Source organism: Lissotriton helveticus, chromosome 1_1 (assembly GCF_964261635.1).
Source record: "Lissotriton helveticus chromosome 1_1, aLisHel1.1, whole genome shotgun sequence".
Taxonomy (NCBI): domain Eukaryota; kingdom Metazoa; phylum Chordata; class Amphibia; order Caudata; family Salamandridae; genus Lissotriton; species Lissotriton helveticus.
The window spans coordinates 1,616,155,623-1,616,443,980 of NC_136057.1; positions in this window are offsets into that span (position 1 = coordinate 1,616,155,623).

The window sequence follows — 288,358 nt, forward strand, 5'->3', positions numbered from 1 at the left end:
TGCATCCAACAAATGGTAAGCAGTGGGTGAGCTCCAAGCCCTTTTTATAAACAATAGTGTTTCACAAGCGAGACACATGGACTAGCGGGCTCGACCCTAAAAACAATACAGGGACTTTCTGAGTCTAACGGTATACACAGCATATACATTCATACCAAGCTTAACCAGAGCTGCCGACCTTGGAGCTGGGGAACCAGGTTCGAGTGTGGCACCGGCTCAACATCCTGTGATTTTGGGCAAATCACTTAATCTCCCTGTGCCTAACAAAAATTAATGTGTCCGCGTGTAATGTAACTAGTGCTCATGTAAAGCGCTCCAATACCTTCGTGTCGAGTTTGCGCATTTATGAAACTGCGAAAAAAAGATGTAAAATAAACAATGTAATCTGCACACTGAAGATAACTAAATAATGCTCATTATGTGGTCCTTCTGGTGAGAGCAATAGTTAGCCAAGTGAATATATAGGTGTAAATACCAACGTCTTATCAAAGTTTATGTTCTTCATGCACCCTCAGGTTGATGTTATGAAAACAAAGGAGTAGAGGGATAAGGGAACTGGCTCAAGATCACACTGTGCATGAGTTAGAGAAACCTAGACAAGACTTTCAGCTCACAGGACATAAACCAAGTACCATGGTACAGGAAATCACATGCGTCCCTCAATCAGATTTAACATTTGACAACAAAAAATAAACATTTAGGGACAAATAGGAAAATATGAACTATACGTGATTAGCATTTGTTTGCTAAATCCTGCTGATCTACCCTGAGCCTGCGCTAAGCCATTTTAATCATCAAGCGCTGCGAGGCCTCAGGGTAGTTATGCGCTATACAAATGTAATTTTTCATTTAATTCGTTCAGTATAACTCTCTGTGTCAGAGAAATTGAATCAGAATTTTCATCTAGGTCACCTTTACTCGCAGACCTTAGGTCATGCCTCCATTGGACATGATATGTGAAAAAAACGTATGGATTAGTGGGCCGAAATGAACTATGCTTAAAAAATTAGCTGAAGATCCCACAGTGAGTCAGTTAGAGAAATTTGGATTGTAAAATGAGTCTCCCAAGTATAAACCGCATACTTTTCCCTCTCTTTCAATTAGCTATAACACGAGTGAAAATACAAGAGTAAAAAAACGGACAAGTGGCCAAAATTGCTTACATGTTAAAATAAAACGAAGAAATCTAAGAGCAGTAGTAAATCCATGGCATTGAAGACGTTTGGCGTACAGATGGCGGACCAATTTGCTTCCCTGGCTTTTGTTATTTCCATGCATTTGGCTTTTAAAAAATACGAATCAATCTGGCCGCGTGCAGCGTGTTTCCTCGTTCAGTGCTCGTGAAAATGTAATTAAAATGTTAGCCTGCATAACCAGGAAGGGTGCCTACTAGCGTTTTTTTTCCAGAATGAAAATGCTTCCATATTTCTTCCACGAGCCACAACGAGAAAAACAAACATAAAGATAATGTGAGCAAATAAAAACTGTGAAATTCAATTTTACTGATGTAGTTAAAAATCGGAGAGTGGATTCAAAAACGAATATTGCTTTTTGTATTGTGAGCACGGATGAAGACTGCCGGCTTCACGTGTTGCGAGGGCCGAGCCAGTAAGTCCCCGGCCCCGGCACAAAGGCAGCCGGCCCCCTGCCCCCTCCTGCACGACCGTGCTGGGCAGCCTTACCTCGGTCAGATGGACACGCTCCTATCTGTCTTGGCGCTGACCTCTGGGCCTCACTCTTTAATCTTTGCCTCGTTAGGGCCGTCCAGGCAGATGGTTACTGGCAGGCCATCTTTAGTGGGTGCTTGTCCCAAGTGGTCATCCATCTCCCACCCAAACACACAACATTAGCTATCACAGACAAGTTTTGCCATTGATATAATTGGGGTCAACTTAAGGTTAAGGCACCTTACCAATTGTGAGCTCATCCTGGCTGGGCAGGGCGGTGCGTGTCTATTGTGCGCAGCCACCGGAACATTTTTAGATATATTGAAAAAACATTGGGATGTATCTGGCCATTCTGCAACTCAATAGATGGTTTTGTGATTTATTGCAACAAGATTGATGTATTCGAACCATACACCAAACCTATGGGTGACATGGCATGGTACTCGAACACCTTGAGATGTGTCAGACCATCCTGGAAAGCCATGGACGATATTGAGATATTTCAACAAGATGCGTTATATGGGACCGTACTGCAAACAATGAATGGTACTGTGCTATACTGCATTATTATGGAATATATATTCGACTATCATGCAGACCGATGGATGATACTGTGATATACTCAATCAAATGGTGTGTCTTGGACCATCTTTCAAAGCAATGGGATATTTTGTGATACGTTGAAACAACAGGCATTATATCGGACCATCCTGAAAGCCAGGAATGGGACTGCTATTTACTGGAGCAAGATGTGATATATCATCTTGTAAAGCAATGTGGGATGCTGTGATATAATGGAACACATTGAGGTGTATTGGACCATCCTGCAAAGCGCTAGAGGACAATATTATGACATAGAGGATCAAAATGTGTTATATTGGATCCTTTAGCAAAGCATACGTAGATATTGTGATATATTGAATAAACTGATATAGTGCGTCGACGTACATAGTGCAGTACAATCCTGAGACATACTGGACCAAGTAGGATATAGATGACCCTTATGCAGAGAAGTAGCAGAGACTGATACACATTGGTACCTAATATAAAATATTGTAAAATATGAGACCGTCTTGAAAAGCCCTTGAGAATATTGTGATATTGGATTAGACTATCTTTCCAAGCATCACTATCTAGTGGACTATCTTCCAAAGTACTGACAAATAACATTATGCACTGAAAAAAACTGTAGTAGAGCGAGTCACCTCACATTATACTGTAATATATTCAGACATTGTTGCAGTTGATAGGAACATATTGCGATTGATGCGCCATGCCATCTTACAATATTTATACATTTATTCTAGCATGTCTCAATACTCCTCAGAGAGATGGTCACCACCACACGATTCCAAGGGTAGACTTGCGATGCTCAGTAGGCAGGGATCACTTTCTCACCTCTACACCGTGAAGGTATACCTGATCGAAACTGGCAGACAGTACTAGATAAAAATCAGGTAGTTCTGAAAATACATTACAAAAGATGGAGGATTCAATGTTAAACAAGGCTCGAAAAGGTAGACGGTCATGACAGAGCCAATTAGACTAATACCTGCAGATATGGCAGCCTACATGGACAAATGTGCACAAGGACATAAATAAATAACAAAGTTACAAAGAGCCAGAACCACACAACCTTGGGAATATTTGGCCTGAGGAGCCACAATAACATTACACCTGCCCTGAAGTCGCAACACTGGCTCCAGAGCTCGAAGTATCATGCCTTGTCAGTAAAGAGCCCTAGGAAATCACTGTTAATTCTTCCTTTTTTTGTCAAATGTGATGTGGTCCTTTATTAATCTTCTTGATTTCTGACCCCAAATGTAACATGTTTAACTGGAGAACCACTGAAGTTCCAGGGCCCCACCCTGAGGAAGGTTTCTGCCCTCACCCTTGGACAAAACTTGATAAAATGTAAAAAGTACTGAAGCTACATCTCTTCAGCATTTCCTGAGACCTGAATGCCACACATATTGTCTTGTTTCATATGTCATTCTGGGCACCCAAACAAGACCCACCCACTAACTGCCTATGTCAGCAGATGCTGAGATTTCAGAGATTCCACCTTTGGTAGTTTCTCAACACTTTATACTTCATCAAATCAATACCGTTAACATCATCTAGGCAATACCATAAAAGAGACATTTGATTTAACCTTAAGTATGGATATGTGACTCCAGCACTCCAAATTCACTAATACTGACCTTGGTGTACATTTAGAAGGAAGAAAGACAGTCGCACACACGCCATCATACAAGACGAACCACACCTGCGTGAACCAGAAAAAAAGATAATGTAAATACTAGATTTCTAGAAAATATATATTTTAATCTGATAAAATAAAATAGTAATATTAAAAACTTCACATAGACATATTAAATATATCACAATTTACCAAACATAATGACAGAAGAAAACAAATTGACAAATCAATGACTTTAAGCAGATACAACGCTACCAAATATATAGGACTGTGCATTTATTAATTTGATAAATCATGTGAAAATGTCCAGCGTAGGTAGATTGTGACACAATAAATCGTCAATGCGTTTCAGTGGGATGAATTATAAATTCCACTTTCTTCAAAACTATAACATTTTAATCTCTTTCAAAAGTTAAAATCGGATATTACAAAAAGATCTAATCGAATACAGAAATGTACTTGAAACCCATTTAGCAGCTGGAAGTAGCTAAAGCCCCATAGTTTTATTTCAACGTTTTGTTGAGCCTTAGTAGCAAAACAAGTAGGACCATTATAATCTCACTTCACCATATAGAGCTCCGTGACCTCTTCTCAGGGTTATATTATATAATGCATGCCATTTGAAAAAACTCTCCTGGACTTAAATCTCTCGAATGAGGCTAGTCCATTGGTTTCGTAACAACATGTATAAGGTATGTTATTGCCAAGCTCTCATGTAGAGACTTTGTTCGGCACGGAAGCGCTTTAGTTCTTTTTTTTCTCTCATTGATAAGACTACCAAGCTTTTCCCTGTGACGAACACCTCATTTATGGTTCCGCTTTCTCTCCAATGCTGGTACAAGTAAACGCACCATGTCCATAGACAAGTGTCTTTTAGCCCTCCACTAGAAGCAAGGTAAAACAGCTGAAAGGTAGAATGCTGCACCTTCCAAATAAAAGAAATAATTACGTACCTACCTAAAGAAATGCACACATAGTGCACATCCATGCACTAGTCACATTTATAGATAATAGCACTTTAACACCCATAGGCTATATTCTCTATTGAATACCTTTGAATATTCAGCAGATAAATGCACAGGTCATTCAAAGAAGGAAGCATGCCAATATACAGATATGATTACTTATGCACAGGAAAGTACATAGAAACATTAATCTTTATAGCGATATGGACACAAACAAAGATACAAATCAACCAACACAGACAAAGATCACTAAGCAGCAAACAAATCCTCCTTCCTGAATTTATTAGAATGCATAAATATTCACTGTCAGGCTTCTTCATTTACATAGGCGAACAACCACTGATACCTACAAACTTTTTATTATCATCTTATCTACCTACAAATTCACACGGTGGAGCTTCATGATATACAACTGGCTCAAGGAGACGAGGGGGAGAATCTCAGGAAGTACGAAAGCTTGGGAAACAGAAAAAATGAAAAAAGACCAAACAACGATAAACTAAAGCAGGCAAAAAGACATAGCAATGAACCATAATGAAATAATTCTAAGGTTCATTGTATACTTATTCGTTTGATCAAGGATAATATTGGTTTAGGACCATTATATCTGCATGTTTTAAAGAGGATCCACCTTACTGCCTGGAGGAATATTCAGAGGCAATAAAAATAATCAATATCCTCACAATTTTAAAATGGACATCTACTTGTACTTCGTGAGGTCTAATTCAGTATCTATTTTAATCATGATGTTAACATTACCTGGAAGTTCTAAATTACAATCGACAAACTATTGCATAAAAAAAATATGAACTACAAAATTCAAAACAAGATGCTATGTCTAATGTTTTTACAATTTTCATTCATATAACGCTATAAACCCCTGGGGAACTATACGTCCTGAAAAGTACTGAAGCTGAGTCACAGGGCAGAGCAGCAGGAAAGGCCCTATTCGGAGAGAGAGGGATCCTTTAACACCCGGTCTCACTCAAGGCAAACGGGCTATATTGCTATTAGGCCATTCCACCCACTAAGGGCATAATGTTCTGAATAAAAGAAAAGAAAATTTCAATGAATTTCGATACCTTTGTTGTAAACTCGGAACAATGTGTTACTTTGTGGTCCACAACTTTTGCAAAAATTAACTAGCCCTCATTCAATAGGCAAACTCCATTCGGAATATTACTCAATTTATAATGATAACCAATAACATAGGACTTGATATGCTACACACAAATCAGAAAGAAATGTATTACATAATAAACGTGTGCCAACACCTTTCATCATCTCTAAATTGTAAGACTAAAGTATTTCTCAACAATATCATCCTTATCCTAGTTGTTAGAGATTTAGGACTACTAGCTTTGGGAAAGATGAACTACATATATGGCAGTATGCTTACTCTTTACTTGTGAGAAACCTTTACCTATTCAGAATTAAAAGTCGCAATATATACGCTTTGTTGCTTTTTTGTACACTGTATTGATTCTAAAAATGGCCATTTTGTACTAAATTTTGCATACACTCTACTTGTATATAGACACGAAGACAAATAGGGTATGGGGCAACAATGACTGCACCTATCATGCAATTGGGTTATAGTTAGTCTTATTCTCAGGGTGCCAGGAATCTGAGGTTCAATACCCCTAAGCCTCCTAGAAAACAATATCCTACAATTTTTAACAGTACAATATGATCCAGCACTCCAATCAATGTCCATCAGGTTTAGGTCAAGAGGTATTTATTCTAAATATTGATGTCCCTATAGGTTGGGGATCCCATTTCCGTCATCTGTCTCTGAGAGGATATAGGTGTTAGTCTGTCGCAATTTGTGATCGGCATCGATGTGCTCCCGTCACGTAGTTCTTCCGGAAGGAATACGCGATGGGAGCACATCAATGCCGATCACAAATTGCGACAGGCTAACACCTATATCCTCTCAGAGACAGATGACAGAAATAGGAACCTCTTGAAATATAGAAGGAAGTTGTTCTGGGAAGGGGTGACTGATCTTGTACACTATCTTGATGAATATAAAGAAAGACTAATCACATTATACTTGCTCTGAAGAAATCCTCAGGGACGAAACGCTTTTGCTACGGTCGTTTTTTTAAGAAGATTTTCAATAAAGAGTATTGAAACAAGACCTGCTGAATGGATCTGAAATTTGGTTATATCTAATACTAAACCTGATGGTAAGTAAATCCATACTCTGCTTCTGAATAGGAAGGTTACACAACAAAGTTAGGGACATATAGAGGAAGATGTTTTTCCTTGGGGAAGATTTCCATCACGAAGAAAGACTTTTTAAAGAACAAAGCACTTTTATGAAGTGCTTATGCTTGTTTAAACATACAGCAATGTACACATTAGCAAATTTTAGGTCTGTGTCTGGAACTGAACTTAGGTTACAGTTTCTGAGCAACGCTCCTTAACCCGTTGGCTGCGCCTCCCGTTTTGCGGAAGTGCAGCACTTGCGCAAAATGGGTGGAGCCGCGTCGGCCATTGGCCGACGGCAGCACCAGCGAGGTAGTGCTGCCGTTGGCCAATGGCCGACGGCAGCATGGATAGGGTTAATTTCTGTGTGACTTCCAATATAGTCAGAAAGTTGTAGCAAAATTAAGCATAATCCTATGGAGTATCTTTGATTAACTTTTGAGAATCAGGTTCATAATGTTACGTTTTGTACTACAGACTTAACACAAATCATGCCATACCCAGGACTTTAGGCACCCAAACTGTTTAATATGCTCCTTGTTTGTAGAACTACTAGAGCTTTTTGATACATGGATAATTGGCAAAAACGTAAGTGAAGTGATGCAAATTCGCGTTTCTCTGTAATCTCGTCAAAGAAGTGAAATGGGTAGTATTTGTGTTGTTAATTTGTTTAGTTGTTTTAGGGCCAGAAACAGCCATAAAGCCTACATTTGCACATGCTTAAATATCTACACCCCTGGTGCCCATATTGCGGCTCTTGCAAATCAAACTGGTTATTCTGCCCCCTGTTTCACTCTCAAATTTGGAAAAATGATGTAGGCGGGCTATTCATCGCAAGTCACCTTATATATTTTCCATTAAAGAAAAAACACATTGCTATCGCAAACAAAAATAGCAAAAACATCCCCTGTAAAGTTCAGTGGTAAATACTTTATGCCCATGCTTACCAGTATGCCACCAAGCAGTCCCTCAATAATGAGTAATTTTTAGATTTTGTATCTTTATTTATTTATGGAGAATGTATATAAAGCGCTACATGTCCTCATTTGGTTACTACACAGTGCTTAAGAGAGGTGCGCTTTGTTTAACAGTACTGTATGGTCTGAGAGACCAGAATGAAGAGTGATTAATCCTGGCTAAAAGTCTTCACACATAATCCCTCTTCTGATTTGAGTTCAGTTAAATACAAGTCTAAATAGTTAATTTTCAAACAGTTTTTACTGGTTTTCAGTTGGATTCTCATCTCAGGTTTGACTTAGGCCAGCTGAAAGGCAGGTTCCTTGTACGCCCACTGATGTTCCTCAGTGGTTCAAGTTATGAATGATTGTTTGTTAATTCTATAGGTGACATTAAGAAAGGAGTTTTGTTCGAGGCCTAGTGGAGCTGCCAGTTTCTGTTGGGATACTGGGCTTTTGTCATCTTATGCTTTATAGATGATCCATCTGACCTTGAATTTGATCCTGTTATTGGCAGATGGCAAAGGGAGAGCTTGAAAGGTGGATTTGATATGGTCTCACTGTTTTGTTTGCAGATTCATACAGAGCAGACTCGACCCGAAGCCTTTTGACCGATTTACATGAGAGCCAGTTGCATTCCGCAAGGTCACATTCATTTTTTTCCCAAACACAAGGAGATTTAGTGATTTGCCCATAATCACAGGATGTTAAGCCGATGCCGAGACTAGAACCTGGTTCCCCAATTCCCAAGTCTGTAGCTCTGCCCGTAACACCTCCCCAGGTTAAAGTTAAGGTGAAGCCAGGCTGCTTGGTTCTGGTGTCTTGGCATTGTATATTGGACATCTTGGGCAGGATATCAAGACTCACACCTAGTCATCCACCCTCACTCTTCACACCAGCAAAAAGAAAAGAACTCCGGCTAAGTGTCCCTTCGAGTGGCCCGTTAGGCACTGCAGCGCCAGCCCAATGAGGAGCTGCCCAATGATGAAGCATGACACCCTCCAGAGTGTGTGAGGGCCCTTGCTCCTAAAAGGAGCACTTCCTTTGAGTTACCCGACTGGCAGACCTAGATCCCTACACAGGAACTGCACACTCCTTATGTTTATAGCTGATCTAGGGGCGGGTGTGCTGGACTTTATATGGCCCCAGTCCCTCCTCTTTTGTTTGTGCTGTATATAGTACGCCTGCCAACCATATTTACTATGTCATTTTTTTTTATAAAGACCATTGACATCAAAATATTGTTTGTCTCATCCTGATTATGAGAAATGTGGAAATATAATATTTATAATTTATAATATTACTTATCTCAGCACCTTGAAGGCTGCAGTGATTTTAGTTCTAGTAACCAGGGTGAGGTACACTCACCCACTTCAGAATGCCAGTTGTTACATCGCGGGTGGTAACTTTGCAGTGGGTGACCATGTGGTAATTACATCACAATTACCTTTACATTGTGATGCATTGCTAAGCAGGTAAGTACAACAGTCGTTACATTTACATTGCATTTTATTTATTTTTTGGTTTTACATAGCGCGAACGCGACTCGAATCAGAGCGCTTTACATGAGCACCAGGTGCGTTACAGACCGACACATTAATTTTTTGTTGGGCACAGGGAGATTAAGTGATTTGCCCGTGATCACAGGATGTTGAGCGTCCCTGCCGAGACTCAAACCTGGTTACCAAGCTTCGAGGTCGACCACTCTAGCCGTTAGACCAAATCCTTTCCCCTACGTGGAGGAAGTCTTTCGTGGTAAGTAGTATGTATAAACCCCTTTTATGTACCTATATTAAGAATTTCGAATGCTACTTACCCTGTAAGATGAAATGTTTTCTTATTTTTATTTAAATATATTATAAATAGTTAAATATATTTAATTAATAAATAAATATATATTTAAATACATATTTAAATCTATATATACATACGTTGTGTAAAACATTTATGTGTGTATAATATATTTAAATTAACATTGAAAAATATTATACATATATGTCTCTGGCAGAGGATGAGGATATTGTTGTCTGTCCAGGGGACAAGGGTGGCAATATCGTCATCCTCAACAGAGAAATGTACATTGCTGAAGCCACCTGCCAACTTAGCGATGAAAAATTATACATCAAGGTGTCCAGGGAAACCTATGCAAAAAGTATAGAGAACATTTGGGACAAACTCAAAGACTGGAGAGACAAAGGGGTATTGGAGTGGGAAGAATTCTGTTTTCTGAATAAAGACTACCCCACACTCCCAGTCCTGTACATGTTACTCAAGAGCCACAAGGGTGGGAACAATCCCCCAGGCAGGCCCATGGTCTCATTAAGGGGTAGTGCCACAGAAAACATCTCCAAATATGTAGACCATTTCCCTAGGGAACCTGTGAGCAATCTACTGTCACATGTGAAGGACACGAAAGTCTTCCAAAGGAAATTAGAAGGTATTTACTGGCACAGTGACTTTCTACTCATTACCCTGGATGTGAGTTCACTATATATGATCATTGACCGCAGACAGGATATTCTATCATGCCAACACTTTTTACAAACCAGACACATCAGGTTTAAATCACACAACAACATAATTTTAGGTATGAATGAACAATGCCTTATAAATGACATCTTCCTTTATGATGGCACCCTATATAAACAGGTATTGGGGACCACGATGGGCACTTGCTTTGCTCTTAGCTTTGCTAATCTCTTCCTGGGACAATGGGAGGAGGCGATATTTAGAGACTGTGCTGGCTTCCTGGAAAATGAACGGGTTGTACTATGGCTGAGATACATAGGCAACCTATTCATTGTTTGGAAAGGCTCCAAAGGAGAGGCCAACAGGTTTGGTGACAACCTCAACGAGAACAACCGCAACATTACCCTCACTCGCACCATAAGCAGGAAGACAGTAGACTTTTTGGATACCAAAATCGAAATTGATGCTGACAAGATTCACACCAAACTGTATCGCAAAGACACTGCGGGCAACAGCCTACTTCATACTCTCAGCAGTCACCCTGATACCCTTAAGTGGAGTATCCCCTACTGGGAACTTCCGATGGCAAAACGTAATTGCAATACATATTAATCGTTCGATCCAGAGACTAAGACCATGATATCAAGAATTCAAGAAAGAGGATACCCACAATGGGTCCTAAATAAAGCTATTAAAAAGGTAGACGGAGTCCAAAGGAAGGAAATTCTATTTACACCGGCACCAGTTGAGGTGGAAGAAAGGGACACTAACACCAGAATAATCCTCACATACAATGACAGTTCCAATGAGATCAGACGCATTCTCACAAAAAACTAGAATGCCCATGCAAATTGAAGTATATTGGCAGCACAACCCAAATGGTTAAGAAATGGGTACTGGAGCATATGAGGGCTATAACAAACAAAAACCAGCTCTATCCAGTAGCCCGCCATTTTCAAAATCATCACTTTAATGACAGTTTATTACTAAGTTTTCTTGCCATTGAACATATCCCCATACCACCTAGGGGGGTAACAGAACCCTTAAACTTAGACAAATTGAATCAAAATACATTGTAGAGTTTCAAACCAAGAGGGGTCTCAATTTGAATGAGGAACTTGGAGTCCACTTTCATGAAGCTTAAAATGTTCAGCTCTTTCTGTAGATCCCCATCAGTATTTTGCCTCTAGGGAGAGAATTCTCCGTTATCTGTTACCTGTTATCTGCTGTTTATGTTGGTATATTTTTAATGGTATGATACACCTATTCTGTTACTTATATAATTTAACGTTTTCTGCTTTTTTTCCACAGGGGGCAAGGAAGGTACTCACCCTGCGATGGCAGATCACTAGAAAGGGTTCTCTGCCCTTTTCTTCAGAGGTACAATTTTGTGGCATGTTTTTTCAGACAAAATGATGCACTTTTACAGAGTTTCATATGTGATCTGTGCTAACATTTCTGATACTGTTAATCATGTGTATGGCATACACATCGTGTGGCTTAACCCAAGATCTGGGGGTGCGGTGCAGTGCAATGTGTCAGGTTGATCTTGGTAGGGCACTTGCCCAACATTGCCATGCTGTGTTCTTTGAACTGGCAGGTAGGTCCCAGAGTACTTAACTTACATAGGATACATAGAACCTGCACCATTATGGAGCTATAGCCCCTTGGTTTTCCATTTGGAAATCACTAGTCATAACAGGATCTTCATTATAGGCAATGGCCCAGTATTTTTGGCTATTTCTCGATATTTTCTGTTTTCACCCCGTGACTAACAGCACAGGTTGTTGGTCCTATTTCTCAACACGACCCACCTGAGGATATTTGCATGCTCTTTCTGACTTTCCTGTAACTACTGTATACTCCCACATGCCTTTTGGCACTCGAGATCTTGGACCTCTCTCGCAATACACTTAAATACACACTTTGATCTTCTTTCTATATTGTAACTTAATTGTCCCACACAGGGAATTGGACACTTAGAGATACCATTGTGTGAATGGACATATATGATGTTAATCCTAGCACTATACAGAACATTTGTATATTGAATTTGTTTGGAAATAGGTACAATTCGAGAAATGTTGCTTACAGAATCTATGTAATTTACTTTTCTGTTATGTTTTTTACTTCTTTGCGTGTGAAGACATTGGGAGACCGCTAGCTATGATTAAAAATAGAGTACACCAGCAGCATGCTCATGAATAGTTTGAGTTATATCTCATACAGAATGTATGTATTTGACTTTCTGCTGTTTCATAACTCTTCTCTTCACCTTTGTGTCCGTACCTGAGGCCATCAGTATTAACTGTGATACACTCCAAGATGGCCGACACGCATTTTCTGAAGAAATGTCATGAAGTCCCTTGTTTCTTTTGAAACTCTGTATTTATGTCATTCACATTGTTTAGTTTTCTACATGTGAGCAAGGATGCTGCTCAGCCTAAGCGTGTTACGAGGTATCATTAAATCTTAACTCTTGAGCAATTCATGCCGTTTGTGTCCTGAGAGTGCATTATTCCTGCTGCGGACTTGGACTGTTGTTGAAATTTTGGCCGGTTTGCTTCGCCAGCACATGCACCACCTTCCACAGGTCTGTGGCCTGAGAAAGAGCATCTGTATGGAAAATATATATAAATATGTGTGTGTGTGTGTGTGTGTGTATATATATATATATATATATATTACACATGTATTTTAACCCCCTTTTTAAAAGTGTAAACTTTACTTACTCTTCCTTACACCCCTAACTAGCTTTTAACTTAACTCATCCATGAACCATAAGCACCCCTTACTATCCTTTACTACCACTGATCCACGAGTGTTAGAAACCCATTCCTAAACTCTTCCCAACACGCCTGAACCCTAAACACATCTTCGTTATACTCATCCCTGAACCTTAAAAACCTCTTGTTACCCCGATCCCGAACCATCTTTGGATCCTACTAACCCCGAACTACTTCTTTACCCTACCCCCCAACCCTAAAAACCCAAGACCTGCCAACTCACACGATGCCACTCTGTGTCACACGACACGATATTGCTTCCTTTTACATGGTCACCAAGTGTAGAGCTAATATCACAGAGCGGCAGGGAAGCCAGGGTGGGAATCACGGCACAGAGTCTGTTTCTACCTCATCTATTGAGTCACTGAACAGCTGATGTCCATTTAGGTATTTAAAGAACAAGGGGCAATGAAGTGATATAAGGAGACATTGGCCCCTTAGGCAGGGGCGGCTGGCTCTAGGCTCATGGCGGCCCTGGGCAGGGAGCGTAGGTAGGGGGCCCCGGAAGAGGGGATCCAGGCGGGGCGGAGCGCGGAGGCCAGTGAAGAGGGGGGGGGGGGGGGTCAGGGTGTTTGGAAGTGTAACAGAGCCGGAGGCCGCCAAATCCCTGCCAGGGGCCGTCACGCAAATATGTATCCATCCTCAGAGAATTATTATATTAAGGATATATATTGGCGTGGTGGCCCCTGGGGTTTGGTGGCCCTGTGCAGGTGCACAGCTTGCACATGCCTAAGGCCGCTCCTGCCTTAGGTGAAAGTGTGAACCTCAACGTCCGCGGTATGTCTATTTAGGGGTATGAAAACACCCCATGGTGCCAACCTCAGCAAGCTTTATCGATTTTTATGTTTGGGAGTGGGGAGGCTGGTGGCAGGCTGTAAGGTAGCAACATATCACCCAAAGTCATCCCTGAACCCTTAAAAACACTCACCACCCTTTCACAATACCCCTCCTAAACCTTTTTGCATCCCCTTTTTAAGTGACATAACGTTTTACTTGCAATGTAAAGTACCACCACGTATTGACTGCGACTGAGTGTAGCAGACCGTTTTGAAACAAGTTTCTGCAGAGTCCTTGGGGCGCTGAATGAACATACCTCACAACCCGGGAGTGGGGAGAAAGGGACGGAAGGTTACAAGCCAAAGAAGAGGGAAGTAACCTCTTGCCTGCAAGAGAGAAATATTTTGCCAGTGGGGTCAGAAGACGTCTGCACGGGCATATGTAAATTTTGGTATACACGTAACACTTAGGATAGCCTAAAATGCTCCATTTTTAACACCGTCCGTGCCCTGAGGTCATATTTACATGCCCATATGTATGGAACCGCGCCATCCGCCAGTTAAAACAAGCCCTGAAGTATGGGAGGATTAATTAAACTCGGAGTTGGTGACTTCAGGGCAAGTCTAAAAAGTTTAACAAAAATATCCTTAACAGAACCAAACAAACGCGTTAATGAGCAAAGGGAATAGCTAAAGGTTATATGCCAATTGTTCCCTGGGGACCTAGTGCCATGTGCGCATGTCAGGGAAGAGCCCTTCTACGCGGCAGGCTATGGATACAATTCAGTTCAATAATGTTTATTGAAATTACTTGCAAGTGTACACACATTGCCAAAGCTATTTGTTGCTCTCCATAGCGTTGACTCCTGCTTCTTGTCTTTCGCGTTCCAGCTGTGTACAGGTGTTTTCAGTCGCCCTGAAGCTGCTGCTCGTCGCTGCTGCTTCCCATCCCCCATCTCTGCTCTTCAGCTCTTCGTGGGGCTTGCGTGAGGCATAAAAGGGCGAAGGGTCCGCCGTGTGGTCAGTGTGTGGCATGACACCCATGCTCTTCGAGCGCGGCCATGAAGCAGCTGAGCCTAGACTGGCGCTATCAGGCATGCGCGTCGCTTCTTCAGTTATGCACGGTTATCGACTCACCGTCACATGAAGCTGGGAGTTCTAATTATGGATGCAGATCAAATACGGAATTGATAAGGAAGCAGGATGGCTCCAAATCGTTACCAATCGACGGCAAACGCGATATTTTGGAGATCAGGAGTTCGATATCCGGCAAGGCTAACTCAGCTTTCCATTCTTCTGAGGTCGGTAAATTGATTCACAGTCAGCAATTAGACAGTAGTAATAGCAAATACTCGTAGGGATGAGTAAGGCAAACATGAAATGTAAACAGGACCAGCGTGGCTGATCCCAGGCTGCGAGGACAGCTGGTTGGGGACAAAGAGGGCGTGGGTTATGGCAGGACATTTACAGGTGGAGACTGCCCCACCGGGACCTCCCCAACCCACCTGCCCCCACCCCACCCCTTCTAGGATGACAATAGGTGAGGAGAAGCATTTGCCAGGCAGACGCGCAACTAATTATACAGGCTGGGGCAACCATGTAGGCAGGTGTTCAAAAAGTGAGATAGTCAGTCAAAAACGTAGGTGGTCGGCCATTCATTTAAGCAGAGCAAATGTGGCCTAACGGCCAGAGCGGCCAACTTTGGAATCCGGCTCAAGTCCTGTGTGGTCAGCTCAACATCCTAGTATTCTGGACCAATCACTTAATGTCCATGTACCTAAAAATACACAAAAAGGTGAATCTGGACTTGCATAATTGTGCTCCTGTAAAACGCGACAATGCCCTTGGGCCGAGGTTGCGCCATATAAAAAAACAGCGGCGGAGGATTAAATAGGGTGCTACGCAGGCAAACCCAAAGAGTGACTGCCAGAGGAAAGAGACAGTGCCATTCATAAAGACAGCACTCAGGCAGACATCTATGCAGGGATATGCATAGCTGAACGGAAGGAGCGAGTTATACTAGCGGGCAGAGAGGTAGCCGGAGCACCTTTTGCCTCTGGCATCACGTCCCAAAGACATTTGGGAACCTATGAAAGAATACCTATTATCCCATCCAATAGACACAACTCCTGAAAACTCGGAGTAATGATGGTGGGGACAATATTATATAATGCTACAACCCGGCAGACCCGGCAGCCAGAAAGCCTCTTGGTTCACCGACGAACTCAAGACCTCCAAGAAGAACTGCCGTACCCTCGAGAAAGCTTGGCGCAAAGACCCGACTACAGACAACATGACCGCCCTCAAGCTCGCCACCCGCAAACACCACCAGCTGATCCACACCACCAAGAAGACAGCATTCAAGGAACGACTAGACAACAACGCCCACAACAGCAAGGAACTCTTCAGCATCGTCAAAGAGCTCTCCAACCCCAGCGCCGGAAACAACGACATCACTCCCTCGCAAGACCTCTGCGACTCACTCGCCTCGTTCTTCCACAGCAAGATCGCAGACATACACAACAGCTTCGGCGCACAGACCACGCACCCTACCACCGAACCGACGCCCCCCACCACCACCCCCCGCGCCTGGACCCCGGTCAGCACCGAAGACACCATCCGCACGATGAACACCATCCACTCCGGATCACCAACCGACCCATGCCCCCACCACGTCTTCAACAAGGCCGACTCCGTCATCGCACCCCAAATCCGGGACATCATCAACATCTCCTTCAACACCGCCACCTTCCCGGAGAGCTGGAAGCACGCCGAACTAAGCGCCCTCCTAAAGAAACCATCAGCGGACCCCACCGAACTCAAGAACTACCGCCCCATCTCGCTCCTCTTTTTCCTGCCAAAGTCATCGAGAAGACCGTCAACAGACAGCTTGCCGCCTTCCTCGAGACGAATGGATCCCTCGACCACTCGCAGTCCGGCTTCCGAGCCAACCACAGCACAGAGACTGCCCTCATCGCAGCCACTGACGACATCAGAGCCCTGCTCGACAACGGGGAAACAGCGGCCCTCATCCTCCTGGACCTCTCCGCAGCGTTCGACACTGTCTGCCACCGCACCCTAGTGCAGCGCCTGAACAACATCGGAATCCAAGAGAAGGCACTCGAGTGGATCATCTCTTTCCTCGCCGGAAGAACCCAGAGATTCCGCCTCCCCACGTTCAGATCCGAGGCCACGAAGTTATCTGCGGCGTACCACAAGGATCATCTCTCAGCCCCACCCTTGTCAACATCTACATGAGCCCCCTCGCGGCCATCGCATGCCAACACAACCTCAACATCATCTCCTACGCCGACGACACCCAGCTGATCCTCTCCCTCACCAACGACCCCGCCACCGCCAGAACTAACCTACACGAAGGGATGAAAGACGTAGCCGAGTGGATGATGAACAGCCGCCTGAAACTGAATTCAGACAAGACGGAAGTCCTCATCCTGGGATCATCACCCTCTGCCTGGGACGACTCCTGCTGGCCCCCTGCCCTGGGCAGCGCACCCAAACCAACGGACCATGCACGCAACCTGGGCTTCATCCTGGACTCCTCCCTCTCGATGACCAGACAAGTCAACGCCGTCTCTTCGTCATGTTTCAACATCCTAGGCATGCTCCGAAAGATCTTCCGATGGATCCCCACCGAAACCAGGAAGACGGTCACCCAGGCACTCGTCACCAGCCGACTGGACTACGGAAACACCCTCTTTACCCCGGAACCACAGCCAAACTACAGAAAAGACTCCAACGCATCCAGAACGCCTCCGCTCGACTCATCCTGGACATCCCCCGACACAGCCACATCTCCGGACACCTGAGAGACCTGCACTGGCTCCCCGTCAGCAAGAGAATCACGTTCCGACTCCTCACCCACGCTCACAAGGCCCTCCATGACCTGGGACCCAAATACCTCAACAACCGCCTGGCCTTCTACACTCCCATCCGCCAGCTACGATCGACCAGCCACGCCCTCGCCGCCGTTCCACGCACCTGAAGAGCCACCACGGGAGGAAGATCCTTCTCCTACATGGCAGCCAAGACTTGGAACTCCCTCCCCATCCACCTCCGTCTGACCCAAGACCACCTCTCCTTCAGCAGGCAACTCAAAACCTGGCTGTTTGAGCAGTAGCGGACCCCCCCCCCCTCCCCCAAGCGCCTTGAGACCCTCCGGGTGAGTAGCGCGCTATACAAATTTCTTGATTGATTGATTGAAGCGCTCCAAGGGAAACATACATTTAGCAGAGTCTTCCAGACCCTGTGAGAACGGGTGGATATTTGGAGTGAGAAGGATAGCGGAGGGATGGAAGGGGGGAGAAAGCTTTGCATTGATATAGCGCTTGTTAGCCCTGAAGGGGTGTTGAAGCGCTTTTCTGGCGAGTAGCACGCAACTGCGGAACCCATAAAGGATTAGTGTTGAAAATTAGTACAGTGAAATATGAAGTAATTTGAGTGGTGGATCTGTTATTCAGTTATTTGGATAGAGAAGGGTAGCGGCAGGATAGAAGAGGGAAAGAGGTTTGTATTTATATAGCGCTTGCTACCCCTGATGGGGATTGAAGCGCTTTTTTTGGTGAGTAGCACACTACTCTGGAACCCATAAGGATTAGTGTTGAATTAGTATAGTGAAATATGAAAGTAATTTAAGTGGTGGATATGTTAGGCAGTTATTTGGATTGAGAAGGGTTAGGGAGGAGTAGAAAAGAGAAAAGGTTTGCATTTATATAGCGCTTGTAACCCTGATAGGGTGCTGAAGCGCTTTATTGGCGAGTAGCACGCTACTCTGGAACCCATAAAGGATTAGTGTTGAAAATTAGTGTAGTGAAATATGAAAGTAGTTTGAGTGATGGATGTAGTTGGATAGAGAAAGTTAGCGGAGGGATGGAAGAGGGAAAAAGGTTTGCATTTATACAAATCACCGTGATCAAGCCGTCTGTGGGCGGTGAAACGCGTTGGTGAACTGCAATAGCTGTGGTGCAAATAAATAACTGGAACAAGAAAAGAGATCGCTCGAGTGCGTTTTTGTTACCTGTAAAGGTTTTTTGGAATTAAATTCGGCGGGGCTCTGCCGAGAAAAACGCACCGGTGGGAGAGCGCCAGGGGTCGACCAAGCGGAGCCAAGTTGTGGAAATATATATATATATATATATATATGTATATATTTTTTTGGGGAGGTCACAGGAGAAGGAGGAGGCTTTTGGATGAGTAAAAAGGGGTTGTGGAGGGGAAGAGTTAGAAGGAAGAGTTTAGAAAGGTTTTTTTCTTTACAGAGTTTTATATAGTGCGAACTTTACACAAATCGAGTATCAGAGTGCTTAACATAGCACCAGTTGCATTACATAAGGGCACATTCATATTTGTTAGGCACAGGGAGATTAGGTGAATTGCCCAGAATCACAGGATGTTCAGTGTCATCGCCGAGACTCGAACCCAGTTCTCCAGATTCGAGGTCGACCGTCCTAGCCGTTAGGCCAACTCCGGGGATCGGTATAGTAAAAGAGGTGTAAGATGATGCAAGGAGGGGTAGAGTAAGGGAGAGTCTAGAAAGGGTTATTTTGGGGATCATAGTAGTGGTATTGGGTTTGGGATGAATGAGAGTGTGGGTGTAGAGGATATATTGATAGATGTATAAGGTGAGAAACAGGGTAGTGCATTGGAAAGAATAGTAGAAAGAAGTTTGAAATGAGTCAGAAAGTTTGGTTAGAAAATATATTGAGAGAAGTATAGGATGAGAAATAGGGTAGTGCATTGGTTATGCTGAATTAGAAGAAAGTGATACATTTATAGATCCATAAGTACATTGAAAGTATATAGATGCATAAAGGAGGTAGGTATATATAGATTAAAGATATTGATAGAGGTACAGGATGAGAAATAGGATAGAGCATTGGATATGCTTTACAGGAGGAAAGTAACAAACATACAGATCCAAGTATATAGAAGGTACTTAGATGCACAATGGAAGAAGTACATGTAGACGAAAGATGCACCAGATAAACTCCAGTTTTCAAGTGTTATTGTACTTTAATTAAAAAACAAATGTTTTAACATAATTATTCTACATGTTTATTCAAAGCAAATCACAAAGATAGGTACATATCTATAGTAAAAATAAAGGGGTATGCTGTAATTTTCTGTTTGCGTATGGTGCTTATGTGGGGAAGAGCCCATTCTTGAGTAGTTTTCTGAAAATAAGGTGGCTGTCCGTGGAACTTATAGTTTGACTGATTGAACAGAGAAGAATGTGCCACCTGTGTTTTTTTTTTCTTGTATCTTGGGATTTTGAGGCTAGGTGCCATTTTAGAGTGGAGGTTCCTTTGTTGAATGTGTTTGGTGATGTATTCCTGATGAAGAGCGGTCCCATTCCACATATTGCTTTGTGGGTGATACAAAACAGCTTGAACGTCGATCTTCTGGCAACCGGTAACCTGCTTTCAAGGCAGGTGAGATGTGGTCTCGAGGTTTGTTATGCAGGAGTAGTCTGGCAGCGGAGTTCTGAATCCATTGTATTCTTTTCATGGTCGTTAAAGGTGATCCGTGGTAGAGGCTATTGGCATAATCGAGTTTGGACAGAACAAGGGAGATGGTAGCTTGGACCTTGTATGGAAATCCCAAATGAGGGAAAATTAATTGCAGCGTTTTTATAGTGACAAAGCTTGATCTTGCTAGTTTGTCCACAAGGGCATTCATCAATAACTCAGAGTCCATGGTCATTCTGAGGTTTCTTACTTCCTTCGATACTTTAGGTGGTGATCCCAGTTCATCAGGCCAGGCAGCAAGCGGGTCATAATGTTTCCAATCGCCACACATGAGTATTTCCGTTTTGGAAGCATTCAAATTGAGGTGGCTCCAAGTCATCCATTGATCCACGGCTCTGAGACAACTGAAAATTGGGGAGTTTTCAATGTCTTTGGGGCACTCTAGATTAAGGAGTATTTGTGGGTCATCTGCATAGTTATAGCACATGAGGTAAAATTGATTGATCAGTACCAATGTTGAAAAGCACGGGTGAGATGATAGAGCCTTGAGGGACCCCTGCTTTTGTTGAGTATGGTTTGGATGAGAAAGGTGGGGTATGGATGACATTAGTTCTGTTTCGAGGTAGGACGCAATCCAGTCTAGAGCAGTTCCCTCTATGCCGGCTTCATAGAGTCTTTGTTTCAGAGTGTCATTGTCAACCGTGTCAAAGGCAGCCGAGAGGTCCAAGAGGAGAAGCGCAACAACCCCATTGCGGTCTATTGTGTTCTTCAAGTCATCTCAGACTGCAAGGAGGGCAGATTCTGTGCCTCTTCCCAGACGGAAACCTCTTTGGAAGTCTGGAAGTATGTAATTCTCTTCAATGAATTGTGACATTTGGGCGAACACTGCTCTTTCTATCAGTTTGCCCAGGAACGGTCCATTTGGAATGGGTCTGTAGTTGTCAGGGTTCAGCGGGTCCAATTTTGTTTTCTTCAGTAAAGGGTGTATGTATGACTTTTTGAGTTCTCCTGGAAATATTCTGGTAGTTAAGGAATCATGATGATTCTTCTTACTGGAGTGCAGCAGAGGTTGTTAAAAGAATTGTCTTGGAAGTTTTTGGTGGACACGGGTCATCGTGTGAGATGTGTTGGAAGGAACAGAGAGGCTGGGGTAGAGTATTCTTGGATTGTTGTTATGTCAAAGGGTTTGTGATGTTGCTTTGTCTCTGTTTTAAGTATGAGTCTAACGGAGCTGCTTTGTTAGTGTAATAATTTGCCAGTTTGTCTGTGAAATCTTGAGTAACAGGATGAGTTTCGTCTAGGCAATTTGGTTTGCGAAATTCATTGAGTATTTTATAGAATTCTTTATTTGCTCATTTAGCATTTTGAAATCTGTCTGAATAGCACCTTTTCTTAGCTTTTTTGCTAGCTGACTTGTATAATCTGTTAATTTTCTGTAGGCCAAGTTTGTCTTGTTTGGCGTTTGCTTTGAGCCAGGTACGTTGCTGCTTTCTAATTTGTTTTTTCATGTCTTTTATCTCTCTGTTTCTCCAAGGTGCTTTTTTTTCTTTTGTTCTGTTGTGTGGTTTTGAGTGGTATCAGGATGTCAAAAGCTTGCAGTAGCCACTCATATAGTTTTTTAACACCATTTATAGTTTCCAGACTTGTACTGGATGTTAGTTGTGTTTCTAAGTGTTCCAAATTGAGTTTGTTCCACGGTTGAAAGGTGGATGAATGTAAGGTAATTTTAGGTGAGTTGCTTAGTGTTGTTTTATGTTGGAAAGCAAGCAAATGGTGGTCTGCCCATGTAACTTGAGTTATAGTTTGAAATGTAACTAGTTCGCTTTTAGCAAAAATGACATATAGGATATGTCCAGCAATGTGTGTGGGTTTGTGTACAATCTGATGCAGGTTTAGTGCGTCTAGGCCAGTGATTATTGTTTTTGGATGGGTGATGTTGGGTTAGTCAAACCAAATGTTAAGGTCACCCAGAACGCATATGTTGGAGTGTATTGTTATCAGGTTTGAAACTGTGTCTAGAAGTGCGTCTGGGAATGTCGCCTTGCTAGGTGGAGGTCTGTAAAGGAGCAGGAAGTTACAGGAGGAAAATGGTATAGGATTGCATCTGGTGAGAAGAGCCTCACAATTCTTTATGGAGATGTTGTCAACTTTAGTTATATGTAATGTTTGCCTGAACACAACAGCTAGACCACCTCTTTTTTTGCCTATACGATTTTGGGAGATCATTTGATGGCCTACAGGAATGGCTTCATGCAGGACTGGAACCATATTATCTCCCAACCATGATTCAGGTACGAATAGTATGTCAGGTTTTGCATCGGTGAGAAGGTCGTAGATGTGAGGTTTGTTTTTAGAGAGGGATCGAGCATTTATAAGTAGACAGTTTAGAGAATGAGCTTTGGTGATAGTAAGACTTTGTTTTGTAGAAGTGTGATTAGTATTGTGTGGGTTTGTAGTAGGTGCATTTTTAGTGCTAGTATTAGCTGTGTTAGGATTGCAATCGTGTAGCTGTTCTGTATCATGTTCCTCATCCAGCATGCTAAGAAGGCATTTTGATGGGTTTGGCCGTGTATGTGGTGGCGACAGTGTTTGAGAGTGAGTTGGTGTGCTGTGTTGTTTTGCGTGGTGGAACATTGCTGTGCAGTAGACATGGGAAAGCAAAGGTGTGAGGTGTGGCATGTCGCTTATATTGTTTGCATGTGTTTAGGGGAGATGGTGTATGTGTTATGGGGAGATGGTGTATGTGTTATGGGGAGATGGTGTATGAGTCAGGGGTGGTGGTGCAGCATGTGGGTCATGTAGTAAGGTTCTAAATTGTTCAATGGATGAGAGACGTTTGGTAGAGAGTTGCTGTGTTGCTGTATCTTTGTTAGATGTGGTGGAAGAGAGAAAGTTTGGCATTGGTGTTTGTTCTTTTGTGTGGTGTGAAAGGTGGGTGTATGTTTGTATTTTGTGATAGTAAGTATTATGAGGTGTCACGTTTGGAAGATCATATTGTGTTGGTGTGCGTGATATCTTTTGTTTTTGGGGAGTAGTGAAAAGAGGTGCTGCTGTATTTGTTTCATGCAATGCATTTGTTTGTATATTATTGTTTGTGAGAGGAGTTTGTAAGGTAGAGAGGTGGTTATGTGTTTATGAGTAGAGTGTTTTGTGTAGGAGGGAATGAAGTAGAGGTAAGAGTGTTTGTCTTAGACTGGTTTGTTGCAAGTGTTAAAAAGTATGGTGCAGTGCATGTGTTGTGCATTTGTGTTATTATGGTAGAAGGAAGAGGAGCGTGTTAGTTGGACAAATGATGGATGGCTGATTATATGTTTGTTAGTGATGAAAAGTGGTCTGTTAGGAGGTAGTGCATGTCTGGATGGGATGTAGTTAAGTATGGTGTGGAATGGGGTTGTGTTAGTGATGAGTGGATTGGTTTGTGGCATAGGATAGAGTTGTGTATTGTTTGTAGGTGATGTTGGAAATGTGTGGTAGCTGGAATAGAAGACGATATAGGTGTGGTTTGTGTGGTTTTGTAGTCAGTGCTGAGACATGAGTTTGTGCATAGTGTTGGTTTGTAGTAAGTGTGTGGTGTACATTTGATGTGGTGAGCGTGTTGCTGTTTGTGGATGGCGTGGTGTGCTACAAATGTAAGTTTAATAGCCTTGTTCATATCCAGTTCTTTTAGGCAGAGGAATGGGCTGGGAGATGATAATAAGCAAGCAAAGGCTGTGAACCATATTTGGATGAAGCAACCAAGTATTCTTTAGACTACAACTGCTTCAAAGATCACAGACGAGAGCTGCCCAAAATAAGTCTGGGAGGAGGGGGCAGATCCATGACAGACTTTCAGGATATCCACTTGAGATTTTACCAACAATTAATTTAAATAGAGTTCACTTACACAGGCCACCAAGACACAACCAAAGCACCATTTCTGGTAAAAGCAACATTTGAATATTATTGGAAATATATTGATCCACTAAGAACAATCTAATTTTCCTTCTCGAATATCTGTTTGGTGCAGTATTTAAGCATTCGATCAGTTCCATTCTATGCATGCTGAGCCAGAAAAGAGTTACCAAGCCAGGGCTATATCACTATTCCACCAAGTAAAATGGCATACTGTGCAATAAGGTATTGCCTGGAACGGGTCGTAAAATACCAGGCCAGAACAGCTGGCACCAAGTGAAATTCTCCTGAGATGGGCTTAGATTCAAAACGTTCATTTAACGAGACTACGCTTCCCAGCATCTCTGGGCCTACAAGAGAACTGGTTACAAAATGTACATATGCAGCCTAAGGCAGAGACATTAGCAATTATCGGCCTGATTATTGATTACCCCCTGATGTCCAAGAGATCACTCAGCTATTTGGGTTATCACACTGCTTTTGCAAAGTATCCTACATAATCTCAATGTTCTTGACACCAAAATTCAAGCAAAGTAAACTACTGATGCAGCATTTTAAAGATACTTTTCAGCTTCATGCAAAGGTGCCTACTGATGGAGCATTTCAAGATATATCTGTGAGCAAAGTAAACTACTGATGCTCTACTTCAAAAACTCTCCAACTGCGAGCAAAGTAACTTATTGGTGCTGTAGATTCAAGATACTTATTGACTGAAAATAAAGTCTCCTGTGATGCAGCATATTCAAGATTATTTTCAGGTTCAAGAAAAAGTAGCCTACTGATGAAGCATTTTGTGGATACTTTCCAAATGCAAGCAAAATAACCTTCTAATGCAGTATTCAAAGATACTTTTTAACTGCGAGCAAAGTAACCTGGTGATTGTGCATTTTCAAGACCCTTCTCTACTGCAATCAAAGTAACCTACTGATGCTCTATAAGTAACTTCTGGTGCTCCACTTCAAGATACTTCCCAAACGCAAACTAAGTAAGGCAGTGGCACTCCTTTTTATGCAACTTTTCAAAGTTCAGGGGATTTTTCCTAAGTCACAACTTCGCAAACCGGTGATAAATAGATCAAGGTCAAAATGAATAGAAATTGGAAGAGGATTACCTAGATCAAATAGAATGCAGTGAGAAGCGCCACAAATAAATGTGAATATTTTTGCTCCATAATGTACCTTCTACAAAAGACATCTGCAAAGATAGCTACAAGTCTTAGTAATGTGATTTTTGTATTTTCAGTTTTTTTTGTGATGTGGTTGACGTTGGTTGTTGCCAAGTGAAATGGTAAGTTAGGAGATGGTGTGATCATGGGTAAATCAAGAAATCTTTTAATGAAACATGTTGAGGAAACAAGGCCCAGAGTTTTGAAGAGTAGCGTTACATACTGTTACACCCACACTCATCATTGCACTCTCTCACAAGGTAGTGGTAGTATGATGGTCCATAGTGAGTGCTCTATATTGCTTCTGTAGGGTGTTAAAGAAAGAAAAGATGAGCCGAGAGGGTTCAAAGAGTAAAGGCCAGTGAACAGTAAGTATGGTTCCAAAGGCTAGAGGTCATTGTGCAATACAAACTTCATAATGCAATATAAAGTAAAATATATGGAACAACAATTTAGAGTTCTTGTGGATCATGAATGCTGTATGTTCAGCAGCTGTCTTTTCGAAAACAAATCTGAATCTCAGCCACTTTGCCTGTGAGCACGCAAGCTAGGTCTATAATCAGCAATCTAACAGCAGATAGCTTTTTAGGACAATTAAGTTTGTAGTATTGAAAATAAATAATAGTAGAATAATTAATCAAATAAATCAATATGAGCCAGAACCAAATAACCTCCAGGCACGGTATACTAGATTTGATATTTACAGAAAAGGAGTATAAGTCTCCGGCAGCGCTTCTAGACATTGAGAGACCTGCTATTCAAAGCTTTCTCCTTCCTTTCTCGCGTCCTTTCTTCCACAGATCTCATTTTGTGACAACTGATTGCTGTAGTATTTTACTAGAAAGCAGTTATTCAGTGTTGAAGCAAGGTGGCCAGATACAGGACATGTTTTCAGCCAACCCACATGGAATACTTTTGCATACAATTAAAGTTTATTGGGTTCATTGGCGTAATCAGGGCATATTCTAAAAATGAGGCATGGATCTGGATATCATGGATCAACATTGAACACACTTGTGGTATAGGAAACCCGCCATACATTAGATGATTTGTAAGTGCATCTGTACAGATTATTGAACGATTTCTGGTCTCATTTTAACTGTTCCTGTAATTGTTATTCTGCAAAGTTTTTCCCCCCCGAGTATTTCCCTTGTACTAATCACACAGGTATTTCCGGTCATTTCCAGCAAACATAAACCATAGTTGAAAGCGACCACAGTCCTCAAGTAACAGATCTGTCTTCAAAGAAGTCATTTCTGGTGCAGCAAATACTCCCTTCATTCGCAGCAACAATGCACCAAACAAAATCGCAACCAAAAGCGTTGAGGGTCCCATGACTGCTCTACTAGTTTAAACAATTTTGCTAATATTTTTGACAAATCGAAAAACAAGTGCAACGTGCAGGATTCAAACAAACGTATTACTTTTTGTCATGACAAAATACCCACGTATGCAAAATAAGATTTGTTTGAAAAAAAGTTTTTAAAACATTGATGTTTTGAAAATGATCTATTATTCACAAAAAACGTAATGTTTCTGTTAAATGAAAAAAGTTATGTTTGAAGGAAACATATTCACTTTTGAGGAAACCGATCAACAAAAGTCCGCCAGAAAGAATATCACACTAACAGGAGTGAATAGTCTAGTTTTGATTGGTTGAGACTTTTTAAAGGTATTTGAGTGGGGAGGAGGGGACATCTAATCAATGTATATCAATCAGAATGGTAGGATTCCGAGTAACTTTGACCACTTTAGCTAATCCTCATGAGATGTGGCAACCACAAATGGAGAGTGAAAGCTGTCATATTTGGTAGTCTAACATTAATTAGTCTAAGGTAAAACAATTATGTAATATGAAAAGAAAACTAGGGTGGCGAAGTGAGCTAAAGAACGATGATGGATTCAACCTAGATCTGTGACTGGGTGTGAGTGTCTGAAAAGTTTTAATGTTCCGTCCATCATCTTCTTGTGTTGCTGTGTTTGCTCTAAGTTGGCAGGGTATGCCAAGATGTGGGTCCTTGCTCACTTTGCCACTGTATTCAAGCTAGCCTGGCTGATGAGGTGTTACCCCCAAATTGGTCCCAGGATGCTTGTTTCCAGTACAGGAAAAAATTGGTCTGGCAGTTCGGGCTGGATTGCCCCCATGAGGCACAGGGTCAAGACCAATTTGCATACAGGTGGGTCTAAACTGGGGTGGCAAAGTGAGCTAAAGAACGATGATGGATTCAACCCAGATCTGTGACTGGAGGTGAGTGTCTGAAAAGTTTCAGCACTCCATCCATCTTCTCCTTGTGTTGCTTTGTTTGCTCTAAATTGGCAGGGTATGCCAAGACGTGGGTCCCTTGCTCACTTTGCCACTGGAGTCAAGCTAGCCTGGCTGATGAGAGGTGTTACCCCCAAACTGGTCCCAGGATGCTTGTTTCCGGTCCAGGGAAGAACTGGCCTGTCAGTTCGAACAGGACTGTTCCCATAAGGCACAGGGTCAAGACCGATTTGCATACAGGTGGGTCTAAACTGGGGTGGCGAAGTGAGCTAAAGAACGATGATGGAGTGTCTGGAAAGTTTCAGCACTCCGTCCATCATCTCCTTTTGCTTGCTGTAATATGAAAACCACCATAGATTCTTAACTATAATACAGCTATTTATGGTAGTTTGTTTACTGATGTCAGGCAGATTTGTGGATGTTCTACATCGGTTTGAGGTGAGTTTGGTGCGGTCTGGTAAATTACTTAGAGGCTTGGGGTCATTCATAATGTAGTGGCATTCCCTGTCCACTTTTATTTGATACGGAATATTATTTAACAATTTCATCCTGCACTTCCTCCTTCTAAGACTCTTAAACGATAATTGCTACTGTAACCTATTTAATTAAGTCACCAATCTCTCCAGGATGAAATTCTGAGATTCAACCTCATGACCTCCAGGTCACATCAGAGGCCCCGGGGGCACAACTGGCATTTGTGCCCGCTTTGCGCGCCCCCCTGGGGTACTTTTGTATTACAGAAGAGGCTGCAGACGCTTGTGCAGTCACTTCTGTAATACCGATAGGCGCTGGCGCACATAGAGCGTCAGTGCTATCTTTCAGGAGGTATTCCCTCATTAGCCCCTGCGCCGTATTACAGACACAGGCACAACGGCAAAAAAGCTATTTGTGCACCCTGAGAGCAGCCCCCTGGAGAGAGGAAAGGGGATCCTATGGAACCCCCAGATATCCCCTGATTGCAAGTGGATCTCTTATCTCCTTTAAAAGTGCATACGGGTTGCCGCCTGCACTTAAAAACACCGAGGGGCTTCAAAGCAGCCGCTCTGTTTTTCACATGAATGTCCTGAGGGCAACGCATTCATCACAATACGACGCAATTTCCTTGATTGCACGGGGCACACCTTTCAAAAGGTGCGCCCAGTGCAATGAAGCAAAATACGCTGCATGTATAATGCGGCCCCAGATGTCAACTTAGTTCACTAAGCTGCCTGGCCAGCTAACACGTATAGTATTATTGAATACACTTAGATCATGAAAGAGTGATTCATTTATGTATTGTTTAATGCAGGACTCTGGTAACCTTGCAGACAGTGCTTCATTTTCAAACAAATAAATGTAGAGGACCAACGTTTTTCTTAAGAGCCAACTGCGGGTGCTACCAAATGCCAGGGAGGGCATATACAAAGGTCACTTAGTATTGATTCATTCATTGATAACTTTATTGCGGTCATAGACCATAAAAGCACAGATAAAATGTGTACATAGACAAGATAAAATAAATAAATAATTAAAAATACATGGTTTAAAAATTATTAAACAGTAAGTTATCACGGGAGAGGCAGCAAACATCACAATTAATCACAATTCATTAAAGCGAGCCTTCTGTGCCACATACCATGTAAAAACCGTGAAACCGCAAACACAATAAGAGGGGAGGTGTCATATCTTAAAATTCTAACAGCTTGTACACAGTGCCTTAGGCCGAGATTTCTGCATAACGGTACCAGCCAGCATCTCCTTATTATACTATAGGCTGGGCAGAAGAATAAGATGTGAACTGTATCCTCTTTAATATTGTTGCAAACTGGGCAAGTTCCTTCCTTTCGTCCGTCCCATTTACAAGTGAAAGCCCCAATAGGTAAGCATCCATGTCTTAATTGTGTATAGAGTTTTCTTGCAAGGGGAGGCTGTATTAAGTCCAAAAACTCCTCCCTCTTGGACACGAGTTTTACCTGCAAAAATTCTGTGGACAGTCTGCCCAAAGTTGCCGAGCTATACAGGAGACTTAGGTTGTGATGTCTCAGGGAAGCCAAAAGCTCTATTCTTTTCACTTCCGGGCAGCTCTCCTCCGGGGTCTCCCATAATTAGGGCATACCAATTTGATGTACAAGGGTTTTAATGTGGGTTAGCCATGGAATATTCATGTTCTTCAACTGCACCCAAACTGCGGTGAATTCAGCTCTATAATCCTCGAGCTCAGGTACTGTCCAAAGCCTTCTCCAATACAGGAGGGGTCGAGCAGCTAGTAGTTCTGTGATGGACTCTAAACCTAGGTCTAATCTCAGGGGTATGAGCGGGGTGCTCTGGGGGAGGCCTACCAAGTTCCTCATAAAGGCCTGCTCCACCTTAAGAAGGCTTGGTGTGCTCATATGGCCCCAGAGTTCTGCACCGTATTGATTCTACCTTATGTCTCTCCCTCTCCAGCATTCTACACTGCCTCTCTCTTTATCTCACTCTTACAGGCTCTTTTTTATCCCTGCTTTATTCTGTTTGTCACTGTTTTAATTTCTCTTTCCCTCTCTCTACTGTCTTCTTTCTCCCTTTTCTGCTTCGCTTTTTCATGCTGTGGGCCATAGCCTAATTAAGAAAAATAAGTCCTAGTCCCCAAAAATGAGCTCTGGTACCCACCACTTGCACTCACCGACACAAATCACAATAAAGCACTCCTCCCACCCACACCAGGGCAGATTGGATGTGATCTACTGGGATGCTAGAAAGGTTTGTGATGCTGTTCCACATACAAGGCTCATGCATAAGGAAACCATCCATTGTGTGTTCATAGACAAGAGAAATGGAATAGGGATAAGTAAGAGACAGGACACACACACACTGTGTGATGGACAATGGAACCCACCAAGTGGCTGACTCCTGTGGCCAAGTAGGCTCGCACCTACAGACAATCCATCTGAATGACTGAACTGGACAAGAAATTAATGCAGGCCTCACTCCTGTGAATCCAATATCTGGAGCACCTTAAATCTTGTGAAGTCATCAGAAGGGGTTTAGGAAACACTCATGAGCGGGGAATAATGGCAACCATTATCCAATATAGATCTAAAACAAATGGGCGATAAAAAAACACATGGATTCTGTTAAATTGGTGAATTTGTTAATAGTCCTTACATTTAGTAACTTGCCTTCAGATTTAATCTTGTGCAACCAGCTTATTCGCCTATTCTGCTTTATTAGTGCTGAAATACTCATGAAAATGACTTTGTGAATCCAGAAGAAAGCAGAAAAGTAGCAAAAGAGGAAACAAGTTTTTTTTTCTTTCACAATCGAACATTTCTGGAGTCTGTTGCTTTTAGCACAATAAATGCATGGTTGCGGCAGTCCAACAAACCTTAAGGTGCATGACATGTATTGTGAATGGTGAGACATGCTCTGTGAAGTGAGAGGTCGCTAAAGGAAAGGTGACATAAGGTGAGATTTTGCACATACCATTGGTGCTTGGCCTGACTGATTATACCGTGTGAAGTCATCTCTCATACGGGGTCACTATTCACATATTGGCATGTGATTAGTCCAATTTAAGTCCTGTGGAAACTGAAAAAATGATTTACATAGCATGATGTCATACAAGGAATTTTCCATTTGGAGACATAGAAACCAATGAGGGACTGAGTACCAGCAGACATTATGAGTAAAGTTGTTCTCTTTTGAGTAACCATGACGTTTCTAAACAGCGTGTAAAGAATGTGCAGTAAAAGCTGGAGTGTGTAAAGTGAATTTCATCAGATTCACAATAAGGTATAATACCATTATGTAGCTCATGGGCAAAGCTTCTTCTTGAATATTACCTATAACCTGATGGATAATTGTAAACATACGCTCATAATAGCAGCTAACTACAGACATTTTATAAAGAGAGGTGCAATTACCTAATTTACAGACTTTGGAAGAAAGGTGTGGAGAGGTGCGGTATGATAGAAATATTTGAATAACCCTGGAGAAAAAATGGAGAAAGCAATGTTAGCATATTCTTAGGGAGGTGTGGTTTTAGATTAAGGGGGTGAGGGAGCAAAAAATAGCACATGTTGGGAGCGAGAAGTGCCTGAGTAGTAACATAAGGGAGTTAGTCATAACAATGGTGGAAACTGAATGAAACCTCATTGCATGGGAGGTAAAATTAATAGTAGACTTAGATAGGGCCAGGAAAGGAAGGGTGGAGAAGTTTTACTATAATAGGTTGCAACAAAAGAATACAAATGCATAGAAAATGGCACAATACCAAATGATACAATGAAATCGCCCTGCCACACACAATGAATATCATAATGGCAAAAGAGGACAGTAACTATCTATGCCACAAAAAAATCATTAAAAAACCCATGTAAATGATCAATCAAACATACCACAGAATCCCATAGTCTTGTTTACAATTTCCAAGGGTACATGGAGTAAACTTTACATATCACTCGGGTATGGTCATAAGCATGACGGATCACCACTGAACATATTTCCAGCCAGTATGGACTGTTGACCAAATTACAAGCATGAACTTTACTCCATTCTAATATGGCGGCCAAGAATCGAATGGACCTGTCACGATGTGCCTTTTGTCTAGTTTTACTCAGCACCTTATTTCAGTGTCCTGAACCTCTTCTGTTCCCTTTTTCGATGTCCTATACAAGGATACAATACAAGGTTAGCACATCTCCTGTGTGATTTGGTTATTCTGTTATAACATGTAATGATTTAACTTTGCCCAACAATATAGGACGTTTTTGCCGTGTACCAAAACTCATAAATGCACCAAATGCAAATCCTAGTGAAGTACACAACTTCATTATCTGAAGCCGGCAGGATGGCACGTCTTCTCCCGAGGTCCTCACTGCCATTCTTCACCCTGATGTTCTATATTCCATATAAAACATCTAAACCCCTTTAACCATAAACATAGCAACATTAGAACACAAGTATCCGCCCTTTAATACCAAATAAAAATAATTTTAAAAAATGAAACTTGAATATAAATAAGTTCTAAACAGATCTAAATTAGATATAAGGATACAGTTATATCAACATCTATGAATACTTCCCCATATTCCATCTGTATACTATTCTTTATCAAACAATGCTGTTTCACCACACATAAAATATAATTCAACCACCTGGGAGGGTTTTCCTTACTCTCAGTCCTTCATTCTACCCCATGTCTCTCTCACACACTTCTATGTCCTTCTCAACCATGACAACATCTACTCTCGACTCATCAACATTTAACACCACCTCCTACAACCTTGTTGCTCACTCCACAGTCATCATCAACATTCACACCACTATCTTTCTCCCTTACAACACTTGAATTAAAAAAAATTACTACATTTCTGTTATCTGTTGCCTCAAATTCTAACCACTGAAAGTCTTGCTCAGGATGGGTGAACTGACTTCTCTCAAGCACTCCTTCAGATCTACGTGCCACCTTTTTTAAGTTCCACGCTACTCAGTCTGACAGCATTGTTTAACACCTCAATCACTTTCTCCGGATCACAAAACTGACTCTGACCCTTCTTAACTTTACAAGATTTTCTAACCCGAATCCAATCACTAACGGCGATTTTCATTGGTGGGAACCCCATTGTTTGCCATTATAGTAAATTTTCATTTTAGAATGTTGTTCCGTCCTGCTTTGCACCGAATCAAGAGACCATTGTTCAAAACCAGCATGATGTAACAAGCTGGGATTGAATTTAGATCTAGGATTACATCCCCTCATGACCACAAATGGCGACAACCCTGTGACCTTATTTCTTGTGACCTTATTTCTTGTTACTCTGTATGCCCAAACTGCCTTGTGTAATTGCAACTCTCAATCCATGTTGACAGCCACTGCAAATTTAAAAAAAAACCTTCATAACCTGGTTGACTCTTCCAACTATTCAATTTCCACTCGATTTGTAAAGGGAGGTGGTTTTGTTTTGAACTCCCACTTTCTTAAAGTATTCTCTGTTCTTCACCCAAAGGACCTACAAAGTCAATTGCTACCATTTCCCAAGGCTGCTTAGAATGTTTTTTGTTATTAATGGGTGGCCTCAAAGTTTGTAAAGTTTTTTTTAATTTTTAATTTTATTTTAATTTCCTCACATGACCTCTGTAGCTACTGCCACCTCTCGACCTGTCCCGCCACTGGCGCAGATAGCTTTTGGTGGATACTTAGTCTCAGCTGATATATTCTAAATGGGAAATACCCATTTATACTCAACTTGAGCTGACCCAGAGGTGTTAATCATTGGAAATGTCCTAAATCCAGGTCTAACTAGTTTGAATCCATGATCTATAATCTAGACTCTACTCGGGGAAGGGGGGGGGAGGGTCATCCAACCAATTCCAGAACAACCCGGAATCAGACCTGCCCCTTGAAAGATTAACCCTCTGGTTTATGGCTCGATAATATTTAACAGACTTCCAACAATCATTCCAATTAAGAGGCGTTTCCTGTCGCCACAACAGGCAAATCTCCCTCATTGCCAACAATATCAAGTAAAACACCAATTTGCATTGGGACCCAGACTGAGGTCGTATCCCACCCAGCATGTCCGCCACACCAAAGAAAATGAGAATTGGGCTTACCTCCATTTCGAGACCCAGAACCCTGGAGATGGTCTTACCGACATTCAACCAAAATTTGTGTATTCCAGGGCAGGACATGAATATATGGATATCATCCGCACTTTGGAAGCCACACCTCCAGCAGCTTGCTACACCTCCACCCTTCAATTTAGAGATCTTTAGCGGAGTCCAGTACATCCTATGGAGTGTGAAGAAATGATTTCTTCTGAGAGCAGCAGATTTAATCACTGAATAAAGCATGTCAATAGATACTTGCCATAACTCCTTCCAATCTTCGCCTGACAAGTAATTCTCCCAGACCCGATGTGGCTTATCCATTCTTCTTTCTGCTGCCGCCAGAAGATACGTGTACCATAGGGCAACTTCTTTCTTCCTCGGGGCTTGATTTTGCAAGTTTGTAATATTTTATCTGCACCAGCACAACTAAAACATCCTCTCAGAAAGGTTTCCACTTCTGCATCTACACTCGGCCACCAAAACAAAATTCTGATTAAACTCAGTCAGTCAAAAGAGCTTTATTTCACCACATTTCTGTACCATAAAAGGACGGCAGATAAAAGAATACATCACATTTAAAAGATCATACATGCATAAGTAAAACATAAGGTAAACAGTATTCCATATTGTGACAATAAGTTAAAAGTACACATCATAAAAACATAGCAACAGTGTTAAAGGGCTAGCAGCAAATATTATAAAGGGGATGAAAAAGCAATACATCAGAGGACTGGAGGTCCAAAGAAGTAAAAAAGAAAGAACATTTCATATTGGATCCAAGAAAGGAGATGTTAAAAGAGGTACATGAAAACATAAGCATAGTGCTCAGAAGGACTAGGGCAATGGATTATAAAATCTGTAAATCAATATTTCAAGGATTCGCAAGCTTCTGGTGTTTGAGTGCCTTCCAAATAAATGAGGCCACTGCATAACAGACCCAGAGGTTTTGTAAGAACAATAGCTTTGGTCTGCACTGCCTAAATGTATACTTTCTAAGTTTAGGGATACAAATTTGTTTTCTGGGAGACTCATACAATGTGCCTAAGGACATAATATGCAATAAGTAATTGCAGTGAGGCTAGTGAGTTCCATTCATGCTTGGGTAAAATGAAATCCAGATTCAAAGCGAGAGTGTATAATCCTCATTACATAAGAGCAGAACAAAGACTCATGAAATTGTCATGGAGAGAGACACTAATGGAAAAAAGAAAAAACACCACGTCAAACCAACCAGTAAGACTAGTTACGAATTACAATGGTCTGACGAATATCCTAGAAAAAGGTTAAACAAACATTGGGAAATATTAAGAGCCGACAAATCACTAGAAGAGTTTACCACTAACAGACCACAAATTACTTACAGAAAAGGCAGGACTCTGAGGACGAGCCTTAGTCCCAGCGTCCCACATGACAAGAAAGATCTCAATTGGTTAACTCAGCATTCGCTTGGTTTCCACAAGTGTGGGTCCTGTTGAATATGCAGTTGGGCTTCAGACAACAAAAATGTTTTTTGCTGGACAGGATGGACATGAATATGTGCTCAGACAGAACATTAACTGCAATTCAAAATATGTGGTTTACATCATCAAATGCAATTGCAGTTCTTCCTGTTAATTTAATTCTATGAGCCAGCCGAGCAGCAGAAGACGAGTGCAGCCAGCAGCAGGAGTAGGTAAGTCTTAGACTCCTGTCCTCTTGGCCCCGATAAACTCCACTCCAAGTGCGGAGTTTTTGAAAACTTTGCACTCCAAGCGGAGTGCAGTGTTCCAAAACTCTGCAAACTCCGCTGGCGGAGCAGAGTTAATGGCCCAGGCTTACCTTTTACTTATGGTGCGCCAGATTAAACTCTTTGTCCTTGCAATACGAAAATGGCCCTTACGACACAACTCAATTATCCATTTCTGTAGATGTTCTGGAGTAATAATCCCCTCCCCCTCAAAATCGTGCAATTATCCACTGTAAGCTGTGACCTAACCTCTCAAAATGGTTTGATCTTTTCAGATAAGTTATTCCTGTTAGGCCAACACCCTTGGACAAATTCCTTAACTTGTGTTAGCACTCCATCCTTCTCATACTCTGCCAACCAGTCTTCCTTGCGTACTGCATGGCCATCATCACCATGTACGAAAGCTATTTGAAAACGATTCCAAACCTAATCTTCACATTCTTCCAACCTAGTGGGCATTTTGGATAAGCAGTCAGCTACCACATTGTCTTTACCGGGCAAACACACCAGTTTATGAATGTAATCCTGCATTCTCATTGATAGTCTGGTAATTCGTGCTGATGCACACTGACTGTTCCCTCCATTGTTAACAAGGTCACCAGAGGTTTATGACACATTAAATGGTAACAGGTTTTCCCCATACAAAATATCTGAAATAGTCCAAAGCACATGCACATGTTAAGGCCTCTCTTTGGATAATTGGGTACCTTTCTTCTGTAGAAGGAAGAGTTAAATGCTCTTAACCCTCCTAATCCTTTTTGGACAAAACCGCACCCAGCCCTTTACCACTGACATCAGTGGTGATACAATAATTCAAATTGGGATCAAAACAATCCAAAGCTGGTATTTGGTTGATCTCCGATGTAATCAGAGGGAACTCATTTTGACAATCCACAGTCCATTTAATTTAGACTTATTTTTCAGAAGTTATCTCATATAAAAACTTTTGTTTGCAAATTGTAGGATGAACTTGGAACAGTATTCTACTAACCACTTTATAAACCATTTATAAAAAGCAGGAAGTATGGTTCTCTGAGCATTTTTGGTCTCTTAAACAAGCTTGCAGGAAGCTTGAAAAGGTGTGGAGATCGTCTCATTTGGAGGCTGACAGGAACTGCTACTGGATGGCCCTAACTAGCTATCATAAAGCTATCAGAGCTGCCCGCAAGAATTACATTGCTTCCCAATTTACAGCAGCCTGTAATGCTCCTAAGGTTTTGTATCAGATTCTGCAGACCTTCGTAAAACCAGCAGCCTGCGAGAGTTCTGATCTATCATCACAGCAGCTATGTGACAATATTTCCCTTTTCTTTACAAACAAGATAGATAGGATCTATGAGAAAATTACCAACTCCAATCTATCTATAAGTCGGCCTGTAGTACTGCCAAAGGTCGTGAAGGGATCGATCTCCGGTGTCCTTACCATGTTTCCTGCCATCTCTTTAAAAGAGGTAGAAGACCTGGTAAGCCAAATCAAGAGTGGCTGTCCATCTGGCCTTATTCCAGCCAGAATCATGCCGGTGGTTGGCAAGGCGCTCGGTCCTGGGATCCAGTGCCTTGTCAATCTCTTGCTTGCTGAAGGCTGTGTCCCACTGGAGTGGAAAAAGGCACTGGTAAGAACTATTCGGAAAAACTCCTCTATTCCTTGGACGGATTTGTCCAACCTCAGACGTATATCTCTGCTTCCATACTTGGGAAAACTCACAGAGAAGTATGTGAATAAACATCTTTCAAATTTTATCGAACAATCTGGGAGCCTGGACTATTCTCAGTCCGGCTTCAGGCCGAATTACAGTACTGAGTCAGCATTGCTGTCAGTTATGGATGACCTCCACATGTACCAGGACAAGGGTTATTCGGTGGTGCTGGTACTGTTGGATTTATCGGCTGCGTTCGATACTATATCTCACAACATCTTGCTCGAACGTCTTGCAGAGATCGGCCTTGAGAGTATGGCACTGGCCTGGCTGAGGAGCTTCCTATCCGATCGCACTCAATGCGTTAACATGGGTGCGTTCCTTTCAGCGGAGGTAGAGATCATAAAGGGGGTGCCACAGGGCTCTTGTTTGAGCCCCACTCTCTTTAATATCTATGTGGCCTCCCTGGCCAGGATCATGAGAGCTTTTGGTTTCATCCCAGTGTCATACGCGGATGACACACAGCTCCTTTTTCAGTTTAAATCTCTTACCTCCGAGGTTAAAACATCCTTCTCCGAAGGCATGAAAGCAGTCGCCCAGTGGATGTCTTCGAACTTCCTACAATGTAATGTGAGTAAGACTGAGGTCATGCTCTTCGGGGAGGCCAAAATCCTATGGACCCTTGATTGGTGGCCATCAGACCTAGGCCCTGTTCCCGACCCCAAACAGGTGGTGAAGAATCTGGGGGTACGATTGGACCAAGATTTATCCCCAAAGCAGCACGGAAACAACATAGTGGGATCCTGTTTCCATGTTATAGGTCTCCTCCGTAAAGTGTTCCCCCTACTCCTCGATTCCACCAGAAAAACCTTGGTGCAGGCCCTGGTGCTTAGTCGCCTCGACTATTGCAGCGGGCTGTTAGCATCGGCCAACGACGGAGTATTAATCAAACTTCAAGTGGTACAAAACACAGCGGCTAGGCTGGTCCTTAATGCCCCTCCCAGATCTCCCTCAAAACCTCTTCTGGATAAGCTACATTGGCTGTCAGTTCGCCAAAGGGTTACATTTAAGACATGTTGCGTAATCCATATGAGTTTACACGGACTAGGTCCTTCTTATCTGGCAGAAAAATGTGTGCCATATAATCCTGCCCGTACCCTCAGATCTAGGAACCAGCTCCTCCTCCGAGTGCCTATTGTAAAAAACACAAGACAGGGCGGCAAAGCTCTGTCAGTGGTTGGTCCTGTACTATGGAATAAGCTTCCTCTTATGCTCAGGCAGTGTTCGGACCACCTGACTTTCAGGAAAAAGCTGAAAACTATCCTGTTCCAGAATTAGCCCATCTTTAAATGATTGCTCTCTTCCATCTGCTACTGGTGTCTGTGCGCAGAGATACTCCTTCGGGAGTCGATTCAAGCGCGGTATAAACCCACAAATAAATAAATAAATAAAACCACCAAAAGGATCTGATTTCTTTCTTGTTCCTAGGACCCGGGGCATCCTTTATTACATTAATGAGAGAATTTGGGGGTTTTACTCCATCAACACAAATTTCATGCACCAAATATGTCACCTTTTCCTCAGAAAAATTGCATTTTGAGAATACCACTGTTAGACCATTCTCTGCCAAAATACCCAACACTTTCCACAGCCTTGAGTCGTTAATGCTTTTGTCTCCTCCAAAGATTAATATGTCATCTTGAAAGAACTTGATGTCTGGTTCTTTCCCAAAACGATTGAACATTAGTCTCTGAAAGACTACAGACGCCAATACCAGGCTGAAAGGCATCCTTTTAAACTCGAAACACCCGAACGGTGTAATGAATGCGGTCGACTGCATAGAGACAGGTGTCTAAGAATTTTGCTGGTAGGCTGCCGACAAGTTGATGGTGGAAAATACATTATCTCCCTTGGGACATATGACCATTTAGTTGATTTTAGGCAGCAGAAATCGGTCAATCACAATATTGTCATTTAAATGGCACAGATCCACACATAAACAGTGTTTTCCATTGTTGCGCCTGGCCGCCACCAATGGAGAGACTAATTCAGAAGACTCACTATTTTCTATTACCCCAGTTGCAACAAATGTATCAAGTTCTCTTGATACCTCCTCTCTTATTGTAAAAGGAATGTTCCTGACCTTGTGTACTTTTGGAATGCCATTGGTTTTCAAGATACTGCGACATTCAAATACCTTCATGTTACCAAAGTTGTGTTAAAAACACTGGGAAAGTCGCACAACATTTCTTAAGCGACATTACAGCCCTTGTCCACTATCTTAACTTGATCCTTACTACTAGGGTGTGATGTGTAATTTCCCTTGATCAAACCCGCCAAGAACTGGGGGACACCTTTTTGCTACGTACAGCTTGGCTCGTGTGCATCTACTTTTAAATCTGAAAGTTAACCACCTGTAACCTAGTATTTACATTTTTCCCCCGCTGTGTCCCTGGGGTTGGATGTCTGGTTCACACAGCTCACTGCCAATTTTTCCTACAAACTTCTCCTTGCACAATTCTTCATCTATCACGGTATATAGTAATCCAGAATCTGCAAAAACCTTAATTTCCACCCCACCAATGCTCATCCAACATACAGGTTTGTTTTTCATGCCTTCATCACCAATGTTTAAAATCAGCCTACTCGTTAAATTCTTAGCACTGTCATACTTCACATCGGCAAACTCACTTTCATCATCATCATTATCATCACGATTATTTTCTTTTCGAATGCATTTAACTTTGTTCCTTTTCTTTCTGCAAACCTTAGCAAAATGCCCAATGGGCAATTCCTATTAGAATTTAAGTGATCTTTACTATTGCACCATTAACATCTATCACTACCACCCTTATCTTTGTTCAAAATTTTTGACTGGGCATTGAAAGTCGTATTCAAAGGTGTACTTGCAGATTTACTCATTACCATACATACTGCTTCTGCTCCTTTGTCTTTAGACATTAATTCTTTTGCGCATCTGCTTGAAATCTCAGCTTTGCGCACAATATTGATGTCATCCTGTAGTGGTGAATCCCTGTTCACCCACAAACTTTCCTGAATGGCATAACTGCTAACATGCATAACCAACTGATCTCTGATTAGATCATCTTGTAAAATGCCAAATTTGCAATAGATGGGCAATTTTGTTTAGTTTGGCTACATAATTGTCCACCAATCTCCCACTTCTTGTTTGCATTAAAATAACGTATATATCTAGTTATTCCAATGCAGCTCCTTAGGAGCAAAGTAAATTTCAAGATCCTTAAGTGCCTCCTCAAAAAAATTCATATCCCCCACAATAGGAGCAATCAACATTTTGTTCGATACTTTCAACCCATACAGCTCTAAAGAATACAGCAGAATTTTCTTCTTTTGTACCGCTGGCATCTTTAAAGATTCATCTATGGCACCTATATAATTTAGAAAGTATTCTTTCGACTCTGTCCTCTTTAGAGTGGGCTCTGAACCAGATGGCCAAAATGCATGAGGTGTGGAAGTTTCGAAACTCTGCATGGCCATGATATGAATGGTACTCTCAAAATTTACAAAGGTAAAGTTGTTTTCAGTTGCAATAGAAAAACAAGCATTTGCAATGCAATAGGTCTCGCATTAGGAAAGTTTGAGCTATTGGTATTGTAAATGACAAATTTTTTATTTATGTGTTGGTTTTGAAAATAGCGAAATTAATAGCTTTGTCATTTACAATGCCAATAGTTATAACTTTAGCAAATGTGACACCTATAGCATTTGTAATGCAATATGTGTTGTATTTACGTGACTTAGATGTATTGATATTAAAAATAACAATGGCTTTTAATTTTTTTAAATAATTAATACTTAAATCAAAGTTATTGTAATTTATAATGGCAATAGCTTAAACTTTTGTAAATAACTTTTGCGAAGATTATGTTCAGTGTATTTTATTGTGACGAACAGAAGTGAAATATTAACATCTTTTTGTGACATTTGTAATAAAGCTTGAAACATTGAGCGAACATATTTGAATCAGTTGTTGTTCAATGGTTGCACAGATTGATGCTGTGGTGGCGCTGAGTGATGTTGTCGTGGCAACGAGTGATGCTGTGGCGTTCAGTGATGCTGTGGTAGCGCATAGTGATGTTGTGGTGCCCCTGAGTGATGCTGCGGTGGTGCTGAGAGATGCTGTGGTGATGCGATAGATAGAGTGAGTGCGATAGATAGATAGAGTGAGGGCGATAGATAGATAGATAGAGTGAGGGCGAGAGATAGCTAGATAGAGTGAGGGCGATAGATAGCTAGATAGAGTGAGATAGATAGATAGATAGATAGATAGAGGGCGATAAATAGATCGAATGAGGGCGATAGATAGATAGATAGATAGAGTGAGTGGGGCCGATAGAGTGAGGGCGATAGATAGATAGACAGATAGATAGAGTAAGGGCGATAGATAGAGTGAGGGCGAAAAATAGATAGAGTGATGGCGGTAGATAGAGTGAGGGTGATAGATAGAGTGAGGGCGATTGATAGATAGATAGAGTGAGTGTGATAGATAGATAGTTGTGTGTGTGGTTGTGGTTGTGTGTGGTTGTGTGTGAGTGGTTGTGTGTGTGTGGTTGTGTGTGTGTGGTTGTGTGTGTGGTTGTGTGTGTGGGTGTGTGTGTGGGGGGGTTGTGTGTGTGGGGGGTTGTGTGTGTGTGGGATTGTGTGTGTGGGGGGGTTGTGTGTGTGTGTGTAGGATGTGTGTGGGGTTGTGTGTGTGGTTGTGTGTGGGGTATGTGTGTGGTTGTTGTATGGTTGTAGATAGAGTGAGTGCGATAGATAGACAGATAGAGTGAGGGCGATAGATAGACAGATAGAGTGAGGGCGATAGAGTGAGGGCTATAGATAGGGCGATAGATAGATAGATAGAGTGAGGGCGATAGATAGATAGAGTGAGGGCGATAGATAGATAGAGTGGGGGCAATAGATAGAGGGCGATACGGCAACCAGCATGCTGTAAGAAGCGGCAGTCCATCCTCTGTTTCTGAACTTGCCTACCCTATGATTAAGATGACGGAGGCATCGAAACGCCTCAGGGACACTCATCAATCAGGTACGTCAGCTGTTTGTTGCAAATAAAAGGTTCGGAAGAACATTTCCTTGTGGTGTGCGTTTCTAAAGCTTGGAGGCTTTTTAGTTGAGATATATATATATATATATATATATATATATATATATATTACCTACTGGCGGTCTCCAGTAGGTATTTATAGTTAGGATCTACTTTCCATAGGAAATCCGCAACATTCTATTGGGAATAACTTTGGCGCCGGTGGACGAATCTTCGCAAATTTCTCAAAGAAGATGGCCCGCTCCGCTCCTTCCCTGAAAGTTTGGGGGGGATTCGTTAAGCGTGGGCCGAGATAAAAGGGGGGTCCCAAAACGTGTTTTCCTCATGTTAATTTCCATAGGCCGGTTGGACTCACTTTTAGCCCGAACGGTTGAATGGATTTCCACCAAACTTGGCAAAATTGTAGGGACTGGTAGCCCGATGTGCCTTTGCTATGTCTCAAGATATGCGGTCCAGTGGATTTTGAGTAATTTAGGTTCAAAAAAATATATATCTATAAGCGCGCCCCGGTACGTGCACCGGGGCGCTTACCAGCGCGCTACGCGAGTTCGCGCGCGGAAAGGTGATTGGCTCTCGGGTGTCTGTAAACATTCCAAACAGTCCGGAGCGGCCGCCATCTTGTGTTTCGGTAGGATCGAGACACAAGAGGTGGCAAAAACAAAGGGGGAAATGACCATAAGGGGGCAGAGTAGACTCCCTCTGACCCCCTAGGATTGATGTGGGGGCCCTAAAAGGGCCCCGCGGGGAAATTTAAAAAAAAAAAAATTTTTGATTTTCGCGGGGGGAGCGCCCGGTACACGCACCGGTGAGCGTACCGGGGAGCGTACCCTGGAGAAAAAAGAATGACAGAGTTTCCAAAAAATTTAGCATTTTTTTTATAAATTAGAGGTAGTTCTGAAAAGAACTGTTTTTTTATTCTTTTTGTTGTTTTATATTTTTGTATTGTTTTTTTGAACATTTTTTACTTTTTTCGGCTTTTCTTAACAATTTTATATTTTTTTGTAGTTTTTCTGCGGGTCAAATAAAACACAGGGAATTGCAAACAGCTCAACTGGAGCCAAAAAAAAAAAATAGAAAAAAATTAAGGTCGCTTGCTGCAGTGATGGTTGTCTGCAGCTCGATTGAGTAAAGTGATGCTTTGCTCACCATATGAAATTGTTTTGTTGCAATATTTGCAAACAAATTTATAATCTCCAAACCTAGTTTGTACATTAGGGACCATCTCCCTAGCCTCTGCATCCAATAGAGTGGGTTGATTGGAGGCGCTTGAAGAAGAAGGATGGGAAGGGTTCTTGGTCAGTTCCCTGACCTCTGCTGCCGAATAATTGTTCGGGTGCTTCCTCTGCATATGTCTAATCATCGTGTGGTTCCCAAAAGAATACTTCTTCTTTGGGTTCCCTCTTGACAGTTCTTGGCCACAGATGAGGCAAGTCACCTTAGCTGCATTCACCTTTTTTGCACCCCTTGGCATCTTGTAAAAGTTCCAAATAAAATGTTCCTTGGGTCTGTATGGGGGATTGTCCTCAGGCAGAAAGTCCCTCTCCACCTCCTCCTCTTCGTCCTCCTCTTCTTGTTGACCACCAATGTGGTCTTGTGGTGGTCCTTGTGGTGGTGGTGGAGTGGTGGTGGTGGTGCAGATGCACCTGCAGCTGCTACTAGTGAAGCCATTTTTCACAGAATGAATGCGGGTCTTCTTCACTCAAACAACAAAGTGAAAATGAGGGAAAAAGGTGGGGTCTTTCATCATTTAGAAAACAAAACTGTTGTGAACCAATCAAAAGTGTTATTTTCAGGTCTCATGACCTGGGCCTTCTCATCATTTGGAAACCAAAAGTGTTCTGAACCAATGAAAAGTGTTATACGCTACGCGCCCCGGTGATGTCATGAGTGATGTCACTGACCATGTCATGAGTGATGTAATATGTGACGTCATCAGCAGTGCATTGCACGCGCAAGTTATAGTGAGTCCAACTAAATATAACGTGGGAATTTCATTGGTTTTATGCCAGTAAAATTTCCAGCTAACTATAACTGGTGTGAAACCTATGGTTTTTTCAGTGAATTTAATAGGTTTTTTAAATGCTAATTCCTAACTATAACTGGTGTGAAACCTATGGTTTTTTCAGTGAATATATATATATATGTGTGTATATATATATATATATATATAACCGGGATAACCCACTTACTGGGTCTCGGCGGCAGGGGAACCGCCCAAGTCTTCCATACCTTTCATACTTAGTAAAAGGAAACACAGGAGCCTTCGTCTGCAGGAGAAACCCAGATTTATTTCAATAGCCCGGGCTATGGAACAAAGTCCCAAGCTAGTCAGAGACAAGACAGAGAAGGCTGCTACTTCACTCTGTAGCTTACAAGCCTTTTATACATTTTTCATCCCAGTCTTTTGGTTGTTAGTCCATTGTTCAATCAGGGCAGTGTTTGCAGTTGATAACCAGATCCAGACGATGTTTGTAGTTGGTGACCTGGTCAAGGCTTGGTACACAGATCATTGTTCACTCTGCTTGATCAAAGCCGGTCTTTCAAGTCATTGTTAAATCACCTTGATCAGGGCCCAACAGTCAGACAATTGTCCAGATAACCTGATCACGGTGTCAAGGATGTTTACCATGCTGGGAGAAGGAGATGGAAAACAAGCTTGTTTACACAGGGCGTGGGTGTCTCATGGCTTTCTGTTGAACTGCAAAGAACAGGGGGTTGGGTGCGACAGTTCCTGGGCAGAAATGCAGGCTGCAAGATGGTCTCTGTCGTGTCAGTTTAGATTTTCCTCAGGCATCAGCAGAAACGACCAGGTGGGTTGTGTGGAAGTGTTTGACACGAGATGGCAATGGAAAAACAATGGAGTCCTGGTACAAATGATGACGATCAGAAAAACACTTTTCCTCAGACCCTCTTTTTGCCATTGAGTGGCAAATACTTTAGGAAATGTCAATGTTCATAAGACCATCTGTTTCCTGTTGGAGCATCATCATCATACTGGTGTTGTGAATGTTAGAGGGTGGAGGCTTGATGGTCTGGACACACATTGTACAGAGCACTGGCAGGCACTAACAGAACAAACAGCAGGAGACCAGGACAGCTACTCCCAAGGCAAGGAAGATGAAGACCCTCCAACCCCACTGGGAAAGAAGATCCCAGATCCAGCCTGTGAGGGACCAGTTGCCTTCATCCAGATGAATTTCAGAAGAAAGGCGATGCAGACGTTGGATGGCATCTTACACTGTAGGTGCGTTGTCTGGGATGTGCATGCAGCAGCTGGAGCCGATCAATTTACATACACCACCACGATCAGCAAGGATGACGTCGAAGACCATGCGGTTTTGGAGCGTTATAAGGTGGTCCGCCTGTAGCTCTGCAGTGATGTTGGAGAGGGCAGCAGCTGTTACTGTGATGGTGGCCTCAAGGACCCTGGTCAGTCCTCGTACAGCTCGACTGTTTGACATGGGGCCCCAGAATGGAAGGAAACCTTTAAAGAAGTCCCCGGCTTCCTGGCCCGCTGTATCCTCGGCTGATATGACACCCCTACGTGAGCGTCGCAGGGCGCCCTTGATTGACAGGTGGTAGTCTCCATGGGTGGAATACATTGGTGGTAGGAGGAAGGCCAGATAGCAGGTACCAGACCAGTTACGGGGGAGCCAGGTGTAGGCGGCAGTGCCACAGATAAAATAGGTCTTGGGGGATGCCACCAGCTTTGGAGGAGATGTAGATTTTAAGGCTTTAGCGATATCACACGTACTGGTACCAACTTTCTTAGTCCCTAGGCCATTGATGCAGACACGGCCTTGCACATTTATGACATTCAGAGTGTTTCGTTCAACAGGCAGTATCCTTCTGGTGCGGAATCTAGAAAATGTTCGTCGAGTGGTTGAGTTGAATACTACCATCTCACCGAGTTCATCTGGTGGTAGTAGCAATGTGGAAGAGCTGGTCGGGCAAAAAGGAGCATTGGCATTGCCAGATCTGTTCCACCAGAAGTCATCGCGGAATGTCCCAAGGACAGAATTGGCAGTACGATTGACAGTGTAGGCCTCCTGCATCAACAACCACCATGCAAGACAAGACCCAGAGATGGAAAATCGGTAAGGAAAGAATGGGACAGGGTGTATCATGGAATGCAGCATCAGTCCACACACCCAGCAGTTGGAAGTGTTCACGATCAGCTGGTGATGATGCAACATTTGGATGAAGGTGTTGTTGAAGAATTCGGGATGGCGGGGTAATTTGTGAGCTGGTAGCGTGTAATATTGGTGGTATGCAGGAGTTGGTGTAGGAGTTGGTGAGGTAACAGGATGGTAGATTAGTAACAGCCAACCAAGGATAGACAGGATGAGGGAGACAAACAGCGTCACCACGGTGGCCATGAAGCATTTACTATGTAGGAGACTGACATCCGGTTTCTGGATTCGGGCGTTTTGGATGGCTGCCATTGTGCTAAGCCAGGGACCTCTAGTGACTGTCTGTGATTGGTGGTTGCTTCACTGGGCGCAGGTGCCAAGGAGCCCTATGGCATACCTTAGTCTGACACACCAGCACTACTCTCATCTGGGAAGATCACAGCCCTACAGCCTATCGGCACTTGGCGAAGTCAAGGGCAAGCCTTCCCTCCGGGGCGCAAGTTATATCGGTCGGAAGTAGGAACAGTATGGTCGGGAAACAATTGTTCTTTGTGTTGAGCAGAGTTAAGGGAGGGTTCCACCCTTCCTTTCAGTATGCTGTGCTCTGCTTCCGTAGATGTAGAATGCAGTCTGGCATCGCTGAACGGGACAAACGTCGGGACTGTTTCTGCGTCTCCTTGTACTTCCCTTACCCACTGATCATAGGGGAGGGGCAGAGGCACACGCCTGCAATGCGACGCATGCACCCAATTCGTCCGACCTACTTTCACGGCGGTGCGGCTGGCCAGCAACACCTGACGGGGCTGTGTCCAGCGGGGCTCGAGGCTCTTGGTCCATTGAAAATTTCTTATTAGGACATATTCTCCAGGTTGGATAACGTGTCCTGGGCCCTCGTTTTTTTTCAGGTATGGCCTCGTGCACCTGGTGATAAAGAGTACGAAAGGTATTAGTTAGACTGTACAGATAATCAGTTAATACAGGGTATTCAACATCAGACAGTTTCTTAGTCCGTGGGACAACCCATATATTGGCAGGCCTCTCGAACACGATCTCGTGGGGGGATAGCCCTATCCTGGTGTGAGCCGTTGTTCTTGTCGACAGTAGGGCTAAGGGCAGAGCATCAACCAAAGTGACACCTGTCTCGGCTACTATTTTGGCCATTTTCGTTTTTAGGATGCCAGTGTACACCTCCACTAGACCTGCTGACTGGGGGTAGTTAGCTGCATGAAATTTCTGTTTTGTACCCAATGCTGTACAGACATATTCCATAATTTGGGCCGTAAAGTGGGTCCCGTTGACACTCCAGGCCAAGCGGGGCAAACCGAACCGTGGGAGGTATTCTTTTAATAGCACTTTGGTTGTAGTGATAGCGGTGCAGTCTTTGGCGGGGTAGGCCTCCACCCATCGACTGAAGGTACAGACCACCACCAGGACATATTTTAGATTGTTACATCTGTCCATCTGGATGTAATCCATTTGGAGGAGTTCAAAAGGGAAGGTAGGAGGAGAGGATCCTCCCTTAGGAGTAACTGCCTTTTCCTGGGTAATACATTAGGTAAATCGTGCATGTTATAACCAGCTTTTCAGCATATGCTAGTATCTTAGAGTTATACCATGTAGGTTCCAACAGTTTACATATCCCTTTTGCACTAATGTGAGCAGGACCATGGGCCATCGTAACTACTGGTGGCACGTGACTGTCAGGTAACATCCATTGTCTTTCCATAGTCGTACGGATCCAACAACCATCAATTCCCTCCTTTGCTAATTGCTCCTTCCACACCCTTAGTTCCTCAGGAGTAGTATGGGACTGAATATCAATCACACTCTGTACTGTGTTTTCAACCATGCCCTCGTCTGACAACCACCTAGCGGGACCACCTACATACATTCCTTCCCTGATCCTAAGAGCTGTTTATCTGGCCGTCTAGTCAGCCAGAGCATTGCCTTTCCCAACATCATCAGTCACTTTCTTATGGGCCTTACATTTTATAATGGCCACCTTTCTGGGGAGTGTCAGGGAGTCTAACAGTCGGTGAATTAGGGGGCCATGTTGAATCTTGGTCCCATGGGAAGTAAGGAAATTCCTTTCTTTCCACAACCTCCCGAAGTTGTGGGCCACCCCAAAGGCATACTGACTGTCAGTATAGATATTTACGGTTATTCCCTTGCTTATCTCACAGGCTCTTGTGAGGGCCACTAATTCTGCTACCTGAGCAGAGCACTGCGGAATCTGAGCTGTTTCTACTACTTGCCCCAATGTCGTGAGGGCGTAGGCAGGTGAGATGTTACCATCTGGCCCTCTGAGACATGATCCGTCCACATACAGTGTACCTTCTGGTTCTGCTATCGGGGTATCCTGTAAGTCAACCCGTCCCTTCGTCTCCTCCTCTGGCCTCAATATACAGTCATGTGGGTCTAAGCGGGCATCCTGAGTATCCAGTGGGAGTAATGTGGCGGGGTTTAGTGCAGTACATCTTTTGATGTTAATGTGGCTGGCAAAGAGTGTCAGTTCATATCCTGTAAGTTGTGCGCTAGTGAGGTACTGTGTCTTGGTGTTATTAAGGAGGGTATCTACAGAATGGGGGACCATCAAAGTCAGGGGGGAGTTCATGACGATTCCCGCACTCTGACGAACCATGAGGGCGGCCGCAGCTGTCGCCCGTAGGCATCCTGGGAGAGCCCTTGCAACAGGATCTAAGGTGGCTGAAAAATAGGCACATGGCCGTTGGTGACCTCCAAACATCTGGGTCAGGACAGCGCATGCACAGTCGTCTGTCTCATGTACAAAAATATTATTTTTTTGCTATAATTAATTAGCAGGCCACTTGATAGAGGGCCAATAAATTTCTTGGTCAAGAGTAAAGAGTGCGCAAACACGGATATTGCGAGTGAGTGACTGCGACTAGAACTTTTCCCAAAGTTATTATACGGCGGGAATTGCATCTTTTGTCGGCTCTAATATAAGATTCGCTCGCAGTCTATTCAAAATATTGACCAAGTAATGTATTGGCCCTCTATCAAGTGGCCTGCTAATTATTTATTTCAGATTTTAAATAATGGACTCATTTACAGGGAATTCCTTTTTATAACATAGCCCTGACGAAGTTCCTTGAGAACGAAACGCGTTGGCTGAGTAGTTTGTTTTGATTGGAAATTCAATAAAGGAATTATTTAACACGAATTGGACCTTGTGGATACTCTTCTCTGGTGCACCGTCCATTTGTACACGATATTGTAATAGTGTGGAATTATCAGGGAGTTCCAAGGAATCTAGTTGACTTTTTAGGGCTTGACTATAGATACTGGTGCTCTCGGTGAAACCTTGAGTGGCGAGGCAGAATCTAAAGCTCCGCCCGCCAAGGGAGAAACTAAAGAATTGTCTGTTGTCAGGATGTATAGGAATGCTGAAAAAAGCATTCTTCAGGTCAATGACAGAAAAGTGCGTGGCGTCAGAAGGGACCATTGTTAAGAGGGCTGTAATGTCGGGGACAACAGGGTATTGGGAGATTGTTATTTTGTCCAGTGCTCTCAGGTCAATCACGAATCTGTATATTTTAGGGGAGAGAGCATCTCCATTGGTCTTTTTAAGAACCGGAATAATGGGACTGTGACAGATATTGCCACGTGTCTCCTCCACTACGCCCTTGTCCATCAATTCAGATATTATTGTTAGAAGGGCTACTTCTCCTTCCGCGGGCAGTCGATACTGCTGGAGGCGGGGGAGAAGTACACCTGGCTGGATGTGTACCACATGAGGGGGTATGTTGAGACACCCCACATCAGTGTCTGATGATGCCCAGAGGGAGAAAGGTAAAGACTGCAATTCTGGTGGCAGGGGACGGGACAGATACATGTAGGAAGCTGCGGTGGGAGAAATTGTTAGGGATACACCTTGAAGACTACATGATATGGTCGCATACAGAGCTTTCAGTAAATCCATGCCTAACAAGTTTTCACTGCAACCTGTAGTAAGGACCAAGGGAGCGTCAACATGTGCAGGGCCAATATCGAGAGGGAGGGGTTCAGAGACGGGGCTGGTTACAGGTGTTCCTGCAAAACCCACGGAGAGATTCATATTGCCAGAAAGGGGTGCCTCCGGGACTGACAGACGTGCAATAGAAGACCTGGTGGCCCCAGTATCCAAAAGAAAATTCTTATCGTTCCCCACAACTGACATTTGAACATACGGGCCCCTTTGATCCACTGGAATTTGCACTCTGGTAATACCCCTTTCCTGGCTGTCCTATGCTTGGTAGGATCCGGTCTCATCAACTTCGTCATAATCATCATTGTAATAAGTGCGTGTTGCTTCGTACCCATTAACCAATTGGCCGGGCGCGGCTGGACGTGAGCGTCATCCCTGGGCCTACGTTCTTTATCCTGTGGATGGGGCGGGCCATGGTCCCTAGTCGGCCTCGCTTCCCTAGGAGCGTGAGGCCGAGTCTTCCCTGGTCTTATGTTTTCAGCTAACACGGGACACTCATCTATCCAATGGCCGTACCCCTTATAATAAGCACACTGATCTGTTTGGAGGGCTCCCGTACGTTGAGGGCTGGAGGGGGTAGACTGGCGAGCCCTCGGAAGGGGTTGGAGTTGAGGTCTAAAATTCCCACGGGCATCGGGACCTCGGGGAGGATAAGCCTGCTGCAGAAGTGCCTTAGTCTTAAAATCCCTAACCTTCTTACTTTCCCGGTCTCTATCTTCATTCTCCCTATTCTCGTGATATTGTGCCATAGCCAAGATACCAGTCATAGTTTGGGCAGACCACGTACTTTCAACTTTCTTAAGCCTAGCGGAGATCTCAGGAAGCAGGTTGCCGACAAACTTATCGACAAACACTGGGCCAGAACCTGGGGTCCGGGGATCCAAACCACTATGTCCTTTGTATTCTGTCTCAAAATGGGTAAAGAAGTCAGCCACATTCTCATCTTTTCGCTGCCTACAGGCGTTTATTTGATCCCAGTTAATGACAGTTTCCGGCAAATAAACGTCATTATTTTACTGGGCAAAGTCAGGATGGCAGCTTCTGGTTTAGTCCCTCCTACCCTTGCTTCTTCCATAGCCTCTAGGTCAGCCCATTCACCTCCTAACGCTACTTCATGGTCAGTATGTCGAATTTTGTCCCAAATTTGAGTGGGGACAACGGTACCAAAAAGTACATCTATATCCTCAAGAACGAGAGTACCTGCAGATATTATATGACCTAATTCTCTGTAAAAGGCAGCCGGATTCTTCCGGAGATCCGGTAATTGTCCTTTTAACTGCATTACTTCTGACCTTTTCCAAGGAACATGAAGCCAAAGCCTGCGCCAGTGTGCTTCAACAGCCCCTCGGCCATTATTTTGGGCATCGGTAAGTGCGTTAACAAAGACAGGGGCCGCCTCTCTAATTGGCATAGCTGTTTCCAGAGGTGTGTTGAGAAAAGCTGTCATATCACGGTAAGCCATTAAAGCAGACATAGCGCCAAACATCCCCTCTCCCTGAACATCGCCTCTTTTTATTTGTGACCTAAGGTCCATTAATCCGGCAGGTATCTGCATAAGCACATTCTCAAATTTTTGCATGACCAAAGTACATAAATATTCAGCCCAGATGGTCTGTTCCATAATCGTCCACTGAGAAAAGGTGGACCATATTTCTTTAAAGGTATAAATATTCCTGTTATTTATCCAACATTCACACTGTTGCCTCTGTAGGTCATTTTCTCGAAGGGACGAAAAGCTGACTGCAGAGCGCAGGGAGGCCAGTCGGGGCGAATTCAACAATTTATATAAATCCTGCTTAACTGTAGTCCACGGGGAAGTAGGAAAATGGCGGGTAGGGGTAAGGCCGCAGGGGTTGGGCAAATGGAGACCTGTTGTCATTCCCTCAGCGAGGACAGGGTTAACGGGCGTAGTTGGTGTCATAGGAAAAGTCGGGAGGGTCGTTGTGACAGGGAGAACAGCAGTGGGGGCAGGAGTGGGCTGTGGCGGGGGACATGCGGGGTGGGAGGCGTCAGGGCATATGCAGGAGGGTTTTCTAGCATGGTATCAAGCAAGGAATCACCTTCTTCTCCCCCTTCCATGTGGCCCTTTCCTTTCTCCTCACGAGCTGGATAACATTTTTGTACCCGAGCCCCATGCTCCCTATCGGCTATTTCTACTGATTTTGTCATTTGATTTTGTAAATTTTCTCTAGCGTGGTCGGCCATTGACATACGTTCCTATTTCCTTTCTTGGGCCTTCTGCTTTCTAGCTCTCTGCTCTATCTCTTTCCTCCAAAATCAGACAGATTCAAACATAGACGGGCACATTTTTCTTTTCATTAATTGTTCCTCTAAGTTGGCGAGAACTTGGGAATTAAAGGAGCCATAAAGTGGCCACTGTAAGTCTGCGTTATTTTGTTTGGTATACTTTACCCAAAATGAGGAAAACATTATGGCAGAAGGGCCATGTTTAACATACATCGTATGGCCAGGGGTCCCTTCTGGAGGAAGCGGACAGGCCACCTCCAGCTGGGAGTCCGGCGTACACATACAACAACATAGTTTCTTAAACTTACTACTGACTGGCATGCTTAAAAACAGATAACAGACACCAGCGGGTTTCTAAAACTCACCTTGCTTGCTTGGCTTTTGCAAAAGTCAATAACAGCAGAATCATACAGAACAGACACCAGCGGGTTTTTAAAACTTCACCTCGCTTGCTTGGCTTTGGCAAAAGTCAATAACAACTTGGCTTTTGCGAAAGTCAATAACAGAATCATACAGACTTGGTGGATGATCAGTCCACCCTTACCTTACAGGGGTAGTTCTCTTCTGCAGACGTAGGGCTGTGTCCTGTTCCAGAAATTATTTGCTAGGGGACTCCAGCGAGGACGCGGTCATGTGGCCCAGACCAGGTGGGGAGGGACAGCGGGCGAGTCGTTCGGTCTACCGGACTACAAGAATACCTCGGGTAGGGCGCCTCCATCGGAGTCTCTCTGTGCACCTCCTCACATCCACCGGGCCTGACCTTCAGGCTCGTGGATTCCCTGTTCAGGCGCGATTTGAAGAACCGGGATAACCCACTTACTGGGTCTCGGCGGCGGGGGAACCGCCCAAGTCTTCCATACCTTCCATACTTAGTAAAAGGAGACACAGGAGCCTTCGTCTGCAGGAGGAACCCAGATTTATTTCAATAGCCCGGGCTATGGAACAGAGTCCCAAGCTAGTCAGAGACAAGACAGAGGAGGCTGCTACTTCACACTGTAGCTTACAGCCTTTTATACATTTTTCATCCCAGTCTTTTGGTTGTTAGTCCATTGTTCAATCAGGGCAGTGTTTGCAGTTGCTAACCAGATCCAGACGATGTTTGTAGTTGGTGACCTGGTCAAGGCTTGGTACACAGATCATTGTTCACTCGGCTTGATCAAAGCCGGTCTTTCAAGTCATTGTTTAATCACTATGATCAAGGCCCAACAGTCAGACCATTGTCCAGATAACCTGATCACGGTGTCAAGGATGTTTACCAGGCTGGGAGCAGGAGATGGAAAACAAGCTTGTTTACACAGGGTGTGGGTGTCTCATGGCTTTCTGTTGAACTGCAAATAACAGGGGGTTGGGTGTGCGACAGTTCCTGGGCAGAAATGCAGGCTGCAAGATGGTCTCTGTCATCAGTTTAGATTTTCCTCAGGCATCAGCAGAAACGACCATAGATATAGATATAGATATCCTGCCCATGACATGTCTGAACAAATTGCAGTACCCATGTTTTTACTTATGCACAGATATCATAACTTCATTGCACAATTCCCTTTATAGATGACAATTAACATGTAAATTAGAGATGTATATTTAGGTAATGTACCAAGAACACTTTTTCCAAAAATGTGACCATTAACATGTTGAAAAAAAGTCTTTTTTCTATATCTATGTGATTGACTATGTGTAATGCACCTTTAAATACCTGCACTGTGGAGACGTGGGTCATGTGACCATGTCCACGAACGTGGTCGAAACGCGTCGTCTTTCTTGCCAGGAATAAACTTACCTGCTGCAACTACCTGTGGGCTTGCTGATTTCCTTTTTCTGTTGGATTTCTGCATCGCAATATTTGGCGGCGGCGTCCGTCGGCGAAGCCCTGACTCGTGTGGAAGGGTACTCCGTTCTCCGTCCACCCTGCATCTGGCTTCCTTGTCGTCAGGAGTACCCGCCGTACGGCTGAAAACACAGAGGGTCCAACATGGCGAAACTGGAGCTGTCGGCTCCTGGTCCAAAGAACTGATCTCCGCAGTAAGTGTGGCAAAGCCCAGAGTGCAGCACGTCTCCCCGACAGCAGCTGTCTCAGCCCGGCACCGCCAGCCCTTACGGAGATTGAGGAACATTCCAAAAATCAACCGGAAACAAACAGGAGCGCGGAAGCAACACACTGCTGCATTTTCGCCTGACCTGTCCCATTTTCCAAGGAAGCGCCGACCGAACTGTGCAGCCATCCACCCTCAGTCAGCTGACTTGAAACACGAGGCAGTGTCAGACAGCACACAGTGTGCAACAAGCACTGTCAAAAGCAAATCTATCCCTAAAACACCATGGCAGAGGAATATTTATGAGGACGTGAGGAGTCAGCGAAGACAATTTTCTCGAGGGGACAACGAGATCTCCAACCGACAGGAAGCACAGAAACCACCATGCCCCCATCCAATCTACGCCAGAAGGGGAACAACCTTGAACGCCTGAGACGCCGTGAGATCAGCAGGTGGTGGGAGGCCACCTCCCTACAAAACTACCTGGAAGTAAACCGCATCCCCAGAGGGCTCCGTATCTTCATCACCCCCACACTCGCAAGGCCTAAACCGCAAGTATTAAAGGATTGGGTGGACAACACCACGGCATGCTCAAAGCGCATGCTGTAAATACTAATTAACAATGCGTGGGAAGAGCAAAAGCTGCTGATATCACAGATATAAGAGGTCCTTGATGATCTCAAACAGGAGAAAGATCAACAAGAAGTGAACAAGATCATTAAAACTATTGAGGACAAAATGCAAGCCTTCGAAAAGGATGTGGTGACCAGGAAACAAAGGAAGTTCATACGAGACGAACGGGATTATGCGGGTGGTCGCATACTAACATTTGCTAGAAAATACGACAAAATAAGAACAGATCTGAAAAAGGACAAAGTCCTGGAAACGCTTGAAGAAAGCAAAGATGGATCAATTACCGACGTAAGCTCTGACCAAGAGTCTTTGGACAGCGTAGCATCTGGCACTCTGGAGCAACAGTCTTTTTCTCGGGAACACCTCCTAATACAGAAAGAAAAAGAACAATCTGTGAGAGGGCGACCCAAAGGAAAAGGGACAGGAAACGCAGACAAAACCGGAGAAGGAACGAGAGGCGCAAACGACATAGGAAGAATTGGCATGGGAGCCATAGGCCAAACAGCGAAAAGACAATAATGGAGAGCAACACACAGAAACTTACGGTAATGAACTTAAGCAATAGAATTTTGTCGGATGCAGAGAATGATGTTCTTGAACTAGGTTTATGGTTTTGTCCTGACAAAGGCCTTGATTATGCGCAAGTCAGGGTAGACATTTACAAATCTGAACGTAAATTGAAACTGTGCAAATTACATGCTTCTAGAAAAAACAAGACAGGGACTAACTCGGATGACATAGGCAATGAGGGAACCAGTCTAAGAATCAGGGACATCCCAGCACTACAAGCAATGACCGACCTAGCTGAACAGACTTCCAACAACACCTATGTCACTACTATTGATCCATTCAATCCCGCAGATGCTAGTGAAATCCCAGATCTCCTAGGGGTGGATACAGGGCAAACTCCCAGACCTGACTTCAAAGCCAAATCCAAATACATCCCGATACTACCCAGAGACAACATAGATGTGTTCAGCAAACTTGTGGCACATGACCTCCTCTCTCTTGTAGGGAACCACAACACTAGAAATAATCTTACCAAAGATCAGTGGGAAGCGATAAACAGCCTCCAAAAAGATCGTAACCTAGTTATCAAACTCTCAGACATGGGCGGTAACATTATCCTGCTTACACGGGAAATGTACCTCAATTAGGTTTATCGCCAACTTGATGATACCTGCTATACCAAAGTAGACAGGAAATACTTAGTTACCCTCAAAGACACATACCATGAGAAACTCAAGTTTTGGCATGAAGAAGGTCTTCTCAGCTGGGATGAAAAACAATTCTTCAGCAATACCACACCCACCACACCAACACTGTACCTCTTGCCCAAAGTCCATAAGAGCGAAACTAACCCGCCCGGTCGACCCATAGTTTCCTCAAAAAACAGCCAATTGGAAAAAAACAGCACCTTTGTAGATCACTTCCTATTTCCCTATGTGAAAGAATTGAAAACCTACATACGAGATACAACAGATTTCTTATACATAACTAGAAACATACACAAGGGTGTTGATGATTAGCTAGTATGTCTAGATGTGGAGGCGCTCTATATGAGCATACGGCATGAGGATGGCCTCAAGGCATGCCAGTTCTTTCTCAGGGACCGCAAAGTAGGGTTTTTACAACATACTAACATGTTGCTTGAAATGATTTCCATATGTCTCAAAGATAATGTGTTTATGTTTGACAATGCGCACTTTAACCCGTTACTTGCGTTCAACGTTCAGCGCCAGTGCTGAACGTTCTAAGAAATGGGTGGGGCCGCGTCGGCCGTTAGACGTGCGCAGCACTATGGAGGTAGTGCTCGCAACGTCCAACGGCCGACGGCAGCACTAAAGGGGTTAAACAACTACAGGGCACTTCCATGGGCACTTGCTTCGCCCCCAGCTATGCCAACCTCACGGTAGGCTGGTGGGAGAAGCAGGTGCGGTGGAATGATCTAACAGAAAAGTGGTCATTGAATGTAACAAAGTGGCTAAGATATATTGACGATATATTCTTTGTATGGAGAGGATCAGAAACAGAATTGAACATGTTCATTGATTGTCTGAATGTTAATAATCTGAACCTACGATTCACCAGACACTATAGACAAACATCTGTCGATTTTCTTGATCTGAGACTGACAGTAGAAAAAGGAAAAATCAGTACCAATCTCTTCAGCAAAACAACGGCAGGGAACTCCATCCTGCATTCCACCAGTGCACACCCTCCTAGTTTCAGATGGGGTATCCCGTACAGTGAGTTCCTTAGAGCCAAACGCAACTGTAGCTCCGAAGAGTCCTACAGACAAACCAAGAATGACATGAAACTCAGATTTAAGGAAAGAGTATACTCAAGAAAAGCCATACACCAGGCAGAAAGCAAAGCGGAGGCAACATGCAGGGAGGAGATACTGGGAGAGAGTAGATCCACGAACAAGAACAGAAACAACAAAGAGACAGAACAGATCAGGTTTATCACCAAATTCTGTATCCACTCAAACCAAATCCTCAACATTTTGAAAAACAGATGGGACATTTTAAGACAAGATCCCATCCTGAGAAACACGATAGGGACTACACCATCAGTCACATACGAAAGAAACTCATCCCTCAGGGACATCCTAGTACAGAGCCACCTCCAGAACAATAAAAGCAGCTGGCTACAACAGACCAAGGGGTTCCGCAAATGCGGGAACTGTAAGGCCTGCGAACACAGCAATAATGTCACATACTTCACTCTGGAAAGAACTAAAATAAAATGGAAAATACCACAATTGATCAATTGCAATACAGAGTTTGTCGTATACGCAATTGTCTGTCCATGTGGGCTCTGGTACATAGGGTCCACAACATTTGCCGTAAAGAAACGCATCCTAGAACACTGGCGAGCTATAACCAACAGGGACAATAGCTACAGCACAGCCAGACACTTTGCCAAAGAACACGAAGCAGACTGGACGAAAGCAAGATTTTTTGCTTTGACTACAGTCAATGCCAATCCTAGAGGAGGCAACCGCATTGCTGCACTCCGTAAACGTGAATCACGGTTTATCCTCCAGGCAGGTACCAAGTTCCCATTTGGCATGAACCAGGATGAGGAAATGTACAGTCACCTGCAATGACTTCTGTGCCGTGATTTCAATGTTTAAAAATTAAATTAATTCGCTTTCGTAACTTACCTCCTCGCCTTCTTCCCCCTTTTTTAAGCTAACCACACACCCCCCACTCCTCTCCTCCCTCACCACACATGCACAGTCCTTTTGTTCAATTTATAGGGTACTGCCATTCCAGACATGATTTTTAGCACGGTCGGAACTTAGATGACAGAACATACATATACCATGTATTACACTCAATGTCAAATATATATTGTATGTTGGTTTCCGTGGATTAATTTTATATTTTTATCTTGTATGAGAGTGCTATACAACTTGCATCGTGATGTCACAACTACGATAGAGATATGAGCACCGGGGTCCATGGCAACTGCCAAAACTCCAAGTCACCATTGAATAACGAGCACACTCGGGTACTATACCTGCACTAGGAATAACTACTTAGGATCACGTTAGCACTCCCGCACTTAAACTTCCACCCAGGGAACCGATGTTGTAATGTACTGTCAAACTTTTACTGTACAATATGACTTGTCTCTATGGCTGTCCGATCGTGGTTTCAAACTAATGTACTCTTAAAATTTGATATCCTGACCGTGACATGTCTGAACAAATTGCAGTACCCCTGTTTTTACTTATGCACAGATGTCATCACTTCATTGCACAAATACCCTTTGTATGTGACAATTAACATGTAAATAAGAGATGTATATTTAGGTAATGTACCACGAACACTTTTTCCAAAAATGTGACCATTAACATGTTGAAAAAAAGTATTTTTTCTATATCTATGTGAATGACAATGTGTAATGCACCTTTAAATACTTGCATTGTGGAGACGTGGGTCATGTGACCAAGACCGAATAAACTTACCTTCTGCAACTACCTTGTGGGCTCGCTGATTTCCTTTTTCTGTTGGATTTCTGCATCGCAATATATATTTATATACATATACATATACAGTGATTTGAATGCATACTATTTATGTGCCAGAAGGTGAGAATTAGTTGGTGGCAACTGATTTCTCATTTTTGGTAAATTGGATTATCCGTAAATCATGTTTGCATTTTCCTTGAAAATAATATTGGGAATTGATGTTTTAAACCGTAATTTTTCATGTCTTAAATTATTAATGATATGAATAAAAATGGGGTTTAATTGAATATGCATGTGTCACTTTAACTCGAATGAAATGTGTATAGTGATTGGGATTATCCCAAGATGTGCATTGACAAGTCTGTCTTCCATGGTGTTGTTTAACACACGCTATTGTCCAATCGAATGCTTTAGAATTCTAGCACTTGCACTTTAAATTTTGCCCACGCTCTCCATGCGTCATGTGACCAAGGCCTCTGTGCAGGCCGAAATGTTATGCTGGCGAAGGTGCTAATAAAATAAGAAGCTCACCTGATTTTGGGTCTCATGTTCTTTGCTACAGTGGCGGCCAGGAGATTGTGGACTTGTCATCTGGTTTTGAACTTTTGGAACACATATATATATATATATATTTTTTTACTGAAAAAAAACAAAGGTTACAGGGATGTTATAGTTAGGTTCACATTTTACCCACACAAAAACCATAGAAATTCAGCCGTTATAGTTATACGTATTGTTATACTTATGTTAAGAAACTATAACTCGTGACCTAATGTTACTTAACGGCACAAGTTATAGTTTCTTCAGATAAGCATAACTATATGTATAACTGCTGAATTTCTATGGTATTGTGTGGGTAAAACATGACCCTAACCATAACAATCTAATATATTCTGTCTGGGGTTGCTTGTGTTCCCATCTGGAGTGGGCCAGGCCTGGCATGGCAATTCGTGCTGGACTGTTTTTATTGGAGAAGGGCCAAGACTGGTTTGCATAAAAGAGTCTCTGTCTAGAATGGCACTGTGGGCGAAAAAGATGGTCTGGATGGTAGCCCAGAGCGATCATGTGTGGCTGAGATTAATTCAAGTGTTCCTTCCATCACCTTGACTTTGCATTGTAGAACTAAGAGACAAGCCAATTCTCATATGTACCTTTATAGGTGGGAAAGATGCTTATTAAACATGGGGCGACATTATAGTGTGTTCAATAAAACACAAGAGAGATGTTTGTACACCGCACACCCTAATCTCGCAAATTTCAAGGTGCTGACATAGGGGGGGGGGGTAAAATGCAATAATAAAGAAAAAGGAGGGACAGTGAAATACAACAATTGCCTTAGATCACACAGTTTTGTTAAGCGGTGAAGCCAGAACTGTCCCCAGGTTTTGTGTTTTCGCACTGGGCAATTTGGCCATTCAATTGCTTTCTCTAGTCTACAGTTTTCCCTTATTGGCATTTTAGGTTTGAGCATAGATAGCAGGCAGAGCCACATGAAAGCTCGGCTTGTCGGCTCGATGGTCCAAGAAGTCCGTGAGCAGAGCCAGGGCCTGACTCGAGCTTTCATTGGCTGACAGGGTCACCTCTGCACGTGCTGGGTTTAGATTCACAATATCTTGTACCCAGGCACCCAACAGAGTCTAGTCACGAATTACTTTGCGGTGCGCGCTTTCAAAATCCACGTGAATAGATAAAATCGAAGTATAAAGGCAGATTGCAAGCTAATGTCAGAGACTCCTGCAGGTTCCGGGAGACACGGGGCCGAGGGGGAAACTGACTGCTGCTGGGTGGAATTGATGGGCGCAATTCCCTTCAAAAGATTATCATTACGGTTGTTGTGATGTGCGCGGGAGGAGCCGTCCCCCTTGTGTGAGACTCTGCGGCTGCAGAACGCCTGGCCGCCCGGCTCCATCACTCACCCAGGGCCAGGCAGCCTCATTCTTCACTGCCACTCTGCAAGCTCCCAGCCGTCGACCTCCGACCCCGCAAACCGGTTCACGGGGAGGTCAGGGGGACTGCGCCACAATACCTGGAGCTGGTACCGCATAAGCCCCAGGGAGGGAGAACGGACTGTCTGTCACCCAGGCAGACAGACAGGCAGACAAGTATACAGCATACAGACAGATGCAGGCAAACAAACAAAGCTATACAGGCACCGGAAGACAAAGGCAGGCAGACACAGAGGCTTGTCTGAGAGGGGCCGACTGAAGCTCAGAGAGGTACACAGAAAAAAACATCTAGAAACAATACCACAAACTGAAAGGAACTGGCTGCGGCTGTCATTCAAAAACAGGCAGCTAAAAGGCATGTACATAACAGAGGGGCGACACAGAAACAGCCCACAGTGACACATACAGGCTGCCATAGAGGGAGAGAATGAAGGCAAGAGAGTAGTAATTGGAACAGAGAAAAAAACAGACGCGTCGCCAACGTGTTAGATTGAAAGAGACTGACTGCGGCAGTCAGCGAGATGCAGTGAGCTAAATGCATATATTTTACCGAAAAGAGGGAGATAGAGAAACAGGCACAGAGAGACACACAGATGCTGCCAGAGTGTGGCAGGGGTAGTTAGGCCTAGAAAGAGGCGCACAGAAACAGACACAAAGAACACAACTGCCTTGAAGAGAGACAGACAAAAACGCACCCTGGCAGAGAACGGCCAGACGAAAGCTCAGAGAGCGGTAAACAGAAGAGGCATACAAGCAGACACATCACAATGTGACAGAGCACTACTGTTGGCGTCAGCCGGAAAAATACTTCAGAAAAGACACGTGCAGACGAGAGTCGGAATATGCATCTAGAGACAGGCACACAAATACACGGAAACTTCAAATCGAGAGACAGCTAGTTAGAGAGATAGATCCTGGCAGGGCTCCAGTCGGAGGAATACACGGGTGGACGGAGTCCACCCAGTCTTTTCACAGGGTGGACGCCGTACACCCTGCCAAGAAGTTAGGCCTCACTGAATAATGTGCTTAATTCTAACACCAGGACACATTCAGCAGCGCCTGCACGTTGTTGTCTGCTATGGATAAACAACAGCGTGCAAGCGGGGACAGGATGTTCTTATGTCAGACTCCTGCTGGGCCCATAACAAAGGCCCAATCTGAGGGGTCCCCAGGCCGCCTTTTGTTCGAGTCTCCTGGCTGGGAGCAGTCAGGAACCTCACACCTGATGCAAAAGCAGCAGAGGGAAAACACAGGCTCACACTTGGTAGCACTTCACACATACTTTAAAGAAGCAGCTTTTCACTTTGTTCAGGCTCTGTTTACGAGCTATGCAGTGCACTGTAAGAACATTAGAAGTGTTGGCCTCTCCCAGTATTTCCTCAAAATAGATGTAGTTTATATAGCATTTGCTACCCCTGAGGAGGCGTTGAAATAATTTAAGTACCACTGTTTTCCTGTATAGCTACCCAGGGTGTTAGAACGCTTTACACCCGCTTACATATTATATTTATAATAAATCATATGTATTCGTAAATCATTGTACAGGATGTGTTGCATAAAACAGTGGGGGATTACAAGGTGTAGAAGTCACATGACAAAAACAGATATTTCCAGCAGGTGCATTAACCTCCACCCAGAGTTATCTTAACAATTATTATTCATTCAGATTTACTAGAACACACAGATCTCTGCAGCAAGCGCCTTACCCCATAAGATATTTTAAAATACAATCTTTGCAACCAATTAACCAGAACAGATTTACTGTCAGTTTTCTTCTTGTTGCCATTTTTTTTGTGGCAAGAGTTTAAGCAAAAATAAATGTATAAGTTGAGGCCCAGATTTTGCGTCAGGGTTAAGTCACTTTTCTGGCAGAACCCTAACTTAAAATCTGTTTTGGGATTTACAGTCCCACACATTGCCCTGCCTTGCATTACCTTGTGTCAGATAGGCATTATATGGGTGGTGCTAGGGTGTCCCTGTGCATCCATCAATGTATTTTAATGCAGAACCATATTTACAAAGACTTGTAAATATAGGTTTGCACCAAACTGGTGAGTCTACCTGAGGCTGACGTAGCAAGAAGAAATATATCCATTTCTCCTCGTTATTTCCTCTTTGCATGTGTGCTGCAGAAATATCCTAATTGAATAGTTTTGCATGGCTTTGGGGGAAAAAATATGCATACTTTTTCTTAGGGTACTATTGCTGAATGCCAAGGTTGCAATAACCTTTTTCTTTCACTACCCTAAAATTGCTTATTTTTGCAGGTTCTTTTTTCAGCTCCTTTTATGCATTCCTCATTGTTTTCTTATCTCTCTCCTATCTTCCCTTTCTTTCTCTATTGCTTTGGGTCATTGCCTGTTGGTGAAAAATGAGCCCCAATCTCCTAAAATGAGTTCAGGTGGGTAAGGCTGAGTAGGAATACTTTGCATAGGAGAGTGGTCTCACCTCTGGAGAGCGCAAGCCAAAGGCAGTCGCTGTGACATATGCACTGGGAATGTGAGACTGATACCAAGACCAGAGGCGCAACTAGAGTCAAATTTCCAGGGGGGGGAGAATAAAAATTTCAGGGGGCGGGGGGCTATTTCTTCCAGCAATAGGCAGAGTGGAGATGCGGGGGCTCTAAGAAGGGGTAAATAACAATAAAGCCTCGTTAACAAGAAAATGGTCTGTAAAAGACTTGTGAAGCACTTGGGTGCGGCTGCAACGCCAGACCAGGAAGCCCACAGCAGCTCTAAACTGTCTGTGTGTGTGCCCAGGAAGCTGTCTCAGCCCGGCTGCCGCACATGACTAGGGGGGTTAAAGCCCTTTTGGCCCTATGGGCATTGCGTGCCTGACCGAGACTCATCTGCACTGTAACAGAGACTGGGTGAGACAGAGCGCGGTAAGGGGCATTGTAAGCACTCTGAGTGAGACAGCAGAGGAGAGATATACCAATCCAGACAGATAAATGTGCCTGTGACTTAGGAATAAAGAAACCATATTGGGGCCTATAGAGTATGTGGCATATATACAACTTTTGAGGTGCAGGGCAGCGCAGCGTCACCATGTCACGCTGCCCTGCATCACAGGGGAAGGGCAGGAAGGCACTGTATTTATCCAATACAGACCATTTCTGACCTTTTCCTTTGTGCTGGTGCCATTTTGGTAGCCTTGCCCAATGCAGGCACCTGCCTGTGTTGCATGCTGGATTGTTTTTGTGCAGGAAGGAACACCTTCCTGCACAAAAACATCTTCTTCCATTTTCTCTGTGTGTGTAGCACACAAAGAAAGAGGAAGTAAAGAGGAGACATAAAGTTATTTCTCCTTGTTACACCTCTCCTGGTGAGGCATAACTTTTTGGCGCATTCACAGGTTTACAAGGTCTTGTAAATCTGGGGACGTGCCAAAATCCATGGGAGTTCTGCAACGCCCATGGAACGCCTACCCAGGGCAGAGTAGAGCAACGCAGCGTTTTGAGCTGTGTTGCGCTACTCTAGGTTTTTGGAGCTATGCATAGTGGCTTTGCTTGGCTTAAAAAGTCTGATTTAAGGTATGTGTTGCTCTTGCGACCCGTGGTTTGGTGCAAGAGCCACGCAAACCGGGTCATAAATATGTCTCACAGTGTGTAAGTCTAGCGAGAGAGAGCTAAAAATGCAGCATCCAGCCAGAGAAAGGCAGAGAAACACATATACTGTGCAACAGGGACAGGCTGAAGTTCTGGTTGGGATCATGAAGAATGGCAATTTAGGCAACTTGGCAGAAACAGTAAAGGGGAAAAAAAAGACATATGGGTACTACACCAAATCCAACTACAGGCACTAAGCCATTACAGCTGGGAAAAAAATACAGACTGAGGCTAGGTTACAAGGAAGGATTAGCAGATCTCATTTGTGAGGCGGAAGCCGGGAATATAGCTTAGCGGTACGATTTTTAACTTGTGTTTTAAAAATATCTTTCGCGCTGTTTGACACTGACCTGCATTGTTGCCTTCCCCTCACCCTCAGCCGATTAGGTGCTGTTGGGGGGTTTTCCTCAGCCGCCATCTTAGGGGAGTAATTGGGTTGACGGACTAGTTGCTCTGCCCGCCCGCCCTCGCAAGGATAAAAGACGCGCTACTGCCCACGCGCGCAGATTAGCAGATCTCATTCCTGAGGCGGAAGCCGGAAATATAGCTTAGCGGTACGATTTTTAACTTGTGTTTTAATAATATCTTTCGCACTGTTCGACGCTGACCTGCATTGTTGCCTTCCCCTCACCCTCAGCCGATCAGGTGCTGTCGGGGGGGGTTTTCCTTAGCCGCCATCTTAGGGGAGTATTTGGGTTGACGGACTAGTTGCTCTGCCCTCCCGCCCTCGCGAGGATAAAATGGCCTTATCCACTCCGACGCGTGCAGCGGGCGTGCTGATGGAGTGCCAAAGGCAAGCCCGTCTGCGCCCGTCCGCGCCAGGACAGGCTCAGGGGCAAGCTCCCTTGCTCAAACAACCATCTATTCCTCGGAAGATTTAAGATCATTACACCAGGCAAAATTCTCCCTCTGCTCCACTAATCTTGATTATCTTAAACATCTTGACATCTTTCGAGACAAAAATATGGATTACCATGGATTACATTGTTGAATAAGAGCTGAATAAATTGATATGCACGAGGAATGGTTCCTTGGCTATCCGCAGTGCAGCAGACGGGGACGCAAAACGCGAACCCCCTTCCTTTGCATTTATATACCCCTGTGTTGGGACAAACACAGTTCTGTTTTGCACGCAACTTCCGAAAGGTTCAAAAAGATGAAACGCCATAAGCAAGTAAAGGAAAGGTGTGCACACGCTACTCTCTCTCATCTTTCGAGACCCCTCAAATCCATCAGAATTCCTGCCCACCGCTCTCTGTCAGAGCCAGAGGCCCATTTCAGCACCAGTCACTGACCTAAGACTCCACATCTCCTGCCTTAATACCCGTTCCTTAGTCAAGCATCAATTAGACGTCTTCCTGTTTCTCCTTTCAGATAAACCCGATGTTTTTTTTTATCACAGAAACATGGCTCAATACTGACTCCTCCCCGGACATCCTGGCAGCTCTTCCAGATGGTAAACAGTCAAAATATCGAGTCCAAAATATCGATTGGACATAATATCGAGTTTTTAATATAGTTAGGACAAAATATCGAATGGACAGAATATAGACAGCAAAAATATCGTTTTTAAGGTAAGTAATATAATATCGAATGTTTAAAATATAGAAAGTTAAAATATCTAAGTATATAATATAGGTTATTAAAAATATCGAATTTTTAATCATTTCGAATTTTTATAGTGTTTTTTATGTTATTATATGTGTGAAAAGTGTGTATTTATGTTATAAATAATTTTAAAATAATGAATTTTGTGTTTTTTAAATTTTTGTGTAATTTAATTCTGTAGCGGGTTGTGGGTTTATAGGGGAATAGGGTGGGAAGTAATTTAATTATAATTAATTAAATATGTAAATTTATTTATTGGTATTAATTTTTAATTGTTATTTAATTTATATTTGGTAATTAATTAAATTTTAATTGGCAATTAATTTTAATTAATTGATTGATTGCTAATTATGTTAATTTTACTAATTTATTTTCTGTAGCGGGTTGTGGGTTTATAGGGGAATGGGGTGGGAAGTAATTTAATTATAATTAATTAAATATGTAAAATTAATTATTGGTATTTATTTAGAATTAAATGTTAATTAAGTTTTTATGTGTAATTAATAAAATTTGAATGGCCAATTAATTTAATTTAATTGAATAATTGCTAATTATGTTAATTTTACTAATTTATTTTCTGTAGTGGGTTGTGGGTTTATAGGGGAATAGGGTGGGAAGTAATTTAATTATAATTAATTAAATATGTAAATTTATTTATTGGTATTAATTTTTAATTGTTATTTAATTTATATTTGGTAATTAATTAAATTTTAATTGGCAATTAATTTTAATTAATTGATTGATTGCTAATTATGTTAATTTTACTAATTTATTTTCTGTAGCGGGTTGTGGGTTTATAGGGGAATAGGGTGGGAAGTAATTTAATTATAATTAATTAAATATGTAAATTTATTTATTGGTATTAATTTTTAATTGTTATTTAATTTATATTTGGTAATTAATTAAATTTTAATTGGCAATTAATTTTAATTAATTGATTGATTGCTAATTATGTTAATTTTACTAATTTATTTTCTGTAGCGGGTTGTGGGTTTATAGGGGAATGGGGTGGGAAGTAATTTAATTATAATTAATTAAATATGTAAAATTAATTATTGGTATTTATTTAGAATTAAATGTTAATTAAGTTTTTATGTGTAATTAATAAAATTTGAATGGCCAATTAATTTAATTTAATTGAATAATTGCTAATTATGTTAATTTTACTAATTTATTTTCTGTAGTGGGTTGTGGGTTTATAGGGGAATAGGGTGGGAAGTAATTTATTTATAATTAATTAAATAATTACATTTATTAAATTGTATTTAATTTGAATTAATTGTTAATTCATTTTTAATTGTCAATTAAATATTTGTTAATTAGTAATTAATTTGTATTAATAAGAAACTAATTGTGATAATTAATTTAATAGGTTAATTATTATATTACATTGGTAATAACTTTTAAATATTTTTTTATAGATATTTATTTATATTTTTTTGAGTAATATATGAAGTATTTACTTTCCCTACTGTTGCACTCTTGGGAGTGGGAATAGTAATTTTTACCCCTACGCTATCCAACGCTTTCCCTACTGTTGCACTCACTGGAGTGGGAATAGTAATTTTTACCCCTAAGCTATCCAACGCTTTCCCTACTGTTGCACTCACTGGAGTGGGAATAGGAATTTTTACCTCGACACTATCACACGCTTTCCCTACTGTTGCACTCACTGGAGTGGGAATAGTAATTTTTACCCCTACGCTATCCAACGCTTTCCCTACTGTTGCACTCACTGGAGTGGGAATAGTAATTTATACCCCTACGCTATCCAACGCTTTCCCTACTGTTGCACCCACTGGAGTGGGAATAGTAATTTTTACCACTACGCTATCCAACGCTTTCCCTACTGTTGCACTCATTGGAGTTGGAATAGTAATTTTTACACCTGCGCTATCCAACGCTTTCCCTACTGTTGCTCCCACTGAAGTGGGACTAGTAATTTTTACCCCTACGCTATCCAACGCTTTCCCTACTGTTGCACTCTTTGGAGTGGGAATAGTAATTTTAACCCCTACGCTATCCAACGATTTCCCTACTGTTGAAGTCTTTGGAGTGGGAATAGTAATTTTTACCCCTACGCTATTCAACGCTTTCCCTATTGTTGCACTCACTGGAGTGGGAATAGTAATTTTTACCCCTACGCTATCCAACACTTTCCCTACTGTTGCACCCACTGGAGTGGGAATAGTAATTTTTACTCCTACGCTATCCAACGCTTTCCCTACTGTTGCACCCACTGGAGTGGGAATAGTAATTTTTACCTCAACGCTATCCAACGCTTTCCCTACTGTTGCACTCATTGGAGTTGGAATAGTAATTATTACACCTACGCTATCCAACGCTTTCTCTACTGTTGCTCCCACTGGAGTGGGAATAGTAATTTTTACCCCTACGCTATCCAACGCTTTCCCTACTGTTGCACTCTTTGGAGTGGGAATAGTAATTTTTACCCCTACGCTATCCAACGCTTTCCCTACTGTTGCACTCACTGGAGTGGGAATAGTAATTTTTACCTCAACGCTATCACACGCTTTCCCTACTGTTGCACTCACTGGAGTGGGAATAGTAATTTTTACCCCTACGCTATCCAACGCTTTCCCTACTGTTGCACTCACTGGAGTGGGAATAGTAATTTATACCCCTACGCTATCCAACGCTTTCCCTACTGTTGCACCCACTGGAGTGAGAATAGTAATTTTTACCACTACGCTATCCAACGCTTTCCCTACTGTTGCACTCATTGGAGTTGGAATAGTAATTTTTACACCTGCGCTATCCAACGCTTTCCCTACTGTTGCTCCCACTGAAGTGGGACTAGTAATTTTTACCCCTACGCTATCCAACGCTTTCCCTACTGTTGCACTCTTTGGAGTGGGAATAGTAATTTTAACCCCTACGCTATCCAACGATTTCCCTACTGTTGAAGTCTTTGGAGTGGGAATAGTAATTTTTACCCCACGCTATTCAACGCTTTCCCTATTGTTGCACTCACTGGAGTGGGAATAGTAATTTTTACCCCTACGCTATCCAACACTTTCCCTACTGTTGCACCCACTGGAGTGGGAATAGTAATTTTCACTCCTACGCTATCCAACGCTTTCCCTACTGTTGCACCCACTGGAGTGGGAATAGTAATTTTTACCTCAACGCTATCCAACGCTTTCCCTACTGTTGCACTCATTGGAGTTGGAATAGGAATTATTACACCTACGCTATCCAACGCTTTCCCTACTGTTGCTCCCACTGGAGTGGGAATAGTAATTTTTACCCCTACGCTATCCAACGCTTTCCCTACTGTTGCACTCTTTGGAGTGGGAATAGTAATTTTAACCCCTACGCTATCCAACGCTTTCCCTACTGTTGCACTCTCTGGAGTGGGAATAGTAATTTTTACACTTACGCTATTGTACGGTAATAATATAGGATATTATTTAATTATATTATGTTACTATATATATATGTTTTAACAAATATGATGTAAAACATTTTTCTTATAACTCATTAATTATTTAATTATTATAAGTTAATTTAAGTATTTTTAAGTATATTTCAGTAATTAATTTTTAATATTAATTTAATTTAACATTGTTTTTAATAAAGTCGATATTTTTACAAACTATATTTTAGTAAACGATATTTTTAACTCGATATTTTTGTACTTACCTGTTTGTAGATACAAACTCGATATTCTGTCTGTAGATATTTTGGTAACGATATTCTTGATAGTCAATATTATGTCCCTCGATATTTTGTCAGTGATCCCTTCCAGATTCCTATTACATCCTATATGTCGACCGGGCTCCAGGAAAGGTGGGAGGTGGAGTAGCGGCCATCATTAATAAAGACTATGTCTTTACCTCTATGTCCGCTCTGAATCTCCCTGCAGCAGACAACCTAACCATTAAACTTGAATCTAAGGCTGGCCCATTGATCTGCGTATTAATTTACAGACCCCCCAATATATGCCCTCATTCCCTCTCTCCCTGTGCGAACAACTAGCCACTGTGGTCACAGACTATACAAACATTCTCCTACTCGGCGATTTCAATTACTGGTGTAACAATGATTTAGGTGGCCCTCAGGCCAGTGAATTAATGGAACTTCTTTCTGGCCTTAATTTCTGCCACCACATTACCTCCGCTACCCACGTTAAGGGACATACCCTTGATCAGGTGTGGAGTACCAATCTTACTATCTCCACACCCACCATATGTCCTTGCATAATGGTCTGATCATTTCCTGATCAAGTTTACCATCTCGACTGGTAGCAAGTCCCCGGCAACGAAGGGGGGCCTCATCAGAAAATGGAGCACCCTTGACAAACAAGCCCTTCTGGACAGCTTAGCTAGCTCCATCCCAGTCGACAATATGGACCTTGAGCAGGCTGAAACCAACATCTCCCATTGGCTACTAGCAGCGAGTAATGCACATGTCCCCCTGAAAAGACTCAAAACCGCCCGCCGCTCGGATGCCCAGAAGTGGTTCTCCCACGACTTGAGGGCCCAAAAATTAGATATCCGTCAAAAGGAACGAAAATGGAGGAGAGATTATGATCCACACATAAAATCTCTCTATCAGGCCGCCCGTGCAGCTTATAAGAAAGCCATCACCCAAGCCAAAGCCTCGTATTTTTCAAACATAATTACTCATTCGGAAAACAAATCCAAAGACATCTTTGCAATTGTTAATAAATTGTCAAACATGGAGAGAGTTCTTCCAAAATTGGTTGTCACCCAAAATATGTGTCACTCTCTTAACCAATATTTTCTTGATAAAATCACCACCATCAAAGCTAGCATTCCAGTTATTGACCCTAAACTGAACTTCCCTGCACAGACCTCTAGCGCCTACTCTTTTGACCATTTTCCACCTCTTAATGCACACTCCCTACAAGCCCTTTTAATAAGGGTAAAATCTGGTTCCCCTAGGGATTGCTGCCCCCCTTATATTTTAAAGGACATTTTCTCGTCCTTTTCCACCCCCATCCTGAGCTTTCTCAATGCCTCCCTGTCACAGGGCATGGTTCCTAAAGCCTTTAAAGAGGCAGTAGTCGTACCCATTTTCAAAAAAAACTGGTGCAGATCCCTCAATTCTCTCTAACTATAGGCCTATCTCCCTTCTCCCCTACTTGGCCAAGGTCTTGGAAGCCTTTGTAACCACCCATCTCTCCAATTTTATTGAACAATTTAACTACTTGGATCCCCATCAAGCTGGGTTTCGCCTTGCTCATTCCACCGAGACTGTTATTACCGCTGTCGTGGACTCTCTTCGTGACAATGCAGATAAGGGAACTCCTCAGGCCCTGGTCCTACTGGATCTCTTGGCCGCGTTCGACACGGTCGATCATGCCATCTTATTAGACCGTGTCGAACAGGCTGGTACCTGCAACTCAGCCTACAGTTGGATTAGGTCCTTCCTTAACGACCGCACTCTTGCGGTCCGCCTTGCCCCTTCACTGCCCCCAAACTCCGCACCCCCTGTGGGGTTCCTCAGGGTTCTTCGTTGTCTCCCCTTCTGTTCAATCTTTACCTCATCCCTCTGATCCAGTCCCTGAAAATGTTCAAGGCCGTCACATTCAATTATGCAGACGACCTTCAACTTATTTTTACAATAGACAATTCTCCCGAATCTATCAGGGAGTTTCAGGATACCATGCTGTACATTCGTCATTGGATGGATTCTAATCATCTAAAATTGAACCCCGGTAAGACCGAATTAGTTATTAACGGCAAAAGCCAAATATTCTGGGGTCCACACTATTGGCCTCCCGAACTCGGCCCCCCTCCTACCCCCTCCACTTCGGTAAAGAGTCAGGGAGTAGTCATCGACAAGGATTTGTCATTGAAAATCCAAGTAGGCACTGTGGTATCCTCCTGTTTTTACCAGCTCCGAAGGATTAAGAAAATCAGTCGGATGCTAACCCATTCGGCTTTGATCCAGGTGGTGATAACCTTAGTACTGTCACACCTAGATTAGGCCAATTCCATCTACCTGGGCATCCCTCTTTACCTCAGTAAACGCCTCCAACTGGTGCAGAAGCAAGCAGCCAGATTGATCCACCAGCAACCTCGTTGTCAATCAGCCAGGCCCCTATTAAAACAACTCCACTGGCTCCCTATCTCCCAACGAGTAGAATTTAAAACAGCATGTATCATCTTCAAACCTCTTCATGCCCGCAGTCCCCAATTCATTAACATTCTTCTGCCCAGGTACATTCCTTCCCGCAACCTCCGGTCCGCCAATCTCCATCTTTTGGTCACCCCCTCTTTCAAACTCCAACGTCAGGGAGTACGCAAGTTTGCGACCCCTGCTTCCAGATTCTGGCATTCCCTCCCTCTGGAGATCCGCTCTTGCACTGACCTGTCTTTTCACTCAGGCCTAGGCATAGTCCTTTTGTCCACCTGGGATTCTGCTAGTCAGCGTCATGAAACCTCTGGGTGTACGTGCGCTATATAAAAGGCTATTAACATAACATAACATAAGAAGGAGACAGGCTCCTGGAGAAATACAAAGACTTTCTGACAAACCCTAGAGAGAAAGATCCAGACTCCCATGAAAGACATGTATAAGGGGACAGAGAGAGACACCCACTCTACCTATAAGAACCCATCGCAGAGAATGTTACAAGAAGAAAGCTGAAGGGAGGACAGACTAAGTCTGGGGCAGAGACAGGCACCTGACACAATCCAACATTCTTACTATCTCTCCTCCCTTGCCTGCATCTAATTCCCTCTGCCCTCCCTTTTAAATGGTCGGTATGCAGTAAAGCTTGTTGAAATGAAAGCCCTTACACTGTGTGGACGGAAGTGCTGTCTTTCCAGTGCCCTTACAGGGGCAGGTCTGTGCCACTGGCCCCAACATTTATGAAGAGACTGAAGTTTCGCCACCTGCTAAAGCACCGGGTTCTGCTAGCCAGTGATACTCAAAGTATGGCCCGGGGGCCACTTGTAGCCCTCCTGACCTTTACATGCGGGGCCCTTGGTCAAAAGCAGCGCTGGGCTGGTGTTAACTTTACTGAGCACTAACATTCAGAATTATTTTAATTAAACCTGCAAGCATTTATTTACGTTACCTGCAGTTAAAGAAAGGAGAGTAACTAAGGTGTTCGGAACTGCTTAACTTTGGACACACCTTCATTTTTAAAGACATCTTGGAACACGTCTAAAAATAAGATAAATTCTCTTCCATTTAAAAAAAAAGTGTATTACATTAAGTTTCTCCTTAGTAAATCAGATCAAATTGCTGCCTTGAGAGTTTTTTTAAAGGATAGTTTTCAGACATGTGTTTAGAGACATTCTTGCTTCTACCCACCCAGACAACAAAGCCAATAGTGACCTAAGGCAAATCAGTTGTCATGTGCATCCCATCGGTGGCTTGGATTGCTATTAAACATGAGCAACATTTTGATGTCATAAATCAAACTCAAGAGAAGGTTTTGTACTGTATTCGTCCTGAACTCATGTATTTTGAGGTTTTCTTATATGTGATAATGAAGAAAAAGGAAGCAATGAGAAAATAGGATTTCCAAGGTTCACACAAGTATGTCAATTGGGAGAAGCCAGGATAGTTACCAGGTTTTATGTTTTAACATTGTGCAATTCAGCCACTAGATGTACATGCTTTGCTTTCCCTAAACCCACCTAACACACATTCCCCACCCGGACCTACACCTTGCTGACATCGGTGTGGTCCTCAGTCACTTCAAAGACCCTACTGTGTGGCCCCTAGAGAAATGTGTGGAAGTATCTATGTGCTAGACTGTGGGTTTACTATAAGTGTGCATCTATCTATAGAAGACGGCTGCTACTTTCCCCTCACTGTTTCCTTTGCGTGTCTCTTGTCCCCGGAAAACTTCAAATTAATTCTTCACCCCACAAGAACCGAATTCTGCCATAGCAATATCCTACGCCTGCACTTACTCTGATATTTATCCCACAAACCTGCAAGTCACCTTAATCAAACACTTATTGAGCAAAACAGGATTGTAGGCCATCAATCCTGACAACTATAGACCTCTCACCAAGGAACGAGTCAAGGAAACCAAAAGGTCAGTCTACCTTCAGCGGATGGATTTTCTGAAGAAAATATCCCCATGCAGATGCCTGAACAGGCTTCTGTCTTTGTTGTGGGATTATATCAACTCTTATTCCCACACAGGATGATTTCAAGACGCAGTCCGATAGAAAATAAGGAGGTGCATGATCGTCCTCAAGTTGTAGCTTCCACACACAACTGTTGTCTCACTTACACAGATGTACGAGGAAGGAACCGAGAGCAATGCCTCATTTTTACACATCCCCCTCACCTTCCTACTTTTCGGAGGCTGATTCAGTGCATAATTTGAGGCGCTGGTTTCCGGTGCTCAGCACCAGGACTTAGGGCCATATGTATCAAGATACCCATTTGCGATTCCCAAATAGCGATTTTTAAGAAATCGCTATTTGAGAATCGCAAATGGGTATGTATGTACAAAATCGCATTTTTTTTGCGATTACTTAAAATTCCTTAATTGCGATTAGCAAATTGCGAATCACAATTATGGAATACTTTCCCATTCATTTCTATGGGCCCGGAGGCCCATAGGAATGAATGGGAAGTTATTCTCAATTTGCGATTCGCAATTTGCTAATCACAAATTGAGAATAATTTCAAGGGTGCAGGGGTGTCCAAAGGACACCCTGTTGCACCCCCTGAAATATCCATGGGTGCACATGTGGCGCACATACATGCCTTAAGGGCATGTATGTGCGTCACATGGCACTTTGAAAAATTTGCATTTTTCAAGGAATTCTCAACTTACCACCAACTAGAAGTTGGTGGTAATTTGCGATTCCTTAAGGGCATTTTGCAAATTTTTTTTGCTACATACATTGCATTTAAGGAATTGCAAAATTTGCGATTCCTTAAATGCAATTGCAAAATAAGGAATCGCAAATTTTGCGATTCCTTATTTTGCACCACATTTTGCTTAATACATTCCATTTAGCAAATTTGCATTTGCGAAGGCCGAAATTCTGCGAATTTCGGCCTTTCGAATGCGAATTTGCTTGATACATATGGCCCTTAATCATCAACACCGCTGCTTTTCATGAGTACCAGTTAAGGACACATTAATTTAGAGGAGAGATTAACCCCTTCGACGCGCATGACAAAGCCAGCTCGTCATGGGCGTTACCTACGCTACGCGCATGACGAGCTGGCTTTGTCACGCAACGCGCGATTTTCGAAATTTCAGCGCACAGCGGGAAAACCCGCTAGCGCGGTAGAGGTTAAGTGATTTCCCGAGAATCACAGGATGTTGAGCCGACACCCAGATGCAAACCTGGTTCTCCAGCTCTAAAGGTGGCAGCTCTGGCCATTACACCACATCTTCTCCCCACTTTCATGCTTAGTAGTTGGTTCTGTTTTAGGCAGCGCTAACAGGAGAAATGGATGGTGCAAGCTGGCTCCTGACGAGAGCCCCGGCACTTATTATTTTGTAAATTGACCACTGGGCTGATCACTACCTCCCCATCGTCCTTAATCCTTACCACAAGCTCCTTCACACACCTGAGTTCTGGAAGTCCCGGGCATTTCTTCCTCCACCTCCGTGACGTCAGCAAAAGGGGCGGGGACTCCAGCAAACTCGGCCCAGTTAAAGAAACACGGTCCTATTTCAGTTTCAGGCTGTCCAAACGAGGCCCTCCCGGGTTGCTGTGGGGAGAGAGACTGTGAGGGTCCATAGTTGCGTCTAATGGGTATCATTTCGTCTAGCAGGCCCTCATTCCGGCCCTCCTCGTCACAGTCCTATGTCAGCTATCCTTGGAATATGTAAAGAAGATATAAGAAAACACTTATCAAAACATTTTTGGGACATTTTGATTATATGTGGTTCCAATGTCTCATGTTTATGTATGTGATCACTGGGAGATTTTTTAATTTTCACTATGTATATTTTATTCTTTATGTTCTCTTGACAGCTGTTGAGACGAGAAATATGAAAGGAGATATATATACATGTGTTGATATATGAAAAATAATATATTTAAAAAGAAGTTAATTGTTGTGTTGTGTCAGTGGTTTTTAGAGTTGTGTTATTTGACACATGTTTGAGGGATCATTTATTGGCCCTTCTAGTATTTAATGTTGAATGAAAAACATTATTTTACAATTCCCCTTGAGGAGATGTCATTCACCCGACAGAACTGTTTGTAGCTCATAACTGTATACCCAGGTTTTGAGGGACACAGGGTAACCCCATTATTTTTAATGGTAAGTTAAATACACATCACTGCTGAATCTCTGGATTTCCTGTAGGAGGATCTTCTGTACACCAGACATCCTGTGACCAGAAAAATTGTGGCTTGCTGGCAAAGTTTTCACCTGCGAGGAGGTATTTTGGGCACTGCCTGAGCGGAAGGGGGCTGATCTCTGCAAGGACTGTTTGGGGTAGGAAATGGGAAGGGGCAGTGCTAGGTGTGGAGTAATAGGGTTCATTACTGAATAATGCTGGGACTGGTGGGCGGGGCTCATAATGGACATTGTCACGTGTGGGTTTGGGATAGGGGATAGGATCGAGATTACAAGTGTTGCCAATCCACTTGCTGCCCCTTGTAGGAAGGGGAATCATTTCATGCTGCTGCGAAGGGCAGCTAAAGCTTACACATTTTAATAGGTCTTGATATTTAAACACCTTTGGCAGTCGAAGACTTAATATCTACAATATAATATACATACAGTGGGCTTTGGGCAATCCATTTTTTATGACTGGAGGTCTTTCTTGTATACTTCAGTTCCCTGCTCCTTATTCAATGGCTGTCATCCTCTTCTTTTCTTTGTCCCACTCAGGAAGCACACTTTGTTTACAATGATTTTGACTGGCTAACGTATATCCTACTGCTACTGACGTGAGGAGATGACTACTTTCTACGCTATTATCTGTGGCCCCATTTCAAATGATACCAGAGGTGGATCAAGACTAGGCAGCTTTGGATGTGAGCAACACCAGCATCTGACCACCCCTAAGATTAGCTCGTCATAAAATAAATGTGCTCCCTGTACAAATGTTTTTACAAATGAAGCACTGTCTGCAACAGTGAAATGCTCAATGATACCTAGAAGGCCACCAGGAAGCAGTTGGAAATACACCTCTGGCGTTGATATATAGCACCAAAACTTCCCAATATGAGACCAACCCTACTCACACACCTAGTGCTTAACTTGAGCCAGTGGTAGCAGGTGTGGCCCACCGGCACTTATTTTTGGGGACAAGCACTTATTTTTTCTCATCAGACTTTGACTCACAGCAAGAGAGAAACACAAAATGGGTAAAGGAGGATGAAGGGAAAGATGCAGGAACTGTGAGAAAGGGAGATCGCTTGGATGAAAAAGAACTTGCAATATTAAGATACAGGGAAGGGAGTACCTGGTGGTGGATGAAAGAGGCATGTGATGAAAATAAAACGATGCAGCCTTAGTATTTGCACCCTCAACAATTGGTAGCTCCATCTGTGGGTTTCTGAGCAAAGCTTTGGGACCCGGCACTTACTTTATAAATTAAGCACTGACATCTCTTTAACCACATGTACTATTTATTCAGGGCCTATGCTCTCTAGACAAATTTAACATCCCAGGTGCTGCAACAAGTCCACTGCATCTTTATTGGAGAACATCTGTGGAACGTATGCTAAACTTATGCAATATGCACCTCTCTGCCTAGACAAGGTATCTTCCACTGACAGTCATCTCACCAGCCACTCAATCACGGAGCGCCAGCATTTAATGGCTCCAAGACAACAGAACAGCTCTTCAGTGCCACAGGAGTAGCAGATTCACAATATGCAAATACCAGTAAAAAACATATATTAGTAAAATAACATAAAATGTGTTGCTACGCCCACTTTCAGGTGTAGAATGCCTAGGCACACGCATACAAAGGTGATTGCTACTCTGGCTAACGGAGGAGCTTGAAATTGATGGTGTCCAATGTTTTGATTGACCTTGACTTCCCCACAGTGTTCCAAAAGTACTGTACCTCTGAAGGCAGTTCCGACTTCATGTTTGGACCCTAGAAGAAAGCTCCACAGAATGGGCTTGTAGAAAGAGAACACTCCATTGCTGCTTTCCAGAAGACTAGGAGTATGCCTAGGCCCAGGTCACAAGGCTGTAGCTGCTGCCACTGCATGGAAGTTGGGGGGCATGGTTGTCATGAAAGGAAAGTAGCAGCGCTTGGCTCACAGAAGGACAGAGCCTAGGCCAAGAGGAATGACCTGGGCGTTGGCAGCTGAGTTGAAGGAGAAAGCCTGCCCAGGACCCACAGGGATCTAAACCTCTGCTTATCTGGACATAACCTAAAAAAACAAGAAGCTCAACTCACCACAAAAATGGGCAACAATATTTTGGGGGAAAAAATGGATTTTTCCACTTGAAGAACCTGTACTGCTTACGCGACCCAAACCATGTACCCAAATCCTACTGCTGGGTAAGGTCCTCATGGGTCTCTAAACAGTGATGACAGAGACTGGGTTTGGAGAAGTTGTTAACACCATGTTAGATATTGGGTTTAGGGTACCTGTAGCTCACGTCTTAAGCCTAAAAGAAGCACCCAGCATCCAAGACATGTGGTGTGGCTAGTTGATTGTCAGGCATATTGTGCCACTTTTACTATTTTCCAAAAACATTTGGTAATGGCTTTAGAAATCTAGTGTCACCCTAATCTGAACAAGCATGCTCTTGCTCCTGTTAGGTGCCACAGTAATCTGTGGGTGATTCAGTTCCGAGGTGCACACAATGCTAAAATACTGCCTGAAACCAACCAGATCTGCGTAACAGTCCCCATAAATTTGTGGATACCCATTGGTACCAACTGCATGGCGCCATTTCATTTTCACACACCACTGGCACCTTAAACTAGCCTGGCCCTACTTTGAGACCAAACTGATCCAATTTTCCACCACCAACACCCGAGCCGGGAGACCGAAGTACACTAGTCACCTGGCTGTCTGGAGGTTTTGTCGAGTTTCCCTTTTACAACCAGCAGCACATTTTCAGTGATTTTTTACACCTCCCACTACAGTTTTTAAGTTGTGGGTTTAGAGTTTGAGAATGGATGCAGCAGTACTGAATTAATTATATTTATGTATATTTTCCACCCCTCTCCCTTGAGGAAATATGTCAGACAAAACTAAGCCTCCGAAATACACAGGAACCTTCTGTCTGGAACCTGGACTTATAAACTAGAGTCTGGTATCAGAACCTATAGTAAATTTGCTACATCTGATGCCATCCGCAGATTGCAGAGTATCCGTGAGCTAACTCCATAGCATAACATTGCCTACAGACCCTAACGTTAAACGGAATATAGTACAGAAGGAAGGTGGATTATTATGTAGTGATGTTTGACTTCAGAATGCAATGCTCTCACAATACCCCAAAGATGGTCCTTGGATTCACAATAATAAATCCTTAATTCAGTCCTGGTAGAGTAGCAAAGAGCAGTCAGGCTTTACTACAGGGACATGTGTTAAGCATTTCAGAGTACCAACATGGACAATAAGTAATTGATACAACTCAAAGGAAATCCCAAAACCAATTCATAAAAATATAGCTGATTTTTATATAAATTTAGACACCAAAACAAAGTCAACTGGATAAGTATAACTGGAGTTATGGATCTTAGAAGCAAAAACAAATCAGTGCAAATTAATACTGCAAAACTTTAGCATTGCGGTCACTTGTAAGAAGCACTAGTGATAATCAGTCACTTGCAGGTCGAGTTGCATGGAATCCACTGGGAGTTAAGGTGATGGAGGTCCTAGGTCCAAGCCATGACAGTCAGTTAAATTTTACCTGGCTCAAGAAGCCCTAGTGCAGAGTTGTCCTGGCTGTCTGTTGTGCTGAGGCAGGAGCCATTGGAGAGCTGGTTTTACTGCTTACCTGGTGCTGGGGAAGGAACGGGTGCAGAAAAGTCAACAATGGGGCCCCTGCTGTGGTAAGTCGAAGATGCTACAGATTGCTCTCGAGTGGCAGTGTTGAGTACAGGTGGTGGTTGAAGGACTGTCCACCAACAAGCCTTTACAGGAATACGGTCAGCAAGAGGTCCAGAGGAATATGGTAGCTGCCTGAAACTTGGTGGAGGTCAGGACTACATTTCCCACAATGCACTGTGCCATCTACTTTTAAGTGATCCATCGGAGTGCTCGGTGGCCAGTGATCTTTTTGTTCTGGTATTTTGTTTTTAACTGCTGTCTGTAGGAGAATAGTGCCACTAGTCCAAGGGAGTGTGGAGTCGCCTTTGGCTCTCAAAGAGGTCTCTCTGTCTGTAGTAACCCTACTTTGGTCCGGGACAAGTCACAGACATGCAGTTTCAGGATCTTGCCATAGGTGCAGAGTATCAAGCCTATGTTTTGCGCAGGTCCTGTTGTTGCAGGCTTGGGTCTCTTCTGTGTCCTCTGTTGAAATTTGAATCAGAATTGAGGTTATGAGGCAGGGGTGCTCCTTAAATCCTAGATTTAGGGGTGTGGGTGCAGGTAGCTAATCGGGGACTAGCCCCAGCGGCTAAACCGCCCTTGAGGTGACCACATCTGGGTTAGTGTGTCACCTTTTCTACACTTCACCCGAGATGTACTAAAGTCAGTGGTCGAAATGGGCTGGGGTACTGAGAAACGGAGTTCACAAGCTTTATCACTTTGATCAAAAAAGTTCCCATACTTATAAAAAACAGCCGCACCATAGGTTGATGGGCAAGGCCAGAATGTCGGGCACCAGGCATTTTTCGAGTGGGCTGGAAGGGTGGGGGACGTTTTTTCTGTGGTGGGGCTGTTTTTGCTACTGGGGGCTGGCAAAATCAGCCCCCGTCAGGGCCGGCCCTAGGCATGTGCAAAGTGTGCACCTGCACAGGGCCGCCAAACCCCAGGGGCCGCCACGACGAAGCCCTGACACAGTGAGTCACCCCCTCCCCGTAGCTATTACATACGTTTTATGTTTCTTTTGAGGGACAGGCGGGGTACGAGAGAGAGAGAGAAATCGCAGTACATTATTAAATAGGACAGACAGACTGAATACGAGTAGAAAGGGCGTATATAAGTTTACATTGCAATATTGGCGTTGTGTTTTGATGTGTTAATATTTTACTGGCAATGTGAAGCTGGTGTATCGAATGCTTTCACATTGTATGACGTACCCGACCTCGATTTAACGTGCAAAGTGTATATTATCCGTTTGTCCTAGCGGAAAGGCTGCTTGCTTTGCATAGGTAGCACACACATACAAACACACACACACGCAAGCTCTCCACGCAGCAGGGGCAGGCTTTCCTTAACTCCTCTCGTGTGTCAGACCCGACATGAGTCGCACGCATGTATGTCACACACATGCACTTTTAAAGTTAACAAATTACGTTGTGGATGTGCGAGAAAAGGCATCTGTACTGTTCCCCTGCAGTCTGTGAATGGCGCTGCGCACTCCAGTCTGGTGAACAGTGAACCTGGAGGTGTGAAACAAGGCGATGTTACCAGATAACTCAGACTGTCTACAGCCCCTTTGCATGTGTGACTTCACTTGAGCAGTTGGATCAGCTGCCAGCCATCCACATATGTGTCGCTTGTTCTGTGCTTGGCTCATGCCGCTGTGAGAATCGAGAGGTGTCTTCCGGCTGGACGAGATTTGTCCACTTTCGTGAGACTCAGAAGTGCACCCTGTTTGAACTTTTTCCACAGTCCAGGACGCATGAACTGAATTATGTACCACATCATTGCTTTTTCATTGCTACGCACTAAAAGACAGCCTCTCTGTGCAACAACGGCTTAGGCAATCCTTATCACAGAACCTTTGAATGTAAATGTAAATGTAAATGTAGTATACTTGTGCGCACAGCTGCCCCAGCAACGGGGCGTCCCGGCGCTGTATAACTCTGGGGAACCCGTCCTGGCTTTCCCTGTGGGATGGTCCCTTGCTGGGAGTCCCCAAGGTGGAGCCAGGCATCCCCGGAATTCGTGGGGCCGTTGTGGAGATTAGGCAAGCTAATGCCCAGAGTTGCCAAGTGGAACCCCTGATTAGAGTAAGCACCGAAGCGAGAATTATCGAGTCCGCTGACCAAGGTCCACGACCCTGCCGCGTCGGGAATTGAACCCTGGTCCCAGGCTGACTTCTGCTCTCAGGCCTGCCGCCTCTAACCAGTGAGCCACACTACTCCATGTAAACATATTCACGTTTCCAAAATCGCTTAGCCTATCATTTATGCACACCATCCCCTACAGGATGCATATATTATTTATTTATGTTTTATTTTGACTGTGCCTTGCATCTATTTTCCTAGCTTAGGAAATAGCTCTGAACCCAAGTCTGCTATCAGTTTCAGTCAGTACAGCATCCCCCAGTTTAGTTCAGAAAAAAAGGCTTTTCAGTGGCAACACTCACATTTTATGCTCATGCATGCATGGACCAACTTAAAATATGCTCATATTCCAGTGCCATGCAAATTCTAGAAATCCTCCGTGGCTTCTTCTTTTGAATTCTTTGGGGTGTGCTCCTTTGCTTTTTCTTTTGGATTTTTGGGGGTGTGCTCCTTTGCTTCTTCTTTTGGCTTTTTGGGGGTGTGCTCCTTTACTTCTTCTTTTGGATTTTTGGGGTTGCACTGCTTTGCTTCTTCTTTTGGAGTTTTGGGGGTGTGCTATCTACTTACCTTGATATATGTTCCCTCTGTCCCCACGGTCCGGACCCCCTCTTCCGGGGCCCCCACCTACGCTCCCTGCACAGGGCCACCATGAGCCTAGAGCCGGCCCTGCCCCCGTAACAAAAGCATCAGTGCTTCCCACTAGACCCTATCACCCCACACCTGGGGCCGGTCTGGCTGACTTGCCAGGGCTGGTTTGTGTTCTTAGTCCGGCCCTGTTGATAGGGGAGAAGAAGGGTCTCATTTACCATGAAGTGAGAGAAAATAGAGACCTCTAAAAAAAGAAACAAGCATTGTTTCTAGGGTGCCTGTTACCTAAAAAAATTTAAATGTGTGCAAGTGGTTAATTTCCAAATCTGAAAGCTGCTTGAGGGGCAGTATAGGTTTTTTTAATTGATTTAATAGAATCTGGAATGTATCCTTTTAAAGGAAACCTATAAAAAAGGTTTTCACTAGCTACAATCAGCGCATTACTAAAACATAACTTTTGAAAGCACTTTGATTTTAAAAATATCTTTGTGTACATTTTGTGACAGCCTGTGTGCAACATATCTTATACTCGGTTTAATACTTTAGACGAATACGTTACTTAGTTTACTGTGCTTTCTGTCACAGACTTAGACTGTTTAGCATTATAAATACATGTTACTATTTCCCCTGAGCACTGACCAAGATTAAAATCAGTGACTATCCGGGTACACCTACAGATAGCTGAAGAACCTGCATTAACCAAAGTAACTATCCTAGCAGGAACATGCATTTCCCACAAATGAATTTAAGTTGTATTTACTTTTCTTTCCTGGTGTGTGCATTATATATGTAGTTACTTTTAGGTCAAAGATCAACAAAATATTTCGACTAATTTGTACTTTTAACTATGGCACTGACGCCGCTTCCAACACTCTCTGGCCATGGCCCCATTGTACTCAGGATCACAATTCGGATACTTTTCTTTGTGCACTTTGAATGTGGACTAAACCTTCTTGGTGTCTGATGTGCCTCTTCTTAGCTGTCGTACCATATACTAATACAATATTTTTCTACACTTTAGTTAAAGATGCATTTATTTGTGTGATAATTGTTACATATTGCATCTGAGTTCTAAACCTACAGTCATCATTTGAAATAAGCTTTGGCTGCTCAGCCAAGTTGCCATTAAAGTGTCAGGAGTTTAAGGAGACTGCAGGACAATTCAATAGGAATATAAAAAGTACCAAAAGCCGTGGGATAACCGTGAGAAATTGGGTGGTATTATATGGCATGGTTGTGTGACCTTACAGTGTAATACACTCTCAGAACTGTATTGGGTCAAGACAGGTTAGTATGCAATACCTTAAGCTAAGCCCAGGTAGCAGAAAAGCTTAAACAATAGAACTAGTGTAAAGCGTTTAGAAGCACCACATAGCGAAATATGAAAGTCGCACAAAATGAAAGATATGACAACAATAGATTATTGTTTAATTAATATTTAGAGCCCAAGATTAACACAGTCTGCCGGACGGTTCCCAAGATATAGATTTTTAAAATAAATGGAAATCTCAATTCTTTTAGTCATACCGCACATAAGTATTGTTTACTGGAAAGCTTGGAAACTTTTGAAAAGTTTGAAAGAGTTGTGTTTGGCTACTCCAGAGGAACCCATCTAGTAGGGAGAAGGCGGGGGGACTTCCAGGGAGTCTTTGCAGAGTTACCTAGTCACCAAAGCCTTCTAAAGTCCATTTCTGTACTTTACACCACAACCACCATAGATTTTAATGGAGTGGTCCTGATGCAGAGGATTCAGGAGATGAAGAATGCTCAAGGATTATTGTTATTATTATTATTTATTATTATTATTATTTATATTTATAAGGCGCACGAATCATCCCCAAGGGGATCTCTCGACGCCTAGGAGGCAAATAGACCAATGTGCAGCATACTCATTTAAAATAGCCAGGTCTTGAGGTGCTTTTTGAAAAGAGTCAAGGTAGTACATGCCCGCAGGTGTTCTGGCAACAAATTCCAATATTTAGGGGCCAAGTAAGAGAAGGTGCGGCCTCCTGTCTTCACCTTCTTAATTCTCCGCATTTGAAGGTGATTTTGCCCACTGGATCTGAGCTGGCGGGCTGGGACATACCATTCTAGTTTTTTGTGAGATATCTGGGTCCAAGTCCATGGAGTGCTTTAAATACTAAGCATAGGAGTTTGAAAACTGCTCTTTTCTTTATCGGGACCCAATGTAACTCTCTCAGTAGGGGAAGAGATGGAGGTCGAGCTGGCTTATTCAATGCTAACCGTGCTGCCGAATTTTGAATGACTTGTAACCTTGAAAACAAGTCTTCCCTCATCCCTATCAGCAGCGCGTTTCCATAATCTAGTCTACTGACTAGGAGCGCGTGTAACCGGGCCCTTCTGGTGGTAAGAGGGATCCAAGGAAAAATACTTTTTAGCATATGCAACATTCCGAAGCACTTGCCTGACAGAGTCTTAATATGCTCCTCCATAGAGAGATTGTTATCAATAACAATGCCCACATTTTTAGCCCACTTTTTTGGGATGGGCGCTTCTCCTAACTCACCTGGCCACCACTCCTCCGTCCATAGGTTCTCAGCTTTCCCAAACAATAAGATCTCAGTTTTGTTGGAGTTAAGCTGCAGGAAGTTCGTTCTCATCCAAGTGGCTATTTTTGTCATACATGTCTTAAATTTCTCTCTGGTCACATCGGGGTCCTTCGCTATGGGGACTATCACCTGAGTGTCGTCCGCATAGGAAATGGTCTGGAACCCACAAGATTTGATCACACTGGCCAGGGATGCCACATAGATATTGAACAGGGTAGGGCTTAGGATGGAGCCCTGCAGCATGCCCTTGTCTACCACTGTAGTCTGGAATATGAGTCTAGTTGTACACATTGCGATCTGTCAGATAGGAAGCTCTGTAATCACTCTAATGCTGCACCTCCGACACCAATCTCTCGCAGCCTATCCTGTAGGATTCTGTGAGAGATGGTGTTGAAGGCTGCCGTCAAATCTAGGAGAACTATCATTGTAGGTATTCCCTCATCTAACAATAGCCTGACCAAGTCTGTTCCCTCTGTCAGGGCAGACTCGTGCTGTATCCCGCACAAAAGCCTGATAGAGAGAGATCTAGCAAATTATGATGTTCCAAATATTCTGATAGTTGTTGGTTAACTAACTTCTCCATTATCTTTGAACAGCCCGGCAGAAGAGAGTTGGGTCTATAATTTTGCTCTGGGTTCTGTGCTGTCGACGGAGGTGTCCCTGAGGTTACTCCTTAGTCCAAGGGTCAGGTGGGGGTGACTTTGGCCACAAACATCTGATCCCTCAAAGTTCTCTTTAAGGCAGTAGAAGACTAGCTGCTGCTGGGCTACTGGTCTCCTTCCGCTGCTGGTCCAGCTGTATCCATTGGGGAGGCTAGTGTTCTTCTTGGGTGAATAATCTGGACTCAGACAACACTCCTGGGTCCAGCAGACTCAGCTACAACTTTTGACCAAGGACGATCGGTCTCTTAGGATGCCCAGTGTCTATTCTCCAGAAGTGGCTACTGACTTGCCATGTTCAACTACTTCAGCTTTGATGGCCTTGGTGCTGCACCCACCCACACTCCTAGCACCCCTAAATCCAGGATTTAAAGGGCACCCCTGACACCAGTACCTCAGATCTGATCTGACTTGAAACACACCATACAGAGAGAGAGCTCACAAAATACACTTCAGAGAGAGATCTTACATAGATACTGCACATTTCATACAGTGGAGAGGTCATTCAAAGAGGCCTCGAATAATGAAGTGCAGAGAGAGATCTCATAGGGAAAGATGAAATCAGGCACTGCAGCATGACATTGTAAAGAGCTCTCCATCATTCACTGCACAGAGAAGGATGCTGCATGAGAAACAGACATGGCACAAAGCTAAAAGATCATACAGCATTCACAATTTCTCGGACCTCATGTTCCCCAACCAACATATTTTATATGTAACTATGAGTTTAACACTCTTCCAGCTGCAAACTTCAAAAGGAATGCGGGAACCAGCAAGAACAGGAGCACTTCACGGCCTCGGCAAAGGTATGAAGTGCTATACAAACTGATATTCTAATTTATATAGCACATGATATTGTCTGCAGACAAGAATAGGGCAAAACAGAGGTGGCTACCAAACTGGCTAGCATACCAGCTGGACACCACCATTGGGAGCAGGAAATGCTCCAGAGGCAAGTTTGAGAAAGAGGTGGGCCATGACAGTGCTTAATTTCTAATTTCATAATCTAAAAATGCCTTGCCTTATAGGGCAAAGGTATGTGTACTGGGCGAAGGGGTATCCTCCTGCTAAAGTAGAGAGGAGATTTACAGTGAGGTGGGGAAGAGGGCTATGGACCAGAAATGGGGTGGTAGGGTTAGACATTGATAATATTAATGCGTAGCAATATTAGGGTTTTGGGGTAGAAATGGTTTTTAAGGGTCCAGGAAAGGGAAGCATTAAAGGGTGGGGCGGGATTCAGGTATGGGCAGCATTAAGCAGTAATTTGGGGGGGTTGTGTTCAGGGGTGGGTAGCATTAAGGGGTAGCAAGGGTTTTCAGGGTTTAGGAAGAGTAGCAATAAGGGTAAGTAAGGAGTTTTTAGGGTTATGGAAAGGGTAGTGTTAAGGAGTATTAAGCTGTTTTAGGAATCCAGGAAAGGTGGCGTTAAGGGGTAGTGAATCATTTTTAGAGTTCACTGAAGGGCTGCATTAAGAGGTAGCAAAAGGTTTTAAGGGTTCAGAGAAGAGCAGCTGTGAGGGGTAGCACGGGTTATTTAGGTTCAGGGATAGACGAGTAAAAGGGTAGTAAGATGCTTTTAGGGTGCAAGGAAAGGGAGTGTTAAGAGGTAATAAGGAATTGGTAGGGTTCAAGGAATTGTAGCGTTAAGGGTAATTGGGGCTTTTAGGTCACAGGGTAGGGTAGCACTGAGGGGTAATAAACGAAGAATAGAGCTCTTCATAATTTCAACTTGACTTTAATGTAGTCCACGGTTTAAAAACTGACTTTATTACATACATACGGGTCATTTGTTGCATAGATAATGGAATCGTGCAGAAAGAACTAAGATCACACTGTTCAGGTTCCAAACAAACCAATAGCTTCACTTCCCTCCAGTGCACTACTCTATGTCTCACCCTATACCTCTCTGAATATATCATCTACCTCCACTCTCTGACTCATCCCAAACCTCATCCTACTACCATGATTTCTCTAAGATCCTTTCAGGACCTTTACCTACTCTATCCCACCTTGACTCACCACAAACTTCAGACTACTACTATCGCCCAAATGACCCTTTATAGACTCTTCCATCTTCTATCTCTCCTTGACCAGCCCCAAACCTCATTTTACTACTATGATCTCTGAAATAACACTTCCTTGTCTCTTCCCTCCGGAATCCCTCCTTTGACTAATCACATACCTCATTTTACCAATGTAATCTCCCTAATAACCCGTTCTAGACTGTTCCCTCCTCTATCCCTTCTTTGACTCATCCCAAACCTCATCTAACTAATATGATCTCCCAAATAACACTTTCTTCCCTCCTTTATCCTATTTAATCCAACTAACACTCACATGTCCACTGCTCAAATTAACAAATATATTTCCCTATATTAATCCACCACTAATCGTTTGGGTTCTGGAGTAGCATGCTACTCACTAGATCAATCAATCAATCAAAGTATTTATATAGCGCACTACTCACCCGGAGGGTCTCAAGGCGCTGGGGGGAGGGGGTCCGCTACTGCTCGAACAGCCAGGTCTTGAGCTGCTTCCTGAAGGCGAGGTGGTCTTGGGTCAGGCGGAGGTGGGTCGGAAGGGAGTTCCAAGTCTTGGCGGCCAGGTAGGAGAAGGACCTTCCTCCTGTGGTGGCTCTTCGGATGCGGGGGAAGGCGGCGAGGCGTGGCTGGTCGATCGAAGCTGGCGTTTGGGAGCGTAGAAGTTGAGGCGGCTGTTGAGGTATCCTGGGCCTTGGTTGTGTAGGGCTTTGTGTGCGTGGGTGAGGAGCCGGAAGGTGATTCTCTTGTTGACCGGGAGCCAGTGCAGGTCTCTCAGGTGTCCGGAGATGTGGCTGCGGCGGGGGATGTCCAGGATGAGTCGTGCTGAGGTGTTCTGGATCCGCTGGAGTCTCTTCTGGAGTTTGGCGGTGGTTCCGGCGTAGAGGGAGTTGCCGTAGTCCAGACGGCTGGTGACGAGGGCCTGGGTGACCGTCTTACTGGTCTCGGTGGGGATCCATCGGAAGATCTTACGTAGCATGCGCAGGATGTTGAAGCACGACGAGGAGACGGCGTTGATTTGTCTGGTCATGGAGAGGGAGGAGTCCAGGATGAAGCCCAGGTTGCATGCGTGGTCTGTGGGCTTGGGTGCGCTGCCCAGGGCGGGGGGCCACCATGAGTCGTCCCAGGCGGAGGGTGAAGATCCCAGGATGAGGACTTCCGTCTTGTCCGAGTTCAGTTTCAGGCGACTGTTCATCATCCACTTGCTAGAAAAGCGCTTCAACGCCTCGTCTGGGGTTGTAATAGCTATATAAATAGACCCTAGTAAGGGCAGAGAGAGGTCAGAAAGAGTACTTTTAGATCATGCAAAACAAACAAACATGGAGCTCAGAAAGCATTTAGATCACACCAAACAGAGAGAGGGAACATTCATGAAGAGCTGAGACCACTTTTTGAAGGCATGTATTACTGTAAAAATGTAATTCTGAGTGAATTTACTATGTCATTTTTCCTGGAGCGGCTGGCTGCTGCAGTCTGAGGGGACTCGGTAAGGACTCCGCCATTTCGACTGTGCCCTGACCCACCCTACTCACCTGAAGCACGGACCCATCCCACGATGTTACTCACTCCCCCACGCCACCATCCCGGGAATGCCAACACACAGCATGCTGGGACTTGAAGTTCGTTATACTCAACGCGGACTTCTATTGGTGTAATTGGAGCAAGATCACCGCAGACCAGCTCAATACCTCCCTCAGCCAGAGCCCACCCGCCAACACAACGGACCCCAATGAAGCAGCCCGCAACTTCACACAGTGGCTGACCGCCTGCGCCGACGATCTCGCGCCACTAAAGAACCCTCCCAGCAGACCCAGAAGCAAAAAGTCATCCTGGTTCACCGACGACCTCAAGGACTCCAAGAAGACCTGCCGCACCCTCGAGAAAGCCTGGCTCCTCGACCGGACCACCGACAACATGACCGCCCTCAAACACGCTACCCGCAAGCACCACCAGCTCATCCGCACCACCAAGAAGAAATCCCTGAAGGAACGACTGGACAACAACGCCCACGACAGCAAAGAGCACTTCACTATCGTCAAGGAGTTCTCCAACCCCAGCACCGGCACCAACGACATCACTCCGTCACAAGACCTCTGCGACTCCCTCACCTCGTTCTTCCACCGCAAGATCGCCGACATCCACAACAGCTTCGGCGCCCCACCCACACACCCAACCGTCGAACCAACGCCCCCCACCGCCACCCTGTGCACCTGGACCACGGTGACCACCGAAGACACAGCCCGCACGATTAACACCATCCACTCCGGATCACCGACGACCCCTGCCCACACCACGTCTTCAACAAGTCCGACTCCACCATCGCACCCCAACTCCGGAACATCATCAACGCCTCCTTCAACACCGCCACCTTCCCGGAGAGCTGGAAGCACGCCCAGATCAGCGCCCTCCTGAAGAAACCTACAGCGGACCCCACCGATCTCAAAAACTTCCGCCCCATCTCGCTCCTCCCTTTTCCTGCTAAAGTCATCGAGAAGATCGTCAACAGACAGCTGACCGCCTTCGTCGAGACGAACGGATCCCTCGACCCCTCGCAGTCCGGCTTCAGAGCCAACCACAGCACCGAGACCGCCCTCATCGCAGCCACCGACGACATCCGGACCCTGCTTGACAAGGGGGAAACAGTGGCCCTCATCCTCCTGGACCTCTCCGCTGCGTTCGACACGGTCTACCACCGCACCCTAGTCCAGCGCCTCAGCAACATCGGTATCCAAGAGAAGGCACTGGAGTGGATCATCTCGTTCCTCGCCGGAAGAACACAAAGAGTCCGCCTCCCCCCGTTTCGCTCCGAGGCCACCGAAGTCATCTGCGGCGTCCCGCAAGGATCTTCACTCAGCCCCACCCTCTTCAACGTCTACATGAAACCTCTCGCAGCCATTGCACGCCAGCACAACCTCAACATCATCTCTTACGCCGACGACACCCAGCTGATCCTCTCCCTCACCAGAGACCCCGACACCGCCAGAACCTGCCTACACGAAGGGATGAAAGACGTCGCCGAGTGGATGAAGGACAGCCGCCTGAAACTGAACTCGGACAAGACTGAAGTCCTCATCCTGGGATCTTCGCCCTCCACCTGGGACGACTCCTGGTGGCCCCCAGCCCTGGGCACCGCACCCAAGCCAACCGACCACGCACGCAACCTGGGCTTCATCCTGGACCCCTCCCTCTCGATGACCAGACAAGTCAACGCCGTCTCCTCATCGTGCTTCAACACCCTGCGTATGCTTCGCAAGATCTTCCGCTGGATCCCGACCGAGACCAGGAAGACTGTCACCCAGGCACTCGTCACCAGCCGACTGGACTACGGAAACGCCCTCTACGCCGGAACCACAGCCAAGCTACAGAAAAGACTCCAGCGCATCCAGAACGCCTCCGCCCGACTCATCCTGGATGTCCCCCTACGCAGCCACATCTCCAGCCACCTGAGGAACCTGCACTGGCTCCCCGTCGACAAGAGGATCACGTTCCGGCTCCTCACCCACGCACACAAGTCTCTCCACGACCTGGGCCCCAAGTACCTCAACGACCGCCTGACCTTCTACACGCCCACCCGCCAGCTACGGTCCACCAGCCTCGCCCTTGCAGCCGTACCACGCATCCGAAGAGCCACCGCCGGAGGAAGATCCTGCTCTTACCTGGCTGCCAAGACTTGGAACTCCCTCCCCATCCACCTTCGGCTGACCCAGGACCATCTCGCCTTCAGGAAACAACTCAAGACCTGGCTGTTCGAGCAGTAGCATACCCCTCCCCCCAAGCGCCTTGAGACCCTCCCGGGTGAGTAGTGCGCTATACAAATGGCATGATTGATTGATTGATTGATTGCTGATTGCTTAAGGGGGAGGAGAATAGGTACCAACAGACATTCAATCAGGAGGAGCTAATAAGGGATGTGATCTTAACAGCTCATGGCGCTGAGGAAGGCTACTTTTGCCGAAATGCATCCGCCGACGCTGGGGCCCTTTGAAATAAAGCTGTTTCCTGACCTGATCTCCCCTTGTGGCCTCTGTTCTTCTCTTCGGAAAAGATTTTCTTCTATAATTCCTGTGCTTGCCAAGACGCACAGTCCAGACGGCCCTGCAGCATCAAGAGACCAGGAGTCTATTTGGCACCCCGCTGCTCGCAGCATTTCTTCAACCAGGGAACTGGTATCTCCGGTGTCCGCCATTCCCTACAGGAGGACGATAGTGGACTGAGATAATTCATCTCTATGGGGCGTGTAGCCTCGCATTTGGCTGCCCCCACCTGACATTTTTCCTGGAGCGGCTGGCTGCTGCAGTCTGAGGGGACTCGGTAAGGACTCCGCCATTTCGACTGTGCCCTGACCCACCCTACTCACCTGAAGCACGGACCCATCCCACGATGTTACTCACTCCCCCACGCCACCATCCCGGGAATGCCAACACACAGCATGCTGGGACTTGAAGTTCGTTATACTCAACGCGGACTTCTATTGGTGTGCTGATTGCTTAAGGGGGAGGAGAATAGGTACCAACAGACATTCAATCAGGAGGAGCTAATGAGGGATGTGATCTTAACAGCTCATGGCGCTGAGGAAGGCTACTTTTGCCGAAATGCATCCGCCGACGCTGGGGCCCTTTGAAATAAAGCTGTTTCCTGACCTGATCTCCCCTTGTGGCCTCTGTTCTTCTCTTCGGAAAAGATTTTCTTCTTATATATATATATATACATATATATATAACTCTAACCACTAGTATATGTAGTAGACCGTTGTATTTACTACCATTCCTATGTGATTTTAGAGTTTATCCGTTTGTTTCTCTTCCTTGAGTAACTTTACAACTTGTACATATGGAGTTTTTTCTGTTTGTATCTCTTCCTTGAGTAACTTTACAACCTGTACATTTGACATTTTTTCGACTTTGTAGCTTTTATTGTGATTCATGTAATCCAAAGTCCTTATGTAACGCAACTGGTTCTTTTGCAAAGCGCTCTGACACCTTCGGGTAATATTCGTGCTATATAAAATCGCATTAAATAAAAAAAAAAGTAAATAAATAAGTAATGTGCCTATATTCACAGGATGATGGGCGGTATAGAGGGAACCCGTATTCTTCCCAGGCAGGGATCGCGAGGGAGTTCAGAGCACGCACTTCAGCGTGGCAGTGGAGTGTGCTGGGGTCAGTCATTCCTCATTCTGTTTCTGCTCTGCTGCCCGCACAATAGATGTATGAAATGTCCTCATTAGCAGCACTTTGAGTGCTGAAGTGGATTCAAGTGGATTCATCAGAGGAAGGCTGCAGCAGCCAAGGCTGGCGGGGGAGTGAATGTCTGAGGGCAGAGAAACGGCGCGTGCGTGCGTACGTGCGTGTGTCTTTGTGCACGTGGGCGTTGTTCGTGAAGCTCTGTGTTTACTGAGCACGCACACTTGTGCCAGTGCTTGCCAGTTTGCGTGCGTCTGTGTCTGGGAGTGTCTGCGTGAGTTGCCTTCATGTGTGACCATGTGGGTGCGCGCATGCATGTATATGGGAAGCTTGTGAGAGTGTCTGTTTCTCTTTGTATGTTTGACGAGGACTAAGGGAGCTGGGCATTATAGAGAGAGCTGGCACAGAGGGGCGAGAGTGTAGGCACACGCCATAGTCTTTAATCTTATCAATCACGAGGTATGTTATTTGGAATGGGAGCAAACCGACGTAATATATTCTCACAATAATTATGGCAAATGTTAAATAAAGTAAGCAAGCTAGAACCTCGAGGTGGGGCGTGAAGGCATTTCCGCCACCAGATGTAGATAAAGGCTGATTGATATTCAATGCTGTTTTCAATTCATCTCAATAAAAGCATGCCATGTAATACATTTCAAATCAGAACAGTGGGCAGCAAACAAAAACTGCAGAAAAACTATATTCGGTGTTGCTTTTTGTTTACAATAAATCTATCAGATGAAATACAAAACATATTGGAATCCAGGAAGAAAAATGTGTGGAGATTTTGAGGGCAGGATTTGTCGTCCAAAGAAGTTTGACAAAACTGATGTTTCGTGTCACTTTTATTCTTTCATTAAGGTTTTTAATATTACAAGCATTGGAAAGATCACGTTTCTTTTTCAATAGCACATTTGTCAAGTACACGGGAACAACAATATTGGTTTTAAAGCGACATTTTCGGGGTAGCTTTTTTGGCACCGTCTAAGTCTCCCCCAGTTGAGATCACCCCACAATTTAAAAACCAAATAATATTCCTGAGGAGTCAGATATGCGTTTATTGAGAAAGGCGAGGAAGAGGGATACCGGTGAGGAAGGAAAGAGAAGGAGTGAGTGAATGTGAAAGCTTTTGCAGAGGAGGAATACTGACGTTTACCACTGGCATCCTGGCACCCCCTAGCTGTCTTCACCCAAAACTGAAAACCAGGCAAAACCCTTTGAGCGCTTGTTGCTCAAGGTATCTACAGAAGTGAAATCCACTGTTCCCTCTAGCAGCTGATGTCTGCAGAACACAGCCACTTACCTAATTACGCTTAGTACATCATTGTCCATGCTGTGCTTTTACTTTTAAAAAGGAAAAATACTTTCATGCGCCTAAGGACAAATACTAGGCATAGAATACATGTAAATAATGTAGACTTGACAAAATAGTATTCCAGAATAACGTGCGGAATAAGTATTTTAAATTTCCACCTAAAAGGCACTGCTCAGATAACTAATGAAAAGTTAAGCTTAAAGACATAAGTCATCATACAATCAATAATGGAGGCCTACTGCCTTTGACAATATCTGCCATATGTTAAGCCATAACCATGTTTGTCTCATGAAACTAGGCGTCAAACCTATAGGCTTTGACAAGCTTTTCAAAACAGTATGAACCAATGTACATTACCAAAACTTACCATTTAACCAAACATGGATCATTCACCAGATGCTGCATATTTCACAAAAACAAACTTTTGACCTACAATATACCGTTCAACATGCTTCACATTTTCTCACTGGATTAATAAGAAACCTCTCAGGATTTAAATCATGAAAGGGTCAACCACACCATAGGCTCTCAGTCAAAGAAAGACCTGTGAATCCTTCAAAACCCTACATTTTTAGGGTCACTAAATATTGCCCTGGGAGAGTTAGGGGATTGATTGTTATGTCCTGTGTGCTGGAGGCTATTAGGGGCTCACCTTTCCTCCTGGTGGTCACTGGAACATAGTAGAACTCTTGTGGATGCTACCTGCCCTTCAAGAAGCATAGCAACATTACTAAGCACATTAATAAAAAGCCACAAGGACTTTTGGATTGCAGCTCTGCCCCTAGGTTGTTTTTCTTTTATGCAGCTGCAGGGTCACGTTGGCTTTTCTTTTTCTATGCTTGATGCACCTGTTCAGTCAGTCTTTTTTCTGTGTAGGGCGAGCCCCTGTCCAGTCTGTAAGACATTTGTCGACATTCTTCCTGCACCCATGAAGTTCAGAGTCAAGCTTGCTCCGTGTTGTCCCTCGAAATGGAGCAGTTGGGGCCCTTGCCCCATCTCTATTTCTCCTGGTGCCCCCATGTGCACCACCACCAAAGTTGCAGAATATACCAGGAGGCGAGACAAAAACCAGACACTGCATCATGCTACACACAATAATTTGTCCAACAAACTTTAATTGCAAAGCAGTGCCGTTTGCTCAAAATGTTTAAATCTGACTTTGCATGTATAGATCTATATCTAGAAATACACGTATGGATGTACAGGCACACATATATACAAAGTCGGATTTACACATGTTAAGCTATATAATATATATATATATATATTTTTTTTAAGGGGATATGCGACTAGTTCTACCATACATGGCAACATTTCAACTTCGCTAAGAGGGAGAAATATGCGCGTGTGCAACGACCTCAATAAAGTGTAACGTGAAACGGGTCAGGCATAACAGTAAATGTCAGTGGCGGCTGGTGAGATTTGCACGTGGTGCGCTGTAAAATTTGGGGTTGTGGTGTAACACACCCCAGCGAGCACGCGAGCCCAAACTACCCAAGGGGGGTTCGGGGGGGTACCCCCCTGAGATTTTTTTTTAAAATGAGTGGGCAAATGGTGCATTTCCAAGCAAATTTGTCTAGAGGAATGCTCACCTCCTTTTTGACTGTGAAGAGTAAAGTGCATGAGGTTATGTAGATATCTCAGACACTGTTGTACATGGCATTTAGCGACTTGCAAATTGTGACTCGCAATTGAGCGCAATTTGTAAGTTGCTAAATGCCACAGTCGTACATCCGGCCCCAAATCTGCTTATGGTGACCTGCAATTCTGACAGCCATGGTAGACTACCAGCAGAGTCCGATTTATCAAAGCAGCACAACTCTATGGAACCTGAGGGAGAAATACAAAAATACCACATCTAATCCCTGGTAGTCGTCTGAGCTTAGAGATGTGTGCATAGCAATCAACAGCTAAACAGGCAATCCCGAAACAGCGGACCAAGCTCCAATACTAAAATACATATTCAACATTGAACAAGAACCTATAAAGCCAAATGCTTGAAGGCATTTTAGAGCCTAATTCACAATATAATTTAATCAGAGAAATCAAAATACTCAATGAATGAACGAGCCTGGGAGGTTTACTTATTAAACCTCTACCATGAGCAAATAAGGACATGAAAGCAATCAATTGTTTGCAATAACATTTTATTAAGGTTTCAGAAGTAAACATATTCAAGCAACAATGTGTTGCAAACTCTTGGAGCACTGAGCAGAGTGATATCATCATTGTATCATATCTTACATAAAATACACTTCCTTAGGAACTATTTTGATAGAGTTCTAAGACCTACTAGAGAGGCCTGTGTATGTGGCTTTTTTTGCTGCCTGCAAGAGAGGTTTTTGTGGCTGCCACTGACAGCATGCAGTTTTTTGCGACTTGAAGACATTCAGTTTTGAGACGAGTATTCCAACTAAGCTGTTTCTCGTTCCTGTCAGTTCAGCGTAAACAGAGGTCGAAGCATGACCCCCTTTGATGTCCTTGCCTAGGTTGTGCCTTGAATCTGAACAGATTTTTTTAACTGTACTAAATAGTCCTTCACAATAGGCATTGCTATGCGGCAATAGTAAAAGAAACTTTGCAAGTTTGGCAAGACTTGGAACTAAAGGCAGCTTAGTAACACAATTTTTTAATTTGGATAGGCTCTCCCAAACCTCATCAATTCTTTCACATTTCGGCATATCACGGTCTGCCATGCACTGATATTGACGGAATTGTTGATGAAGACTCTCTAACTCTTCAGCTTCAATCACATCTGGAAATCGAGAGACTAGAATTTCAATTTGCTCGGATGTAGCTTGTAGTCTGGTGTCCGGGTTCAAGAATGTGAGAGACGTGAGGATGTCATCCTTTAATGCAGGCATTGACTTAATCATATATTTTACAGCATTTATGTAAAAATACTTAGTTTCATTCAGAAATTTGTTGTACGCTGCTGAACCCAGAAGATCCTCTTTCCTGGCCTCCTGTTTGGTCATGAGGCCAATGTAAATTTCATTTAATGGCAAATGATTGTCTGGATTCTCAATGTCAATTTGTAGCAAATCTGAAGCTGTAGCCATAACTTGAGGCTTTATAAAGTTGGCCATCAAATTTTGGAACAGATACATTGCTGACGAGTGGAGAACATGTATCATTGGAGCCTCACTTTGAAGTAGTGTATTGAAATAATCAAAAGTTGGAAGCACTGCCTGAACAAACATGAAATAAAGTTTTGTCATTGGGTTTTTGAAGTGCTTTACAAGTCGTAGCTCACGATCACCAGATTTTCCCTTTTTCTTATTGCCTTCAGCATCCTCATCAAAGTTTGACAGAAAGTAAGACTTTAGTGAGTCCCATTGCTTTAGCGTTCTCTCTGCAGACTTTCCCAAGCTTAGCCACCTAGTACTGACATGTTTAATCCCTTTCCTGACTTCTGTCTCAGTAAAATGCATAAACTCTCGGAGTACACCTTTGCGCTTCACACTTTTGTCAAAGTGGTAATAGATGTCTAGGAGCATATCATCAACTTTGACAGACAGTGCTTTGGATGCTTTTTGTGCACTCAAATGACATAAATGACAAGGACAACCAACATCATACACTTTTTGTTTCCCATCTTTTTGTTCACTCCTGATTTTACTGAGTAGACTGTTGTGCTTACCATTCATGGAATTAGTGTTATCAGAGGAATATGTTGCACAGTTGTCCCAACTGAGATTTTTTTCTCTGATAACGTGGTTGCATGTGTCAAACAAGGTTTGGGCATCTCCTGCAACAATAGAAGGCATATCAAGCAACGATGTAACTATGTGGCCAGTATTTGGATCTTCATGGCGCACTAAAACAGGAAGATATTTATCATTTCCATCATTACTTCCGTCAGTTGCTAGGCCAAACCAAGTTTTCTTCTCTAGAGCCTTTTTTACCTCATCAATACAGTATGGGGCAATAGCTCCATTAACTATGTGACTGGCTTTTGTCCTTCCACAGGAAAATTTTGAAGCTATTTTTGAATCCGGAAACATTAATTTGAAAAGTGAACTGGCGTGATCAGAGACTGCTAGGGGTATGTTATGTTCGATTAGGAAGCCAAGAAACAAAACTTCAGCTTTTATCACCTTTTCATCGATATCCTCTGTTGCCCGGCCTCCAACCCAATCGGTCATTTTTTTAGTCTGAGTCTGTGACAGTTCACTACTTTTGTGTTTTGGTGTATTAACATGCTTTAGTACATCATTCCTGCCCCCATGAGTAATGCTGAAATCGCACGCACAAATTTCACAAAATGCACTGCCATGCCCATTTCTAGATTTCAAAATGAATGGAAAGTCTTTTTGCCATGTCTCTTTGAATGTACACTCGTACTTCCTTTTTTTTTCTCCCCTTGGAGGTGTGCGATCTGATCGTTTCAAACTCATGATCAAACACTATTGTTATCCAATCAAAATAAAGGGGTGTGGGCCAAGTTGAAGTGCAAGCTGCGTCCCGGGATGAGGCTGCTGCGTTTCCAAGAAGAGGCTGTTGCGTCCCAGCTTAGAGGAGAGGACGTCCTTAGGCAGTGAAGAGGCTCCGGGGCGAGAAGAGGCTGCGGGCGGAAGAGAAGAGGCTGCGGGCAGAGAGGACGTCGTCGGCACCACGGACACAGGAAGCTTCACAAAAGGCCCTTTAAAAGTCAGCTGTAAAAGCGCTTACAGCTGGCTTTTAATGTGACCTGCGCCTTTATAAAGGTACCTATATGGAATATAACAGGAAAAGTTTGTATTTCACACTGGCATCTATATACACTGAAATGGTAGGCAAAGTTCAAATCCTGTTCATGTTCATGCTGCCATAAATAACTTGCATAAGCAACGCAATTTGGGTGAGGGTGTGGCATAACAACCAAAGCTGCCAACTTTAGAGCTGGGGAGTGTGGTTCGAGTCTCGGCTTAACATCCGGTGATTCTGGGCACATCAGGTAATCTCCCCGTGCCTACAAAAAATGATTGTGTCCTTCTGTAATCTAACTGGTGCTCACTTAAAGCGCTCCTATACCTTCGGGTTGAGTTTGTGCTATATAAATCTGCTCCTTGCGCTTGCATATTACAGCCTGCCTCAAGACACTAAAAGGGTTTCACACTAGTCTTTTGTGCCCGCAGACAAGCTTGGATCAGGGTAGGGAGGCAAGAAATAAGACACCTTGGGGGGGGGGAAGCAGTGGGTGAGAACTTTAATATGTTTACCACTTCAAAGATCACTATGAGACCGTTTGAATGCCAGAAAGGCCTGCTGTGAGCTGCCCACTGCTGCACAACACCAAACCTCGCATCTTGAGGCGAGCACTTCACATCTGGATGCTTAGGGCACAACATACTTTGGTCAGCAGACGGAACTCAGTCCTGCCCATGCTCTATTGTAGTCTGCCTGAACCTGTGACTTGGACCCAGTCTACCGTGACCAGATAACTGCAGTTGGTATTTGAGTCTTAGTGCTTGATTTCCAAAAAGCCTTTAAAATTGCACATCTGGGTGCAACTAATTGGATTTTTGGTCCTGGTGGCATTAATGTTTCCCTCTATTTTTAGAAATTGGTGTGGAAGTTGTTGAGTATGGTGCAAATAGACCAGTAAACACTTTGCACTGCCAGATAAATAGCTTCATATTTGTCAGAGTTTACACCATGTCTTACTGACTACTGCAGTTGTATTACATGGCCACGATCAGGTCAGTGCTAGCACATGGTGTGCAGTTGGTGTTCAAGCCTTCATAATACTGGCAATCATGAGTTGATTGGTGCCATGAAGATCCACATGTAGCCATTTGGGTCAAATCTTTGATTAGAGTTATTCTGTTGCATACAAAGCATTCCAGGAGGGAACTTTGTCAGAGGAAGGCTCTTAATGCCCACCGCAGAGTTGAGGATAAGAACCAACTTGCTTGAGACCACCACCAGCTTCATAATCTGAACCCTCCTCAGCCCTTCCAATGATCAAATAGCTGCAAAACACAGTCAGGGACAGCAGTTGTTCCAATTGACTCCCCTCCAATATCTTTTATAATGATTTATTAGAAGTCTCCTAAAGAACTGGCATGTTCTAAGAGGCCCTAGCCAGCAGTGTGAGCCTGCTAGAAGGTGAGGCAGAAGGGTGTTGAAATACAAAGGAGCAATTGACAGAAAGCATTGACTGAAGTTTAAAAAGTAAAGTGTAAATTGGCCATGTGCAAAACAAAAAAAAACACGGTGAGGAAAATGGGAAGCAGATCTCAAAGAAGGTGAAATTGAAAGCTTTGAATAAGCTGGGCAGCCATGAAGGAATATCAAAATAGGTTACAGTCCACCACCACACAGACCAGGACAATCCTGCATAGATTCAATGCAGGAAATCATCTGATGTTTTCAGAATATTTGGCCACATTTCTGAACACTCGTACTAAAGTAGTTAACTGTAGATGAATTGCATGCCTTGATTTGTAGTCTTAACTTTTAAAATAAAGCCTCCTACAGTAAAAGAAATGCTGCGTATACAACTACAAATTCAGTGTGCAATTTACTATATATAGTCTCCACTGGGCTCAAGAGGATGAACGATACACACCCCAGCCCAGCCTGAGGGAAGTTAATACTGGGCAGGGGCAAAGCCTATAATTACATATTGGTAAATGCAGATAACTGCACTGTCAAACCAGACCAAAAACGATGCATTTCAGTTTTGGAAGGTTTGTAAGTTTAAACTAATGCCCAAAGCAAGTACGCCAAGACAAGCTAGTAGAATAAAGTGACTATTCTCGTGAAATGTTCACAACTACTGCTGGCCACAGTAATCATAAATGCTATCAGTACGCATCACACAAATAATTTGCTAGAAGTTTTACCCCAATGTCAAAATATTATTTTATTGCTTCAGAAATGGAGCCTTTTTACATTTTTTTTTGTTAAATGTAAAGGCAGGGTAATATGCAATTCCATTTCGCCGACAATAGGAATGATCGGACATTGCCCACAAAGTTAACATTAAGAATCTACATTTTAAAACAATAGCAGAACGTTTCTGAATGCTTTAGCACAGGCTTTAAAAAAACAAATAATGAACAAGCAAGGGAAAAATAGTTTCTACGCAGCATGTAAAGAATATTTGCACGAACACTGCAAATAGAAGGAAATGAAAGCACTTTAAACTTACCTGTTGGTGCTTTAAATCTTCCGACAGCAGCAGAACACCAGTCTGAATCAGCAGAGGAATTCAAAATTTGCAAACATTCGTGACAAGAATTTTCAATTCTATTAAGGACTAGGAGGCGAGGATTATGCTTAGACTCAATTTCTTTACTGAAACACAGCAGCCAATCACAGAACAGTAAAGAAACAAAAAACTACATTACCCATAAACCCTGGGTAACCATAGAGTACACCAATGGTATATAAACAGTCATAGAGGTAACCACTTCCTCTTTCTTTGTCCAAAATCCATTAGGAAGAACAACTTGAACATCAGAAATCCAGTAAGGACATCATCCAGAAGAGCCAACATCCGGACGAGGGGGCGAAGGAACCTCCCAAAGCCACAGGAACAAAAGCAGGCCAACGAGGAGAAGAAATTCGCAGCACACCTCACACAAGGACGGAGCCGGAGGAGCGTCACTTGGGATCAGAGCCTGAAAAGAGACACAAAGCCGTAATACACATTCCGTGTAATCATGAGCAAGTAAAGGGTGGGTAGAGAAAAACAAAACAATCACCACAGTACAGTAGGAATAAGATCCATGAATCATTGCACAGTAACAATATACGATATAGCAAATGCATATACAATGGGTGGGATAATCCTCGCCTCCTAGTCCTTAATAGAATTGAAAATTCTTGTCACGAATGTTTGCAAATTTTGAATTCTATTTCAGGACAGGAGGCTACGATTATGCTTGTTTAAAGCTCCTCCACCACAACAGAAGCAACAGTAGCAACAGGCTTAAAGTAAAAGGTTTTAAATACAGAATCCGATGACCAGTCAGCAGCTTTCATAATGTCGCATAAAGTGACACCCAAAGAAAAAGCCTTAGAGGCCATGGCCCCTCGAGCCGAATGAGCACCAAACACAGAAACATCAATGCCCGCTTCCCCCATGAGCCACCATACCCAACGAGCCAACGTGGCCGGAGTAACGGGGCGAAAGGGCTTCTGCAATGCAATCAACAATTGACCTTGCAAATCAGAGCGATGAAGAGAAGTACTCACCTCATAATCCTTAAGGCATTGGACAACACAAAGGTTAGGCCGAGCGGGAAAAGAAGGGTAAGAAATGACCTCAGTATTAGTTTTAGTGCGCCTGGAAAGGCGAAAGGAAACTCCTTCAGGCGTGAAGCTACGCCCCGCAAGATCCAAAGCGCGGACATCCGATATTCGTTTGCAGGAAAGCAAACACAACAACATCGTAAGCTTGGCCGAAAGTTGTTTACGAGTCAATAAAGAATTAACCGGCCAAGCTTCTAGAAAACGTAAGACAACCGAAACGTCCCATAAAGAAACATATTTAGGACGAGGAGGAGTAGCCAGACGAATACCTTTTAGAATCTTAGCCACAAGTGGATGTTCACCAACAGGTTTCCCATCCACAGGAAAATGGCCCGCCGAAATAGCGGAACAGAAATTGTTGACTGTGCGGTAAGCCAAACCAGAAGAAGAAGATAGAGAAGCCAAAAAAATTAACTATCAAAGAGACATCAGCCGATGTGGGATCAACTTGCCGTTGAGTACACCAATCACTCCAACGTTTCCAGGAGCTTCTGTAACGTTTGTGAGTATTTGGGGCCCAGGCGTTGCTGAGAAATCTGGTAGCGTCTGCAGAATGGCCTGACATCGCCCAACGTTCCCCGAAATCCGCCACGCCAGGAGAAGGAGGGAGCCGGACTGAACCAGGGGATGCGGATTCTGCAGTGGATCGAGAAGGAGATTCCCCTTCCGAGGAAGAAGAAATGGCAAGTCGCATGCCATTTCCAGGAGAACAGGGAACCACGGCTGAGCCCTCCACAGAGGGGCAATCAGAATCAATTCCGCCCGAAAGCGTGTCACATAAGCCAGAACCCTGGGGAGCATCAGGAATGGGGGAAACGCATAGCAGAGGGACGACGGCCACGGCTGGAGGAAAGCATCGGTGGCCAGAGCTTCCGGATCCGGTCTCCAACTGAAAAACCGGGGGAGTTGGGTGTTGAGACGGGACGCAAAGAGGTCGATCAGACACGGGCCCCAACTGCGAAGAAGTTGGCGAAACACACGAGGATGGAGCCTCCAGTCGCTGAAGTCCTTCAGGTATCTGGAGTTCCAGTCCGCCACAAGCTTGCGAGAACCGGGAAGGTACTCCGCAATAACTGTGATCTTGTGCTGAAGGCAATAGTGCCAAAACTCCTTGGCAATCTCTGCCAACAACCTCGATCGAGTCCCTCCCAGCTTGTTGATGTAACGTACTGCTGAGACATTGTCCATCCGGAGAAGGATACAGCAGTGGGACCGAAGAGGCGACAGGCATTTGATCGCAAACGACCCCGCCAGCAACTCCAAACAATTTATGTGGAGTGAAAGTTCCTGAGGAGACCACCGTCCCCCCGTCGAGATTGGACCGCAACGAGCTCCCCAGCCCCAACGACTGGCATCCGATTCGATCACAATCTCCGGAGAGGAGCCGAAAAGAGCCCGGCCGTTCCAGGCCTCCATATGGTCCAACCACCATTGCATTTCCGATTTGGCTTCCTCCGAGAGAGGAATCAGATCGGAATAACGAAGGCCCCGTTGAAGATGTTGAATCTTCAAACGCTGTAGGGCACGATAATGCAGCGGAGCTGGAAATATCGCTTTTAGGGAAGACGCTAAGAGACCGACAACTCGTGCTAACAACCTCAATGATACAGTCGGACTCGAGATAACGGAAGTCAATTCCCGTTTGATGTATCGAATCTTCTGTTGGGGAAGCAGAAGCTGACAAGTGAGGGAGTTGACCCTGAACCCCAAGAAATCGATCACTTGAGAAGGTCGTAGCACGGACTTGGGAACATTCACCAGAAAACTGAGGGACTGAAGAAGGTCTATGGTCCAGTCCAGATGAGTCATCAGTTTGATAGGACAATCCGCCAGTAGGAGGATGTCGTCCAAATAGTTGGTCAAGCGAACTCCGCGGCTGCGGAGAGATTCCACCACAGGACGTAACAGTTTCGTGAAGCACCAAGGTGCTGACGAAAGGCCGAAGGGCAGAACTTGATACTGATACCAAGTCCCCAGCCACTGAAACTGCAGAAAGCGGCGATGGGGACGGAAGATCGGAACAGAGAGATAAGCATCTTTGAGGTCCAGACGAACCATCCAATCCCGTTCCCGCAGGAGATCCCGCAACAGATGGATGCCCTCCATCTTGAAGTGCCGATAAACTACTCCCGCATTGAACTCCTTCAGATTGAGGACCAACCTCGATCCCCCTCCCTTCTTCTCCACCAGGAAGACCGAACTGGCAAACCTCTGAGGATGGCGCACTGTCGGCACAATGGCCCCCTTCAATACCAGAGACTTGAGTTCCTCTGTGATGAACTCTTGACTTTGCCTTGAGAAGTGAAGGGGAAAAGGAGGACGAGACTGGTGTAAGGGATGATAGAATTCTATTTTGAACCCCTGAACCGTTTCCAGCACCCAAGCATCGCCGGAGATTGCGCGCCAATTGGCTAGAAAATGGCGAATCCTGCCCCCCAGAACAACACTGCATGCAGGAAGAAGTCTCACCTGAAGTGGCGGAATCCTGATATCCACCGGAGTTGCCGCCTGATCTTCCTTTTTTGTATTGACCACGTCCTTTCCTGGAAGGGTAGAAGTTAGAACGCTGGGCATAGCCTGAATCCTGCTGGCCACCCCTATGGGACTGATACCCACGTTGACTGGGTTGGTATTGACCACGGCCGGACGAGCGTCCCCTGTTTCGTCCGGCCCTGTTGAAAACCGGACGCATGGCCCGTTTCAATGATGCCTGTGCCTTGTCAATACTGCTGAAAGTACTGACAAAATGCGTGAGTTCCTTTAAGAAAGGCTGGCCGAAAAGAAGACCCTGAGCCGCAGCCCCTGCCTCAGAAGAAGAAAGTTCAGATAATTTCGGGTCCAACTTAAGCAGAATAGAACGCCGACGTTCACTAGAGAGTGCACAGTTGGCGTTTCCCAACAGGCAAATGGCACGCTGCGCCCATTCAATAAGCTCATCAGGATCAACCGTGGAGGAAGCCTCCTTGGCTCGGAAACCCAGATCCAACATTTTAGTGATAGGCCCTAGGAGGTCCAAGACCTTGTCCTGGCAAGCCCGCCAGGAACGATCCAGACCCTTGTTGGGCTCCTTAGAATTTTTTTTCATATATGTCAACATGGTAGGGTCGACCTCAGGCGTGTCCGCCAGGTTATCTGCCAAATCGGGGCGCGGACACTCTGAGCGAAGACGTGCACGCACGTCCTTATCAAATGGATGGCGGATATGTTGTTGAACATACTCCGCCACAGCCGGGGAGGGGAGCCAGGCAGAGGAATGAGGATGTATAATATCGTCAGGCTCGAAAGTCAAGACAGGAGGCTGAGAAGGTGCGTCAACAAAATGTTCTTTACATTTACGCTTTTTAGGCGGAGGAGGCAGAACCTCTGAGGAGGATGAGGAAGCATCAGCTACGGGAACAGTCTTCAACTTGGAGGAGGACAATGACCGTGCCAGTTTAAGAAAGTCAGAAGAATGGGGATTACCAGGAGCGGACTTCTTGGAAGGCACCCAACCTTGCTTTTGCGCATACTGCGTCAAATGGCGCTTCAGGGGCGTAATGGCGCGAACCAGCGCCTTGTTCATGGAATGCTGAACCCCTTTGTCCAGCGCCTCAACAAGGTCCTGCTCAAAAAATTCGGACCCCTCCTCCTCATAGTCACCCTCCTCCTCATAGTAGTAGGAATCACTCATGGTACACAGGGAACGTGTAAATACAGCCCACTAGGTGACTAGAAATCTGGTATGTCAGTGACACAGTCAGAGGGAGTGAAAAAACCTCACAGCAAGCAAGTTCAAGCAGAAAAAACTGCGTGGAAACAACAATTAGAGCGTGGAGGGAGGCTTGCTGACAAAAAAGAAAGTCACTCTTGGCAAAGCCTATGCAATTATACGACCGGAACTTTGTCCCCAAGCTCCGGTGTCAGTAGGGGCCAGCTGAAAGGCAGTGGGCGTCTTCGTCGCTCTGACGAGTTCAGGAGCCGGCGCTGCAATGTCAACAAACGCAGCGTGAGGAGGAAATGCAGCGTGACAAAAGTCGCGCATGCGCAGAGAAACCGGCTGGCCAGACAGCACCGGAACCGCTCGCGCTAGACGCGCGCGAGGCAGCACCACCCCAAAACTCCCTCCACTAAGAGAACGGGACACAGGCAGCAAGCGCCCGACCCAGGGAGGTGGCACACGCTCCCCACCGCGAGCGCCGTCGAGAGAACACACGGAACGAACGGCAGCAAGAGCGCGAGAGAAGCGCTTATCAAAGCGGCACACAGCGCAAGCAAAGCGAGAACAACAGCATTAAAATGCACAATGTAAGCAATTAAGCAAGTAAGAAGATCAAGAATGCACTTAACTGGCTGCGGAGCAGCAAATAAAGAGGAAGTGGTTACCTCTATGACTGTTTATATACCATTGGTGTACTCTATGGTTACCCAGGGTTTATGGGTAATGTCGTTTTTTGTTTCTTTACTGTTCTGTGATTGGCTGCTGTGTTTCAGTAAAGAAATTGAGTCTAAGCATAATCGGAGCCTCCTGTCCTGAAATAGAATTCTTCACAGCGAGGAAGAAAAATGTAGATCTCGGACCAGGAGAACCTCGACAGGACAGCAAACGGCAGCAGTGAATAAAGCCACATACCCCAAAAAGTAAATGGAATTCAGTAGCTTTATGCTCCCGATTTCGCGCCACTTCATGCCTTCTGTATTGCTGTCCTCTTCATTGGTGTAACGTCAGTGATGACGTTGCTAAGTGCTGATTGGCTGCTGAGCAGGAGTTAGGCCAATCCAAAAGCCCCATTTGAAATGGGGAAGAAATGCAGGAAGTGAACGTACTTTCGACGTGGGACATTTTAAAACCAAAGGCGAGATTTTCAGAATCGGGTTTCTGGCTGCTTGAATCGGGAGGCGGGAGACTAGCCTTCAAATCGGTAGTCTCACGCCTGAATCGGGAGGGTTGGCATGTATGAGTTCTACAACAGCACCAGTGGGGACAAAGCAGAACATTGCAGTTCCAATGACCAGGCAGAGGAAGGGGAGGACAATGGCACCAACGAAACCGAGGAGAGGACAGAGACAAAAATGGGTCCTCAGAAAGAGAAGGGGCTCAAGTGAGGAGCATGAAACAGAGGAAAGCCCGGAAATAGATGAATTACAAATTGTGAATTTATCAACACGACAAATGTCTGAGAGTGAAACATCATTATTTAAAAGAGGCATACATTTTTGCCCTAAACAAAGAATGAACTTGGCACAAACAAGAATTGATCTTTATCTATAAGTGAGGAAATTTAAATTAAAAAAATTCTTCTTGGAAAACAAAGATAAATACAAACCATCCAAAACAATCAAAGAACCGATTTCCACCCTTTTAGCAAAAGAATCTGACAATTATCTGCTATTATTAAATCTGACTGCGAAAAGAAGGAAAGGAAGTGTCTTTAGAGGCAGTATGTTCTCAACTGGGAGCAGGTTTAAGCAACAAACATCCACAATCAAAATGTTGTCCTCAATTACCCCAGGTAATAAGATCGATGTATTCCAAGAAGCTGTGGTACAAGATTTGTACAAACTAAAGAGATCAAAGTATCAAGATAATTTAACCAACAGTGAGCAAGAAGCATTAACCAATCTAATGAATGACAAAGAAATCGTCATAAAATTGCACATAAGGGCGGAAATATAGTCATCTGGGACCGCAATGCCTACCTCACGGAAGTACACAGACAATTGGAGGACAAATATTTTTATGAAAAATTACAAAAAGATCTGACAATGAGCATTTAAAGGGAAATTGACATAAAAATGAAAAGCATGGACACAGAAAAACTTGATTGATACTGAGGAAGCTAAATATTTGACAGTAGACCATCCAGTCATTGTGACTATATATTTTCTTCCCAAACTCCATAAAATTCTAAAACACCCCCAGGACGCCCAATTCTGTCGGCAAAAGGTTCCTTACTTTAACCATTAGCGAACTATATTGATTTCTTTCTGCTCCCTAATTGCGCTCCTACATAAAGGATACCAGTGACCTGCTCAGAATTTTAAAGAACATTCCATGGCATGACAACTACTAATTAATCAAAATGGATGTAATTGGTCTCTACACCAACATTGATAACAACCTTGGAAGGAAAGCGATCACCTATTTCCTCAAAGGAAGAAATATGCACTACTGTAACCACAATAATATGCTAATGGAGATGATCACATTATGCTTGACTCAAAACTGTTTCATCTTTGGAAAATAATATTTCTGCCAATGCAATGGAGCAGCAATGGGATATGCCTTTAGTCCCAGCTACACTTGCTTGGTAATGGCTGGTGGGAGAAGGAAGTGGCGTGGAACCCAACACAAAACAAATCAGTGCAAAAATAGTAAAATGGATACGGTTCATTGATGATCTATTAATCATTTGGAATGGATGTGTGGTAGATTTTCAGGAATATTTTGAAGATCTCAAAGCAAGTGTGGCAAACCTAAAATTTACCTATAACATCAGCAATTAAGAGGTCATATTCCTTGATACTGAAATATGTGTAAAAAACATGAAAATCGAAACCACCCTGCACCGAAAAACAACGGCCACCAACTCAACCCTTGAAGCCACAAGTTTTCACCAACCAGCTTTGATTTCTAGCATCCCATATGGGGAGTTCATTCGTTTGAGACGAATCTGCAGCAAAGAAAAAGAATGGTTACAACCAGTGCAAATACAGAAAATTGATTTTCAAAAAGGAAATACAACTGTAAAAGTGTAGAGAAATGTTGGTCAAGAGCAAATTAGAAATCTAGAAATGAATGTTTAACTCCAAAAGCACCCAATGATGACACAAACGGAAGAACCAATCCACCTGATTCTGGACTGCACCCAAGAGTCCAAAGAAATTGCACAAATCCTGAGAAAAAATTGGAAAATCTTAAAACTGGACAGTACAGTTGTCAATTTAATGGGAAATCATCAGACCATTACTTATCGAAGGGCAAAGAATCTTAAGGATCAGTTGATTCATAGCCATTTAAACAGCAACCCAAGAAAAGATTCATGGTTAAAAACAAAAGGTTGTGCAAAAGGCCATAGTTGCAAAGTGTGTGAAATTGCTAGCCCTACGAGTGAACTAACAATGGAAGATGGAAAGAGATGGCGGATTCATCAATTTATCACCTTCAAAAGTCAGTATTGTGTGTACATCATTGAATGTTCATGTAAACTAAAATATGTGGGAAGCACAATTTATGATTTAAAAAAACAAGTACTTGAGCACGTTAGAGCTACAGTAAACAAAGATAAGAACAATGCTATAGCAAAACATGTGGAGTCACATCACAAAAAAGATTGGAAATGCTTAAAGTTCTGTGGGAAAGAAACTCTTCCCCAAAGTGATCGAGGAGGTAACAGGGAACAGATCCTGAGGCAGAAAGAGTTACGCCACATACTCAATTTCAGAAGTCTGTCACCACATGGATTGAATCTCTCAGAGGAATTGTATATACATTTGTAAAGCTACAGTAAATCCTTAGAACTGTTTATTTTAAAAAATACAAAAGAAAGAAATGCTGGTCAATGAACTTATAACATCTTAATTGATGCACATCTGTTGAAAACCCACTGGAGGATCAATAAAGCTGTAATCTCACTGTTGTACCCAGGAATGGCACAATAAAGTGTTGCACAACAACCACTGGAGATGGGGCAAGCAAAATAAGAATGAAATCTGGTAGAATTAAGTTGCAGCAATGGGCACACAAGAAAAGCCGGATGAAAGAAAATAATCCGCAGAATGGAAATAAACCCACTAGAGGGTAATAAAGTTTTCATCCAACTATTGCACACAGCAACATTGCAATGATTTTCTAAACACAAGCCACTGGAGGTGGGGCAAAGGAAAATAATGAATCAAAACCGGCACAATAAAGATACAACGATGGGTACAAAAAAGCGGAAAGGAAGCTAACGATTCACAAAATGTAAATATAAGAACTTGTGAAAAAATGTATATATACAAGACACTTGTAAATAATGACACTAACAGATGGTTAAACTATATTTTGAACCAGCGATATTCTAAATTTAATTTACACATTATTTTTGTTGTTTGTAAAATAATCACGGAGGCTTCAGGTCCCACAATTCATAGGGTAGAGTGTGTGAGGAACAGGAAATGATCTTTAATTACAAAAAAGCGCTATTTTTTAAAGCAAACTAACCGTGATCAAAGTATTTGATATACCGAAACCCGTAGGTTGTTCGCCTATGTTCCTATGGATAAATGGATTTAATAATAAATTACTATTGCTGATAAAACTTACCTGCAAGAGTGCGACCTCGTATGTTCTGCTGGAAACAAAAAGAACAGAGAGAAAAAAAATATATATATATGTGTATATATATATATGTATATATATATATATATATATATATATATGAACTCCACAGTCCTGAATTCGTTCAAAGTCTCGAACAACAGGTACGGACCACAAGAGTAGAGATTTGAAAAAAATCTTCTTTTATTGATGCAGGTTTTAAAAGTGCAAGTGCAATTTTATGTCATAGCAAGTGCCCAGCCTGACGCGTTTCGACTGCCAACGGCAGTCTTGATCACATGACACGCCGGACCTATGAACAAGTATATGTAGTGTAGATATATATATATATATATATCCACTGGAAAAAACATAGGTTTTAGGGAAAGTTATAGTTAATTGGACATTTCACTCGTACAAAACCATAGAAAATCCCCTGTTATAGTTAGTTCAGCTAACTATAACTTGCGCCGCCGCAATGCACTGTTGATGACATCACATATTACATCACCCATGACATGGTCAGTAACATCACTGATGACATCTCAAATGACATCACTGCTGACATCATCCAGTGACTGTGTGTTTCTGTAAAGTTTAAATATGTTTCATTTATATAGGCAAAGGTGTATTGAAGAATGAGAAGGTGTATAAGTGTCTGAATGGATGATTTAGTAGGTGCTTGACTGACTCTATAAGTGAGTGATTAAACATATCTTACTGAATGCATGGGTTAGTGACTAAACTGTATGAATGTCTGTATCCGTCTGTCTGTTGGTGTGTAAGCGGCTACATTGGGTTGTGAATAGCTACTTGAGTGTCTATATGGGTTATTGATTGGTTGTCTGAGTATCTGTATGGGTGCCTGAGTGTTTGTGTGGGTGGGGTGTGTGTGACTCTGTGCATAGATGTTTCAGTGGGTGATTCACTAGGTGCATGGTTTCAAGAGGGCATCTCTGATGGACTGAATGGGTGGATGAGTGTGTGTATGGGTGTGTTAGTGAGTGAATGAATATCTCAGTGGTACATGTGTGAGTAACTACATATGTGAAAGGCAGTATATTTGTGTGTTGGAGTATATACATGGCTATAAGTGAGAGTGTGTGATTGTGAGAGTGGCTGTATGGATGAGTGTTTGCTTGTATCAGTGATTGTATAAGAGCGTAAGAATGTGCTAGTATGTGTATGAGTGATTGAGCTGGTGTGTGTATAACTGTATAGGTGAGTACATGGCAGTGTGATTAATTATTTCATGACTGACTAGGTGTGTGTGTACCTCTATGGATGAGTGGTGGTGTGTGAGTGTCTATATAGGTGTATGAGTGCATATGATAGTCCTGTACTGAGTGACCATAAGTATGAGTGACTTTATGGGTGAGTGAGTTGATGTGTGTGTAAACCTAAGAATCAGTGAGTGTGTACATAGTTATTGGTGTTGGAGTGACTATGGTTTTGAGAATGGCAGTCTGTAATTTAGAGTGGGTGTATCTAAGGTTATATTAGGGTGTGAGAAGATGCATCAAAATATCATATGGATGATGTCATCAGTGATGTCATTTGAGATGTCATCAGTGATGTCATTGACCATGTCATGAGTGATGTAATATGTGACGTCATCAGCAGTGCATTACGGGGGCGCGAGTTATAGCTAGCTGAACTAACTATAACAGGGGAATTTCTATGGTTTTGTACGAGTGAAATATCCAACTAACTATAACTTTCCCTAAAACCTATGTTTTTTTCAGTGAATGTCTAAGGTTTTTTAAATGCTCATTTCTAACTATAAAGTGCCTGAAACCTATGTTTTTTTCAGTGAATTTCTAAGGTTTTTTATATGCTCATTTTTAACTATAATGTGCCTGAAACCTATGTTTTTTTCAGAGAATTTCAAAGGTTTTTCAAATGCTAGTTTCTAACTATGCCTACAGAGCTAGGACACGTGAAGAAAGAAGAAAAAACGCACAGAAAGAAGCAAAAGAAATTCAGAAAGGTGCAACAAAAGTCCACAAAGAAGAAGAAAAGTGCAGAAAGAAGCAAGACGTGCAGTAAGAACCAACAGAGGAGCAGAAAGAGGCCTTGTTGCAAAATCATCCTGTGCCCACAACTTTTTCAGACGGGTACTGGTGGTAACTGACTCTGACTAACCAGGCCTAGAGCCAGTGCTATGCTAAAAGACACTTAGAATACAGTGAAAACACCTACATACACTAGGGAAAACTATGCGTTGGGGTACCCCTGTGATTAGTATGACCTCCTCTGTAACGCCCCAGTACATAATAGGGCAGGGGGGTTAAAACTACCTTCTACAACGTGCTACTGTGCGCGTTTGCACATTGGTGAAGGGAGGTGGGGGCCTGAGGTGACGTGTGCAAACACGCCCTGTGGCCGTTTTAAGTTGGGAGATTAAGTCCCCTTGAATCCTGACGGTCCCTGGGGTCCAACTAGCCAACCAGGTACCTCCAGTAAGCGCCACAGAGCTGCGTTGCAAAGAGGTGTAAAAAGGGGCGAGGCCTGGCCCACCTCTCTGCAACGCAGCGCAGTGGTGCTTACTGGAGGTACCTGGTGGGGTTGTTGGTCCACAGGGACACTCAGGATTGAAGAGGAATGAATTCCCCAACTTAAAATGCACCACAGGGTGTGTTTGCACACATGTCACCTCAGGCCCCGCCCCTCCCTTCACCACTGTGCAAACACGCCTGTGGCGCATTTTAATTTGGGGGATTAAGTCCCCTTGAATCCTGAGGGTCCCTGGGGTCCAACTAGCCCACCAGGTACTCCAGTAAGCGCCACAGAGATGCGTTGCAGAGAGGTTAAAAAGGGGCATGACCTGGACCACCTCTCTGCAACGCAGCGCAATGGAGCTTACTGGAAGCACCTGGTGGGCTAGTTGGCCCCAGGGGCCCTCAGAATTGAAAGGGAATTCCCAACTTTAAACAAGCCACAGGGCGTGTTTGCACACATGGCACTTCAGGCCCGCCCCCTTCACTTCTGTGCAAACTTGCCCCGTGGCGTGTTTTAAGTTGAGGGATAAGGTCCCCTTCGATCCTGAGGGCTCCTGGAGGCAACTAGCCTACCAGGTACCTCCAGTAAGCACCACAGAGCTGCGTTGAAGAGAGGTGTAAAAAGGGGAGTAGCCTGGACTACCTCTCTGCAATGCAGCACAGTGGCACTTACTAGAAGCAACTGGTGGGCTCGGTGGCCCCAAGGGGCCCTCAGGATTAAAAGGGAATTAATTCTCCAACTTTAAACGCGCCATAGGGCGTGTTTGCACACATCTCACCGCATGCCCGCCCCCTCCCTTAACCACTGCAAACACGCCCCGCGGCGCGTTTTAAGTTGGGAAATTAAGTCCCCTTGAATCCTGAGGGTCCCTGGGTTCCAACTAGCCCAAGAGGTACCACCAGTAAGCTCCACAGAGCTGTGTTGCAGAGAGGTGTAAAAAGGGGAGTGGCACGATGGAGTGGGAAGATAAGATCTCGCTCTATGCAGATGATGTCTTGCTGTACCTTACTAGACCCAGGGAGTCGTTCGGAGTATTTCTGGATGTTTTAGCTATTTTTGGTAGGTACTCCGGTCTAGTTATCAACTGGGATAAGTCGGTGATGTTTGTAGTGGCTGGAGACCCTCCGGTGATTCCGCAGTCTTGTCCTGTGCGGTTAGAAACGGTGGGATTTCGATACCTGGGCATTTACGTGACGCTAGACCCGCGGCTGCGGTATGAAAGGAACTTGGTCGCTCCATTGACTAGGTGCAGGGCGGATGTGGAGCACTGGAGGTCTCTTCCGCTCTCTCTGTTAGGGAGGGCGGTCTTATTTAAGATGATGGCGCTTCCTCGGTTTCTGTATGCGTTGCAGAACTCGATGGACCTGGTCCCCGCAGCTTATTTCAGAGAGATAGAATCTCTTCAGAGGTGGCTCCTTTGGGGGGGTAGCGCTCGAATAGCTTATAGCAAACTGACCCTTCCCTGGTATGACGAGGGAATTGGACTCCCAGACATCCGCAAGTATTATTGGTCCTCTCAACTGGCTGCTGTGAATAACATAATATACGCTATTCCTGGTGACCCCAGTTATGCAATGGATCGGGGTCAGGCACCGGGTGGTTCACTGGAGAGGGCGCTATACTCCAGGCCTGGTAGATTCCCGCTGACGGGCCCCACTGACCATGTGGTCCGGGTTTGGCATATTGCTAATAAATATTTGGGATGGGAGGGTAGGCTTACGCTGGCCACTCCCTCATTGAACTCGGAGAAGTTGGGCAGTATGTGGAAGTCGAAAGGTTTTGACAAATGGGATTTGATCGGCATAGTTAAGATTGGGGATGTCTGGAAGAAAGGTGCAGTACATACGTTTGAGTCACTTGTGGCCCAGTACCAACTGCACCAAAACTAATATTTTCGGTATTTACAGGTGCGGCACTCCCTGGACACACATGTCCCTAAGGGCACGGTTCTTCCGGAGGCTTCTCCTCTAGAGGACCGAGTGTTGGATGGTCATCTTCCTGACAAGACGATCTCCCTGATTTACCGTAAATTGGTAAACCATTCTGATGATCCGCTGCGGAAGATCAGGGCCCAGTGGTGTGAGGATGGCTTTGAACTGGATGACGAGGATTGGGTAGCTGCTGTGGCCTCTCCTAAGGAGGTGGCGATTCAGATGCAACAGAGATTGGTCCAGTTGAAAATCCTGCACAGGTCTTACATTACTGGGCCGCGTTTGGTCCGTATGGGCCGGTCTGATAGTGGTACGTGCCGGAGGGGATGTGGGGAAGAGGGTACCTTAATGCATACATTGTGGCATTGCAAAAGAGTGCAGGAATTTTGGGTGGCCATCTATGTAGAACTAAACCGGGCGTTGGGCACGACATACGACCTGATGCTCGGCGTTGTGTGCTGAATGTGTGGGAACCGTCAGACTTGAATGAGTCTCAGAAACAATGGGTGACGTTAGCCAATATGGTAGCCAAACGTAACATTGCCCAGCTCTGGGGCGCTAGCCAGCCGCCGGGGGTCACCAAGTGGGCGGAAGATCTTGACTGGTGCATGGTGCGTGAAAAGTCGGTATATGTGGCCAGGGGATGCCCTCGTAAGTGCGGGAAGATTTGGTGACCATGGAACAGTCACAGGGGCGATATCTGTGCCCCTCCCGAGCTGAGCCTGAATGAGGATGTGCCCGACCACACAGACCCCTGATGTTTCAATGTGTACATGTACTCCTGAGTTTTTCTCTTCCGCACCAAGTCTTGTAATGTTTTGGCTCTCCTGAGATTTCATTTTGTTGAATGTATGTGTGTTTTATGATTTAATAAAATAAAAAAAATAAAAAAGGGGAGTGGCCTCGGACCACCTCTCGGCAACGCAGCTCTGTGGCACTTACTGGAGGTACCTGGTGGGCTAGTTGACCCCCAGGGACCCTCGGGATTCAAAGGGACTTAATCCAACAACTTAAAAAGCACCACAGGGCCTGTTTGCACACATGTCACATCAGGCCCCACCCCCTCCCTTCACCACTGTACAAACGCGCCCTGTGGTGCGTTTTAAGTTGGGGGATAAAGTCCATTTGAATCCGGAGGGTCCCTGGGGTCCAACTAGCCCACCAGGTACCTCTAGTAAGCGTCACAGAGCTGTGTTGCAGAGAAGTGTAAAAAGGGGCGTGGCCTCTGAACACCACTCTGGAACACAGCTCCCTGGCGCATACTGGAAGTTTCTGGTGGGCTAGTTGGCCCCCAGGGACCCCCAGTATTCAAGGTGAATTAGTTCCCCATCTTACAACGTGCCAGGGGGCGTGTTTGTAGAGTGCTGCATGGAGGGGGCGGGGCCTCCGCACAATGATGGCTTTTTTTACTTTTTATTTTGAGAAAGAGGGCATGTGGCCCCCCTCAATTTGCCAATTTCTGCCCCGGGGAATGGCCATATATATAAAAAAATGTTTTAAAGAAGGGGCCCCTCCTGAGGCCTCTGTTAGTCTCGGGGACCCCATCTCCCGGGGCTCTGCCTAGTTTAAAAAAAAAAACATAATTTTATAGGGGAGAGGGGCCACGTGGCCCCCACATCCCGGGCCACTCCTGGTCCCGGGGACCCCATCCCCCGGGGCTGGCCCTATCCGTTGGGGACTGTGGGGGGGTCCCCAATCCCCCACCGGTCACGCCAGCTCACCGCGTCCCACGGGAGGCGGCATTGCTTTTCCACAAGGGGAGCTGCTGACATGCAGCTCGCCTTATGGAAAAGCAATCTGCTTTGCTTCTCTGCTCTCGCTTCAATGAAGCAAAGCAGTTTGCAATGACAGGGCAGGAGCTGCAAGGCTCCCGCCCTGTCATTGCAAACAGCAGTGTCCCGGGGTGGGCATGCCGGGACACAGCAGGAGCCGGCCCTGGGGGGTGGCGGACCCAGGTCCATCATTGGCTCCAGGAGGGGGCTGCGTGGCCCTCCCTCCCAATGTGTCTTGAAGCCCCGGCGGGGGGTGGCGGTCCCCGGGGCATGTGGGGGGTTCGAGCTCCTCCACACAGGAGTTTAAAAAAAAAGCCCTGGGGTGGCAGTCCCCGGGGCAGCGGGGGGCCCGTCTGCCCCCGCCAAATTAGTAATGAAAGCCTCGGGGTGGTGGTCCCCGGGGCTTGGGGGGCCTTGGAGCCCCCCCACATTTAAAAAAAAGAAAGCCCAGGGGTTGGAGGCCCCCAGGGCGGACCGTGAGCACCCCGCAAATATTTATGAAAATCCCCGGGGGTGGCTGTCCCCGGGCTGCGGGGGCCTCCCTGGGCCCCGGCTATCAAATTTTTACATGCCCCCGGGACTTGGCCGACCCGGGGGCTAAATAATAATGAAGCGCGGGAGTTCGCGCTTCGTTTTTTTAAATTTTCATGGCCGGATTCGCGCACCTAGCGCAAATTTGTCCAATTACTTTTTTTAAAAAAAATGCTTTTTTGGGCCTTTGGGGTCCTTGTGCCTCGTTACCGAGGCACAAGATGACTGCCAACACTTCCTGGTTTGGAGTGTTGACAGCCAATTAGCATGAAGCTCGTGATCAGGAGGGTGCGCGGATCGACTGTGCCGCTATATATCGATATTTTTTTTTATTTTCTCAGCAACTACTCAGCAGTTCGAGCTGCAGTTGTGTCTAAAGTTTCCTATGGGAAATGCATTTTTCGACCTCTTTTTAAAAATTTCTCAGGAACTACTTAACAGATTTACATCATTTAACAAAAAGAGTTCTTTCTGAAACAAGGGCTACCTTTTTGCCAAATTTGGTGTAATTCCGTTCAGCAGTTCGGGCTGTAGCAGTGTCTAAAGTTTCCTATGGGAATTAACATGGAGGAAACACTTTTTGGGACCCCCCTTTTTTATCGGCCCCCGCTTGCTGAATCACCCCTTATTTTCAAGATAGGAGCGGACCGGAGCGCACCAAAGAGTTTTGCCAATTTCACAAAGATTCGTCAACCGCCGCCAAAGTTATTGGGAAAACAAAAAACGCTTTTCCCATGGAAAATAGGTCCTATCTATAACTACCTACTGGCGACCGCCCGTAGGTAGTATATATATATATATAAAAAAATATATATATATATGCAGAAAAGTCTCCTCCCACCACTTTTAGTTGTGTAACCACATGAAATCCTTCCTGAGTATGTATATATATATATATATATCAACTCCTCTTTACTTCAGAAATTTGCTGCCGCCTGCCAAACCAGCAGGTGTTTCATCGCAAAAAAGACCTCCGAAGTCAGGTCTTTAACATACGCTTCCTCCCAAGCAGTAAACACCACAAGTTGACGAAACTGTGTGCTGGATTTTTGTGGATGGCTGTGCTTAATTTCTTTTGATTAGCCCACTGGGGCATGATACCATTGGACTGGAGAACTGGTAGTTACCACTGCAATGGATGTAGGGTTATGCCTTCATTAAGCCTATAACCAACAAATACCCACATATTGCCACTTGTTTCTTGCATAAACTGGTTAAGCCCACCGGGGCGACATAGAGCCTCTTATAGAGGTAATGTTTATTTAAAAAGTCAAGACATCCTGAATTTCCTATGGGTTGCTCAGTGCTAACTTATTATGACGAGGGTTGAGAGTTTATCAATCAATAATGAAATGATGTAGCGCTAACACCTGAATGTTTAACAAAGATGTTTTTTTTAAATGAACTTTCTCTTTCGAGTATAAACCGTGAGTCTGCTTTCTAGCTCCGACTGGAAATGCACAGTAAGGGAGTCTGTTTTCTATTGGTGCACTGTGGTGAAATGTCACATGATGTATAAAAACTGTATTCAAACCGACACTCGCACTTGTGAACAAGGAGATATACTCTCTGAAATGCGTCGAGTGAGCTATACTTAATAAATATACGCTGAACTAAAGGATTGTGGCCTGGACTTCATTTTTTTACGTTCAAATGAAGATTGGTGGATTATATGGGAGTTGCGACCCCGTCCTGGCCCGCCGCTGCGAGTGGCTGTGGGTTTTACGCAAACATTGAGCTGGTATGTCTTTGAAAAGAAACCCCGGCCCGCCCCAGTTTCTGGGCGTGGAAACAAACTTTAACCAATGATAATGGCTAATCTCTGCAGCTCTCGCCCCTAAGACAAGCAAGGACAGAGTTCGCAACTTCAACCGAAAAAGTCACCGGATGGCGTCTCTCTGCAGCCTGGGTGAGTGAGCGACGAGCATCACATTGTCAAGACGGCTAGGCATTGCATGGGGGCAAGCGGAATTGGGAAGTAAACAGGAGAACCTGTTGTTTTGCACCCGATCCTAAGCAGCGCGAACGCAGGAAAATAGCGTGTTAACATTTTTTCACCTGATATAGTTATGGCTTCAACCAGAAATACCAATAGGAGCAAGGCAGCAAGCAAGATGTTTATATTACAGACTGCAGGGTCATATACTGACTTACCGCAAGCCACGGGAAGCGCAGGAAGTGCGATTAATAAACAAGATGGATGGAATAAATTATGGAAGCTATTAAAGGCAGAACAGAACAAATGGTGGGAAGCAACCACCCTAGAGAAATACGTCGAATCAGGACGCATACCAAGGGGATTGCGAATCTACACCACATCGGCATTCAGCGAACCGGACCCGGACCTAGTTGAGGAATGGGCGAATAATAGTCACGAATGTTCAATGGTCATGCTGAAGCTGCTAGTTAAATATGCCAGAAAAGAATGTGATAAACTGGCTGTAGAAATTGAAGAAGTTCTGGAATTTCTTAAAACGATGTGTGAGAAAGATGAATTTGACACTGATATGGCAAAAATGGATAGCAGATTGGAAAATTTTGAAAAAAAAAAAGGGGGGAAAAAGCAGAGAAAGTTCATACGTGACCTGGTCGACTACGAGAAAGGTCAGGTGCTAACATTTGCGAAAAAGTACGATCATTTACGTGTACAATCTACAACCTCTGTACCAAAAAGTGGCACAACGAGAGCGGAGGAGCTGAATGCTGCGCAACCAACTGCACAGAGCTCAGATGGACCAGAAGGAGAAGCCGGGAGAAACTCAATTAATGAAGAACAACACCATGGCGCAGGTTTCCTTAGCCCAAAAGAACAAATTTTAAACGAATTTTCTCTGGTGGCCAAAGGAAGATTAGTGGCCCAGAACAAGCCCAATATCGGAGGAAACAGAGCACGCGGAAGAGGAAGCAGAGGAGAAAGCAGAGGAAATACAACAACAAGAGAAGATATGACAAGTCTAGTGGGAACCAGGACAAAGGGCCAGAAAGAAGCAAAATGAAGGACAACAAGACAGTAATTAATCTCTCCGAGAGGATACTCATCGAGGCTGAAATAGAGGTACTGTCTTTTGGCTTATCTTTCTGCCCCTCTGCGAACTTTAATTACACGCAAAGCAGAATAGACCTTATTCAGTTTACATGAAAATTGAGACTTAAAAAGTGGTTTGCCACTAGAATGAGTCAGGAACAGACTAGAGACCGAGCGGAACCCAGTAGCATTGTGATAGGAGATGCAGGGATGCCGCACTTATTGCATTAACTAGAAGGGGACCCGGATCTCATCGATGATCCCACTATGAATTTAATAAATGACAACCTATGATTGGATTTGAACTGCAAAAGTGGGTTCAAACCCAAATACATTTTTCTCCACCAGATCAAAAATGAGGCAATTAATGTGTTCGAAAAAGGTGTGAATGAATTAGATAAACTGTCTAAAAATGTCAAATATGGTAGAAATAATTTAACTCCCACACAATTAGCGGCAATAGAGAGTTTGAGAAATGATAATAAAATTATTATAAAGAAATCTGACAAGGGAGGAAACATTGTGTTATTACCACGTGAAATGTACATTAATGAAGGTCTAACTAACTCAGTTAAGTGACGTGAGTAAATATGAAAAAAGTAGCAAACAAATGTATGATGCCAAGAATATTAAATATCAGGAACAGTTGAATGAGTGGAAGGAAAGAGGATTGATTGAAGTGGAAGAATATAATTTTTTAAGATGTAAGTGCCCTAAACTGCCAGCCCTATACCTATTTCCCAAACTTCATAAGAACATGACAAACCCCCCAGGGAGGCCGATTGTTTCCTCTCGGGGCAGCTGCCTGGAGAACACATCCAGGTATGTTGACTACTTCCTCCAGCCCCTGGTGCAGGAATTACCTGCATATCTTAAAGACTCAAGGGACTCCTTACGCAAGATTGAGGGAGTGGAGTGGAATACAGGCTGTCTTCCGATGACACTAGACATCAACAATCTTTATACCAGTATTCCACATGAGATGGTTATTAGGGCGTGTAGGCACTTCCTTAGGAATAGGTCTGTCTCTTACCTGTTCCGCACCTAAATGATTCTTGATATGGCACTCACTTGCCTAACACAAAATTTCTTCCTTTTCAATGGCTCTATCTATCACCAAATCCTTGGAACGGCGATGGGCACCTGCTTCGCCCCCAGCTTTGCCGGGTTGTACCAGGGCTGGTGGGAGGAGCAGGTGGTCAGACCCCTTCTGCAATACCAGGCATGGGTTAGAACATGGTTCCGGTACATTGATGATATATTTATTGTTTGGGAGGGAAAGGAAGAAGAGGCCATTGACTTCATTAAAATTCTGAATACTAATGACCTCAACCTCTCATTTACAAGCCATGTGGAAAGGGAAGCCATTGACTTTTTAGACTTGAGGGTCAAAGTAGAAAACAATAGGCTAATAACTGCCTTGTACAGAAAAGAAACGGCTGGAAACAGCCTGCTTCATGCACAGAGCTGTCATCCCTGTAGCTTAATCAACTCTACCCCCGTAGGAGAGTTATTACGCGCTAAAAGAAATTGCACTAAAAATGTTGATTTTGACCAAGAGACAAAGATAATGTGTGAGAGATTTAAGCAAAGAGGCTACAGCAAGAAATGCATTGACACAGCCCTGGAGATAGTCAGTAGAAGAGAAAGAGGTAGGCTTATCACTGAAAGATCTGATAGGAATGTAGGGAAAGGCACAGAGACAGCACGATTTATCACTGACTTTAACCTGCAGTTGAGGGATGTTAGGGGAGCCATTAATACATTCTGGGACGTACTAAAAACTGATAAAGACGTAGCCGGAGGCATCCAAGAATACCCTCAGATAACATACCGTAGGCCCAAGTCTTTGAAAGATATGATCTGCAAGACGCTGATTCCCACAATAAGTAAAATAAACCCTATTCAAGGGTTTTATGTATGTGGGAGATGTAAGGCCTGCAAATACAGCTCAAGTACGACAGAAGTCAAACTATCAAAACATTGCAAACCCTTCAAAATTCTCAAACATTTCTCTTGCCACACAGAATATGCAGTCTATGCACTGCAATGCCTGTGCAACAAATTTTACATAGGCAGCACGATCCATCCGGCTAAGAAGAGGGTGTTGGAACACTTAAGGGCTATAAAAAACTTTGACAAGCAATACCCGGTAGCTAGGCATTTTGCCACCCATTCCAAGAGTAACAACTGCCTCATCACTTTCTGTGTGCTTGACCATGTCCCAGTGAGAGAAAGGGGAGGAGACAGACTACAGGAGCTAAGGAGATTTGAATCAAGACTCATTATCAAGTACCACACAATGCAACCCGATCGCCACAACTGCGATGAAGTGCTAGCCATACCCTTAGGGTACCCCGTAGCAGATATTCATCCTGTAATCTTGGACCTTGTTAAAATACATCATTTAATAAGTTATTGCCTTTGCCCTTACGGTTTATAACTTGTATGTAGTGTTTGGTATGAATCACGGATGAACGAGATATGCACTCACCTTATTTTGTTTCACTTTATTACAGGTCTCCGAGGAGTATATGTGGGAGAGTTTAAGGCACAGCACGGAATGAAGCTCACGATATGCTGGAGAAATGAATGAGGACTTTTTTGATATCCAAGCATGAATGAGAGCTGGGCTTTTTGTGGATGGCTGTTCTTAATTTCTTTTGATTAGCCCACTGGGGCATGATACTATTGGACTGGAGAACTGGTAGTTACCACTGCAATGGATGTAGGGTTATACCTTAATTAAGACTATAACCAACAAATACCCACATATTGCCACTTGTTTCTTGCAAAATCTGGTTAAGCCCACTGGGGCGACATAGAGCCTCTTATAGAGGTAATGTTTATTTAAAAAGTCAAGACAACCTGAATTTCCTATGGGTTGCTCAGCGCTAATTTATTATGACGAGTGTTGAGAGTTTATCAATCAATAATGAAATGATGTAGCGCTAACACCTGAATGTTTAACAAAGATGTTTTTCTTTTAATGAACTTTCTCCTTCGAGTATAAACCGTGAGTCTGCTTTCTAACTCTGACTGAAAATGCACAGTAAGGGAGTCTGTTTTCTATTGGTGCACTGTGGTGAAATGTCACATGATGTATAAAAACGTTATTCAAACCGACACTCGCACTCGTGAACAAGGAGATATACTCTCTGAAACGCGTCGAGTGAGCTTTACTTAATAAATACATGCTGAACTAAAGGATTGTGGCCTGGGCTTCGTTTTTTGTACGTTTAAACGAAGATTGGTGGATTATATGGGAGTTGCGTCCCCGTCCTGGCCCGACGCTGCGAGTGGCTGTGGGTTTTACGCAAACTTCGAGCTGGTATATATATATATATATATATATATATATATATATATATATCTCTATATATATATATATATATAGAGATATATATATATATATATATATATACACACACATATATATATATATTCACTGAAAAAACCATAGGTTATACACCATATATAGTTAGGAATTAGCATTTAAAAAACCTTATTTTACTCACACAAAACCATTGAAATTCCATATATAGTTAGTTGCACTAACTATATATCGCGCACCCGCAATCCACTGCTGATCATGTCACATATTACATCATTCATGACATGGTCAGTGACATCACTGATGACATCACTGATGACATCTCAAATGACATCACTGATGAGATCACTGATGACATCTCATTTGACATCAATGACCACATCACTGATGATATCATTCATGTGACAATACAATGCATCTCCTCACGTTTTAATATAACCTCTGTTTCACCCAGTGTTAAATACAGAGTATAATTTTTGAAACCATTGACACACCAATACTAGTTACTACATACGTACTCACTGATTCCTACGTCTACACACACATTCACTCATTCACCCATACAATCATTCATACATACAATCACTCATCTTTACAACACTATCATATGCACTCATACACCTATACAGACACTTACACTCTGCCACTCATCCATGGAGTTACTCACACACCTAGTCAGTCCTGTAAAGAATCAATCACACTTCCATTTTCTTGTCTATACAGTTAAACATAGAGCACCTTACATTTTCAAACATATACTAACACATACTTACTTTCTTATACAATCATTGATACAAGTACACATTGATCTGCACAGAGTCACACACCTCCCAGCCAGCCACACACACACTCAGTCTCCTATACAAATACTTGGACAATCAATCAATAACCCATATAGTTAATCATATAGCTACTGATCAACACATGCAGCAGTTTACAGAACAACAGACATAATGATGCACAAATTAAGACAGTTTAGTCACTAACCCATGCACTCAGTGAGACACATTTAATCACTCACTCATACATTCAGTCATGCACCTACTAAATCCTTCGTCCAGACACTTATACATCTACTCATTCTTCAATATGTAAAACATATTTAAACTTTACAGAAACACACAGTCACTGGATGATGTCATCAGTGATCTCATCAGGGATGTCATTTGAGATGTCATCAGTGATGTCATCAGTGATGTCACTGACCATGTCATGAATGATGTAATATGTGACATGATCAGCAGTGGATTGCGGGTGCGCGATATATAGTTAGTGCAACTAACTATATATGGAATTTCAATGGTTTTGTGTGAGTAAAATAAGGTTTTTTAAATGCTAATTCCTAACTATATATGGTGTATAACCTATGGTTTTTTCAGTGAATTTTCAAGGTTTTGTAAATGCTAATTCCTAACTATATATGGTCTATAACCTATGGTTTTTTCAGTGAATTTCAATGGTTTTTTAATAGCAAATATCATAAGCTGTCGAATGTCAAGTACGTGGTAAGTAAAAACATTTTCGTGTTTATGCACACTGATCTGCTTTGAATGCTGCCCCCCACCCCTCATTTCTATTAGGAGTACTCTCTCTTTGCAGATAGTGAAGGGTAGTTAACGCAGCCCTTTGCCCCCTTTGTAATCCGTCGTGCCTGCTTCTCTCTCCATTTGATTGATTGTTCTCTTTGGTTCATTCTCTATTTACAAACAAGCACAGAGTCGCAATACTCTGTTTAGTCTTTGCAGATAGCGAAAAATCGTGTAAAAAAACAAAAGGAATCGAGCAAAATCAGTAGGCCACTAATGGGATCTCTTTTTGACCTCGCTAAAATAGAAACATTAGGAACAACCTGTTGAAAATAGCAATGCGTATGTATATAAGCGGCGTTCATTTGTGTTCACAGTACCCCTTGTTGATTGTTTCAATCGAGCATTGAATTGTTCGAAGTTAATTCTCTTAAGGATCTTCTCTACCTGCAAACGAGGAAGAATAGGAATATTCTATCTCCCTTTGCAGATAGTGAAGGGTAGGTAACGCAAGCCTTTAACACGTCGTACCTATTTCATTCCTCATTGATTGATTGTCCGAACATTGACTGTTTGGGAATTAGTTCTTTTTCGAGGTATTCCCTGTTTGCAAATAAACGTAGGAAAATCTTTGCAAGTAGTGAAAGGGTACGTAATGCGGACCTTTCTCCCCCGTTGTAATCTGTCATGCCTATCTACTCCCCACTGATTGATGCACCTTTTTCACCCGGACCATTTACTAGAGATACGTCATCTGGCCCGACCAGAGAGCACCCCTAGTGAAAAGGACATATGCAATAATAACGAAGTGATCACTGTATCCTGTTAACAGAAACTTTACCATGAAACAACCTGGAAAGAAAAAAATAGGAAAACGAAAATCAGTAGGCCACTGATGAACATGAACTTTTATTAAACAACCAACAAAGAAACGATAACATAACGTAATGATAAAACCTATTAATGTCCTAGAAACAAGAAAACGTTAAAATATGCCAGTGGTGAGAGACCAGAAAAACAGTAAGAGAAACCAAATCACCCCTCGCTGTCCCACCGCCTGCCACGCCAAAAAAATCGATAGACTAGGGAAAATGCAAGTCAGTAGAACATCCACCCCCACTCTGGAAACTTCCAAGGTGGGGCAGGGTTCCGGCTACGCCCAGCCGGGAGCAGCCCATATAAGGCAGGTCCTGCTGCCACGCCTCGGCCAGGAGATCCTAACGTAGGGTGTAGCCGGAGGAGAGGCCGAGGCCAGCGGGACCCGGCCAGGGGATTGCCTTTACAACGCTGAACAGTTGCAGGGGGGGGGAATGTCTCCTCGACCCTCCCCTCTCTCTCCCAGTCCGGCCGCGGTGGCCCTTGAGAGTTGCAGGTAGTCCCGCCACATGCTCTTCCGGTCCGACCACCAACGGTCGGGGGCCGAGGCCGACGGGATCCGGCTGCAGCCGATAAACCAAGAAACCCGTTCATGGGGCCAGAGCCAGGGGCGTCCGGCCGACATCCACCGGAAGCCCGGCCCGAAGACGGACGGGACACTTCTTTCTTTTATAATGGCTGCGACAACACTGGGGGGGGATGTCTTGCACATGCCTCCGACCCCCCCCCCCCTCGTCCTCATCGCCTGGTCCGGCCATAACAAATCTCAAGCGAGACGCCGTGGGGTGCACTGGGAGGGAGAGACGGTGCGAACAGGCCTCTCCCGCCTCCCCAGGTGGAGGCTTCCCAGCTGCACCCTCAGCGCTCCAGGCGCCCGGAAAAGGGTTCTTCCCCTGTGGCCATGCTGCAACGTCTCGCCCGGCAGGGTGGAGCCCGTCCGCTCATGTGACCCCGCGATCGCCGGTAGCTGCCGAACTCTCAAAATAGCGGTCGACCTGGCAAGAGCGGGCCCAGCATAAAGAAATGGCCCGGTCACTGGTTGACTCCACCACCGTAGTCCTCCACGACCTTGAAGATTCTAGAGGAGCCGCGGGAGTCTCCGACCCCCGATGGGGAATGACTGCCATGATCGCCCGTGGAGTGACGAAACTGTATCCGCGGGACGTCGGCGCTCCCATGCTGGCGCCAGCCTCACTTTGAATTACTAGAATCCTGCAGACCTCACTTCCGGTGAAAGCACAGTGTGACCCGGTAGGAAAAATTATTGCACCCCCTCCCCTTTTTGACTGATAGTTCAAACCACCGATCCTTTCCTTTGCCCTTTTAACGGAACTTTGGACTGCCTCCCCCTCTTTTACATTTTCTAGAGAAAACAAAACATTAACCACTACATTAGCATAGCAGTTGACACCAGAACTGTTTTCAAATTGAAAACCAACAACATCTTCAACAGAATCCTTTTTGTTTCTGCTGTGACCCTGCTACAGCACAGGCATTGTCCCCAGCAGTAATTCTGCAATGCCGGTAAGAATAGCTGTGGTGCCTACTGGACTCACTCACCCCCGCGGCGCCCCACGCCGTTTTTTGCTGGGCGGCAACTTACTAGACATCACTTTCGTGCCATCTAGATTTCAGCGCGTTCTGCTGCCTTGGAACTATTCGCACAACAGACCGCTACTGACAAGAATATTTCATTATTGGTGCTGTCAATTTCAATAAATCTATTGGATAATTCAAAAGAAATTGCCACGGTCTCTTCGTTGTTTAAATGTTTTTACTGGTTTTGTTTTCTTGTATATATTTATATGTTATTAAAGTTTTATATTCCTACTACTTTGTTGGAGTGCTATATATTTTTAATGTGACACATAATTGTAAAAACTTTGATGTACAAAGAGTCATTCCTGGAATCTTCCGCTTCAGGCTCGGTCCCCTCCCCAATCACAATACAGGATGGTTTTCAGATAGTAGGAACACGTGTGGTGTGACGGATCTCATCGGGTGTGGGCCTTGATCTACTATAACTCCTTTGAAGAGGGGTGATTCTTTACAGCTGGGGCCATAAACTACATCTGCAGGGCTAGCTGATAGCCTGGACAATCGGACACAGAGAAAGAGGAGTGTCAGAGGGTGCGGTAGTGAATAGGGCGAAAGGGAGGTGTCGGGCGGGCACAGAGTGTGATTCTCAGGGAAGAGCAGCGCAGATGGGGGGAGGTTTATTGCCCATGCATAAGACAGAGAGCGGTGGTGACCAGTGCCTAGGGAAGATGCTTGCGTGGGTGAGGAGCCATGCTACGAATCGACAGCGTGCAGAGAGTGGGTCTGGTCAAGACATCTAAAATGGCTGCCGTGCACGACAAAAGTGTGGCATTTCAAAAAAGGCAAGATGGCGCAGACAATGTTTTTCAACACTTCCTCATTTCCTTCGAATCGAACGTTAACAGACGTTGGGGCATATTACCAAAGTTAAGCGATATTTATCGCTAACGATGCTTACCAACCAATTTTTTACCACTAAGCATCGTCAGAAATTATCGAAGATAAACCTTGCTATTATCAAGGTTTATCGCAAATGCGATAATAAACGGCCGCAATGCATGAATATCGCTAAAAACTCAGCGATATTCATGCATTACCGAGCTAATGCTCTTAGCCATGTTATCCACCTCCCATTGGATAACATGGCTAAGAACTGCTCAGGGCAGGTGTTACTTTTTGGAGATATTCGCGCTTAGCGCGAATATCTCCAAAAGTTGGTAATAGGAGATAGATATCTTGCATGTTGTAATGCAAGTTATTGTGGTATATGGAACTCATACCATAATCTCTCAGGAAAGCAGAAACTGATCCTTTTGGGACCGCCTAAAAAGGCCTAGGGGGTGAGGAGTACTCTACTTTGCCCCCTTTTCACGTTCCGAACTATTTTATTTTACTCTCTTCTGTAATTACACAAAATAGCAGCGATAAGATGCATCGGAGACACACAGTGAGAGAAAGGAGGCCGGAGATGAAGAAGAGATGTCAAATACACATTGGAGATAATATAGTGGCAGAAGGGAAGTAAATATGAGTAAACTTACCATGTAACATAAAAATGTTGCACTCTATACTATAAGTCTCATTTTATACTACAATCACTTCGCTACAACCTCATAAATTAAAAATAAAAATGAATAATGTCTCAAACAATTTTTGATTTCTAAATATAAATGTATTCTTCAGAATTTTCTAAATTTGAAAGAACTAGTAACATGTCCTCATCAGCAATGTCCTCATTAAAAGTCTCCAATGATGATTCTTGTAACTCTATGGTCTCCAAACACTCGATAAATTCGCCATCAAGAGATTGATCAAAAAAATCATTCAAGTCATCTCCTCCTTGTGACAATATTTCATTATTGGTGCTGTCAATTTCAATCAATGTAGTGGAATCATTCAAGTCATCTCCTCGTGACAATATTTCATTATTGGTGCTCTCAATTTCAATCAATGTAGTGGAATCATTCAAGTCATCTCCTCCTTGTGACAATATTTCATTATTGGTGCTGTCCATTTCAATCAATCTAATGGAATCATACAAGTCATCTCCTCCTTGTGACAATATTTCATTATTGGTGCTCTCAATTTCAATCAATGTAGTGGAATCATTCAAGTCATCTCCTTGTGACAATATTTCATTCTTGGTGCTGTCCATTTCAATCAATCTAATGGAATCATACAAGTCATGTCCTCCTTGTGACAATATTTCATTATTGGTGCTCTCAATTTCAATCAATGTAGTGGACAATTCAAAAGAAATTGCCACGGTCTCTTCATTGTGAGCCATTTTATTTTGAAATTGCTTGCTGTAAATTGCAGAAAAAAATAATCACTTTCATTTATCGTTTTTAGTAATACATAATATAAAACTAACTTTATCAAGTATTTAGTATAACAGAAGGACTGCAAATAAATAACAGAAAACATTTTTCAAATTATCTTCAAGTGTACAACATAGTTCCCCTTACAAATTAACAACTCACCTTTTTAAAAGTAGCAGAAGTGTTAGTACTGTGTAAATCAATCACCAGAAATTCACCACCAAAAATTCCTCACAAATGTACCTCAGACAGTAGTATCACAAAATGGCTGTGGTTTCCTCTCATTTGACATATATACATAACCAATTAACTTTCATCACACACAAATACAAAACCAAAGTAACATTTTAATTGGTTCTAAATTTCAACACTTTCAAATGTGTTTTCCCCATGCAATTTTCCATAGGACATTTACATACGTCTACAGCCTGAATGGCTGAACGGAATTACACCAAACTTGGCAAAATGGTACATCAAACCTAAGAGGTCAGGAAGGATCTACTATGCCCCCTTATGGTCATTTCCCCCTTCGCTTTGGCCTCCTCTTGTCTCTCAATCCTACCGAGAGACAAGATGGCGGCCGCTACGGACTGTTTGGAATGTTGACAGACGCCGGAGAACCAATCAGCTTCGCAAAGCTCCGTAACGCGAAAAGTACGCGAAGCGGAGCGCTGTTACAGATATATATCTTTTTTTTAACGTTAATTTCTCAAAATCCACTGGAGCACATATATTGAGACCTAGCAAAGGCACATCGGGCTACCAGTCCCTAATATTTTGCCAAGTTTCGTGCAAATCCATTCAGCCGTTCGATTATTATTATTTTGGTTTTTTTTTGCCCCGCGGGGCCCTTTTAAAACCTCCACATCAAACGTAGGGGGTCAGCGAGGATCTACTATTCCCCCTTATGGTCATTTGCCCCTTCGCTTTGGCCTCCTCTTGTCTCTCGATCCTACCGAGAGACAAGATGGCGGCCGCTACGGACTGTTTGGAATGTTGACAGACGCCGGAGAACCAATCAGCTTCGCTTCACAAAGCTCCGTTGCGCGAAAAGTACGCGTCCTGGAGCGCTGCCCGGTCCGCTGTTACAGATATATATCTTTTTTTAAACGTTAATTTCTCAAAATCCACTGTAGCACATATATTGAGACCTACAAAAGGCACATCGGGCTACCAGTCCCTACAATTTTGCCAAGTTTCGTGCAAATCCATTCAGCCGCCAGTAGGTAATATAAACACATACATATCTATATATATATATATATATACACATATATATATACACACACATATATATACACACACATATATATATACACATATATACACATATTTATATATACACATATATATACACATATATATATACACACACATGTATATACACACATATATATATATCAACAGCAACTCCCTCGAAGAAAGAGCAGAGGCCACAGCGGGGGTTAACAGGGAGATCACTTTATTCCGTCAAATGCTCTCTTTACAGGCGAATGCATTTCGGCATTTCATATGCCTTCTTCAGCGCCAAGAGTTTCACGGGCAGATGCAGGTGACATCGTGTTTAAATAATAGCCCCTTACTAATTGGTTAAGGTCCGCCCCGCCTCAGGAACAGTGTCCTTTCTTTCCAATTGTAGTGCACTCGGTACTTGTGCACCACGAATCCCAGAATGCAACAGGGGTCCAGGTGAGAAAGGCGGGTGATTTACATTATCATTTGCGGAAAATAGCTGTTTCACGATGTCATCCAACCTATTCCCATGCATAAGGTGAAATGTCAATGTCCCCCTGGGTCCCCCTACCGCATCAACCTCCGTGGCACAGGATTCTGTTCAGCGGGGGCAAGACCGTAAATACAATCTTCGCCCAGCGTGGAGCCGAAATAGCACCAACACCGCCCCATCTCCTCCTGGTCCCGGGGGTGGGCCTTGGTGATCCAGTACCCTGGAAAATGTACAGATTCCGCCGCAGCAGCAGCAGACGCCAGTGGAACCAAGGCCAACTTCAAGATGCGGGGGCCTCTACATATATATAGACACACACACACATATATATATATATATATATATATACACACATATATATATATATATATACACACATATATATATATATATATATATATACACACATATATATATATTGAAGCTCCGCAGTCCAAAAACCAGCAAGAATCAGCACTCGCAGTAGGTTAAACCTTTTTCCGGGTTTATTGCACACAAAATTCAAATCAACAGACGCGTTTCAGCACTTGCCTTCGTCAGTGTCAGCTGGCGACGGCAAGGCGGAAGCTAAATAAGGCATAACAATTGAAAGTGAAAACGGATAATTATACAGTTCATGAGCGCCATCTTTGAATGGTGAACAACTCAAACGATAAAAAACCAAAAATAAAGGCAATGTTGGTAATGTCGAATAAACAATACATATCTACCTGACTATTACTGTATAATTAGTCTGATGCTAGCATTTTTGCCCTGGATGGGCTAAATTCATAAGGGTTCTCAATTTAGAAACCAAAATTCCATTAAATCAACATAATTCACATTGCACTAATAGTCAATATATCTGTTGGTAAAAAGGTTTAAAGAAGGAAATTCTATTTAATAAGACCCCTGATAAATTGATTGATTATTAAGGCCTGGATTACCCACTAGGTGGAACTACAAATCATAATCACCAATACCCCTGCACCACACTATCAATTAACTCCTAAACATTAAATTCATCGTAAAGGGTCAAAAACCAGCTACAAACGAAACTTCTTGAAGCATTTGTAAAGATAAATGAATTCTCAGACAGTGACACAGCTCAACACATATACTATCAATTACTATTACTATAGATGTGATAATAGTTCTTCCCCTGCGTTGAGTCCTCCCGGTGACTTTGTTTGGAGTTCTATGATGTATCTTGACTCCAACCGCCTAAGCTTCCGTTTCAGATCCCCGCCCCTTATATCTTGTGGGACACAATCCAAACTAAAGAAGCTAAGCAGAGTCCTATCACTGTTATGGTGAGTGGCAAAATGCCGGACCATCGGATAGTTCTCATCCTTATTCATGATGGCCCGTTGGTGCTCCAGGATTCTCAACTTGACTGCCTTAGTGGTACTCCCCACGTAACGAAGTCCGCAGGGGCACTTTAGACGGTACACCACAAATGTGGTCGAGCAAGTAATAAACTTGCTGATCTTAATCTTGGAGTCCTTGTGTGGCACCTGGTAGGTAAGTACCCTTCTACCGAATCGGCCACGGGTTGCTGTTGCACTACGGAGCTTGGAGCCTTTATGTTAGCAGCTTATCAAGGTCTGCGCATACGCTCTTCGACAAAACTATTATATAATTGAAAGTACGGCCCTGGCTACCAATGTGACTCATTTTAAAGCCCGAGATGTATACCTTCATCTTTGTCCTGGTACATTAACTTGAAACTGGAGATTTTTCAAAATATTATCTTCTTGATTCTTGATGAGATTTACCTTAAAGCCCGTGACGCTGTTTTCATCCTCTGTTCTGATACGGGAACCTTGATATTGGAACTTCTTGCTGCTGGATTTGACCAGTCTTCGTGCCCATGCTATTGCGCCGTATCAGGACTAACCAAGATCTTTGCCCTGACGAAGCTCCCAAGGTTGGGGAGCGAAACGCGTTGGCTGTTTTAAGAATGAAAAAATAAAGAAAAACAAAATTTTTTGATACAACGTGGTTCTGTCTTACTTCAAATCTGGTGCTGCCTCCATTCTCTTCTCAAGGTAAGTACCCTCTGGCTGTTACTGCAGGCCTTGCATTTCCCACATGGGTATGACCCATGCATGGCATGCAGGTCTCCTTTAGGCTTTTCACTAGACAGATGGCTTGCGACTAGCCTGTCCTTCAGTGATCTTATTTTCCTGAATGTTATCATGGGGTGTTCTTGCAAATCTTTGCCGATTATGGTATCAGATTTGAGGATCCCCCGATTTTTGGGCATAATGGCTCTGACTCTATTCGCTGCCACCGAATAGTTTATCAGTCTAATAATGCCACTCCCACCTTTAGTTGTTTCAGTCCTTTTCTCAGTCAGCAGGGTTTGCCTATCAACGGCTTTCGCCTTCTCTTCAGCTTGTTGGAGTACAGTTCCAGAATAACCGCGGGATTTAAAGCGTTTCACGCTTCTATGTGCGGCCTCTGTGAAATCTTTCTCCAGGGAACTGTTGCGCTTTATCCTCAACAGTTCCCCGTAGGGGATACTCTTAACCAGGGAGGCACATATATATATACACACACATATATATATATATATATATATATATATATACACACACATATATATATATATATATATATATATATATATATATATATATATATATATATATATTCACTGAAAAAACCATAGGTTAGAGACCATATATAGTTAGCTGGACATTTTATTGACATAAAACCAATGAAATTCCATATATAGTTAGTTGCACTAACTATATATCGCGCACCCGCAATCCACTGCTGATGATGTCACATATTACATCATTCATGACATGGTCAGTGACATCACTGATGACATCACTGATGACATCTCAAATGACATCACTGATGACATCACTGATGACATCTCAAATGACATCACTGATGATATCACTGATGACATCATCTAGTGTCTGTGTGTTTTTGTAAAGTTTAAATATGTTTTACATATTGAAGAATGAGTGGATGTATGGAAGTCTGAGTGTGTGTGTGGCTGGCTGGGAGGTGTGTGACTCTGCATATCAATGTGTACTTGTATCAGTGATTGTATAAGAGAGTAAGTATGTGTTAGTATATGTGTGAAAAAGTATGGTGTTCTGTGTTTAACTGTATAGATGAGGAAATCGAAGTGTGATTGATTCTTCACAGGACTGACTAGGTGTATGAGTGCATATGATAGTGTTGTAATAATGAGTGACTGTATGTATGAGTGATTGTATGGGTGAATGAGTGAATGTGTGTGTAGACGTAGGAATCAGTGAGTGCGTATGTAGTAACTGGTATTGGTGTGTCATGATGTCATCAGTGATGTCATTTGAGATGTCATCAGTGATGTCATTTGAGATGTCATCAGTGATGTCATCAGTGATGTCACTGAAGTATGGTGTTCTGTGTTTAACTGTATAGATGAGGAAATGGAAGTGTGATTGATTCTTTACAGGACTGACTAGGTGTGTGAGTAACTCCATGGATGAGTGGCAGTGTGTGAGTGTCTGCATAGGTGTATGAGTGCATATGATAGTGTTGTAATAATGAGTGACTGTATGTATGAGTGATTGTATGGGTGAATGAGTGAATGTGTGTGTAGACGTAGGAATCAGTGAGTGCGTATGTAGTAACTGGTATTGGTGTGTCATGATGTCATCAGTGATGTCATTTGAGATGTCATCAGTGATGTCATCAGTGATGTCATCAGTGATGTCACTGACCATGTCATGAATGATGTAATATGTGACATCATCAGCAGTGGATTGCGGGTGCGCGATATATAGTTAGTGCAACTAACTATATATGGAATTTCATTGGTTTTATGTCAATAAAATGTACAGCTAACTATATATGGTCTCTAACCTATGGTTTTTTCAGTGAATTTTCAAGGTTTTGTAAATGCAAATTCCTAACTATATATGGTCTATAACCTATGGTTTTTTCAGTGAATTTCATTGGTTTTTTAAAAGCTAATATCTATAGCTGTAAAATATATTCTTTATTACGTGACGTATCACGTAGCCACGTGAGACGCCTCATGACGCGTTGCATAACCGTGACGTATCGGCTCTGCAGCGCAAACAAAACCCGTAACGTAAGCGTGCCGGAGCACGCTTACAGATATATATTTTTTTTAACCTTAATTAGACAAAATCCACACATGCACATATCTTGAGGCCTTGCAAAGGCACATCAAACAAACAGTCCCTACAATTTTGCCAAGTTTGCTGGAAATCTATTCCCTTAATTTTTTTGTTTACTGTTTCTCTTGGTTTTCCCCTTGTTACGCTTACCGGGACTCTACCCGGTACGCGAACCGGACGCTCCAAAAACACAAGATGGCGGACTCCCGTTACGCTGCCGGTTAGCTGCCCGGTTCGCGTACCGGGAAGCGCCTCTACCGCGAAAAATCGCAACAATTTTTTTATTTTTTTTGCCCCGCGGGGGACTTTAATATCCCCCTCATCAATCCTAGGGGGTCAGGAGGGGTTTACCTTGCCCCCTTTCCTTCATTTCCCCCTTCTTTTTTCACCACATTTTGTCTCTCGAACCTACCGAGAGACAAGATGGCGGCCGCTCCGGACTGTTTACAATGTTGACAGCTACGCTGCCGGTTAGCTGCCCGGTGAGCTGCCCGGTGAGCTGCCCGGTTCGCGTACCGGGACGCGCCTCTACGGCGTAAAATCGCAAAAAAATATTTTAATTTATTTTTTGCCCCGCGGGGCACTTTAATATCCCCCTCATCAATCCTAGGGGGTCAGGAGGGGTCTACCTTGCCCCCTTTCCTTCATTTCCCCCTTCGTTTTTCACCACATCTTGTCTCTCGATCCTACCGAGAGACAAGATGGCGGCCGCTCCGGACTGTTTAGAATGTTGACAGACACCGGAGAGCCAATCAGCTTCGCTTCGCGAAGTTCCGTTTCGCGTCAGGTACGCGAACCGGGGCGCTAACCGGAGCGCTGTCACAGATATATATATTTTTTTAAACGTTAATTTCTCAAAATCCACTGGAGCACATATATTGAGACATAGCAAAGGCACGTCGGGCAAACCATATCTACAATTTTGCCAAGTTTCATGTAAATCCATTCAGCCATTCGAGCTAAAAGTGAGTCCAACCGCCCTATGGAAAAATGAATGGGAAAAACGCGTTTTGGGACCCCCCTTTTTTCTCGGCCCCCCTTGACGAAACCCCCCCAAATTTTCAGGGGCTGCTCAGAAACAAATTGTGCCATTTTCCTGAAAATTTCAGCCAATTCCGTCCACAAACGCCAAAGTTATTAGACATAGAATTTTCAGAAATCCCATAGAGAAAAAATCCTAACTATATATACCCACTGGCTATCGCCAGTAGGTAATATACATATATAACCATATATAATCTGCATATCTATATAAATATAAATGCATGCATACATATACATATATGCATACATATGCATGTTATTTACATGAAAGTTTTAAAAACACTAATAAAAGCAAAGCTAAAAAGCCACCTCATTACAAACAGAATGGCTTTAACTTAAACGAGGGCGAGATCTATTGCATTTTCAATGCTTGTTTACTTTGGTTCTATCAAGAAGGCATTCAGATGTGTCACACATTTGCCATAAATTCTGAATGTTAGCACTCTAGTTGCTCATTAGATCACTGTAGTAAAGCTAGTGCTCACCAGGGAAGTCTGCTGCTAATCATGGTTTGCAGCCATTTTCCCGCATTTTTTATCCCGCGGACTTTCAGTCCGCATACCATTATCCCGCAAGGTCATTGACCTCGCATACCATTATCCCGCATTTTTTCAAAACGCATGTGCATTTATCACGCATGCCTTTACAAAGAATTACGTTTTAAAGGCATGTATGGTAAATGCATTTGCGTTGTGAAAACCACGATGACGAGAGAGGTAAGTGGGTTTGTGTTAATTTTTTCGTGGGTTAGTTATTGTGTAGTGTAGTGTTGTGTAGTGTAGTGTTGTGTTAGTGTAGTGTAGAGTTGTGGTGGTTGTTTAGTGTAGGGTCATGCTGGGGGTAGTGTTTAGGGTTTAGGGTTGTGTTGTAGTGTTTGCGTAGTGTAGGGTCATGCTGGGGGTAGTGTTTTAGGGTTTAGGGTAGTGTTGTAGTGTTTGCGTAGTGTAGGGTCATGCTGGGGTGTAGTGTTTTAGGGTTTAGGGTAGTGTTGTAGTGTTTGCGTAGTGTAGGGTCATGCTGGGGGTAGTGTTTTAGGGTTTAGGGTAGTGTTGTAGAGTTTGCGTAGTGTAGGGTCATGCTGGGGGTAGTGTTTTAGGGTTTAGGGTTGTGTTGTAGTGTTTGCGTAGTGTAGGGTCATGCTGGGGGTAGTGTTTTAGGGTTTAGGGTAGTGTTGTAGTGTTTGCGTAGTGTAGGGTCATGCTGGGGTGTAGTGTTTTAGGGGTTTGGGTAGTGTTGTAGTGTTTGCGTAGTGTAGGGTCATGCTGAGGGTAGTGTTTTAGGGTTTAGGGTAGTGTTGTAGTGTTTGCGTAGTGTAGGGTCATGCTGGGGGTAGTGTTTTAGGTTTTAGGGTAGTTTAGTTGTTTAGTGTATGCTAAAGGCATATTCGTTCTAAAAGTTTTCGTTATTTTAATTTGCGGCCTAATAGTACATGCGGGATTTTTTTTGCGGACTGATGGTATGCGGACTGATGGTATGCGGGATTTCGTCATATATTCGCTAATCATACTTTCTATGACAAAATGAACCCCCTCATTTTGTTCCTTTTTAAATTAAATGTTTTAAGAGTTACCACTTTATTCCAATCAAGATGGCTTCAGGTGTGCCATACCTTTGTAATAAGTAGGACTGTTAGCACTCTAGTTGTTCTTTAGAACACTCTGGGACATTCTGTCATTGGGCTATAGTTGGGCTACATCTGGCTGATATTTGGGCTACATTTGTTTTTTTTTGTCTCTGGTGGCCATCTTTGGGCTACATTGGGCTACATTGGGCTACATTGGGCTACATTTGGGCTCCAACATATATATAGCCCAATGTAGCCCAATATATATTTTTCAAAGTTAATTTTCGTAAAAACCACTGGAGCATATATCTTGAGACATAGCAAAGGCACATCGGGCTACCAGTCCCTACAATTTTGCCAAGTTTGGTGTAAATCCATTCAGTCGTTCGGGCTAAAAGTGAGGCCAACCGCCCTATGGAAAATTGCATGGGAAAAGCACGTTTTGGGACCCCCCTTTTTTCTTGGCCCCCCCTTGACGAAACCCCCCCAAATTTTCAAAGGCTGCTCAGAAACAAAATGTTCCATTTTCCTGAAAATTTCAGCCAATTCTGTCCTCAAACGCCAAAGTTATTCGACATAGAATTTTCAAAAATCCCATAGGAAAAAAATCCTAACTATATATACCTACTGGCTATCGCCAGTAGGTAATATATACACATATATATACATATATACACATATATATACACACACATATATATATATATATGAAACGAAGGATCCCAACCGCTTCTTGTAGCGGTTTAAGCAGGCGCAGACCTCCTCTCCAGAGAACAGATAACAGATGTTTAAATCATCAGACAAGCCATCACACTAATCAAAGTGCCAGCAGTGCATTTTATTTTGCAAAAAAGTGTCAGAGCAAGTGCCCTCCCTGACGCGTTTCGCTCCGCGGACGGAGCTTGATCACATGACGCGTCAGGAGTAGGCGGTGCAATAAATGGTGATTAAAAGCCCAAGCGCCTACAGAAACAGGACGCAAGGGTCACAACAAAGCAAACAAGCAGTAGTTCATCAATAAATGCTCAAATACTTGAAATGTTTGAACACAGAGACCCAGTAAAAGCATAGTGCTAGAATACAAAAAAGATCATCAAGCACCAAAGGTACAGTTTCCTACGCGGCGGGGCATCTCTGCGGCGAGGCACGCCGCTTTAAACATCACCAAATCCAAGTTGCCTTGCATAGAGACGCCTGCACAGATGGAAATATAGCCATAGTTTATTGCAGGTAATATGCACAGTGTGTTTCAAAGCCGCACAACCAAAGCGCCAAACATCTGTGCAGGCGTCTCTATGCAAGGCAACTTGGATTTGGTGATGTTTAAAGCGGCGTGCCTCGCCGCAGAGATGCCCCGCCGCGTAGGAAACGGTACCTTTGGTGCTTGATGACTAAGCGCACCAGGAGGAGCTGGAAATGCCAGTATTGCCAGGATGAATACTGATGTGCACTGTTGCAGTTTTTCCTCACAACACCCACTACGGGATTGTATAATTTTATGGACTGAGACTTGGCAGCAACCACTATGGTGAAGTTACGGACTACTTACCCCAGAATGCCACTGTGCTTGAGAAAGTCCCACCTTGGGCGGGGTTAAAGTTATGAATCCACACAGCTGCTGGGACTTTGTGCATGCAGCCAGTGAACAAGGGCGTGGAGCCCGAAACATGTTTGGCGCTTTGGTTGTGCGGCTTTGAAACGCACTGTGCATATTACCTGCAATAAACTATGGCTATATTTCCATCTGTGCAGGCGTCTCTATGCAAGGCAACTTGGATTTGGTGATGTTTAAAGCGGCGTGCCTCGCCGCAGAGATGCCCCGCCGCGTAGGAAGCGGTACCTTTGGTGCTTGATGACTAAGCGCACCAGGAGGAGCTGGAAATGCCAGTATTGCCAGGATGGATACTGATGTGCACTGTTGCAGTTTTTCCTCACAACACCCACTACGGGATTGTATAATTTTATGGACTGAGACTTGGCAGCAACCACTATGGTGAAGTTACGGACTACTTACCCCAGAATGCCACTGTGCTTGAGAAAGTCCCACCTTGGGCGGGGTTAAAGTTATGAGTCCACACAGCTGCTGGGACTTTGTGCATGCAGCCAGTGAACTTGGGCGTGGAGCCCGAAACATGTTTGGCGCTTTGGTTGTGCGGCTTTGAAACGCACTGTGCATATTACCTGCAATAAACTATGGCTATATTTCCATCTGTGCAGGCGTCTCTATGCAAGGCAACTTGGATTTGGTGATATATATATATATATTTCTTGGACTCCGCTTGATGAGACCGCCGTCACATCCCTGTCCTTTTCCATCCAGACAGCTCACACGGAGAAAGCGAACAGAACAGACCCAAATTTTCTTGGTGCAAATTAGTGTTTTATTTTAAATAAAACCCAGCAAGATCGCATGACGTGTTTCGCCTCCGACACGAGGCTTGATCACATGATACAGTTGCGAAAATAAACGAGGGTACTTATGTAATTCAAAACGAGGTAGGAGGGGCCAAAACAAATCAACCTCACTTTTTTTAACCCCTGAAAGTTCATTTCTATGTACAATGCATTGAAAATCACTTAAGGCTTAGTTCCTGGCTTAGTGCCATACAATCGTTATACCAAATTCATGATGTCCTGTGCATTACATATGCAGTGCAAATTATGCTTTCTTCAATATATATTTGTCATATAAAATCTGATAATGTACACAAATAAATATGCCCATATATATACACGATGATATAAAAAATAAATATGTATGGAAAAATAAAACAGAATATCTTTCTATTCATTTCAATTCATTTTCTACTATATACATACTATATACAATGCAAGACCAGTGTCTATGCATATAGATGAGAAATTAAACCCATTAAAAAAACAGTCTAATTTAATACTCTAATTTATCCTTTTGGAACCCACATATGTAATGAATTTACCTGATATGACAAGTGGTTCTATATGGAAACCCATGCCTAGTCATATCAGTTACAGAACAATCAACAAACATTATACCTTCCCATTGACTTATTTATCTTCTGCCATACATAGTTACCTTTTGAATTTGAATTGTCATAAATCTAATTCATGTAGATCTATTTTCTTTTGTCATTTACCCTCGTAAATAAACTTGAACCCTTATGTGTGCAAACAAATAATATAGTGCAAAATAATGTTGAACTACCTTTTCTTATAAAACAAATTTCTAAAAAAAAAGAGAAAAATATTTTGTTGGTGAATATTAAAAAGAGTCGGAAGAAGGTCTAGAATGTATTGGACCTTATATTGCCACTGCTTGACTAATGAGCACCAAAGAACCCAAGCTGGGAGATCTTATCACAACCGATTTTGCAAATGAAGAACCAGAAACCAGAACATTTCTGCAGAATTGCTACATCGTATGATAGATGATCTTCAGACTATCCATGGATTCTGTAAATATACAGAACTAGAGGCAAGTATATAGATCTTCGCTCGCATTCATTCCATGTGGAGTCTTGCTATCTAATTCTAATATATATCTGGTTTCCAACACCCGAAGCTTGGCATTTCTATCTCCCCCTCTCTTAAGGGGAAGGACACAGTCAATGGCATAATATTCAAGGGAGGCGGGATCACTGTTGTGCATGTTCTCAAAATGGCGGGCTACCGGGTACGCCTGGTCTTTACTCACGATAGCCCTAATGTGCTGCAGTATCCGCTTGTGCACCGGTAGGCGGGTACTCCCCACATATCGGAGATCACAAGGGCACTGCAGCACATAGACTGCAAAGTCTGTTTTGCAAGACATTCTTTTCCTTATTTTCACTGGTTCTTTTTTAAAAGGTACAACATACTGTGTCTTGTTGCAACCATGCCTGCAAGCCTTACAAACTGCACACTTTTTAAATCCACCTCCCAAGGCACCCCAAGTATCCGAGACTTGTTTCTCAAGGAAATTGTGTACCAACTTATCTGCCATGGAACCAGATTTTCTAAAAGTAATGTTTGGTTTGTCATGGATGTATTTACCGATAACAGGATCCCCTGTTACCAAATTCCAATTCTTATAGAAAATCTTGCGAATTTCTCTGTGTTGTCTTCTATATTTGATGATGACCCGTGGCTTGATCACTGTCTCTTCTTGCTCCTGTACATTGGGCTTGATTTTAACTGCCAGGGCCTCCTGTCTGGTGATGGAATTAGCTCGGTCTATAGCTCGTTGAACAGTTTTTACCGAGTAACCACGCGACAAAAAGCGTTTTTTGCTTCCATTCTGTGCCATCATACAGTCTGCATCTATACTGCAAATTCGCCTTATCAGCAGCATCTCCCCAAAGGGAATGCTGCTGATCAGGTGTTGTGGGTGTTGGCTAGATGCGTGCAGGACCGTATTGCCTGCCGTGGGCTTCCTATGCATTCTTGTGGCTATACCTGTTTCAGTTACAAAGACCTCTGTATTCAAAAATACCACTGATTTGGCATCTATGTGTGATGTAAACTTCAAATTGAGGCCATTGTTGTTAATTACTTCCACAAAATCAGTTGCCTCGCCCAATGTACCCTGCCATATCAGAAATAGGTCGTCTATGTACCTCAAATACAACAAAGCATGTTTCTGCATTGTTTCATTCAGAGCCCCTCTCAGGACCTGCTCCTCCCAGAGCCCCATGTGTAAACATGCAAGACTCGGGGAGAAGCAGGCCCCCATTGCGACCCCTCTGACCTGCTGATATAGCTGGTTATTGAAGAGAAAGAAATTCTGTTCAAGGCATCGCTCAATTATTGACAATAACATTCTGTTATGTGCTGAGAAATTCATAGGTCTCTGGTTAAAAAAGAATTCTGCTGCTTGAAGTCCGTCCGAATGCTTAATCGATGTATATAATGACGACACATCTAATGTTATTAGCAAACAGTCATCTCGCCAACCCACATTGTTCAACTTTCTAATGAAATCAGAAGTATCCTGAACATACGATTTTAAGCCTTTCATTATGTATGTATATATATATATATTCTACTGGGGGTTGCTTGTGCTGAGTCTTTCTTCATTTTGATTAGGCCCCAACATGCATGTATTTCTTTTATTTTCACACATAGATGATTGATTTTTTGGAAAACATTTCAATACAATCACTTCCCGGTCGAGAAGTTATTTTGACAAAGACTGTCAGGTTGAAACACGTCAGTCAATAAAACTTTATTCTCTATAATATAATCCTGAGTGCGCCTTTACCTTATTGTTGTGAAACTTAAGGAATCTGATATATATATGTGCAATGTGCAGGTAACTCACTGGAGTAAAATAGTGGCACCAAAAGTACCAGGAGGCCTTTTGTTTGGCCACGCCCATCAGGGTGGGTACTGGAATTATTGAAAGGGGCCGGGAAAGTCTCTGCACACCTTATTTGAATGAAGCCTTTGAAAAAGTGCACCTAGCACGAAACGCGTCGGCTTTTTTCTGTAAATACATGCTGAAGGCAGTTTGAACGTACCCATGCGGCAGTCTCCATTAAAGAATTAAAGGCAAACCTTTCCTGAGTGGGCTCTTCCGATTTTGTTGGGCAACTTTTGATGGATGTTAAATGGCAAGCCTAAAGCCGTGGATTGAGCCCCGCTTTTGTACATTACAAAATGCGGAGCAAATCCTGCTAATTGAATCTAAGTTCCTGACACTGGTTAAACCGTAACGTTTGGCACTAACCAACCAAGACACATCTCTGATCACACCTATTGCAGTGGCACACGGCACTAAATAGCCGATATTCAATGCCTGTTTGCATCATACCACATTTATAGATACTCTACGATTATGTTCAAGCACTTAATAACTTAGGAGAGCACAATAGGTCTAAACATGATCATGTATGTACATAGCACACTTACCCCTCGAATTTAGTCACTTGCACCGCTCAATCAAGCACATTCTAATTGCGCAAAGTTAATTTCCCGACTGGCGCACCTTAAACTACAAGATCCATCTTTCACCACTACAGCTATTGAATGTGAGCGCCACGAAGTTCCTGTCCTTCAAAATGTCTCTCCGATCTAGAGTACCTAAGACAGTAGGAAGCGTATTTGAGTTGATACACATATTTAACTAGTGTCAGGAACTTAGATTTAATTCGCAGGATTTGCTCAGCATTTTGTAATGTATCAACAGACTCCAAGATGGCGCTCAAATGTGTTGGAAGGCGTAGTCAGCTTTCTATAATGATGAAAGTTTATGCTGCAAGTGTTGTTTAAAAGGATGAACTTTATTAACTTGTGTGAACAAGCGCTCTGTGAAGCGCGAAAACGCGTCACGACTGGTTTATGATGTTAATAAACCTGGTTATTTTGACTTAAGCGGCTGCTCCGCCGGCACCGAGCCACCCTGCGAAAGGCGAGGGATATCCCGTAGGAACGTCTCGTTGTTGGATATATATATAGCAACGCCATTGCGAAACATATGGAGGTGGCACATAAAAGGGATTGGACAAACCTCAAATTCTATGGAGTGGAAATGATACACCCGAATGTGAGAGGGGGAGACAGGGAGAAAATCCTCTGTCAAAAGGAATCGAGACATATCATCAATGCAAGAAGCATGACCCCTTTTGGCTTGAACCAATCTGAGGAATTGTACATACACCTGTGAACAATAAAGTTTTCATTGACACAATAATCAATGCTTCATGGCAAACCAGCAAGAAATCAATAGCACAATGACTGATTCAATACTGGGAAACAAAAAATTAAAAAGAATGATCAAAACAGAAATAGTTCGCAAACCTAAATATGACAACTTCGGTCACACACTGCATGATGCAGAAATGGGCACAAATGTCATTCAAATGAAACGGGTTTCGACTGATGAAAATTGAGAACTGTGGAATCAAGAATTTGGGCACAGGAATAAGAAATTGTGCATACAATGTGACCCAATTGTGCATGCAAAAATAAATAATAAAAAATAAAAAAATTCAAAATTTGCACATATTGAAAATTGTCATTGCGGTATGTGGCCAAACTCGAACAAGCAACAATCGAGACAAAAAGTGGGGACGGTTTGCTATGTAAATTTGAGACATTGTAGTACAAATACAATTCAGTATGTTATTGCAGTCTGATTGTAAATTGTATTGTAAATATTCCCAAGAATAAGATCCATGCCATGTTTTCCAAAACCAGGGTTGAGTAAAATCTGTATCAATGAGTATTACACTACATGTCCCAGAAAGCCCTGCGGCAGTGGGCGTATAGCAGAAATTATGCAATTTCACTTGTGTGTTTGAAAATGGTTAAAGGATAGCAACAATTGTAGCATATTACCGCGAACAAGGCATTTGTGATGCCGAAACGCGTAGGAGATATCCAGCGCCTGTCTTCGCACATCTAAAATGATGCTCATTGAAGAAATGAAATAAAGAATTTAATTTTCACCCTGAGACGAGTGCGGACCGGTTTCCTGGGAGACCGGGGAGCTTTGTTAAATAATTAGCGGTTTGGGCTTTTAACTGCAGGAGATACGCACCACACAAGAGCGCCACATTGGTTGGGAAAAGAAAAGCTAACTCTGACGGAATATATATATATATATATATATATATATATATCAGGAACACACTCCACACGCCACCTCCAATCGTACAGATCGGCGAAGCAAGAGAGAGACGGACCACAGAGCTCGCTTTAGGTGATTTAATAGTGCAGGTGAGAAAGCAGCAGCACGACGCGTTTCGGGCCCGTGGGCCCTTGATCACATGCAAAGTTGTAACATTTTTTTACATTTTTAAATGCTAGTGTGGTATGGACACGCCCCGTGGATACTCCAGTTTAAAAAAAAAATTATATTACAATCCCCTGAACATAGACATAGAAAAGGGAATTTAAGCGTACTCTAACTGATCAGTGTTGACTATTTACAATTTAAGGTGCACAAATGGAGACGCACAGAAAAAGTAAATATACGAGTAAGCAATACAAATGAAAATACAAATACAGAGTTTTGCGTATGACAGCATAAATACCGTTTCATAGTAGCAGCGCCACAGCCAACATATAATATTGAAGCTGGGGATAGTCGCACAGAAAGGAGGGTGCCGTAGCCTTCCAGGATAAATCCCTATTGGCTCCCATTCCTCCTGCAATACATTACAAAACAGTATCTTATTATTACATAAAAACAAAAAAAAACATCACATCTCAGGAAATTAGTGTCAATCTAAGATAACCCAAGCACGTTGCTAAAGATATATCTAAAACAACCTATACACCTGTTGTAGTAACAGGATACAACTTGACCATTTGTGCAAACAGAGCTATAAATTTAGAGCAAAAAATTTATATATTAAAGTGCCAAGTGCATGATGAAAAAGGTCTAAAAAACATTCATAATGTATAGACATGCCATAACAATAAAGAATTGGTTGTAGCCAAACATTCATTGTTAAATACATATAAATAGCATTCATGTTAAAAATACCCGATCACATCATAATACATAAACAGTGAACACAAATTGTTAAAATGAGCAGTTCTAAAGGTCTTAAATATTCAATATGTACAAATCGAAGTGAAGACAGATTAAAGGTAACAGGGAACCTGACTACCTATATATATTTAAACAAACTTGGTGTACTTGAGCCCCCAGAAAACAACACTGATGTTCTACAGAGGATTTTGGGTAATAAGGAACTTAACTGTTTAGTGTATACTGACAGGTCATAGGCAAAGAATCAATATAGGGACAACTATAGCAACATTAAAAGTAGCATACTAAAAGCAAGTTTAGAGATGAGTATACATGTCTTCAGAATTATTGAGCCCATTTGGCCATTTACTGTCAAATTGTAAAATCATAGTAGTCTCCAACTGCCTAAGTAATAATTCTCTGTTGCCACCTCTGCGGAGTTTTGGGATAGATCCTACCACATAATATGACAAACAAGCAACGTCATTATTATGTTGATTCTTAAAATGACGTGCTACTGGATATGCAGGTTCATTGTGCAGGATGGCCCTCAAATGCTGTAGGATCCTGACGTGCACCTGTAATTTTGTGCTGCCAATGTAATTCAGGCCACAGGTGCACGTCAGGACATAAACGGCAAACTCAGTTTTGCAATTGAAGGTGCCACGAATAGGAAACTCCTGATGTCCAAAAGGTGTTTGAAAATGGGTCTTGTTTATCCCGAATTTGCATGCCCTGCAAGAGGAGCATTTGCGAAAACCAGACACTGGTTTTAACCAGGTACTTTTTTGTCTGGTTTCGGGACTGGTCGTGTCAAGCACAGACCCCATGTTCCTGGCCCTACAAAAAGTGACTAACGGGCTATTGGGTAGCTGGACACCTAGAACAGAGTCAGTGAGTAAAATAGGCCAATTTTTTTTAACAATGGTTCTGATTTTATTTTCCTCATTGCTAAAAGTCGTGATCAGTCTAGGGCACCCGTTATCTCTAGTGGTGGGATCTACATCATAACTGGATTCATCGCCCGATGCTTTAGATATAAGCAAGCCTTCTCTCGGGCGCATTTCTGCCTTTGCTAATGCCTGCGAATAACCCCGTGCTTTGAATCTTGCATTCATTTGTGTTAAGCAAACATCAAAATCGTCAGAAGTGCTGCACACTCATTTCAAAGGCAGGATCTCCCCCAGAGGTATGCTACTGATGGTGTGCTTGTGATGCAAGCTGGTAGTGTGCAAAGTAGTATTCCCTGCCGTGGGCTTTCTGAAAAGTGTGGTCTCAATTGCACTGTTTTTAATGCACACTTTTACATCCAAAAACTCGATTTCCTGCTTGTTCATGTTGGCAGTGAACTTCAAGTTAAGGGAATTTTTATTAATTTCTTGGACAAACAACGAAGCTTCCTGTTCATCTCCCTGCCATAAGATAAACACATCATCTATATAGCGTAGATATTTGACTATCTTCTCATTGACCCAAGTGCGATGTTGGATGTTCAGGACCTGTTCCTCCCACCAGCCCACGTGTAAACACGCGTAGCTGGGGGAGAAACAGGATCCCATCGCTACTCCCCTGAGCTTGCTCCATATGTCCTTCCCATATAGAAAAAAGTTATTATGGAGGCACCAATCAATAAGGCTGATGATAACCTTATTGTGTTCATGATATTCAACTGGGCGTTTGCTCAGGAAATATTCAATAGCATGAAGGCCAATGTTGTGGGCACTACTGGTGTAGAGAGATTCTACATCTAAGGCAATCATTAGCATGTCGTTATTCCACTCCAAGTAATTCATTTTACACAAAAAGTCACTGGTGTCTTTCACAAAACTTGGGAGTGACTGTACCATATCCTGTAGGAATAAATCAATATACCGTCCCACCTGTTCACTGGCGCTTTTAATCGCCGAAATTATAGGTCTCCCAGGGGTAGGGTTTATACATTTATGCACCTTTGGGATAAGGTAGAACACAGGGAGTACAGGGAAATCAGTATGCATCAATTTGAATTCCTCCATGGATATTAAACCTTCCCTGCGCCATTTGTGGAGTAATTTAAGAAGGTTCTCTTTAGCCTTGTCATACTCTTTGTGAGTGGTCTTCTCATAACAGGTTACATCGTGTAACTGTCTACATGCTTCCACATTGTAGTCCTTCTTGGGCCATAAAACGATGTTGCCACCTTTGTTAGATGTCTTAATTACAATCTCTGTGTTCTTGCTCAATTTGGTCATTAAGGTGGCATATTCTCTTTGTTGTTGATTGCGCTTAGTGCCTTTACCCACAATAGACCTGTGTAATTGCTTAATTTCATTGGCCACACAATCATGAAATGTATCTATGGCATCTTTTGTTGCCAGTGGTACAAAGCTAGATTTCTGTAGTTTGTCGATTTTATTTAGTCTTGCTTGTGTACTCAAATTGATGTCTGGGCCGCAAGGCTGAGAATCAGTGGCATCATATAAGTCATGTAGAGTTACCAAGAGAGGGACATCCCCAGAGGTTATCCCAGCCCCATCCACTATAGCTCTTGAAGGAGCGACTTCAAACACTGTACTTTCTTTGAGTTTCTGGATGGATAAGAATTTATCAATTTCAATTTTCTAATGAAGCGAAAGACATCTATTCTAGTCGCCGCATAATTAAAGGACTGTTTGGGGCAGAAATGTAAGCCTAATGACAATAGCTGCTGTTCTGCCAAAGTTAAAGTCACATCAGTTAGTTTCGTCAAACTGGGCTGATATATTAGTGTCAGTAAAAAATCAACTTGATAAAATAGAATGCCTGCACCTATCGTTAGTAGGGAGACGTAATGTCCTTAAAATGACTATTCTTCCGAAAGTCTTATATTATTTCCGAGCAATACCACTGGAAATACCCATATTAGAGTTAAAAAAATTGCAATCTATAACTGATCGATTTCTATGGAGCGGGAAAGCAACACGGAGAGCATCTAAATTTATGACTTTACCAATCTTAAGGGGGGGCTGGGGAGTCCCGAACTTCGCACTCTACTATTTGGCATGCCTTATACAAAATCTTAAATACTTCTTAATTGGTGGAACTCCACCCTCATGTGAAAGCCCTGATATTTTCTCTCTTTTATTAGGTCCACAATCTCGTCAAATGCTACTTCGTTTTACAGAACCTAGCTATTACAAGAGAACGAGATTCAAACTTATATGGTCCGCTTTCAAAGGATGGCGTTCTATTCGTAAACTCATCTCACTGGGTCGTGTCAATTTTTACACTCCGTGTAATTCTATAGAACTTCTTCCGGAAATCTTCAGGGATCACATTATGGGTATTTGGCGTGAGAAGGGTATAATAGCTATTGGCGACATGGTTAAAAATGGCATCATTGTTTCATTTCAGGAGTTAAGAGATCAATTCAGTCTCTCTAAAATGACTTCTTTAAGTACTTGCAAATAAGGGATATTTCTCTTCACATCCATATATTGTACCATTATGTTCCAATGAATTTATGGAAATATTAAAAAAACCAACACGCATAGGGACTATTTATAATTATCTGTTAAACCTACATCAGGATGATATGGACCAACAAGCATTAAAATGGTGTACGAGACTAGGCACATCAGTAGCTCCATTTCAAGAATCAATAGTCATGGCTGATAAAATTATTCTTTCTGCCAATTTATATTCTCAACATTATAAAACTTTATTTAATCTCTATCACACACCACTTAAAATGTTAAAATGGAGTAATGCATATAATGGGAAATGCTATAGGTGTCAATGTGATTTGGCAGATATTATACATATATTTTCAGACTGCCTTATACTAAAACCATTTTTTGTATCCATAGAACTTTTTTTAGCACATATTACAAAATGTGATGTAAAAATCTCTAGAGAGATGATTATTTTTGGTATATCGAATGATAATGAATTATTTTCAGGTTATCAAGAGCATAGTTATATTATATTCATGGCCATGGCTGTAGCTCGCCTTTGTATATCATCGATGTGGTTAAAACCTGAGGCACCTACATATGAAATGTGGCGAGCAAAATTTTATAATATCTTTAATTTGGAGTTTAACCTTTATCGTGTCAAATCAATCAGGAAAAAGAGAAGAGGGTACAAAATCTGGCAGACTTTGATAGATCATTTGGATCATTAGTTATTATTATTTATGCCATTTAAGAATTTGAAGATGTTGCCTAGACTGTACTTATCTGTTGTTAAGACCACTTCATGAATCTGTATCTTTATGTATGTTGAATATTCGGTTTTTTCATTTTTTTTGTGTATACATGACTTTGAACTGAATCAATTTTTTATTTTTTTTTGTTTATTGGTGCAAGCAGTTTAGTACACATTTCATAGTACCTACAAACATGTTATCGCCTACAACCTCATCAGGCCGGCCATGTAATTGTATCATCAGTAACGTGTTCGTTCACTTACACAGCCCATCAGCCGACATCCAAGGGCTCGGCGGCGTTACAGCAGATGTTGATGCAGTACTTAGAGTAGTGCTTATGCACACAGTGATTACGCTTGCCATTTTACTCTTTAACCATTCTGTAACAGTCTAATCAAACACATAAAACTCTAGAGAAAACCCATGCCTCTGTGTCACAGCATCCTTCCCCCCCCTTCATCACGGCATGTTCACATTTCATTTTACTGGACTTATTTTTAAACCAAGGTATTAGCTTTCAACAGTTTCTACCGACTCGCGGTCTAATAAATAGGTGCGTAAATACATCCAATAATCTTTTGGACGTGATCTGGCTGGCAACTCTTCCTCATAGGTTACTAGCGTGTCACGACAATACGTTAGATCTTCTAGCCATTGTGTAGTCGTCGGCCCCATTTTGCTATTCCAATGCATCGAAACCCTGCGTCTGGCCATCAACAATGCCACCACGCAGAATCTTCGCCTTTGTGCTCTCAGCTGTGGAATAATGCCTAACATGCATACCTTGGCCTCGCATTGCAGTGATGTTCCTAGCATTTCACTAAGGGCCTGTATCACCTCTCCCCAAAAGCCTGCCACTTTTCTACAATTCCACGCCAGATGTATGAAGTCAGCGTTTTCTTGCACACATCGCGAGTCATCCCGCAGGCCATATCTGAACAACCTTAGCGGGGTATAATACATCTGGTGGAGATATTTGTAGTGAATGATCCTCAAATTCCCATTAGGTGTCAGCATACCTGTGAGTAGACATGCTGTTAACCATTCTTCGTCCGTTAGTGGTGTATCTAATGCATTAGTCCATTTATCCCTCGCTTTCTCCGTGGTTCCTCCCACGTCCCGCTGTAAGCTAGTGTACAATTTCGATACCATGTGTGAGGCCGAGGGAGTGGTAAGTATTAACTGCAGAGACGTCAGAGTCTCGGGTTCATTCGGGTAGTTTGGAAAATGTTCTTTCACCGCCCTCTGTACCCTGTAATAAGTGAAGGTAAACAATAGTGTCGGATTAGTGACGTAGTCCAGTTTATCCAGTGTCCGAAATACCCCATCTTCATAGAGGTCGCCTAGTTTATCTATCCCAGCTCGTTTTAGCAGGTCCATGCCAACCTTCTCCTGTGTCACTGAAAGTGCTGGATGGTGTGCTAGGGGAAGTGCAGGTGCATAAAGTGGCAAGCATTTTGCTACCTTTCCTATCAGTCTCCACGCCTCTGTGGTAGTGTTTACTGGGTTAATATCATGATCGTGTAGCCTAGGCCTTTTGTGTGTTAATATGCTCGTTAGTGGAATCGGGTCTGCATCACCCGCTTCCACCGCGACATGCGTCAGGAACGGTATTTCGTGGTACCAGTAATGTGCGAATTGCGCCTGGGCGCACAGGTAATAAAGATAAAAATCCGGGACCTTAAAACCTCCCTGAGCAAACGGCAATGTCATTGTGTGCAATTCTAGCCTGGCCTGTTTTCCCGCCCAGAGTAAGTTAAGCACCAATTTCGTAATGTTGCGGAAGACCTCTGCAGATGGTTTTATCGGGATATTATTAAATAAATAGAGGAACTTTGGCAACAGCACCATTTTGATTATCGCTACTCTGTCCGCCAAGGATAGTGGTAGTTTATTCCATCTTGTGATTTTTTCCTCCAGGGACATGATAGTTTTACCATAATTAGTTCGTATTACTAGCTCCGGGTCTCTATGGAACCATATTCCTAAATATTTGGTCGGCTCGTCAGACCACTCCAACGGGTAGTCCAGTGTTGTGGGATGTGTGCTGTCTGTCAACGCTAATACTAGGGACTTAGACCAATTTATCTGCAATCCCGAGTGTTGGCCGAATTTGATATATTCTCTTAACAAGGGATTGAGGTGTTGTTCCGGATTTTTAACGTATAACACCATATCATCTGCGTAGAGTGAGATGTGTATGGGTCGTGATGGTAGTTGTATTGCCGAATAGTGATGGTGTTGACGAATTTTGCATGCTAGAGGTTCCAGTATCAACGCAAATAGTAATGGTGAAAGGGGGCACCCTTGTCTTGTACCTCTACATATCTTAATGGGCTCTGTGATATATTTGTTAATTCTGATTCGCGCTGTCAGGTTCGTGTACAGCATTGTGATCCACCCCAGAAAAATACCTGGGAAACCCATGCGGACTAGTACCGCCTGTAGAAACGGCCAGTCTATTGTATCAAAGGCCTTGACTGCGTCCAACAGCACCGCCACAGCCTTAATGTCTGGTGCCAAATAATGGGCCAGTGCGAATAGTGTTCGTGTGTTGTGCATGGTGGATCTATCTGGTATAAACCCGGATTGGTCCGGTCGTATTAACATGGGCATCAGTGGCTTAAGTCTATCCGCCAATAAGCTTGCTATTATTTTCGCGTCCACATTGATGAGTGAGAGAGGACGATAGGAATCACATCTATCCTCCTCTTTCCCAGGCTTCAATAGTGCAATAAGCATAGCCTCATGCATCCATGCTGGTAGTGTTTGTGCCTCATGTGCCGCTCTGTACATTCTCACTAAATGTGGGGCCAGTAAGTCTGCAAACTGTTTATAAAATTCCGCCACGAACCCATCTGGCCCCGGTGCCTTGCCATTCGGTAGTCTCTTAATGATATCCGTTACTTCCTCAACAGTGACAGGGCGAGCTAGGTATTCTCGGTGCCCATTTGCTAGCCATGCAATTTCCACGTCTGCCATATATTCCAATAATTCTTCTTGCGGTATCAAGGGGTGCGCTGCATATAGTGCACCATATGTGTCCATAAATTCCCTTTTTATTCCCGTAACATCCCTGACGACATTCCCTTCCCGGGTTCGTATGGCCGTGATATGTTGGGGCGCGCGTCCCGAGCAAATTTTATCTGCTAGTGCTTTACCCGGCCTGCCTCCCTCCCCATACATTCTAGCATTTTTACGCTTGGATACATATTTAAGCTCATCTGCTGCAAATTGGCGGTGTTCCACTAGTAAGGCTTGTATGTCTCCCAACAATTTAGTGTCCCTTGTTTGTGCGTATTGCTGTTCTAATTTGTGCATCTCAGCCTCGCGTGTGTGCAGTTGTTGTCTAATGTCTCTTAAAATGCCTGTGGAGGTACTTATGCTTATCCCGCGTATCGTGGCTTTAAAAGCCTCCCATAGCAGACCAGGATCGTCCGTCGTGGGGCCATTCAGTTCAAAATAGTCTACCATTGCTGTGTGCAGGGTGTCTACATATAAGGTGTCTTGTAATGCCGCAGCATTAAATCTCCAAGCAAATGGTGGCGGCTCATAATGCGGGATAGTCATCTCAACCAGTACCGGGCTGTGATCCGACAATGTTCTTGGTAGGTGTTTTATATCAGTGGCCCATGTTGTCAGTTCATGTGTTCCCAACCAATAGTCCAGTCTGGACCAGCTGTTGTGTACAGCGTTTATATGTGTCGCCACTGTCATCGTCGGGTTCCGACCTCTCCATATATCCGTCATGTTTAGGTCGTCTATGGCATCTTGTATCATCGCTCTTGCTCTGACATGAGGTTCTAATGTTCCTGTGGTCCTATCAAGTCCATCCCGCAGTGCCACATTAAAGTCCCCCCCCCATAGCACGTGTTCTACCTGAAGGTCTGCAATTATGTCCCACATTGCCCTAAAGTACCCCGGATCGTCAATATTAGGGCCATATGTGTTAACTAGAGCCAGTCGTCGGTGCCGCACGGTACCCACCACCACTACGCATCTACCTTCTCGATCAGTGTGTATGTAGTCTATCGAGAAGTGCGTCCCTCTGCGAACTAGTATGCTTACCCCTCTGGAGTATGATGAATAAGTTGAGTTGGTAACTGACTCTGCCCATCGAGCACCCAGACTAAACGCCCTGGTATTTGCTATGTGTGTTTCCTGCAGAAAGGCCACATCTATATGTAACCTGTCGAAGTACGCAAACATTTGTCGGATTTTTTTGGGGTTACCCAGTCCCCGTACATTCCACGTGATGAACTTTATACCATGTGATCTAGTCATGTTGGTAATATCTGTTTATATGCTGATATGTCTGTGAACTCCCTCATGGGTCGAATGTCAGCAGTTTGTCCCATCCCTTGGTGTAAGCAGTTGCGGTTGAAATGCACTATAGCTATCTTTACCGTGTGTTTCAGAAAGATGAAGGTCGCCATGCCTCTCAGACACAGAGGTTGGATTCTAACAACTTCTAATCCCCCCGTCCTCCCCCCTCCCACTTCAGCTCCCAAACTTTGCCAAAGCCTTCCCTTCTTAACATTCAAAACAATCATAAAACTGGAGTTGGGGCGCACCCTCTTGGGGGTGTCACTAGGTACACACATCTCCATCCACATATTGGATGTGGACAGGAGGCAGTGGTCAAATCAATAAATCGCATATGTATCCTTCTTCCCCCATCTCATCTCTTTCTTAAATGTACTTTTCCTTACAATACAACATCCTCCACTTTATTATAACGATTGTCTTGCTTTATTAGTCCTATGCACCCACTTACAGGTGGTCTAGCCTATCTTTACCAGTGCAGACAGCGTGACCTTGCAGTGTCCATCAACTTTGCATCCCTGCCTGTGAAATCAGAGCTCAATCAGGTCGTGCTCCATTGACTTCCAAACGTTTTACCGAGGTTAGTGTCACCCAGTATTCCGCAATTTGGTTCCAGCCTCCCTTCACCCAAGTGTCCCATGTGCGTTCAAAGTACTCACTGCGGGTGGCATCTCCTCCGGTTCTGGCAACGGGTGCGGTCATGAGTGTACTGCAAGGGGGTCTCCTCTATCTTGTGGTATCTAGAGAGTTGGATCGGTCATGCTTCCCCCCTATGTCTATAGTCTTTGTCCGCATTAGTGTCCATCTGCTGCATCCTGTTTCGGAGGTGTACTTCGTCCTGTCGCAGATATTGTTTCGTAGACTGGTCTTTTGAATCTTCATTCAATATCGCTAGTCCGCTCCTCCCGCTCTTGCGAATTCCTCCGGTTCTTTAGTTTCTTGATGTATTCCTGCCCCGCCTGCACTGTTGGGAGCACAATCGGTTTACCCGCATTTATGATTTTGAGCTTTGCCGGGTAGAGCATTGCGTAGTCCAATCCCAGTTCTCGCAATTTTTTCTTTACCAGGGCAAATTCTTTGCGCGCCATCTGAACTGCCATAGTGTGGTCTGGATAAAACTCTAGTGTATTTCCGTGATGCGTGATTTTGCCCATCTCTCTGGCCAGTCTGAGGACTGTATCTCGGTCCCTGTAATTGAGTATGCGGGCTATAATCATGCGCGGGGCCATCCCTGGTTTAGGTGTCGGTGCCAATGAACGGTGGGCCCTTTCCACCAGGAACACATTTGACAGTTTTTCAGCGCCAAAGATCTCTGTCAGCAATGTTTCGATGTAGGTCTCCATCTTGCCCGTGTTGGTGGTTTCCGGAAGGCCAGAAATTCGTACATTATTACGCCTAGATCTCGCTTCATGGTCCTCCACCTTCGCGCGAAGGGTCTCAAATGTTTTATCAAATTCTCCGCAAGTTTTCAGCGCGGTCCTGGAGTCGTCCTCCACTTTAGAGATTCTCTGCTCCGCTTCCGTTAATCGTCCGTCATGTTTTTCTATTTTGGCCGCCATATTGTCTACTCGTTGCACCACACTATCACGTTTACCATTCATCTCTTGGAGACTTTGCTGTATAGCTCTGTGGTAGTAGGTAATATCCTTTATTTATGTCTATGTATGTGTGCTATGTCAAATCATTTGTAGAACATGCTGATGTCACTGTTAGAATCAGTTGATGTAATTTAGAATGTTAGAGCTTTGTGTGCTGTGGGGAGTAGGCGGTTGGTTTCTGGAGAGTCGGGATGTTTGCCCTGCTGCTCCGGTGGGTCTATGGTTTGAGGAATTAATAAACCATAATTTAACCACATAATCTGCTGCAGTTCCATCTTTACATTGGCGACGAGGGAAATGGATCTCCCAGACCCACTGGACTACTTGGCAAATTGAAATTTTCGGTGGTTTCCTATCACTGGTTACCGGTAAATCAAGCCACGACTCTTTCTTCGATCTTAAAATATTTCTAGCCTTCGACTGATTTCAACGGATTTTCAAGGTACTGTTACTCTTATTTTACTATTTTCGAGAGTTCTCTACCTGCTTCGTACTTTCCGTTATATTCAAATCGAGCCCGGAGTTCCAGCGCGTGAGTAATCGCCACTGACTCTGACAGCGTCATCACTGAGTCCCACTGTGCGTTTCAGCGTTGCGTCAGTGACTTGATAACGTCACTACGCTGCTTCCGCCATCTTGTGGGTGTCTTGTTGTTCTTTGTGCGTTCCAGTGACGTCATCACGTGCTCACGCCCAGGCGGCCATTTTGAGCGCTTCACCGTTTGAATTGTCTACGCGATTACCAGCTGCCTCGCATTACACTCCGGCTGTCATTTACTAATGGTGAGACTTTACCTTTATCTTCAGGTTACTCCAATCTACATCGACGTCACTGCCAAGCACACGCACACTTCCGTGCTCTTGTTTATTAGCGCATTTTCAGTGATGCGCACACTTTGATTCTACTTCAGTTCTGGCAAAGCATTTTGTTGCTGCACGGTTTATACTACTTTGTTCATTTGCGCATTTTCAGTGATGCGCGCACTTTGACATTTTACTGTTAACTTCAAGGTGTCACATCGTGTGCTGTTCCTAACCAGTGATGCGCACACTATTGTAAGCCTTCTCTTAATAGCGCATCTCCAGTGGTGCGCACACTTTAATTCCATGTTAGCACTTTGATGACTCTTTGCCTAATTGCATGTTCAGTGAAATGCTCAATTTAATTGATGTTGTGGCCTTCCTTTGCTGAAGCAATTTCTGTGGTTAGTAATTTGGTTGTTCCTGCAATTTTTGGGAAATTCTTATTCTGTTCCTGTTTTGAGCACGATATAAACCCTTCTGAGGTTTGTTTCCTAACTAACTTGTTTTCTATTCAGCTTTTCAGAGACTTTTAACATGGCTAATGCTCAAATTTGCAATCAACCCACAGTTTTTCTACAAATTCCAGGTAAGCCTAAATTGGAATGGAGAAAATGGTTTGAAAGTTTTGAGAATTATATTGTGGCTATTGATGGGTCCAAGTTCCCAGCTGAAAGATTAAAAGCCATTTTATTCAGTTTTTTGGGTTCTGCAGCTATTGAAATTTTTAAAAACTTGATTCCCATTCCTCCACCCAGTGGTGGTGGTGATGGTTGGAACGTTTATAAGGAAGCCGTAGCCAGACTCGAGAAGCAATTTCAGGAGGAGCCTAATGTCCTTATTGAAAGGCACGCATTTCATAAGAGGAAGCAATTTCCTGATGAGACAATAGAGGAATATGTGGCTGCTTTAAGAGTTCTAGCTGCCAATTGTGACTATGGGGCTACTGTTGATTATTGCATTAGGGATCAATTGATTTTTGAATGTGAGTCAAAAAAAGTTCAAGAAAGACTTCTGGCTTGTCGAAATCCTACATTAAGCAAAGCTGTTGATTTAGCGAAAGGGATTGAAAGATCCATTTTATCCTCTAAAGTAATTTCTGCTGAGAATTCTAAATCTTTCAACTCATCATCCTCTGTTTCATCGGTATGTGCTGTGCAATTTTCCAACAAAGGAAAGTCTAATTCTAAACAGGTTTCTATCAATAAACCTGCCTGTTATAGGTGTGGTTCCAAAGCACATCTAGCCAATAATGTCAACTGTCCTGCTGTTAAAAAAAGATGTGTAAATTGTGGGAAAGTTGGCCATTTTTCTTCTGTTTGCCATGCACCTAGGAGGAGTTCTAGTTCTTCGAACCCAAGTGTCAATAATGTTGACGTTGTTGAAGAAGATTTACAGAACATGTTGTTAACCATTTATGACTGTGTTTTTGATTATTCTGTAAACAACATTAGTTTCCCGTTTAAAGCACCGTTAGGCATGGTGTTGGTTGGTGATATTTCTTTTCAAGCCATGGCTGATTCTGGCTCACCGATCACCATCTTGTCTGATGTGTTTTTCAGGGACAATTGGAAAAATGTGGTTCTCCATAAATCTGACATCAATCCTAAAGCATTCGGGAACTTTGATATTACCATGTTAGGTTACTTTGAAGATTCTCTTGAGTTTGAGTCTAGGAAAATTTTCACCAAAATTTATGTTGCCATTGATGGTAAGAATTTGGTTGGGTGGTTTGATTTAGGTAGGCTGGGGGTAATTTTGTGTCCTGGTTCTGATCGTCCCCTGCAACTCAGAGAATGTGATGTTAATAATATTTACATGGACAAGTACAGTTTAGATATGATTATTAAGAGACATGCTAATGTGTTCAAAAATGTGGTAGGTCAAGTGAAAGGTTATACGCATAAAATTAAGTTAAAGAAGAATGCCATTCCCATTCAACATAAAGTGCGTATTGTTCCCCTGGGTATACGTGAGAAACTGAAGGTCCATCTTGACACGTTATGCTCAGAGGGCATCATTGAGCCTACTGATAGTTCTGAATGGGTGTCGGCCATTGTTTTGGCACTTAAAAAGAATCAAGATTTGAGGCTATGTGTAGATTTGAGGTCCCTTAATAAGAACATTGTCGTTGACACGCATCCTTTACCTCGCATTCAAGATATGTTGTCAGCTGTCAATGGTGCCAAGTATTTTTCTATCATAGACCTCAAATCTGCATACCATCAGGTACTCCTGGATGATTCTTCGAAGGATCTTACCACTTTTACTACTCCCTTTGGGTTGTATAGATTTAAAAGAATGCCATTTGGGCTTCTATCTGCAGCCAGTGTTTTTCAGAAGCTCATTGAGAATTTGTTTCAAGGTATCTCTGGTGTTCAGTCATTCCAGGATGATATTTTAATTTTTGCCGAGACGTGTGAACAACACAATGTTATTCTCAATAAGGTTCTTAACATTCTTGGTAGTAAAGGCATGACTGTCAGCAAAGAAAAGTGCAAATTCCTGGTTGAAGAGCTAAATTACTTAGGTCACAAAATCACGGCTGATGGCATTTTTCCAAAAGAAGATTTAGTCAACACATTAGACAACATCAGTACACCCCAGGACAAAGATTCTTTGCGCTCTTTCTTAGGTTTGGGAGAGTACTATTCAAGGTTTGTGAAAGGGTACGCATTAGTTGTGGAGCCTCTTAGACAGCTTCTTAGAAAGGGCGTTCAGTTTATTTGGAACAAGTTCCATGATGAAGCTTTTGTCAATGTAAAGAAGCTTATTTCTAAAGCACCTGGTCTTAAGACCTTCGATCCGGAGGGTAGATCCTTCGTCACTGTGGATGCTAGTACAGTTGGTCTCGGTGCTGTTTTTTCTCAAATGGTTGATGGCAGGGAGAGAGTAATATCTTTCATTTCGAGGGCTATTCGGGGTGCTGAAAAGCATTACAGTACTATTGAAAAGGAGGCCTTAGCATGTGTTTGGGCCGTTGAAAAATTCAAGAGTTTCTTGTGGGGCAGGCCTTTTGTACTTGTCACGGATCATAAACCGCTTGTATTTATGATGGATGGTGTGAAGAGCAGCAAAGCATCTTCTAGACTGGTCAGGTTGATTGCCAGACTTCAAGAGTACAATTTTGAAACGCAGCACATTCCTGGTGGGAAAAATTTCACCGCTGATTGTTTGTCCAGGCTTCCTCCCCGTGAGGAAGACAATAATGATATTTTGGATGAACATGAATGTGTTGTGGCACTGGTCGATGCTGTGAGTACGTTTGAATCAGGCATCTCAGAGGAAAATTGGATTGAGGCAATGGACAAGGATCTTGTACTCAATAGAGTTAAAAACTTTGTTGGTAATGGTTGGCCTCCCATTAGGAATTTAGAGGAGTGTTTAAGGAGTTTTGCCCAGGTTGCTGATGAGCTTAGCATTGAAGGGAATATTTTGTTACGTCAACACTTGTTTATTCCTCCTGATGGTTTAAGGAGTAAACTCATTAAGCTTGCTCACGTTGGTCATCCTGGTGTTTCTAGTACCAAGAAGATTCTCAAGAACCACTATTGGTGGCCTGGCATGGATGCTGGTATTGAGAAAGTAATTGACAACTGTTCCGTTTGTGTCAGGGCCGATAAGCACTGGAAGGTTTCGACTCAACCTTTGTCTCTTAAAGAAGGAGCTGTTGGTCCTTGGGATAGAATCTCCATTGATTTTTCTGGTCCCTTCGAATGTCTTGGTAGGGAGAGAAGATTCTCCATTGTACTGATTGATAATTTTTCCAAATGGATCTATTACACCTTTGTGGAACATCCCAATACGGATTCTGTCATTGATTTTTTGAATTTTGTTTTCAGTTTGGAGGGTGCTCCAAATTTCATTTTATCTGATAATGGGGTGCAATTTGTTTCCAGGAAAATGAAAGGGTTTTTGGAAAAGTTCGGAGTCAAGTCTGAAACCACCCCTTTGTATTGTCCCAGGGCCAATGGCCAAGTCGAAAGGGCTAATAGATTTATTAAGGAGGGCATTCAGGCTGCCTTAGAGAGCAAGTTGGATGTTTTGCAATTCTTGAAGGAGAAATTATGGAGTTACCACATCACTCCGAATTCCTCCACGGGTTTTTCTCCCTATCTACTGATGAGAGGCAGACAAGCAAAATCTGTCTTAAGGCCCAATTTTGTTAAAGGTGTTGGGGAAGAAGTTAACATGAAAGTCATCATTGATGAAGTCAAACAGAACATTCAAGAGTCTCGCATTGCTGGCAAAAGTTATCATGATGCTTCCCTCAAGTCCAAAGATAAATGCATCAAGGTTGGCGATTGGGTACGTGTTGTGAAACCTACTTTATCTAGCAAAGGTTCTTCCAAGTTTTCCAATCCATTTCAGGTTGAAAAAGTAACTGAGTCTGCTGTTCTGCTGGCTGAGAAGGGTTGGTGGAGCAAGGGTTCAGTTATTCTTCTTAAACCTGGGCAAGAACGCTTCTTTGCTGAAGATGAGGATGGTGGTTGCACTTGGAATGATCTTGGTCATGGAGTAAAGTTTCATGCTGCTGATGTGTTCTCTGATGACTCTGCTCACGATGTTGGCACTGGAAATGTTGTTTCTTCAGAGAGTCCCAGTGTTTGTGAGGGTGGTTCCAATCTACAGGAGTCTATTGAAATATCTCCTCAGGTTGATCATTCACCTCTCAAGAGGATTCCTAAAGTCCCTAAGAAATTTGATGATTACATCTTGGATGTTTGATTTATTTCATTCTGTTATTTTTGAAAAAAGAGACATGTGGTAGTAGGTAATATCCTTTATTTATGTCTATGTATGTGTGCTATGTCAAATCATTTGTAGAACATGCTGATATCACTGTTAGAATCAGTTGATGTAATTTAGAATGTTAGAGCTTTGTGTGCTGTGGGGAGTAGGCGGTTGGTTTCTGGAGAGTCGGGATGTTTGCCCTGCTGCTCCGGTGGGTCTATGGTTTGAGGAATTAATAAACCATAATTTAACCACATAATCTGCTGCAGTTCCATCTTTACAAGCTCTCAAGACTCCTTCCATGCCTGTATGTTCAGTCGTGTTCTGATCGTCTTCTAGATCCGGGGCAGTCGCACTGTTCTTGGGTTGTTTCTTGGTTTCAAACGGTAACTTGGATTGCTGTTTATCCGGCTTACCCATATCACCCGAGCAAACAGGAGAGCCGTGTTGCAACGGGCTTATTGCTGTCTGGGCGCTCGCGATGGATTGGTTCCGGCGGGTTGGTGGTCGTGATCCCGTTTGTGCAGTGGCCCTATTCATCAGGTGGATACGCGGTTCGCGCGCTTCTTCGTGTTTTTTCCCCCTGGCGAGAGACAAGGGCCACCTCAGTTCAGGCAATGCTCCCTTGCGTCGCAGCAGCCCAGTGGCGCCAGTTAATAGACGTTCGTCTGGTGTAGCGCTGTTCCGCCCCTCTTGTGCCTGATCGTCCCGGTGTCTCAGGTTCCTCTCAGCTTTAGGGACTCACAAGTGCGGGTCTTGTAGTTGAGTCGTTGTGCAACAGTAACGCGAATCATCAGCCATTGAGCTCTGGTACTGTGACTCGTGTCATCTCGAGCTTGCAGTAGTAATCACACCACTGCATCTGTCCAGAGTGTCTTCCCGCGCCCTCCGCTATGTCCCTGGGCGATCGCCTGTCAAACGCTGTCATGCATGCTGTTGTGCACGCCTTTTAAATTATGCTTCTCCTGCAATTCGCCTCACTTTTTCCTTTTTCCCCCCTGCCCTGGGTCAGTTCTTGCCTGCGCTGTGTGGGTCCACTCGTGCTTTGTTCTCCCCTCTCGCCATTTTCGCTATGCGTTCCAGCACCTCCGCCATCTTGGGTCCGCTGGAACGCACGTCTATTTTCAGCGTTTTCCCCTTACTCCCGCTGTCACTGGCTGCGCGCTTACTTGTATGTCGGGGGGTCTCTTCAGTAGACCGCAGAACGGGGCAGGGCGGCACAGGGGAAGGCAGTCAGTCTTCAAAATCCCTCGCTGTTCCGAACATCGGGTGCGGCCATTTTGTGAGTCCGCCCGTCTTCACCTCAAGTTTCTCCGATATCCGTCTCAGGCATTAGAAATTCGTCCGTCCAGCACTCAGGGAACATGTGGGATGTATTCCGATGACCATTTCGATTATTTTCTCTCCATATATCTCGCTCAATGGGGGTCTAAGGCCGCTATTTCACTCCTGTCCGGCGGAGCTGACTCTCTCAGCCAGCCATTCCGCAGTGCGCCCTCTAGCGCCCCCGAACTGAATCAATAAAAAAAAAAAAAAAAAAAGTCACATCAGATAGATTAATGACGGAGTTGTCACTTACTTGTGTTTCTTCTGCCACTTTGTTTGCGGCTTCTTTTTTTGTTGTAGCTTTTTTGATACCTTTGCGTCTTCTTTCGTGCCTCCTTTTGTTTCTGCGATTTTTGTTTCATTTTTTAATCGCGGTCTCAATGTATCCAGTCTTTCTCTCACTAAAAAATCCAATTCCTCTTCCAAATTCAGAATGGGTGCTGTATGTAGTGTGGCATCCAGATCTGTATCTCTACTGGAACCACTCGTGAGTGAAATGGAATCAATGCTGATAGGCTCTTCCTCTGTGAGATTAGATGATACTGCAGAGCTAGAAAGAGTCACAGGTTTCACTCCTTTGACACTATACTGCTGCCGCTTCGCTATGCTGAATTTCTGGAGAAAGTAAAGATCTGGCCCTGTTCATAGTCGGCCTGATCTCTGGCGAATTTGTGCACTTTCCTGAATTTAATTTTGTCTTCGTGTTTCTTTAGTCGTTCCGCCATAGTCTCGTGTCATTTCTTGGCAACCTCTTTTTCTCCAATGTTGGCAATTTCACTGTTTAGCCTTTCGATTTCTTTCAGAATCTCCTCTCGATCGATGGCCACATACTTAATTAGGATGTGTACCAGATTCATGGAGGCAGCAAGATTGCTCTGCCCCCACTCCTTTAACATCAGGGGGTTCGGTTTGTCAAAGCTTGGAGCTAACATGATCCTCAAGCCTCTTGGCACTCTCCCCACATCTGCGTATTTTGTCAGTGAGTAATGTTCCCAGCATTTGATGACTTCAAGTTTTTTATTTTTCTCAAGATCTCTGTATAATGTTTTAATGTTTGTATCTCCAGGAACTTCATTTCGGTTTGTATCATTTTTGGTACCAGCTGCCGCCGCTGGTATGTTCGCAAAAAGTTCTTCCGCCTCTACTGCTCGAGCATGGAAAGCTTCTGCCGACATGCTGCTAAACATCCGCTGGCTTCAGAGAGTAGCACCCGCACTTTCCAGGTGGCTACACCTTCGTTATAATGCCGCTCTTAGTGACCTCCCCACTTCCACTCTGTCCTTCGAACTCACCGTGTCGTGGGTACTTCGATCGCCTCCTGCGCTTTCCGATCCAGGTGCACCTCGTTTCCTCCTCGTACACGGTGATCCCGTTTCTCGGCTGTGTGAGGGGGCGTGCTCCGTAGTTCCGTTTAGGATCCAATAGCAAAGTTGGTTTGTAGAGAACGCCGACTTTCGGAGAGGGGGTCCATGAACAGAAGCAAACCGACTTCTGCCGTCATATGCCAGGAACACACTCCACACGCCACCTCCAATCGTACAGATCGGCGAAGGAAGAGAGAGACGGACCACAGAGCTGGCTTTAGGTGATTTAATAGTGCAGGTGAGAAAGCAGCAGCACGACGCGTTTCGGGCCCGTGGGCCCTTGATCACATGCAAAGTTGTAACATTTTTTTTTCATTTTTATATGCTAGTGTGGTATGGACACACCCGCTGGATACCCCAGTTTTTTTTTATTTTTTATATTACAATCCCCTGAACATAGACATAGAAAAGGGAATTTAAGCGTACTCTAACTGATCAGTGTTGACTATTTACAATTTAAGGTGCACAAATGCAGACACACAGAAAAAGTAAATATACGAGTAAGCAATACAAATGAAAATACAAATACAGAGTTTTGCGTATGACAGCATAAATACCGTTTCATAGTAGCAGCGCCCCAGCTAACATATAATATTGAAGCTGGGGATAGTCGCACAGAAAGGAGGGTGCCGTAGCCTTCCAGGATAAATCCCTATTGGCTCCCATTCCTCCTGCAATACATTACAAAACAGTATCTTAATATTACATAAAAACAAAAAAAAACATCACATCTCAGGAAATTAGTGCCAATCTAAGATAACCCAAGCACGTTGCTAAAGATATATCTAAAACAACCAATACACCTGTTGTAGTAACAGGATACAACTTGACCATTTGTGCAAACAGAGCTATACATTTAGTGCAAAAAATTGATATATTAAAGTGCCACGTGCATGATGAAAAAGGTCTAAAAAACATTCATAATGTATAGACATGCCATAACAATAAAGAATTGGTTGTAGCCAAAAATTCATTGTTAAAAACATATAAATAGCATTCATGTTAAAAATACCCGATCACATCATAATACATAAACAGTGAACACAAATTGTTAAAATGAGCAGTTCTAAAGGTCTTAAATATTCAATATGTACAAATCGAAGTGAAGACAGATTAAAGGTAACAGGGAACCTGACTACCTATATATATTTAAACAAACTTGGTGTACTTTAGCCCCCAGAAAACAACACTGATGTTCTACAGAGGATTCTGGGTAATAAGGAACTTAACTGTTTAGAGTGTATACTGACAGGTCATAGGCAAAGAATCAATATAGGGACATCTATAGCAACATTAAAAGTAGCATACTAAAAGCAAGTTTAGAGATGAGTATACATGTCTTCAGAATTATTGAGCCCATTTGGCCATTTACTGTCAAATTGTAAAATCATAGTAGTCTCCAACTGCCTAAGTAATAATTCTCTGTTGCCGGCTCTGCGGAGTTTTGGGATAGATCCTACCACATAATATGACAAACAAGCAACGTCATTATTATGTTTAATCTTAAAATGACGTGCTACTGGATAGGCAGGATCATTGTGCAGGATGGCCCTCAAATGCTGTAGGATCCTGACGTGCACCTGTAGTTTTGTGCTGCCAATGTAATTCAGGCCACAGGTGCACGTCAGGACATAAACGGCAAACTCAGTTTTGCAATTGAAGCTGCCACGAATAGGAAACTCCTGATGTCCAAAAGGTGTTTGAAAATGGGTCTTGTTTATCCCGAATTTGCATGCCCTGCAAGAGGAGCATTTGCGAAAACCAGACACTGGTTTTAACCAGGTACTTTTTTGTCAGGTTTCGGGACTGGTCGTGTCAAGCACAGACCCCATGTTCCTGGCCCTACAAAAAGTGACTAACGGGCTATTGGCTAGCTGGACACCTATAACAGAGTCAGTGAGTAAAATAGGCCAATTTTTTTTAACAATGGTTCTGATTTTATTTTCCTCATTGCTAAAAGCCATGATCAGTCTAGGGCACCCGTTATCTCTAGTGGTGGGATCTACATCATAACTGGATTCATCGCCCGATGCTTTAGATATAAGCAAGCCTTCTCTTGGGCGCATTTCTGCCTTTGCTAATGCCTGCTTTAATAAAGCATCAGAATAACCCCGTGCTTTGAATCTTGCATTCATTTGTGTTAAGCAAACATCAAAATCGTCAGAAGTGCCGCACACTCATTTCAAAGGCAGGATCTACCCCAGAGGTGTGCTACTGATGGTGTGCTTGGGATGCAAGCTGGTAGCGTGCAAAGTAGTATTCCCTGCCGTGGGCATTCTGAAAAGTGTGGTCTCAATTGTACTGTTTTTAATGTACACTTTTACATCCAAAACCTCGATTTCCTGCTTGTTCATGTTGGCAGTGAACTTCAAGTTAAGGGAATTTTCATTAATTTCTTGGACAAACAATGAAGCTTCCTGTTCATCTCCCTGCCATAAGATAAACACATCGTCTATATAGCGTAGATATTTGACTATCTTCTCATTGACTCAAGTGCGATGTTGGATGTTCAGGACCTGTTCCTCCCACCAGCCCACGTGTAAACACGCGTAGCTGGGGGAGAAACAGGATCCCATCGCTACTCCCCTGAGCTGTCTCCATATGTCCCTCCCATATAGAAAAAAGTTATTATGGAGGCACCAATCAATAAGGCTGATGATAACCTTATTGTGTTCATGATATTCAACTGGGCGTTTGCTCAGCAAATATTCAATAGCATGAAGGCCAATGTTGTGGGCAATACTGGTGTAGAGAGATTCTACATCTAAGGCAATCATTAGCATGTCGTTATTCCACTCCAAGTAATTAATTTTACACAAAAAGTCACTGGTGTCTTTCACAAAACTTGGGAGTGACTGTACCATATCCTGCAGGAAAAAATCAATATACCGTCCCACCTGTTCACTGGCGCTTTTAATCGCCGAAATTATAGGTCTCCCAGGGGTAGGGTTTATACATTTATGCACCTTTGGGATAAGAGAGAACACAAGGAGTACAGGGAAATCAGTATGCATCAATTTGAATTCCTCCATGGATATTAAACCTTCCCTGCGCCATTTGTGGAGTAATTTAAGAAGGTTCTCTTTAGCCTTGTCATACTCTTTGTGAGTGGTCTTCTCATAACAGGTTACATCGTGTAACTGTCTACATGCTTCCACATTGTAATCCTTCTTGGGCCATAAAACGATGTTGCCACCTTTGTTAGATGTCTTAATTACAATCTCTGTGTTCTTGCTCAATTTGGTCATTAAGGTGGCATATTCTCTTTGTTGTTGATTGCGCTTAGTGCCTTTACCCACAATAGACCTGTGTAATTGCTTAATTTCATTGGCCACACAATCATGAAATGTATCTATGGCATCTTTTGTGGCCAGTGGTACAAAGCTAGATTTCTGTAGTTTGTCGATTTTATTTAGTCTTGCTTGTGTACTCAAATTGATGTCCGGGCCGCAAGGCTGAGAATCAGTGGCATCATATAAGTCATGTAGAGTTACCAAGAGAGGGACATCCCCAGAGGTTATCCCAGCCCCATCCACTATAGCTCTTGAAGGAGCGACTTCAAACACTGTACTTTCTTTGAGTGTCTGGATGGAAAAGAATTTCTTCAATTTCAATTTTCTAATGAAGCGAAAGACATATATTCTAGTTGCCGCATAATTAAAAGACTGTTTGGGGCAGAAATGTAAGCCTAATGACAATAGCTGCTGTTCTGCCAAAGTTAAAGTCACATCACATAGATTAATGACGGAGTTGTCACTTACTTGTGTTTCTTCTGCCACTTTGTTTGCGGCTTCTTTTTTTGTTGTAGCTTTTTTGATACCTTTGCGTCTTCTTTCGTGCCTCCTTTTGTTTCTGCGATTTTTGTTTGATTTTTTAATCGCGGTCTCAATGTATCCAGTCTTTCTCTCACTAAAAAATTCAATTCCTCTTCCAAATTCAGAATGGGTGCTGTATGTAGTGTGGCATCTAGATCTGTATCTCTGCTGGAACCACTCGTGAGTGAAATGGAATCAATGCTGATAGGCTCTTCCTCTGTGAGATTAGATGATACTGCAGAGCTAGAAAGAGTCACAGGTTTCACTCCTTTGACACTATACTGCTGCCGCTTCGCTATGCTGAATTTTCTGGCGAAAGTAAAGATCTGGCCCTGTTCATAGTCGGCCTGATCTCTGGCGAATTTGTGCACTTTCCTGAATTTAATTTTGTCTTCGTGTTTCTTTAGTCGTTCCGCCATAGTCTCGTGTAATTTCTTGGCAACCTCTTTTTCTCCAATCTTGGCAATTTCACTGTTTAGCCTTTCGATTTCTTTCAGAATCTCCTCTCGATCGATGGCCGCATACTTAATTAGGATGTGTACCAGATTCATGGAGGCAGCAAGATTGCTCTGCCCCCACTCCTTGAACATCAGGGGGTTCGGTTTGTCAAAGCTTGGAGCTAACATGATCCTCAAGCCTCTTGGCACTCTCCCCACATCTGCGTATTTTGTCAGTGAGTAATTTTCCCACCATTTGGTGTCTTCAAGTTTTTTATTTTTCTCAAGATCTCTGTATAACGTTTTAATATTTGTATCTTCAGGAACTTCATTTCGGTTTGTAACATTTTTGGAACCAGCTGCCGCCGCTTGTATGTTCCCAAAAAGTTCTTCCGCCTCTACTGCTCGAGCACGGAAAGCTTCTGCCGACATGCTGCTAAACACCCGCTGGCTTCAGAGAGTAGCACCCGCACTTTCCAGGTGGCTACACCTTTGTTATAATGCCGCTCTTAGTGACCTCCCCACCTCCACTCTGTCCTTCGAACTCACTGCGTCGTGGGTACTTCGATCGCCTCCTGCGCTTTCCGATCAAGGTGCACCTCGTTTCCTCCTCGTACACGGTTATCCCGTTTCTCGGCTGTGTGAGGGGGCGTGCTCCGTAGTTCCATTTAGGATCCAATAGCAAAGTTGGTTTGTAGAGAACGCCGACTTTCGGAGAGGGGGTCCGTGGACAGAAGCAAACCGACTTCTGCCGTCATATGCCAGGAACACCCTCCACACGCCACCTCCAATCGTACAGATCGGCGAAGCAAGAGAGAGACCGACCACAGAGCTGGCTTTAGGTGATTTAATAGTGCAGGTGAGAAAGCAGCAGCACGACGCGTTTCCGGCCCGTGGGCCCTTGATCACATGCAAAGTTGTAACATTTTTTTAAATTTTTATATGCTAGTGTGGTATGGACACGCCCCCTGGATACTCCAGTTTTTTTTTATTTTTTATATTACAATCCCCTGAACATAGACATAGAAAAGGGAATTTAAGCGTACTCTAACTGATCAGTGTTGACTATTTACAATTTAAGGTGCACAAATGAAGACACACAGAAAAAGTAAATATACTAGTAAGCAATACAAATGAAAATACAAATACAGAGTTTTGCGTATGACAGCATAAATACCGTTTCATAGTAGCAGCGCCACAGCTAACATATAATATTGAAGCTGGGGATAGTCGCACAGAAAGGAGGGTGCCGTAGCCTTCCAGGATAAATCCCTATTGGCTCCCATTCCTCCTGCAATACATTACAAAACAGTATCTTAATATTACATAAAAACAAAAAAAAACATCACATCTCACGAAATTAGTTTCAATCTAAGATAACCCAAGCACGTTGCTAAAGATATATCTAAAACAACCTATACACCTGTTGTAGTAACAGGATACAACTTGACCATTTGTGCAAACAGAGCTACACATTTAGTGCGAAAAATTGATATATTAAAGTGCCACGTGCATGATGAAAAAGGTCTAAAAAACATTCATAATGTATAGAAATGCCATAACAATAAAGAATTGGTTGTAGCCAAAAATTCATTGTTAAACACATACAAAAAGCATTCATGTTAAAAATACCCGATCACATCATAATACATAAACAGTGAACACAAATTGTTAAAATGAGCAGTTCTAAAGGTCTTAAATATTCAATATGTACAAATCGAAGTGAAGACAGATTAAAGGTAACAGGGAACCTGACTACCTATATATATTTAAACAAACTTGGTGTACTTTAGCCCCCAGAAAACAACACTGATGTTCTACAGAGGATTCTGGGTAATAAGGAACTTAACTGTTTAGAGTGTATACTGACAGGTCATAGGCAAAGAATCAATATAGGGACAACTAAAGCAACATTAAAAGTAGCATACTAAAAGCAAGTTTAGAGATGAGTATACATGTCTTCAGAATTATTGAGCCCATTTGGCCATTTACTGTCAAATTGTAAAATCATAGTAGTCTCCAACTGCCTAAGTAATAATTCTCTGTTGCCGGCTCTGCGGAGTTTTGGGATAGATCCTACCACATAATATGACAAACAAGCAACGTCATTATTATGTTTAATCTTAAAATGACGTGCTACTGGATAGGCAGGATCATTGTGCAGGATGGCCCTCAAATGCTGTAGGATCCTGACGTGCACCTGTAGTTTTGTGCTGCCAGTGTAATTCAGGCCACAGGTGCACGTCAGGACATAAACGGCAAACTCAGTTTTGCAATTGAAGCTGCCACGAATAGGAAACTCCTGATGTCCAAAAGGTGTTTGAAAATGGGTCTTGTTTATCCCGAATTTGCATGCCCTGCAAGAGGAGCATTTGCGAAAACCAGACACTGGTTTTAACCAGGTACTTTTTTGTCTGGTTTCGTGACTGGTCGTGTCAAGCACAGACCCCATGTTTCTGGCCCTACAAAAAGTGACTAACGGGCTATTGGCTAGCTGGACACCTATAACAGAGTCAGTGAGTAAAATAGGCCAATTGTTTTTAACAATGGTTCTGATTTTATTTTCCTCATTGCTAAAAGCCATGATCATTCTAGGGCACCCGTTATCTTTAGTGGTGGGATCTACATCATAACTGGATTCATCGCCCGATGCTTTAGATATAAGCAAGCCTTCTCTTGGGCGCATTTCTGCCTTTGCTAATGCCTGCTTTAATAAAGCATCAGAATAACCCCGTGCTTTGAATCTTGCATTCATTTGTGTTAAGCAAACATCAAAATCGTCAGAAGTGCTGCACACTCATTTCAAAGGCAGGATCTCCCCCAGAGGTGTGCTACTGATGGTGTGCTTGGGATGCAAGCTGGTAGCGTGCAAAGTAGTATTCCCTGCCGTGGGCTTTCTGAAAAGTGTGTTCTCAATTGTACTGTTTTTAATGTACACTTTTACATCCAAAAACTCGATTTCCTGCTTGTTCATGCTGGCAGTGAACTTCAAGTTAAGGGAATTTTCATTAATTTCTTGGACAAACAATGAAGCTTCCTGTTCATCTTCTGCCATAAGATAACCACATCGTCTATATAGCGTAGATATTTGACTATCTTCTCATTGACTCAAGTGCGATGTTGGATGTTCAGGACCTGTTCCTCCCACCAGCCCACGTGTAAACACGCGTAGCTGGGGGAGAAACAGGATCCCATTGCTACTCCCCTGAGCTGTCTCCATATGTCCCTCCCATATAGAAAAAAGTTATTATGAAGGCACCAATCAATAAGGCTGATGATAACCTTATTGTGTTCATGATATTCAACTGGGCGTTTGCTCAGGAAATATTCAATAGCATGAAGGCCAATGTTGTGGGCAATACTGGTGTAGAGAGATTCTACATCTAAGGCAATCATTAGCATGTCGTTATTCCACTCCAAGTAATTAATTTTACACAAAAAGTCACTGGTGTCTTTCACCATATCCTGCAGGAAAAAATCAATATACCGTCCCACCTGTTCACTGGCGCTTTTAATCGCCGAAATTATAGGTCTCCCAGGGGTAGGGTTTATACATTTATGCACCTTTGGGATAAGGGAGAACACAAGGAGTACAGGGAAATCAGTATGCATCAATTTGAATTCCTCCATGGATATTAAACCTTCCCTGCGCCATTTGTGGAGTAATTTAAGAAGGTTCTCTTTAGCCTTGTCATACTCTTTGTGAGTGGTCTTCTCATAACAGGTTACATCGTGTAACTGTCTACATGCTTCCACATTGTAATCCTACTTGGGCCATAAAACGATGTTGCCACCTTTGTTAGATGTCTTAATTACAATCTCTGTGTTCTTGCTCAATTTGGTCATTAAGGTGGCATATTCTCTTTGTTGTTGATTGCGCTTAGTGCCTTTACCCACAATAGACCTGTGTAATTGCTTAATTTCATTGGCCACACAATCATGAAATGTATCTATGGCATCTTTTGTGGCCAGTGGTACAAAGCTAGATTTCTGTAGTTTGTCGATTTTATTTAGTCTTGCTTGTGTACTCAAATTGATGTCCGGGCCGCAAGGCTGAGAATCAGTGGCATCATATAAGTCATGTAGAGTTACCAAGAGAGGGACATCCCCAGAGGTTATCCCAGCCCCATCCACTATAGCTCTTGAAGGAGCGACTTCAAACACTGTACTTTCTTTGAGTGTCTGGATGGAAAAGAATTTCTTCAATTTCAATTTTCTAATGAAGCGAAAGACATCTATTCTAGTCGCCGCATAATTAAAGGACTGTTTGGGGCAGAAATTTAAGCCTAATGACAATAGCTGCTTGTTGGACCCGGTCCTTTGGGCAGGTTCACCCCGAGACTTTTTGCTTTTTCCTAGCCTGTTTCTGGAACCTGGGTTGGTGATTTTAGGCCTCTGCGCACTTTTTCACTGTGGTACAGTGTAAAGTGCGTGTGCTCTCTGTGTATGTGTGGTGAGTGACCTGCCCTCCCATAGGAATGAATGGGGAATATATATGCCCATGGTAGATTCCTGATGCGTGGGGAGTGCAGGGTCGAGTTTGATATGTGTGAACTCGTGAGAATGAGTGCTGCATAATGGTATATGCGGCATGGCTGTGTCTAGTCCAGAAGCGCCACTTTTAGAAGTTGGCATATTTGTGTGGTGAGTCTGCTGGCACGTGATTGGGTGATGAGCCTGGCCCAGGAGTGCCTGGGCCTGCTTGTGGATTTACTGTCTGGTTTGAGTGGGACAGGGGCTGCAGGGCCCCCGGAGGGGGTCGGAGCCATCCCAAGGATGAAAGCCCACATCTGCTATCAGGGAAGCGGGAGGAGATGGTGCCGGGCTGTGTCTGCCTGCCCACCATGCTGGCTCTCCCTCCTGATGGCCCACTGTCACCTCTGACCTGAGGCTGACAGGAGAGGGAAACCAGAAACACCCAGGGCTCAGGGCCCGCTTACACAAAGACTTCAAAAGACTTCAAAGGCTTTTCTGTGTATAAGAAGAGGCTGTGTCCCCTTCCAAAAGGTTCTTGTCTTGTTCGTGTTCCTGACTTGAATCTACCAGGGGCGGGCGCTGCCCAGCCCCTGGATGCCTGGAGGACTCCTGATGGACTCTCCTGGATTCCTGGACTCCTGGGGGACCCCTCTGCCCTGCCTGGGCTGATGGGGGACTTGGCTTTGCCCCCTGGGAAGCTCTGGGGCCTTTGCAGCATGGAGGAGCTGCATTTTTCTGTGGAGAGCGCTGGAACTGTATTTCTAGCGCCTGGAGGTGCTGAGCTTCCCCCTGAGCGCCTGGGAGCGCTCTGCCTGTTGTCTAGCGCTTTGGAGCGCTTCATTTCCCCCAAGCGCTTGAGAACACTTTCTCTGGACTTTCTTAGCGCTTAGGAGCGCTTCATGTTCGCTTATAGCACTGGACGAGCTGAGGTGTCTTGCCCGTATTTAATTACTTATTTACGAGTGCCCACCTCGATTTGCCGCTGAGAAAAACAACCACGAAGGGGCCGCGACCGGATTGGCTGAGACCCGAGGAGAGCCGTGCTCTGATTGGTCCTTTGAATGGGGCCTGGTCCAGGAGCCGCACTGTGGTTGGCTGGCTCCCGGATGCTGCATGACGTCGTGGGGAGGCTCGCCGAAAGAGCCGCGATGGGATTGGCCCATCGCCTGTGACCTGCGGACGATGAGGCGGCGAGGAAGAAACGTGGCGGCGGGTTAACAGGGCTCCCGTGTGCCGAGGGAGCCCTGCGCCGAGAGAAAGAGAGCGGCAGAGAGCAGCTGAGCGTGCAGGCGGGGCCCCGTGGTGGAAGAGGAGCCCCGCGCTGCCCAGAAGAAGAGAGGAAGAAGCGCTGCCTGTTTCTGGGGCTCCCGTGTGCTGAGGGAGCCCCGGAGAGAGAGAGGAGGCTGGCGTCCCGCGTCGGAGTCCCGGTGAGTCTGAGCGGGACCGGGCAAAAGCGAGGAGAGACTGCGAGGAGCAGGAGCTCCTCAGATGCCGAAGAGCCTCCCCCACCAGAGCCGGTGAGTAGGGCTCCGGGGGGGAGGCGACGGATGTGGTGCCAGTGAGGGCACCAAGCCAAGAGCGGCCCCGTGTGCTGAGTGGGCCGCTCCTACCATTGGGGCATAATTAACTTTGGTGCACCTAAGGCGGCCCCGGATGGCAGTGGGTCACCCCAACGTTGGCTCGAGCCCACGAGGCTCCCCAAGGGCATTTGCAGTTTAGAGCCCTGACAGGCTCCAACGTGGGGGCATCATTGTGCAGAGAGCCTGTGTGGCTTAGAGGGGGCGTCGGGACATATTGCCGGTGCCCGCCCACTCCTGCCTGCGTGTAGAGTGTTTTTAGAGCCTGTGTGGCTCCAGCGTTGGCGCAGTTCGCGCCTGAGGGCCAGTGAAGGCCCTGACGCAGTTTTGATGATTCTCCAGCTGCCCAGCAATTAGTGGGCAGCTGCATCGTTTAGGCGCAAGATGGAGAGTGAGTCCCTGAGAGGGATAGAGATGGCACAGAGGTGCCCAGCCAGTCACAGTTGCGCAGCACTTAGTGCCAGCTGCAGCGTTTAGGCCCTTGTGAGTGTTCCCAGGTGCCCAGCAAGTAGTGGGCACCTGCATCGTTTAGGCCCCTGACATTGAGACTCAGGGCGTTCTAGCCCCAACAAGGCCAGTTGGCCTAGGGACTGCCAAAGGTGGTGGCTTATGTAGGTTTGGCGCAATGGTATGGTTATTGCACCTCTGAATGTATTTCCTTGCATCATGTGTTATTCCTGCACCTCTGAATGTTTTTAGACATCATGTGACTTTTGCGCTACTGTATTGTTCTGGTACCTCTGAATGTATTTTATTGCATCATGTGCTTTATTCTTAACACCGCTGAATGTGTAGGTCTATGCATTATGTGTTTTTCTTTACTACTCCTCTGAATGTATATTTATGCATCATGGGTAATGTGTTCTTTCTTAGACCCCTAAACGCTGTGTGATACTTATGTGGTTTTCCTTTACTACTCCTCTGAATGTGTTTCATTCATCATGGGTAATGTGTTCTTGCCTAGACCCCTAACTGCTGTGTGATACTTAGGGGGTTGTTCTTTTCAGTACAGGTGGTCCTAGTGAGGTCCTGGTCCCCGGCGTGACATTCTCCTAAGGTGTTTAGGGTTGCGTAGGAGGTACTTACCTGTTTCCAGTAGTTACTGGATGTGATCTATAACTGTTACTTTGTGTTACAGTGATTTTATACCCTTTTATTCTAAGTTCTATAAGTACTATTTCTATTTCTAAAAGTGCTGATTATGACAGTGGCCCATGTGGCCCTGTCTTGTAAATAATCCCTTGTGAATATTGCCGTGCCAGTTGGCACCATGTACATGTGTGATTTCTATCTGATGTGATTTTTACAATACAAAATTTATTTTTAATATAACCTTGTGTGGAGTTCCTTTTGTGGTGTGCCTAGTATGTTGTTGCTGTTGTGCGCTGGCGCAAATGCTTTACACATCGCCTCCGAGTTTAGCCTAGACTGCTCGTGCCAAGCTACCTAGAGGGTGAGCAGGGGTTATCTTGGCGTGTGACTTCGTTGCCCTGACTAGAATGGTGGTTTCTGCCTGGCTTTGGCGTCAGCCTTAGCCTACCAGAAATAGCCGGTTCTAACACTGCTGTTCTGCCAAAGTTAAAGTCACATCAGATAGATTAATGACGGAGTTGTCACTTACTTGTGTTTCTTCTGCCACTTTGTTTGCGGCTTCTTTTTTTGTTGTAGCTTTTTTGATACATTTGCGTCTTCTTTCGTGCCTCCTTTTGTTTCTGCGATTTTTGTTTTAATTTTAATCGCGGTCTCAATGTATCCAGTCTTTCTCTCACTAAAAAATCCAATTCCTCTTCCAAATTCAGAATGGGTGCTGTATGTAGTGTGGCATCCAGATCTGTATCTCTGCTGGAACCACTCGTGAGTGAAATGGAATCAATGCTGATAGGCTCTTCCTCAGTGAGATTAGATGATACTGCAGACCTAGAAAGAGTCACAGGTTTCACTCCTTTGACACTATACTGCTGCCGCTTCGCTATGCTGAATTTTCAGGCGAAAGTAAAGATCTGGCCCTGTTCATAGTCAGCCTGATCTCTGGCGAATTTGTGCACTTTCCTGAATTTAATTTTGTCTTCGTGTTTCTTTAGTCGTTCCGCCATAGTCTAGTGTAATTTCTTGGCGACCTCTTTTTCTCCAATCTTGGCAATTTCACTGTTTAGCCTTTCGATTTCTTTCAGAATCTCCTCTCGATCGATGGCCGCATACTTAATTAGGATGTGTACCAGATTCATGGAGGCAGCAAGATTGCTCTGCCCCCACTCCTTTAACATCAGGGGGTTTCGTTTGTCAAAGCTTGGAGCTAACATGATCCTCAAGCCTCTTGGCACTCTCCCCACATCTGCGTATTTTGTCAGTGAGTAATGTTCCCACCATTTGGTGACTTCAAGTTTTTTATTTTTCTCAAGATCTCTGTATAATGTTTTAATGTTTGTATCTTCAGGAACTTCATTTCGGTTTCTATCATTTTTGGTACCAGCTGCCGCCGCTGGTATGTTCCCAAAAAGTTCTTCCGCCTCTTCTGCTCGAGCATGGAAAGCTTCTGCCGACATGCTGCTAAACACCCGCTGGCTTCAGAGAGTAGCAACCGCACTTTCCAGGTGGCTACACCTTCGTTATAATGCCGCTCTTAGTGACCTCCCCACTTCCACTCTGTCCTTCGAACTCACCGTGTCGTGGGTACTTCGATCGCCTCCTGCGCTTTCCGATCCAGGTGCACCTCGTTTCCTCCTCGTACACGGTGATCCCGTTTCTCGGCTGTGTGAGGGGGCGTGCTCCGTAGTTCCGTTTAGGATCCAATAGCAAAGTTGGTTTGTAGAGAACGCCGACTTTCGGAGAGGGGGTCCATGAACAGAAGCAAACCGACTTCTGCCGTCATATGCCAGGAACACACTCCACACGCCACCTCCAATCGTACAGATCGGCGAAGCAAGAGAGAGACGGACCACAGGGCTGGCTTTAGGTGATTTAATAGTGCAGGTGAGAAAGCAGCAGCACGACGGGTTTCGGGCCCGTGGGCCCTTGATCACATGCAAAGTTGTAACATTTTTTTTTAATTTTTATATGCTAGTGTGGTATGGACACACCCCCTGGATACTCCAGTTTTTGTTTATTTTTTATATTACAATCCCCTGAACATAGACATAGAAAAGGGAATTTAAGCGTACTCTAACTGATCAGTGTTAACTATTTACAATTTAAGGTGCACAAATGCAGACACACAGAAAAAGTAAATATACGAGTAAGCAATACAAATGAAAATACAAATACAGAGTTTTGCGTATGACAGCATAAATACCGTTTCATAGTAGCAGCGCCACAGCTAACATATAATATTGAAGCTGGGGATAGTCGCACAGAAAGGAGGGTGCCGTAGCCTTCCAGGATAAATCCCTATTGGCTCCCATTCCTCCTGCAATACATTACAAAACAGTATCTTAATATTACATAAAAACAAAAAAAAACATCACATCTCAGGAAATTAGTGTCAATCTAAGATAACCCAAGCACGTTGCTAAAGATATATCTAAAACAACCTATACACCTGTTGTAGTAACAGGATACAACTTGACCATTTGTGCAAACAGAGCTATACATTTAGTGCAAAAAATTGATATATTAAAGTGCCACGTGCATGATGAAAAATGTCTAAAAACATTCATAATGTATAGACATGCCATAACAATAAAGAATTGGTTGTAGCCAAAAATTCATTGTTAAACACATATAAATAGCATTCATGTTAAAAATACCCGATCACATCATAATACATAAACAGTGAACACAAATTGTTAAAATGAGCAGTTCTAAAGGTCTTAAATATTCAATATGTACAAATCGAAGTGAAGACAGATTAAAGGTAACAGGGAACCTGACTACCTATATATATTTAAACAAACTTGGTGTACTTTAGCCCCCAGAAAACAACACTGATGTTCTACAGAGGATTCTGGGTAATAAGGAACTTAACTGTTTAGAGTGTATACTGACAGGTCATAGGCAAAGAATCAATATAGGGACAACTATAGCAACATTAAAAGTAGCATACTAAAAGCAAGTTTAGAGATGAGTATACATGTCTTCAGAATTATTGAGCCCATTTGGCCATTTACTGTCAAATTGTAAAATCATAGTAGTCTCCAACTGCCTAAGTAATAATTCTCTGTTGCCGGCTCTGCGGAGTTTTGGGATAGATCCTACCACATAATATGACAAACAAGCAACGTCATTATTATGTTTAATCTTAAAATGACGTGCTACTGGATAGGCAGGATCATTGTGCAGGATGGCCCTCAAATGCTGTAGGATCCTGACGTGCACCTGTAGTTTTGTGCTGCCAATGTAATTCAGGCCACAGGTGCACGTCAGGACATAAACGGCAAACTCAGTTTTGCAATTGAAGCTGCCACGAATAGGAAACTCCTGATGTCCAAAAGGTGTTTGAAAATGGGTCTTGTTTATCCCGAATTTGCATGCCCTGCAAGAGGAGCATTTGCGAAAACCAGACACTGGTTTTAACCAGGTACTTTTTTGTCTGGTTTCGGGACTGGTCGTGTCAAGCACAGACCCCATGTTCCTGGCCCTACAAAAAGTGACTAACGGGCTATTGGCTAGCTGGACACCTATAACAGAGTCAGTGAGTAAAATAGGCCAATTTTTTTTAACAATGGGTCTGATTTTATTTTCCTCATTGCTAAAAGCCATGATCAGTCTAGGGCACCCGTTATCTCTAGTGGTGGGATCTACATCATAACTGGATTCATCGCCCGATGCTTTAGATATAAGCAAGCCTTCTCTTGGGCGCATTTCTGCCTTTGCTAATGCCTGCTTTAATAAAGCATCAGAATAACCCCGTGCTTTGAATCTTGCATTCTTTTGTGTTAAGCAAACATCAAAATCGTCAGAAGTGCTGCACACTCATTTCAAAGGCAGGATCTCCCCCAGAGGTATGCTACTGGTGGTGTGCTTGGGATGCAGGGTGGTAGCTTGCAAAGTAGTATTCCCTGCCGTGGGCTTTCTGAAAAGTGTGGTCTCAATTGTACAGTTTTTAATGTACACTTTTACATCCAAAAACTCGATTTCCTGCTTGTTCATGTTGGCAGTGAACTTCAAGTTAAGGGAATTTTCATTAATTTCTTGGACAAACAATGAAGCTTCCTGTTCATCTCCCTGCCATAAGATAAACACATCGTCTATATAGCGTAGATATTTGACTATCTTCTCATTGACCCAAGTGTGATGTTGGATGTTCAGAACCTGTTCCTCCCACCAGCCCACGTGTAAACACGCGTAGCTGGGGGAGAAACAGGATCCCATCGCTACTCCCCTGAGCTGTCTCCATATGTCCTTCCCATATAGAAAAAAAAGTTATTATGGAGGCACCAATCAATAAGGCTGATGATAACCTTATTGTGTTCATGATATTCAACTGGGCGTTTGCTCAGGAAATATTCAATAGCATGAAGGCCAATGTTGTGGGCAATACTGGTGTAGAGAGATTCTACATCTAAGGCAATCATTAGCATGTCGTTATTCCACTCCAAGTAATTAATTTTACACAAAAAGTCACTGGTGTCTTTCTCAAAACTTGGGAGTGACTGTACCATATACTGCAGGAAAAAATCAATATACCGTCCCACCTGTTCACTGGCGCTTTTAATCGCCGAAATTATAGGTCTTCCAGGGGTAGGGTTTATACATTTATGCACCTTTGAGGATAAGGTAGAACACAGGGAGTACAGGGAAATCAGTATGCATCAATTTGAATTCCTCCATGGATATTAAACCTTCCCTGCGCCACCTGTCTTTGGTTGACTAGCGCTTGTGGGGGGGCAAGATGGCCGCCGAGACGCCGTAGAGGAAAGTCGCACCTAGGCTCTCCTCCTGATGGTAGCGTAATTGATCTATATGGTGCTCACCCCTTGGCTTGTCTCTCTTCATCTTATTCGACCACCAGACCATCAGCCCCTATCTACTGCAGGCAATGTTCTAACGGACTAAAACTATATTGAGCCCAGTTGATATCAAGATAAACACCGGAGCATACCGGAGAGTACTGGAGAAAAGTATACAGAGTGTCGACAGCCGTTGGGTGTTGGTGGTTGAGTGAGATGCTCGGAGCGTTTACCTTTTGGCCTGTACAGATAGAGGATTTGCCCCAGATAAAGGAAAAGACCCTATTTGAAATCATTACCTCTTTAATAGTACGATCTTTTCAGTCTGGGCAAGCTCACTGGAGGGTTCTGTCAAAGGCAATGGCTCCTAAACTATTACGATCCCCTAAGAAACCCCGCGACCGGGATGGTTGGGGTAACGAGGAGGAAGAGGCGCTCATAGACGATCCTGGTGCCCCAGCCTCAAATCTGAGAGGCAAAGTGAGATCTAAGGCGCAGCAGAGACGAGAGGCAGCAAAAGAGATAAAAATGCGGAAGCTCCGTGAAAAAGATGCAGAGAAGAAGAAGACGACGGCTTTAGCTTCAACAAGGAGAAATAACGAAGTGCAATCTGCTATCGGCGAAGTGGCAGGAAGAGAGGTAGCACTTCGGCAGACCACAATAGTGGAGACATTCTCACCTGTGCCGAGTGCTCAGCCTGCTCCGCAGCGAGTGTTCCTGGTCCCGACACTGGCGTCCCTGTGCGGGGAGAGACAGCGTGTTGCGCCCATGGATGCGGTCGGACAAACCGGAGCCGCCGAGAGTGTGGATTGCGCGGTGGTGATCTGCATCCAGAGTGAAGTTACAGAGCCCGCGGGATCGCCTGACTCTTCTACAGTTACGGTAGGGGGCGGTGCCGAGCATTTAAAGGGGGAAGCTACATTTAACACCGTCTCTGAAGTTAAAGAGACAAACATAACTTCTGGGCCAGCCACTGACATTGATGTGAGTGACCCTAACGGGAAGCCTAATGAAAATGAAAGAGTAATGTCAGAACGGACTCAAGAGAAGGTAGCTGATGAGGAGATAGTGCTCGAATCAGCAAACCCTGCAAAACCAGGAGTCAAGAACCCCACAAATACAAATATAAACGCTAGTCTAATTATAAACATAGATCATAAAATCGATAAGAATGCACAAATTGCCTCAGGATCTATTCTGGCCTCCCCCAGCGAGGATGTCTTTTTTACAGGAAACGATGAGGCAGATGACGAAGATGAAAGCGAGAATAGCGGTTTGGACCTGGAGTCTGCCCCCGATTCAGAACTGGGAACCTCAGTAGACTCTACAGTGGGTACTGATTCAGAAATCAACCTGACCGAATCAGATAGTACCTCAACCCCCTCAGGTAGCGACACGGAATCTATCGAGTCGGCGCAAGAGACAGTTCAAAAAAGTACAAAAACAAGATTAAAACTCACTGCCATAGGGATGAATAAAATTGCGGTGAATACCAAACCCAAGTACAAGAGTAAAGTTAAAAATAATCCTAGGCGTAAGAATCTGGTTAGAGTATCCCACGGAGCCCCTGCGAGATCAGTTGTAAAGAAACTTGACTTGGACAACACACTGGAGAGCGGTGCACCATCTATGGGGGAACCTGAGAACGCAGATACAGGTACTCACGAGGCTATTTCTCAGGGATCTGAGGGGGGTGCCTCCAACTTTGAAGTCTTATTCTCTACTTTAAAGCAAATACAAGATGAGGCTCGCGCTGAGAGTCAGAGGGCAAGTAGGAGGGCCAGACACGCAAACAAAAAAATACAATCTTCTTTGCATAAAGTTAATAAAATGTATGAAGAAATGGTTGGGAGAGTATCTGAGGTGGAGGCCAGAACGGGAAAATTGGAGGATGATTTCATCAAAATGCAGGATGCTAGTAGAGATCAGGATAAGACAACGGCGGACATGCTCTGGAAACTAGAGGATTTTGAAAACAGACAAAGGCGCAATAATGTCAGACTATTGGGGATTCAGGAGGGAAAGGAGGGGGCGATGCACGGGGGTTTGTTGTTGAACTATTAAAAGGTGCCTTTCCAGAGCTGTCTTCATGGGATTGAGAGCATGAGGTACAAAGAGCACATCGATTCCCGATGACGCGGAAGGAAACACAGGGTAAGCCCCGTGCAATATTGTTTTATGTCGGGAATTTCCTGCTGCGTGAAGAAATAATCAGCAAGGCAAAACCCCAGGCCAAGCGCACCTATAAGGATATTGAATTCTTTGCCCGTCCTGACTTCTGCCACACCACCGTGGAAAGACGGTGACGGATGAGGCAACTTATCACCCCCTTCCAGAACATAGGTTGTGAGGCTTATCTCATGTTTCCTGCACGACTGAAGGTTGGTTTAAATGGAAACTTTAGAGTTTTTGACTCTGAAATCATGGCACAAGAGTACCTCAGTTTCTTGCATGAAACTAGGGGTCAACATAAGTCTCGCCATAAGGATCCTGTGGGGCATGACACACAAACTGTTGCCATTAGAGACATCCCCCGTAAAAAGTAAAAAGCAAAAAGTTAAAAAAAAAAAAAAAAAGAGAGAGTCTAACAATATTATGGAATAGTAGAATGTCACTGTATGTTTAAATGCTTGGATCCTGAGTTAAGAGTGTATATTTTTATTTTTGGGTCTCGGAGATATGTAGGCCTGTATTGATGTTCTGGCAGGTATCATTAGTCATGGTCTGGTGGTCAGGGTTTAACATTATTTTGGGGAGAGCACCTTGAGTAGCATTTTTGGTTTAAGAGAATCAGGGGAGGGAGGGTGCGACATCCTGTAGGCAACGTCGGCCAGACATAGGTCCTTTGGACCTATTTGCCTGTAGGGAGGGTGGGTTCCTGTGGGAGGGTTCTCTGGGGTGGGGGAGGGAGGGAACAAGGGCAGGGCACAAGGGCATTGGAATATGTCGGGATTATGAAGAACACATTTTGGAATGGATGCATGTGTATGGTTATTGTATTGAAGGGATCGTGAACACGAAAATCGGAACCTTTGTAGTTTGTGTAATCTGTGTAACAGATTCAGCGAGGAATGAATCTGATAGTTTGATAAATAAAAGTGAACATGCAGCCGATAGCCCCTTAAAAATTAGATATGTCTCTTAGATTTGTAACGTGGAATGTATGTGGCTTAAACGATGTCCAAAAGAGACAAAAGATAGGAGTCCGATTGCGACACATGAATGTAGACTATGTATTCCTGCAAGAGACACATATAATGAGTACCCAGGAGTTTTGTCTCAACCAGCTGGGGTTTCACTTAATAGCAAGATCCAAGCAAGGGACAAAAAACAGAGGGGTAGCTATCCTTTCAAGGAGTAAAAATGTGGTAACCGGGAAAAAATTAGAAGACCAATGGGGTAGGTGGGCTATGGTTGAGATCTTGATAGAAGGAGTATGGACAACACTAGTGGCGGTGTACGGCTCAACCCAGGATGATCCAGAAATATTACAGTTCTTAGATTCTGAGTTAGCAGCCTGGCCCCCTCAGGTCATTATAGGAGGTGACTTGAACATTAATGGGGCGGAGGGACTGGGAGTAGACTTGACTAGAAGCTATAAAGGTAGGAAGAAAAGAGCACATAAAGCTCTGGTGGATCTTTTAGAAAATAATACCTTGCGAGATGTCTGGGGCACAACTAGATCGGAGCAAAAAGGCTTCACATATTACTCTGCACCTCACCGTATCAGTGTCAGATTAGATTACTTCTTGATATCTAATGATCTAATGACTAGAGCTAAAATTGATAGGCTCCCACGAATTTTTAGTGATCACAATCCCCTAGTATTGACGATGAAATTAGAAGGGAGAATAAGATTAAGCAGGGTTTGGACATTTGAAAGGGGGCTCCTTTTGGACAATGACTATATATCACATATGTCTAAATGGATCGGTGAGTTCTTTGAAAATAATAGAGGGAGTGCCCCGGTGGGAGTTATATGGGATGCTTTTAAGGCGGGTGTTCGTGGAGAGACATGCAGCTATAGTGCTTATAAACGAAAAGTAGAACGACTCCGGCAAAGCGAGATAGAGAGAGCCATATCAGAGGCGGAGGAACAGCTTAATAACTGTGTCATTAGAGGAGAACCAACTGAACAATATATTATAGACTTAATGAAAGTAAAAAGTGAAGCTGAAGAGGATCTGGCAAAAAAGGCAGCACAATACTATACCATTAGAAGGGAGAGGTGCTACGAATTTAGCGAAAAAGTTGGACATGTTCTTGCCATGCGCACCAGACAGATAGCGGCAGACGGGACTGTCAGGGAGATCAGGGATGAAAATGGAAGATTACACTCAGACTCTGAGGAAATTAGGGAAGTGTTTAGGAAATTCTATCAGACATTTTATGATGCCCAACACCCCAGTAGTGTTGAAGAGATAAGTGAATACCTTCAGAATATCCCAGTTGAGAGGATCTCTACCGAAGATGCTGAAGGATTAGAAAACCTGTTGGATCATATTGAGATTAAAGAAGCTATGGGCAATCTCCCTTCAGGAAAGGCCGCTGGCCCGGACCAGCTACCCTTAGAGTTCTACAAAACTTTTTGGGGAAGTTTAGGGCAGGATTTAAGCAAAATGATTCAAGCTGCCCAGATGGGTGAGTCTGTCCCAAAATCTTGGGGGGTGCAGATATAGTCTTAATATTAAAAAAAGGGAAACCAGCGACTGAGCCAGGGTCCTATCGACCAATTACGTTGATGAACAACGACACTAAAATATACTCGAAAGCTCTGGCAACGAGATTCGCTGGAGTAATAAGTGCCCTAGTTAGTAGTAACCAACACGGCTTTATCCCCGGAAGAGGGACGACTCACCATACCAGGAAAGTCATAACCTTATTTGATGCCACCGAGGTCACAGGAGACCCGATGGCAGTAATGTTGCTGGATGCTGAAAAAGCATTTGATCGGGTCTCCTGGGACTATCTGTGGCATACCCTAATAAGAGCTGGGTTTAAGGGTGGTTTCGTCAAAGCTTTACAGACTCTGTATAAGGAACCGGTCGCAGCCCTAAGAGTTAATGGGGGCATCACGGGACAATTTATGATCAAAAGAGGTACACGGCAGGGGTGCCCATGTTCCCCGTTGCTATTTGCCATGTATATGATCCATTAATTCGTAGGATAGAGTCATGTCCAGAAATCACCTCGTTACATACATTATTGGGACCGTGTAAGGTACTTGCTTACGCTGATGATGTGGCGGTGATAACATCAAACCCCACGGAAGCGAACGAGCTGGTAGAGGCAATGGCTCGCAGATTTGGGCAAGTTTCGGGCTATGCCCTGAATGCTTCAAAGACCCAGATTATTAAAAACTCAGCGACCTTTTGTGATGACAATCGAGTGGTCCAGGCAGGGATGTATTTAGGAATCAATATATCAGCAGACTTAAATACTTTGGTGGAAAAAAATATCGCCCCAATAATAGATAAAGCAAAGAAAGATTTGGACTGATATGAGAATCTCCACTTGTCCTTAGTAGGCCGAGTTAACATTATTAAAATGCTGGTGTTGCCAAAATTTTTGTATATTTTTAGGGCAGTACCACTCTTAGTCGATAACAAATGGTTCAAAATTTGTGAACAGATGATTAATCGTTTTATTTGGGCTAAAGGTAAGACACGGAGGGCATTGAGGTATATGTCATTACCGCGGGAGAGAGGGGGTTGGTCACTACCGGATTTAAAGTTGTATTATTGGGCTGCAGCACTGCAAAATATGGTGGGACTGATCGGAGGGGCTGAGGTGGATGCTTGGGATAAGATTGGCTCGCTCGCTATTTATGGTTTGGTATTGGGTAGAAACGCTGAAAATGTATTCCTGAGATTCACGGAGGAAAGTTATTTTAAAAGAACACGATTCAAGACAATAATGGCTGCTTATAATATATGGAAAGGAATCTCCAAAAAGGTTGGAATTGGGAAGTATAATGCATACACTAGATTTAAAAACAACCCTTCGTTATCTAGCGCGGTTTTCTCAGGAGTTGTATTTCAAGAATGGGAGAGGCGGGGGATAAGAAAGATCGGAGATATGTTGGGCGGTTATGGCATATTACAATTTACGGAATTGCAAAATAGATATACGTTGAACACAAGACATTTCTTCAAATACCTTCAAATAAGAAGCTGTATATCAAATAAAAAAGGGGGATCATTGGGCTTTGAAAGAACTATAATGATGGACCTTATAGAAGATGGCTCTGATTGTACTATAAAGAGGTTCTACTTGGAAATGACAAAATTAAAGAAAGATGATTTGGAGAAATGGATAGATAAATGGTCTGTAGATTTGGATATAGCTAGGGATATCTTCACTGAGTCACTAGAAATGGGAAGCAAAATGTTGTGTTCATCGTCTCTTCAGGCCCAACATTATAAGATTTTATATTATTTATATTACACACCTGGGAAAATTGCTCAATGGGGGGGTTTATCCGGAACTACTTGTTTTAGGTGTGGCAGTGCAGAGGCGGACCTGATACATATCTTTTCGGTCTGTCCACACCTAGATAAGCTGAAACAGGATATTGGGAATTTTTTTCAGAATTCACTATTAACAACAATAGAACTAAACCCAGCTGTTATGTTATTGGGGGTCAGTCTCGATGGACACTCAAATTGTAAAAACTTTATATTTGTAGCAATGGCGATTTTTAGATTGTTAGTGGCCTCGGCTTGGCTTGACCCTAACCCTCCTACATACCATCAATGGCTGGGTAAAGTATTATCAATTCAAAAATTGGAAACTGCTATTTACGCTAGGAAGGGAAAAAAGGGTAAGAAATTGGGTATGCAAATTTGGGGTCCTTTTATTCAGTGGAAGTTAGGAACTGTATGCTGAAAGATGAAGAATTTAATTTAATGAATATTTGAGTATTTGAATATTTATGTACGATTTTGTGTTCTATGGCTTTGTATTTTGTATATATTAATTTGTGTTCTATGATTGTGTATTCTATTGTGCCCTGCTCATGTCATAAAGAAAAAAGGGGAAAAAATTCTTTCAATAAAAATATATATTTTTTTAAATAAACCTTCCCTGCGCCATTTGTGGAGTAATTTAAGAAGGTTCTCTTTAGCCTTGTCATACTCTTTGTGAGTGGTCTTCTCATAACAGGTTACATCGTGTAACTGTCTACATGCTTCCACATTGTAGTCCTTCTTGGGCCATAAAACGATGTTGCCACCTTTGTTAGATGTCTTAATTACAATCTCTGTGTTCTTGCTCAATTTGGTCATTAAGGTGGCATATTCTCTTTGTTGTTGATTGCGCTTAGTGCCTTTACCCACAATAGACCTGTGTAATTGCTTAATTTCATTGGCCACACAATCATGAAATGTATCTATGGCATCTTTTGTGGCCAGTGGTACAAAGCTAGATTTCTGTAGTTTGTCGATTTTATTTAGTCTTGCTTGTGTACTCAAATTGATGTCCGGGCCGCAAGGCTGAGAATCAGTGACATCATATAAGTCATGTAGAGTTACCAAGAGAGGGACATCCCCAGAGGTTATCCCAGCTCCATCCACTATAGCTCTTGAAGGAGCGACTTCAAACACTGTACTTTCTTTAAATTTCTGGATGGAAAAGAATTTCTTCAATTTTCTAATGAAGCGAAAGACATCTATTCTAGTCGCCGCATAATTAAAGGACTGTTTGGGGCAGAAATGTAAGCCTAATGACAATAGCTGCTGTTCTGCCAAAGTTAAAGTCACATCAGATAGATTGATGACGGAGTTGTCACTTACTTGTGTTTCTTCTGCCACTTTGTTTGCGGCTTCTTTTTTTGTTGTAGCTTTTTTGATACCTTTGCGTCTTCTTTCGTGCCTCCTTTTGTTTCTGCGATTTTTGGTTGATTTTTTAATCGCGGTCTCAATGTATCCAGTCTTTCTCTCACTAAAAAATCCAATTCCTCTTCCAAATTCAGAATGGGTGCTGTATGTAGTGTGGCATCCAGATCTGTATCTCTGCTGGAACCACTCGTGAGTGAAATGGAATCAATGCTGATAGGCTCTTCCTCTGTGAGATTAGATGATACTGCAGAGCTAGAAAGAGTCACAGGTTTCAATCCTTTGACACTATACTGCTGCCGCTTCGCTATGCTGAATTTTCTGGCGAAAGTAAAGATCTGGCCCTGTTCATAGTCGGCCTGATCTCTGGCGAATTTGTGCACTTTCCTGAATTTAATTTTGTCTTCGTGTTTCTTTAGTCGTTCCGCCATAGTCTCGTGTAATTTCTTGGCAACCTCTTTTTCTCCAATCTTGGCAATTTCACTGTTTAGCCTTTCGATTTCTTTCAGAATCTCCTCTCGATCGATGGCCGCATACTTAATTAGGATGTGTACCAGATTAATGGAGGCAGCAAGATTGCTCTGCCCCCACTCCTTTAACATCAGGGGGTTCGGTTTGTCAAACCTTGGAGTTAACATGATCCTCAAGCCTCTTGGCACTCTCCCCACATCTGCGTATTTTGTCAGTGAGTAATGTTCCCACCATTTGGTGACTTCAAGTTTTTTATTTTTCTCAAGATCTCTGTATAATGTTTTAATGTTTGTATCTTCAGGAACTTCCTTTCGGTTTGTAACATTTTTGGAACCAGCTGCCGCCGCTGGTATGTTCCCAAAATGTTCTTCCGCCTCTACTGCTCGAGCACAGAAAGCTTCTGTCGACAAGCTGCTAAACACCTGCTGGCTTCAGAGAGTAGCACCTGCACTTTCCAGGTGGCTACACCTTCGTTATAATGCCGCTCTTAGTGACCTCCCCACCTCCACTCTGTCCTTTGAACTCACCGCATCGTGGATACTTCGATCGCCTCCTGCGCTTTCCGAACCAGGTCACCTCGTTTCCTCCTCGTACACGGTGATCCCGTTTCTCGGCTGTGTGAGGGGGTGTGCTCCGTAGTTCCGTTGAGGATCCAATAGCAAAGTTGGTTTGTAGAGAACGCTGACTTTCGGAGAGGGGGTCCGTGAACAGAAGCAAACCGACTTCTGCCGTCATATGCCAGGAACACACTTCACACGCCACCTCCAATCGTACAGATCGACGAAGCAAGAGAGAGACGGACCACAGAGCTGGCTTTAGGTGATTTAATAGTGCAGGTGGGAAAGCAGCAGCACGACGCGTTTCGGGCCCGTGGGCCCTTGATCACATGCAAAGTTGTAACATTTTTTTACATTTTTATATGCTAGTGTGGTATGGACACGCCCCCTGGATACTCCAGTTTTTTTTTACTTTTGATATTACAATCCCCTGAACATAGACATAGAAAAGGGAATTTAAGCGTACTCTAACTGATCAGTGTTGACTATTTACAATTTAAGGTGCACAAATGCAGACACACAGAAAAAGTAAATATACGAGTAAGCAATACAAATGAAAATACAAATACAGAGTTTTGCGTATGACAGCATAAATACCGTTTCATAGTAGCAGCGCCACAGCTAACATATAATATTGAAGCTAGGGATAGTCGCACAGAAAGGAGGGTGCCGTAGCCTTCCAGGATAAATTCCTATTGGCTCCCATTCCTCCTGCAATACATTACAAAACAGTATCTTAATATTACATAAAAACAAAAAAAAACATCACATCTCAGGAAATTAGTGTCAATCTAAGATAACCCAAGCACGTTGCTAAAGATATATCTAAAACAACCTATACACCTGTTGTAGTAACAGGATACAACTTGACCATTTGTGCAAACAGAGCTATAAATTTAGTGCAAAAAATTGATATATTAAAGTGCCACGTGCATGATGAAAAAGGTCTAAAAAACATTCATAATGTATAGACATGCCATAACAATAAAGAATTGGTTGTAGCCAAAAATTCATTGTTAAAAACATACAAATAGCATTCATGTTAAAAATACCCGATCACATCATAATACATAAACAGTGAACACAAATTGTTAAAATGAGCAGTTCTAAAGGTCTTAAATATTCAATATGTACAAAACGAAGTGAAGACAGATTAAAGGTAACAGGGAACCTGACTACCTATATATATTTAAACACACTTGGTGTACTTGAGCCCCCAGAAAACAACACTGATGTTCTATAGAGGATTCTGGGTAATAAGGAACTTAACTGTTTATAGTGTATACTGACAGGTCATAGGCAAAGAATCAATATAGGGACAACTATAGCAACATTAAAAGTAGCATACTAAAAGCAAGTTTAGAGATGAGTATACATGTCTTCAGAATTATTGAGCCCATTTGGCCATTTACTGTCAAATTGTAAAATCATAGTAGTCTCCAACTGCCTAAGTAATAATTCTCTGTTGCCACCTCTGCGGAGTTTTGGGATAGATCCTACCACATAATATGACAAACAAGCAACGTCATTATTATGTTTAATCTTAAAATGACGTGCTACTGGATAGGCAGGATCATTGTGCAGGATGGCCCTCAAATGCTGTAGGATCCTGACGTGCACCTAAAGTTTTGTGCTGCCAATGTAATTCAGGCCACAGTTGCACGTCAGGACATAAACGGCAAACTCAGTTTTGCAATTGAAGCTGCCACGAATAGGAAACTCCTGATGTCCAAAAGGTGTTTGAAAATGGGTCTTCTTTTTCCCGAATTTGCATGCCCTGCAAGAGGAGCATTTGCGAAAACCAGACACTGGTTTTAACCACATACTTTTTTGTCTGGTTTCGGGACTGGTCGTATCAAGCACAGACCCCATGTGCCTGGCCCTACAAAAAGTGACTAACGGGCTATTGGGTAGATGGACACCCAGAACAGAGTCAGTGAGTAAAATAGGCCAATTTTTTTTAACAATGGTTCTGATTTTATTTTCCTCATTGCTAAAAGCCGTGATCAGTCTAGGGGACCCATTATCTCTAGTGGTAGGATCTACATCATAACTGGATTCATCGCCCGATGCTTTAGATATAAGCAAGCCTTCTCTTAGGCGCATTTCTGCCTTTGCTAATGCCTGCTTTAATAAAGCATAAGAATAACCCCGTGCTTTGAATCTTGCATTCATTTGTGTTAAGCAAACATAAAAATCGTCAGAAGTGCTGCACACTCATTTCAAAGGCAGGATCTCCCCCAGAGGTATGCTACTGATGGTGTGCTTGGGATGCAAGCTGGTAGCGTGCAAAGTAGTATTCCCTGCCGTGGGCTTTCTGAAAAGTGTGGTCTCAATTGTACTGTTTTTAATGTACACTTTTACATCCAAAAACTCGATTTCCTGCTTGTTCATGTTGGCAGTGAACTTCAAGTTAAGGGAATTTTCATTAATTTCTTGGACAAACAATGAAGCTTCCTGTTCATCTCCCTGCCATAAAATAAACACATCGTCTATATAGCGTAGATATTTGACTATCTTCTCATTGACCCAAGTGCGATGTTGGATGTTCAGGACCTGTTCCTCCCACCAGCCCACGTGTAAACACGCGTAGCTGGGGGAGAAACAGGATCCCATCGCTACTCCCCTGAGCTGTCTCCATATGTCCTTCCCATATAGAAAAAAGTTATTATGGAGGCACCAATCAATAAGGCTGATGATAACCTTATTGTGTTCATGATATTCAACTGGGCGTTTGCTCAGGAAATATTCAATAGCATGAAGGCCAATGTTGTGGGCAATACTGGTGTAGAGAGATTCTACATCTAAGGCAATCATTAGCATGTCGTTATTCCACTCCAAGTAATTAATTTTACACAAAAAGTCACTGGTGTCTTTCACAAAACTTGGGAGTGACTGTACCATATACTGCAGGAAAAAATCAATATACTGTCCCACCTGTTCACTGGCGCTTTTAATCGCCGAAATTATAGGTCTTCCAGGGGTAGGGTTTATACATTTATGCACCTTTGAGGATAAGGTAGAACACAGGGAGTACAGGGAAATCAGTATGCATCAATTTGAATTCCTCCATGGATATTAAACCTTCCCTGCGCCATTTGTGGAGTAATTAAAGAAGGTTCTCTTTAGCCTTGTCATTTTCTTTGTTAGTGGTCTTCTCATAACAGGTTACATCGTGTAACTGTCTACATGCTTCCACATTGTAGTCCTTCTTGGGCCATAAAACGATGTTGCCACCTTTGTTAGATGTCTTAATTACAATCTCTGTGTTCTTGCTCAATTTGGTCATTAAGGTGGCATATTCTCTTTGTTGTTGATTGCGCTTAGTGCCTTTACCCACAATAGACCTGTGTAATTGCTTAATTTCATTGGCCACACAATCATGAAATGTATCTATGGCATCTTTTGTGGCCAGTGGTACAAAGCTAGATTTCTGTAGTTTGTCGATTTTATTTAGTCTTGCTTGTGTACTCAAATTGATGTCCGGGCCGCAAGGCTGAGAATCAGTGGCATCATATAAGTCATGTAGAGTTACCAAGAGAGGGACAACCCCAGAGGTTATCCCAGCTCCATCCACTATAGCTCTTGAAGGAGCGACTTCAAACACTGTACTTTCTTTGAGTTTCTGGATGGAAAAGAATTTCTTCAATTTAAATTTTCTAATGAAGCGAAAGACATCTATTCTAGTCGCCGCATAATTAAAGGACTGTTTGGGGCAGAAATGTAAGCCTAATGACAATAGCTGCTGTTCTGCCAAAGTTAAAGTCACCTCAGATAGATTAATGACGGAGTTGTCACTTACTTGTGTTTCTTCTGCCACTTTGTTTGCGGCTTCTTTTTTTGTTGTAGCTTTTTTGATACCTTTGCGTCTTCTTTCGTGCCTCCTTTTGTTTCTGCGATTTTTGTTTGATTTTTTAATCGCGGTCTCAATGTATCCAGTCTTTCTCTCACTAAAAAATCCAATTCCTCTTCCAAATTCAGAATGGGTGCTGTATGTAGTGTGGCATCCAGATCTGTATCTCTGCTGGAACCACTCGTGAGTGAAATGGAATCAATGCTGATAGGCTCTTCCTCTGTGAGATTAGATGATACTGCAGAGCTAGAAAGAGTCACAGGTTTCACTCCTTTGACACTATACTGCTGCCGCTTCGCTATGCTGAATTTTCTGGCGAAAGTAAAGATATGGCCCTGTTCATAGTCGGCCTGATCTCTGGCGAATTTGTGCACTTTCCTGAATTTAATTTTGTCTTCGTGTTTCTTTAGTCATTTCGCCATAGTCTCGTGTAATTCCTTGGCAACCTCTTTTTCTCCAATCTTGGCAATTTCACTGTTTAGCCTTTCGATTTCTTTCAGAATCTCCTCTCGATCGATGGCCGCATACTTAATTAGGATGTGTACCAGATTCATGGAGGCAGCAAGATTGCTCTGCCCCCACTCCTTTAACATCAGGGGGTTCGGTTTGTCAAAGCTTGGAGCTAACATGATCCTCAAGCCTCTTGGCACTCTCCCCACATCTGCGTATTTTGTCAGTGAGTAATGTTCCCACCATTTGGTGACCAAGTTTTTTATTTTTCTCAATATCTCTGTATAATGTTTTAATGTTTGTATCTTCAGGAACTTCATTTCGGTTTGTAACATTTTTGGAACCAGCTGCCGCCGCTGGTATGTTCCCAAAAAGTTCTTCCACCTCTACTGCTCGAGCACGGAAAGCTTCTGCCGACATGCTGCTAAACACCAGCTGGCTTCAGAGAGTAGCACCCGCACTTTCCAGTTGGCTACACCTTCGTTATAATGCCGCTCTTAGTGACCTCCCCACCTCCACTCTGTCCTTCGAACTCACCGCGTCGTGGGTACTTCGATCGCCTCCTGCGCTTTCCGATCCAGGTGCACCTCGTTTCCTCCTCGTACACGGTGATCCCGTTTCTCGGCTGTGTGAGGGGGCGTGCTCCGTAGTTCCGTTTAGGATCCAATAGCAAAGTTGGTTTGTAGAGAACGCCGACTTTCGGAGAGGGTGTCTGTGAACAGAAGCAAACCGACTTCTGCCGTCATATGCCAGGAACACACTCCACACGCCACCTCCAATCGTACAGATCGGCGAAGCAAGAGAGAGACGGACCACAGAGCTGGCTTTAGGTGATTTAATAGTGCAGGTGAGAAAGCAGCAGCACGACGTGTTTCGGGCCAGTGGGCCCTTGATCACATGCAAAGTTGTAACATTTTTTTACATTTTTATATGCTAGTGTGGTATGGACACGCCCCCTGGATACTCCAGTTTTTTTTATTTTTTATATTACAATCCCCTGAACATAGACATAGAAAAGGGAATTTAAGCGTACTCTAACTGATCAGTGTTGACTATTTACAATTTAAGGTGCACAAATGCAGACACACAGAAAAAGTAAATATACGAGTAAGCAATACAAATGAAAATACAAATACAGAGTTTTGCGTATGACAGCATAAATACCGTTTCATAGTAGCAGCGCCACAGCTAACATATAATATTGAAGCTGGGGATAGTCGCACAGAAAGGAGGGTGCCGTAGCCTTCCAGGATAAATCCCTATTGGCTCCCATTCCTCCTGCAATACATTACAAAACAGTATCTTAATATTACATAAAAACAAAACAAAAATCACATCTCAGGAAATTAGTGTCAATCTAAGATAACCCAAGCACGTTGCTAAAGATATATCTAAAACAACCTATACACCTGTTGTAGTAACAGGATACAACTTGACCATTTGTGCAAACAGAGCTATACATTTAGTGCAAAAAATTGATATATTAAAGTGCCACGTGCATGATGAAAAAGGTCTAAAAAACATTCACAATGTATAGACATGCCATAACAATAAAGAATTGGTTGTAGCCAAAAATTCATTGTTAAAAACATATAAATAGCATTCATGTTAAAAATACCCGATCACATCATAATACATAAACAGTGAACACAAATTGTTAAAATGAGCAGTTCTAAAGGTCTTAAATATTCAATATGTACAAATCGAAGTGAAGACAGATTAAAGGTATCAGGGAACCTGACTACCTATATATATTTAAGCAAACTTGGTGTACTTGAGCCCCCAGAAAACAACACTGATGTTCTATAGAGGATTCTGGGTAATAACAAACTTAACTGTTTAGAGTGTATACTGACAGGTCATAGGCAAAGAATCAATATAGGGACAACTATAGCAACATTAAAAGTAGCATACTAAAAGCAAGTTTAGAGATGAGTATACATGTCTTCAGAATTATTGAGGCCATTTACTGTCAAATTGTAAAATCATAGTAGTATCCAACTGCCTAAGTAATAATTCTCTGTTGCCACCTCTGCGGAGTTTTGGGATAGATCCTACCACATAATATGACAAACAAGCAACGTCATTATTATGTTTAATCTTAAAATGACGGGCTACTGGATAGGCAGGATCATTGTGCAGGATGGCCCTCAAATGCTGTAGGATCCTGACGTGCACCTGTAGTTTTGTGCTGCCAATGTAATTCAGGCCACAGGTGCACGTCAGGACATAAACGGCAAACTCAGTTTTGCAATTGAAGCTGCCACGAATAGGAAACTCCTGATGTCCAAAAGGTGTTTGAAAATGGGTCTTGTTGGGAGGAGCCAAGATGGCGATCGGAACAGTCGCATAACCGCCTCGCTCCGTGATTTCTTCCTCCCCGCCACCTATCCTGTATTTCATCCTGTTCGGGGTGTTCCGAATTTGGTCACCAAGGAAGAGCCTTCACTTACCATCCTTGTCCGGGGCTCTGGCGTGCAGTCATTTCGGCGTTCTGCCCTTGTTGCCTTGCTGGCCTTCCCGGCCCTGACGCCGGGGCCTCGAGTGCTGTGCTTGCCCGGAGATGTTCGGAGTACCGGCGGTCCGGAACCGGTGGAGAGACCCGATGCTGGGAGCCTGAGGGCCGCGGGCCGGAAGCCCCGGAGCGGACCCACCCCCGCGGGTGGGCCACCCCGTATGTCCGATTGCCTGCCGGCCCGAAGAAGAGAAGCCGCGCTGTCCGGCACCCCTCAAGTGGGTAGCCCACTCCTGTTGCTTATCCCGCCCGGGGTCCGGTGCTGGGCTCCCCCCGAGTGTTGTGGGGAGCACGCCCGTTCTTCTGGTGACTCTCCTTTCTCCGCCGAGCGCCATCCGCCGCGGATCGGTTGTGTGCCCTGGGGCCGCCGGTGCTCCTGGTGGACTTGGAGGCGCCCACGATGATGGCGGCGGGCGCTGTGCTTAAGATGGCGGATGGCCCCTCGGAGAGTCTTTCTCCTGGAGACAGGGAAGTTGCTGCATTTGTTCTCTCCAGCCCTCGTTTGATTCGGGCGGCCCCTACTCGGAGTGCTGTCTTGTCTGCCCTGGCTGCTCTGGGGATCGACCTGTCCTTGAAATGCCGAGACTTGGAGTCGCGGATCTCCGCCATGGCTGCTCCGCCATTTTGTGACGCGGTGTCGTCTTCCCGAATTGTAATGGTTGAAACTTCTCCGGCTGCTGTGCTGGGATCTCCAGCTGGGTGTTTGATTCTATGGGATCATGTGGACCCGGTGCCGATGCTGCAGTGTTTCCTACATCCTGATTTCTCTGCTTCGTGCTGGACAGCCCAGATATTGTGCTTGGCCACGTGGATCGTTGAGGTACTTTTGCATTCGGACTGCTGCCGAGTTCTCCTGGTTGCTTCTTGTTGGCCGGGACGGTGTTTTGCGGAGATCCCACTGGCCTTCCTGGACTGGTATGGACCCACTGTATCATTCTGCTTTTCGGCCGTGGCGGGGTCTGGAAGCTCGACTCTTCATAAAAGTGGACAGGGGTGATTGTGCCGGAGTACCTGTGGGACCCTTTTAAATGGCATCTCCAGGCCTCATTATTTTGGTTAGTTCTTGTTTTTCATCCTTGTGTGGGCTTTTTTCAATGTCCTTTTCGACCTCGATTGGTGATCCGTTGTTGCGGGTGGGGTAGTATTCCATGTTTCGATCGCTGGCTCCTCTCCTCTCCTGTCCTTCTTTTTCCTCTCCTTCTCTCTCTTTCTTCTTTCTCTTTCTTTGTTATTGTTCCCTTTCTCTTTCTTCTATATTTCGGGTGACTCTGGGCGACAGGCACGCTGTTTAGTGGGGTAGGCCGTAGCCATTACAGTGATGTAGGGTGGGGGGGGTGTTTGTTATTTTAGTTTGTTTTATTCTATGGTCCCTTTTTGCTTTTCAGGGGGTGGGCTATGTCCCTTTGTTTTCACTCCTTTGTTTCGTACGTGTCCGCACTTTCTCCTTTTCCGGGGCGGGAAGGCTGTACATGTGGCGTCCACGTTATTTGTTTGCTGACATTTGTTCTTTATTTTTGAACCTTTGCTGGGCGTGGGATGTCTTTGGGCTTCGCCCTACTAGGGTTATTTGATTGCGTGGGGGGCTGTCTCCCTCCCGCCCCCCCCCTCGTTTTCTGTATATGTTGCGTGACGCCCGGTAGATATGGTTGCTGCCTCCTCTATAAAATGTAAAATGAAACCTTTTTTATCCTGGCGCTGACTGTTTAACGTCTTTATTTCACGTCTATCCTGTATTCATTCTATTGTACGCATTGATGTTGCCTTTTTTTGACTCTCCTGCTTTTGCGGCCGGCCCCTGTGGTTGTAGGCCTGCGCTTGTACTTCTACGTGTCTTTCAATAAAGGTTTTTTAAAAAAAAAAAAAAGAAAAAAAAAAGAAAATGGGTCTTGTTTATCCTGAATTTGCATGCCCTGCAAGAGGAGCATTTGCGAAAACCAGACACTGGTTTTAAACACGTACTTTTTTGTCTGGTTTCAGGACTGGTCGTGTCAAGCACAGACCCCATGTTCCTGGCCCTACAAAAAGTGACTAACGGGCTATTGGGTAGCTGGACACCTAGAACAGAGTCAGTGAGTAAAATAGGCCAATTTTTTTTAACAATGGTTCTGATTTTATTTTATTCATTGCTAAAAGCCGTGATTAGTCTAGGGCACCCGTTATCTCTAGTGGTGGGATCTACATCATAACTGGATTCATCGCCCGATGCTTTAGATATAAGCAAGCCTTCCCTTGGGCGCATTTCTGCCTTTGCTAATGCCTGCTTTAATAAAGCATCAGAATAACCCCGTGCTTTGAATCTTGCATTCATTTGTGTTAAGCAAACATCGAAATCGTCAGAAGTGCTGCACACTCATTTCAAAGGCAGGATCTCCCCCAGAGGTGTGCTACTGATGGTGTGCTTGGGATGCAAGCTGGTAGCGTGCAAAGTAGTATTCCCTGCCGTGGGCTTTCTGAAAGTGTGGTCTCAATTGTACTGTTTTTAATGTACACTTTTACATCCAAAAACTCGATTTCCTGCTTGTTCATGTTGGCAGTGAACTTCAAGTTAAGAGAATTTTCATTAATTTCTTGGACAAACAATGAAGCTTCCTGTTCATCTCCCTGCCATAAGATAAACACATCGTCTATATAGCGTAGATATTTGACTATCTTCTCATTGACCCAAGTGCGATGTTGGATGTTCAGGACCTGTTCCTCCCACCAGCCCACGTGTAAACACGCGTAGCTGGGGGAGAAACAGGATACCATCGCTACTCCCCTGAGCTGTCTCCATATGTCCTTCCCATATAGAAAAAAGTTATTATGGAGGCACCAATCAATAAGGCTGATGATAACCTTATTGTGTTCATGATATTCAACTGGGCGTTTGCTCAGGAAATATTCAATAGCATGAAGGCCAATGTTGTGGGCAATACTGGTGTAGAGAGATTCTACATCTAAGGCAATCATTAGCATGTCGTTATTCCACTCCAAGTAATTAATTTTACACCAAAAGTCACTGGTGTCTTTCACAAAACTTGGGAGTGACTGTACCATATCCTGCAGGAAAAAATCAATATACCGTCCCACCTGTTCACTGGCGCTTTTAATCGCCGAAATTATAGGTCTCCCAGGGGTAGGGTTTATACATTTATGCACCTTTGGGATAAGGTAGAACACAGGGAGTACAGGGAAATCAGTATGCATCAATTTGAATTCCTCCATGGATATTAAACCTTCCCTGCGCCATTTGTGGAGTAATTTAAGAAGGTTCTCTTTAGCCTTGTCATACTCTTTGTGAGTGGTCTTCTCAGAACAGGTTACATCGTGTAACTGTCTACATGCTTCCACATTGTAATCCTTCTTGGGCCATAAAACGATGTTGCCACCTTTGTTAGATGTCTTAATTACATTCTCTGTGTTCTTGCTCAATTTGGTCATTAAGGTGGCATATTCTCTTTGTTGTTGATTGCGCTTAGTGCCTTTACCCACAATAGACCTGTGTATTGCTTAATTTCATTGGCCACACAATCATGAAATGTATCTATGGCATCTTTTGTGGCCAGTGGTACAAAGCTAGATTTCTGTAGTTTGTCGATTTTATTTAGTCTTGCTTGTGTACTCAAATTGATGTCCGGGCCGCAAGGCTGAGAATCAGTGGCATCATATAAGTCATGTAGAGTTACCAAGAGAGGGACAACCCCAGAGGTTATCCCAGCTCCATCCACTATAGCTCTTGAAGGAGCGACTTCAAACACTGTACTTTCTTTGAGTTTCTGGATGGAAAAGAATTTCTTCAATTTAAATTTTCTAATGAAGCGAAAGACATCTATTCTAGTCGCCGCATAATTAAAGGACTGTTTGGGGCAGAAATGTAAGCCTAATGACAATAGCTGCTGTTCTGCCAAAGTTAAAGTCACCTCAGATAGATTAATGACGGAGTTGTCACTTACTTGTGTTTCTTCTGCCACTTTGTTTGCGGCTTCTTTTTTTGTTGTAGCTTTTTTGATACCTTTGCGTCTTCTTTCGTGCCTCCTTTTGTTTCTGCGATTTTTGTTTGATTTTTTAATCGCGGTCTCAATGTATCCAGTCTTTCTCTCACTAAAAAATCCAATTCCTCTTCCAAATTCAGAATGGGTGCTGTATGTAGTGTGGCATCCAGATCTGTATCTCTGCTGGAACCACTCGTGAGTGAAATGGAATCAATGCTGATAGGCTCTTCCTCTGTGAGATTAGATGATACTGCAGAGCTAGAAAGAGTCACAGGTTTCACTCCTTTGACACTATACTGCTGCCGCTTCGCTATGCTGAATTTTCTGGCGAAAGTAAAGATATGGCCCTGTTCATAGTCGGCCTGATCTCTGGCGAATTTGTGCACTTTCCTGAATTTAATTTTGTCTTCGTGTTTCTTTAGTCGTTTCGCCATAGTCTCGTGTAATTCCTTGGCAACCTCTTTTTCTCCAATCTTGGCAATTTCACTGTTTAGCCTTTCGATTTCTTTCAGAATCTCCTCTCGATCGATGGCCGCATACTTAATTAGGATGTGTACCAGATTCATGGAGGCAGCAAGATTGCTCTGCCCCCACTCCTTTAACATCAGGGGGTTCGGTTTGTCAAAGCTTGGAGCTAACATGATCCTCAAGCCTCTTGGCACTCTCCCCACATCTGCGTATTTTGTCAGTGAGTAATGTTCCCACCATTTGGTGACCAAGTTTTTTATTTTTCTCAATATCTCTGTATAATGTTTTAATGTTTGTATCTTCAGGAACTTCATTTCGGTTTGTAACATTTTTGGAACCAGCTGCCGCCGCTGGTATGTTCCCAAAAAGTTCTTCCACCTCTACTGCTCGAGCACGGAAAGCTTCTGCCGACATGCTGCTAAACACCAGCTGGCTTCAGAGAGTAGCACCCGCACTTTCCAGGTGGCTACACCTTCGTTATAATGCCGCTCTTAGTGACCTCCCCACCTCCACTCTGTCCTTCGAACTCACCGCGTCGTGGGTACTTCGATCGCCTCCTGCGCTTTCCGATCCAGGTGCACCTCGTTTCCTCCTCGTACACGGTGATCCCGTTTCTCGGCTGTGTGAGGGGGCGTGCTCCGTAGTTCCGTTTAGGATCCAATAGCAAAGTTGGTTTGTAGAGAACGCCGACTTTCGGAGAGGGTGTCTGTGAACAGAAGCAAACCGACTTCTGCCATCATATGCCAGGAACACACTCCACACGCCACCTCCAATCGTACAGATCGGCGAAGCAAGAGAGAGACGGACCACAGAGCTGGCTTTAGGTGATTTAATAGTGCAGGTGAGAAAGCAGCAGCACGACGCGTTTCGGGCCAGTGGGCCCTTGATCACATGCAAAGTTGTAACATTTTTTTACATTTTTATATGCTAGTGTGGTATGGACACGCCCCCTGGATACTCCAGTTTTTTTTATTTTTTATATTACAATCCCCTGAACATAGACATAGAAAAGGGAATTTAAGCGTACTCTAACTGATCAGTGTTGACTATTTACAATTTAAGGTGCACAAATGCAGACACACAGAAAAAGTAAATATACGAGTAAGCAATACAAATGAAAATACAAATACAGAGTTTTGCGTATGACAGCATAAATACCGTTTCATAGTAGCAGCGCCACAGCTAACATATAATATTGAAGCTGGGGATAGTCGCACAGAAAGGAGGGTGCCGTAGCCTTCCAGGATAAATCCCTATTGGCTCCCATTCCTCCTGCAATACATTACAAAACAGTATCTTAATATTACATAAAAACAAAAAAAAAATCACATCTCAGGAAATTAGTGTCAATCTAAGATAACCCAAGCACGTTGCTAAAGATATATCTAAAACAACCTATACACCTGTTGTAGTAACAGGATACAACTTGACCATTTGTGCAAACAGAGCTATACATTTAGTGCAAAAAATTGATATATTAAAGTGCCACGTGCATGATGAAAAAGGTCTAAAAAACATTCACAATGTATAGACATGCCATAACAATAAAGAATTGGTTGTAGCCAAAAATTCATTGTTAAAAACATATAAATAGCATTCATGTTAAAAATACCCGATCACATCATAATACATAAACAGTGAACACAAATTGTTAAAATGAGCAGTTCTAAAGGTCTTAAATATTCAATATGTACAAATCGAAGTGAAGACAGATTAAAGGTATCAGGGAACCTGACTACCTATATATATTTAAGCAAACTTGGTGTACTTGAGCCCCCAGAAAACAACACTGATGTTCTATAGAGGATTCTGGGTAATAACAAACTTAACTGTTTAGAGTGTATACTGACAGGTCATAGGCAAAGAATCAATATAGGGACAACTATAGCAACATTAAAAGTAGCATACTAAAAGCAAGTTTAGAGATGAGTATACATGTCTTCAGAATTATTGAGGCCATTTACTGTCAAATTGTAAAATCATAGTAGTATCCAACTGCCTAAGTAATAATTCTCTGTTGCCACCTCTGCGGAGTTTTGGGATAGATCCTACCACATAATATGACAAACAAGCAACGTCATTATTATGTTTAATCTTAAAATGACGGGCTACTGGATAGGCAGGATCATTGTGCAGGATGGCCCTCAAATGCTGTAGGATCCTGACGTGCACCTGTAGTTTTGTGCTGCCAATGTAATTCAGGCCACAGGTGCACGTCAGGACATAAACGGCAAACTCAGTTTTGCAATTGAAGCTGCCACGAATAGGAAACTCCTGATGTCCAAAAGGTGTTTGAAAATGGGTCTTGTTGGGAGGAGCCAAGATGGCGATCGGAACAGTCGCATAACCGCCTCGCTCCGTGATTTCTTCCTCCCCGCCACCTATCCTGTATTTCATCCTGTTCGGGGTGTTCCGAATTTGGTCACCAAGGAAGAGCCTTCACTTACCATCCTTGTCCGGGGCTCTGGCGTGCAGTCATTTCGGCGTTCTGCCCTTGTTGCCTTGCTGGCCTTCCCGGCCCTGACGCCGGGGCCTCGAGTGCTGTGCTTGCCCGGAGATGTTCGGAGTACCGGCGGTCCGGAACCGGTGGAGAGACCCGATGCTGGGAGCCTGAGGGCCGCGGGCCGGAAGCCCCGGAGCGGACCCACCCCCGCGGGTGGGCCACCCCGTATGTCCGATTGCCTGCCGGCCCGAAGAAGAGAAGCCGCGCTGTCCGGCACCCCTCAAGTGGGTAGCCCACTCCTGTTGCTTATCCCGCCCGGGGTCCGGTGCTGGGCTCCCCCCGAGTGTTGTGGGGAGCACGCCCGTTCTTCTGGTGACTCTCCTTTCTCCGCCGAGCGCCATCCGCCGCGGATCGGTTGTGTGCCCTGGGGCCGCCGGTGCTCCTGGTGGACTTGGAGGCGCCCACGATGATGGCGGCGGGCGCTGTGCTTAAGATGGCGGATGGCCCCTCGGAGAGTCTTTCTCCTGGAGACAGGGAAGTTGCTGCATTTGTTCTCTCCAGCCCTCGTTTGATTCGGGCGGCCCCTACTCGGAGTGCTGTCTTGTCTGCCCTGGCTGCTCTGGGGATCGACCTGTCCTTGAAATGCCGAGACTTGGAGTCGCGGATCTCCGCCATGGCTGCTCCGCCATTTTGTGACGCGGTGTCGTCTTCCCGAATTGTAATGGTTGAAACTTCTCCGGCTGCTGTGCTGGGATCTCCAGCTGGGTGTTTGATTCTATGGGATCATGTGGACCCGGTGCCGATGCTGCAGTGTTTCCTACATCCTGATTTCTCTGCTTCGTGCTGGACAGCCCAGATATTGTGCTTGGCCACGTGGATCGTTGAGGTACTTTTGCATTCTGACTGCTGCCGAGTTCTCCTGGTTGCTTCTTGTTGGCCGGGACGGTGTTTTGCGGAGATCCCACTGGCCTTCCTGGACTGGTATGGACCCACTGTATCATTCTGCTTTTCGGCCGTGGCGGGGTCTGGAAGCTCGACTCTTCATAAAAGTGGACAGGGGTGATTGTGCCGGAGTACCTGTGGGACCCTTTTAAATGGCATCTCCAGGCCTCATTATTTTGGTTAGTTCTTGTTTTTCATCCTTGTGTGGGCTTTTTTCAATGTCCTTTTCGACCTCGATTGGTGATCCGTTGTTGCGGGTGGGGTAGTATTCCATGTTTCGATCGCTGGCTCCTCTCCTCTCCTGTCCTTCTTTTTCCTCTCCTTCTCTCTCTTTCTTCTTTCTCTTTCTTTGTTATTGTTCCCTTTCTCTTTCTTCTATATTTCGGGTGACTCTGGGCGACAGGCACGCTGTTTAGTGGGGTAGGCCGTAGCCATTACAGTGATGTAGGGTGGGGGGGGTGTTTGTTATTTTAGTTTGTTTTATTCTATGGTCCCTTTTTGCTTTTCAGGGGGTGGGCTATGTCCCTTTGTTTTCACTCCTTTGTTTCGTACGTGTCCGCACTTTCTCCTTTTCCGGGGCGGGAAGGCTGTACATGTGGCGTCCACGTTATTTGTTTGCTGACATTTGTTCTTTATTTTTTAACCTTTGCTGGGCGTGGGATGTCTTTGGGCTTCGCCCTACTAGGGTTATTTGATTGCGTGGGGGGCTGTCTCCCTCCCGCCCCCCCCCTCGTTTTCTGTATATGTTGCGTGACGCCCGGTAGATATGGTTGCTGCCTCCTCTATAAAATGTAAAATGAAACCTTTTTTATCCTGGCGCTGACTGTTTAACGTCTTTATTTCACGTCTATCCTGTATTCATTCTATTGTACGCATTGATGTTGCCTTTTTTTGACTCTCCTGCTTTTGCGGCCGGCCCCTGTGGTTGTAGGGCTGCGCTTGTACTTCTACGTGTCTTTCAATAAAGGTTTTTAAAAAAAAAAAAAAAAAAAAAAAGAAAATGGGTCTTGTTTATCCTGAATTTGCATGCCCTGCAAGAGGAGCATTTGCGAAAACCAGACACTGGTTTTAAACACGTACTTTTTTGTCTGGTTTCAGGACTGGTCGTGTCAAGCACAGACCCCATGTTCCTGGCCCTACAAAAAGTGACTAACGGGCTATTGGGTAGCTGGACACCTAGAACAGAGTCAGTGAGTAAAATAGGCCAATTTTTTTTAACAATGGTTCTGATTTTATTTTATTCATTGCTAAAAGCCGTGATTAGTCTAGGGCACCCGTTATCTCTAGTGGTGGGATCTACATCATAACTGGATTCATCGCCCGATGCTTTAGATATAAGCAAGCCTTCCCTTGGGCGCATTTCTGCCTTTGCTAATGCCTGCTTTAATAAAGCATCAGAATAACCCCGTGCTTTGAATCTTGCATTCATTTGTGTTAAGCAAACATCAAAATCGTCAGAAGTGCTGCACACTCATTTCAAAGGCAGGATCTCCCCCAGAGGTGTGCTACTGATGGTGTGCTTGGGATGCAAGCTGGTAGCGTGCAAAGTAGTATTCCCTGCCGTGGGCTTTCTGAAAAGTGTGGTCTCAATTGTACTGTTTTTAATGTACACTTTTACATCCAAAAACTCGATTTCCTGCTTGTTCATGTTGGCAGTGAACTTCAAGTTAAGAGAATTTTCATTAATTTCTTGGACAAACAATGAAGCTTCCTGTTCATCTCCCTGCCATAAGATAAACACATCGTCTATATAGCGTAGATATTTGACTATCTTCTCATTGACCCAAGTGCGATGTTGGATGTTCAGGACCTGTTCCTCCCACCAGCCCACGTGTAAACACGCGTAGCTGGGGGAGAAACAGGATACCATCGCTACTCCCCTGAGCTGTCTCCATATGTCCTTCCCATATAGAAAAAAGTTATTATGGAGGCACCAATCAATAAGGCTGATGATAACCTTATTGTGTTCATGATATTCAACTGGGCGTTTGCTCAGGAAATATTCAATAGCATGAAGGCCAATGTTGTGGGCAATACTGGTGTAGAGAGATTCTACATCTAAGGCAATCATTAGCATGTCGTTATTCCACTCCAAGTAATTAATTTTACACCAAAAGTCACTGGTGTCTTTCACAAAACTTGGGAGTGACTGTACCATATCCTGCAGGAAAAAATCAATATACCGTCCCACCTGTTCACTGGCGCTTTTAATCGCCGAAATTATAGGTCTCCCAGGGGTAGGGTTTATACATTTATGCACCTTTGGGATAAGGTAGAACACAGGGAGTACAGGGAAATCAGTATGCATCAATTTGAATTCCTCCATGGATATTAAACCTTCCCTGCGCCATTTGTGGAGTAATTTAAGAAGGTTCTCTTTAGCCTTGTCATACTCTTTGTGAGTGGTCTTCTCAGAACAGGTTACATCGTGTAACTGTCTACATGCTTCCACATTGTAATCCTTCTTGGGCCATAAAACGATGTTGCCACCTTTGTTAGATGTCTTAATTACATTCTCTGTGTTCTTGCTCAATTTGGTCATTAAGGTGGCATATTCTCTTTGTTGTTGATTGCGCTTAGTGCCTTTACCCACAATAGACCTGTGTATTGCTTAATTTCATTGGCCACACAATCATGAAATGTATCTATGGCATCTTTTGTGGCCAGTGGTACAAAGCTAGATTTCTGTAGTTTGTCGATTTTATTTAGTCTTGCTTGTGTACTCAAATTGATGTCCGGGCCACAAGGCTGAGAATCAGTGGCATCATATGAGTCATGTAGAGTTACCAAGAGAGGGACATCCCCAGAGGTTATCCCAGCCCCATCCACTATAGCTCTTGAAGGAGCGACTTCAAACACTGTACTTTCTTTGAGTTTCTGGATGGAAAAGAATTTCTGCAATTTCAATTTTCTAATGAAGTGAAAGACATCTATTCTAGTCGCCGCATAATTAAAGGACTGTTTGGGGCAGAAATTTAAGCCTAATGACAATAGCTGCTGTTCTGCCAAAGTTAAAGTCACATCAGATAGATTAATGACGGAGTTGTCACTTACTTGTGTTTCTTCTGCCACTTTGTTTGCGGCTTCTTTTTTTGTTGTAGCTTTTTTGATACATTTGCGTCTTCTTTCGTGCCTCCTTTTGTTTCTGCGATTTTTGTTTGATTTTTTAATCGCGTTCTCAATGTATCCAGTCTTTCTCTCACTAAAAAATCCAATTCCTCTTCCAAATTCAGAATGGGTGCTGTATGTAGTGTGGCATCCAGATCTGTAGCTCTGCTGGAACCACTCATGAGTGAAATGGAATCAATGCTGATAGGCTCTTCCTCTGTGAGATTAGATGATACTGCTGAGCTAGAAGAGTCACAGGTTTCACTCCTTTGACACTATACTGCTGCCGCTTCGCTATGCTGAATTTTCTGGCGAAAGTAAAGATCTGGCCCTGTTCATAGTCGGCCTGATCTCTGGCAAATTTGTGCACTTTCCTGAATTTGATTTTGTCTTCGTGTTTCTTTAGTCGTTTCGTTTCGTCTCGTGTAATTTCTTGGCAACCTCTTTTTCTCCAATCTTGGCAATTTCACTGTTTAGCCTTTCGATTTCTTTCAGAATCTCCTCTCGATCGATGTCCGCATACTTAATTAGGATGTGTACCAGATTCATGGAGGCAGCAAGATTGCTCTGCCCCCACTCCTTTAACATCAGGGGGTTCGGTTTGTCAAAGCTTGGAGCTAACATGATCCTCAAGCCTCTTGGCACTCTCCCCACATCTGCGTATTTTGTCAGTGAGTAATGTTCCCACCATTTGGTGACCAAGTTTTTTATTTTTCTCAATATCTCTGTATAATGTTTTAATGTTTGTATCTTCAGGAACTTCATTTCGGTTTGTAACATTTTTGGAACCAGCTGCCGCCGCTGGTATGTTCCCAAAAAGTTCTTCTGCCTCTACTGCTCGAGCACGGAAAGCTTCTGCCGACATGCTGCTAAACACCCGCTGGCTTCAGAGAGTAGCACCCGCACTTTCCAGGTGGCTACACCTTCGTTATAATGCCGCTCTTAGTGACCTCCACTCTGTCCTTCGAACTCACCGCGTCGTGGGTACTTCGATCGCCTCCTGCGCTTTCCGATCCAGGTGCACCTCGTTTCCTCCTCGTACACGGTGATCCCGTTTCTCGGCTGTGTGAGGGGGCGTGCTCCGTAGTTCCGTTTAGGATCAAATAGCAAAGTTGGTTTGTAGAGAACGCCGACTTTCGGAGAGGGGGTCCGTGAACAGAAGCAAACCGACTTCTGCCGTCATATGCCAGGAACACACTCAACACGCCACCTCCAATCGTACAGATCGTCGAAGCAAGAGAGAGACGGACCACAGAGCTGGCTTTAGGTGATTTAATAGTGCAGGTGAGAAAGCACGACGCGTTTCGGGCCCTTGAGCCCTTGATCATATGCAAAGTTGTAACATTTTTTTATTTTTATTTTTATTTTTTAAACTATACATCACTTTCGCCGCATCCGTAACAAGAGCCTTATAGTCCGCCTGTTTCAAAGCAAGGGAGTGCAGCTTGGCGCTGGATACACCAAGTCGGAGGTCGTCCTCCAAATCAGCGATCTCGGGTTCCAAGCGCACAACCTCCGCATTGGCAGTCTTTTTAGCAGCAACAATAAGAGATAAAGACTGACCACGTACAACAGTTTTAAATGCCTCCCACAATGAAACAGCAGAGGAAACAGACCCCACATTATCATCAAAGTAATTCTCGATGGCCTTAACGAGGCTCGAGCGGGTCTTGGGATTCTGAAAGTACCACAGGTTAATAGGAGCTACTCTACCCTCATCGCCCGCCCCCACCTCATACCAAAGCCACAGGGGGGAATGATCCGAGATTCCCTTAGGGAGGTGACGAATTTCTCTGATAGAGGAAGACTGGACCGCTGGCATTAAAAAATAGTCCAATCTAGACAGACTGCCATGTGCCCCAGAGTGGAAGGTGTACTGCAACTGTGAAGGGTGTAGCATCCTCCAGACATCAACCAGCCCGAAGGTCTCTAACAGATCACTCAGCCACCTTTGCGCCCTGGGTAGGTCTCTGGGAGGATGACGATCAAAGGTGCCGGAGACAACCGAATTAAGATCCCCACCCAAGATCAGAAGTCCCTCAGGAAGATCCAATAGGACTCTACACAGGTCAGCGTAGGTTAAAGTCTGCAGGCCCGGGGGAACATAAACCGAAAGTATGGACAAGGTCTTCCCCTCCCACCTACCAGTGAGCACCGCATAGCGCCCCCTGTCTTCAAGTTTAACCTCGTCAACTGCGAAAGGGAGAGAGGACCGAATAAGAATACCAGCCCCCCCTAGACCCAGAAGTAAACCCCGCGCGGGCCACTAGGCGGTAGCCACGTCTATTGAGCGCCTGACAAGCGTTGCCTATTAAGTGTGTCTCCTGTAGGAGGACAATATCGGAGGAATGGCGCTTAAGGAATCGCAAAACAATACTCCGCTTAATCCTGTCCCCTAGTCCATTGACATTCCAGGATAAAATTCTCAACTCGCCGCCCCCCATCCCCGATAAGTAGAAAGAGCAGGACCCACACAGAACACCACAATCAATACGAATAGAAAAAACAATACGTTGCCTCGTGAATTAACAAAAACACACAAACACCCCCCCACCCCCCAACTTAACCATGTTACTCCCCCCACCCTGCACCCCTGCGTAAGACTAAGAAGCCACCCCAACTTGCAGTGTGCCTGTCGCCCCATAACTAAACTAAGCTACGCAAAGAACCCAGGAGGAGGAAGAGTCCCCATTCGCCCCCGCCACCCCCGGGCAGATCCTGGCCCAACAAGGACCCAAGTCCAAACTCAGCTGATACAGCAAGAAAGTTCAGGCGCAAGATCCACAGGCAAAGTCCTCATTCAGCCACACCTCCTTCCACGCCTCCAGGGTGCCCAGTATGTTCATGTCTCGTAGGCAGGGAGTCGAGCCAATCACCGACATTTTCAGGGCGGTCAAAAAAGAATACACCTTCCCGATATTCAATCCACAGTCTGGTTGGGAACAATAAGGAGTACTTAAGACCCAAGTCTCGCAGTCGCCTCTTGACCCCCTGAAAGCCAAGTCTTTGCTTCTGTACAAGCGGCGAAAAGTCAGGATAAAAGGAAACGGAAGCGTTTTCAAAGTTTACTGGTTCTTTGTCCCGCGAAGCCTGTAGAACAGCATCCCGGTCTTGAAAATGGAACAACCTGGCAATAATGGGTCTCGGAGGGGGAACCCGGCTTAGCCTTCCCGCCAGGAACACGATGAGCACGTTCAACCGCGAAGAACTTGCTGAGTCCAGCGGGAGACAGGTGATTGGCAATCAGGTCCTCAACCAGGAGGTCAACCCCCATACTCTCGGAATTTTCCGGATCACCAATAAGGCGCACATTGTTGCGACGGGCCCTATTTTCGTAGTCCTCGAGACGACGCGCCATTTGGTCATGCGAGGATCGTAGATTGCCGATCTCAGTCTGGACTTCCGTGACATCCGCGGTAAGACTAGAGGTGTTCAAGCCCAGTGACTCGACCCTTTCATTGGTCTTCGAGAGATCCGCTCTAATCAGCGTGATATCGATGGCCACCGTATCAATCTTAGAAGCTAAAGCCTCGTATTGCTGTCCCATGGAGGCCTGCATGTTGGCTATGGCTCCCATGACGTCCTGCAAGGATGGATCCGTGGACGCTGGAAAGAGGGTCTTACCGGCAGCCGAAACACGGCCCGCAGCGCCGGGCGACCCCTTGACCTGCGAATAGCGATCAATGATGTTGGTCTGGTTCTGGCCACCACGGAGAGGTGCTTTGGTCTTGCGCTTCTCGAGAGGCTGCCCGGTGGCCATTCTGCGACCTGGTGAAAATGGCCGGGTGCAAAGTGTCCAGACAGTCAACAAGACCAGTACCGAGTATTGCAGGCACAAAAGAGCCGGGTTGTAGACAGGCAGCCGGGCCAGCACCATGCAGAAAGGAAAACAGCGGGCCAGCCGATGGTGGTGAGAGGCTGCACCCCTGCCAGTCAGAGCCGGGAGCAGAATCGAAACCGAAAGTCAGGAGGGGTCAACCAGAAGGGGACCCTTGCAGCCGTTGTTGATCAACTACTCCACGGCCTGCTCAGCAACCGAGTCCCCGGTCCGCCTCGGGGTGGGCCTCAAAAAGTAGAGACGATGCAAAAGGGGACCCCGGCGTCCGAATTCGAATTTTCGAAGTGTTCAATGATCAGCGAAGATATGCGAACAAAAGCCCGTCCTCGAAATCAGGATGTTGCCAGGATAATCGTGAGGGGTGGCACGGGTCCGGGGAGCTCTGTGCTCACGCGACCATCTTGGATGCCCGCGAAGCTCCTCCTCAGTTGTAACATTTTTAAATGCTAGTGTGGTATGGACACGCCCCCTGGATACTCCAGTTTTTTTTTTATATTACAATCCCCTGAACATAGACATAGAAAAGGGAATTTAAGCGTACTCTAACTGATCAGTGTTGACTATTTACAATTTAAGGTGCACAAATGCAGACACACAGAAAAAGTAAATATACGAGTAAGCAATACAAATGAAATTACAAATACAGAGTTTTGCGTATGACAGCATAAATAATGCTGTTTTGGCTTTTAACTGCAGGAGATACGCACCACACAAGAGCGCCGCATTGGTTGGGAAAAGAAAAGCTAACTCTGTCGGTATATATATATATATATATATATATATATATATATGAGGTACGTGAAGCTCCTGCTACGCAATAGACAAACAGCAAAACTGTCAGGCAGCAAACAGGAACAGCGAGACCCGAAGAAGGTGCAAATCTTTTTATTGAGTTTTAGCCCAGCACCAGTCCGCCATGACGCGTTTCGGCTAGAGATAGCCTTGATCACATGACAAGCGTCAAGAGGGCTGATCACCCTTTTAAAGTGCAAGCAGTGCCATCACATGTAATAGACAGAGAAAACATACTAATGTAGTTTCCATATTATTACAACACATTTCATATCTCGACATAAATGTCTGAATTGCACAGGTTCACAAATCAATGATAATTAGTCATAGTCGCAGCCGGTAAGTGTGTAAAAATTAATTTTTTGACCAGACTGTGCTAGATGTAACAACTAGACCTATAGTTGATAAAGCCTACATTGCAACGATTACATACAACTTTTAAAATGCTATAAAAGTTAAAAGCCACTTAAATAGTTATATACAATAAAATATAACCTTTGAAACTACCAAAATCAATACAAATCATATTATAATATTAAGACTGCGTTGTCATGAGGTCCTAGTTGCTTCAAATCGAGCCCAAGTGGGCCTACTATTTTAAGGGCCAGTTGTAATTGATGTATATGTGCAAAATTCAACAGTTTGTATATTCATAGTGATGGCAATATAAAGTGCTCCCAAAATAGTGATAACAATATCAAATTGCTAGTGAATTAAAAATGGTCATGGAGAGTTACAGGGACATATTTTCCATTTAAATATAATATCATGAGTTACATTTCAATACTGTAAATGACTAACAACAATACAGGTATAGGGTTTAGCTGAGCGAAGCTATGCATTGCATACAGTGGAGGCAAAAGTACTTAGAGATAGGTGTGGCATATATATATATCCAAAAAAACAGTTGCCCTGATGCAAGAATGCCTCTAACTGCAAAGTGCTTGTGAAAGCCTTTTATTGTCAAACCGGCAATTTCAGCTCCAACGGAAATGTTCTCCTTACGCGTTTCAGAGATCAGGGGCTCTTCGTCAGAGGATGGCAGCTGATGAAACTGAATGACTCATAAGCACCATTAACTGCATGCATTCTTTAAAGCCCCTCCTGGCTCTCTCAGGTGAGTTCCGGTTTTAGCATGCTGGTACATGTAGTTTTAACATAGAGTTAGTATTTCCCCAGTGGGCTCAGTTTGTTTCAGTGTCATTTTAAAAAATAAAATATTATCAGCCCCAGTGGGCTTTGGAACAGAAACTCCGGTCTTGTAATGTGACCTTTGCTGTGCCTGAGGCTCCAAACCTTCGAAACCTGTAAGGCCCCCTTCTCAGCTCCAGGGGTGTGGCATCCTTCACGGCCAGGCTGCCGTGCTTAAATCCAAAAAAACAGTTGCCCTGATGCAAGAATGCCTCCTTCTGCAAAGTGCTTGTGAAAGCCTTTTATTGTCAAACCGGCAATTTCAGCTCCAACAGAAATGTTCTCCTTATGCGTTTCAGAGCTCAGGGGCTCCTTCGTCAGAGGATGGCAGCTGATGAAACTGAATGAATCATAAGCACCATTAACTGCATGCATTCTTTAAAGCCCCTCCTGGCTCTCTCAGGTGAGTTCCGGTTTTAGCATGCTGGTACATGTAGTTTTAACATAGAGTTAGTATTTCCCCAGTGGGCTCAGTTTGTTTCAGTGTCCCTTTAAAAATAAAATATTATTCTGAGCCGCGGAGAGGAACCCAGCGCTGTCTCAACGCTCCTGCCGCGGCATCACCCGACGTCATGGGTTACAGGGCCAGGTGCTGGTTTTATTGAAAGCGAGAACGCCAACGGGGGATGCGATCATTGGCATCACCACCCACTGGGGTTTTACTGCGAACATTATGTGTTGCATCACGGCGACTCACTAGAGTATTAACCGGCACTACAAGTACCAGGAGGCCAAGCACCGGTCACGCCCATGGGGGCGGGGTACATTGATTGAAATAGGTTGTTGCTGGTAAAAAGCTGTACGCTTCACTTCATCCGCTGCCTTTGAAGAAGTTTACACGAAACGCGTCGGCACCTGCGGATTTATTCCTTGTGTTGCAATGAACTTCCCTCGCTGACTACTCAATAAAAGGATGTTGGCTAAAGACTTACCTGGCGTGAGGTCTCTCTACAGCAAGCGCTTTCTTTGATGGATATATATATATATATATATATATATATATATATATATATATATATATATATATATATATATATATATATATATATATGGAATCATTAACAAGTGTGATATCATATTAAGAAAATAAAATGTGTCATGCCCACCTAATATAAATAATAGTAATCTACAGATGAAATCATGAAATGTAAAACCACATTTAAAATGTATTACCTTTTTGCCATCATGTTTGGGAAAATATATATGCTTTTTTGCACAAAAGTGTCACTGACCCACCGGGAAGACCGATCATCGCTGCCAACCAAAGCCTGTTGGAGAATTCCTCCATCTATTTAGACTACTTCCTCTGTGAATATGTATTTAACTTGCCTTCCTATTGCAGAGACACCATGGATTTTCTTTCCAAAATACAGGGCATTCCATGGAAAGACTTGTATGTTTTTTCCCACGGTTGATGTGGTGTCTCTGTATACCTGCATCAAACATGATTTAGGCTTGGAGGCATGTAAATACTTTTTTCCGAGACAGACCTCTCTCTCTAAGTATCATTACACACTGTTATTACTGGATATGCTATAATTTTGCCTGTTTAACAAGTGTTTCCTCTTCGAAGACACATGGTATAAACAGTACACTAGGACTTCGATGGGAAGTTGCTTCGCCCCCAGTTACGCCTGTATTTTCATGGGGTGATGGGAGGCAGAGCACCTTTGGCACCAAGGCAATGAATGTTACATGGACAAACTCATCCTGTGGACCCACTACATTGATGATAGTTTTCTGATTTGGGATGGTCCACAGGATTCGCTTCACAACTTCATTGCGGGGTTATCACAAAACAACTTAAATTTAAGATTCACGAGCAAGGTCCATGCAACAACTATCGAATTCCTTGATGTCCTGGTGGAGGTTCGGGACGACAGTGAGCATACCAGCTTGTTCAGAATGGCTACTACACCTGGGAACAGCCTGTTACATGCACGGAGCCACCAACCAGATGGACTGAAGAGGAGTATCCCTTACAGAGAACTCCTCAGAGCCAAACGTAATTGTAGTTCCATAGAGGCTTTCACCAGGGAGCAACAAAACATGGTTTGCCATTTCAGGGCACGAGGTTATTCATGCAAAACTATTAGAATAGCAATTGAGAAGGCCTCTGTGAGGGAGAGGGACAGTCTCCTGATCCCAAAGCCACAGAACAAGAACAAGCAAGAAGTGAGACTCATTACCACATTTTCCAATGCCTCTCAGGCCCTTCATAGGATTGTGAGTGAACATTGGCACTTAGGCAGGATGTGATCATAGGTAGGTTGATTAGTCCAAAACCCCACATCACATACCGTAAATGCAAGTCTTTACAGGACACACTGGTGCACAGTCATCTGACACAAAAGAGTGGGACAACAGGAACATGGTTGAAGGAACTCCCTAGGTTTCATAAATGTGGCCGGTGCAAGGCCTGCAGTAACAGTCGCAATGTGAAAAGCTATCAATTGCCAGTTGGTAGAAGTGAAAAAAAAGTTTGTTTATTAATTGCAACATTGAATTTGTTGTTTACGCCCTGACCTGTGGCTCTCGCTATGTTGGTAGCACCATCTTTCCAGTCAAAAAACGTATACTAGAGCACCTGCTATTAGGAACAGGGATTTGACCTACACAGTTGCCAAGCATTGCGCATTGGAACATGGGGATATTATTGACATCAGCTCGAAGATCTCTTATTTTGGAATTGATAGGATTGCAGTTCATCCGTGTGGAGGTGACCGCAAATGCAACCTACGGTTCCTGGAATCAGAGTATATCATCCGCCTACAGAGCAAGATTCCCGGAGGCCTCAATCCTGAGGAAGACCTTCATGCCCATCTAGGATAGAGAATATATGTATCCCTCATGCGTACACCTGTTTACTATATTATCTTCATTTTTCTTTTCCCAATTGATGTTTATACTACCCCCTTGTACATTCTTCCTGCCATTGTAAAGCGTTTGATATCCTTTGGCAACTTGTTCGCGCTATATAAAACTTTATAAATGAATAAATACAAGTGGTGCCCTTACACTCTTTTGGACCCTGTATATACTGTTATCTTTATTTACTTGATGCTGGTATAACCCTCCCCCTGGTGTGCTCGCCATCTCTGCCTCGGTCCTCTCCTGCCTCTCTCCCTCCAGCCCTTAAAACCGTGCCGGTACTTTGACTGTCTTGTCTTCCCTGCAACCCCTCTGACCATTTTTCTTCTTTCTCTTTTATCTGCATCTTCATCATTACGGCTGGGCTGTCACCCACTCCAAGCGGCTACTTGGTCTAGTTGTGTCCACCTTTCCACGCACTTGATGTATAGCATCTAGGGCGGGGTATCGTGAGTGTTTTCCATAACCTATCATTTATTTTGTTATTCATTTTTTCTATTAGGAGTGGGGTAGTAAAGTTGCTTCACCTTGCCAGTCGGTATCCATTGTGTGCTATTGTGGCAATAATCATGACGACATACCATGCCACTTGGCATTTTGTTTTGAGTGTATTCACTAGATTCCTCCCTACCTTTGATCCACACGGCCACTTGGCGCAGCTACTGCACATGGGTATGCTTTACCTATATCAACCACTGGGTTTTTTGATAGGGGGATAACATATGCACACCAGAATGCTTTAGAGCCCATAAGCATCTTGCCAACATACAGCACAGATACTATTTACTCATGTGAGGCGGCATCTGCGAGACTTAGAAAATACTACGCTTGGAAAACCGATTGTTTTCATTTTAATTGTGTTGTTCCACAAAATGTACAAATATATATATTACACCAAATGTGATGTAATTGGCATTTGACTGAAAACGTGAGCTGAGTCTGCCTTCATTTTTATCAGACCCCAACATGTATGTATTTCTTTTATAGTCACACATTGATGATTGATTTTTTAAAAACATTTAAATACAGCCAATTCCCGGTCAAGAAGTGAATTTGACAAAGACCGTGAGTTTGAAACGCGTCAGTCAATAAAACTTTATTCTCTATAATATAATCCTGAGTGCGACTTTACCTTATTGTTGCGAGACTAAAGGAAACTGCAATATATATATATATATACCGTCATGGTGGACGGGCTGATCAGACAATAAAGACAATTTGATTGGCACGAATACTTGGGTTCACTTTCGTCTTCTTGCCTACTGCGGGCACTTACAAGCGGCGTTTGTGAAGAGATAGATGATTTTATATATATATATATAGTGCCAGACCAAGAATGTATTAAAATTTGTTCATATATATATATATATATATATATCCAAAGAAACCCTCCTGGAAGAAAGGCAGAGGCCACAACGGGGAACAGTATGAAGGCTTTCTTTATTGCAAAGTTGGACGGCACTCCGGGCGTATGCATTTCCGCTGTGTAGCTTCGTCAGCGCCCAGCGTGGTACTCTGGAGGATGGTCGAGTGCCTGTTAAGAAAATGAGAGTTCATTCACTGCCACATTTGTAGATCGCTCCGCCCTTGGTGATGCCTGACAGCACCAATCACAGTGTCTCAAGAGTGCAAAGCACTTCATCTCCCAGCATGCAGTGTTAAACTAGGAAAGGGCAGCCAGATGGTAGCGCGACCCACAAAGTAGCACTCGATCACTTCTCTCACTGTTGCCGTGTCCCCTGCAATATACAGCCTCCTTGGGTCCCCAACTGCACAACCTTCGACATCAGGGATCAATTTCACGGGGGTAAGTCCGATAGTGCGTCTCTCCCAATGCGGAGTTGATAACTCCGACACCGCTGTGTTTTTCCCTGTTGGCTGGGGTGGGCCTGATCTGTTTCAAAAACTTGAAGAAAAAAAGTTTCTCGCCGGGGCAAGAAAGGACGCCAGTATGGATCAGGCCAACTTGCATGCAGGGGCCTCTGTAAATTGCCGCTGGCTGGCAATTGTCAATATCCAAAGAAACCCTCCTGGAAGAAAGGCAGAGGCCACAACGGGAAACAGTATGAAGGCTTTCTTTATTGCAAAGTTGGACGGCACTCCGGGCGTATGTATTTCCGCTGTGTAGCTTCGTCAGCGCCCAGCGTGGTACTCTGGAGGATGGTCGAGTGCCTGTTAAGAAAATGAGAGTTCATTCACTGCCACATTTGTAGATCGCTCCGCCCTTGGTGATGCCTGACAGCACCAATCACAGTGTCTCAAGAGTGCAAAGCACTTCATCTCCCAGCATGCAGTGTTAAACTAGGAAAGGGCAGCCAGATGGTAGCGCGACCCACAAAGTAGCACTTGATCACTTCTCTCACTGTTGCCGTGTCCCCTGCAATATACAGCCTCCTTGGGTCCCCAACTGCACAACCTTCGACATCAGGGATCAATTTCACGGGGGTAAGTCCGACAGTGCGTCTCTCCCAATGCGGAGTTGATAACTCCGACACCGCTGTGTTTTTCCCTGTTGGCTGGGGTGGGCCTGATCTGTTTCAAAAACTTGAAGAAAAAAAGTTTCTCGCCGGGGCAAGAAAGGACGCCAGTATGGATCAGGCCAACTTGCATGCAGGGGCCTCTGTAAATTGCCGCTGGCTGGCAATTGTCAATATCCAAAGAAACCCTCCTGGAAGAAAGGCAGAGGCCACAACGGGGAACAGTATGAAGGCTTTCTTTATTGCAAAGTTGGACGGCACTCCGGGCGTATGCATTTCCGCTGTGTAGCTTCGTCAGCGCCCAGCGTGGTACTCTGGAGGATGGTCGAGTGCCTGTTAAGAAAATGAGAGTTCATTCACTGCCACATTTGTAGATTGCTCCGCCCTTGGTGATGCCTGACAGCACCAATCACAGTGTCTAAAGAGTGCAAAGCACTTCATCTCCCAGCATGCAGTGTTAAACTAGGAAAGGGCAGCCAGATGGTAGCGCGACCCACAAAGTAGCACTCGATCACTTCTCTCACTGTTGCCGTGTCCCCTGCAATATACAGCCTCCTTGGGTCCCCAACTGCACAACCTTCGACATCAGGGATCAATTTCACGGGGGTAAGTCCGACAGTGCGTCTCTCCCAATGCGGAGTTGATAACTCCGACACCGCTGTGTTTTTCCCTGTTGGCTGGGGTGGGCCTGATCTGTTTCAAAAACTTGAAGAAAAAAAGTTTCTCGCCGGGGCAAGAAAGGACGCCAGTATGGATCAGGCCAACTTGCATGCAGGGGCCTCTGTAAATTGCCACTGGCTGGCAATTGTCAATATCCAAAGAAACCCTCCTGGAAGAAAGGCAGAGGCCACAACGGGGAACAGTATGAAGGCTTTCTTTATTGCAAAGTTGGACGGCACTCCGGGCGTATGCATTTCCGCTGTGTAGCTTCGTCAGCGCCCAGCGTGGTACTCTGGAGGATGGTCGAGTGCCTGTTAAGAAAATAAGAGTTCATTCACTGCCACATTTGTAGATCGCTCTGCCCTTGGTGATGCCTGACAGCACCAATCACAGTGTCTCAAGAGTGCAAAGCACTTCATCTCCCAGCATGCAGTGTTAAACTAGGAAAGGGCAGCCAGATGGTAGCGCGACCCACAAAGTAGCACTCGATCACTTCTCTCACTGTTGCCGTGTCCCCTGCAATATACAGCCTCCTTGGGTCCCCAACTGCACAACCTTCGACATCAGGGATCAATTTCACGGGGGTAAGTCCGACAGTGCGTCTCTCCCAATGCGGAGTTGATAACTCCGACACCGCTGTGTTTTTCCCTGTTGGCTGGGGTGGGCCTGATCTGTTTGTATATATATATATATGGAATCATTATCCAGTGTGATATCATATTAAGAAAATAAAATGTGTCATGCCCACCTAATATAAATAATAGTAATGTACAGATAAAACCAGGAAATGTAAAACCACATTTAAAATGTATTACCTTTTTGCCATCATGTTTGGGAAAACAAATATGCTTTTTTGCTCATAATTTCAATTCTGTGAAATGTTAACAGAATGACTATAATTGTTGAACAAAACCACTAATGTTAAGTCTTTTCTCCGTTTTTTTTCCCCACTGTCGCGTCCTATGTGACGCGCTAGTTTTAAAAGATTCAAAGAGAAAGCAATGGTCATGTGACCAAGACCCTGATTGAGGCCGAAACCCGTCTTGTTTTATCAACCGAATAAACACTAATTTCTGCTCGTCATGCCACAGTGGCTCGTATTTTCACCGGGGCCGGTGGAAATATCTTGTGTGCATATTACAGAGGCGCCCACTTCCGAGCCCCGACCCGTCTGGATGGGCGTCTGTTTAAACAGCCAAATTCATTTGGATTTGCTCTGTAAAGACTCCCTCCAGCAAGCACCAGAAACTGACAGGAGCGGTCTTCACATGAAACCCAGGGGCATGTGGGTACTAACTGGAGGTTTGCGGCCATGCACCACTTTGCTGGGTCTGTGCTAAGATCCTTCTGAACCAAGTCTCTCTGTTAATGGGTGGGGGGTGATTGGTTGACAGAAGATAACTAATATCAGTGTCGCCAGGGTACACTACAGAAGTTTAGCCTTGAAGCACGGATTAAGTGCAAATATTTTCCCTAAAAAGGAGAATGGCAGAGAAGTACTTAAGGGCTGGGAGGCCTCAGCAAAAACAAGAAAAAAATGAATACTAACAGCAATACACAGGGTACTTCCATCCCCAGCAAAGTCCAATTAATATTAAATAAAACTGAAATGTATTGGAAAGACTGAGACGTAAGGAGGTGAGCTACCTGGAAGTGGATCATATCCCACGAGGATTATGGATTTTCATTATACCAATGTTGGCCAGTCCTAAACCTCAACTGCTCAAGGAATGGGTGGAGAACACAAATGCTTGCTCCAAGATAATGCTACAGATTCTAATAAAAAATGCGTGGGATAAACATAAAGAACTAATGTTCCAGACCCAGAACTTGATGGAAGAATTTGAAAAAGAAGAAGACCAGGATGACACCAAAACGGGTTTGAAAACGGTGGATGAAAAGATCAAAATTCATGAAAAGGAAGTAATCACGAGGAAGAAGCACAAATTCCAACGTGACAAAGAGGACTAAAGACTTGTCGAATATTAACTTTTGCAAGAAACTTTGATACGGCTAGAACAGAACTAACAAAGGAGAGAGCATTAGGAGTACTAGACAAAGGAAGATTGGAATCCAGAATAGACACAAGTTTGGATCAAGAATCTCTGGACAGTACATGCTCTAACCCAACAGAAACAATATTTTTCCAAAGAATTACCCCTCCTACAAAGAAACAATGAACACTCTTTCAGGGAAAAACAAAGAGGGAGTGGGAGAGGCGAAAATGGCAAAACCAAAGAAGACAACAACGTAGAATAAAACAGCAGCACTGGTATGGGAACACATGGCAAGGTCTCAAAGAAACAGCAATGCCATTCATTCATTACTGTACATATATCAAGCTTAGCAAACATAGGTTTTAAGAGTAGCTTCTTACATGCAGGGCAAGTAAAGAGGAACTGTGTACTGTCTTGCACTTTGCAAATACACAAACGACAGGATTTATCTATCTGGCCTTCCTGGCAAATTAAGAAACTAAGAATTTAAACTGGATGTCGCAACAAACCTGCAGTAGACATTTATTAGTTAAACAGTGTGTGCAATTGGCGTGAGAACTCTGTAATTTTAATATAGTTTTCAACCATAGCCTTACTTTAGTCTTTCTCTTTCTTGACAGTAAGAGTTTTTGTTGAAAATCTATTATATTTAAGTGTTTTCAAAAAATATAGATAGTAATAAGATAATAATAATAAGATAGCCTGAATGAGTGAGGGCTGTGGAGAAAAGGCAGAAGTCCGCTTTTGTACAATAAAACGAGACAACTATGGAGAACAAGGAAGTGGTGGAGAGAGGGGGGCAGGGGAGTCACAACTTGAAGCTTGGCCATGCTCAATGGGTGATATGGAGAAAAGTGGAAGGATTGGGTCAGTAATGCAAGGGGGGGGAAGAAGTGGGTAGGAGGTCACTCGCTAGTTTAGGCTGTTTCACTGTGAGAGTTCAGCCCCGGACGGTAGCAGAGTCTTCAAAGAGATGTAGAGTGCAGAGTAAGGTGAGGTGAAGCTTCAGTGTTCTAATTTGGAAAGATGCTCTAGTAATGGTTGCCACACATGCATGAATTTGGTTTCAGAGTGTGTGATGCGACAAGTTAAAAGCTCCATCGCCATAGTGTGCCAGAGGCGAGTGAACCACGTTGAGGTGGATAGGGTTGAGGGCTTATTCGATTGCAAGGCGAGGGTTTATTTGGCTGCCCCCAGCATGTGCAGTATGAGGCGCCAGTCGGCATGCATCATAGCTTTGAGAGATTGTAGTTGCATCCCCAATATGGTTACCTGAGGCGTGTTTGGTATGGGTAACCCCACTGTGTTTTTCATGTGGCTCAAAACCTCCTTCCAGAAGAGAGTTAAAAGTGGACAAGACCACCAGATGTGGAGGAAAGAGCTGGTTGCAGAGTTGCAGCACCAACACACGGGTGAGGAGGTGGGGAACATTCTCTCCAATCATAAAGGTGTGTAATACCAGTGGGTCATAACTTTATAGGCAGTTTCACGAAAGGAGATGCTTCTATAAGTCCTAGGGATGTCATGCCAAAGTTGTTCCCATTGCTCCGTGGAGATAGTACCTGAAGTGTCTGAGTGCCATTGTGTTTGGTTGAGGTGGGGGGCATAGGAGTGGAGTGTTGTAGGACCTGGTATGTGCATGAACTCAGTCTCCACGAGCCGTCAAAGGAGCACACCAGTGTCTCGGAAGAGGTAAGCGGGTGCATGGCCCCTTGTATATTAGTGGGTGTGAGTAACCAGTGTCAGAGCTGATAGTATTGCGGTCTTGTCATGTTGGAGGGGTGGAATTCTTTTATGCATTGGTCAAAGGTCTTAAAAGTTTTCCCCTCAAAGAGATCATGGGTTGTGCAGCATTCCCCCTCCAACCAGGCTAGGAAGGAGTGGGGTTGAAGGGCAGGAGGGAAGTTAGGGTTTCAGGCCAAGGGGTGTTGAGTGAAGGGAAGGAAGTGAGGCCCTTGTTGATCGCAAGTTTGTCCCATATATCTAGAACCGTTCTTGTGGGGGTGGCAATGTAGGCACTGCGTGGTCATGATCGTAGCCAAGCTAAGTCCCAAAGAGGTCGGCATGCCACCGCCCGGTCCATAAGAAACCAATGTTTTTTGCTTTTTCGAACCACCCACTCCAGGATATAGCGAAGATGTGATGCCCAATAGTGAATTAGGAGGTTGGGGCAAGCAAGCCCCCCTGATCTCTGTGTAGCATAGGTATCTTATTGGAGGACAGTGGCTAGCCCTTTCCCCAGATAAAGGAGTTCATGTCCCTCTGGAGGCTTGTAATGGCTGTTTGGGGACTAGGTGTAGGAAGAGTTTGAAATAGGAGGATTTTGGGCAATATTGACATCTTCACTGCGTTGAGACGACCTAGCCACGACAGAGGAAGCGATTTCCAACACCTCAAGTCTTCCAGGAGTGAATGACGGCACTCTGGCCAGTTGTCTTGGGACCAAGAGGCCAGTGCAAGGGTCACAATGAGGCCCAGGTACCGGATCGAGTGTGTCACCCAGGAACGGGGTGTACGATTGCAGCTCTTGGACATCCTGAGGCGAGAATGATAGGTTCAGTGCGTGAGACTAATAGAGTTTTTTGAATCTGATGTTTTAATATTACATTTCATGGGTATGCAGATAGAGGCTAAAGACATGAGGTGGAGTATATCCTTTAGAAGCAACATTCTGAGTGGAGGACAATCATCTGTCACACTGGTGAACAAGGCTGCAGTATACATTCAACATATCTGGTTTGTGAGTGACAGTGATTCCCTCTACGTGCATAACAGGGACAGGAGACTCGCTTATGTTAGGGTGAATTACAGCAGATGGTGTACAATGACCACTATGGTTAGTGGCTCTCTTTTTAAAGACCTTAATTGCTTTGAACTAATGGTAATGGAGCTTCAGCAGATGAAACTGTTGTTATAAGGCGTTATGGCATAGCAATAATTGCATTTAAGATATAAGATAGTCTTTTCTAAATTTAACATGACATAAAATGATGTTAAATTATTCCTGCGCCCATAAAAGAGCATGGTTATACTAAACACATTTGTCTAGTAGGATTCATTCATATCTACGCATCGAACAGATTATACCCAATATATCAAATCTATACTTATTTGTGTTCCATCAATTACATCAAATGTAAGAATTATCGAAAACAAATGAGTTCTGGTTTAAAAAAGCACACAGCCTAAATAGGACTTTCTTAGTTAAAACATTTTGAGAAACCGATGCCCATATTGGTTCTGGGTTAAACCTATTGGATCTGGTTTATTTTTGTTCTGTGCCAAAGGAGTGGGGCTCAGCCAAGAATGTTTAACAAAGGTCCACAAGGACCAAATTAACATCAGGTTTTTGTGAAATCCATAAAAAACACTTTACTAAAAATGAATGAAAATTACATTCATTCACATAGTAGTTATCCATACAATACACACTACTGGGCTAAGCAAAAAATACACCTGAAATACTGTAGCTGTTGTTACGCTAGCGTAAGGCTAGATCAATGTATCTATAGTGGATTACGTAGTGTTTTGAGCCATTTGTCCAGATGCCTTCTAATCAGGAATCTGAGTTGTTAGATTCTGACTGCACCCAGTTAGTTGTAGGTTCTTCGGAGAAACCTCTTCCAGATACTCCACCTCTCCAAAGTGAAGCTCAATCGGAATATATGAATGGTGTTCCTAGATCCAGTCTGCTTTTTGGTGAAAGGAAGCTATGTCTGCCAAAACAGATCAAATTGAATTGTAGCAAAGGTTTTTGTTAGAGTATTTTTTTTTTTACATTGGCACATCAACCTGGGTATTTATAGGTCAGAAACTTGGGACCATCTTTAATTCAGATCTTTGATTCATCTCTGCAAATCAACGTGATGGTCAAAGGAATTGGCTTCCCACTCAGCCTCCTTTATAATTTACTGTAAACTGACCACTGCTCTAAGCTAACACCTCAACTGAACATCTGTAAAATAGTTCCAAACTGCAAAGATTGCAAAATGATCAGCCAGAACGTGTTCGCAATGCAACCATATTAAGTTAGCCTGATAGCTCCCCATTGGTCCCCTGATGAGTCTAAGTTCAAGTTCAAAGTACTATACAAAATGCACAAAGCTTACTGCGACAAAGGTCCCAACTGCCTTTAAGATCGTGCATGCGGCTAGGTTCCAGTCATAAATCTATGCTCACCGCCAGCACATCGGGTCAAACGAGGCCATATACGTATGGAGGAAATTGCTTAGGGGTTGAAGGTCCAACATTTTGGAACAATCTGAATCACTTCTTCTATATGGCAACCATCTTCCTTTCAAACGAAAGGCTTCCAGTCTACATAGGAGCGACTAAAAAATGAGTGTTCTAGCTTTGTCCTGTGAATCCAGCTGGACTGTACATCTCAAGTTACCAGATCCTCATCAATTGTTTTCTCTCACAGTGCTCTGAATTAACTAGGTGACATGTAGTGATGCTAAAAACTCATCCGTATAACACTCATAAATAAAATGCTGGTCTGCATAGCACTCGGATTTCTGATTGACAGAGGACGTCAGCCTGCTGTGAGAGGGCTGCCAGTGAGTGCAGGTCCTCCAGTCACCCCCATCTAGGAATAAAAAAAAGAGCAGTGGGCATGTCGGATGGATACCTGTTCATTGGGTGCCAACACTATATGCATGTTTTGTGCGCTGAAGCGAGAATGTGCCTCGAAATGAGTGACCTCAGCAAAGAATCGTTACCATTAAGATCTCCCTATTGTTTGGTGGTAGCTGCTCTCTCCTCCCTTTAAATGTTATGCTCTGGTATATCCCTTTAAGCTTTTCAAAAGCATCTCGCATTTGTCCTTCATCTTTCCTTTGAGACTTCTGATACCTGCTTGGGCAGTGTACGCTATATTATATTTCTGTATCGTGGTGAAAACGTAATTGTCCATTTAACCCACGCTGAATTCAACTACTTGTTATTGTTCATTACAAAAAGCTCCAATCTGTAAAATCACACTGTATTTAAAGAAGTTCAAAACATATTTGTGCATTTATTTCTCATTGTGCTTTATTCTTTATTTGTTTTAACTCTTCACAGAGTTAGAGGCAAACATCCAAAAAACAACAAATTATTACCAAACAACCAAAATGCTAATTTACTTTATACTGAATCAGCATTTGAGGAATTCTAGCTTCATTAACTTGGGATAACTTGTGATAGGCAATATTGTAATCGATAAATTCCCAACATATGGGTAATCGAGGCTTAAATGCCTCACTTACTTGCCCAGAGTCTCCTAACTTGGACTGCAGCCTGACTCAACGCCCTTCCCTTCATTTAAGGCTCACGCCTATAAAACATGGTTTTCATTTGAAGCACTCACTTCACACTCAGGCAGGATCTGAGCTTAAAATCTCATCCCCTTCCCTTCTCACATTCCTCCCTGAAACTCCCCAGAACAGCAAAAACATAAAAAGCAAATGAATGTTTAGAGAGAATCAAAGCATTCCCAAGGAATCATGGCGGGCCTTTGGGACGAGGTGTTCCCGTGACCCCAGATGAACAGCTTTGCACTCAAGACTGCTTTTTCGGTTGAGATCGGAACAGGTGGCAGCCTTAAACTTCAGTTGCCTGCGCGCTCTCAGCCTTAGGGAGATTAGGGAGCGTGCCTAGGCCTCAGGCCAACGTCAGGCCGAGTTTAGGAACGTAAAACCACCGTCGCTGCAAATAGACGTGACCGCTCTACGGCGAACAGAGGGACGTCTGCAGCTGGGAAAGGCCTACAAGAGGGGCGCAGGGAAAGCAGGCGGGCCCTTTGATCTGACTGACACTCCTTCCACAAAATCTAGGTCGTGGCAAACAAGAGGTGAAAGATCACGAATTATTTCTGAGGTACAGACCTGTGTGCGCTCCAAGCTTTCCACTGTATTCTCCCAATGTTCTCTCTGCCTTCCCTCATTTTCACCTTTCACCCCTCTCACTCTTCCTTCACTCTTCCTCCTATTCCCTAATTTGATTTGATTTTTGGTTTTGTATAGCCGGAGCGTCTTGGCGCTGCTGCTGTCTTGTGCTTTGCTAAAGGGAGATTGGTTGCTGCAGATTACTATCGTGTGAACATACAGGTGTTTATTATCCTAAAGGCCAGGAAGTCAGAGCCACCTCTTTTCTTTTTTGTCTTCCCGTCTTTGTGCCTCGCTTCCTTTCATTCTTCCTTTCTTGTCTTGTTTTACTCCCAGCCCAGTTTGTTCATTCAGACAGCCTTGCCCAGTGTCACAAGCATTGTGCTCCTCTATCTTATCATTCATCCATTTTTTTTAGTTTAGAGTGTTTTATAAAGCGCGAAATTAACCCGAATCGGGTTATCAGAGCGCTTTACATAGCACCAGTTGCATTACATGAGGACACATTCATTTTTGTTAGGCACGGGGAGATTAAGTGATTTGCCCAAGATCACAGGATGTTCAGCGTCATTGCCGAGACTCGAACCCAGTTCCCCAGATTTGAGGCCGATCGCCCTAGCCGTTAGGCCAACTCCTCTCCCCTTCACTACCGATATAATCCTTCATCTCTATTTTGTCAATTCCTTTACCTTCTTTTCCTTCTGCCGCCCACCTCTGCATGTTCCTCTTCTTCCTTCTCTCTGCTTTGCCTTAAATCACTAAAACTCTCTTTTCCATATTACTCTCGACCACTTTACACCCCATCCACATCAGCTCACCAGCTTCTAGTCAGCCAAGTCTTGATCAAAAAATCTGGCCCACTCCTGGGCTCTTTGATCAGTTGTTTGTTTAAAATGAGAGCGCTCAGAGGAAGTTTGTATCCATTAATACTCTTTCACATTGTAGCAAGCAAAGGCACAACCACGTGTGAACAAAATATAGGCTAGAGTACCCCTAGACTGTATATTATGAATCTATTGCAAGTTGCCAAGGAGTACCGTGACCATATAGAGCAAGGGGCCTAAGCCTTAGTAAGTTTCATAAAACTTAGAGGTGACGTACAATATGCCTTTAATGGATGGCCGAAGGTATTTTATTCCTTATATTGCATGGTAATACTATTTCCCTTCCACCAAATCCTTGATATCTTGCTTTTTCATCTTAGAGAAAATGCAGTTGCAAATATGTAGAGTAAATGCAGAACCAGTGAAGTAAACATAAACACGCTAAAATGCAGCTAGAAATTTGTTGTAAAAGCTTATAATTACCTGTTTCAAGTAAGTTATGTTAAAAAAATGGACATCGTTCAGAATGTGTGGAAAAAAGCAGAAGAAATCCTTCCATGTAACGAACTCTAGCTGCGCAATAAAAATCACCATAAATGTCTCCATACTGCTACTGACAGCTCATTTCAGGGAAACTTAGTTCATAAGATCTCTAAAGCTAGTTATCCATTTTATGGTTTATACAGCAGTGATAGTTATGTTTCATGGCTTGCCTTTCACACGGCCTGCTGTCATTGTGATGTCGCAACTCAATGTAGTAACTTAATGAAGTGGAGTAACTTTGAATTGTCTTACTACATGTGACTAGTGATACCACAACTACACTTTTATAAGAAAGTTAGAGACCAATTTGACTATATATTGCAGGCTTTAGGGTATTATAGAACTAAATGAAAATACAAATTACAGATTTTCAGATTAATAACAAATTATTAACAGATAATTTGGCATTCAAAAGCGTATCAGGGAGGCTCCAAAACTCAAAGAAGTAGTACCAACCCTCGCTTTGCATTGATCAGGCGTTCAGTGAAAAATGGACTGTTGTTCTGTAACAAATGTATGGGAGTACTACACATATCTATACATTATTGTTTTAAATTTGTAAATCGTATTCAAAATTGAAAATTGGTACACCAATAAAGTATGTCTCATATTTTCATGTCTGTTTGGCCCTTATCTGTTCATTGTGAGTTCTTATAATATTTAAAGTTGCCAAGGCAGTCTTTAAGTACATTTGCTTTTTCCCTGCACTTGGAACTGAAAATAGTAGCAGGGTGTCCTTCTTTTTGACAATGAGGGGCTAAGGAAACTACTAAAAGGACACAGGACCTTTAGAGCCCACTTTACTTTCTATTCTTACTACTACCTTAATGATGCCTGAAATCGGGTGGCACAGGCAGTAGAAGGGATAGCAAAGGGTAAGTTAGGGGTAGCAAAGGGTAAGTTAGGTGCAGCTCCGGCTACTCCTAAATTACTTCTATGGGATCGTCCCTTAGAACCTCAAACTAATGATGCTATAATGCCTCTCACATATAGTAAAAGTCTTTCACCGGAGCATCCCTTCTTCCACCCTGAAGAAAGAGACCTTGAGATCCTGAGTAAATTTAGAGATACTCGTTTACGAAAGAGTATTTCTAAATTATATAAAAACTGTAAGGGAAGCTCTGTTTATGAGCAACATCCTTGCAGCTTGACAGTCTGATTTTACAGTATTATAAGTTGCTTAACAATTTCTTACACAAAACACACAGAAAAGGTAGATACGGGTCAGAGGCCAGGGTTTATAGACCAACTAGAATATGCAGCCCCAAACAGACATGTGAATACAAAATATATTCTAGCGTCTAGAATCTGATGGAACTAAAAGAAACAACAAACTAAACAAGAATCAAAGTGTGATGTGGAAAAAATACATAAAATCTTATGTGTGTGGATTCCCATCATACACCAAAAATGGTGATCAGCTTCATCATTTGGGTATCCTTTGTCTATAGGAGTGACAAATCTGCTCTATAGAAATCAGAGCTTACAGGTGTCACAAAGGTATAATAACCAAGATGAGCAAGGTAGAGTGTATGGGAACAAATTCAAGGGCAGTGCAAGTGGTGAAGTGCAAGGTATAAAATTGGTGCGTAAACAGACTGTGAATTTTTATTAGTGTCTGTCACGATCAAGGGTTAAAAACGTGAATACTAGGACCAGTTTTAACAAATAGCTGTCTGTTTGTTTCTTTTTGTTCCATCAGATTCTAGACGCTAGAATATATTTTGTATTCACATTACACCATGCAGGGACCAAAATGCTCTTTTGGTGATCAAGTAGGAGAATACTTTGTTCATATGATTTAGAGCAAAGGCTCTAAAACGTTTGACTTCTGTGGCCCCTCGCATTGAATCATTACTGGAATCAGGGGACCCCCACATAATCATCATTAGAATCCGGAAATTCAGGAATGGAGCTCAAGCGCCACAGCCTAAGCAAAATTGGTGATTTAAACCACAAAACAATACGCAAAAATAGAGACACAAACTTTAATCAAAAACATGAATGAAGAAATATTTTATTTAATTAAAGTTTTTTTTAAACTCAAAATGTTTACTTTATTGGGCAGGTTGGAGATATTCTAAATTCAATTGAGGCCACTCATCCTAGTATTAAATTCTGTTTGATGCACCTGCACTGCTCCCACAAATCAATCCGAGGATATCAACTTAAATGTAAATTTCTTCACATTTACAGAACATTTTAAGTTTTCCATTTTGCTTCTTTATTTATATACACATTACCAATCTTTTTTATATTATTTCATTTTTTAAACAGGGTTCCTGGACCCCTGGGATCCGCGATTCCTTCTCAGGAGGTTTGCGACTGCTTAGAAATTTAAATAATATTAAATAATTTAGAGAGCTCTCTTTACCTCATCGAGACTGCAGAGCATTTACATTTGCATCAGGTTTCTGGGCACTCTCAGAGTGCAGGGCTGAAAGGGTGAAGGTCACCATTAATTCAATAAGGTGCATGCTGGGAGAGGTATGTGAGGTTTGCAGATTGCAGATGTGGTGAGAGCATGGTGCGCTGTGCATCTCGGCATCTAAACATGCAGAAGATGAATCATGCTGCAGTGCAGTATTTTCAGAGAAGTGCAGTGGAAAGAGTGTGGGAGATAGGATTGCTGCTTGCTTTATTGACTAGTGGTTCTTAAGAGTTTAGTCCTATTGGTATTATGGTTCAAGAAACAGCCAGGTCTTTTTTGGTACTTCTAAACTCATTAAGCCTACTGATTATTCTTGTCTTTTCGACAGCATGTTCCAAAACTTGCAACGCAAGTCCACACACGGATGCTATTGTTCTTAAATCATTTTTGATAGACTTCAACTCTTGTTCATGAACACACACACTTATACACAAAGGATCTGGCACTCAAACATTAGTGATACAGTTAAACAAGCATTTGCAAAGCCAATAGGCCTGGGGAGTAATGTGATAATGAATCCAGATTTAACACATTAAAAAAGATACTTGAGAGGGAGCCATCAGAAACGGAGAAAGAGGGCTAGATTTGTAAAATAGTCCCTCATGTAGTTTAGCGCAAGCGCTGCAATGGAGGAATAAACTTACACCGAAAGAGCCGCTATTATTAGGTGAGAGGTGAATACTCCACTGGGCTGGGCCAAGGCATGAATGACAAAGTCTCAAGCCGAAAGCTGATATAGGCTGGTTAAAGAAGGTTAGTGATTATATCCTCTTTAATAAAGCTCTTTAAACTCAGAAAAAAAACCAACAAAAAAAACCTTGTAATGCTTTTTTCCTTAGTAAAGCTCATTTACCCCTATTGGGGTTGTTTTTCCAATTGTTATATCTTTTTTTTTAATTCTTAACTCTTTTTGATGCCTTCTTCTTATGCACTGTACTGATGTTTTACATTGTATATCCTCTTTAATAAAGCTCTTTAAACTATAAAAAAAAAGGTTAGTGATTGAAATGAGCGAACCCAAAGCCCACTGTTTTTATTTTTTGACAACTATGCAAACCCCAACCTGAAAATACTCCCTTTGCTGCAACTTCTGCTCCACAACTCTTACAGTGTAACAATTCTCAAAAGCTTAATAAGCGTATGGCCAGAGGTGCCACCCCCTACCTGGGAGCCTAACTGTGGGTTTTCCTCCAAGAACAGTTATGTTAAACTAAAGATCTCTTTTCCTTGCATGAATCTATGAAAACCTTTGCTTTTCTTACTTTTTATGAGTAGCCAAGGGTCGAACCATTCTCAGATTCGTCATAAGCCTACAGCTAATCCAGTTTGCAGTCTCTGAAATATAAACGTACGTTTAATTTCAATTTAATTCATATAATGACTAACAGTTTGTATTTGGGTTGAAATAAAGATATGTTTTAATGCTGTTCTCTGCAAGTCCTTGCCACTTCTTTGGCTAAATTAATTTGCAGGAATTAAAACTGTTTTCTTCTTTTGGGTTTGTCACAACGATCGTTCTTTGACTACAAATTATCTAATTTGCATACCTTGGCACATGCACATTACAAAAATGTGTCAAAAATACCTTCAATGACTATTATAAAAAACTGTACATTGTCCTGCATTTCGAGCCACAGTCGATAAATACGCTGCTAGTTCACTTAAACTGCTAGTATGGGTTTCTAAAATATTTTCATATTTGTGAACAGTGAGTGTAATGCAAAATAATTGTGCCAGAGTGTACTATAAGAGCATGTATATTTATAACCTATTAGCATGTTTATTTTAACTATAGGTATACCATTTTTGAAGGGTTCATATACGTTTTTGTGTTTGGTCACACTTTGGGGCTCCGGCAACCACCACCCATGTGTGCCTCATTTAGGGTCTGCTACTGGCATCCATTAGGTTCGGACTTCAGCTTTGTTCCACTCAGTGGGGTTATAGCACTCAGTTCCTGGGAATCATCCGCGTTCATCATGACAGTTAATCTCTTCCAAGTTAACTAGTGTAACAGTAGCTATACCAATGTAGCTTCTATACCAGATTCTTCCATAAGAACCTCATCAACACTGTCTTGTAGGTTGCTCTGTCATCGTCCTGGAACCTTCCACCCAGTCATGGAGGCCTTCCAGAAACATAATCTAAAAAAAAGACACACACACTGACCATGGAACACAGCTCTGCAGTGCGGGGTAAAAATACCAAATGCACACGACCTCTGCCTACAGCTTGACAGAACAGCTTCAAATGAAAAATTCACAATAGCTGTGCAGACAGCTCTAAGGTGCAGCACTGAAAGTACAGATGGACAACTCTAGAACGCTGAAATAAAGGAACAGAAAATAACTTTGCACGCAGGAATAGTTTGTAGTATTAAAAACAAGAGCACATACCATGATGTGTGCACAACTCTACAGTATGGCAGTGAAACGTGGTATACGCAGCTCTGAGGCTGTACATGAAAACGTACAAACTCGTACTCTGTTCTGTCATGGGTGGGTCAAAAGCACATGAACGCAAACACTGAAAGCACGGTTTTATGGGGCGCTTTGTAAGCAGGCACACAGGCCAGGTAGGCAGTTTTCAAATGAACCATTCAAGGGATCAAGCATATGCCCTTTGAGAACATTACTAACCTTCGACTTTAAAAATTAAAAACACTGTTCCAGGGCATACAACTCTTAAGGAGTAGTGGTAATAGAAAAGACACACCCTGTGAGCATAACTGCATAATTTAATGGTGAACATACAAACAACACACGCCCAGTGCAGGGAGCTTAAGTATAAGTGCAGTGATTGGCACGTACAGTGTGACGCGGCGCACGCGTTCTATACACACATACAACTCTCCTGTGCAATGGTAAATGCACAACTACACACACACACAGGGGCACTAATTGAACTACAAATACAGAACTGTGTATTTTCCTTATCCTCGAGTATCTGTTTGGTACTGATAAGTGCGGTGCTCTCCCTTTTGAAGTACTGCACCACTCCTCAGAAGTGAAGGTACTCTCCCTTCCAAATGAAAGAAGTGCAGGCACTCAAAACGTGGGAGTACCTGACCATTTAAGCACTGATGTGCGGCCTGAAAACACAGCCACACACTGTGCACACAGCCCTTCAGTATGGTGCGAACATGGTCACTTAGGCGAAGACACCAGCCCTGTGCATACAGATTCAACCAGAGTAATAACGAACGACCACGAAGTCGTCTGGCTCCAACTGATAACAAGGGGCATACATTTCCCGATAAGCCGGTGACTTTGAAGAGCTTGTCGGGATGTGGCATCCACTAACTTGTCGATCTGCCCTCACAATCCCAGTAGGAAAGGTTGCCACTTGGCACGTACTGCCCAATGGGCAGCCTCAAAGGCTGATTTAAGGTCAGGTGCACTTGGTTCAAGAGTGCGAGTCATTTAATGAAGCGAACTCATCCTACCAGCAGGACCGGCTTTGGGCGAGCTGGGAGCGGCGAAGCAGGGAGCTGCCCGACGTGATGTCATGCAAACAGCACCTACTCCATTCCACTCGTTCTCAATCACGGCTCCCGTTAAAGACTTTGTAATTAGCCCTAAATGTACCTCACCTTAATTGTTAGCACCCCATAACCCCCCCAAGCTCCTCCCATCTTCCTCATACCGCAAGCACAACCCCCCCTCCACCCACACAAACAAACACCAAATGTTCTTTCCGCCCAGGGCACTGCCCCGGTGCCTTTCAAATGCAAGCTGTAGTAAAGGGGGAATCGTGCGTGTTGCTGGTGGGAGGGTGAGCTGATGAATGGCTATCGTTAAACAGTTGGCACTCTTCCTCTACTATTATTTACTTCCGGGGCCGGTGACGCGCAGCCGCAGAAGCTACTGCCACTGCGCAGCCTCAGCGCGCATCTCCCACGCTGAGACGTTTGCCAAGGATGAGTGCTGCACTGGCACCCCCTAGCGGCCGCCCTGCGCATCGCTCCTGCCTCTCACCCTCTCCTCCGCCCCCTTCCCCAGTCCACCAATCCCAGATCACTTTCCCACCGCGGTCTGATCCGACTGCTTAAAGGTACAGCACAGATCTCCGATTTGCTAGTAAACAGAAAATTATTATCAATCCCCACGCTTCAAATTAAGACAAAATGCCTTCTGTTATTGTCTGTAAGGAATTACCAATTGAGAGAATGGGCTGCTTTAGACATTGGCGTGCTTAACATCGTGCCACCGCAGTAGGGAGCCAGGGTGTCATGGGGTTGTGGTGCAAGGATGGGAATGCCCCCCTGTGGCTGCTGTTCGAATTCTACAAGAAAACAGCTATAATCGGGGTTCAGTGGGCACTCAGACCACAGGCCCCGGTCTACAATGAAAGTTACAGCACTGTTTTGCCAGATGTAGTTTATAGGTTGTCACTTTCGAAATTCATGCAATGTATTTAAAATAAATACCGATACAAATAAGAATTTTAAAATAGTCGTGTTATTAAGCACAACTTTAAAAACAAAGGTCCTTTATCGAAGACACTATACAACTATTAGTAATAAATGGTGTATTCTTTCAAAAAGCTATGACTTGGCCAGTGTAGCAAGTTTATATAGGTTCTCGCAGTTGCACCCTTTTGGGCATTCTGCGCCACAGCTCCATATTTACTAATATCATGTGAACAGAAAGAGGTAGGATTTTTCAGATTGCAAAATTACTAGTAAACATGAAGATGGAATCACCAGAAACACCATCATGTGAACTTCGCCCATGTGATGTTATCACCAGAAATGAAATCACGTCACTTAAGAGGGAGCTGCCACAAAAGGACTCACCGTCCAGCTTCAGTGTGCAGTGGCTTGTTACGTGCATTTTGGACCACATTTTAGAGTAGCAGAGACCCATCGTGAACACACGCAGAGAGCGCTTTCACCCCACCCCACAATCACACCCAACCAAGGGGCTTGCCCAGTGGAGGTTCTTCCGCAATGGGGGAGGACCGTTGCCCCAATGCTGACTCAGTCATGTGCAAAAAAAGATAGGTACAGAGGAATTAATATATTTCTTTTATTTTATCGTAGGGAACATTCAATTACCCTAACTTCAGTCTTCAGTCCTACAAAAATATTTTGCCTGAATTGATTTAACGCACACATACACAATGGGACCGATCTTAAAACAAAGTTAATGACAATTAAACCTAATGACAATGAATTGCACAAGGAGATACAAAATACATATAAAATATATACATAACAAACAATAATGAAATCTACTCTACGTTGCCAATACCCTAAAGTATTTCTCTACTATTGTAAAGCGCTCTGATATCCTTTGGGATCTTGTTCGCGCTATATAAAACTTTATAAATAAATAAATAGCTAGTGTTCACCCATTTATTCTGGGTGATACACTCAGAGGTACTCAAGACGTGCACTGAGGCAAAGGTGCCTCTTTTCATATGGCTCTCTTGTGTCACAAAAAGTTATAAATCACTCATTATTGATTTTATAAAGATTCCTCCATTAAAGTATGGGTGAACACTAGCTATAGAAATACTTTAGGGTATTGGCAACTTAGAGTTGATTTAATTATTGTTTGTTTTGTATATATTTTATATGTATTTTTATATGTCCTTGTGCAATTAATTGTCATTAGGTTTGTTATAAGATCGGTCCCATTGTGTATGTGTGCTTTAAATCAATTCAGGCAATATATTTTTGTAGGACTGAAGACTGAAGTTAGGGTAATCGAATGTTAATTGTGTCCCATACCCAGGTATAGGAGGGTGATTTGGGTATACCCCTTGTGTATATACCAAAGCAGTGTAACGCGAGCGCGCTGATTACTAACGCGTGTGTGACCCCTGAGGCTTGAGCCGGGGGCTGTGACCGTATTTTAACTGTGTGCTTTTAAATTGATTTGCGCCTGATTCTATTATTATTTCATTTTTAAACCCACCTAACCTCACGATCTTCCAGCACTTGTCCCCACTCCCAGTGCAGCCGAGTCAGCGCTGACGCTGTGGGAAGCTGGGTCTAGGAGGCCATATTGGGGGGAATTAGGGTTGGCGTTCGAGTTGTTGCTCGCCTCACGCCCGCCTCACACTTGTATAAAAAGATGTCATCATCCCGTCCGCGCAGCGGGCGGGCGCAGCGGGCGCGCCGGCGGCGCGCCGAAGGCGCGCCAAAGGCAAGCCCGTCTGCGCCCGTCCGAGACCGGACGGGGCCAGGGGCCATGACCCCTGGTCATTTGTTGGACCCCCATATAAAATACAACTCTAATGACCTGTTAAGACTGAGACCCCTCGTAAAAACAGAGTGTGCCTACTCATATCATCCGCTAAACTTGCCTATCCAGTGCCGACACTGTCATCTCCATCCAAAAGGCTTTTTGCCCATGGAACATCTGAATTCCTTTAAAATGTTCCTTCTTAATTGCAGATCGATGCCCAAGCATCAGACTGAAATATCTATACTGCTGGAAGAGCATAACCCAGATGCGGTTTTTTTCACAGAGACTTGGCTTACCGATTCGTCGGTGCCCGATCTCGTCCAAGCACTACCTTATGGCTACCAAATAGCCAGGACAGACCGTATCTTAGGAAGGGGAGGAGGACTGGCAATAGTGTTTAAAGATACTTACACATGTCGATGCAATTCTATTTCCATTCTTGACTGTGAAAGCGTGTCGTTTAATTTGGAATTTTCACCTAATCTAAATTTTTCTGGGATCCTAGCATATCGCCCCCCTGGTACGACCAGACAGTTTCTAGACTCCGCGCCCTCAGTAATTGCAGACCTGGCTATTACATCTGCCAACTTCACGCTGTTGGGAGATCTAAACATGCATTTTGAAGATTCTGCTGATCATGCTGCCCAAGAATTGATTGCCGACCTGTCTGCTCTTCAGCTGGCCCAGCTTGTCTCCTCACCTACTCATGAGAAAGGACATTTACTAGACCCAGTATTTAGTAACTGCCCAGGTTTAGTCACAGAATCCCCTATTGCTCTCCCATGGACAGATCATCAATTGATCCGGCTAAACTGGTGCATTCCTAAACCACCTGTTCTTTTGACAGGTTTACGGGAGGCTCGAGACTGGCTGAAATTGTCAGCTGACAAGTGGGCTTGTGAACTCCAAGCCACTATCCCTCTAATTACTACAGATCCTGTAGAAGCTAATGACACCTTTAATAGCTGGATCACTCAGTCACTGGACACCATTCTCCCAATAGTACAATCTCGCACCAAAAGGTCTAGGATGTCAGCACCTTGGTATACTACAGAGCTTAGGGAGATCAAACGCTTGTGTAAAAAGCTAGAGAGGAAATGGCGTCTGGGATACACAGACCCTGACAAAATAGCATATAGAAATTCCATCAGGAACTATAAGCTTGAGATCAAAAAAGCTCAATCCCAGCATTACACACAAAAAATTAATGATGCTAGGTCCAATTCTAGGGAAATATATAGAATTGTAAAAAATCTCACTACACTTCCCCAGTCTCCAATAAATAGTGAGGATTTACAAACTCGCTGCAATGAGCTGGCGGATTATTTCTTTAACAAAATAGATCGTATCTACTCTGCTTTCCCAGCCATGTACTCACAAAATCAGGCAGACACTGTTGGCCTCTCCAACTATGGGGCAGCAGAAAATAAATCCCCAACTCTGGAGAACTTTCCATTATTACAGCAGGATATATTAGCTAGTCTAATGACCCAGATAAAATCAGGCTCCCCCAGCGATCCGGCCCCTCCCAGATTTCTAAGGACCATTAGTCAGACCATCTTACCGATCATGCTAAGGGTACTCAATGCTTCCATTTCCACCAATATAGTGCCTCCTAAGTGGAAAGAAGCCAGGGTTAAAGCACTTGCTAAGAAACCAAATATGAGTGTAACCAATCTCAGTAATTATCGTCCAATCTCCTTGCTCCCCTGGGCCAGTAAGCTATTGGAAAAATACATCAATGGCCTCTTGACCAAATTCCTTGAGGAAAATAATCTCCTTGATCCCTCGCAGACCGGCTTCCGCCCCAAGCATGGGACGGAGTCGGCTCTTTTGGCGGTCTTGGAGGAAACTAGGGGCATCTTGGATCGAGGAGGATCGGTGGCAGTCGTCCTCCTCGATCTCAGTGCCGCTTTTGACACTGTAAATCACACCATCCTGTTGCAACGCCTCGGGGAGATTGGGATTCAAGGAGGAGCGTTGGAGTGGATCCGCTCATTCCTATCCAGCAGGCAATTTCAGGTCTTTGAGGGAGCAACCATCTCTACAAGCAAGCCTTTAGACTGTGGAGTCCCACAGGGCTCCTCATTAAGCCCGACGTTGTTTAACGTCTATATGAGACCGCTGGCTGGGGTCGTCCGTCCGTATGGTATTAAGATCGTTACCTACGCGGACGATACCCAGCTGGTAGTCTCTCTCACGCGGGCCGGAGACCCTGTGGGTACAGTGGACCTGCTCGAATGTCTGAGCAAGATTGATCGATGGATGACCATGTCTTGTCTCAAACTCAATGGAGACAAGACAGAGGTCATGATGCTGGGACATCTAGCACCATCCACGATCAATCACATCTGGCCGGCTTGCTTGGGTACCCCCCCAGTCCCCAGGGATGCCATCAAGAGCCTGGGAGTCTGGTTGGACAAGTCCCTGACGTTTAACCATCAGGCCGTTGTACTATCTGCCACCTGTTTTGGCCTGATTAGAATGCTGAAGAAGATTCTTCCATTACTCCCGTTTGAGGCCAGACAAATTGTGGTCCAGGGACTAATACTGGCCAGGTTGGATTTTGGAAATGCGCTTTACCTTGGTACCCCTGACTCCACATTGAAAAAGTTGCAGGTAATTCAGAACTGTGCCGCCCGAACTTTGCTCCAGCTCCCCCGTAGGACCTCTGTGAAGGCAGGATTGAAAAAATTACACTGGCTTCCCGTGAAAGACAGGGTCAGCTTCAAATCTCTCTGTGTTGCCCATCAATCTTTTTGGGAAACTGGGCCACTAATTAGTCGCACCTTAATCACCCCCTATCTTCCCAATAGACAACTTCGATCTACTAATGCCTTACTGGCAGTAGTGCCAAAGGTTAAGAGATCCAGAGCAGGAGGTCGCTCTTTCTCCTTGAACGCGGCCAAGTTGTGGAACAGCCTACCTTATCATCTTAGGTCCAACTCAGACCTTACTTCTTTCAGGAAAAATTTAAAAACTTTCCTGTTTAACAAATAAGTTGCTTCTTCTGTACTTGGCCCTATGGGCAACACCTGTTAGTTTTCAGCGCTGGGACGCCTCCGGGCAGCTATTCTGCGCTTTATAAAACCTATTTTCATTTCATTTCATTTCAAAGCTGTCTCAGAGCCAGCAAATGAAAAATAAAACAATGTTCTCGCATCGTTTTATTTTGCATTTGCGGTCTCTGAGCCAGCGCTATAGGGAGGGGCGGGGCCAAAGCATGGGAGGGGAGGAGGAGGATCAGTATGTGGGCTGCATTTTTTTCTGGCTATTTGTGCCCTATTTTATGGTCTGATGGTTCTGTTTTTAACTGTTTCTTTCTCCGATATTACCACTAACATTGCAGTAAGCACAAACACATGCAGACCCATATACCTTGCAAAACACAAATACACTGTGTCTTTAAAAGTTTAAAACTGCCAGATATGCAAATGGAGGTTCTTTTTAGCTATCTGATTCGCTAATGGGGAGGCACTTTTGTTTTGGTTCCTGGGCCTATTTTCTGTCTCAGTCCGACCTTAAGGCATCCCTTTCTGCTTTGAAAGCAGTCCCGAGGCCTTTAGCCTACTGAGCAAAGGCTGGAGTGACATGGCATTCACTCTGGCCCTGTGTATGCTCCTGGATTACCTCAGAGATGCCAAGCAAGGGAAGTGGGTGCTTCTATCACTATATTTTAAAGTCTGTGCTCTTGGCCTTGCACTCAACAAGCACTGCTGCATTACGCCAAAGAAACTTTGGAAAAGCATCTTGTTGCAGACGTGAAATATTATTATTAATATAGCAAGAGAAGTGCACATGGGTTTGCACTGCTGCCAAGTGCCCACCACATGTAACATCTTCAGTGAGCACTGTTTCTTTAGTCTGCAGAATTTTGCATTCTGTGATTTGTGGTTTTACATTTAAAATTTAAATTTTGAACTTGCCTGCAAAGAGTTGTCAACTAGTCAAGTCAAGTCAATAAACTTTATTCGGTTGTTCGTTTTGACAACCATAAAAGTATTTACATTACAATTAAAAAAAACACATTCATTTAAAAGAGAGAATTCAATTGTTATTAAAAAATCACAAGATTAAAAGTACTAAACTATATCAGAAATTGAAGACCGTTTAAAAAATAGAATTCCTTTAGCAACAGTTATAAATAACAATTCATATATCAGTATTATTATCCTTCCATACTGTTTCTGAATTTAACTGTTGTCAACTAAAAACTCAATGGTTGACTGTGTCAGTTTGACATCGAATGGGGCAATTTTCCAGGTATGATATTCCTGCCAAGTTTCTTATGACGACGTGTGCTTAGCTGCTCCTTTATTAGTATTTTCATTCCATTCTGGAGCTGGTACTCTTGTTTATCCCATTATAAATCTAGTGCCACAAGTCCCAAATTTCAAAGAAAAAAACTTGACCCGGAGAAGCTTGTCACACATGGACCGGACACTTGGGCAGCTATGCTTTGTGTTTTAAGACAGCCAAGTGGATTCCTAAAACAGTTTGGCGGAGAGCAAGCATTCCACTGTGCGACTCAAAAAGTTCAGAGTACATATCCATTTTTGAACTTTCTTTCAGGCATGGGGCACATTTACTATGGGGATATTTTACTTCGAACCTTCAACACACCTTGCTTGTGAAAGTTTTCTGGGTCCCCTGCAGTTGCTGAGACTGCCTGTGGTAGTTTTACAACAGTGGTGGTGCCAGGGTTCAGAAGAGAAAAATGCGTCCTCTAAGTTTCATATCACATTTTTTCCAAACCTTTGTGTTTTTGCAAATGCTCTGTGGGAGTAATCAGAGCGATGAAGGTGGGTTGCAGCAGGATCTGTGCCACTCCCCTAATAGCACGTTAATACTAATTTTGCCGGGGTTGCTTATGAATTTAAGCCCCATCATTCCGCGCTGGACATTGATTTTATTTATAGGTCTAGTGCTAGATGAGGCCTTTTGATTTTATTAAAATTATATGTGTGATATACTTATAGGGACTTTAAGCCAGCCCTCTTCATCCACTAGTCTGTTATTATGAGATTTCACATTTTTGTTCTGCCCACTGCAGCAAGCCACATGAGGCAGTGGGTCAGCACAGACAATCCAGTGGCTAATTTCACATTGAGTGACAACATTCTGCCCTTTCACAAGGAGCACGTCAACTCACAATGTACTTTCCGTAAGTGCTGCGGACTGCCATTCGAATGTGTGCTTTTTGAGTCCTGAATTATTTTTGATTTTGGCTAATGTTTTTTGTCTTTTTAGGACTTTTAAGTACCCGGCAGGTTCTGCAACAATAACGTTTTGTAAAAGCCATGACAAAACAAAACAAGCATTGGCAAAACCAAAAGGCTAGGGGCCAAGGTCCGACATACTGGCTTTGCCAATGCTTGTTTCACCAGAGGAGGTGTACAAGCCTCTCATGGCCTCTTGAAACTCCTTTGGATCAGAAGCTGAACTTTGTAGTCAGTGGGGCTGCCAAAAAAGCAGTGGGGTTAGCAAGTAGCCATGCTTGTATCAAAGCCTCTTGCCTGTATCCATTTAGTTTTTTAGCCTGCTAGAAAAAGAAAACTATCTTTGTCTTATATCATTTGAGATTTTATTTTCGGAATGTAGTACATCTGTTAAGCGTCAGTCCTGTAGTCAACGCTGATCATTAAAAAAGAGAACATCTGCTTCATTGCCCAGGACACCATCTCTAGGGAGGGCTAGGTTGATTTTGCATTTTCTTAAGTATGATTAGAAGAGGCATTATAGAAAGAAATGTGACAACTCTTCTACTGACACCTGCTTGCACACGGATTAGGGTAATGAACCTGTCACAATTAGTTCTATCATATTCGATCTTGCTTTAAAAAAAGTCACCTTCATCGCCCAAGGTGGATAGAGTTGCAGTGCCATAGAGTTGTGGGATTGTCGGGAGCTCTGGCCATTGGGCTATATGTATACAACTTTATTTTAACTGCACTACCTTTTCCTGTATGTTACTGAAAACGTATACTCTTAAAAAACAAATTTGACTAAATGTTGAATTTAATGAGAGAAATTATTGTGTCTTACAGCACCTTAGATCCAAACCCACTACTACCGGCTGGATTAAGATAACATGTTTGCTCGTCTTCTTTGCCCCTGGTGAATAAGCATACGCGCGCAAAAGGAGTGACTTTGTAATTTAGTCGTTAAGTAATAGTACCTGTGGTCCACTGAGGCTAGTGGTAGAAGAAAATAAATAAAAAACAAGGAGGCCCCCTTCAGATTAAGGTCTGGGGCCAGGGGAAGAAGTCAAGGAAAAGCACAAAAAGGTCCCTGAGAGAGCCACAGAAATGGTCTCAGGTATTCACCAATGCTTTTCCTAGTGGTAGAAGACAGCACTGGCCACAGAGGTTGCACTATGACCATTGCTACTACAGGACCTGTAAAAAGGCCTCATATTTCTCTCAAAAACCTTAGGGGGTCATTACAATGGCGGACAGACTTGAGTCCGTCCGCCATCTTCACAGGAATTGGGACCGCCCGGCTATATGGTGGCAGTCCCGCAGCACCCGCCGCAATGGCAAAAATGCATGTTGTGCATTTTTTTTTAGAGAGATTTATATAGCACGAACTAGACCCGAGACATCGGGTATCATTGCGCTTTACATACCACCAGTTTCATTACAGAAGGACACATTCATTTTTGTTAGGCACAGGGAGATTACAAGATTTGCCCAGAATCACATCCCTGCACTACCTGGCAGGCACCACGCGATGCCTGCCACCTGGTGCAGGGAATTGTAGGGGGCACCATAGGTACCCCCCAAGTGCACAATTGCATTGCCCCTGCACAAGGGGGCCCGCAATGGGCCCCCAAAGTCAATATCCGCCAACCTTTGAATGGCGGCGCAACCGTCATTCAAAGGGCGGCGGAATGCAGCATACTAATGTGGCGGGCGGTGCCTCCTAGGCACCCCACCATCTAGGTATGGTGGACGGGTCAGACAGGCAATCGTAACGATTGCCTGTGTTGGATTACTGACGACAGGCTTTCCGTCCGCCAGCACTCCGCCCCCATCCTTATCTGGTGGGCAGAGAATGGCCGCACAATGGCAGTGAACCCGCCAGCAGCGGGCTGCCGGTGGTGGGTTCACCGCTATCATAATCAGGCCTTTCATTTTTTTTAAGCTTTAAATGAAAACACCAAAACAATTCATCTGTCTTAACCCGTTAGTGAAACCTGGCTGGATGAGGCACACTGGTTTAATACCAACTTTATTTAGTAAGAGAGGACGTTTGTAGCATCAAAGGCAGCCTCACAGGTCAAAACTCCATTACGCTCATAACTTCTGTGGTCAATTCATTCTCCCATGAAGTGAGGCCAACACAGCAACTCCCTAAGCACACACAAAGGCAGACTTAAGATTTTTTTTGAGTTTGGCAGACAAGGCAATCTGCTAGAAATGAGTCAAAGTATCCTGTCCTTTAAACTCAGACTTCTGCCACTCTCTTTAGAGTTAGGGGAACAAGCATGTTTCTGAGTGAGGGACCCACGCTAACTTCACTAGCGGAGACTTTTAGTCAACAGCCAGGCTGACACTGCGCTATCAGTCCAAATAAATTAGACCGTCTGCACTCTTCATGTCGGACCTTCTGATGTTATTTTTACCAGTATGGGACCATGAGGGCAAGTTTTAGTCATCCATGCACTGCCAATCACATCCTCATCACCAAACCATGTTGGCTCATTAAGGTGAAGTACGAGATGGGACAGGCACACACATACAAACATCATCTTAAATCAGTAAGCTAAGAGTGGCATTGAGCGACCCTGTGCCATCATCTTCTACAACAGTAAACCCTCTTGTAGTATTGTGCCTTATGTCTTTAAGCATCTTGGTAAGCATAGAGGTAAAGTTGGAACTTTACATTTTGCTCTAGAATTATCGGATTGTAGGATATATTAGTGTTCTGTGTGTTGGGTCAGAACTGCTGGTAGACCGTTTGTCATAAGTCTCAAATGAAAAACAAATTGTATTATGACCATTAAAATGGTATTAGGTAAGTTCATTTGCGTGAGGGGCAATGGGTATGAATTAAAAGTGCCAAGAAAATTGCTAAAGGTGAAAGCAAATTCAGTGAACCTAAAAGAGTAGTTAAAGTTATGAACAGCACAGCCTTGTTACAAAATGGTGAGGTTTGGCATTTTAGCCGTTTGGCTCCGGTTAAGTCAAGTGTGCATGGGAAAGTGGAGAACAATGAAAGCAACACTAGACATTTTTGGTGGTTGAATGTTTCTGATTTATCCCATGATCATTTTCTAAGTCAAGATACTGATGTCAATGATTTGGATGGTCGTGATACTATTCCTGAGCGCATTGAGAAGGATGGCACTCAGAATAATTTATCAATGTCTAAAGTAACTCCTAATGAGAATCTACAGTGTTCCTCTAACACGAATTTACCTACCTGTGACCCTAACATAATCAAAACATCAAGAGGAAACATTGTTTGAAAAAAACAAAGTGTTAAGAAATGTTTGATTGTAGCTAAGTTTTTTCCCCATTTTTAAGGGGGGGGGGGGTAGTGTAGTATTGTGCCATATGTCTTTAAGCATCTTTTGGTAAGGATAGAGTTAAAGATGGAACTTTACGTTTGGCTCTAGAATGATAGAATTGTAGGATGTATTAGTGTTCTGTATGTTGGGTCAGAACTGCTGGGAGACCGTTTGTGCCGGACGTGTCCTTTCCAGCAGGGGTTGGAATAAAGGAAACCAGTTCTTAACTATATAATGTTTGCTGCCCTTATTTGGAAGATACTACGCCTCTCACACCTCTTAAACACTCACCACTTCCTCCCTCCCTCCATTCCACCGTGCACACACTGCACCCATGGAACTCCCCAATCACAGTGACATGCACATTCTGCCACACTCATGCTATCATATCCTCCAGCGTGCTTTCATTGTTCTTCTTTGACCGGAAGTGATGTCACAATAACAGGTCAAGTGGAAGGACTAGTAACATTTCTGACCTAGGAAAATATACAAAAATGAGCACTGGAGAAGACCCATTAACCTTGAGACCTGGGTAGGAAAATATACAACACCTGAACACTTTAATTACAGAGGGCTCTGGCTGCCAGAAACAATATTTATTGCATGATTCATTCTATTTTAAAGTGTACATATTGCAGGAATGGCCCTGGGGCACATGAGTTTCATGTTCTCACGTGGTTTCAAGGTGATTAGGTGGTTTTTAGGTGGTTAGATGCCGCATACACATGCCAAACTAATGCCTCACTTCTGGTTTGGTATTAGTCATGGTTGTGTTCACAGAGTTCTGCTGGGATCTGGAACTTGTCTGAACATGGGTTCTACAAATGGTTAAACAGTAGTTGATGATTTGTCAGGATGTGGGAAGGCAGACACTTCAAGTTCAGATCTGCAAAATCCCAGGGCACAAATACTTCCATTTACACAGAGCACCACCCGTTTACTCCCTAATTAGGAGAATGGATTGCTAACATATTATTATCAAAAAATGAACATTTTCGGAGCCCCTGTGATGTGAATTTACTATAAGAGGAGTAAAATTGGCTGGAATAAACATTTATCTCCATCATTCCAATATTTGTCTTTCTGACTCTTGCGGTTTAAATTAGAACACTCTACAATGAAGGAGTTGTAGTAAGTAGGCTGCAACTTGTGCTAGTATAACATCACAGTTTATTGTCAAGTCCACAACAACGCCCACGACATGCAGTGACCGGTCAGCTCGGATACCCGAATCAACTAACTGTTGAAGCTGGAATCTTTGCAGACCGTTCCAAACTGCACACAGGAGCTACCTTTGAACATAAGCAACAACATTAAGACATTACATACAGTGCAATGTACTACATCACCTTCCCTCCAAAAAATTAGAATCTTTGTGGAAAGTAATACCCAACAAAAAAAAATGAAAGTACAAATTTAAAAACCTTTGAAATATAACTGATACACGACAAAATGTTTGCACAAGTTTGGAAAACTTTGAAAAGTTAATACATAATGAAATCTTTGAACCTTTGAGGAACTTTCACTTAATGAGACCTGACCATTCTTATTGGAATCATACGACCTGCTGAGTTACCAACATCCCCAGCAGCCCCTTCAGTTACAGTATCAACATTACCTGCTTGCACCTGTGGTTTAACCACCAGTTGTGCCAACTGTGCCCGGTCAAGGTCAACACTGGAACTTTTGTTTCTACTTATGATGCTAGTTTGTTGTGGTGTCAGTTTCACCAATTGCCTCTTTTTCCACCACACCTTGTTTATTAACAAAGCTGAAACATGAACTCTCCTTTTCTGACCATAACAGGTCTTTTGATGAACAGATAGCCACCAATTGATAACTCGTTGTCATTCATATTATGTCTCTTGTCAGAATCATGTTTCATTTTGTATTGTTTTGTGACTACCCTTGAAACGACCCCCACTGCGTCTCTCATTCCGTGGCTGTCCTCCAAATCAAAACTGTTCTCTTAACCAATTAGGAAATGAAGCAGAATGATCGTTTCTGCCTCTCAACAGGGGAAAACGGTTAACACCAGTGGTGCAATATGGCGTTGTGCAATAATGCCACACTTTTTGTTTAAGACATTTCTTTATGTCCAGGCCTGATGCAAGAGCAGGTTGTATAACCTCTATAATTATTTTATTTCCTCTTTCAAATAAGCCAATCAATGTTGGCGAGTATAGGGCAACACACAAATGTTTAACATTTTTTGATTGATCAAAAAGTCACACATTTGTTCTGAAGCAAAATGTGTGCTGTTGTCAGTCACAGCACATTTAGGTGAACTTTCTATGAAAAACACTTGTTCCAGAAAACTTACTGCAACACCTGTACTAGGTGAGTCAACAAAGGAGAAGTACAGCCATTTTGAAAAATAATTAACTAGGAGAATACCATACATCACATCACCTGATAGGGACAAATATGGACCAGAAAAGTCAAGTGTTAGATTGTCCCATGCTACATCTGGATATGGAACAGGATGCAGAGATGTCTCAACGATCCAGTGTTTATCTGACAGTAAACATTCTGGACACTTACCAATAAAGATTTTTACATGAGTTTCCAAAGCGGGCCACCGATAGTGCTGTTTTATACGCATACACATTGTGGTATCCTGTACCTTTATCTGCATGCTCCAATTATTCCATTGTAGAATGTACTTAACTTAGAATGTCTAACTTGGAGAATGGTCAGTTACCTGCTGGACTTTGGAGGATTAGGTCTCAAGTTTATGATATACAATAAACTATCTCCTGGTTATATCCCTGCCTTCCTGTACCTCATTTTATAAGGACAACACCACAATTTGGCGACTATTGGACTACACCTATGCTCTGAGACTGGAATTACACCTACTCTCTGAGACCTCAACTCGGTTTGGTTTTTCCGAATTTCGTCTCATCCCTTCATGTGATCGAAATATGGTGATTCCAGGTAGCTGATTATTACTTCAAAAAAGAAAGCGACCATCTCAAACAAAAGGAAGACTTTAAAATTTTGTTTTCCCTGTCGTGTAAACCTGAAGTACCAAGGAAAACTTCAACTGACTACCGTTCACATTGGTTTATCTAACACTTCATACCCCTTCGTTTTAATTTATTTATTTACAACGAAGTTAAGGGGCTAAGATAAACCATTTTTGTTGGCACGTTAAATACTATAAACAATAAACTAACATCTCAGTGAGAAACGACATCTCTCACCGTTTTTGTTGTTGTTTAACCCCTTCGACGCTCATGACGAGCTGGGCTCGTCATGAGGTAGCCTCCTGGCACGCTCATGACGAGCCCAGCTCGTCATGAGACATGGGAATGAGTAAATCTCAGCGTACGGGCGGAATTCCGCCCGCACGCATGCGGTTAAACGGCAGCCTAGCAACCCACAAGCTTTGTTTCTCTTCGACTGCGGCATCCCTGTGTTCCACCGCCACCATCCCCGTTCTTCCTCCTGTTACGTCATCCAGGAAGAAAACTCTGTGAACGCAAGGCAGACGTCGACACGCTGTGACGTGAACACGCATCCGCCATCTTGGATTTCTTCACAACAACGCTGCGCATACTCTAAAGCCGATCCATCATCATTACGCTGATCGGCACAGCTTGTTTATTTTTGGCGATTTACTTGGCACAGCTATTACTCTGGTCACATGCCGATCCTGTCTTCGCTGATCGGCACAGCCTTTTATATTCAACGTCGGCTTCTGTTCTTTGCCGATTTTCTACACGTTTCTTGTTTCTTAAAGTGGTAAGCGGTTGCTTATAATCACCTTTGCCAGAGACTTTTTCCTGACTTCATTTATACTGTCTTGATACTGTCTGTGAGATACTTTTTCTACTCTCCTCCATTTTCACATGTGCTCTATGACAAAGGGGAGGAGAGTCATTGTTATATTTTGAGTTTTCAATAATACCTACATTTTATTGTATTGTTCTATCTAAAGTATTGGTATCCACAGTGCTGATCTTATATAGTTATTTTGGGTTCACTGGTGAGTCATTTCTTTCTTTTTGTTTTTGTTTTAAAAATGCAGAATGTCACTGCTCCTCCTTTCTTCCTTTCTGAGACAGGTGATCCCCCCATTCCGTGGCTCAAATGGGAGAAAGTCTTTGCGCATTACACACCAGACACAACGTGGGGCATTGTATCCAATACATTCAAGCAATAGATGGGCCAGTGATTCTTTGTCATGCTGGCATACCGGACACATGTCCTTGCTAAGTTTGGACCATTTACTAGTAAAGATTCAATGGCAATGTACCCACCCTAAACTGGAAATATAATTTCCGCTTTGTGATAAAATCCCAGTATTGTTTCAGCCTAGGGATAGGTTTACAGTCCAGAAATAGCCCTGTTAAAGAAGAGGACTCACAACTTCTCACTATATTAATCTGGACCGAATCCCAATATTTGGCCTTCAAAATCTTTTTGGGTGGAAAAATTGTGTTTTTAGGATCCACCCACAAGGAGTTCATACCAATATTCGTTAGGATAGCTCTAAGCTCCCTCAACCATTTTATTTGGTGCAATGTATCTACCCTTATTATATCTAGGAAACCAGCTGCATATTCTGAGAGCTCTGGGGTAGACCAGAGTCTACGCCAGTACAAAAGGAGGCACAGTTTAGCAGTATCTGCAATTGAGTTTCTCCCAAGATCGTTCAATAATGGGTACTTTGGAGTGCCTTGTGGCAAGTTGGTAATATTTCCAAACAACTTATTTTCAGAAAGTGTGAGCTTAGCTAAGTTCTCATGCCCCCAAAGCTCTGCACCGTATAAGGCTTAGCTGATGACTTTCATGTTATAGATCTCAATTGCCGGGCTGATTATCTTGGAGAATGATTTGTTATATTCCTTTTGCAGCACCCTTGGCAGTTTTCGGTGTTTTAGGGATGCTATTTCGCTCTGGTGTGCCCAATTTAACCCCTCCTAGATGTTTACCCCTAAGTATGTGAACTCCTTGACTTGCTCTAGCAGGAGGTTGTTCATTTTAATGCCTCCCATGAAGGCCCTATGCGGATTAAAGGTAATCAGTTTAGTTTTTGACACATTGACCTCCAATCCACGCCTCAAGCAGAACTCCTCGAAGATTGTTAGAGCTCTCTGGAGCCCACCCGACGTCTTGGAAATGATCAATGTGCCATCTCCGAACATTAGTATGGGGACTTTTTCACCTGCTAGTGTTGGGGCATCCGTGGGTGTTGACCTCATGCAGTTCACTATTCCATTGATGTATAAGGAAAATAGTGTTGGGGCCATCACACATCCTTGTCGAACTCCCTTCTCTACAGGGAAAGATTCTGTGACTTCACCCTGCATACACCAGCAAATCTTAGCCATGTTGTCCTCGTGCATCCTAATAATAAGTGTCAAAAGGTCAGGTGGTAGCCCCATTTCTTGTAATGTCTGCCAAATCTTAGCTCGTGGTACAAGGTCAAATGTCGACCTAAGGTCAACAAAGACAGCATACGAACTACCCTTACCCAGGATTACCGTTTTCCAAAAAAACAAAATAAACCTGAACACTTGGTTGATTGTGCTAGTAAAAGCTTGGAACCCTGCTTGTAATGACGACAGAATGCTAAATTCATTGATCCATTCTTGAACTTTGTTGAGCACCAACCTACCCATTAACTTTTGCAAAGAATCTATTAGGCTGATCGGCCTATAATTCGCTGGGTACGCTTTGTCCCCTTTCTTAAAAACCGGTAGGATTTCTGTTCCTTTCCAGGAGTCTGGGACCAGCGCACCCTAGGCTATAGCGATCGCCAATAGGTGAATGTACATACACCATCTCTCTTTATCATAGAGAAATACATCCCCCAGTATTCCATCTGGGCCAGGTGCCTTCTCAGCCAAAATGGATTTCAGTGCCACCTCGACATCTGCCTTGCTAAAGACTGCCTCCTGGAAAAAAAGTTTGATGATGCCGCCCTCTATTTCATGCACATTTGCGGCACATTGTGGTTTAAAATGGTTTACCCACTCCGACTGTGAGACATGGTTTTGGGGCTGGCAGACCTGTCCACCTCTGTCCCATTTGTGTACATTCCAGAACTGTCTGGGGTTTCTCCTAGCACATGCCTCCGTACGTTCCTCCCACCTTTCATTGTTCCATTCTTTCTTTGGCTTTACTTGGGCCCCCGATAGGTAGCCCTTGCTGGTCGTACTGCTGTGTGGATACCTTCTTTAATAGCCACCCCTAGGAGTGTGCAAGCCTTTTTACATTCTTTGTTATACCATTTCTGTGTTTTAGGAATAGCTGCCTTTTTAGTTCTACCCTTTTTGATAAATTACATACGTAGCTGACAAAAGGATGTATTGTGTATGCAAGTGGGTTGCTTTAGGGCTGTCAGATTTGCTACACTGGCCTGGAGCTCATCTATGGCATAATCTATATCCTTTTCAATGGTGGCTAATACTTCGGGTAGCTCAGTTATCTTAGCCCATTTATGGCGCCTCAAGTCATTAGATGGGACAACATCGGTGGTGGGGTATGTGTCCCGTAGCTCATGGGGAGCCTTAAACCGTATAAGGTCCAGGTCCACACATAATGGATTATGGTCACTTTCCAATCTATCGTGGACCCTCATATCCTTAACGGCATGCCAAAGTGCTAGGCTAACCAATACATAGTCTATCCTACTAGCACTATAGCCATTGTCAAATGTCTTAGACCCCATTTTGTATGATGGTGTACGGCCATTAACTGCCCGCAATCCCCTCTCCATACAGATAGAATTCATTTGGATCACCGCATCTGTCCATCCTTTTATTGGATCAAGTTCCAGCTTTGGGACACCCCACTTAGTGTCTTCCTCATCTAACAAATTATCTTTCCATAATGTTGCCTCCATATGACAGAAGCCTAGCCAGGACATCACAGCATAGTATTACAATCTACTAGCTCTATGTATTAGCAGCAGTAACACATTTTAAGGAAGAAGCAAAACCTCACTAGTGCATCCATTTTTTTTATCTATGCTTGAATGGAGTGCTCTATACAATGTTCAAAGAACCAAAGTTTCAATTTTTGGAAAGAGTCTTTGATCTCAATATCCACACCCAACCCAAAACCTTAGCAACTGGGACAACTATAGTTAAAGTAGGATCGGTTCTCAGAATTCTAAGTGCATTAGCACAACTTCTGGTCCCCGGGTTTTTGCAGAGTAGTTTGAGCTATTTCCGCCGTGAAGACTCATATCATGGGCAATGAAAGAAGACGTGGGCAACTGTTTCTAAGTGAATGTTACAATCAGTAACATGCCACTCTGATGCCAAATGTATTAGTTCCACATATAAATAAAAGTGTTCAGTGCAGACACTTCCTATTATCTGCATTCATCAAAAATATACTTCTTTGCAAATCAGGTGTATACATGTGTCCATTATATCATTCTGTGTAAATGATTACTTTTTTATGAAGGTGTGCTTTAAATTTAGATGCCACTTATTGTCTAAAAACGTTCCAGCTTTGGTATCACTAAAAATGAGTAGATGTACATGTATGTTTGGTTAAGTTATATAGAGCCACAATTATAGTGTAGCCTTGACTATTGTATAAGCTTGCTTCCTTTAATATGAGGCGTATTATGAGAAAGTGACCATGTTTCCTCTAACATCACTTCTTGTGATGTGAGTTCCGTTTGCATATACTGATTAGTCCTCTTACTAAGACTTGTGCCCTGAACTCAGATCTCTCAATGGCCTCTCCAATCAACACTATGGTTACGGGTATCAACATGGAAATCTCTATACTTCCCAGATTTCTCCCTCTCCAGTACACCAGCGATCGTATTGAGATAACAATGTGCCTTGTCTAGGGTTGTGCTGCCTAGTCTTTTGCAATGTGATTTATACAGGTTTTCTTACAAAATTGTTAGACATGCTTCAAAGGCTCCAAAATAAAGCCAGCCTGAATTTTTTTTAAAGTTTGGTTATGCTAAAGCAGCACTGAAGGTCCAACCGTTGCTCCCAGTATATGTCAGGATAAAATTAAAATCACTCCGCATTATGCATTAAGCCATACTGGAAAAAAAGGCCTGGTATAATTCAAAAAATTGACTTTATAAGATATTCCTACCAGGAATATTTGGGTCAGCTTTATTGCGTGTGATCAATCCTACAATGACTCTTCAGTCGGTGAAAATATGGCAGACAGTCCTTACGAGCACTGTGTTGAGAAACGTCGTGGACCCAACCCTCCAATTTAGGAAACTCCTAAAAACTGTAAACTTTCAATAATTATTTGTTTTATTCTGGTTTCTGTGTCCTACATGAAGAATGTAGGATGTTGGTATTTACCTTACTTCTCAGGTCTCTAACAATCTACTGATGTTTTGCTTTTAAATTTTTTTTCTCAATTCCGCTCAGCACCCAGAAGCTATGGTAAGAGGATAATCATCACTTTACAAAAAAATTAAAACTAATAAATAACATTGTAAATTTAGTCAGGCAATAAAGATACCACCAAGCGGTAATTCTCAGACGGTGAGGGCTTACATACTAAAATCTATCATTGCCTGGAAGGGGGAAAAAAAGGTCAAGCTGTACATTTTACCACCCACCTGCAAGGTCATTTTTCCCTGCCGGTCTATTCTCTCCATTGAGTAGAGGGCGAAGTAGTTATCTTCCTTCTCAGGGGGCATGATCTCCAGAGTCTTTGAGATGCTCCTATTTCACCCCCTCATACCTCTCAAAACAAGATCGGCAAAATGTGGTCTTATGCAGGGCAATGTTGGCCCTTCCATAACCACAGGCAGCTTAACATGAGAGGTTATCATGCCGAAGGCCTCATTTGTACGTAGTCCAAATATAACTAAATTAGATCTGCTTGGGAAAAAAGTCAGAGTGTTCAGTGAGTAGACTTTTATCACTGGGCATATAGCACTATGTGGCAACTAGAATTGACACTGCCGGCATGCTACCTCCCATTAGGTGAGAACTTTGAAGGGATATCTGTAAAACTAAGCTATAGATCAAAACATGGAGGAGTTTACAGCATAGTACATTTATTAATCTGTTTTGCATAATCAACAACAGAAGAAGCTCTGTAGGTTGTCCAAGGCAATAAAGTATAATTTATGTATTTTTCCAGTGACTGCAGAGCTCACACCCATGTCAGGTTGTTGTAATGACAAGTTGTTCTTGTCCCTTTAAGAACAACTTGTCTTCTCCGTGCACCTGTCCTCGGGTGCTGTTTCCATTTAATGTCCACTCCGCATTCTGGCGTTCTTGTCTGCCTTGCTCAAACTGTTTACTTTGGCAGTTATGACGAGAGCACCAGAATGAGCGGTTGTTTCTTATCCCACGCTCTTTACTTGAATAAACACTTTTGAAAGTGCAACGCTTCATGGATTTTCTCACCTTAACATTTGGCGACGATCTGTTGAACAACTCACCGACCATCTCAGACCATTTGTAGCCGTTTTGCTGAATTTACACGGCTGTCTTCATTGTTCTCCTTGGAACTCCGCTGAAAGCTGCCTGTCAGTCGACGTCCAACTGACTTCCTGATCCAGGCTGTGCCTCTGTCTATGTGACAACGCATCGCGCATGTCCAGGATGGGTTTCAGGAAGATTTGGAATGATTTGCATACCCCGCTTTCCCACGTTGGCCTGCAAATTTGGTTGCCTAGCAACCTGAGTTTACCTCGTCGTTTCTGCAGTTAAAAGCACTGATTTTTATCGTTTATTTCACACGGAGTTTCATTCACAGGTTGGTAAGCACTGCCTGTGCTTCGGTGACAGGCACACCTTTTATCTTACTTATTTTCTACGATTGCCTGCCTACTCAGTGACAGGCTCACTATATTACATTTAATACTGTGTCCTTAATACTTTCAAACTTGCCTGCATATTCAGTGACAGGTACACTACCAATTAAACTTCATTGAATTATTCTATTTGGCTCATTTTTTACTTGGCATCGTGTTGCTTTCCATCCTCATGCTTCTAACAATCACTTACTTACTATACCTCATTTCCTTGCTGCACCAGGGAAACCAGTCATACCATTAAAACATTGGCTAAATATGTTCCAGAATTAGCTTGTTTCCAATGATGCAATTGAATATGATGCCAAAAGTACATTTGCTTTACTATGTAGCCATTTAGGGTTTGAAGGACAGCAAGTCTTAAATAACTTACCGCAGATTCAACCTCCACCAGGTGCACAGGAAGGATGGAACATTTGCAGAGGAACCTAGTGTTCTTTTAAAACGTTTTAACGTTATGAAAAGAAAGCGAAGTGTGGATGAGTCTGTGGAGGATTACATTTCTGCTTTAAGACATTTAGCCTCAACTTGCAATTTTGGTGCTGTTTTAGATACATGTTTAAGAGACCAGTTTGTTTACAGTTGTTCACCAAAAAAAATACAGGAAAGATTATTGGGATGTAGGGATCCCACATTAAGTGAAACCATAGAAATGGCTAAAAGCATAAAGAGATGTATGATTTCTTCTAAAGCAATGTCTAATGATTCTTCTTTTAGCAGTACTTCGGTATCAGTCATCTCAGATGAAGGTAATCATATATCTACAATTGATGCGAGGAATAAACAAAGTAGAGTGCCATTTAAAAAACCTGACACATTTTGTTACAGGTGTGGTTCTCGCAACCATTTGGGCAATAGTCCGAATTGTCCTGCTTCTTTCAAGTGATGCACCAAATGTGGTAAGATGGGGCATTTCATGTCAGTTTGTAAAAGCTCAAGAAATACTGTCAGAATTAGTTCAGTAGAGGCCACTCCTGATACATGTGCATGTGATTTAGCTAAAGTAGTACTTACAATTTCTGATGATAATCCTGATCAGATTAGTATCAAAGGCCCGTTCTGTCAAGCGATGGTAGCTCATGTCCCCATAGAAATGATGGCGGACTCAGGTACACCAATTACTATTATCGCTGATTGGCTATTTGCAGACATGTGAAAAGAGAGACAATTGTCTGAAACAGATATTCATCTGAAAGCTTTTGGCGATCAGGATATTAATATGTTAGGGTATTTCATTGATGTTCTGTCCTGTTTGGGTAGACAAATTACAACCTAGATCTATGTGGCCATTAAAGAAAAAAATATCATAGGCTGGAAAGATTTAGCAAGGTTGGGCATCATTCTAGTTCCCGGTCCAGAAAATCCCATTGTTCTGGCTGAACATTCAATTAATTTCATTGAAAGTGACGTGGAAATGAATGCACTTAATGTTGTTAACAAAGTTCAAAATATTTTTTTAAAAAATTGGTAACATTTGTCAATTTGAACATCTGATCAAGCTTAAAGAAAATGCCTCTCCAGTTGTCGATAAAGTGAGGTCGGTTCCGCTTAGTGTCAGACATGATCTCAAACTTTTACTGGACAAACTGTACAAAGAAGGAGTCATCAAAGCGACGGACTCCTCAGAATGGGTCAGTCCGTTTGTCATAGTTAAAAAAAAAGACAGGTGAGATCCGCCTCTGTGTGGACTTACGCACCCTTAATAAAAATATAATTATCGACTGTCACCCTTCACCCAAAGTACAGGACCTTTCAGCCAATGTGGGGTAAGCAAAAGTTTTTTCTTTGCTGGATTTTAGAACCGTTTGCCATCAGATACCACTTGCTGCAGAGAGTCAATCCCTCACCACCTTCATAACACCTTTTGGTGCGTTCAAGTTCTTGCGTATGCCTTTTGGTCTTGCCTCTGCAGCAAGTGTGTTCTAAAAATGTATGGACACAATTCTTAAAGACATATTGGGTGTGCAAGCTTTCCAAGATGTCCTTATTTTTGCAGAGTGTGCAAGAGAACACAATCTTATTCTGGAAAGAGTGTTATCTGTTTTTGAGAAGGTGGGCATTACACTCAGAAAGGAGAAATGTACGTTTATGGTGGATCATTTAGATTACCCTGGGTCAATGCATTTCCAAACAAGGTATTAGTCCCAAGATGTCTCTCATATCTGCCATTAAAGACACCACACCTCCCACAAACAAAGACACTCTTCGTTCATTTCTTGGATTCTGCGAGTACTACTCTTGTTTCATTCATGGGTACGCTTTAATTGTTCAGCCTTTAAGGGACCTATTACGTAAGGGCAAAACATTTGTTTGGTTTGATGGAGTGCAGAATAATTTTCTGAGATCAAAACTTTAATCACTTCTGCACCCATTTTGTCACCCTTTATTGCTGGTCAATTGTGTTGCTTAATAGTCGATGCTAGTCAATTGGGCTTAGGTCCTGTTCTGTAGCAATGTGTTGGGAGTAATGAACATACCTTTGCTTATGTCTCACGTTCCCTATCGTCCTCAGACGTAAATTACAGTACCCTTGAGAAGGAGGCACTTGCCTGTGCCTGGGCAGTTGAAAAATTCAAGACCTATCGATGGGGTACCCAGTTTAAAGTTATAACTGACCACAAGCCTCTTATTTACATACTTAGTGGAAATGGCACTGGTAAAGCCTCTGCCAGACTAGTGCGCATTCTTTCTAGGCTGCAGGCGTACAATTTTTCTATTCAATATTAACCAGGTGGCAAAAATGGACATGGTGATTGCCTTTCCAGAATGCCCATTAAAGATTCTTCTCTGTCTGAAGCAGATGAAGTAGAGTGTGTTGTGGCTCTCATTGAGGATACTGTTGATGAGAACTCTTCCTTTTCCAGAGAGTCATGGTTATCCGCACTTGGTAAGGATGTACTCCTCCAGCAAGTTACTCACATCAAGCAAGGTTGGCCTCATGAGAGAAATATTTCTCCTGATGTTAAACCTTTTGCACAAGTTTGAGATGATTTATCAGTTGTGAATGAGTTTTTACTTCGTCGTGACTCAATAATTCCACCAACTAATCTTAGGGAATTGTTATTCAAGAAGATTCATGAAGGTCTCATGGGTGTTTCTGCTACCATTCGCAATTTAAAACAGTTCTACTGGTGGTCTGGTCTTGATTCCCAAGTAAAAAGATGGATTTCTGATTGCAGCACATGTTTAATTTCTGAAAAGCATTGGAAATTATCTGAACCCAATCTACACATGGTTCCCATACTTAATTCTCCATGCGACAAAGTTGCTCTTGACTTTGCGGAGCCTTTCGAGCTCCTTCTCAGTAACAAAAGGCACCTTTTAGTTTTCATTGATTACATGTCTAAATCGGTGTACTTTGATTTTGTTTCGTCACCTGATACCAATGCTGTAATTACATTTTTGAAAGGTATTTTTTAAATTGAAGGTCCATCCAGAGAACTGCTGACTGACAACGGCACACAATTTAAATTTCACCAGATGTTGAAATGTTTTCAAGATTTAGGAATTAAACACCTCACTGTTGCGTTATATTCTCCTTCTTCCAATGGCCTGGTAGAACAAATCAACACATTTTTGAAGGAGGGTATTCACACTACTCTGTCTGGTGGGTTTCATGTGGAGGAATTTTTAAAACACAAATTGTGGGCTTCCATACAACTCCTCACAGCACCACCAGTGTGTCGTGTCGTGATGCAGTCTAGTGGTTGGGGGGCAGAGCTGAAAAAGCAGGAACAGGAACAGGAGGGGCAAGGACCGAGAGGTCAGTGATGAGTAGGACACAGAAGAATAAAGGTGTGTCGAATACTGCTCCTGGCTCCTGTCATATTTGGGGGGGCATGACACTGGCTACGAGGGTGGGATTATTGCAAAACCCACATTGCCCGAACCCCTGCCGTGTGTGAACGGCCCGAGACGAGAGAGCCTGCAGCCTGTGTCAGCGCCGCGCGTCGGAAGCGTGAAAACGAAACGCGCTACGCGTTGTGCCTGAATGCTGCCCCAGTGACCTGACAAGTGGGTAAGGTGAAGCTACCCCTACGCTCGGAAGGCCGTCCAGAGCGTCAGCATTTCAAAACGAAGCGGCCGGAACAAAAGAAACGGCGCGAAAGGCCGTGCAGAGGCTGAAGAAGCCAAGCTCGCCCCACGTGTGAGGCTCGAGCAAAAGTGCCCACCGGAGCCCACCCAGCGGCAGAAGTAGTGAAGATCGCCCCACGAAGGTCTACTGCTAAGCGCTGCTGAGGGCGCTGAAATTTGAGCCCGGGTGAGGTCCGACGTCGGAAAACCTCACCCCCGATGCGTGAGCTTTGGCACCTCACCCCCGATGCGTGAGACTTGGCAAGTCACCGCCGAGGACCCTGCAAAGTAAGGCGGGAGCCCACCCCAACCTCACCTGATTGTAGCAGTGACCAGAGGGAGCCAAATCTGGAATATGCTGACCCTGGAAGCAACTGCCGGTGAGTCCCGTGTGAAGAATCAGGTTGAATGAAGAGAGAGAAAGTAGTGCCTGCAGATAACCACGGCGGCCATCTTTGAGTCAGGCAACTCTTGGGACACCATCCCTGTGTGAACTGTAGGCGGCCATTTTGAAGTCAGGCAAGAGGCGATAAGCAAGCATTGGTTGAAACAAACAAACAAGCATTGGCAAGAAAAAAGAAACAAGCATTGGCGGAGACCAAACAGACATTAGCAAAAGCAAACAAGCATTGGTGAGTGCAAATAAACAAACATTGGTACATGCAAATAAAACAAACATTGGCGAAGACCAAACAAACATTGGCAAAGACAAGCAAGCCAGCATTGATACATGCAAATAAACATACATGCAAATAAACAAGCATTGGTACATGCAAAGAAACAAACATCGGTATATGCAAATGAAACAAGCATTGGCGAAGACCAAACAAATATCGGCAAAGACAAGCAAGCAAGCATTGATACATGCAAATAAACAAGCATTGGTGCATGCAAATAAACAAACATTGGTACCTGCACGCCGGCAAGCCTTGGTATGTACAGATAAACAAGCACTGGTAAATGCCAAGAAACCGGTATTAGTAAGGCAAATGAATAAGCGTGGATAACGGCGCGTGAACAACGATGAACAGGTCTTGGCAACCAAAACAGAATAAGCACGAGAAACCACAAGAGAGTACAAACAAGCATAAGCATATACGAACAAAGAAACATACCGTCAGCGGGTGAGTGACGACCAAGCTGATCTCAAGAAACCAAGCCCGTCCAACTGAAGCTTGCGCATTCCACCATCATGCCAATGAGGAAAGACACGCATAGACCCAACCCCTGCATCGGAGTACCTCCTCCAGTGGCACAGACCAGCGACCACTGTTTAGGTCCCGAGTGGTCAAGGTGGCTGGAGTCGTTGGACGAATTCCTCGCAACGACTGGCGAGCGAAGGGATAGCAAACGTCGACTACTATTGCTTCAGCTGGTGGGTCACGAAGGCCGACGCCTAATCAAAACATTTTCAGCAAAAGACACAGAGACATATAGGGAACTCAGAGAGACACTGCTCGCTTATTTCTACACAAAGGAAGACGTGGATCATGAACGCATTGCTTTCAACGCAGCACGGCAGGAACCATTAGAATCCTTACCAAGCTTCATTACCCGGCTGCAACGTCTAGTGAAATGTTGCCACTTCGACACTTTCACAAACGAAGATGCAATCCGACTGCGGGTGATTGAAGGCTGTTCAAAACCCGGCACCAAGCGCAAGATCATCCAAGGGCGGTTCTCACTAAAAGAGATCATCAGGAGAGCCGACATTGGAGAGCGGGTCACAGCGAGGAAAGCATCCAAAGAATTTCACCAGGACGCAGGAAACAAAAAGAGAAGAAAGGAGACATCCTCCACGTCCAGGAGACAAACAAAACCCGAGAGAGGGAGGGCGAAGGCGGACTAGAAGCAAGATATCAGGAGAGACGAAGTGACAGCGGACCAGAGACAAGGCATGAGATACAAAGTGACAGGGAACTCCCTGAGTCAACGATACAAAGGGCAAAGGAAAGGAAAAAGATATCCCCCATGTCCGTGATGAAAGCCCAGGAGACAATCAAAACACGAGAGAGGGAGAGAGAAGGCGGACTAGAGAAAGGACAACGTGAGAGACAAAGTGACAGGGAACCCCCTAAGTCACCAACACAAAGGACAATGGATAAGGGTGTACGAAAGACTGGGACAACCAGGAATTGTGGCAACCTGATTGACATAACGTCGAGAAGTCACCCAACACACTATTCTGGAGAAATATCAAGCAGTGACACAGACCACACAGAGGAGGCCGAAGACAGTCTACTCAACGGTTATGAGGCAAACACCAAACACCGGCGAGGGGACAAGTCACGTTACCTCCGAAAACTAACATACTATTCTGGAGAAACATCAAGCAGAGACACAGACCACACAGAGGAGACCGACGACAGTCGACTCAATGGTTATGAGGAAAGGACCAAACACAAGCGAGGGAACAAGCCACGCCATCTCCAGAAACCGATATACACACACACTCGAACAACTCAAGACGCATACGCTCAAGCCATCCGTGATCAGGAGAAGACAGAGAAGAGTCGAATATTATCCCAAGACCAAACCAAGGAAGTAAATACGGGGCTAGCAAACAAACCCGCCACAGCAATAACACAAAAGACACTTCAAAAGATGCCCCCAGAGGAGTGTCTCCTCGATAGCATCGACTCCAAGAGTGTGTCATCGCTTCAAGAGATGCACCCAGAGGAGTATTTCCTCGACAGCGTCGACTCTAGGAGTGCGTCACCGACCGTTTCAGAAAGCATGTCCGGACAATCACTCAAATCAACAGAATCCTGGTGTCTCCTCGACAGCATCGACTCTAGGAGTGCATCATCGACCGACTCAGAAAGCATGTCCGGACAATCACTCAAATCAACAGAATCCTGGTACCGACAACGGTCACGGTGTCCACCACTTGAAAACACAGAGGAAGCAAAGACCGTCGTCCCTGTCCGAAACAACACACCTCAGGCCAACAACCTGCAATGCCTGAACTCTCCACAAGACAACATGCCATGCCAGCCCCAGGAACATCATGACGTGAAGAATAGACCGTCACCGCTGAAGGGGTCAGCAAGGCTTACACAAAAGGGACACAAAAGAAGCACAGATGCCGGTGACTGTACCCACTGGGTGGGAAGGGACCATCCAATCACCCTACCCAGAGGAGCCAACCCATTGGGAAAGAGAGGTCACTATCATCAGTCAGAAGGGAAACGTGCACCTGGGTTATCTGGTATGCCTGTCCACGGACAGGAGGACAGGGAGGCCCCTGACCGAATAAGACAACGAGGAATAGAAGTGCCTGCAGGCGCTCGGAAGAAAACTAAAACAACGGACACACATGTAAGAGATCAACTGCCACTCAAACAAGAACTACAAAAGAAAACGGACAGCCGACATCTAGCGGAGCCATCAACAGCCACATCACAAGAAGCGACACTCCTGTCAAGACAGCCGGAAAGACACAATGAAGTATCCCCAACAGACTGCACCCTGCTGACACCTGAGAAACAGACCGAGTTTGAGTTTGTAATGGAGATGGTCATGACTCAAACAGGCGGGGCGCAGCCCTGTGCAGCTGATAAAGGAACTATAGACGCCTTGAGAATCAACTTTATTTGTTAAAAAGGGGGGAGATGTCGTGTCGTGATGCAGTCTAGTGGTTGGGGGGCGGAGCTGAAAAAGCAGGAACAGGAACAGGAGGGGCAAGGACCGAGAGGTCAGTGATGAGTAGGACACAGAAGAATAAAGGTGTGTCGAATACTGCTCCTGGCTCCTGTCATATTTGGGGGGGCATGACACAGTGTTTCTCCTTTTAGATTATTGTGTAACAGAATTGCCAGTTCACATTTATGTCCTGCTTGGGTGAGAGATTTAACTATTCCTCCTTGCAGTTCCCAGAGCAATATAGAAACAGTAAAGGATATTGTCAAGCGAAAACATGCAGCTATTTTAATTTATTATCAGAATTTAAAGAACACTAAAGATGTCCCATTTACTGTTAGTGATTGGGTTTTAATTAAAAAAAAAACAGAATTAAACAAGCATTTGCAATGCAATAGGTCTCGCATTCACAAGAGTTTGTGCTATTGGCATTGTAAATATCAAAGCCTTTTATTCATATATTTTAAAAATCTGCAAGCGGTGCCTAAACATGCACCTTGTGCATATTTGTGCAGTTGTTGCTTACGGAAAGCAACACTGACAGTAAATACGCCTTTTTTAATGCCAGTCTTTCTTTTCATATGCAGGGACTATGAGTGCGTGTTTACCCACCGCTTGCAGCTTTTCCGAACACATAAATAACAGGCATTGTCATTACAATGCCAATAGCTCAAATTCTCGCAAATGCAAGACCTATTCCATTGCAAATGCTTGTTTAGAACCCAGAAAGTGCTGGTCACTGTTTTCCAACAAAACATTTATTTTTAAATGAATACTGAGTTATAGCACAGCGTCACAGGAGAGCAATTACAGTACATTACCCCACTGTGTAAATACACATGCACACGTAATACTTGTTTATATTTAACCCCTTGGCTGCGGGCCCGATTCCCCCGCTGTGCTGGGGGGAGGGGGGCGCGCACAGCGCCCTGGTGCCCATGACGAGCTGAGCTCGTCATGAGCCACGTTTCTCGTGTGCTCATGACGAGCTGAGCCCGTCATGACCACGCCCATTTCTTAGAACGCCCAGCACAGCAGGGGAATTAGCCCCGCACCTGAGCGTTCTAACGGCTCGTCATGAGCATACGAGAACCGTGGCTCATGATGAGCTGAGGTCGTCATGAGCGTCGGAGGGGTTAAAGAAAGCTCTGGAGGGGTAACGTTGCACCTGCTACCATGTGTATGCAACATAGCTCCCAAAGTTTCAGATTGCTACGTGTGACATTTTTATAATTTCAGTGTAATTATGAGTAACGTTCAACGACTATAAAGTGACAATTCCCTGTTTCTGCAAGCAAATACATGGCTGCAATTACAATTTTTCAAAATGTTTCCAAAGCTCCATTGCAAAGACCAAATGAAATGTTTGAGATAGAACCATAGCCGCAGAAGAAGAAAATGTAGTACAAGCAAGCATTCCCTTTCAATCTGTTTTTAGTAGAATACAATAAGCCGTGTTAAAAAAAAAAGTAAAGGTAAAGAAATCATTGAGCATGCTATTACATTTGTGTTAACCTAATACAGCTAAGCCCATGTTGCTGATAACAAATAAACACAGGGCACAGCGTGACTCACCTGCCTGCTGCCAATTCACAAGTGCCTGGGGGTCTCCGAGCTGAGCGCTTCAACCAAGCTTTGTTTACATATCTTCAGCTGCCACGTTTCTTGGGCCTTCGGGCTGGAGAGTCAGAGGCAGGTCTCCTCTCCTAGGGACGTCTCGCTCTGGTTGGCAGCAGTCTCAAAGGCTTGGAAACCCACTGCCTGTTGTTTTCCGGCAGGATGTTGGAAAATTAAAAAGCATGCTGCCTGATATCAGTCATGCGTGCTGAATACCCTTTTACTGGCTGGCAGCATGCAGAGAGTTCAGAACCAATGTGACGCGGCGTGGACAACAGGATACCAGGCCCACGCGCTCTCTGCCTGCTGTGGGCGCCGAAACACGAAAAATAATGTTTTAATTGATTTGCCAATAATCCAACACCTGGTCTTCCTGCTAACTGGTGCCACAAAAACATCCTGCACGGCACCCTTAGTACCTTGTCTAATTAGGTGTGGGCACCAAGGGGAAGAGTAATACTACTGCTGCCTGCCAAATACGGTATCCAAGTGAAGCTGGGCCCGCCTCTCTGTGTTGTCAGTTTCACGCTGAATGCACATGGCACAGAGAGTCTGGGCTGACATCCTCACGGTGCCGATATCATAAACAAAGTATCAGGCTCTGACAGCCTGCCACAGTGATCTGTACAGCAGTGCAGGCTCTAGCCTCTGCCCAACACTGTGCAGCCCCCAGCCCTCCCTACCTGCCCTGACACTGATGGGGTCTCACAAGGAGTCTCTGACTGCCCTGCTGCAGTTTTTCGTGGTGCCTAATAAAGCAGAAAGGTCCGACTGTAAACCAGAGCAAAAAGGCGGGAAGCTTGTAACAGTCGGAATCTATTCACATCTGCCGAATTCACAGCACGAAAAACAAGGCTCGGCGCTGACAGCTGTTTAGGTACAGATTAAGTACTTCCGACAACTGAAGAGTGAGCGCTGGACAGAGATGTCCATACACATGACAACAACGATCCTGGCGACGTCATACGCACAGAACAGAGTCTGAGAGCGTCGAACGTGAACTATACCAGGACGCCTCCCTCTCCTATCGCATTGGATCACTGCGCGTGCGCACGCCCTGTGCTTTAAAGGGACAGCACGACGGATGAGCTGCGCTCGCTAAACAGGCTTCTAAAAAAGCAACGAGCATGCGCATCCTGAAAACGGAAGTTCGGGAGCGTCACGCCTGTCTTGGGGCGGGACTTCCGTTTTCCTCAAAGCCCGCGCCCACGGAGTTGATGCCCCGCGGTGGCTGCAGAAGTCAGGACGGAGTGGCGGCGATGCGGTGAGTAAGCTCTAGGTGTAAGGGGGGTGGCGTGTGTATGCGTGCGTGTCTGTGTGTGTGCAGGGGGTTGGGAGGCGGCAGCGTCTGTGTGTGCGTGCAGAGGGGTGGGGGCTGGCTGTGTCTGTGTGTGTGCAGGGGCTGGGAGTTCGTCTGCGCAAGCGCGGCTCAGACGCGCGCTCCCGCGGTCAAAACTGAGACTGCAAAAGCGCGCGTCTGAGTCGTGTCCACTCTCCTGAATACGGGCCACATTAGGTCTGTAGCAGACTCTCAATGCTCACGCATTGAGAGTAGTCTGCTCGACCTAAAAAGGAGAATCCAAGTTCACTCTACCTGTCAAAGTCACCAGAGTTTCAAAAGGGACAGTTCTGTTGGATGGTAGAGGGTGGTAGAACAGAAGGAACCTTGTGAGAATTACAGCTGATCAAGTTTCAAAAATAACATCTGCAAAAAAAGAGGTCTTTGTATGCCAGAGTTTTATGGAGAAAACTCTGGTATGGACTTCTGTTTTGACAAACCTGTTTCTCTTTCATCGGATAGTGATGTTCATATTAATGAGGGTGTTTGTATCAATGATTTTTTTATTGAATCTAGACAAAGTAGTTTCTCCAACTTGCAGTTGTTACCTGAAGATTGTTTGATTCTGGCGACTTCTCATAGATTGCCTCGCAATGTTTCTCTTCCTCAGAGATTTAGAGATTATTATTTAATGTGATTTCTCAGTTCTACATATTGTTTCCATTTATGTATTTATTTATATTGTACATTCTGTGATTTGTATTGTGTTATCCATCAGTTGTAATGTTATAACATGTTTTTTTCTTTTTGTCAAAACAAAGGGTGTGATGTTGTAATGACAAGTTGTTCTTGTCATTTTAAGAACAACTTGTCTTCCCTGTGCGCCTGTCCTCGGGCTCTATTTCCATGTAATGTTCACTCCGCATTCTGGTGTTCTCATCTGCCCTGCTCAAACTGTTTACTTTGGCAGTTACGACAAGAGCACCAGAATGAGCGGTTGTGGGTTGTTTCTTATCCCACGCTCTTTATTTGAATAATCACTTTTGAAAGTGCAGCGCTTCATGGATGTTCTCACCTTAACAAAGTTGTAAGCAGGGCCACTGGAAATATGCGTTTCTGTAGCCGCAACTTTGTTGGGAAAATGACGCCCCATTTGCCACGTTGTCTGCAGATTTTAACCACAAATAAAAATGTCTCTAGCTCCAGAGAATCAAAAGTAACTGAAAATGTTGTGAGATATGCTCTTGCTTATTGGAAGCCCTTCGCAAATATTAACTGGTTATCTTTCAGTTGCTTATTTCTGTATTTGGTTTTAAACTGGTACCAATGAGGTGAAATATTTGCCCAGATAGCATTGGCATGAGTAAAAATGACAACAAAATGAAGTAGTACTACCAAAAAATGTGCTGGTCTATGCTGTATAATTTGCTTTGTTTTACTGCATACTTTAGTCAACCCTGCTGATTAATTTGGTGCTCCCCTGCCACATAATTTCAGTGGCCATGGGTATAAGCAACTATCACCGGCTCTGTTTAGATCTGACGTTTGCCAAAGCCTTTACATTTTTTATCAAAATTATGTATGTGATGTACTTACTTATGGAGACAGTCAGTCCTCTTCACCTATTGGTCTGTTGCTGTCATTCATAATGTTGTTCTGCCTACTACAGCACATAAGATGGTACTGTAGGTCAGCCCACTTCAGCTACTTGTTAAGTTTGTGGTAAGTGACGACATTCTGCCCTTTCACAAGAACATCTGCACACATAGTAGCTCACTTCAGTGCCAGGGACAGCTCTGCCAATGTGTGCTCTTTGGCACTGTTTTATTTACATTTGTATATATTGAGGATGGTCCAGCAGTTCCTCGAAAAACAGCATGTTGTGGAAAACAATGCAAACAAACCAAACATCGGCAAAATCAAAAGGCTGGCAGCCAACACTACTCTTTTTTTTTTTTTTTAGCTTTGCCCATGTTTGTTTTTTACTTGCTTTCTGATACTTTGAGTATTTTCTTTATACGCAGCCTTCACCTTTAAAGCTGTGGACTTTGGAACCAGGTGCATGTCTGCCAAGCTTCCTGTGTCCATAGGTGAGGTAATGTGCTGTTCCAGTTCAGGTTTTTTTTTTATTCTGAGACTTGTAATGCTGCTCTATAATGGAATGCAGTAGACTACAACTCCCAGAATTGCATCCTCACAGCAACATCCTCTAACCCTAGGCATCTCACTTAAAACGTCTTTCCTAAATTATGTGTAATTCATTGTGGTGCATGTGTGGCGCGCGCTAATGTTTCCTGCCAGGTTCTCTATAAAATGCAGAGAAACACAACCGAAGCCTTCTCTTCACAGCTGGGCTAGTAAATATCGCGAGACTTAGCGCATAGTTGGGTACAATGAAACAAGGGGTGTGTGTGTGTGACGTCCTCGAGTGGGCGGGTCGATAAAAGAGGAACCCGCAAGGTGTTTGCTGCCCCCCGGTGGACAACTCACAAAGCTGCATGCCGCCGCTGAAACAGAATCTGCCAGTGATCGAAGCTCGTGGAACGGCTCGCTCGCCCCCCTTCTATATAGAAGAAAGCGATCCCCATTTCAAACGAGTCTGTTCATTAATGCACAGGAAACTCCCTGCTGCCTCTGGGGCCATTATTGCTAATATTAACCAAATGGACAGAAACAACAGGGTTAATTGGGAATTTAGGAGATTGGTTGTCATGGCGATCGCTCTCGCTTTTCAGTAGCTGCTATGCTGAGCTAAAAGCATTCCGTCATTTTCGCCAATCAGGAACACATAACGAGTAACCGCGGTTTATGATTGCTTCATGTGACAGACTTTCTGGTGACATGACAATAAACAACCGATTCTGGTGGCAGAGCAACAGAAAAAATACAAAGTAGAATTTTAATGACACGATTAACAACATACGCTATTTATTTGTATTTTAAAAGTTTTATATAGCGCTAGCTTGACTAGTAGGTATCAGAGCGCTTTACATACACACAGTAAACAGCAGAAAGGACATTACATTACATAGTAGGCCGGCAGTAAGGAAGCAAACCGAAAAAAAAAAAATACAGCATGGGAAATAAATATGCAGTGCAATATCTGCGGGTGTGATATAATATACATATCAATGCATGTCTCGTTGGGAATACCTAAGTCACACAAACGCCAAGTCCCAGAATGCTTTGAAGTGTTAAGCAAAAGTCGAGGGCTGGAATGAGGTCACGTAGTCGTCTAGTAACCGCATGCAGGGTGCATTCACACACCAACCTCGAAAAAATAGCCACAACCTGACATATTATATCTGTGTTAGCGAAGTAACTCACTGCATTACATAAAGTCAACGGAGGCGCATTTTTACTTGTTAGTGTACAGCTCTCGGCAGCCGTGATCATAATAATACAGGTCATGTAGAAAGCGTCACACACTGGATTGTTTCTGGGCATTGAAGGATGAAAGGCTAAACTGGTGCTGCATGTTCTGTGCCTTGCAGGATGCATAAATCAGCTTGCAGCACGGGCTTAGCCCACGGAGCTATATTACTTAGTAAAACGACTTCTACTCAACACGTTGGCAGTCCTAAACACCAAGAAAGGTAGAGAGAAATAGGCCATACACAGAGAATGACCATCAGATAGATAGGTGTAATTCGCCGGATAGCTATATGCAGAAAGCTACGTAGACAACTGCAGGCAGAGTGGCGTACACAAAGGCAAGCTCACAAAGACGCAGATCTGTCGACGGGCCAGTAACCCTCACCTGTGCGTAGGCAGGTTTGATGTTGTGTTACCCATTCCAAACATCCCAAAACGCCAGGTGTGGATGGTTTTATTGGACTGACTAAGGCGTGTATTGAAAGGTGGTGCATTATGGTGTTTGGGGCATCGTGCATCCTGCCACGCCCCCCTCTCACTATGTTGACCTCATTTTGACTCCGTCAAAGGAACATGGAGCATAGGAAAAAACGTGGCATAGACACTATGTAATCCTTCTGGACGTTTATATATTGGCAGCTTCGATCACGTCCTTTGTACATTTAAAACTTGAGTTGAACTGTGCTTGTTTCTTTAAAAGTTTGTTTTCCATAGTTTTGTGTTGATTGGGGTCATGCTCATGTCTCGTGTGAAAATGCTGAATGAAAAAGGCTCTAATGTCTCAGCAGCCCACAGTCGTCTTTTAGATTGGGTTTGTCAATTGTGTTTTAGGCCTTCCTTCCGAGAGGCCTATTCAATCCAGTGGGATCCAAATGGTAGTTATCCACCCTATTAGAAATATGGTATCCTTCAGAAAGTGCAGGTCCTATTAGTTTCCCTTATAGATTATGCTAAAAGTACCCAGAATTTCGGAGTGAAACTGAAGGGCAAATGAGGACTTACTCAGTGAATCTGGACCAGAAATTCCCTCGATAAATCCTCATTCCTCAGGGTTCCATATGTAACTCATGTAAATGCCAGCAGACCTTCTTTGAACCAAAATGTCATTCATTCTGACAAACAATATTGATGTAATCCAAAAGAAGTCCATTGGTAGACATGAGGTAAGTTGTAAGTAAGAGGTTTATTAGCTTAGTTACAGGATGGCAGTTCATTAGTTGAGCCCCACCAGGAGCAGCATCCGACACCCACTCGCAATTGAGCAGCTCCTGACAGCCACAGCACCTTACTCCTCCAATAGCATGATCATGTTCTTCAGCATGTTGGTGATAATGTGGTTCTTCACCATATCGGGAAAGCGGTATTCTAACAGAAGACCATTCGCGGCAGGCATTGCCGGCAGTCACCGCAGCTCTTACTATCTTGCAGTCTGACAGGCAACCACAGGCAGCCAAGATGGCGGCACGCAGGGGAGAACAGCGTTGGGTGGCTCACGGCAGGTGCGTGCTTCTCTAACTTCACAGGACACCACAACGCCGCAAGACAGGTCATGATCAATGGTGACAACGGCACCAGAACTTCACGTGACACCAGAAACTTCGGTAAGGTGTGCGCGTAGCAATAGTTACGTTAGGCTTGCGGCACACAGGCAATTCAAATGCCGCATAGAGTAACGGCAATCCTCAGGAAACAGTTAAAGAACCACTCGCCAATAAAAGACTCCGTTTGCCCCACAGAAACTGATCCAAACGGCTTCTGATGCCAAAAACAAAGACAATGCTGACCTTGGATGCCGCTTCTGGTGTCTCATACGCAAGAGTTTCTTTTATCATTCATGGACCCCTTTAACTTATGAAGCACACACTGAAAGTAACTGATGATTCTCTCTGCATCAGTAGAGCCTTCATTCATTGAGCACTTGTTCAAGTGCGGCGCTAGACTTATGGATGTCAAATTCACGCCGTTCAGTGGTTAGCTAGACATTGACAGACTTTGTAGTTAGGTTGTTTGATGTCTTGCCAGACTCTGTAAATAATAGATTCACGCCATGACAGTCACTGCTGGTTGCTGCTCAATTAAAGATGCATATCTCCCAATTACTGTTATCCAAGTTTCTTGATTTAAGGAAGGTGGTTAAACGCCCTAAGCAGGCTGTCCAGGTAGTAAAGGACACTGGTGGCGCCAGCAAGGGTGTTCTTTTCCTTCAGGTTTCAAGCTTCTTTACCTCATGTTTCCTTAGTAGTTTCCAGCAGTACAATTCGAGTATCTACACCGCAGGTCTCTCAGTAGCTTCAGGTACAGGTAATCTTTCACAACACGCAGGTTGTTTTCTCCAAATCGTCGCCAGTGATGTAATCCAAAAGTAGTCCATTGGTAGCCATGAGGTAAGTTGTAAGTAAGAGGTTTATTAGCTTAGTTACAGGATGGTAGTTCATTAGTTGAGCCCCACCAGGAGAAGCATCCTTGCTGCTCAGCCCAAACACTCTCTTCTCCACTCCACCAGGCACTCCAGCATTCCACCACCTCATCAAGCATTCTAACATTCCACACACACACACCACACTCACACTGGCAGAGCAGCAGGGAATGGGTAACCAGGGAAAGGATGCATTATAAGAAATCAATCAAAAGTACCCAGAATTTCTGAGTGAAACTGAAGGGCAAATGAGGACTTACTCAGTGAATCTGGCCCAGAAATTCCCTCGATAATGCCTCATTCCTCAGGATTCCATGTGTAACTCATGCAAATGGCAGCAGACCTTCTTTGAACCAAAATGTCATTCAGTCTGACAAACCATATAATCCTTACTGATCAACAAAGTCACTCATTCAGGACAGCAATATCACTCTTCGGGCCCACAGTGTCCCTCGTGCAGAATAATGTCACATGTTTGGAACAATGCCAATCCTTTTAACTGGCAATGTCACCATTTGTAACAATGTCACTCATTCGGATAAGGGATGTCGCTCTTTTAGATCAACAGTGTCACTCATGTCCACTCCTCAACTGACCCACGAATGCACCTCTCTTTGACCAATAATATATCTCATTTAGATTAACAATGCCACTCATTTATAAAACTCCTTAATGTAGTTCAACCATGCCACATTTGCTCTGCCTGACATTGACAGCAGGGAAGCTTTTAGGAGTCCCCGTAAATCCCCCCCCCCCCCCTCCCCCGCGATGCTGCTCATAGCGCCACGGTTCCCCGAAGCAGCTCCGACGGCTGCCCGTCGCCCCCACCCAATGGCCCCCTCGCCAGCCCGTTCCTTTCTCGTTATCCGAGCGATTTATCCTTCCCGGTCGCTCTCTGGCCGTAAACTGGTGTTTAGTGTCTTTCCATTATTGTTTATAGGCCAGTAAAGTTTAACGGGTTGCTGTTACAGTGAGGCATGCCAGACAGGAGCGTCATGGCGGCGGCACGCTGCCGGAGCCAGGCGTGGAGACGAGTGCTCCCGTGCAGGCGCCAGGTATCCTGCACCTGTCAAGGACCAGGGGGTCAGGCACCGCCTGGGCACAGCAGCGTCTCGGAAATGATGTTTATGGCCTCAGCAGGGCTCGAGTCGGGGTACCACGCGGGTGGACGGCGTCCCCCCACTTATTTTACCGGGTGGACGCCGTCCCCCCAGCCAAACAGCCACACATTCACTCTTTGGCCTCTCTGGGACGAGGAGCTCGGTGCTCACAGCACGCTGCTCACGCGCTGCCTTCTCAGATGCAATCGCATCTAAGGGTGAGAGAGGGGAGGCAATGAGCCTGATGGTGCAAGCCACCTTTCGTGAGGTCACTTCCTGTCGTGACGTCACTTCCGGTGACAGCGTCCCACCCACTTCTTTTTTAGGGTTTGTGCCCTGATGGCCTGTATGGAACCGGCAGGGCCACCGGTAGAGTTAGCAGATGACTCCAGGTCACCCGGAAATATAATTTCCAATCATAGGCATTCAGCTGACAAGTCAATGCATTCTGGGAGCAGTAGTCTTGGTTTTGTTTTCTGGAATCAAGTAGAGGGACACACCTGAAAACAATGTACAGCTAAAGGCCAAGCCTGGTGACAAGTGCCTAATGTGTGGCAGCCGAAGCGGGTGGTGGGCCCTGGCTGGCACTCATTTTTGAGGACTCTGTCTTATTTTTCAGCGTCAGCCTTAGATCCTGATGGAGAGAGAGAAACAGCAGAAATGAGGAGAAAGTGAAACATATAGAAATAATAAACGCAGGGATGAAGGGAAGCTTGCAAGAGTGAGGTAAAAAGACATAGACTGTAGGACGGTGGAAGAAAAAGGCATGGGGTGGAATCAAGACAAGACACACCTGGTATTCGACAAACCCTGCCATTTGGTAGCGCTGGCAGAGGGCTTGTAGAAAAACCTTGGGGCCCTCAGCTTATTGAATTATTTGCAAACTAAGCACTTCCATTGACATGGAGTCTTTTGCAGTCCAAGCCACCAGCACTGCCGATTGTGTGTGTGTGTTAATGGTGGGTGCCACGCCCCCTTTCGCTTTCTCACACATTACCTGAAATCACCCATATGGAGGGCAGTCTGTAAATGAAATGTAAAAGCCTGGATTTTATTTAGTAATAGCCAGTCTGGTGATGGGCACAAGAGATATGCACAGCTGGAAAAGCGCTATATCTAGCATGATTGTGGAAGCAAGCGAAGGAGTACTACAGTGAGAGCCAGGGCCGGCTTTAGGGCAGTGCGGCTGGTGCGGCTGCAATGGACGTTGACCTGGGGAGGGGGCGCAGACCACGGGGGATGGGGGGGTGCTGTGTTTAGCAATAACTTACTCGTACAGTTTTCAGACAGCATAACAAATTTCAAGATAATTCTTGTGATGAATGTTTCTGCTAGAGAGAGATCAGAGTTTTGTCTAGGGGCAGTTTTAGTAGCGCAGGGGGTTAATATGCCTGCTGCAAAGAACACATACCCTGCAGATCACAGATCTGAATTTTATGTGGACCGCTTACTGCTTTTGTCACAGAGATCCTTTTGTTATCGCAGTTCATAAGATATAACCTTAATTTAGAACAGTAACTGTTACTGTCATCAAAGAGCTGCATGCAAACTGCATAAAAGAAGATATGACGTTCTGTCCCCCCCAGTCTTTATCGATTCCTAATGTTGCTGAAAAAGAGTTTTTTTTAGTAGATATACATTCTTATTAGTAAAGTCAGCCTTTACCAGTGCATTAAAACAAACTGAATGTATGTGAGAGAGGGGCCTTTGAGAGACAAGGTGCACGTTTGCCTGGTGGTTGTGAGGGAATCCGAAAAGATGGTATTGTGGGGGGCACCAAAAATGATTGTCATACTGGGCGCCAACAGCTCCAAAGCCGGCCCTGGTGAGAGCAAAATATTAGGCCCAGAAATCACTGGTGCCTTAGGTAATTTTGAGGTATCCAAGAACCAGGCCTTGGAACTGATGCAAGGAATTGTGCATCATCACAAGGATAAGTAGTGGCATGGAATCAAAGGACTGAACGCTCGGGTCAGGGGATGCAGAAATGGAGCATTGGTGTGGGAGCTGGGGATGGGGTCCTGTGTGAGATTCAAAAATTGGGCATGACAGAGGTCAGGCAGCCGTGCACTGAGCAATAATGTAGAATCCCTGGGTTAGGCATGGCAGGAAATCTTGAGGTTAGACCCCAGTGAGGGAGGCACTATGTTCTGATGGAGATGCAAGGGTTTGGGAACAGTGTGGAGCCCAGCACAGTGGGGTATTAGGCATCTGCAGGTCACCTAGGATCAGGCACTGGTGGGGGATCCACGGATTGAGAAGTGTTGGTGGATCCATACACCAGGCATTGGCAAGGCATCTCTGGATCAAGAACTGTTAAGACGGGCTATCCCTGGTCCTCTGATGGGGCTCCTGGGAACACATGTCAGGAGAAGATCCAAGAATCAGACACCAGGAGGTGAAACGGAGATAGCAAATTTAGCAAATGATTCAGGAACTTGGCAGAAATAGCAGATCGGGGATAAGGCCCCAAAGGACGAGGAAGAGTCCTGGTACCGCAACAAAGGCCTTGTATGAGGAGTCTGCAGACACAAGGCTGTCCATGGAAGGTGCCACTGCAGGGACTATCACAGCGTTCAAAACAAGAGTGCAGCAACATCTCTACCAAGGGCAAACACCTGCTCCCAGCTCCACACTGACCCGCGGTCTATATCTGTGCACATGTATTGCAGATGCACTCGTATAGGGCTTCATACCCCTAACAATGCACCACAGAGATCTTCTTGTACTGAAAAACATCCTCAACACCACAGCAGCATGCACCGTGAGCTCACACATCCCAAACATTCTGTGAAACAAAGATTGATCCACTGGGGGACACATCAGAGGAAGAGAACTTCTAACAAAGCATCTCCAGCATGAGGCCCCAGTGCAATCTGTCTGCTCATGAGGCTGGAAGCTTGGCTCTCTCTTACAAAGCATCCTCAGCCAAAGAGCCCAGAGCAATCTGTCTGCATGAGGGTTCAGTTCAGTTTCTCAGCACAGCTCACACATATTGAACCTCCTGCACTTACCAACCGCGCGCCTACCCCATCAGCCACATTCATGCCCCTAGGCAACTTAGAGGGAGGGAGCTTCTCTGTCATTAACAATCCTTGTCACCAGAAGTTTAGGCAATTTGTCTGCACAAATCATTCTTACACCTGGATATAAGGATGCATATCTACACAGCTCAGGGGCAAGGAACTTCCCTCACTAACATACCATCCCCAGCATTGGAGCCTAAGGCAGTATCTGGGTACACCTCACAAGTAGGGAGCTGTAACAAATAACCTGCTACTAAAAATGGGTGCAATCTACCTGCACACAGTGCTTATTTTGAGAAATAATAAGTGCTGGAGCCCAGCGTTTTGCTCAGAAGCCCGCTGTCAACACTACCGAATGTTGGGGGTGCAAATACAAAGGCTGCATAGTCTTAATGCCATTTTATGCATCCTACATGCTCCGCCAGACACTCCTTTCCGATCACCCAACCCTTGCAGGTTCTCTTTATAACCCTTCGTTCTCTGTTTGTCACTGCCCTACCGTCTCTCGCTTCCTCCTCCTTTCCCCCTTTTGTGCTTTTCTCTTACTTGCTGTGGTTAAAAAAATATGATGAGGAAAAATAAGTGCCCGTCTCCAAACAAATGAGTGATGCTTACCCCACCTCCTACCACCGGCTCAAATTAAGCTTTGCCTGCACACTTCCAAACAATAGCAGAACCATGTGCCTGGCTACTAAGGCTGACAATGTGTGGCATTGCGACAGTTACACCAGGATTTTAACTCCTTTAAAAGAAGATTATTGCACCTTTCTAAATGTACCTTAAATCTAGGACTCGTTAGTTTTAAAATGAGCATTCCACTTATGGGTACAAGGTTCATATGAGAACATTTGAGATATGCGTCTTTGTCTGGTGTTCGGCCAATGTTTTTGTTCAGATCTGTGGCTACATACAAAGTAATCCAGTTTGGTCTGCGTTTCCATAGGAAAATCATTTTTTTGTTTGCTAATAACTTTGGTGCTGTTTGAAGAATCTTCACAAAACTTTCCCCCCCACAAAAGGTTCATCCATCTCAGCTCCTTCTTGGAAAGTTTCAGGTTGAGTTTTTTGTGTGGGTCCAAGAAAAAAGTGGAGGTCTCAAAACGTAAACTTCCCATGGATTTTCTATAGAGTACTTTGAACAGCGCAAGCGCAGACACTGCTGAATGGAATTACACCAAAATTGGGTGGAAGCTATATCTTGGGCAACAAAGCATGCTTTTTGTGATTTGGTGAAAATCCATTCAGTAATTTTTGAAATATTAAGTAACAAAAATATTTGTATAGCTGGACGGTTGGGTTCAAAGTATTCGCACAAGAGTACCTCAAACTGGCTAAAAACAACTGAGCATTCTGATTGGCCCATTGGTCTTTTTTCCCTTGGACCAATTCACTCCCATGGGCGACATGCTTCCGCAGAAGGGAGCACCTGGGTTGGCTGCTTGCATCATGAAGAAAAATGTTACATGCACCCATTACAGAACTCAGGATCTTAGTCCCCTGGCCTGAGTTTACTTAAAAGAAATTATATAAAGGGGCGGGTAGGATACCCTTCCCCTATAGGCTCTGTGTAATTAAAAAAACAAAAAACCTCTGTGATCCCTCTAGACGCCCACCGGATTGCAACTCTTATCAAAATAAGGTAAGGGGGAGTTAAAATCAACAGGAAAAGTAACAAGCAGCCCTCCTCCCCCAGCCTTATTCCGGCCCCTAGGACCAAAAACCCCTGGAGCTGAAGTTTAAACATAAGGGAAGTCCCTTTAAAAAAGGGAAAGGTGCATGGTCCCCTCCTTGAGCCTGTATATGCCAGAGGACCCCCACCCCCTGGAGATATATGTGTTTTAATAGGGGAGGGGTGCGAGCCTCCGTCCCCGAGCCAGCACTAGAACGAAGTGACCCCTCTCCTTAGGGCCACCATTTAAGTATGAGGGAGGGGGCACGTGGCCCCATTCCCTGAGCCTTAAAAGACCCTGGGACCCCATCCCCCGGTACAGTCTCTTACTCTGTGTCCCAGGGAGCCCAGCCCCAGGACACAGAAGGTTCCCTGTCTGCACAAGCTTGGGCAAGGAAAGCAAGTCGACTTCCACCCAGCGGGAACTTTGAAAATGCTTCAGCCGGGTGGGATAACTTTTGTTTCCCTGCTCGCGCTCTTGTCGGAGGGAAACTCAGACTCCCCATTCACTTGTATTAACTCCACATATTACACCACTCTTGACATCTTCTATTAATGCAACATTTGCAATTAAACTATTGATGAAAAATCTGTGTATGGCGGGGTTACTTTAGTGCACAAGTTATAGTTACTTGGGCTAACTATAACTGCTGAATTTCTATGGTTTTGTGCGTGTAAAATCTGAACCTAACAATAACGTCCCTTTAACCTTTGTTTTTTAGTGAATTTTAAGTTTTTAAAAATTCTATTTCCTAATTATAATGTCCTTGTAACCTTTGTTTTGATAGATAGATAGGTAGATAGATAGATAGATAGATATGTCTTTCCATCTGTTACATGATGAATTAAAGGAGCACTGAATGTGCATCCCTGGTATCATTCATATGTATCATCATTGGACTATTGATAGCAGTGGGATAGATATGTATATATATTGAGGGAGAGAGGATACATAGTGGGTCATCTTGTAATATGGTCCAATATTGGACAATATTACACATTACCCATGATGTACTTTAAAATTACATGTTTATATTCAGGGCAGTTAATTTCAAAAAGAAGTTTTCTTCAAAGTGCAGCTAACAATGGTCCCTGATTGGAATTTGAAAGTTTTGGTTTTGTTTACCTTTCATGAATAAATGTTGCTATAACAATGGTCAACAGTATGGGCCAGTGGATTTATCTGATTCTGTGGCTGCAGCATTTTATACATAATTATAGATTTACCAAATAATTTGTATTTCACAAAAAATGTTGATCATAGTGCAACTGGATAAAACTAATACTGCTAGAGAATGTGCAGCATATTTTGTGTTTGTTTTTGCCTGATAACATAGATAACATTGTAGTGTACTTTGGTTCTTCGGGCCTCAGTATCCCATTTGCTCTGACAGTGGTAAAGCTCTGCAGAGTCGTTTAGTGGCTGTAAATATAATAAAATCAATATTTCAGAGGAAACTGTGAAATATTTTCCATGTTTCACAGTTTCCTGCTAAACGTGGGTTTGATACCACTGCATTTTGTGTACGATAAGCAGGGTACTCGTAAAGGGCTTCAACAGCTCATCAGGGGTAGTAAGCATAAGATTAATACAACTTCCTGTTACAAATTACAATCTAAGCTAGATTGGGGGGACCCTAATCAAACATTTTCACTCACAGAAAGCATCAGTGCAGGCTTAAATTCCTTTTATTTACAGTAGTGTCATTTTATAAAGGATCCAATATTGAAAATTGAAGTAAGTCCTTACTTTTGTCTAAGTTATTTATATATTTTTTTAACTTAATTTCATGTTTTGTAAAGTCAGCTTGCTGGAACTCACCACAAGTTTGACAAGTACAGTCTTTTATTTGTTAGTTCTCTGGAACAGCACTTGTCAATGACGCATACATACAAAAACATCTGCAGGAGTTAAAAGCTATAAGGGAGAAGGCGGGCGGTGACTGTTGAGTCTTATTGTGCTGTGCACTGCTCTAAATTTTAGGAGGAGGTGGGCTCAGTGACTAGAGAGGATGTGGGGCTGGGTTCGAGTCTTGGCAGGGACGCTCAACATCCTGTGGTTCTGGACAAATCACTTAATTTCCCTGTGCCTAACAAAAATGAACATGTCAGTCTGTAATGCAACTGGTGCTATGTAAAGCGCTCTGATACCTTCAGGTCAAGTTTGCGCTATATAAAACTCCCAAAAGCAGTGACTGACTGCATATACAGTTAGCAAGCTCCTAGCCCTGGTTTCCGGATATTATGTAGTTATTTGCAGGGCTTTAAGTGGGCCGGGTCTCACCGCCTCTGAGCACTGGCGGTTTTTTTAAGGGGGCCTAGAAACGGGTCTCTATCGGGCTCGGCTTTGTGCCCTGGCACAGACGGTCCTTTTTTTTTCTGGACTCCAGTGACAGCAGGCACATCGATGTGCGCGTGGTGAGTGTTGTAGGGGAAGGGAAATCCTTTAAAGAGAGTCATTTTCTCTCTGGATTTCCCTTCTCTTTTTGAATCTCAGGAGCAGCGACATTGTCGTGGTGTCACCACCAGGGCTTTAAGTAGAAGTGTTTTTAATATTATATACAAGCCATAGTTGCTGCTTATTTATCTTATGCAACTGGCAACCATTGACAAAGCCAATAGTCCTGACTTGCAGGTATGATGTGACTTGTTGTATCATATCTGGACGCAATGAGAAGAACAGCAAAATACAAGTCGGGGACACACCATCCTAAAAACAGATTTTTAGCTTACGTGTTTCTAAGCCATGCCCTTGATTACATTTACCACACCCCTTTGAGAGACCCCCAGTTTTTTTAGCCCTGGTTATTTGTATGAATCAGATTTTTATTTAGGTCATACGAGATGCATAGGGAATCAGAGCATAGAACAGTCCATCTGTAGCTAAACTGGTGCTCATGTCAAGCACTCTGATACCTGATATCCTCAAGACTAGTTTGAGCTATATAAAACTCTAATAAAATAAAAAATACAGCCTGGGTGAAGATCCCTGCACAAAGAGGCATACTGAAAAGACCTGTACCACTATCCCTAGACCCAGGTGCGCAACGCCCATTGGGCTCAATGAGCTTCTGCCCCCCCCCCGCATCGTGTGTGTTAGCCCGGGCTGAGACAGCTTTCCGGGCACACACACAGACAGTTTTTGGGTTACTTCACAGCTCTTTAAGGAAGAGGTGTGGCGCCACGGCTAGGGCGACTGACTCTGGAATCTGGGGATCATGGTTCGATCCCTGGCACCGGCGGCAGATTAGCCCAGCACCATGTGACTCTGGGCAATAGCTTGCTTAATCTTCTCGACGGCCCCCAGTGCTTAGAGACCTTTACGGGTGATTGTGCGCTTTACAAATGTGGATTATTATTATTATATTATTATTATTATTTAAAAGACCATGTACTTGTTAAGGAGGCTGAGTTGTTTTCTCACACCTTTGTAGAGCCCCTGCATCTCCACTCTGCCCGTTGCTGGAAGAATTACCCCCCCCCCACTTAAATATTTATTAGCGCCCCCCCCCACCGAAATTTGGCTCTAGTTGCGCCTCTTCCTAGACCACAGTATCAACTAAGAGGGTGGCGTTAGCAGGACTGCACTTCTCATGCTTAAATAGTCAAGATCTTGCTCCTTTTAGCCTACAAGTTTCTGCATTGGCATTTAGTCACAAATAAAATAAGAGTACAGCAGCCACGGCCCGTGGAGGGAGTTTCGGTCAGGCAGAGAGGCGGGGCAGGGGGAGGGGCAGGGTGGGGGGTGGTAAAAACCGGAGTATGGATAATTGAAGGTAAGTAAACAATTTAATTAATAAAACGAATTTCGTAGCGCGCCTTGCATCGCAAAATGTGATGCAGGGTGCGCTACGAAATTCGTTTTATTTATTAAATTGTTTACTTACCTTTAATTATCCATACTCCGATTTTTAGCACCCCCCCGCCCCGCCTCTCTGCCCCACCGAAACTCCCTCCACGGGCCGTGGCTGGAGTACAGCTCTGGTACTCAAGGATGGTGTCTACACTTCCCATATTCTACATGAAAGACACAGTTCCAGTCATATCACCACCAGGGAGGAGTGAGCTACCCCTCTACAAAAGCACTTCAGTGTCTAATCATGGGTAAGAAGTGCTCTTTAAATGCAATCTAATTAGCATATAATCAACATATGACATTATCGGACCCAAAGCAAATAGCTCAAATCTCCTGGTGCTTCCAGCATATTTCCAGCCCAAAACAGGAAGTACTTTCTATTCGATCCAACGTCTGTATTAAAAATTAAGTAAACATTTGCATTTTACCCTCGTCCTTCATCAAAGACACACAAAATGGCGGCTTCCATGCACACTGGGGATGTTGTCTGTTAGCTTGAATGGTGTTACCGGATGGGCCCAATAAACTTTTTTTTTGTCTTGCTTCCCCCAGCCTCTTTGAAACTAAATCCACGTCAATTTTGGGGCCCTCTGTGCTCTCCAGCCTCTCGGCCTGTCCCCCAAGCAAGCCATAAACCCATCCAACCCCACCTCCTTCCTTAATGGCCCCGTTGTTGTCCCTCAGGGGGAGAGGTGAGGCCTACTGCCCACGGCTTGCAAGCTGATCCCAATCTCTTACACACAATTGCTTTGTTGCTGTAGGTTTCCCAAAAATACCAGGCGTGGGGGTGTTGTAGAAATTTGCTTTGAACAAAGTGCTCTTTTTCTCACCGTAGATGCTTATCTGGGCCCAATTACAGAAGCATGTTGAGGACGGGCCTGCGTGAGGCCTGCTCTGGGAGTTCCTTCCCTGCCAGGCTGGATTGCTCGGGCCTAGGCCCCGGCCAGAGGTATTTATGACCCTGCTCTTTTCACGTTTATTGCACTTGATTGTGAGACTGTTGTCTTGCCTGAGCCATCTGGGGCTGCTTGAATAATTGTCTCGGGCTGCTCCAGGCATCTGGGTTTGAGCAGAGATACTCAAGGCAAAAAAAAAAAAAAAAATCAGCTTCTCCTTTGAACAAGCAATTGTAGGGCTGTCAGTCACATCCTGTGGCGGCGGTAGGAGGGGGGGGGGGCGAACCTTACCTCACACTTCTCGTATTCTTTCTTCAATTAACATGTATTTTCATTATTTATTTTTTTTACTAATATTGGTTGATATTTTAAAGAAATGAAATCTCGTGTTTTGGAAGGGAGGCCTCTGCTACCGTGCCATGCTGTGGCAAAAATTGTAAGCTGCCCGGAAAAGGGGGGTGGGGGAGAGAGATGGGGGGGGGGGTCGGAGATGCGAGGAAGCCCTCAGCATTCAGAATGTGCGGGATTCAAATGCTCTCCATCTGTACTCACTTTGGCTGCACACCCGACGTCATAACTTGTCAGAGGCGCCCTCCAGTGGTGAATGGAGGAGTTACAGCTTCAATCGAAGACTGTAACATTGAATTCTCGCTTAAGACTAAATAGAAGTCATTCAGACCCTAAAAAACATTCCAGCTGGAAAAAAACATTGCTGGAAAGTAGGTTTTAGGACGTGTTATGAACATCCCTACAGATGGTCGGTATAAAAACGTGGGAAGAGGCAAAGGTTAATGTAACATTTAAAATTGAATGAAATCGAAGCCAGTAGACACCTCTAGCAAAAAAATTTTTTTTTACGCAAGTTAACAGTTCCAATGTTACTAGAACGAAATGGACATCCTTGCACCTCTCTCGGCTTTAAATATGCAGGCACTTTTTTTACATCGTAAATGCGTAAAGTCAATTTGCGTGAACAACCACTTCGGGCTTTTAATTGCAGTTTTATTATAATGACTAATTCACATGTATACATACTTTCAATAAACAGCCTTTGACGCCCTTTACTGCACTGGTAAATTGCAACGATAGTAAACTGACCCAATGCATCGGCTTTCGGCCAGAACGATTTTTTTTCACCACAAAATATCAGGGGCGGCTCCTCAATTTGGGCGGAGGAGCGTCGCCCCGCTGCTTTCACGCAGTGCGAGAAGCAGAAATATAAAATGGCATTTGAAATACTATTTTATGTTTCTGCTTCTTGCACTGCGAGAAAGCAGAAGGCACGGTTTGGTTGGGGATGGCGGGTTGACGGTTCTGCTTGAGGGCAGGGGAAGAGTGGCTTGCCCACTGTTGTGGGCGCGACTGTTTGGTTGGCTCCAGGGCCGACCAAACTAGTCATATGCACTCTGCATTTTCTCTATGTAGGGCCTCCCCAGAGTCGCCTGTGGGTTTGGCGTCTCAGCCAATCACAATGCTGCCATTACAGCATTGTGATTGGCTTAAGGGAGGGGAGGGAGGCTGCCTGCGGATGCTTCCTGTTGGAGAGAAGACGACGCAGACCAACGACACGGGACGGGTCGGCAAAGGTAAGTTAAATTAACTTTAAAAAAAACAAAAAACCACCCCCCACCCACGCACCCCCCCACCCGGGAGTCATACAGGCAGCGACTGCCCATAGGTCTGGATCGAGACAGATCCTGTGCGGCAGAGGAGAACAAATGTAGGTGCTGAAAGGAGGCCTTGTACCCTTGATGCAAGGTTGACTTTAGGTAAATGCCCACTTCCTCTGAGCCAATGAGGGTGGACTAGAAACCATATAGGCTTCTATAAAATGGCAGAAAACACGTAGAAGAGCCTTCGCCTTCTTACTGAATAGACTCCTTTAGTGGGAGGGGTTGGTAGGCAGGAAGATTATAGCCCTGAAGAAAGCAGAGTGACCCACATGGGCAATATGTCTTGCTGAAAACGTGTAGGCTACATTAAACCGGATATAGAAACCAGTATGTATCATGACACATCCAGATTTTTATTTTTAATAATAACATGGATACCCACTGAATAAAGAGAAATCTAGGGTTTATCCATAGCCATTTTAACTGGAACCTGCACTATACTTTATTACGAGCTCCCAGCTTTTCTAATTTGGTTGAGCTTATTCGGGGGAGGGGGGACTCATCTACCCGGATGAGAGGAGGGACCTATGATGATATACCCCTGCAGGACATCTTGTTAAGCCTTAAATAGAATACTGACTGACTCTCAGGCTATAGCATTTTTGTGATGTGAACTGGATCTATGTCAGATTTTGTAGACAACCACTAACCATATAAATGACTACCATGAGATCAATTGAATGTATATGTATGTTATTTGGCCACTCTTGTAACCTGTAGGTCAATATTCAAATTCTTGACTTATCGACTCAGCATGTTATCCTACCAAGATTGCTAAAAAGAAAAATCCTAGAACAACACTGGGTTATCCATGTAGGTAAGCAGTGCATGCAGTACAGATTATTTTTATAGCTGGGTGGGCAAATACATTGAGCATAAAATAGCACTACATTGCTTTCTTTACACGTCAATGTACAGCTCAATTACCATGAAAGAGAATCACAGGAGTAAGGAGCGAGTAAACCAAATTTGACAGATATAGCATCCCATCGGCCTCATGAAATTAGAGTAATCCATAAACAAAAGTATAAATTTGTACAGCTCAGCTCATCAGTGTTTACATTCCTCCTCCAACTATTCTGCCTGCTGCACCGTTTCTCCTCCATTTCCTTCATGTTTGTTGTTTTTTACTCTGCTTTGGAGAGGCCAGCAGTTGCTGTTTGCGGCCGACACTTTTTTCTAATTTTTTATTTTTTTTTAAACAGATTTTATTGGCATTTTCATTTTTCTCTATTGGTCCATATATAGATGCTAAACCATCGGTTGAGAAAACCATAGTGATTCCATAACATGGTCAGTACTTATGTTACCGTGATTCAGATTGCCGTTGTTAGCCGCTTCTCAGCATTAGGCATTTCTGAGGAACCCATTCCTGATACTGTTATCTACTCGACTTCTGTTTGAAAACTGCCCCCCACCACTTTTTTCTAAAATGGAAAATTATAATAAAAATACAACTTATGCACTTTGGCGCTCTTTTTCATACTTTTTTTAATTGACCCCTCAAAGATGGACGTCTGCCATCATGAAAAGGTAAATTTAAACAAAATAGCCACAGCCATAGTTATTACCCTAAAACTTAATGCACTGTATATTATTCTGAAAATAACATTGTAGTGATATACTTGTAGCCAAGATGGCACACTGGGTTAGTGTTTGCCCTAACCTATGCTGTAACCTACCTGCCATGGGTTTCAATACTGCAGTGGCCTACACAGCCATCCAACCTTCTGTGGTCAACGGAATTTGGCACCATTACTGTGCCACCAAATTTCATGTTAACACCCAGGACAGATAGGTGAGAATGCAGGACAAGTAACCATGTAATATGAGTTTATATTGCTATTGAAGTGTTCTTGTAACATTTACTGCCGAGCGGTTTATAAATGTCACCTAAACCCTAATAGGGTACTAAAGGACCGTGTTACACATGTTACTTGTGTATTTTTTATATTACATGATTTTGTAATCTTCTTTAGAAGGGTTTACAGCATGCGAGTGTCAGTGTTTAGTATTCATTATTTGCTTGACACTGCAGATGTATCTGTCAATGTTTTGATAAATGTGCGTTTTTTTTGGGTGTAATGTGATACTATTTAAAATGTTTTTATCTGCAACAATGTGTATTGTTGTAATCAGATTTTAAGTGCAAAGCACATTGTAAGGGTATTAAAAAGATACATTCTAAAATGTGCAGATCTTGCATAGTACATTGACACTATAGAGTAGGGTTAAAAAGACAAATGCTAAGGAAGAAAACCGCGCATTGTGGGACAGTGTAAATTTTTGCTGACAGGCTTCTGCATTTCCAATATTTCTTTTATCACACTGTGGAGGATTAATTGGTAGATGCTTGCATCA